The sequence below is a fragment of the Mustelus asterias genome, chromosome 4 (genome assembly GCF_964213995.1).
Source record: "Mustelus asterias chromosome 4, sMusAst1.hap1.1, whole genome shotgun sequence".
Taxonomy (NCBI): Eukaryota; Metazoa; Chordata; class Chondrichthyes; order Carcharhiniformes; family Triakidae; genus Mustelus; species Mustelus asterias.
Window position 1 is genome coordinate 14,512,492 of NC_135804.1, and position 288,358 is coordinate 14,800,849.

The 288,358-nt window shown below is 45.6% G+C and overlaps 2 protein-coding genes across 4 annotated transcripts; both read left to right on the forward strand.

Annotated features, from left to right (window-relative positions):
- Positions 1-1,020: 1,020 nt before the first annotated feature.
- dusp22a (dual specificity phosphatase 22a) lies at positions 1,021-135,133 on the forward strand. Of its 2 annotated transcripts, none has more exons than XM_078210593.1 (8): positions 1,021-1,141; positions 19,633-19,687; positions 38,348-38,381; positions 42,770-42,852; positions 55,538-55,587; positions 93,995-94,069; positions 94,212-94,383; positions 134,407-135,133. In XM_078210593.1, exons 2-8 carry the CDS (start codon positions 19,667-19,669, stop codon positions 134,611-134,613), a joined length of 642 nt encoding a protein of 213 aa, XP_078066719.1. In that variant the 5' UTR covers positions 1,021-1,141; positions 19,633-19,666; the 3' UTR covers positions 134,614-135,133. The 2 variants fall into 2 exon arrangements, with proteins under 2 accessions (XP_078066719.1, XP_078066718.1); XM_078210592.1 differs by lacking the exon at positions 1,021-1,141 and adding an exon at positions 19,420-19,532.
- Positions 135,134-199,109: 63,976 nt separating this feature from the next.
- Positions 199,110-220,206, forward strand: irf8 (interferon regulatory factor 8). Of its 2 annotated transcripts, none has more exons than XM_078210590.1 (9): positions 199,110-199,631; positions 199,780-199,966; positions 201,940-202,123; positions 204,256-204,341; positions 211,950-212,055; positions 214,918-214,971; positions 215,093-215,479; positions 219,306-219,424; positions 219,600-220,206. In XM_078210590.1, exons 1-9 carry the CDS (start codon positions 199,621-199,623, stop codon positions 219,786-219,788), a joined length of 1,323 nt encoding a protein of 440 aa, XP_078066716.1. In that variant the 5' UTR covers positions 199,110-199,620; the 3' UTR covers positions 219,789-220,206. The 2 variants fall into 2 exon arrangements, with proteins under 2 accessions (XP_078066716.1, XP_078066717.1); XM_078210591.1 differs by having other exon boundaries at positions 199,503-199,631; positions 212,001-212,055.
- The last annotated feature ends 68,152 nt before the right edge of the window (positions 220,207-288,358 follow it).

Genomic DNA, 288,358 nt, shown 5'->3' on the forward strand with positions numbered 1-288,358 from the left:
TGTCATTAGTTTAGTTTGTTCTTCTTTAGGATATGGGTGTCCCTGGCTGGGCAGTTAAGAATCAACCACATTGCTATGGGTCTGTAGTCATATGTAGGCCAGACTGGGTAAGGACGGCAGATTTCCTTCCCTAAAGGACATTAGTGAAGCAGATGGGTTTTTATGACAATCAACAATGGTTTCATGGTCATCATTAGACTTCTAATTCCAGATTTTTAAAAATTGAATTCAAATTCCACGACCTGCAGTGGCGGAACTCAAATCCAGAGTGGTTAGCACTGCTGCCTCACAGCGCCAGGGAGCCGGGTTCAATTCCCGGCTTTGGCCACTGTCTGTGCAGAGTCTGCAAGCTCTCCCCATGTCTGCGTGGGTTTACTCTGGGTGCTCCAGTTTCCTCCCACAGTCTGAAAGACGGGCTGGTTATATGCATTGGCCATGCTAAATTCTCCCTCAGTGTACCCGGACAGGTGCCGGAGTGTGGAGTAATTTCATTGCAGTGTTAATGTAAGCCTACTTGTGGCACTAATAAATAAACTAAAAAAGAACAGTACCCCAGAGCATTACCCTGGGTCTCTGGATTACTAGTCCAGTGACAATACCACGACACCATTGCCTGCCCCTTTATTGTTGTGTATCCATTCATGGCCTTACGTCTATCATCATTGTCTTTATTATTTGTGTCTGTAGAATACTTTATTATTTATTTTCATATTCCTTAATAATTTTATGTTACAGTTTCTTTGCCTTCCTAATTTTTTTTGTCTTCATTCCTCGCCTTTTTGTGTTCGCTTCTGCTGTTCCCCCTTTGTTGTTTGTGTGCTTAATGTATACATTTTCCTGTAATTATAGTTTTGTGCTCTCTGAATCCAGGCAAATCCTGTAGTTGATAGTTACAGGCAGACAGCTTTCAGCCCTCTCAGGAAATAATGCACAATGTATGGAGAAACAAAATGAATAAAATATTACACCAAAGTATTCTCATATGCCTAAAAAGGACCCTTTCTCAGCTGTGGTTCCTTCACACAGAATGGGGAATGGTAAATGTACTGTGACTGGTATGATAGGCTCCTCTTCCAGTAACTCGTTTCCTGCGGGCATGTCGAAAGCAGACTCTTAACTCCGAGATGTTAGCTGGAGAATGGTAAGTACAGCCGGCGAGGTGCCAATTTTAATGCCTGACGATGAATTGCACTCAACAATTCAGGAACGGGAGATTTGCCAATGTATTTTTAATGCATTCTCAAATCACGGAAAATGGATCGCGTTAACTTCTAAAGGCCCAATGGATCCCCGAAGATTTTCTAAACTGAATTTGATACCAGGTTAGAGTTATGCTTTCTCTCCAGATCTATATATATATATCATACACAGACAGTATGAAACATCCTTGCCAAGGGATCTCCAGAGAAACATTTGGGACTGATTCTAGGGTCATGCCATTCCTTTCATTTGGGGTGGCACAGTGGCATAGTGGTTCGCACAGCTACCTCACAGAGCCAGGGACCCGGGTTCAATTCCTGGTTTGTCTGTGTGGAGTTTGCACGTTCTCCCTGTGTCTGTGTGGGTTTTGTGGTGACCCACTGTAACTACGTATTATATGTCTGGACACACCCCTGCTGCGCCTGACCCGAGACTCCTCCCTTTCCACCCGATCGAGGTATAAAGGCAACGGTTCCTCCCCTCTGCCTCAGCCTGGACCAGGCTCGCTACAAGGGTGTGTTCCAGTTCTTTGTGATTAAAAGCCTGTTTTATTTCACACTCGCTATAGACCTCGTGAATTGATGGTGCATCAATTTTAATCACAAAGAAAACAAAAATCATCGGATGGAACAAATTTTGAAGCCCGACAAATTAGACCTGGACCCTCAAGCTGTGGGAGTTTCCAACAGCTTCGACCTCTGGCTGAGGTGCTTTGAAGCCTTCCTTGAAGCCTCCGCTGTCGTCCAGTCCGAAACAGACAAGCTGCACGTGCTCCATGCCCGGGTAAGCGATGTGGTATATTCCACCATCCGCGACGCTGAGATGGACAGGGACGCGCGAGAGCTCCTAAAGAGCCAGTATAGTAAACAGACAAACAAAGTCTACGCCAGACACCTTCTGGCTACTCGAAGACAACGGCCGGGCGAACCGAATGCCCAATTTCTTCGTGAGCTACGGGTACTCGGCAGGGCCTGTAATTGCAAGGCTGTATCCGCCGCGCAGTATATGGAGGATTTAATCCGCAATGCCTATGTTACAGGCATCGCGTCCAATTACATTCGGCAGCGACTGCTAGAGCAGGGTGGGCTGGACCTACCGAAAACAGTGGCACTCGCAGAATCTTTAGAGGTGGCCTCCCGTAACCTCGTGGCTGACTCACCGGACCACGCGGTCGCATCGTGGGCACCACGGCCGCTGCCACCCCAGTATCTAGGAGGGCCGCAGACTTACTCCACACCACGCCTCACCAACGACTCGACTGCTGCGGCTGTTGCAGGTCCGAAATGTTATTTTTGCGGCCTGGGGAAGCACCCCCGACAACGCTGCCCAGCAAGGGAGGTGTTCTGCCCTGGGTGCGGGAAGAAGGGCCACTATGCTAAAGTTTGCAGGGCAAAGTCGTCCTCAAAACCCAACAGTGCCGCGTGCGACCCGAGTGAGCCGCCATTTTGGACGCCATCGGCCGCGTGTGAGTCAAGTGAGCCGCCATTTTGGACGCCATCGGCCGCGTGTGAGTCAAGGGAGCCGCCATTTTGGACGCCATCGGCCGCGTGTGAGATGAGGGGGCTGCCATTTTGGATGCCATCGGCCGCGTGTGAAACGAGGGGGCCGCCATTTTGGATGCTGGCAACTGCGGTTGACCACCCTCCAGGATCAACGGTGGCAGCTGTCCAGCTGGATCAATCCAGTCCGCATCAACTCACCAGGTCCATGATGGACATCAAGGTGAACGACCACGTGGGGAAATTGTTTGTTCGACTGCGGGAGTACGGAGAGTTTTATCCACCCCGATACGGTGAGCCGCTATGCCCTTTCCGTGCGGCCAGTTAAACAAACAATTTCCTTGGCCTCAAAGTCCCGCTCGATGGATGTCCTCGGGTACTGTGTGGTGACCCTGATGGTTCGGGGCACTGAGTACGAAAATTTCAAGCTCCTGGTGCTGCCACACCTCTGCGCTCCTGTACTCCTGGGACTCGATTTCCTGACCCATCGCAGGAGTGTCACGTTGCAGCACAACGGGCCTCTTCCCCCGCTCTCCGTCTGCAACCCACAGTTTCTAGACTGCCCACCGCGCACCACATGCAGCCTCTCGACCCTTCAAGTCACCCCTCCCTCACTATTCGAACACCTCACTCCTGAGTGTAAGCCTATTGCCACCAAGAGCACACGGTACAGTGCGGGGGACAGGACCTTCATCAGGTCCGAGGTCCAGCGGCTCATGAAGGAGGGGATCATTGAGGCGAGTACTAGCCCCTGGAGAGCACAAGTGGTGGTGGTCAAAACTGGGGAGAAACACCGTATGGTCATCAATTACAGTCAGACCATTAATCGCTACACACAGCTGGACGCATATCTCCTTCCGCGCATATCTGACATGGTCAATCAGATTGCGCAATACCGGGTGTTCTCCACTATTGACCTTAAGTCGGCTTACCACCAGCTCCCCATCCGCCCGGAGGACCGCCAATATACTGCTTTCGAGGCGGATGGCCGCCTCTATCACTTCCTTAGGGTCCCCTTCGGCATCACCAACGGGGTCTCGGTTTTCCAGCGTGACTTGGACCGAATGGTGGACCAGAACGAGCTGCGGGCCACCTTCCCGTACCTGGATAACGTCACCATCTGCGGCCATGATCAGCAGGACCACGACGCAAATCTCAATAAATTCCTCCACACAGCTGCTCTCCTTAATCTTGATGTGGAGATGCCGGCGTTGGACTGGGGTAAACACAGTAAGAAGTTTAACAACACCAGGTTAAAGTCCAACAGGTTTATTTGGTAGCAAAAGCCACACAAGCTTTCGAAGCTCTAAGCCCCTTCTTCAGGTGAGTGGGAATTCTGTTCACAAACAGAGTTTATAAAGACACAGACTCAATTTACATGAATAATGGTTGGAATGCGAATACTTACAACTAATCCAGTCTTTAAGAAACAAAACAATGGGAGTGGAGAGAGCATCAAGACAGGCTAAAAAGATGTGTATTGTCTCCAGACAAGACAGCCAGTGAAACTCTGCAGGTCCACGCAACTGTGGGCGTTACAAATAGTGTGACATGAACCCAATATCCCGGTTGAGGCCGTCCTTGTGTGTGCGGAACTTGGCTATCAGTTTCTGCTCAGCGACTCTGCGCTGTCGTGTGTCGCGAAGGCCGCCTTGGAGAACGCTTACCCGAATATCAGAGGCCGAATGCCCGTGACCGCTGAAGTGCTCCCCAACAGGAAGAGAACAGTCTTGCCTGGTGATTGTCGAGCGGTGTTCATTCATCCGTTGTCGCAGCGTCTGCATAGTTTCCCCAATGTACCATGCCTCGGGACATCCTTTCTTGCAGCGTATCAGGTAGACAACGTTGGCCGAGTTGCAAGAGTATGTACCGTGTACCAGCGCAGAGTCGCTGAGCAGAAACTGATAGCCAAGTTCCGCACACATGCGGACGGCCTCAACCGGGATATTGGGTTCATGTCACACTATTTGTAACGCCCACAGTTGCGTGGACCTGCAGAGTTTCACTGGCTGTCTTGTCTGGAGACAATACACATCTTTTTAGCCTGTCTTGATGCTCTCTCCACTCCCATTGTTTTGTTTCTTAAAGACTTGATTAGTTGTAAGTATTCGCATTCCAACCATTATTCATGTAAATTGAGTCTGTGTCTTTATAAACTCTGTTTGTGAACAGAATTCCCACTCACCTGAAGAAGGGGCTTAGAGCTTCGAAAGCTTGTGTGGCTTTTGCTACCAAATAAACCTGTTGGACTTTAACCTGGTGTTGTTAAACTTCTTACTCTCCTTAATCTGACCTACAATAAGGAGAAGTGTGTCTTCCGCACTCACCACCTCACCATCCTGGGGAATGTAGTGGAAAACGGGGTCATCGGCCCCGATCCTGACCGCATGCGTCCCCTCCTGGAACTTCCCCTTCCCACCAGCCTCAAAGCACTGAGGAGATGCCTGGGCTTCTTCTCGTACTACGCCCAGTGGGTCCCTAATTATGCGGATAAGGCCCGTCCGCTCATTAAATCCACCTCTTTTCCCCTGTCGGGAGAGGCCCGCTTGGCCTTCGACCGCATCAAAGCGGACATCGCAAAGGCCACGATGCACGTTGTGGATGAGTCAATCCCCTTCCAGGTGGAGAGCGATGCGTCTGACTTCGCCCTGGCCGCCACCCTTAACCAGGCGGGCAGACCCGTGGCCTTCTTTTCACGAACCCTCCAAGGCTCGGAAATTCGACACTCCTCTGTCGAGACGGAGGCTCAGGCCATCGTCGAAGCGGTGCGACGCTGGCGCCACTACTTAGCTGGCAAACAGTTCACTTTGCTCACTGACCAACGTTCTGTGGCTTTTATGTTCAACAACGCACAGAGGGGCAAGATTAAGAACGATAAGATACTGAGGTGGAGGATTGAGCTCTCCACCTACAATTATGATATCTTATACCGGCCCGGGAAGCTCAATGAGCCTCCAGACGCTCTGTCTTGCGGAACATGTGCCAGCGCACAAGTGAACCAGCTACAGACTCTCCATGATGACCTCTGTCACCCGGGAGTCACCAGGTCTACCATTTTATTAAGGCCCGTAACCTGCCCTATTCTGTTGAGGACGTCCGGTCTATAACCAGACACTGCCAGGTCTGCGCTGAGTGAAGCCGCACTTCTATCGGCCGGACAGGGCAACCTCATCAAAACCACCCGCCCCTTTGAACACCTCAGTATTGATTTCAAAGGGCCCCTCCCCTCTTCTGACCGCAACATCTATTTCCTCAACGTTATAGATGAGTACTCCCGATTCCCTTTCACCTTTCCCTGCCCGGATATGACTTCAGCCACGGTTGTCAGGGCCCTGCACAGCCTCTTCACCCTGTTCGGTTTCCCTAGCTACATCCATAGCGACTGGGGATCCTCCTTCATGAGTGATGAGCTGCGTCAGTACCTGCTCTCTAAAGGCATAGCCTCGAGTTGGACCACCAGCTACAATCCCAGGGGAAACGGACAGGTAGAGAGGGAGAATGCGACAGTCTGGAAGGCCGTTTTACTAGCGCTACGGTCTAAAGGTCTTCCAGTCACCCGCTGGCAAGAGGTCCTCCCTGATGCACTGCACTCAATTAGGTCACTCCTGTGTACGGCTACCAATGCCACCCCTTATGAGCGAATGTTTGCTTTCCCTAGGAAGTCCTCCTCGGGGATCTTACTACCGTCGTGGCTGACGTACCCAGGCCCGGTTCTGCTCCGGAGGCATGTGCGGCCCCAAAAGTCGGACCCCCTGGTCGGAAAGGTCCAGCTCCTCCAAGCCAACCTCCAATATGCCTATGTGGCGTACCCCGATGGGCGGGAGGACACGGTCTCTATCCGGGACCTGGCGCCTGCAGGGGCCCCGGAGCCCACTATGACCCTCCACCCCACATCCCTGGACCCCTCTGTTGTTCAGCTAGCACCAGGTCCGCTTACTTCTCTGTCCCCCGTGTGCAGCTCGCCTGACCCCTCAGAGTCACCACGCAGTACCCAATCGGAAGGGACGACGGCGGACTCGAGCCGATTCACCCTGCCACCTGAAACAACACCACAACCGGTACTACGGTGGTCGCAGCGGCGGATCAAGCCGCCCGACAGGCTGAACCTGTGAGGTGTCGACGTCTTGCTTCAGCCGTGACTTTTGTATATATTCCGTGACTTTGTATATATTGTTCCACCCATCTCACCCCAGCCGGACTCTTTTTTTTAAACAGCGGGTGAATGTGGTGACCCACTGTAACTGCGTGTTGTACACCTGGACACACCCCTGCTGCGCCTGACCCGAGACTCCTCCCTTTCCACCCGATCGAAGTATAAAGGTAACGGTTCCTCCCCTCTGCCTCAGTCTGGACCAGGCTAGCTACAAGGGTGTGTTCCAGTTCTTTGTGATTAAAAGCCTGTTTTATTTCACACTCGCTATAGTCCTCGTGAATTGATGGTGCATCAGGTTTCCTCCGGGTGCTCTGGTTTCCTGCCACAGTCTGAAAGACGTGCTGGTTAGATGCATTGGCCATGCTAAATTCTCCCTCAGTGTACCCGAACAGGCGTCGGAGTGTGGCGACTCGGGGATTTTCACAGTCACTTCATTGCAGTGTTAATGCAAGCCCACTTGGGACTAATAAATAAACTTTACTTTTTAATTTTAATGTGGAGCTGAATCTCTTCTATATTGATGCAAGAGAGGCAGTTTAACTGGACTGTTACATTGTATATTAATTTCAAATCAAAGGAAAGTTTCAAAAATTCTGACATAATCTTTTACACCCACTTTATACGCCTGCATGTGATGGTGCAGGAATAAAGGCTTGGATATTCCTGACTATTTTACTGATGGAAATGGCTGAAGTAATGCTCCAAGTATCTGTTTGAATACATATTCACTACACATGACTTAAGGGAGTGTCTTGCAGTGGTAGATCATGGACAGAATAAAACTTAAGTTGCCTGTTCCTACTTGTGACTTGTGGATAAATTTAACTTCATAATTATAACATCCTGTATGTTGAATGAGTCATGTGATGAGTTCATACGCCATTCTCAAGATCTGTAATGTGATTTGAACCCATGTGGTATCAAAAAACTGAACGTAACCCTGGGGTTTAAATTGCTTTCTACAATGTTCTTTCCTCTGGTTAATACATTCAGAAAATGATCCAACAGTGTTGCGGACATATTCTTCAAGTGCAGTTAGAATTGGAGAACGGCCAACAGTCACATAATTTTGAAAGATATTTAAATAACAATTACACAGGCCTCACTTAATTTAATTCATTTTGCATTTTTTATGTTGTACTTTAGTTTTCACAGAATCCCTACAGTACAGAAGACATTCAGCCCATCTGCACCCAGTCTTACCCATAACCCCATTATTTACCCCACAAATCCCCCTAACCTATATATCTTGGGATACCAAGGGACAATTTCCATGGCTAGCCTAACCTGTACATCTTTGGACTGTGGGTGGAAACCGGAGCACCCGGAGGAAACCCATGCGGATATGGGGGGAGAATGTCCACACAGTCACCCAAGGCCTGAATTGAACCTGGGTCCCTGGCGTTGTGAGGCAGCAGTGCTAACCATGGTGCCACCCCTAAAAGAAACTCCATCAGGCCATCTTTTAACCTTCTCTTTTTCAAGGAAAACATTCTTAGCATTTCCAATCTCCCTCGTAACTGACAGAGCTCATTCAGGAGTGGTTCATGATTAGGAAATGCAGGACGAAAGAAAGACTGAGGAACGATACAGATGATCATTTAGGGTCAATGAAGTAAATTAGCTAAAATTTAACATGATAGTACTGTTACAAGACAATCTGGTCCCTGGTGCTCTGAGGTAGCTGTGCAACCACAGTGTTATAATGTTAACTAGTTGAATTCTTGTGACATTGCACATTGGAATGATGGAGAAGTGTAGTCTTCAGGTAAAATGTGATTGGAGGATTTGTGATAGTCGGAATAATAGGGATTACAGATGTGTCAGGACCACGTGAAAGGCATTTCCTCAAAGAGATCCAGAAGCTAAGAGTTTGTGTATGTACCCACCTTTTTGTGATGTGAGTGATTCAAAAAAATAACCAAGCAGTAAAGCTTTATTCTTAAAAAAGATAAAGGTTACTTTATTATAAAACTATTGTTGGAAGTTACTTCGACCATGAGACCAGAAGACCATAAGATATAGGAGCAGAATTAGGCCACTCGGCCCATCGAGTCTGCTCCGCCATTCAATCATGGCTGATATTTTTCTCATCCTCATTCTCCTGTCTTTTCCCCATAACCCCTGATCTCCTTATTAATCAAGGACCTATCTATCTTTGTCTTAAAGACACTCAATGACCTGGCCTCCACAGCTTTCTGTGGCAAAGAGTTCCACAGATTCACCACTCTCTGGCTGAAAAAATTCCTCCTCATCTCTGTTTTAAAAGATTGTCCCTTTAGCCTGAGGTTGTGCCCTCTGGTTCTAGTTTATCCTACTTGTGGAAACATTCTCTCCACGTCCACTCTGTACAGGCCTCACAGTATCCTGTAAGGTTCAATAAGATCCCCCCCTCCTCCTTCTAAACTCCAACAGACCCAGAGTCCTCAACCGTTCCTCATACGACAAGCTCTTCATTCCAGGGATCATTCTTGTGAACCTCCTCTGGACCCTTTCCAAGGCCAGCACATCCTTCCTTAGATACAGGGCCCAAAATTGCTCACAATACTCCAAATGGGATCTGACCAGAGCCTTATACAGCCTCAGAGGTACATCCCTGCCCTCTCGACATGAATGCTAACATTGCATTTGCCTTCCTAACTGCTGACTGAATCTGCACGTTATCCTTAAGAGAATCTTGAACAAGGACTCCCAAGCCCTTTCGCGTTTCTGATTTCCTAAGCATTTCCCCATTTAGAAAATAGTCTATGCCTCTATCCATCTGCCACTTCTTTGCCCACTCTCCTAACCTGTCCAAGTCCTTCTGCAGCCCTCCTGTTTTCTCAATACTACCTGTCCCTCGACATATCTTTGTATCATCTGCAAACTTAGCAACAGTGCCTTCAGTTCCTTCTTTCAAATTGTTAATGTATATTGTGAAAAGTTGTGGTCCCAGCACCGACCCCTGAGGCACACCACTAATCACCACCTTCCATCCTGAAAAAGATGCCTTTATCCCCGTTCTCTGCCTTCTGCTAGTCAGCCAATCCTCTATCCATGCCAGGATCTTACCCTTAACACCATGGGCTCTTAACTTATTTAACAGTCTCCTATGCGGCACCTTGTCAAAGGCCTTCTGGAAATCTAAATAAATCACGTCCATTGATTCTCCTTTATCTAACTTCCTTGTTACCTCCTCAAAGAACTCTAACAGATTTGACAGACATGACCTCCCCTTGACGAAGCCGTGCTGACTCAGTCCTATTTTATCATGTACTTCCAAGTACTCTGCGATCTCATCTTTAATAATGGACTCTAAAATCTTGCCAATGACTGAAGTCAGGCTAACCGGCCCATAATTTCCCATCTGCTGCCTCCCTCCCTTCTTAAACAGTGGTGTTACATTAGCTACTTTCCAGTCCTCTGCGATGCTCCCTGCCTCCAGTGATTCCTGAGAGATCACCACCAATGCCTCTACAATTTCCTTAGCTTTCTCTTTTAGAATGCTGGAGTGTAGTCCATCCGGTCCAGGTGATTTATCCACCTTCAGACCTTTCAGTTTCCCTAGAACCTTTCCCTTAGTAATGGCCACTACACTCACCTGTGCTCCCTGATTCTCCTGGAGCTCTGGCATCCCACTGGTGTCTTCCATCATGAAGATTGATGCAAAGTAACTATTCAGTTTCTCTGCCATTGCTTTGTTTCCTATTATTACTTCTCCAGCCTCATTTTCCAGTGGTCCAATGTCTATTTTCGCCTCTCTCTTACCTTTTATATATTGAAAAAATCTCTTCCTATCATCTTTTATATTACTAGCTAGCTTACACTCATATTTCATCTTTCCCCCCCTTATTGCTTTTTTAGTTGTCTGCTTGCTTTTAAAGGCTTCCCAATCCTCTGGTTTTCCACGAATCCTCGTCACTTTGTAAGCTTTTTCTTTTGTTTTTATGCTTAAAAGTGATAACGTTATTAACAAAAATACAGGTACAAAGATTGAAATAACTTGATAAAGATAAAATACTACTTATAAGGATTAAATATAGTTCAGTCCTTCAAGATATTGCAGCAGACCCATAGCATAGGAACAAAGGAACAGAAGCAGACTATTCAGCCCCTCAAGCGTACTCTGCCATTTAACTAGGTCATGGCTGATCTTCTATCTCAATGCCATCTTCATGTACTATCCCCGTATCCCTTGATGTCACTGATATCTAGAAAACTATGGGGCGACACGGTGGCACGATGGTTAGCACTGCTGCCTCACAGCACCAGGGGCTCGGGTTCAATTCCGGCCTTGGGTCACTATCTGTGTGGAGTTTGCATGTTCTCCCCGTGTCTGCATGGGTTCCCTCCGGTTTATTCTCACAGTCCAAAGATGTGGGGGTTAGGTTGATTAGCCATGCTAAATTGCCCCTAGTGTCAGGGGGACTAGCAGGGTAAATGCTTTGGGTTACGGGAATAGGGCCTGGGTGAGATTGTTGTCGGTGCAGGCTTGATGGGCCAAATGGCCTCCTTCTGCACCATAGGGATTCTATGATATTGACCTCAGCGTGGAACATACTCAATGACTGACCTTCCACAACCCTCCAGGGTAGAGAAAACTGCACATAATACTCCAGGTGTGATCTCTCCAGGGCTCCATGCAACTGCAGCAAGACTTCCCTTACTCCTGTTTTCAAATCCCCTTGCAATAAAAGCCAACATACCATTTGTCTTTCTAATTGCTTGTTGCATTTCATGTTAGCTTTGAGTGATTTACGAACAAAAGCACCCAGATCCTTTTAGACACCAAACATTTACCAATCTCTCCCTATTTAAGAAATACTCTGCTTTTCTGTTTTTCCTACCAAAGTGGATAACTTCACATTTTTTCACATTTTATCTGCCATGTTCTTGCCCACTCACATAACCAGTCTCAATTAATCTCCTTGAAGCCTCTTTGCACCCTTGCGGAATTAATCTGCATCTGGAGAGGCAGGGATTAATCGAGAACAGTCAGCATAGTTTTGTTAATGGAGGTCATGTCTGAACAACTTGATTGAATTTTTCAAAAATAGGTAGGGTGCTAAATAATGAGGAGGATAGCCTTAGGTTGCAGGAGGGTAAAGATGGGTTGGTTAGATGGATTGATCAGTGGCAAATGGAATTCAATCCGGATAAGTGTGAGGTGGTGCACTTGGGCAGGACAAATAAAACAAGGGAACACATGATGAACAGCATGATCCTGGGAAACACCGAAGATCAGAGGGACCTTGGTGTGCATGTACATTGGTCCCTGAAGGTAGCAGGGCTGGTGGATAAAGTGGTTAAGAGGGCATATGGTATACTTTTATTCTTTTATTATGCATTTATCAGCTGAGGCATAGAGTTTAAGAGCAGGGAGGTTATGCTTTAACTATATAAAATGTTGGTTAGGCCACAGCTAGAATATTGTGTGCAGTTTTGAAGTCCACATTATAGGAGGGACATGATAGCATTGGAAAGGGTGCAGAGGTGATTTACCAGGATGTTGCCTGGGCTGGAGAGTTTTAGTTATAAAGAGAGATTAGACAGACTGGGGTTGTTTTCCTTGGAGCAGAGGAGACTGAGGGGGGACATGATTGAGATGTATAGAATTATGAGGTGCATAGATAAAGTCAGCAGGAAGAAACTTTTCCCCTTGATGGAGGGATCAATGACCGAGGGGGCATAGATTTAAGGTAAACTCTCGTTAATCATGTTTAGATCACTTTTCCTGTGGCTTTGCCTTCTTAAAGGAACATAATTTTTTGCAAGCCTTGTATTAATTCTTTAAATGCTACTAATTGGCTGCCTACGTTTTAGCTGGGGGAAGGGTAATTATGAGGCTATTAGGAGAGAATTAGGAAACATAGGTTGGACTAGGAGATTACAGGGACTGGGAACGTCCGACATGTGGAGTTTTTTCAAGGAGCAGCTACTGCGAGTCTGTGATAGGTATGTCCCTGTCAGGCAAGGAGGAATTGGTAGGGCTAGGGAACCGTGGTGCACCAAAAAAGTTTCTTTGTTGGTTAAAAAGAAAAAGGAGGCTTATGTTCGGATGAGACGTGAGCACTCGGGTAGTGCACTAGAAAGCTTTAGATTGGCTAAGAGGGAGTTGAAGAGCGAGCTTAGAAGGGCTAAAAGGGGACATGAGAAGACTTTGGCGGATAGGGTTAAAGAGAATCCTAAGGCGTTCTATAGGTATGTCAAGAACAGAAGGTTGGTTAGGGCAAGTTTAGGGCCAGTTATAGATGGCAGAGGGAAGTTATGTGTGGAACCGGAGGAGATTGGTGAAGCATTGAACCAATATTTCTCTTCGGTGTTCACGCAAGGGGACATGAATATAGCTGAGGAGGACACTGGGTTGCAGGGGAGTAGAATAGACAGTATTACAGTTGATAAGGAGGATGTGCAGGATATTCTGGAGGGTCTGAAAATAGATAAATCCCCTGGTCCGGATGGGATTTATCCAAGGATTCTCTGGGAGGCAAGAGAAGTGATTGCAGAGCCTCTGGCTCTGATCTTCAGGTCGTCGTTGGCCTCTGGTATAGTACCAGAAGATTGGAGGTTAGCGAATGTTGTCCCATTGTTTAAGAAGGGGAACAGAGACTTCCCCGGGAATTATAGACCGGTGAGTCTCACTTCTGTTGTCGGCAAGATGTTGGAAAAAATTATAAGGGATAGGATTTATAGTTATTTGGAGAGTAATGAATTGATAGGTGATAGTCAGCATGGTTTTGTGGCAGGTAGGTCGTGCCTTACTAACCTTATTGAGTTTTTTGAGAAAGTGACCAAGGAGGTGGATGGGGGCAAGGCAGTGGACGTGGTATATATGGATTTTAGTAAGGCGTTTGATAAGGTTCACCATGGTAGGCTTCTGCAGAAAATGCAGATGTATGGGATTGGGGGTGATCTAGGAAATTGGATCAGGAATTGGCTAGCGGATAGGAAACAGAGGGTGGTGGTTGATAGTAAATATTCATCATGGAGTGCGGTTACAAGTGGTGTACCTCAGGGATCTGTTTTGGGGCCACTGCTGTTTGTAATATTTATTAATGATCTGGATGAGGGTATAGTTGGGTGGATTAGCAAATTTGCTGATGACACCAAAGTCGGTGGTGTGGTAGACAGTGAGGAAGGGTGTCGTAGTTTGCAGGAAGACTTAGACAGGTTGCAAAGTTGGGCCGAGAGGTGGCGGATGGAGTTTAATGCGGAGAAGTGTGAGGTAATTCACTTTGGTAGGAATAACAGATGTGTTGAGTATAGGGCTAACGGGAGGACTTTGAATAGTGTGGAGGAGCAGAGGGATCTAGGTGTATGTGTGCATAGATCCCTGAAAGTTGGGAATCAAGTAGATAAGGTTGTTAAGAAGGCATATGGTGTCTTGGCGTTTATTGGTAGGGGGATTGAATTTAGGAGTCGTAGCGTTATGTTGCAACTGTACACAACTCTGGTGCGGCCGCACTTGGAGTACTGTGTGCAGTTCTGGTCCCCACATTACAGGAAGGATGTGGAGGCTTTGGAGAGGGTGCAGAGGAGGTTTACCAGGATGTTGCCTGGTATGGAGGGGAGATCCTATGAGGAGAGGCTGAGGGATTTGGGATTGTTTTCGCTGGAAAGGCGGCGGCTAAGAGGGGATCTTATTGAAACATATAAGATGATTAGAGGTTTAGATAGGGTGGATAGTGATAGCCTTTTTCCTCTGATGGAGAAATCCAGCACGAGGGGGCATGGCGTTAAATTGAGGGGGGGTAGTTATAGAACCGATGTCAGGGGTAGGTTCTTTACCCAGAGGGTGGTGAGGGATTGGAATGCCCTGCCAGCATCAGTAGTAAATGCGCCTAGTTTGGGGGCGTTTAAGAGATCCGTAGATAGGTTCATGGACGAAAAGAAATTGGTTTAGGTTGGAGGGTCACAGTTTTTTTTTAACTGGTCGGTGCAACATCGTGGGCCGAAGGGCCTGTTCTGCGCTGTAATGTTCTATGTTCTATGTTCTATGTTACTTCATACCTTTTCATGGAGCTCTCCAGTCTATCTCAGCCAACTTTCCCCTCACAATTTTGTAATTTCCTTTGTTTAGATTAAAGACCCTAGTTTCGGATTGAACTATACCACTTTCAAACTACAGATCAAATTCCACCATATTATGGTCACTCTTTCCTAAAGCCTCCTTTACAACGTGATCATTAATGAGTCTTTTCTCATTGCACAATACTGGATCTAAAATAATCCATTCTCTAGTTGATTCCTCAACATACTGATAAATTCCAGGAATATATCCTCCTCAGCAATAATGCTGATTAGATTCACAAATCTATATTTAGATTGAATTCCCCCATGATTGCTGTATTACCCTTGTTATATGCACCTCCAATTTCATGATTTATACCATGCCCTACATTACCCCAACTACTTGTTGGCCTATTAACAACTCCTATAAAAAAAAGTAAGAAGTCTCACAACACCAAGTTAAAGTCCAACAGGTTTATTTGGAACCACGAGCTTTCAGAGCATGCTCCTTCCTCAGGTGAGTCATTCACCTGATGAAGGAGCAGTGAATCATAGAATCATAGAATCCCTACAGTACAGAAGGAGGCCATTCAGCCCATCGAGTCTGCACCAGCCACAATACCACCCAGACCCCACTCCCGCAACCCCAAGCATTTACCCTGCTAATCCCCCTGACACTCGGGTCAATTTATCATGGCCAATCAACCTATCCTGCACATCTTTGGTCCTCCAAAAGCTTGTGATTCCAAGTAAACCTGTTGGATTTTAACCCAGTGTTGTGAGACTTCTCACTGTGCCCACCCCAGTCCAACGCCAGCATCTCCACATTATAAGAAAAAAGCAAATAAAAGTGAAATATTGCAGATGCTGGAGATCCGAAATAAAAACAGAAAATGCTGGATTAACTCAGCAGGTCTGGCAGCATCTGTGGAGAGAGAAAGAGAGTTAACATTTTGAATAAAAATTTGCCATCCCTTGCTGTTTCTTAGCTAGATTGAAACTGATTCAAGATCATGATCTTCTGATCAAAGATCCTCCCTCACTAATGTACTGGTCCCACCCTTCATTAACAGCATTACCCCACCTCCTCTTCCTTTTTGCCGATCTTTCCTAAATGCCGAATACCCTTGAATTTTCCAACTACAGTCTCGCTACAGCATCGCCTCTGTAATGCCAGTCAGGTTATAATTTGTTTACTCCTATTTGTGCTGTCATTGTTGCAAGTTCTGCATGCATTCAGATAGGCTGCCTTTACTTCTGTCTTAGTAGTTTCATAATCTCTGGCGTTTGCTGCTGCCGTGCTCTTATGTTTGTAGGCTTTGTCCCGTCCTGCCACACTTTGGCAACCATTTCCCTCATTGATACCCTGCTCTATTACCTTCTCTTCCCTCTTTGGTTTACCACACCGCCCATCACCTCCACTAGTTACATGAAAGCCCTCTCCACCGCCCTTGTCATATGGTTCAGCAGGACACATGGTTCAGGTGGAGACCATCCCCACGGTACAGCTCCCACTTTCCCCAGTACTGATACCAGTACCTCTGGGATTGAAACCTGTTTCTCCCATTCCAATCTTTGAGGCTGGTGTTTAACTCTCTAATCTTATTTACCCAATTTTCTTGTGGTTTGGTTAATAATCCAACCATTATTCCCTTTGAGGAACCGCTTCTTCATTTTTCATTTCACCTCTAGTTGTTCATATCATAGAGTCATAGGGCGGACTTTTCCTGTCCCACCCACCACGGGAATTCTAACGGGTGAGGGGTGGACCATGCAAAGGTCCGTTGACCTTGGCCGGGATTTAGGGGGTTGAGCGTGGCTGGAAAATCCCGCCGATAGCATTTTACAGCACAAAAAGAGACCCTTCGGCCCATCATGCCTGCGCCGGCCATCAAGTATGTATCTATTCTAGCCCCATTTCCCAGCACTTGGTCCATAGCCTTGTATGCTGCGCCCCTACCCTTCCCACCCCCACCTCACCCCCATCCCCACCCCCCATCTTTACAGATTCTCACCTGGGTGATTTCCAGATTCTGGATGACAAAGTTTTTCCTCAAATCCCCTCTAAATCATCTGCCCCTTACCTTAAACCAATTCATAAGTCAGAGCCACTTAGGGCAGATGGCCACAGGCTGCCCCTTCCAGGAAGAAAGAGGGATAAGAGAACCAATAATGTTTAGGGAATGGATTCCAAAACGTTGCAGCCCAGTGAGTTAGTATACAGTTGCAGCAAGGGATTAGGAAGGGAAATGGAATGTTGTTGTTTATTGCAAGGGGAATGGCATATAAATGTCTGGATGTTTTACTGCAGCTGTACAGGGCCTTGGTGAGGCCACATCTGGAGGACTGTGTATAGTTTTGTCCCCTTCTTTCCAGCAATATATATATATTTGCGTTAGAAGCAGTTCAGGCAAGGTTCACTCGACTCTTTCCTGTGATGAGAGGTTTATTTTATGAAGAAAGGTTGACCAGGTTGGGTCTATACCCATTGGAGCTTCGAAGAATGAGAGGTAGTCTTATTGAGATAAACAAGATCCGGAGGGGATTTGGTAGGATGGGTATGAGGAGGATGTTTTTACTTGTGGGAGAGATGAGAAATGAGGGAATTAGTTTCAGAATACGGAGTCTATCGTTTAAGGCATAATGACGGAAAATTATTTTCTTTCAGAGGGTTATTGGTCTGTGCCGTTCTTTTCCCCAGAAAGCAATGGAGCCAAAAGAGAAAATGCTGGAAAATCTCAGCAGGTCTGGCAACATCTGCAAGGAGAGAAAAAAGCTGATGTTTCGAGTCCAGATGATCCTTTGTCAAAGCTTTGAGCTTGAAAATAGGAATCTCTTCAAGCAATAGCCTTCCTCAATCAGGTTAACTGGCCATTCATCACAGGAACACAAGAAATAGAAGCAGGGGTAGACCACCTGGCCCATTGAGCCTGCTCTGTCACCCAGTACAATCGTGGCTAATCTTGAGCTTCAACTCTATTTTCCTGCCCCCTCCCTGAGGGACCAAAATTCTGCCTATCCCAACATTAAATATATTCACTGATGGGATAGGGAATTCTAAAGATTCACAACCCTTTGAATGAAGTAATTCCTTCTCATCTCAATCAGAAACTGAACTGGTCTAGCTGTATAAACGCTGTGGCTCCAAGGGTGGTCAGAGGCTAGGAATCCTATCGTAGGGAAGTCATCTCTTGACTCATAGGATCATAGAATAGAATCACAACTATGCAGGAGGAGGCCATTTGGCCCACTGTGCCACCCTTAAAAACCTGTGCCTCCCCAAAACCTGCGCACCATCTACAAGGTGTAAGTCAGGAGTATGACTGAATACTCTCCACATGCCTCAATGAAAAGTTAAAGTTTATTTATTAATCACAAGTAGGCTTACATTAACACTACAATGAAGTTATTGTGAAAATCCCCTAGTCGCCACACTCTAGCGCCTGTTCGGTACACTGAGGGAGAATTTAGTATGGCCAATCCACCTAACCAGCGCGTCTTTTGGGCTGTGGGAGTAAACCAGAGCACCTGGAGGAAACTCATGCAGACATGGGGAGAACATGCAGACTCCGCACAGACAGTGACCCAAGCTGGGAATCAAACCGGGTCCCTGGTGCTGTGAGGCAGCAGTGCTAACCACTGTGCCACCATGCACCCCAACAACTCCAACTGGAGTCAGTATAACTGCAAAACACTCAAGAAGCTTGACACCATCCAGGACAAAGCAGACCAATGTTTGGCATCCCTTCCACAAACATTCACTCCCACCACCACCGATGCACAGTGGCAGATACAGGATGCCGGCGTTGCTGGCTAGGCTGGCACTTATTGCCCATTCCTAATTGCCCTTGAGAAGATGTAACAAGAATGGGGAATTGGCTTCATCGCAAGGACACGACCATCAAGTCGCACCATCAAGTGTTTACAGACCACTGGGGCACAGTTTGCTATACACATATCCCACCGGCAAAAGCAAAATGCTGCAGATACGGGAAATCGGAAATAAAAATGAAGAAATTCTCAAAATACTCAGCAAGTCAGGCAGCATCATTGGAGAGAGAGAGAGAGAAAGCTTAAAACTTTAAGGTAACGACCTTTCGCCAGAACTGTTAAAAGTTGGAGGAATAACAGATGTTAAGCACTGCTGTCTCATAGCACCAGGAACATGGGTTCGACTCCCGGCTTGGGTCACTGTCTGTGTGGAGTCTGCACGTTCTCCCCATGTCTGCATGGGTTTCCTTCGGGTCCTCTGGTTTCCTCCCACAGTCCGAAAGGCGTGCTGGGTAGGTGCATTGGCCATGCTAAATTCTCCCTCAGTGTCCCCGAACAGGCACCGGAGTGTAAGGACGAGGGGATTTTCACAGAAACTTCATTACTTGTAACTAATAAATAAGCTTTAACTTAAGAATGTCAGAAGACAGGGAACAGGGTTGGGGGGTTGGGAGAAAGGGAGGAAGAATTAAAAAGAGTAGGGTGATAGCATGAAAGGGATGAGTGACTGAATGTTATGAGGGATGGTGAAGACCAGGCATGCCCCTTTAATTCAAGTCGGAGACACCTAGTGGCGATGTCAGAGGGGTTTGGATGTGTTTTCCAGTGGGGAGTGCGGAAGCGAAGCAAAGGTTCACATCAGTGCAGCAGGAGTGGGTGACAGTGCGGCGTTCCCTGGCTCCTGGTTGCAAAGTCCTCCAGTAAGGGAATTGACTCGTTTAGATTCCGGGCTCCGGGATTCCCCCTATCTCTGCATCTAAATCGGCGTCAAGTCTGCTGTTTTTTTGTGTGTGGTTACAGATCCTGCACTCTGCCTCTGGTCCTGACAGCAGCCATGGGTACTGGAATGAGCAAGGTATGTGAGGGGGAGATCTTTGCAAGCTCGCTGCGGGGACTTGGGGATCGGGTGGTAGTGGGGGAAGGGGAGGGGAGTGAGTTTTAATGGATTGGTGAATTCCTTGCTGGAAATTGCAGAGGGTCCGCGCGGGGTGTAATGACAGCGATGTTGACATTCTGAAATTAACAGGACATCTGGTGGGGAAATGAACCGGGGGTCTCTCCCTCTGGCCCGCTGGCTGTTTGTTATTACACCCCCGACAGCAAGAACAGTAAGCTCAGGGGAAAAGTCCAACAAAACGTCTTGGACCAAACAGTTCTCGATCACCACCAGCCTCTCGGTTAGATTGATGTTAAGGGGATTTTAAAAAAAAACAGGGTGCAGAAAACTACCTCCCTTTTAAACTTAAGAATGTGTTTCTGTTTACGCAGAGCTCATCTTAAATGTCCCAAAAGTTGACCGGCAGGGTAAATTGTTGTTAGTCGAGATTTTGACCCAGCTGTGTGTGCTGCAACCACACGCAAAATAAAAGCCAAGGATCCAAGAAAACATTGTTTGAAATCATTGGTGTCTTTAAGAGATTACCCTTAAGGTCCATCCAGTGCTTGTCCAACTGACTTTGTGCCTGAACTCTTTATCCATTTTGTCCAGGGGACCCCGGTCAGCACCAAGCAAGGCCATGACTTAATCATATCCTTTTCCACAGCAAGGACTCTCAGATAGCTGTCAGTCAGCTCACAGCCTTGTCTGGTTCCACAGCATCGGGGTTTAAACCCCTCAAAACTCCTGTATTTACTGCTTACAGATTTCTGCTCCACTTAAAAGTGATCGTACAAAATATGCAAGGCGAGGGGGGGAGGGGGGGGGGGGGCGACCCTAACTTAAAGGGGCAGCCCTTGATCAGATTTGTGCTGAGCTGCCTGTAACTGTTTTGGAGCTTGATGCTCAGAGCCCCTCAGGCAAAGAATGATCACAGTGTGGAATGGGAGGGTCATTTAGATTAGATTCATCTGACAAAGATGAACTGGAGTGATTTGGGGCCAAGACTTTGCTTCTGAGTGGAATGCCCTCCCTAATCCAAGGGTTCTTATCTTTGGAAGAGGAGAGATTTGATTGATACAAACTAAATTGTGAGGAAAACAGAAAGATGCTGGAAAATCTCAGCAGGTCTGACAGCATCTGTGGGGAATGAATAGAGCCAACATTTCGAGATGACCCTTGGACGAAGGAGAGGCTCTATTCTCTCCCCACAGATGCTGTCAGACCTGCTGAGATTTTCCAGCATCTTTCTGTTTTTGTTTCAGATTCCAGCATCCAAAGTATTCTGCTTTTATATTAAAATTGTGAGGGGCCTGGATAGGATGGATGGGAACGGCCCATTTACTTTGGCAGAGAAATCAGTGATGAGGGGGCATGGATTTAAAGAAGGGATGGAGGGAAGATGGGGAAAAAAATGTTTTCACCCAGAGAGTTTGTGGGGGAGTCTGGAACTCGCTGCCTGAAAGGGTAACAGAGGCAGAAACCCTCAACTCATGTAAAAGGTGTCTGGGTGTGTACCTCAAGTGCAGTGACCTGCTGGGCTATGGACCAAATGCTGGAAAGTGGGATTAGGCTGGGTGGCACGTTTCTCAGCCAGTACAGACATGACGGGCAGAGTGGCCTCTGTCTGTGCCCTGAAATTTCAATGCTTCTGTGGTTTTAATCTGTGTTTCTTTCATGTACAAATAATGTGAGCACTAATGCAGTTATTATTGTTAATGTCGTGTTTTGGAAATATATTTGGAAGTTATTGCACCTACACTGCAATGTCGTGCTAGACAGGCACCATGGCCGTTGTTCAGTAGTGTTTGGGACAGGCTATTCTGGGTGCTTGGTCTGTTTAAAGATGTTTCCATGCACTCAGGTAAGAGGATACTTTAAGTGAGTGCAATAATAATGCACTTTGCTTTTGAAAGGCTTCAACAGGCTAATGTTACATCAGTCCAACGTAACACCTTGATAGGCTTATATTACTGCATGGAGATTAATAGAGAATGAACATTCATTTTGATGTTTAAATTAATGTTATGCCACTCTTTAGAATAAAACATGGTGATGATTATATAGTTGCTTATATTGAATATAGAGTCGTAGAGTCATAGAGGTTTACAGCATGCAAACAGGCCCTTTGGCCCAACTTGTCCATGCCGCCCAGTTTTTACCATTGAGCTAGTCTCAATTGCCCGTGTTTGGCCCATATCCCTCTATACCAATCTTATCCATATAACTGTCTAAGTGCTTTATAAAAGACAAAATTGTACCCACCTCTTCTACTACCTCTGGCTGCTTGTTCCAGACACTCACCACCCTCTGTGTGAAAAAAATTGCCCCTCTGGACCCTTTTGTATCTCTCCCTCTCACCTTAAACCCTATGCCCTCTAGTTTAGACTCCTCTACCTTTGGGAAAAGTTGTTAACTATCTCGCTGATCTATGCCCCTCATTATTTTATAGACCTCTATAAAGTAAAGTAAAAGATAAAGTTTATTTATTAGTCACAAGTAAGTCTTACATTAATACTGCAATGAAGTTACTGTGAAAATCCACTAGTCGCCATACTCTGGCGCCTGATCAGGTCAATGCACCTAACCAGCACACCTTTCAAACTGTGGGAGGAAACCGGAACATCCGGAGGAAACCCACGCAGACATGGGGAGAACGTGCAGACTCTACACAGAGAGTGAACCAAGCCAGGAATCGAATCCAAGTCTCTGGCACTGTTAGGCAGCGCTGCTAACCACTGTGCCACCGTGCTGCCCTCTACAAGGTCACCCCTAAGCCTCCTACACTGCAAGGAAAGAAGTCCGAGTCTATCCAGCCTCTTCTTATAACTCAAACCATCAAGTCCTGGCAGCATCCTAGTAAATCTTTTCTGCACTCTTTCTGATTTAATAATATCCTTTCTATAATAAGGTGACCAGAGCTGTACAGTATTCCAAGTGTGGCCTTACCAATGTCTTGTACAACTTCAACAAGATGTCCCAACTCCTGTATTCAATGTTCTGACCAATGAAACCAAGCATGCTGAATGCCTTCTTCACCTGTCCACCTATGACTCCACTTTCAAGGAGCTATGAATATGTACCCCTAGTTCTCTTTGTTCTATAACTCTCCCCAACGCCCTACCATTAACTGAGTAAGTCCTGCCCTAGTTCAATCTATCAAAATGCATCACCTCACATTTATCTAAATTAAACTCCACCTGCCATTCATCAGCCCACTGGCCCAACTGATCAAGATCCCGTTGCAATCCTAGATAACTTTCTTCACTATCCACTATGCCACCAATCTTGGTGTCATCTGCAAACTTACTAACCATGCCTCCTAAATTCTCATCCAAATCATTAATATGAATGACAAATAACAGTGGACCCAGCACCATCCCTGAGGCACACCGCTGGTCACAGGCCTCCGGTTTGAAAAACAACCCTCTACAACCACCCTCTGTCTTCTGTCATCAAGCCAACTTTGTATCCAATTGGCTACCTCACCCTGGACCCCGTGGGATTTAACCTTATGCAACAACCTACCATGTGGTACCTTGTCAAAGGCCTTGCTAAAGTCCATGTAGACAACGTTGACTGCACTGCCCTCATCTACCTTCTTGGTTACCCCTTCAAAAAACTCAATCAAATTCGTGAGACATGATTTTTCACTCACAAAGTAATGCTGACTGTCTCTAATTGGTCCTTGCCTCTCTAAATGTCTGTAGATTCTGTCTTTCAAAATACCTTCTAACAACTTACCCATTACAGACGTTAGGCTCACTGGCCTATAGTTCCCAGGCTTTTCCCTGCAGCCCTTCTTAAACAAAGGCATCACATTTGCAACCCTTCAAATATCTCTGCCCGGGGACCAGAAATTTAACTGGACGAGTCCCATACATACTGCAAGAGTAGGTGAAGTGGAGGAATTCTGCCATGAGTGGCTCAACACCTGTCACACATTGAGTGTTTTTGGGACTGTTTCTTAGAGCAACATATTCTAGCACCAACCAGAGAGCAGGCTGTACTAAATCCGGTAATGTACAATGAGGCAGGATTAACTAATGACCTCATAGTGAAGACTCCCTCTGATCGCACTGGTCATAATATGACTGAATTTCACATTTATTGAGGGACAGAGGCGTGGGTCTAAGACCAGTGTTTTAAACTTAAATAAAGGCAATTATGAGGGCATGAAGACAGAGCTGGGGAAAATGAATTGGGAAATTAGGCTCAGGGACAGGTCAGTAGAGAAGCAATGGCAGACATTTGTGGAGATACTTCAGAATATTCTGAAAAAATACATTCCAGTGAAAAAGACTCAAGAGGAGTTGCTAACTAAGGATGTTAAAGACAGTATCAAATTGAAAGAAAAAATGTATTATTCCATAAAGATGAGTGGCAGGTCAGAAGATTGGATAGGATATAAAGAAAAGCAAAGAACAACTAAAAGATTAATAAGGAGGGATAAGTTAGAGTATGAGAGAAAGTTAGTTAGAAATATAAGAAACAGATGGTAAGAGTTCTACAGAAGGACAGGAGTTGGTAAAGTGAGTGTTGGTCCTCTAGAAAGTGAGCCTGGGGAGTTAATAATGGGAAATAAGGAAATGGTGGCTGAATTGAACAGGTATTTTGCATCTGTCTTCACTGTAGAGGATACAAACAACATCCTAGAAATAATTGTGAATCAGGAGGTGAAAGGGAGGGAGGAACTTACAACAATTAAATTACCAGGAGACGGGTTCTGAGAAAATTATTAGAACCAAAAGATAACAAGTCCCCAGGTCCTAATGGACTTCACCCTAGAGTCTTAAAAGAAGAGGTCACTGAGATATTAGCTGCACTGTTTTTTTAAATTCCCTTGATGCTGGAAAGGTCCCGTCAGATTGGAAAATAATGAATGTAACTTCTCTATTCAAGAAAGGAGGGAGACAGAAAGCAGCAAACTACAGGCCAGTTACCGTAACATCTCTCGAAAGGAAAATGCTCGAATCTGTTATTAAGGAGGGTATAGTAGGACACTTAGAAAATTCCAATGCAATCAGGCAGAGTCAACATGGTTTTGTGAAAGGGAATTCATGTTTGATGAATTTATTGGAGCTCTTTGAAGAAGTAACAAGGTAACTGGAGAAAGGGGATGTACTGCACTTCGATTTCCAGAATGCATTTGATAAGGTACTACATCAAGGTACACAAAATAAGAACTTATGGTGTAGGGTGTAACATTAGCATAAAAAAAGAATTGGTTGGCTAACAGAAAATGGAGAGTAGACATCAGTGGGTCATCATTGGGTTGGCAAGAGGTGACAAATGGAATGCCATAGGGACCAATGCTGTGGCCCCAAGTGTCTACAATTTATATAAATGACTTTAATGAAGGGACCAAATGTATGGTTTGGTGAAAGGAGATGGTGGAGTAGTGGTAACGTCACTGGGCTAGTAATCCAGAGGCCCAAGCTAACGATCTGGGGACTTAGGTTCAGATCCCACCACTGCAGATAGTGGAATTTAAATTCAATTAATGAAATGTGGACTTGAAAGCTAGTCTCAGTAATGGTGATTATGAAACCATCAATGATTGTCATAAAAGCGCTAATGTCTTTTAAGGAAGGAAATCTATCATCCTTACCCAGTCTGGCCTATGTGTGACTCCAAGGTCACAGTAATGTGGTTGATTCTTAACTGCCCTCTGAAATGGCCTAGTAAACACTTTAGTTCAAGGGCAATTGGGGATGGGCAATGAACGCTGTTCCTGCCAGTGACATCCATATCCCAAGAAAAGAAAATGCTGATGACACAGGTCGGAGAGTAAGTTGTAAAGAGGGCAAAGGAGTTTGCAAAGGGATAGGGATAGGTTAAGTGAGTGGGAAAACATTTCTCAGATGAAGTACAATGAGGGAAAATGTAAACTTGTCCACTTTGGCAGGAAGAATATAAAAGCAACATAATATTAAAACGGGGAGAGATTGCAGAACTCTGAGGTACAGAGGGATCTGGTCGTCCTGGTGCAGGAATCATACAAAGTTACTATGTGGGTACAGCAAGTGATTAGGAAGGCAACTGGAATGTTGTCATTTATTGCAAGGTGAATGGAATGTAAATATAGGGAAGTTTTGCTTCAGTTGTACGCATAGTGGGTGAGACCACATCTAGAGAAGTGTGTACAGTTTTGGTCTCCTTATTTAAGAAAGGATATAAATGTGCAGAAACAATTAAGAGAAGGTTCACTCAACTGATTCTTGGGATGGGAAGAGGAGTGGCTGTCTTCTGAGTGAAGGTTGGGCAATCTGGGCCTGTAACCATTGGAGTTTAGAAGAATGAGAGGTGACCTTATTGAAATGTATAAGATTCTGACGGGACTTGACAGCGTGGATACTGAAGGACTATTTCACCTTTTACGAGAGATCAGAACAAAGGGACATGGTTTAAAACTAAGGGGTCTCCCGTTTAAGACAGAGATGAAGAGGATGTTTTTTTCTCAGAGGGTTGTGAGTCTGTGGAACACTCTTTCCCAGAGAACTATAGATGTAGGGCCATTGAATATTGGTGAGGCAGAGATAGGTTGATTGTTGACCAACAAGGGAGTCAAAGGATATCGGGGGTAGGCGTGAATGTGGATTGAAGACCACAATCAGATGAGCCATGATCCTATGGAATGGTGGAGCAGGCTTGAGAGGCCGAACTACCACTCCTGCTCCTCATTCCTCTGTTCATATATTTGTATGTTCTTCCAAAACCCTATCCACCATCTACAAGGCACAAATCAGGAGTGTGATGAAATACTCCCCACTTGTCTGGATGAGTGCAGCTCCAACAACACTCAATATGTTTGACACCATCAAAGCCCACTTGAATGACATTTCATCCACCACATTAAACATTTGTTCCCTCCAGCACTAGCACACTGTGGCAGCAGAATATACCATCTACAAAATACACTGAGTCAAGGCTTCTTTGACAGCATCTCCAGGATTGTTAACCTCTAATATCTAGATGGACAATAGCAGCAGGAATATATGAATACTATGGCTTGCAGGTTTCCTTCTAAGTCACACACCATTCTGATTTGGAAATATATAATGATTTCTTCACTGTTATTGTTCAAAATCTAAGGAATCGCTACTTAATAGCACCCTTCGAGGACCTTCACCACACTTACTACAGCCATTCCAGAAGGTAGCACACTATCACCTTTGTAAGGAAGTTAGGGCTGGACAATCAGTGCTGGCATCGCCAGCTTTGCCCACATCCCATGAATGAATAAAAAAAATCTCTAACTTTTTACTATTTCAGAGCAAAGAATGAAGAAGTAATTTTTTTGTCAGAAGGAGTTCTCATCTGTCAGCAGTCCAAATTAGGAAAAAGGGCTCAAGGTTTCCTGACCATTTGGGGATATGATGGGTGGATGTCCAAGCTTTTGTGATGCCAACCTATAAGACCACCTGGGTCATGAATGTGGCAAAAGCTATCCTTGCTGTTCAGTCAGAGCGGCACAGTAATATTTTCACATCAAAAGGATAGTGGATGCAACACCTGATTCCAGAAGCAACTATATAACCTCCCCTCTCAATAATGAGAATGTGTCAAACGAATTCTGATTGCCTGAGAACATCATGAGATTATGAAATGCCGCAAGACCACATAGATAGACTAGTGTTGGTTAGGTGCATTGGCCGTGCTAAATTCTCCCTCAGTATAGCTGAACAGGCGCTGAAGTATGGCGTTTAGGGATTTTCACAGTAACTTCATTGCAGTGTTAATGTCTATTATTATTATTATTATTTATTTGTCACAAGTAGGCTTACATTAACACTACAATGAAGTTACTGTGAAAATCCCCTAGTTGTCACACTCCAGTGCCTGTTCGGATACACTGAGGGAGAATTTAGCATGGCCAGTTCACCAAACCTGCACATCTTTGGACTGTGGGAGGAAACCGGAGCACCTGGAGGAAACCCACGCAGACACGGGGAGAACATGCAAACTCCACACAGACAGTGACGCGAGCCGGGAATTGAACCCAGGTCCCTGGAGCTGTGAGGCAGCAGTGCTAACCAGTGTGCCACCGTGCCACCCCCACGATTAATGTAAGCCTACTTGTGACACTAATAAATAAACTTAAACTTAAAAACTTAAACTTAGCATGATGGGCAGAAAGGTGACAGATCCAGTTCATTACAGAAAATGTGCAGTAACATATTTTGGAAGTAAAAATAAGGGAAAGAAATGCACCTTCAATAGTAAAAATTTAAGTGGATTAGAGGAGCATAATGCCTGGATAAGATGCTCTTTCAGAGAGTCGGTGCAGGCTTGATGGGCCAAATGGCCTCCTTCTGCACTGTAGGGATTCGATGGTTCAACGACACACCTCCGATAAGTTCAAGACTTAATTCTTCAGACTGAACATACCATCGTAATTTTGAAATTTCAGCTCCTACATAGTTAACTCACCCTTCCTTCCATGGATCCCATTCCAGAAGACATCAATAAATTCAGCCAGTGACTGAACACTATCAGTGTTAAATATTTAGTCATACAGTAATCCTGGCTTTATTCCAGCCCTTACAAATCACCTTCTCTATAGAATTCTCTGTGGAGATCTGCATTCAATTAACTAGCCCATTCTAAATTCAGTCACCAACCCTACTGTTTTCACATTGAAAACTGGAGTTGTTGATGCTTATGGCCTATTCCTAGACTGACCCTGGGGCTTCTTGTCAATCCCCATGGACCATTAGCTCTGAGGGGTAGCACTGTAAACAAAGAGAGGCCATGAAATCAGAAAAGAATGTTCTTTTGGTCTCGGCAAGACAATGGATGAGGGTGTGACTGAATCTGCCTGTCAAATCAATCAGGAAATGCTGTTCTAAGGTGAAAGAGTAAGTAAGGATTCATGTGTATGAATGCGTGCATAACAGTGAGTAGGCAACTGAGTGTGTCAAAGAGTGAGTAGTGAGTATGCATGTGTGTTAAAAAAGTGGACAAGCATTTCTAGATGAAAGATTGTGAGGACTGGTAGCTCACTATATGAGTGCATCGGTGATAAATCAGTCACTGTAACAGAAAAGGACATTTTCAGCCAGTTTCATTAAGGACATATGCCAATTCATGTCAATTCTAAATGTGAAGTAAATAGTTTCTTACTCAATGATCATTTTCCTGCTTTATTTCCACATTGACGTTACATTGCTACTGCATATAATGTTAACCATCTTCACTTGCATCCATTCCCTTTTCCTTATAACTCCTTGCAAGGCCAGCATGCAGTAAATGAGTCGAAGACTTTCCCTTTATGCTATAATCACTCACGCTTATAATGTGTTCCCTCCCTCTTATGCCAACTTTCTCTTTAAAATTCCCATGTCCACATTTATAACGGGAACCGGTGCGGTTATTGCTGTAATTTCAATGCTTTACAAGTGGCAGCACTGAAGCCCCTCTTTGTGTATCCACCAACCTGAATGCCCCGAATACCTCCTGTCTGCATCCCATCCTGTCACAAGTTTCCCTACTTAACCATAAATGAGAACATAAAACCAAAATATTGCTTCAAAATAAGGACTTTAAATAGGGACTAAATTCCATCTGCACAACCTAGTCCAATTAGCCTCTGGCCCTCTAAAGCTGCTTCATCTGAAGTCTATACTTGGTAGTGCACTGTGTGCTTTTATAAGGTGCGACTACAGTGCAGTGGCACAGAAGGTAGAAGTCTTGTGTTCAGCACTGAAAAACACATTCTCACAGCCCATGGATTTCTGGACTCAAGGCGTTCACTTAAATCCACAGCTATACATGGGATAAAGTTGTAAACTTCAGCGACGGGCCCCTGATTCAATGAACGGAACTGCATGATAAAAGGAATTTAAAAGAGGGATAACCACAGGATGAAATTGGGGGAGGGGTTGGTCTAAATGTCCACACCGACCTTCCACTCTCCATCGAGTTGAGTTCATCCAAATCTCTACTGCCCCAGCATTTGGTCATCTGTCCTAATATCTCCTCAGTGTCCAATGTTCTTTAATAACACTTAGAGGCATCTTGGAATATTTAACTTTGTTAAAGATGCTATATAAATGCATGTTGTTGTTGTACTGTATAACGCCTGTGGCCCCTTTCTGGGGGGGTTTCAGTGCACATGTTTAACGTCACAGTCCCATGCCAGTAACCTAGCAGATGTCAAGCAATCTCTTCTCAGGAAAGCAGCAGTCTGAGCTGAATTTAGACCATGTATTTACTCCAACAGCAGGCTATATTCGGCAGCAACTCACATTACGTCATTAGCTCCCAGCGTGATATCTTAAGCACAGACTGGGGGAGGTTTATAATGATGTTGAATATGATCCATATTTTCCAACGCTGCACAAGAATATCATATGTCAGTCTATACCAATATCCTCCTGGCCTTCCTCCCACTTGCCACCCTCTGTAAGCTGGAGCTGATCCAAATCCTTGTTGCCTGGCTTCCTAATTCACACTAAGTCCCGTTCGCACATCATCCTTGTCATAGAATCATAGAATCCATGCAGTGCAGGAGGAGACCATTTGGCCCATCGAGTCTGCACCGACCCCACAATTCCACTCAGCCCCTATCCCTGTAACCCCATGTATTCACCCTGCTAATCCCCCTGACATGAAGAGGCAATTTAACACAGCCCATCAATCTAATCTGTGCATCTTTGGACTGTGGGGGGAAACCGGAGCACCCGGAGGAAACCCACACTGACACGGGGAGAATGTGCAAACTCCACACAGACAGTCACCCGAGGCTGGAATTGAACCCAGGTCCCTGGCGCTGTGAGGCAGCAGTGTTTGTGTTCACTCATCCACAGTAACTCCTGATCCAGCAATGCCTTGATTTTAAAATTCTCATCCCTGTTTTCAATTCCCTCCATGCCCTCACCAACACTACCCTCCCACCATCTTTTTAATCTACGCCAACTGTACGACATTCTCAGACCTCTGCACTCCACCAATTCTGGCCTCTTGAGCATTCCCAATTTTAATTGCACTGATGGCCTTGCCCTCAGTCACCTGGGCCCTGGACTCTGAAATTCCCACCACAAACCTCTGCGTTCTTCTCACCCTCTCTCTCCTGTATTAAGTCACACTTATGGGCGGCACGGTGGCACAGTGGTTAGCACTGCTGCCTCACAGTGTCAGGGACCCGGGTTCAATTCCGTCCTTGGGTCACTGGCTGAGTGGAGTTTGCACATTCTCCCTGTGTCTGCATGGGTTTCCTCCGGGTGCCCTGGTTTCTTCCCACACTCCAAAGGTGTGCGAGTTAGGTGGATTGGCCATACTAAATTAACCCTAAGTGTCAGGGAGATGAGGAAGGTAAATCCGTGGGGTTACGGGGATGGGGCCTGGGTGAGATTTTGGTTGGTGCAGACTTGATGGGCTGAGTGGCCTCCTTCTGCACTGTATGGATTCTATATTCTAAGAACTGACCTAGGGTGAAAATGAAATACTATAGATGCTGGAATCTGAAACAAAAGCAGAAAATGTTGGAAAAGCTCAGCAGGTCTAACAGCATCTGTGGAAAGAGAACAGAGCCAACGTTTCGAGTCTGGATGACCCTTCGTCAGAACTCATTCGAAAAGTTGGCTCTATTCTCTCCCCACAGGTGCTGTCAGACCTGCTGAGATTTTCCAGCATTTTCTATTTTTGCTTAAAGTTGACCTGTTTGGCCACCTATCATAACGTGTTTTTACGTGGCTTGGTGTCATATTCTGTCCAATTGCGTTCCTGCGAAGTGCTTTGCGAAAATTTCACTATGTTGAGGACGCTACATAAATGCAAGTTGTTGCTGGTATTGGGACCCATTTGCTGGGTTTGCTGATTTCAGTTGGAGCAGTGACTACACAATTAGTCTCTGCTCTCCTGGTCTGGGGCATGAGCTGTAGGATTGCCAATCCTGGTTGCTATACAGCATCCATGTTGTTAAGTGCCTCTGTGGTGCCAAATGGCGATAGAATTGCACCCCCACCACAGTCTAAACGTACCCATGGTTTGGGTTAAATGCCTGATGAACCGTCATGTCTGCAAGTACCACAGAGCTGCTCTCCACACTCCAGTGATGCACTCCAGTGAACAGTGCACCTTTGAGGCAGTGAGAAGAAAAGGATCAATTTGTTCTGTAGGAGCCAGATGTGTCCTTGGTGATGGATAGAATTATAGAATCCTACAGTGCAGAAGCAGGCCATTCGGCCCATTGAATCTGCACCAACCACAATCCCACCCAGTCCCTATCCCCATAACCCCATGCATTTACCATAGCTAGTCCCCCTGTCACTAAGGACAATTTAGCATGGCCAATCCATCTAACCCGCACATCTTTGGACTGTGGGAGGAATTTAAACACCAGGTTAAAGTCCAACAGGTTTATTTGGTAGCAAAAGCCACACAAGCTTTCGGAGCTCTTAGCCCCTTCTTCAGGTGAGTGGGAATTCAGAATTCCCACTCACCTGAAGAAGGGGCTAAGAGCTCCGAAAGCTTGTGTGGCTTTTGCTACCAAATAAACCTGTTGGACTTTAACCTGGTGTTGTTAAACTTCTTACTGTGGGAGGAAACCAGAGCACCCGGAGGAAACCCATGCAGACACGGGGAGAACGTGCAAACTTCACACAGACAGTGACCCAAGCTGGGAATTGAATCGGGGTCCTGGCATTGTAAGGCAGCAGTGCTAACCACTGTGCCACCATGCAGCCATAGATCACCATAGACCTGCTAGAAGCATGGGCAGAAGGATTAGTCCAAAAATACATCACTATTCCTTCACTTGTTGCTGGGTCAAAATCTAAGGAATCTCTACCTAACAGCACCTTCCCCACACTAACTACAGTGGCAAGGTGGCACAGCGGTTAGCACTGCTGCCTCATAGCGCCACGGACCTGGGTTCAATTCTGGCCTCGGGTGACTGTGTTGTGTTTACACATTCTCCCCATGTTTGCGTGGGTTTCCCCCCACAGTCCAAAGATATGCGGGTTAGGTTGATTGGCCATTCTTAATTGCCACTTAGTGTCATGGGGATTAGCAGGGTAAATACAAGGGGTTATGGGGATAGGGCCTGGGTGGGATTGTTGTCGGTGCAGGCTCGATGGGCCGAATGGCCTCCATCTGCACTGTAGGGATTCTATGATTCTGCAGCAGTTCCAGAAGATAGTTCACCATCATCTTCTGAAGGAAATTTGGAATGGGCAATGAACACTGGCACTACCAACATTGCCCACATCCCATAAATGAATAAAAATAAATTTTAAAACTTATTATTGCAGAGCAAAGAACAGGGATGATTTTGCAAACCCATGCTGTCAGAAAGGTTAATAATCCAAACTGGAACATTCTAGAACGTGCATGGTAGTCTGACCACAAGCTGACCTTTACAAAGAAATGCAGTAAACTTGCCAGACTTATCTCAGACATACACTTGCCAAGAAACAGAATCTGTTTGCAATCAGCTTTTATTCATAGCAACATTATTAAAGAAAAAACCTCCTGATGGATTTTGATGCTTATAAAGTCTCTGGGTTTAATTCCTTTGCAACTAACCACACGCTGAGAGCAAGTAGCACCAGTTAGTTTCGGGTGAAATCTACAGGGTTTAAATTAGGATCCCAGGCCTCTGCTTGAGTGGAACTGATGTGAAAAGTGAGCTGCCGGCCAGTTTACAAATTAGCAGAAGTTTCTTACATGTTGTGTGTTAGTTTGGCCTTCTAAACAAGGATCGTCTGGTCCCTACTGCAGGATGTGCATCAATCTTTGTAAAGCAAGAAGGGGAGAAGTTGCATTAATGTAGCACCTTTCACAACCTCAGACTGTTCCAAAGTACTTTACAGCCAATTAGGTACTTTTGAAGTGTAGTTCCTGTTGTAATGTGGCGCTCTTGTCTCTGAGTTAGATATTGTGGTCGGAGTTTTTCTGACCCACCCACCATGGGAATCGCAGCTGGCGGAACAGCGCTATGCTAAGATCCGTTGACCTCGGGCGGGATTTTCCGGGTCGAGCCCAGATGGAAAATCCTGCCCTAGAGAGGAAAGTTCCACTCTGGAGTTTGAGAGGCATAATCTTGCCCTTTAAAAACAGTGGCCCAATCTCTGTCAAGTCAGGCTTGCCGGTGTGTTTAGGCCCCGCCCCCCTCCCAAAGAAACATGGGGAAAATTGTGATCCTGATCACGCTGGATCTGCCGGCTTTCTCACCCAAAATGACACAGCAGTTTTTTTGGGAAATTCTGGAGGCAAGGCGGAGTGGAGTCGGGCATTATTACAGAGCTGGGAATAGGCAGTCTTAGTCATGTCATCTGTCGCTCAAAAGAGGGTCAAATATGACACCAAGGTCATGAATAGTCTGGTTCAGATTCAGACATTCGCTCATGAGACAAATGGAATCAGTCGCTAGGAAACAGACTTGTATCGAAACAGTGCAACAAAAATCTATAAGATCTAACAGCAATGTGGGAGTACAATGAGATGTTTTGTTTTGGGTTTTGCAAGTGTGGGCTGGTTGAGTACAGTCTGTACTCTGCCTATTACGAACAACCGAATGAACAGGCTGTTTGATTCAATCAACCAATTTCTGGGATCTATAACCTATCATCGCATCAGCATTGAAATTCATACATCTACTGTTTGATGTAGTTCTGAGATTGGGCTGCACTTGCTGACCAATCCTGTGTGTGCCAATAGCTATACTAACAAACAATTCAAGATAATTAGGTGCGCTCATTTATATTTGTTAGAAGCGACCTACTCAGGAACCCATTCTCTACAAATGGAAGAAATCTGTTCAGTTCTTGTACCCTTTTTGCATTACCTAGGAGTTTGCTAAGCCTATAGTTCTCACACCTCAGCCAACCAGAGTCAACTTCCCAACCAGTCAGCACCCTTTTTTCCCGTGGTATAAATTGTTGGGATCATTTAAAATTTGACATTCTTGCATTTGTCCTGATGAGTGCAAGATGAAAAATTTCAGCACCACAAACAGAAAATGCTGGAGAAACTCAGCAGGTCTGACAGCATCTGTGGAGAGAGAATAGAGCCAACGTTTCGAGTCAGGATTGAAGGGTCATGCTGACTCAAAACTTTGGCTCTATTCTCTCCCCACAGATGCTGTCAGACCTCCTGAGTGTCTCCAGCATTTTCTGTTTCGGATTCCAGCGTCCACAGTATTTTGCCTTTAACTTCAGCAACATTATGGGCGGCACGGTAGCACAGTGGTTAGCACTGCTGCTTCACAGCTCCAGGGACCTGGGTTCGATTCCTGGCTTGGGTCACTGTCTGTGTGGAGTTTGCACATTCTCCTCGTGTCTGAGTGGGTTTTCTCCGGGTGCTCCGGTTTCCTCCCACAGTCCAAAGATGTGCGGGTTAGGTTGATTGGCCATGCTAAAATTGCCTTTAGTTTCCTGAGATGCGTAGGTTAGAGGGATTAGTGGATAAATATGTAGGGATATGGGGGTAGGGCCTGGGTGGGATTGTGGTCGGTGCAGACTCGATGGGCCGAATGGCCTCTTTCTGTACTGTAGGATTTCTATGATTCTATGACTCTCTTTTCAAGTGGAGTGATAGTTGATCCATTTTAAAACAGCATCAAGTTTCCCACAACTTATTTTGATCTTTTATTCATTCATTCTTATTCATTCGTGGGACATGGGCATCGCTGGCTGGCCAGCATTTATTGCCCATCCCTCGTTGCCCTTGTCTGAGGGCAGTTGAGAGTCAACCACATTGCTGTGGCTCTGGAGTCACATGTCGGCCAGACTGGGTAAGGACGGCAGATTTCCTTCCCTAAAGGAGCTTAGTGAACCAGATGGGTTTTTCCGACAGTCGACAATGGTTTCATGGTCATCAGTAGATTCTTAATTCCAGATATTTTTTATTATTGAATTCAAGTTCCACCATCTGCCGTGGCAGGATTTGAACCCGGGGTCCCCAGAATATTAGCTGAGCTTCTGGATTAATAGTCTAGCAATAATACCACTGGACCATTGCCTTCCCTCTTTTGATCAATGTTAGTGTAATGCAAATATCAAATTTTAATAATTTTATTCAGATATAAGACCATAAGACATAGGAGCAGAATTAGACCACTCGGCCCATCGAGTCTGCTCCGCCATTCAATCCTGGCTGATATTTTTCTCATCGTCATTCTCCTGCCTTTTCCCCATTACCCTTCATCCCCTTATTAATCAAGAACCTAACTATCTCTGTGTTAAAGACACTCAATGACCTATGATATAGTTTAAGGATTAATTTATTGCACCATAAATTTTACAATTTAATTTGTGATTGTAAATTGTGAAAAGGTTCTTACATAAAGCCTTTACTCCTTCCTGCACTTATCCTGAAATACTGGAGTTCTTCGGAAGGGGATATTCTGAAGCGTGCTTTCGTATGGCACATACAGAATTAAGTACTTTACACGTAAGCACTAATGCTGAGATTAATCCCCCTTTCCTTCCTCCATAAGCTTTAGCAGTGTGCACTGACCTTTATACATGCTTTATGAGAGATCAGGAGATTCTGTCGTAAAAGGTGTGAAAGGAATTGAAAACGCAGCACTTCTGTGGAATTTTACACAAGACGCAGGTGTGAGCAACTGTTGGGCTGTGTGTGAAAAATCATAAAATCCAGATGTAGGGTCAGTGCTGGGAGTTCCTGTGGCTGCAAACTGTCAGCTACAGGCAGCCATTGGTTGGACAGGCGCAGGATAAGGTTTTGTGCAAATCGACTGGGAGTCAAGACTTTAAAAGTTTGTTTCTCAGGGTTATTTCCTTCGAAGTTGCAAGTGTTCCATTTTACCTGCTCCGCCTCCTCCCAAATATCTCACACTTCTCAGAGTCACAGAATACTACAGTGTGGAAGAGGCCCTTCGGCCCATTGAGTCAGCACCGACACATGAAAGGCCCTAACCTGCCCACCTAATCCCACTTGCCAGCACTTGGCCCATAGCCTTGAATGTTATGGCATGCCAAGTACCCATCCAGGTATTTTATAAAGGATGTAAGGCATCCTGCCTCCACCCCCCTCCCAGGCAGTGCATCTCACACTGCCACCACCCTCTGGGTAAAAAGGGTTCCCTCAGATCCCCTCTAAACCTCCTACCCCTCACTTTTAACTTGTGTCTCCTCATAACTGACCCTTCAACTAAGGGGAACAACTGCTCCCTATCCACTCTGTCCATGCTCCTCATAATCTTGAACACCTCAATCAGGTCACCCCTCAGTCTTCTCTGCTCTTTTGACATCAAGACTTATGTGATCACCTGTGTGAAACACCTTAGCGCCTTCTTTTAAGTTAAAGCAAAATACTGAAGATGCTGGAAATCTGAAATAAAAACAGAAACTGCTAGATAAACTCAGCATCTATGGAGAGAGAAACAGAGTTAACATTTTGAGTCTGTATGACTCTTTTTCAGAGTTAAGGAGAGGGAGAAAAGTGTTGGATTTTATACTGTGCAAGAGGAGGTGGAGCAACTGGAGCAGAATAATAGGTGGGAGCTTGGAGAGGTTGCAACAAAGATGTGTAGGGCACAAGACAGAGGAAGTGTTAATGGCAGAGTGAAGGACTATGGCAGGTGCTGACAGTGGCATAAAGGTAAGAGATCAGAATGTGTTAAAAGGAGAACAAAGGTCAGTGCTCAGTGAAAGGAAATCTAAAGAACAAGTGACAGATGGCCCAGTGGGGGAGGGGATTTGCATTGAGCCAGAACATTTTTTGGATTAAAAAAAAGGTCACGATGGAGGAGAAAGGTCACAGTCTAAAGTTGTTAAACACAATCTTGAGTTCCGAGGGCTGTAACATGCTTAATCGGAAGATGGGATTCTGCTCCTCCAAATTGTATTGGGCTTCACTGGAAGACTGCAGCAAGCCAAGAACTTGTGGGCATGAGAGCAGGATGGTGAGTTGAAATGGTAAGCAACAGGAAGGTTGGGGTCATGCTTGTGGACTGAGTGAAAGTGTTCCGCAAAGCGGTCACCCAGTCTGCGTTTAGTCTCCCCAGTGTAGAGGAGACCATACTGGCAATAGTGAATATAGTAGACCAAACTGAAGGAGGTGCAAGTGAAATGTTGCTTCACCTGAAAAGAATGTTTGGGGCCTTGGATGGTGAGGAGGTAAAGGGACAGGTGTTGCACCTTCTGAGATTGCAAGGGGTGGTGCTGTGGGAAGGGGATGAGGAGTTGGGGCTGATGGAAGAGTGGACCAGAGTGGGGTCCCTGTAGAATTCTGACAGGGGAGTGGGGTGAAGGGAAGATGTTTTATGGTGGCGTCATGCTGGAGTTGACAGAAATGGCAAAGGATGATCCTTTGATTTTTTCATTAGTCCCTTCTGTGTTGTGGTACATCTTTCAGAGCTGTGTTATGTTTCTAATTTACAGCAGGGTAAGGGAGATAGATGGGTGCAGTATCATCTCATCTGGGATTCATTAACAAAGTGCAAACTGGGTATCAAAGCTAGTGGCACAGTCTGAGCAGTATGGCTGAGCACCACATCATGTAGTACATCAAACCCATTCTTCATGGAGTCACACTTGCCATTCAGTGCAGAAGTTGAACTCACTGATCAATTAATTTACTGGTGTCATTGAACTCACTGTTAGTTGTGGAGCTAGGGTGAAGAGAATGTATCCTTGATTTAATAAAGCAATCTTATTCTCTTTCCAGGTTTTAGATGGCCTCTACCTTGGAAATATTAGAGGTAAGTGTGGTCATCATTTCTTAAATAGATAGGCCTGTTATCAAGATCGCGATGGATTGAAACTGTATTAATGTCTCATGAAATTCTTCAGCCCAGCATTTGAAGAAAGCCATTACCTGCTCTAAAATGCAATGGCCAGTGTCGAGAGCAGACAATAGAACTTCCTGTCGTAGGAATGTAGAAACTTACAGCACAGACTGAGGCCATTCAGCCCATCATGCCTGAGCCTGCTAAAAACCAATCCAAAACTAATATTACTGCCCAGCTGTCTTCCAAAAGCTTTGTATCTTTCTCTGCTTCGAGTAGTTGCACAGTCTGACCCGAAATGAAGGCACGGTGGCACAGAGTGTTTCCTCCCACAGTCCGAAAGACTTGCTGGTTAGGTGCATTGGCCATGCTAAATTCTCCCTCAGTGTACCCAAACAGGCGCTGGAGTGTGGCGACTAGTGTAACTTCATTGAAGTGTTAATGTAAGCCTACTTCTGACTAATAAATAAACTTTAAAGCTTTTAGTCTTTGTGGCAGAGCATCTCATTTTGCAACAACCTGCTGTGTAAAAAACTTTTCTTTTAACCTCTTCCCTTACTCTCAGTGACAGTTCTAACCTGGGGGATCAGGAATGGGGGGGGGGGGGGCGGGGGGGGGGGGGGGGGGTGATTGTGGTATTGGTGGGGGTGTGGGGAGAGGGGTAGGCCGGGGGGCAGGGGGTGATGGGCAGGAGTTCCAAGGACCCGGAGGAGGGGGTGCCCCAAATCTGAAGGAACCCTGCCCCCATCCCGCCCGGGATGGAGAAGAGAAAAGCTTCTTTCCCTGTCTCCCATCCTGCTCACACTTACTCCCACCAGCCCTGATATTGAGACTGGGTGGAAAAAGGCCTTCAAATGTCCACGTAAGGACCTTAATAGGCAGAAGGGTGGGATTGTCACCGGAGGCGCTACCTACCCAACTGTGACATTGCATCTGGACCGGGGCGGGCAGGATCCTGAGAGGAATGTTATGCACCCCCTCCTCTCTCATCTTGCCACCTTGGAACCCACCTTGGGGGAGTGTGGGGTGGGGGGGGGGGGGGGGTGGGGGGGGGGGGGGAGGGGGGTAGCGGGGGAGGATAAAATTCCACCCCTTATCATTTGTCCAGGAACATTATCACCATGCTACTGTATCCCGAACTAATCTGACACCAGGCTCACAGTGAACAGTTTTTAATTGGTTGCAGCATCCAGTTTGGAATCAGTCCTTGTCACCTCCCACATGTGATTGATAAATAATGGCTACTGGATTTATTTCCTCTCATGGGTGATCTCAGAAAGAAATCCAGGTCCAAACAGTAATTGTGTTGAGAAGAAAACTCGATGTAAGCAAATGGCAGAGGCTCCATCCTTAGCTATATTTCACTTTGAAAGTTTACTATTTACTCTGTGAAATTTTCAGCACTTCCTGTGTGTATATTTAGGGTTATTTTGCAACTGACAGCATTAAACAACAGGATGTTATTCAGACCTCAACCCTTTTTCACCTTGCCTTACTTTTCTTTGCTTCTATTCTGTTTGCTATCCCTCCATTAAAGCATCCACCACAACAGGAGTAGGCCATTCAGCCCCTCAAAACCATTCCTTTGTTCAGTCAGAAGTCTCACAACACCAGGTTAAATTCCAACAGGTTTATTTGGAATTACAAGCTTTTGGAGCACTGCTCCTTCCTCAGGAGACACATTGGGTGTGGGTCCACTCACCTGATGCAGCGCTCCGAAAGCTCCTGATTCCAAATAAACCCCCGTTGGACTTTAACCTGGTTTAAACTTTTTTTTAAAGGTTATTTGTTCGTCACAAGTAAGGCTTACATTAACACCGCAATGAAGTTACTGTGAAATTCCCCTCGTCACCGCACCCTGACACCCAGTGCCGGATTTAGGCATAAGCTAAACAAGCTACAGCTTAGGGCCTCACAATCCGCAGGGGCCTCACAAAATTTCAGAAGGTTTACAATGAAGAGAACATTTAAGAGCGGATACCAGAAAAGAAAAAGAAAGCATCAGCTTGAAGAGCAACTCAAAAAATTACCAAAATTACCAAAATCTATGAGAGAGATCAAGCCAACCAAATGATAAATATATAATCAATAAATGCATTCATTTGAAAATAATTTGTATTTTTCACTTTAAATACCTTGCTATTAAATAATTAAAAGGCATAATTATGTTTTCAATTTTTTTGTGGGGACCCAAGGTCCTGTTTTGGTACGCACCTTTGTGAGACCTTTTGGTGTAACTTTTTAACAAGGGGCCTCCAAGCTTTATATAGCTTAGGGCCTCACCAAGTCTAAATCCGGCACTGCCGGCACCTGTTCTGGACAACACACCTAACCAGCATGTCTTTCAGACTGTGGGAGGAAACCGGAGCACCTGGAGGAAACCCACGCAGACACGGGGAGAATGTACAAACTCCACACAGACAGTGACCCAAGCCGAGAATCGAACTTGGGTCCCTGGCGCTGTGAGGCAGCAGTGCTAACCACTGTGCCACCGTGCCGCCGATGTTGTGAGACTTCTTACTGTGCCCACCCCAGTCTAATGCCGGCATCTCCACATCATGGCTACCTTCGTTCAGTTAGATCGTGGCTATTTTTTAAAACTCAATTCCATTTACCCGCTTTGGTTCCGTATCCCATGAGCCTCTGACCTAACGAAAATCTGTGAAGCTCAGTTTTGAAATTTTGAATTTGACCCACAGTTTTTGGAGGAGAAAGTTCCAGATTTCCAATTACCCTCGATGTGAAAATGTTTCCTTAATGGACAAGATTGAATTTTAACATTGCACACGATTGTTCTGAACTCCCCCACCGTAGGAACTAGTTTCTCTCTTTCTCTCTCTATCCTTTTAAACCCTTTAATAATTTTTACTATTTCAGTTAGATCATCTATTAATACAAAGCTATATTTAAGTGCATCCATTATTTTTGTTTTCAATGTTCAATGAAGGAAAATTTATCAAAATTGTTTGAGTTTTGCCTCAGGCCTTAGAACCTGCACATCTTGGGACACTAAGGAGCAATTTAGCATGGCCAATGCACCTAATCTGCACATCTTTGGACTGTGGGAGGAAACCGGAGCACCCAGAGGAAACCAATGCAGACACGGGGAGAACATGCAAACCTCACACAGTCACCCATGGCCGGAATTGAACCCGGGTCCCTTGCACTGTGAGGTAGCAGTGCTAACCACTGTGTCACCGTCCCGCCCCCCTGATTCTTGGTCCTGACATTGATCTGATGGCTGTTGAAGAGCTCATACACCCAGGGGTGGGCAGGTGAGGAAAGAGTGGGCTCTGCTGTGATGGCTCCCATGGTTCAATTGGTCCATTGGTGAATATTGAGCACCTGGGAGAGGCACTTCAGAGGGTGGTTGATGCCCGTAGGGCTGAACCCTAGCAAGAGTCAGTAGCTTCAGGAGAGGAGTGGCAACTGTGTGGCGTTTGCATGTTCCCCCCTGTGCCTGCGTGGGTTTCCTCCCATAGTCCAAAGATGTGCTGGTTAGGTGCATTGGCCATGCTAAATTGACCCTCAGTGTACCCGAACAGGTGCCGGAATGTGGCGACTAAGGGATTTTCACAGTAACTTCATTTCAGTGTCAATGTCAGCCTACTTGTGACTAATAAATAAACTTTAAATTTTAAGAAAGGAAGGGAAGGGAAGTTATTCCTGCTGTGTCTGCCTGAAAAAGGCAGAGAGTTGAAGATGCAGTGTGCAGAGGTTGATGCTCAGGGTCACTGTGTGGATAAACGCCAGCACTCTGAGGATGTCTTGCTGTTCTCATTCTGTAAATGAAGATTGAAATGGAGCTCTGCAATCAGTCAGCTCAAGGCTCAGCCTGGAACAAGCAGTGCTTTTGCCTTCTGCATAAACGCTCAAGGGAATGGGAATCCCTGCTTGCTGCGATTTAATTTTGGAACACTTTGCACAAAGAGGAACAGGAAGGCTTGTCTACAACTCCATTGTCCTCTGACACCGATTAGGTGGGACAGTTCATTAGAATCAATCCGACAAAAGGGCCCACCCAGAACTGATATCTTTGTTCCAAAGGTCACCAATCTGCTGTGTATTTCCAGCATTTTCTGTTCTATTTTTGTGATTTGCAAAGTCTATGTTTTTGTTTTGTTATCGGAGGTGATCTTGCCTCGTTACCTACACTGTGAAATGAGCCAACATTTCAGTAAAATTTCCACAAATTGTTAGAACCATGTGTGCTATTGTGAAATAACCCAGGGTGAGGCTTACATTAATTGCTGGCCACATCCCACAGTTACATAGAAATAGCTTTGCCAGGTTGTAATTCACCCTTATTCTTTGCGTTAAGTAACTGTGACTATGGTTTTTGCATTTACTCTCCTCCACAGACTCCCAGGACAAAGACAACCTGGTAAAGAATGGGATCTCCCATGTCTTGTCTATTTGCCACAATGCCAAGCCTGTGCTTGAGGTAAGTGTCGCAACTGAGCAAGAATTGCAACAGTAATGTTTGTCCGATTGTGTTTATCTGCCATCCATGGGAAGGTGGTACCATAAGTACGCATTAGAAAAATGTAATCTTTGGAAGTAAGCGGGTGCAGCCCATAATAGACAAAGTTTTACCTTGATACTTTGAAGTGAATTATGAAATGATAGTGTTTTTCTCTTACTCTCTTTCCCTCTCTCCTCATCCTCTGCTTCTCTCCCCAGTCTCTTATGAGCTTTTGTTCTTATTCCCCTGTCACCCTCTATCTTTCACCTCTCTCCCGCTCTTTTGTCTGTTTGCTCCCCCGCCTCTTTCCCCTACCTCTCTTTATAGCACTCTCTTTCTCTCTTGATCCCCTACTTCTTTCCCCATCTCTCTCTCTCCTGTGTTCTCTCTCTTGCTTTTGTTCCTCGGCCTCTCACTCTCGCCTCTCCCTCCCACTCTTTCTCTCACATCCCCGCCTCTTTCTCCTGCCTCTCTCCCTCCCGTTCTCCCTCTCTTTCTCACTTGCTCCCCTGACTCTTTCCCCCACCTCTCTCTCTCTCCAACTCTCTCCTGCTCTGTCTCTCACTCTCCCTACCCTTTCTCTTCTTAGCCTTTTATCTTTGCGCCCTTCTTAATTTCAGACCCAGATTTTCAGGCAATGGTATGGTATTGTGATTTGATTTAATTTGATTTGATTTATTATTGTCACATAAATTAGTACACAGTGAAAAGTATTGTTTCTTGCGTGCTATACATACAAAACATACCGTTCACCAAGAAGGAAACGAGAGAGTGTAGGATGTAGCGCTACAGTCATAGCTGGGGTGTAGAGAAAGATCAACTTCATTAAGCATTGTTAGAGAGTTTAAAAGAGTTAGAATAAAGTTTTAGAAGCATAGAACGAGAGTAAAAGATAGAATTAGAAGGTGTGCTGGGCACAACTTGCAAGAAGTCACCTCGCTTTGGCGCCATCTTGAGATCTTGTACATAGAGAAGGGAAATCATTATTGATACCACTTTTGAAAAAAAGAGTAAATGTGTGTTTTACATCTGTCACATGTTCAGTTTAAAAATAGACAAGCAGATATTTGAATTGGGGATGAAAATTTGTAAGCTCCTGGTCTTGAGAGTTTATCGAGCTCAACAACTCTCTCAAAAGCAGTTTCCACAATGGCATGCAAGACTAGCGGTTAAATCTGACAGCACAAAACACCCGGGTTAATGAGTAATGACGGTCGTTAGACTTGGGCTTGTGCCATTCCAAATGTACAAATTAAAACCCTTACATTCAATAACTTCTCAAAGAAGTTATTAAAAAAAAAACAAAGCAGATAAATTTCTTGCCTCGGTTAATTTAAAAAAAAACTGCGCATGTTGGCAAATCTCACTTTTTATAGTTGGAACGGATCCTTTAAAGTAATCGCTTATAAATGGAAAGCAGGTTGGATTCTTTTTTCAATAAGCAATGGAACATTCGAGATACCACAAGAAGATGAAATAAAGACACATGTGTGGGTACAAAAGAAAAACAGATTGATTCGAAGTATGCTGTTTATCAGGTCATTTATGCTTTAGAGCCAGGGTCAGTAATGGTGAGGGGCTAGTGGAGTATGTGGGCCTGTTCATAAAAGTAATTGGATTTCAGTTGCCATGTAGATGTTCTTAAAAAGGGTTAGATAGGCATTGAGTTTTAGATTCAGGCTTTGTGTAGTCTGTTCTAGGCTATCGGCCGAAACCTTCCAGATGTACATTCCGGCAGGATCTTCCTGTCCAGCCGACAGCGCACACCCTGCCACAGTAGGGTTTCCCAGTGGTGAGGGGTGCATACTTTGGAAAACCCCATTGAAAACTGGCTGGCATTCAATGCCATGGGTGTTTCCAAACACACTGTGCCGTGCTGAATCTGAACACACTGTGCCGTGCTGGTATCTGAACACACTGTGCCGTGCTGGTATCGGAACACACTGTGCCGCGCCGGAATCAGAACACACTGTGCCGTGCTGGTATCAGAACACACTGTGCTGCGTCGGAATCGGAACGCACTGTGCGGTGCTGGATTCGGAACACACTGTGCCGTGCTGGTATCTGAACACACTGTGCTGCGTCGGAATCGGAACGCACTGTGCGGTGCTGGTATCGGAACACACTGTGCCGTGCTGAATCTGAACACACTGTGCCGCGCCGGAATCGGAACACACTGGGCCGTGCTGGTATCTGAACACACTGTGCTGTGCTGGTATCGGAACACACTGTGCTGTGTCGGTATCTGAACACACTGTGCCATGTTGGTATCGGAACACACTGTGCTGTGCCGGTTTCTGAACACACTGTGCCGTGCTGGTATCTGAACACACTATGCTGTGCCGGTATCGGAACACACTGTGCCGTGCTGGTATCTGAACACACTGTGCCATGTTGGTATCTGAATACACTGTGCCGCGCTGGTATCTGAACACACTGTGCCGCGCTGGTATCTGAACACACTGTGCCGTGCTGGTATCTGAACACACTGTGCCATGCTGGTATCTGAACACACTGTGCCGTGCTGGTATCTGAACACACTGTGCCGTGTTGGTATCTGAACACACTGTGCCGTGCCGGTATCTGAACACACTGTGCCATGCAGGTATCTGAACACACTGTACCATGCAGGTATCTGAACACACTGTATCTGAACACACTGTGCCGTGCAGGTTTCGGAACACACTGTACCATGCAGGTATCTGAATACACTGTGCCATGCAGGTATCTGAACACACTTGCCGTGCCGGTATCTGAACACACTGTGCCATGCAGGTATCTGAACACACTGTGCCGTGCAGGTTTTGGAACACACTGTGCCGTGCTGAATCTGAACACACTGTGCCATGCTGGTTTCGGAACACACTGTACCATGCCAGTATGTGAACACACTGTGGTGCTGGTATCTGAACACACTGTGCCGTGCTGGTATCTGAACACACTGTGCCGTGCTGGTATCTGAACACACTGTGCCGTGCTGGTATCTGAACACACTGTGCCGTGCTGCTATCTGAACACATTGTGCCGTGCTGAATCTGAATACACTGTGCCCTGCCGGTATCTGAACACACTGTGCCGTGCAGGTATCTGAACACACTGTGCCGTGCCGGTATTGGAACACACTGTGCCGTGCTGGTATCTGAACACACTGTGCCGTGCTGGTATCTGAATACATTGTGCCGTGCTGGTATTGGTACACACTGTGCCGTGCTGCTATCTGAACACATTGTGCCGTGCCGGTATCTGAACACACTGTGCCGTGCCGGTATCTGAATACACTGTGCCGTGCTGGTATCTGAACACACTGTGCAGTGCTGGTATCTGAATACATTGTGCCGTGCTGAATCTGAACACACTGTGCCGTGCCGGTATCTGAACACACTGTGCCGTGCAGGTATCTGAACACACTGTGCCATGCCGGTATTGGAACACACTGTGCCGTGCAGGTATCTGAATACACTGCGGTGCTGGTATCTGAACACACTATGCCGTGCTGGTATCGGAACACACTGTGCCGTGCTGGTATCGGAACAGATTATGCCATGCTTGTATCTGAACACACTGTGCCATGCTGTTCACATTACATGTTAATGATTTGGAAGAGGGAACTAAATGTATTATATCCAAATTTGGAGATGGTATAAAGTTGGATGGGAGGGTGAGCTGTGAGGGGGATGCCGAGATGCTTCAGTGTGATTTGGACAGGCTGAGTGTGTGGGCATCTGCATGACAGATGTAGAATAGTCTGGATAAATGTGTGGTTATCCACTTTCGTAGCAATAATAGGAAGGCAGATTATTACTTGAATGGGTGTAAATTGCGAGAGGTGGATACTCAGTGAGACCTCAGTGTCCTCGCACTTTAGCAAGGCCTTTGACAAGGTACCGCATGGCAGGTTGTTGCATCAGGTTAAATCTCACGGGATCCAGGGTGAGGTATCTAAATGGATACAAAATTGGCTTCTTGACAGAAGCCAGAGGGTGGTTGTAGAGGGTTGTTTTTCAAACTGGAGGCCTGTGACCAGCGGTGTGCCTCAGGGGTCAGTGCTGGGTCCACTGGTATTTGTCATTTATATTAATGATTTGGATGAGAATATAGGAAGCATGGTTAGTAAGTTTGCAGATGACACCAAGATTGGTGGCGTGGTGGGTAGTGAAGAAAGTTATCTCCGATTGCAACGGGATCTTGATCAATTGGGCCAGTGGGCTGATGAAAGTGGAGTCACAGGTGGACAGAGTGGTGAAGAAGGCATTCAGCATGCTTGGTTTCATTGGTCAGAACATTGAACACAGGAGTTGGGACATCTTGTTGAAGTTGTACAAGACATTGGTAAGGCCACATTTGGAATACTGTGTACAGTTCTGGTCACCCTATTATAGAAAGGATATTATTAAACTAGAAAGAGTGCAGAAAAGATTTACTAGGATGCTACCGGGTCTTGATGGTTTGAGTTATAAGGAGATGCTGGGTGGACTGGGACTTTTTTCTCTGGAGCATAGAAGGCTGAGGGGTGATCTTATAGAGCTCTATAAAATAATGAGGGGCATAGATAAGGTAGATAGTCAATATTTTTTCCCACAGATAGGGGAGTCTAAAACTAGAGGGCATAGGTTTAAGGTGAGAGGGGAGAGATACAAAAGTGTCCAGAGGGGCAATTTTTTCACACAGAGGGTGGTGAGTGTCTGGAACAAGCTGCCAGAGGTAGTAGTAGAGGCGGGTACAATTTTGTCTTTTAAAAAGCATTTAGACAGTTCATGGGTAAGAAGGGTATAGAGGGATATGGGCCAAATGCGAGCAGTTGGGATTAGTTTAGGAGTTTAAAAAGGCGGCATAGACAAATTGGGTCAAAGGGCCTGTTTCCATATTGTAATCCTCTATGACATCAGCCACTGAAAGTAAGTGGGCAGGTACAGCAGGCAGTATAAAAGGCAAATGGTATGTTGGCCTTCATAGCGAGAGGATTTGAGCTTAGGGATAGGGATGATTTGCTGCAACTGTATAGGGTGCTGGTGAGGCCACACCTGGAGTTTGGGTGCAGTTTTGGTGTCCTTATCTGAGGAAAGATGTCCTTGCTACAGAGGGAGTGCAGCAAAAGTTTACGAGGCTGATTCCTGGGATGGCAGGTCTGTCATATGAGGAGAGACTAAATCAGTTAGGATTATATTCACTGGAGTTTAGAAGAGTGAGAGGGGATCTCATAGAAACTTATAAATTCTAATAAGTTTAGACAGGGTAGATTCAGAAAGAATGGGGATGATTCTCCCATCTCACCGGGAGAATCGCGTGTCGGCCGATTCGCAGGATTCGCGCATGCGTTCCCACTGTGGGCACATCCCTGAGCACCGCATATCCGGCGCTGTCGGGACCACACTGGAAACCAGCGGGAACAGGAGGTCAGTGAGGCCTGTGGGCATGGGCACTCTGGCAGTGCCAGCCTGTGCCCACTGGCACTGACTAAGGGGGCAAAGTGCCCATGCCCAGGGAGCACCTTGGCACTATCTACCTAGGGGTGGGGCCTAGGGGTGTGGCCAAGGGGGTCAGGCCTAGGGGTGGGGCCCAGGGGCAATCGATGGAGGTGGGGTGTCCTGCTGCCTCTCTGCATGGGGATCGGTCGGGACTGGAGGGAGGCCAGCGATCGGGGTGGCCCGGGCGAGGGATGCTGGTTAACTGGGGGAGGGGGTCTGCCTGGTGGGGAAAGGGTGGGGGAATCGACACTGCTGGGGAGGGGGGAAGTGGGGGCTGGAGATTGGGTGCTCTGGGATGGGAAGGAGGTGTCAGGGCTGGCCCTGGAATGGTCATAGTGGCTGCAATCGGGCCGTGGTGGGTTTGGGGGGGGCAGCACTGTGGGGGTTCCCAGGCCACGGGGGTCCCAGGCGATTGAGCTGGTCAGCAAACTGCAGGCTGACAGTTCGGGCCCACTGCGCATGCGCAGAAGCCTGGAACTGTCAGGCTCCAGCGTGAATAGGCCTCACCCTCCCCCGACCCCCGAGCTCTTAATGATATTCACGATTGTGACCTCTGCATTGCACTGAGTGTGGGAGATTCGAGTGTGAACTCCCACTGGAAAAACAATCCTGATTTGCACCAACTTTCTCGCGAATCCGCATTTAGAACTTTTTTGGGAGAATTGCCCTCAATGTTCCCAGTGGTGGGGGAGGTCCAGAACTAGGGGTCATAGTTTGAGCGTAAGAGGCAAACCTTTTAGAACTGAGGTGAGGAGAAATTTCTTCATCCAGAGGTTGGTGAATGTGTGGAATTCACTGCCACAGAAAGTAGTTGAGGCCAAAACATTGTATGATTTTCAAGAAGAAATTAGATATCGCTCTTGGGGCTAAAGAGATCATGGGATATGGGGGAAGGGGGATCAGGATATTGAATTCGATGATCAGCCATGATCAAAAGGAATGGCGGAGCAGGATCGAAGGGCCGAATGGCCTACTCCTGTTTCTAGTTTCTATGTTTCTCTGCTGGTATCGTGTCTTGTTGGTATCCAAACACACTGTGCTAAGGTGGTCTGTGAATACACTGTGTCGTGGTGGTACATGTGCATGCTTTTCCTTGGTGATATATGATCTCAATATTCCATTGACACCAGTGGATTCCATAGTATCTTTTCCAAATTTTCCCCATAATGATTTACATAAAGGGTAAAGAGGTCAACACCTTTTAGCTTTTCACTTCCTGAATCCTGTGGTACAGGGATATAATCATCTGCCTATGAATGAAATTATCTCTTACATTTGATCAAGCATTATTTTCAATGAAGCAGTCTCATGTGGATTCAGTCAAACAAGAAGTTGTTTTATATAACCACAGCCTGTATATTGTAGCAGGAACACACCAGAGGGCAGTAGTACAAAGCGTTTGAGCAGAGTTTCGAGTCAGTCAACAAATCCACGTTTGTGACTTACGCTGCACCCAGCACATTGACAGCCCCTTCCCCGAGCGTGTGCCCTCTCTCACCCGATTAAAGCCTCATGTGATTCAGAGATGTTTCCTCAGCGAAACTGCAAATATTCACTGAATATTATTATTATTTTAAAGTTTATTTATTAGTCACAAGTAGGCCGACATTAACAGTGCAATGAATTTACTGTGAAAATCCTCTAGTCGCCACACTCTGGCGCCTGTTTGGGTACACTGAGGGAGAATTTAGCATGGCCAATGCACCTAACCAGCACGTCTTTTGGACTGTGGGAGGAAATTGGAGCACCCGGAGGAAACCCATGCAGACACGGGGAGAACGCGCAGACTCCGCATAGACAGTGACCCAAGCCGGGATTCGAACCCGCGTCCCTGGCTCTGTGAGGCAGCAGCGCTAACCACTGTGCCGCCCATGGTGTTGGCGTTGCTTTGCACCACAAGCCAATTGTCCAGCCAACTGAGCTGACATTATAATCTCTTTGTCACAGTGATCACTGTGGCATCATGTTACACATGTTAAGTTATCTTTACTTTGCAGCCGCTTTTAATCAGGTTCTGCAGAGGAGCTATAAACCTCTGAAAGTTCAAACTGTAATTTATTTTGTTACATTCTCTGATATCAAGGTTAATATGAGCTTAAGGTAGTTCAGAGTGCACGGAGCAACAGCTTATCGTAAAGCCTTTCGGCTATTGTTCTGAACAGGCTCAGTAAAGGTTAATTACAGGGAGGGAAAATTGAACGGGAATTTACAGCTGTGGTCTCTCCCTCCCATCCAGTGCCCACTTCCCTGGTGATCAACCAAACAGAAAGAGTTGTATGGTCGGATTGTCTGAGCTGCTACAGAATCAGGGTGGGTAGAATAAGCAGGGTGCCTACCTCTGGTTACTAGTCAGTGCCCTGCAGCTGGAAGTTGGCAGGTTTGGAAGCTGGGGAGGCTGCTGGCCTTCCTTGTCCATTCTGGCACGTAAATATTTGGCATTATTAGCCAACAACAACAACATGCCTAGAAGGGGAATAATCTAGAAGGGGAACAATATGGCTTACATTTATATAGCACCTTTAACACAGTAACTCGTACTGAGGTACTTCCCAGCATCATTCTCAGACTAAATTTAGCACCGATAAAAAAATATCTGGAATTAAGCATCTACTGATGACCATGAAACCCCCATTGTCAATGGTTGGAAAAACCCATCTGGTTCACTGATGTCCTCATCTGGAGTGGCCTACCTGTGACTCCAGAGCCACAGCAATGTGGTTGACTTGTAAATGCCCTCTGAAATGGCCCAGCAAGCCACTCAGTTCAAGAGCAACTAGGGATAGGCAATAAATGCTGGCCAGCCAGTGATGCCCATGTCCCATGAATGAATAAAGAAAAACATACTTGATCTTCAGTCTGAAAGTAATTGACTTTAAGTGTGTACTGGCTTATAACAGAGCACTAACTCTTCACTGACTTGTAAGTAACAGCCCGCCATTGCATGAATGATATTTATATCCAGGAAATATTGTCATTATCTCATGTCAGGATTTCATATTTTTATTAGATTTCTAATAGATTTTCTAATAGTCTTTGCTATCCATTTATATTATTGCTATAGTTACATAATTGCTTGGAGTTCATGGAACAATGGACCTCAGTCACCCAGGAGGCACGTTGGAGGTCATTTCTGGTGACAAAGCCCCACACAACATCAAGAACAGGATGTTCATCTAAATGACTAGTTGCTACGGCAACATCCCACACAGGCATACTACTCAGCAGCTTAGTCTGTCACAGGAAGAAGGCCATCCTGTCATTGCAACTCACACAGTTCCGTAGATGAACTGGGAAAGAGTCGTGAGAAGTGAGATAATCACATCACATTGACAATATCAGCACCAAATGCACTTAAATAACTCGAGAGCTGATCTCTCACCTTGTTGCATTGAATTGGAAGATACAAAGAGAGGAATTACATAGTACCTTACAGTGCAGAAACACATCATTCACACAAATGGGTCCGTTCGATGCTTTTGTTCCACACAAGGCTCCTCCTATCTTTCTTTTTATCCATTCATGGGACATGGGTGTCGCTGGCTGGCCAGCATTTATTGCCCATTCCTAGTTGCCCTTGAACTGAGTGTCTTGCTGGGCTATTTCAGAGGGCAGTTGAGAGTCACCCACATTGCTGTGGCTCTGGAGTCACATGTAAGCCAGACCAAGTAAGGATGGCAGATTTCCTTCCCTTAAGGACATTAATGAACCAGATGGGTTTTTCCGACAATCGACAATGGTTTCGTGGTCATCGGTAGATTCTTAATTCCAGATATTTTTTATTGAATTCAAATTCCACCATCTGTCATGGTGGGATTTGAACACTGGGCCTCCAGAACATTAGCTGAGTTTCATTATTTCAAAATGGGAAGTGTCTCTGCCTTGCCCAGTCCAGTAATATACAATGTACTGATTGCCTAATGCAGGATATTCACTGTGATGGCTGGAATATTGTGGGAATGGGCCATCTTGAGGTATACGCCATTGGTTAGACATTTCCTCTCAACCTTTGACTGGGAGATCACTTGCCTGTAATTTGCTCAAAAGGTGAGCTGATAAAATGTGAGCATGGTGAGGGCAACGAGGCATCTGTGTGACCTGAGCAGACATCAGGACTGGCAGTCTAACTCCTCCAAAAAGGATAATGGACTGAGAACGAAGCAAATACGTTCCCGGGAGTGGAAACAGTCGGCCTGCGAGGGACACACTTTATAGAGAGGATAAAGAGAGAGCCAGGCTTGGGGCCTTCACTTACCTTCTTGAGAACGGAGACAGCTGGAAATATGAGGGACGCACTGTACAGAGGAGAAGATAAGGAGAGAATCAGGCTTGGGGCCTTCACTTACCCTATCGGGAGCGGAAACAGCCGGACCTGTGAGGGACGCATTGTACAGAGGAGAGGATAAAGAGAGTCAGGCTTTGGGCCTTTATTTACCTTCTCGGGAGCGGAGACGGCCGGGCTTGTGAGGGACACAATATATAGAGGAGCTAGCTGGATCTGTGAGAGACGCACTGTACTGAGGCAGCGAGCTGAGTTTGAGAAACAAAGTAAGTGTTGGTTGCTTGAGGAACTCTGCCTCAAATTTGATGAGTTGGAGTCTGAGCTTCAAACACTGTGACACATCAGGGAGGGGGAGAGGTACCTGGGCACTGTGTTTCAGGAGGCAGTCACACCCCTTAGATTAACTACCTTTAATTCGGCATGTGGTCAGGGACAGGAGGGTGTGACTGTGAGTGAGGCAGGTAGATGGATCCACGAGGTAGGGTTGCAGGAGCTCTTATCCTTCCAACAGGTTTGAGATTCTTGCTCCCTGTGTGGATGAGAGCGGGGTTGTAGGGAGGATGAGCTAACTGTGGTACAGGGAGCCATTCAAGTGGGGGGAGAGAAGGGAAATGTAGTCGTAATCAGGGATATTATAGCCAGAGGCATAGACACTGTTCTCTGTGACCAGGATTGAGAGTCCTGTAAATTGTGTTGCCTTCCTTGTGCCAGAGTTCAGGCTATCTCATCTGGGCCGCAGAGGAACTTGGAAAGGGAGAGTAAAGATCCAACAATTTAGATAAAATGAGGATACAGGTTCTGCTGAGGGAATATGAGCACAGTAACAGTTTTAACAACACCAGGTTAAAGTCCAACAGGTTTACTTGGTAGCAAATACCATTAGCTTTCGGAGCGCTGCTCCTTCGTCAGATGGAGTGGAAGTTTGCTCTCAAACAGGGCACAGAGACACAAAATCAAGTTACAGAATACTGATTAGAATGCAAATCTCTACAGCCAACCAGTTCTTAAAGATACAGACAATGTGAGTGGAGGGAGCATTAAGCACAGGTTAAAGAGATGTGTATTGTCTCCAGACAGGACAGCCAGCAAGTCCAGGGGGCAAGCTGTGGGGGTTACTGACATAAAGCCAACATCTCGGTTTAGGCCGTCATCATGTGTGCGGAACTTGGCTATCAGTTTCTGCTCAGCGACTTTGCGCTGTTGTGTGTCGTGAAGGCCGCCTTGGAGAATGCTTACCCGAAGATCAGAAGCCGAAGAACTTTAAGAACTGGTTGGCTGTAGAGATTTGCATTCTAATCAGTATTCTGTAACTTGATTTTGTGTCTCTGTGCCCTGTTTGAGAGCAGATTTCCACTCCATCTGACGAAGGAGCAGCGCTCCGAAAGCTAATGGTACTTGCTACCAAATAAACCTGTTGGACTTTAACCTGGTGTTGGTAAAACTGTCACTGTGTTTACCCCAGTCCAACGCCGGCATCTCCACATCAGGAATATGAGCAGCCAGGGGATAAAAAAAAAAGAACCTAAAAGGTAATAAACTCTGGATTACGACCTGAGCCACAAGCTGATTGGCACAGAGGCAACAAGATTAGAGAGGCAAATGCGTGGATAAAAGGTTGGTGTGGGAGAAATGGGTTTGAATTTGAGGGACAATGGCACTGGGGAAGGAGGGAGCTGTACGATGGGAAGGTCTTCACCTGACTCATGCTGGGACCAGAGTCCTGGTGAATTGTATAACTAGGGCTGTAGATAGAGCCTTAAACTAAGTATGGGGGGGGGGGGCAGGGAGCTGTGGTGAGGGTGGTTCAGTTGCATGGAAAATTAGAAAATCTAAATTAAAGGAGAAATGCAACAAGATCTGGACAATATCCAAGCTTGGGCTGACAAATGGCAAGTACCATTCACGCCACACAAATGCCAGGCAATGACCATCACCAATAAGAAACACTCTAACCACCACCCTTTGACATTCAGTGATGTCACTGAATTCCCCCCTCATCCTTGAGGTTACCGTTGACCAGAAATTCAACTGGACTCGCCACATAAACACAGTGACTACAAGAGCAAATCAGAGGCTAGCAATACTGTGGCAAGTAACTCACCTCCCCAAAGCCTGTCCACCATCTACAAGGCACAAGTTAGGAGTGTGATAGAATATTCCCCACTTGCCTGGATGGGTGCAGCTCCAACAACACTCAAGAAGCTTGACACCATCCAGGACAAAGTTTACTGTGCATAAGCTGGTCAATGCACTCTTTACCTGACTGCATTTCAAAAGTTTAACCTAACCTGCCCATCGGGAAAGCTGATTTTTCAGGGGAGGCGATGGCCTAGTGGTATGAACGTTAGACTATTAATCCAGAAACTCAGCTAATGCCCTGGGGACCCGGGTTTGAATCCTGCCATGGTAGATGGTGGAATTTGAATTCAATAAAATAGATCTGGAATTAAGAATCTACTGATGACTATGAAACCATTGTCGATTGTCGGAAAAATCCATCTGGTTCACTAATGTCCCTTAGGGAAGGAAATCTGCCGTCCTTACCCGGTCTGGCCTACATATGACTCCAGAGCCACAGCAACGTGGTTGACTCTTAACTGCCCTCTGAAATGGCCTAGCAAGCCACTCAGTTCAAGGGCAACTAGGGATGGGCAATAAATGCTGGCCAGCCACGAACGGATAAAAAAAACCCCATCTGTCCTTACTATTGAAATCAATGGAGAGTAACACAAGTAATATAGAGAGTAAATACACCACCATTCAACATAGTCTAAGTATCCCCCTACCCCCACACCCCAGTGGGTTAAAATAAAATTACATCACTGCCACCCCCCCCAATCCATGTATGAAAAGGATAGAAGGCAGAGAAGTTACACTTTTGTTTAGTCTCATTGACATTGTGCTTCTTTCTCTTTGGCAGGACATGACATATCTTTGTATCGCTGCAGCTGATTCTTCTAGTCAGAATCTGTAAGTATTGACTTAAAGCTGGAATGAATTAGAGAATCATAGAATCATAGAATCCCCAAATGCAGAAGGAGGCCATTTGGCCCATCGAATCTGCACCAACCACAGTACCACCCAGACCCTACCCCTTGATCCCATGTATTTACCCTGCTAGTCACACTGACACTAGGGTCAATTTAGCATGGCCAATCAACCTAACCCGCACATCTTTGGACTGTGGGAGGAAACCCAGAGGGAATCCACGCAGACACGGGGAGAACGTGCAAACTCCACACAGACAGTGATCCGAGGCCAGAATTGAACCCAGGTCCATGGTGCTGTGAGATAGCAGTGCTTACCACTGTGCCACCGTGCCGCCCGGTGCAAACCTCCAAGCGGGCTTTACTGAGGAGCCCATTTCATTCTTTTATCTGCACGAACATTGGCACAACCCTATCTCTTGCTGTCCTTTTGAAAGTGTATTCCTCTCCTGGAGTATTTTTAGTTGCTGGTTTTGGTAATTGTGGCATTAAGTTCTGCGAGGATAAATTGAGACTTTCTGTTGTAGTGCATGGCCGCACCAAGAGTTTGTGCAATTTAGAAACCTACATGGGCCGGAATTCTCCAGCCTTGCACGGCCCCACCACCCACTGCCAGCAAGAACGGAGAATTTGGCGCTCAGCCCAATCTCCATTCACTGCAGCGGGACCGGAAAATCCTAGCCGCGGGCGTGGTTGGAGAATTCCAGCCATGGTGTTCAGCAACTTTGGAATGTTTTTTTCAATTATTGGGTAAAGAGTTATTAAGACAAGGCCTGAATTGCAGGCCGTAGCCAAGTTTTCAAAGGGTAGTGGAGAAGATGAGGTTAATCAAGAGATAATGATGAAGAGAAGGCAGAAATCTGTTTCCAAACCCGGAGATGGTGGGAAGAAGAGGAAACTAATGGTATGAGGAGTTCTACATTTTGAGCTGATAGCTCAGAATGGTTTGAATAGGATGCAGTGCACTGAGTCTTTTGATTTGATTTGATTTATTATTGTCACATGTATTGGGCTACGGTGAAAAATATTGTCTTTTGTGAACTATACAGACAAAGCACACCGTTCATAGAGTATTTGACTTGATTTGATTTGATTTATTATTGTCACATGTATTAACAGTGAAAAGTATTGTCTCTTGTGCGCTATACAGACAAGACATACCATTCATAGAGAAGGAAACCAGAGAGTGCAGAATGTAGTGTTACAGTCATAGCTAGGGTGTAGAGAAAGATCAACTTAGTGCGAAGTAGGTCCATTCAAAAGTCTGACAGCAGCAGGGAAGAAGCTGTTCTTGAGTTGGTTGGTGCGTGAACTCAGACTTTTATATCTTTTTCCCGAAGGAAGAAGGTGGAAGAGAGAATGTCCGGGGTGAGTGGGGTCCTCAATTATGCCGGCTGCTTTGCCGAGGCAGCGGGAAGTGTAGACAGAGTCACTGGATGGGAGGCTGGTTTGCGTGATGGGACATAGTACATAGTGGGAGAAGGAAAGGAAAGGGTGCAGAATGTAGTGTTAAAGTGAATATAGTCTTGATTTTAACATTGATGATACAGGAAGAAGGAAGAGTTTGTAGGATGCTGTGTTTGGAACTTATGAGCAGCAAGAGAAGAAAATGACAATAGGTACTGTAACAACGAAGCAATAAGAGAAAGAAAAAGATCAGACAGAGTGAGGTGGACAGACACCAGGACTGGAATTTTACCGCTTCGCCCGCCGTGGAATTGGGATGGGCGAGGCTCGCAGGACAGAATTCTCTGTTGGCCTCGGGTGGGATTTTATGACCCTCGCCTGGGCAAGGTCGTGAAATAGCGGTACAGATGTGATCAGGCGATAACTCTTTATGAGCACCAGCCTGTCCAAGACTGGAAAATTTGAGTAGGATGGCTTCGAACATCTTCCCCCTTTCTGGGAAGATGCTCCTCTTGATCAATGGTCAAGAAAATGGGGGTATGTGAAATGCAACGGAAAATAAGTGGAACTCATGTGTAGCCAGGCTGCTGCTAAGTGGCAGAACTGAGCTGAGTTTTTCGATTTGATTTATTATTGTCACATGTGTTGGGATGCAGTGAAAAATATTGTTTCTTGCGCGCTATACAGATAAAGCATACCATTCGTAGAGTACAAAGGGGAGAAGGAAAGGAGAACAAGAGTAAAAGATAGAATTAGTGGGTATGCTGGGGACAGCTTGCAAGGAGTCGCCACGCTCCTGCATGGTGGCTGCATTCTCACTCTGATCGATCTGATTTTTCTTCCTTTCGCCCCATGGAAACTATGGGGCAATCATAACATCCTACAAACCCTTCCTTCTTCCTGTATCCTCAATGTTGAAATCAAGACTCATCTGTGTCCTATTTAAATCATTCTGGGCCATTACCTCCAATTGTAGAGCTCCTGACTCCTACTTGCCATTCACTATGTCGAGCGGGTCTTCAGGTTTTCTCTGGCGCTCAAGCGCTGGCGCTCCATCACAACACCCTCGCTTCCTTTAATGAAGAAGGGTTGTTCGTTCAAATTGAAAATACTTTCCCTTCATCACATCTCCAACATTGAGAGTGTTTCCATGCTGTTAAAAAATGCATGATGATGTCCTGTTTATTGGTCATGTGTGCTTTGATGTTCATTGTAGTAAGATGGTTGAGAAATAACTGTTTAATATATCTTCCCAATGCCCATTTCACTGTAGTGCAATTTAAAGGTGGAAAACTGATTCTGGCTGTTAGTGAATGCTTGGCTACACTGCTATGAATTGAGGCTGGTTAAAATCCAATTGTCCTCATTTTGCTTGTACCAGCATTTCCTTGGTCTATTCTTACTGTCGAAGTGCTCAACTGAGGCCCAATTAAAGATTGCATGGTGCTGTTTAAATGAGGTTGGGAGTTCTCCCCAGTGTCTAACCAATGTTAATCCCTCAATCAACAGCTGTTTATCTGGTCATTGCGACATCGCCGTTTGTAACACCTTATTGTGCATTGGCTGCCCCATTTCTTACGAGGACTACGCTTCAAATGTATTTCATGTGAAGTGCCTTGGGACATCCTCTGGTTGCTAAAGGCTATATAAATGCAAGATCTTTCTTAATTCAGTCACATTTTCTGCTCCTTTGGGCTTTTACCTTTTTTTCTGATCCTTTGATGCCTTTTAAGCAATGCTTTGTCTCAGATACATGGGTTTAGTTGTGGGCATTGCATTTTCTAGAGTTGGGGTGGGTGGCCGAAGCGTTGTCCATTATTTATGCTCAATTTTAGTTAAGTTTATTTATTTGTGTCACAAGTAAGGCTTGCATTAACACTGCAATTAAGCGACTGTGAAAATCCCCGAGTCGCCACACTCCAGCGCCTGTTTGGGTACACTGAGGGAAAATTTAGCATGGCCAATGCACCCAACCAGCATGTCTTTCGGACTGTGGGAGGAAACCGGAGCACCTGGAGGAAACCCACGCAGACACGGGTTGGGGGGGGGAGAACGGGCATAGACAGTGACCCAAGCTGGGAATCGAACCTGGGTCCGTGGCGCTGTGAGGCAGCACTGTGCCACCGTGCCGCTCAATTTTAACTGTAATGGAGTTGCCAGTTTCTGAAACAATGGCGCTAGTAATGAATGCTTTTGATTTTGTTTTAATTGTATTAATAACAATTGCTGACTCAGGGAGACCGGTCTACTAATGGGAGTGATTGAGTGACACCTTGTTGCGTGGAAGGAGATCTTCTCCAGGGATGTTACTCTGAGTCTGATTTGGCTCCTAGCTAGCAGGCTTTACTGTAAACCTACCAGCCAAGCCACTAGCAGACCGCATTTTCAAACATCCTGGCTGAATATCAGACATAAAGAAACAAACTTGCCCCCCTGGAATCAGATTATGGAGAACTAATGTCTCTGTTTACAAGAAATGCTTTTCTGCGCAATGCATAACTTTATTCCTTTTTGTAATCAGAACGTGCCCAGGACAAAGACCACAGGAAGGAAGATGCAAGGTCTTTTTTTTACAGAAGTGATTCTTTTCTGCAGTCGTGTGCATTATTTTAACATTTTGATTTCACAATTGTCGCAAGTGTGAAAACCCACCTCGGATCACGCATAACAGAAGATTTCAGACATAGAGTGACTGGTGGTGTGTGACCCTGTCTCCAAAGCACAGCAGTAAAACCAGATCATTGCAAGTTAAAAGCTGTGCATGTGCTTCTTTTTGCACAGATAGACATCGGCTGGCAGGGACAAGGGGCTTGGCTTGGCCAAAGGGCACATTGCAAAATGGTGTGCCGCTAATAGATCACTTTCTTCACTGGTACGGGTGTCTCAGTGCATGTTTCAGGCCATCTCTTTGCTCAAGCACCTATGAAATGCTTGCAAGAACAATGAGCAAGGAGCTGTGCTGACTAAGACCATAGGACCATAGAAAGATTACAGCACAGAAGGAGGCCGTTTGGCCCATCTTGTTCATGCCAGCCCGAGCACACCCAGGTGTCCTTTCTAACCCCACCTTCCTGCACCCAGCCCATAGCCCCATAGTTTATAGCACTTAAGTTTAAGTTCATTTATTAGTGTCGCAAGTAGGCTTACATTAACAATACAATGAAGTTACTGTGAAAATCCCCTAGTCGCCAGTCTTTGGTGCCTGTTTGGCGTTCCTTAAAAGGCATCAAAGGATCAGAAAAAAAGGTAAAAGCCCAAAGGATCAGTCAAACAGTCTCCGGCCCCTGTTTGGGTACACTGAGGGAGAATTTAGCATGGCCAATGCACCTAACCAGCACGTCTTTCGGACTGTGGGAGGAAACCGGAGCACCCAGAGAAAACCCACGCAGGGGAGAACGTGCAGATTCCACACAGACAGTGACCCAAGCTGAGAATTGAACCCAGGTCCCTGGCGCTGTGAGGTAGCAGTGCTAACCACTGTGCCATCGTGCCGCCCACATACAGGTGCAGATCCAAGTACTTTTTAAAGGAGTTTAGGGTCTCTGCCTCCACTATCAATTTGGGCAGTGAATTCCAGACATCCACCACCCTCTGTGTAAAACATTTCTTCCTTATAAACTCCTCCACACCTACTGCCACTTATCTTGAATCTATGTCCCTTTTTTTCTAGAACTCTCCACCAAATGAAACTATTTCAACTTGTCCACTCTAACTTTTCCCCTCATAATTCAGTACACCTCTCTCAAGTCACCCCTCAACCTTCTTTGTTCCAAAGAAAATAACCCAACCTATCCACTCTCTCCTCATAGCTACACTTTTCCAGCCCTGGTAACATTCTTTTAAACCTCCTCTGCACTCTCTCTGGAGCAATTATATCCTTCCTGTATCATGGTGACCAGAACTGCACACAATGCTCCAGTGTTTCATACGGTGGTGGATTTCATGCTAAAATGATGGGGATCTGTTCATGTTGCACTTGTTTTTTAAATTTGATTTGATTTATTATTGTCACATGCATTAGTACACAGTGAAAAGTATTGTTTCTTGCACGCTATACAGACAAAGCAAAATGTACATAGAGAAGGAAAAGAGAAAGTACAGAATGTAGTGTTATGGTCATAGCTAGGGTGTAGAGAAAGATCAACTTAATGCAAGGTAGGTCCATTCAAAAGTCTGACGGCCGCCAGGAAGAAGCTGCTCTTGAGTTAGTTGGTTCGTGTCATCAGACTTTTGTATCTTTCTTCACACGGAAGGAGGTGGAAGAGAATATGCCCAGGATGAGTGGGGGTCCTTAATTATGCTGGCTGCTTTTCTGAGACAGCGGGAAGTGTAGACAGAGTCAATGGACGGGAGATTTGAGTGATGGAATGGGCTTCATTGTGGAGATGTTCGGGATCAAAGAATCATGCAGCATAGAAGAATTGTAAGAATAAAGATCTGTTGGTTTCTATATGACAGCAGCAACATATACTATATCGTGCCTTCAACATAGTGAAATGAGCTGAGACAGGGGTGGGAGTAGGTGAATTTTGCAGAAGTCTGTGATGTTAGAAGGGGTATTCCAAGGTTATTACACTTTTATGGGTAAAATGTTCACAGCCATCCAGTGAATGCCACTAGTGTGCAAAGACACAGCACAGAACATGACAAAACTTACCACAAAGGACAAACAGTTTCTTGGTAGTACAGAACGTGAATAGTACTGAAAAGAGAGACATGTTGTTGAAGCTTTTCATCTTGTACTCATCAGGACAAACAAGAATGCCAAATTTCAAACGATCATCACAGTTTATACTGCAGGAGAAAAGGGTCCTGATTGGTTGACAGTGTGACTCCTTATGGCTGAGGCAATGCCATGGAGAATGCAACAGGGAACAGTCGGCTCCGCAGATGCCTGGGTAGTTCAAAAGCAGTGCAAGTCTTGAACATGTTCCTTTTGTTTCCAGAAAATGGGTTACATTGGTCAAACTTCTAAATGCACTACACGTGTAATACATTAATTGTAACCTCCAGTGCAACTAGTATGTCTGGTGAGCTGCAGACACTAATTGCTACATGGGATTATGACATGGGAGATCTATTGCAAAAAAAGCCAGGATTCTTATTTTTTTCATTCATGAGGCATGCGTCCAGCTGGTTAGGCTAGTATTTATTACCCATCCCTTATTGCCCTTGAGAAGGGTTACCTTCCTGGTTATTATTGTAGGGTGTTGGAGGCTGGTAAGTTTTAATGAAGTCTTTCTAGGCTAAAGTAGGTTAACTGTGTATTTATTAACTACAACAATGTACATATATACAGTAAAGGGTTCAAGCTAAGAGTTGCCTCCATGTTTGTTGTGCTCTGTCCTAGATTAGGCAAGGCCTCTAGGTGTGGATGATGTGTTCTCTTACAATACTGCTCACACAGTGATGTACACATCCCACATTAACCCTATATGTGCTGGATCATTATACTGCACCTCCCCCACGTCGTTAGCCAATGTATTTCAAGTTAGTTTACCCCTTGTATTTACGTTGTTAACTACTGCCCCATCTCTCCCCCTCTTCAAGTCTCTGAGTTCATAGGTTCAGGCAGTATGGAGCCTTATACTCCTTCCACATGTTGTTTGCACTACATTCAGAGTTGGAGGTTGGCCTGACATCTAAGTTTGTTCTTATCCTCTTTTTCCATTCATTAGTATTGAACCCTCTTTGCTGATTTGAATATTGTGGCGACAGGTAGTTGTTGATTTGCCCTGTTTTTCCCGGGGCGGACGAACGCTGTGCTCATTCCCATTGCGCCTTTCTTCTTCTTTCATCACTGTGACGTATATGGAAGTTCATGTTTCAACAATGGGGACCCTCATTCCCATGTGTTTCACAATTCTAACCAAATTATTTGATTTGATTTGATTTATTATTGTCACATATTGTTAACATACAGTGAAAAGTATTGTTTCTTGCATGCTATTCAGACAAAGCATACTGTTCATAGAGGAGGGAAGGAGAGAATGCATATTGTAAGCATAGGACGAGAGTGAAAGATAGAATTAGAAGGTATGCTGAGCACAGCTTGCAAGAAGTTGCCACGCTCCAGCGCCATCTTGTTTTGAAGGCTTAAGAATCTTTTCATTCAACTCGGTAATTAAAGTTAAAGTTTATTTCATATTCTCAAGTAAGGCTTACATTAACACTGCAATGAAGTTACTGTGAAATTCCACTAGTCGCCCCAGTCCGGCACCTGTTCGGGTCAATGCACCTAACCAGCACATCTTTCAGAATGTGGGAGGAAACCGGAGCACCCGGAGGAAACCCACGCAGACACGGGGAGAATGTGCAAACTCCACACAGATAGTGACCCAAGCCAGGAATTGAACTCAGGTCCCTGGCTCTGTGAAGCAGTAGTGCTAACCACTGTGCTACCAGGCTGCCGCCTCTGGTAAGTTGAGTAGTTTTTGTTTCAGAGTTATCTTTATTTTTATTCATTTGTGGGATATGGGCTTTGCTGGCTGGCCAGCATTTATTGCCCATCCCCAGTTGCCTTTGTTCAGATGGTAGTTGAGAGTCAATCACATTGCTGTGGCTCTGGAGTCACATGTAGATTTCCATCCCTAAAGGACATTAGTGAACCAGATGGGTATTTTTGGTCATAAGTAGATTCTTAATTCCAGATTTTTTTTATTGAATTCAAATTCCACCCTGTGATGGGATTCGAAGTAAGAAGTTTAACAACACCAGGTTAAAGTCCAACAGGTTTATTTGGTAGCAAAAGCCACACAAGCTTTCGGAGCTCCGAAAGCTTGTGTGGCTTTTGCTACCAAATAAACCTGTTGGACTTTAACCTGGTGTTGTTAAACTTCTTACTGTGTTTACCCCAGTCCAACGCCGGCATCTCCACATCATGGGATTCGAACCCAGGTCCCCAGGACATTAGCTGAGTTTCTGGATTAGTAGTCTAGCAATAATACCACTAGGCCATCGCCTCCCCAGCGATGAAATGACAGTGTGACTGCGGCACACTTAAAAACATTGGTTGAGTATTCAGTTTGATTCGGAATCCATGGTGACTGACCGTTTCTCAGACTCTTTAAATTCATTTGTTCCATCAAATTCCCTGTTGCTGCTTTTAAAGCCTGGATTTGCTCTTCCATACTGCGCAGCTCATTCTTCATGTTGTTCAGGTTGGACCGAAGTTCAAGAATTTCACCAGTTTTGGTTGTTAATTCTGCCTCCAAGCAGCTAGTCTGAATCGTCAGCAGTTCCTTCTCCTGTTCCAGGCATTTTGCAGGATGCCTACTAGAGACTTCTGATGCTTGAAGTTCATCAAGGATAGGTCAGCTGACTACTCCGCACTCTGGGAATTGAAGCTGGACTTCCGTGAGATCCCGTGGAGTCTTCTGCTGCAGTGAGGAATTTTAAATTTCACCCTTCAGTTTCCGAGACTTCCTTCGCAGCTTTTAAGAAGGAATCATAGAATTTGGGCAGTGTAGAAGGAGACCATTCGGCCCATCAAGTCTGCACCAACCACAATCCCACCCAGGCCCTATCTGCATAGTCCCATGCATTTACCCTAGCTAATCCCCCTGATACTAAGGGGCAATTTAGCATGGCCAATCCACCTAACCAGCACATCTTTGGAGTGTGGGAGGAAACCGGAGCACTTGGAGGAAACTCATGCAGACACGGAGAGAACGTGTAAATTCCACACAGACAGTGACTCAAGCCGGGAATCGAACCCGGGTCCCTGGCGCTCTGAGGCAGCAGTGCTAACCATTGTGCCACCATGTCACCCAAATCTAGTGATAGGCTGTGCATCTGCTTCTTCAGCTTCTCTTCAGGCAGAATTCTTCTTTGAATTTTTCATCAGTCTTCCAGGATTTTAGTTTTTCTCTACATTTTTTGTGAGGCTTTGGGTTTTGTCATTCACTGCCACCATGTTCAGGGTGTTGGATACTGTTTGGTAGATCTTAATGGAGTCCTCAAAGTCTGAAGTAGGTTAACTGCGCGTGTTTATTAAACACAAGGGGTGGAATTTTCCTGTCCCGCCTGCCACGGGAATCGTAGCTGGTGGGCGGGGAGGCGGACAATGCAAAAGTCCATTGACCTCGGGTGGGATTTTCTGGTTTTGGGACGAGCGCGGCCGGAAAATCCTGCCCAAAAATCTCAGTGTATAAATATTATATCAGCCACGGGGAGAACGTGCAAGCTCCACACAGACAGTCACCTAAAGCTGGAATCGAACCCAGGTCCCTGGCGCTGTGTGGCAGCAGTGCTAACCACTGTGCCACTGTGCTGCCCAGTATTTACTATTACAGGGTAATAGTAGTCCAACCAAAGTTTGGGATGATGGAAAGATTTTATGGGGGGGGGGGGTTTTGTTGATGGCAAGCTGTCACTTGATCACTGCAGTTGACCGCAATTTCAGGATTTATCATATGGACAGACTAACAGTATCCTGAAGCTGCGGCTAGTTCCTCATTACTCTGCTTCCAATTCCATGCCCCCATCCTCCACCACCACCCCCCAGCAGCCATGGCCGAAGGCAGCAATCATTAAAATCAGTTGAGGTGGTGAGAACTTCCCCATTTCCACTCTCACATCACTGGTATGAAAGCCTCCCAAAGTTATGCCTTATTTAATTTGGTGTAACTGGGTTTTCAACGGTGATATGTGCAATAACTATGTTCGGTGTTTCAGCTTGATTTTAGTGTTCTTTATTTTCTGGTTGGCTGTCTATGAGAATTCATTAAGATGATTGACTGTAGCTGCACATTGGGAATCTCCATTAAACGATGGCACAACCAATCGTACATTGATTTGGAGTTGCTGGTGTTGGACTGGGGTAGGCACAGTAAGAAGTCTCACGACACCAGGTTAAAGTGCAACAGATTTATTTGGTAGCACGAGCTTTCGGAACGCTGCCCCTTCATCATGTGAGTGGAGAATTGGGTTCACAAATAGGGCATATATAGACACAGACTCAATTACAAGATAATGGTTGGAATGTGAGTCTTAACAGGTAATCAAGTCTTTACAGGTACAGACAGTGTGAGTGGAGAGAGGGTTAAGCACAAGTTAAATAGGTAAATGCTTAACCTCTCTCCACTTGCATTGTCTGCACCTGTAAAGACTTGATTACCTGTTAAGACTCGCATTCTAACCATTACCTTGTAATTGAGTCTATGTCTACATATGCCCTGTTTGTGAACCCAACTCTTCTTGAGTCATTGTCTGTGTGGAGTCTGCACGTTCTCCCCTGTTTGCGTGGTTTCTTCCCACAGTCCGAAAGACGTGCTGGTTAGGTGCATTGGTCATGCTAAATTCTCCTTCCGTGTACCCAAACAGGGGCCAGAGTGTGGCGACTTCATTGCAGTGTGAATGTAAGCCTACTTGTGACACTAAAAAATAAACTAAAACTTTAAGCTTTAATGGAAATCTGGCGCCTATTCAAATGTATGGAACATAAATTTCCTATACTTTTGTCATGCCAAGTCCCAGTTGTTGCCAAACAACCTCTCTGGCACAATAAGTCAACAAATACTTGATACTGATATTGAATTCGATGATCAGCCATGATCAAAATGGATGGCAGAGCAGGCTCACAGGGCCAAATGGCCTTCTCCTGCTTCTAGTTTCAATGTTTCTATGTTAATACGGGCGAGATATTCTGGTTGCGCCCACGTTGGGAATTGTAACAGGTGGGACAGAATATTTGGCGGACCATTTCAAGTTCCATTGACCTAGGGTGGGAATTTCCCGTATTCGGGCATGTGTGGCCGGAGATTCCCACCCTACAAGTGTAGAGTATCTTTCCTTCAGCTTTTATTTGTTGTTGGAGGTATTTTCTTTAAACGGTCAATTTAGTTTTTTATTTCTGCCAATTTGTTTTCTCTTCCTGTCATAGAATCATAGAATCCCTACAATGCAGAAGGAGGCCATTTGGCCCATCAAGTCTGCACCAACCACAGTCCCACCCAGCCCCTATCCCCGTAGCCCCACATATTTACCCTGTTAGTCCCCCTGACACTCAGTGGCAATTTAGCACGTCCAATCCACCTGACCCACACATCTTTGGACTGTGGGAGGAAACCGGAGCACCCGGAGGAAACCCACGCAGACACAGGGAGAATGTGCGAGCTCCACACAGAACATAGAACATTACAGTGCAGTACAGGCCCTTCGGCCCTCGATGTTGCGCCGACCTGTGAAACGAATCTAAAGCCCATCTAACCTACACTATTCCAATATCATCCATATGTTTATCCAATGACCCTTTAAATGCCCTTAATGTTGACGAGTCCTGTTGCAGGCCGGGCATTCCACGCCCTTACTACTCTCTGAGTAAGACAGTGACCCAAGCCGAGAATTGAACCTGGATCCCTGGCGCTGTGAGGCAGCAGTGCTAACCACTCTGCCACCGTGCCGCATTGTCGCTTAATTCTTTCCCTCACTTAATTTAGCTCCCTTTTGACACTGAATTCACTATTCTTACTGGCACCTCCTGGTTCCTTCTCTAACATCTTCCAGTCTGATGAAGGGTCATTGATCTGAGACATTGAAGTCTTTCCCTCTCTCGACAGATGATACCTGATATGTTGAGTACAATAAGAAGTCTCACAACACCAGGTTAAAGTCCAACAGGTTTATTTGGTACTCCCAAGGTTTCCCACTGTTCACCTCACTACCCTTCTATTTGATTGGTTAAGGAGATACTCAGTTGCTTGCCCTGTGTCCACAGCTCTTAGCTTTCTTGTTTTCATTTCCTATTTACAACAACCTTTCCAGCACAAAGACTGAAGTAATTGAAAAGTCAAGGAGAATGCTAATGGACACTGGGTGCTGTTGGTTCTCTAGATACATTCTGTTCCACTCTGTTTTATTTCTGAAAGATTTTGGTGAACCTTTGAATTTTACAGCACAGAAAGAGGCCTTTCAACCCATCATAGCCACGCCAGCCATCAAACACCTACCTATTCTAATCGAAACATAGGAACATAGGAATTAGGAGCAGAAGTTGGCAAATTTAGCCCTTCGAGCCTGCTCCGCCATTCAATCAGTTCATGGCTGATCTCTCTTGGTCTCAAATCCACCTCCCCACCTGTTCCCCATATCCCCTCATCCCTTTTTTATTAGAAATATATCTATCTCCTTCCTCAAACCATTCAACGATTCAGACTCCACTGCGCTATGGGGCAGCAAGTTCCACAAATTCACCGCCCTCTGCGAGTAGCTCCTCCTCATCTCAGTTTTAAATCTATCGCCTCTCAACCTATACCTGTGACCTCTTGTTTGAGATTGCTCCACAAGGGGAAACATTTGGTCTACATTTACTTTATCAATCCCTATTAAAATTTTATTTACCTCGATCAGATCCTCTCTCCTCCTTCTAAACTCAAATGAGTATAAGCCCAAACTGTTTAATCTCTCCTCATAGGTCAACTCTTTCATCCCCGGAATCAATCTGGTGAACCTCCTCTGAACTGCCTCCAATGCCACCACATCCTTCCTCAAATAAGGAGCCCAAAACTGGGCACAATACTCCAGATGTGGTCTCACCAACACTCTTTACAATCGCAACAACACTTCTCTACTTTTATACTCCAGTCCCTTTGCAATAAATGCCAACATCCCTTTTGCCTTTCTGATTACATGCTGTATCTGCATACCGACTTTCTGTGATTCATGAACACAGACACCCAGATCCCTCTGCCCGGATGCATTTTGAATCTAATGTATGCTTTGGCATTTCATGTGCTCACCTAAATGTTTCTTAAATGTTGTGAGGGTTCCCACCTTTACCACTCTTTACAGGCAGTGAGTTCCAGATTCCCACCACCCTCTGGGTGAAAAACCTTTTCCTCAAATCCCCTCTAAATTTCCTGCTCCTAAATCTATGCCCTCTGGTTATTGACCCCTCTACTAAGGGGAAAAGTTTCTTACTACCTACCCTATCTATATACCCCATCATTTTGTACACCTCAATCATAAGACTATAATTTATAGGAGCAGAATTAGACCATTTGGCCCATCAAATCTGCTCCACCATTCAATCATGGCTGATATGATTCTCATCCCCATTCTCCTGCCTTGATTCACTTATTGATCAAGAACCTATCTATCTCTGTCTTAAAGACACTCAATGACCTGGCCTCCACAGCCCTTTGTGGCAATGAGTTCCAGATTCACCACCCTCCGGCTGAAGAAATTCCTCCTCATCTCTGTTTCAAAGGAGCATCCCTTCACTCTGAGGTTGTGCCCTTGAGTTCTAGTCTCTCCCACCAGTGGAAACATCCTCTCCACATCCACTTCATCTAGGTCTCTCAGTATTCTGTAAGTTTCAATTAGATCTCCCCTCATCCTTCTAAATTCCTTTGAGTATAGACCCAAACTCCTCAACCGCTCCTCATATCAGGTCCACCTCTCAGCCTTGTCTGCTTTAAAGGAGAACAACCCCAGCCTATTGCAGCCTCTCTTCATAGCTAACTTATTGAGTTTATTGAGGAAATTTAATCTATTTTGGGATTGGAATTTCCAATTTGACAAACAAATTATTCCAAGGTCTATTATGGATGGAGGCAGAGTACAGATCCTTCCACTGTAAAAACAAATGCCCACTCTCACCCCACTACCCCCCCGCACCCCCGGTATAAGCTTATAACATCACTGATAAAAAAAAGACTCAAGCCAGGAATTGAACCCCGATCCCTGGGGCTGTGAGGCAGCAGCACTAACCACTGTGCTGTAACAGTGGAGTGCTGCATCTTTGAGAGCAACTACTGGATTTTTGCATCTAACTGCACATCTGTTCTTGCCTGAAGTTGCCTTGTGACTTGCGCCTAAGTAACAGAGAGCACCGTTAGCCCCAAGTGTTATTTTGACAGGAAGTTCTGGCCCATCAATTTCATAACTTTCCTGGGGTAAATATATTTGCTGAGGCTCAGATCAGCCATGACCTAATTAACTGGCAAAGCAGGACCAAGGGGCCGAATGGCCTACTCCTGCTCCTAGAATGCTAAGCTCCTGTTTCAGTTTTGTCCAGTCATTCAAAAGCCTTGAATCTTAATTCCTTCATACATTTAATTTGCCCAGTAAGTAATCTCACAACACCAGGTTAAAGTCCAACAGGTTTATTTGGTAAGCACGAGCTTTCGGAGCGTTGCCCCTTCATCGGGTGAGTCGCTCCGAAAGCTCGTGCTGCCAAATAAACCTGTTGGGCTTTAACCTGGTGTTGTGAGACTTCTTACTGTGCTCACCCCAGTCCAACACCAGCATCTCCACATCATGACATTTAATTTGAATTCTGAAATGTAAAATTTTTAAACCTTATTCCACAATATAGTTAATTTTACTTATGTATCTGGTTTGGGTGAAAGAAAATTAAAGATAACTAAAAAGTGAAAAAGGTAAATCACTCCTTTTCGATGGCAATAATTATCTGAAAAAGGTGTTGCATGTTCTTAGCTTCTGAAACAGAATAGTTTCCTATTCATTCACAAGGGGCTGAAATTTCTGCTCCCCTCCTCCCCCCCACCTCCACCATTCCCCACAACGTGTTTTCCGGTGTTGGAGGTGGCCTGCTGTTGGCCGGCAGTGGGATCTTCTGCTCCCATCACCGTTGTCAGCAGGTTTTCCCATTGTTCGCACTGGGGCTCGCCAGTGGCGGGACAGGACGATCCCACCAGCAGGAACGACCGGAAAATTTCGGCCGGAGTGTTGAAGTCGTTTTTGAGGGAGGAGGGTATGAGGGAGAGGGGAGATACTGGTTGCTGGTTTGAACCTGGAAAGGGGGTGATGGGGTTTTACTGACTTAAATAACACATATGATTAGGCTGCACCTGCACAGGAAATGCTTCATAACAACTGCCAGGACATATTGTACAACAGATTTTTGACATACAAGGGAGTCAAGGGTTATTGAAGTGTAGGCAGGAGAGTAGAAATAAGGCCATGATCTAATTGAATGAGCTAGCAGGCTCAATGGGCTGAATATGCTGTTCCTAATTCTTTTGAGCTTATTAAGTCTAAAGTAACCTTGCTTATTGACTGAGGGATAAATGAGGAAAAAACCGCACCGACCTCCTCAGAAGACAAACACGGGACACAGTGGACAGCGTACCCTTCGTCGTCCAGTACTTCCCCGGAGCGGAGAAGCTACGGCATCTCCTCCGGAGCCTTCAACATGTCATTGATGAAGACGAACATCTCGCCAAGGCCATCCCCACACCCCCACTTCTTGCCTTCAAACAACCGCACAATCTCAAACAGACCATTATCCGCAGCAAACTACCCAGTCTTCAGGAGAACAGTGACCACAACACCACACGGGTTGCCACAGCAACCTCTGCAAGACGTGCCGGATCATCGACACAGATGCCACCATCTCACGTGAGAACACCATCCACCAGGTACACGGTACATACTCTTGCAACTCGGCCAACGTTGTCTACCTGATACGCTGCAGGAAAGGATGTCCCGAGGCATGGTACATTGGGGAAACCATGCAGAGGCTGCGACAACGGATGAATGAACACCGCTCGACAATCAGCAGGCAAGACTGTTCTCTTCCTGTGGGGGAGCACTTCAGTGGTCACGGGCATTCGGCCTCTGATATTCGGGTAAGCGTTCTCCAAGGCGGCCTTCACGACACACGACGGCGCAGAGTCGCTGAGCAGAAACTGATAGCCAAGTTCCGCACACACGAGGACGGCCTCAACCGGGATATTGAGTTCATGTCACACTATTTGTAACCCCCACAGCTTGCCTGGACCTGCAGAGTTTCACTGGCTGTCTTGTCTGGAGACAATACACATCTTTTTAGCCTGTCTTGATGCTCTCTCCACTCACGTTGTTTGTATCTTAAAGACTTGATTAGCTGTAAGTATTCGCATTCCAACCATTATTCATGTAAATTGAGTCCGTGTCTTTATATGCCCTGTTTGTGAACAGAATTCCCACTCACCTGAAGAAGGGGCTTGGAGCTCCGAAAGCTTGTGTGGCTTTTGCTACCAAATAAACCTATTGGACTTTAACCTGGTGTTGTTTAACTTCTTATAGAGAATGTATGCAGAGAGGTTGAGTGTATCCATGCAGGAGAGTGTTCCAGGAGCAGCACCAGGCATACCTGAGAATGAGGTATCAACCTGGCGAAGCTTCAACAAGGACTACCTGTGTGCCAAACAATGAATGCAGCACACAGTAGACAGAGGAGACCAGCAGATCAGATCAAATCTCCGCAGTCCTCCTACATCCAGTCATGAATGGTGGTGGACAATTAAACAACTCACTGGAGGTGGAGATTCCACAAATATCCCCTTCCTCAGTGATGCAAAAGATAAGGCTGAAGCATTTGTGTTCATCGTCAGCTGGAAGTGCTGAGTGGATGATACAATTTGGGCCTCCTCCTGAGGTCTCCAGCTTTACAGCCAATATGACTTTTGGGTGGCACAATGGTTAGCACTGCTGCCTCACAGTGCCAGGGACCCAGGTTCAATTCCCAGGTTGGGTCACTGTCTGTGTGGAGTTTGCACCTTCTCCCCGTGTCTGTGTGGATTTCCTCCAGGTGCTCCGGTTTCCTCCCACAGTCCAAAGATGTGTGGGTTAGGTTGATTGGCCATGCTAAATTGACCCTAGTTTTAGGGGGATTAGCAGAGTAAATATGTGGGTTTATGGGGATAGAGTGGGATTGTTGTCGGTACAGGCTCAATGGGCTGAATGGCCTCCTTCTATACTGTAGGGAATCTATGATTCTATGATTTACTCTATGTGATATCAACAAACGATTCAAAGCTCTAGTTACAGAAAAGAATATCATCTCTGACAATATTCTGGCAATAGTACTGTCGAACTGTTCTCCAAAACTAGCCGTGTCCTTCACCAAGCTGTTCCAGTACAGCTACAACACTGACATCTATCTGGCAATGTGGAAAAGTAGAACAGATTCAACCCAGCCAATTACCACCCTGTCAGTCTACTCTTGATCATCAGCAAGCTAATGGAAGGTGTTGTCGACAGTTCTATCAAGCGGCACTTACTCAGAATTAACCTGCTCACCAACACTCAGTTTGGGTTCTGCCAGGGCTCCTGACCTCATTCCAGCCCTGGTCCAAACATGGGACAAAAAAAGCTGAACTCCTGAGGTGAGGTGAGAGTAACTGCCCTTGACAGCAAGGCAGTGGCACAGTAGCACAGTGGTTAGCATTGCTGCTTCACAGCGCCAGGGACCCGGGTTCGATTCCTGGCTCGGGTCACTGTCTGTGTGGAGTTTGCACGTTCTTCCTGTGTCTGCGTGGGTTTCCTCCGGGTGCTCCGGTTCCCTCCACATTCTGAAAGACGTGCTGGTTAGTTGCATTGACTCGGACTATGGCGACTAGGGGAATTTCACAGTAACTTCATTGCAGTGTTAATGTAAGCCTTACTTGTGACTAATAAATATACTTTACTTTACTTTATTTGACTGAGTGTGGCATCAAGGAGCCCTGGCAAAACTGAAGTCAATGGGAATCAAGGGAAGACTCTCCACTGGTTGGAGACATACCTGGCACAAAGGAAGATGGTTGTGGTCATTGGAGGTCAATTATCTCAGTTACAGGACATCACTGCAGAAGTTCCTCAGGGTCGTGTCCTAGGCCCAGCCATCATTATCTGTTTCATCAATGACCTTCCTTCCATCATAAGATCAGAAGTTGGGATGTTCATTGATCATTGCACAATGTTCAGTACCATTTGTAACTCCTCAGATACTGAAGCATTCTGTGTCCATATGCCGCAAGACCTGGACAACATTCAGCACAAGGGTGCTTCGTTTCCAGTCTTTTAGCACCTCTGGACAGATACAGAAAGACACCTGCCTTCTGACTCTCATATAGCAACTTCCAGAGAAAGATTCAGCCCCCACAAAGCAAAATCTCACCTCACCTCAGGAGTTCAGCTTATTTTCCACAAAACCCAATCTTCAAATACAGAGGGAAAAAGAAACACAGAGAAAGTAATCGCTCTCTAAAGATCCCAAAGCAGCAAAACTGAGCTTGATTTCTCTGTGCAAGCCTAGTTCCACCCAGTCACCTGATTTTTCTGTGAACCAACCTCATCAAGCCCGACTCTGCAAAACCCCAGGGGATATCACTAAAATAACGGAACACCATTAGTCTAGATTAAAACAAACATTCTAGCAACTAGGATGAATTATGTTGCTGCAGTAACAATAGAGGCTGTCAGTTACAGACCAAGCGGTGCTGGTGTTAGAACAGACTGTTAAAAAAAATCCTGCACAGAAACATGACCCTAATGCATTTCTTAAAGGCACAGTATCATCACACTAACTGGAAGTAACACTTGTAAAAGGGACACCAACTGCAGATGGTATAGAATATGTTGCTGATCTAAGATGGCTTCACATTTAAATTTCTTGCATGCTTGTCTTCATTGGTTGGGGCATTGAGTATAAAAATTGGCAAGTCATGCTGCAGCTGTACAGAACCTTAGGCCTCATTTGAAATATTGTGTACAATTCTGGTCCCCACACTACCAAAAGGATGTGGATGCTTTGGAGAGAGTACAGAAGAGGTTTACTAGGATGTTGCCTGGTAATGAGGAGAGGTTGGATAAACTCGGTTTGTTCTCACTGGAACTGGAGGTTGAGGGGTGACCTGATAGAGGTTTGCAAGATTATGAGTGGCATGGACAGGGTGGATAGTCAGACGCTCTTTCCTAGGGTAGAAAAGTCAAGTACTAGGGATCATTGGTTTCAGGTGCGTCGGGAAAAGTTTAGAGGAGATGAACGAGGCAAGTTTTTTACACAGAGGGTGGTGAATGTTTGGAACGTGCTGCCTGGGGCAGTGATGGAGCAGGTACGATAGTGGCATTTAAGGGGCATCTAGACAAATACATGAATAGGATGGGAATATAAGGATATCGGCTCCGTAAGTGCATACGTTTTTAGTTTAGGCAGGCATCATGATTGGCATAGGCTTGGAGGGTTGAAGGGCCCGTTCCTGTGCTGCACTGTTCTTTGTTCTGCAAAGTGTTATATGGCCCACTAGTAATAATGTAGTGAAAGTAGGTTGCACCCATTTTTCTTATTTACTCGTAGGTTGTGGGTGTCACTGAAGTGGGGGGTAGTCATTGCTTATCCTGATTACCCTTGTGAAGGTGGTGGTGATGGCCTTGATGATTGAATATTTTGTTCAACCATTTCACAGGGTTAAGAATCAACCAACCTGTAGGTCTGGAGTCACCAATTGGCCAGACTTTGTAAGGACAGATTTCCTTTCCTAAAGGGAATTCGTGAAGCTGACAATCTGACAGATTTATGGCCACCATTAATTTCTCCCGAATTAGTTTAATTAATTGCAGTTAAATTTTCCAACCATAATGTACTCCAGCTGAGGTGTGAGCAGTGTTTTATAAAGATTTAGCAGTATTTCTTTGCTTTTGTACTCCTGCCTCTATTTGTAAAGCCATGAATCCCAAGTGCTATTTTTTTTAACAGCCTTCTTAAATTGTGTGGCATGGTGGCACAGTGGTTAGCACTGCTGCTTTACAACGCCAGGAACCCAGGTTCAATTCCCGGCTTGGGTGACTGTCTGTGCGGAGTTTGCACATTCTCCCTGTGTCTGCGTGGGTTTCCTCTGGGTGCTCCGGTTTCCTCCCACAGTCCAAAGATGTGTGGATTAGGTTAATTGGCCATGGTAAATTGCCCCTTCGTGTCCTGGGATGCGTAGGTTAGAGGGATTAGTGGGGTAAATGTGTGGGGTTGTGGAGATAGGGCCTGGGTGGGATGGTTGTTGGTGTAGACTCGATGGGCTGACTTCCTTCTGCACTGTAAGATTCTATGATTGTTTTCTCACCACCTTCATAAACTTGTGCACATACATCCCCAGGTTGTTAATTCATTTATGGGATGTGGACATCTCTGGGCATTTATTGCCCATCCATAATTGCCCTTGAGAAGGTGATGGTAAGCTGCCTTGTTGAACCGCTGCAGTCCACGTGGTGTTAAGTACACACTCAATGCTGTTAGCGAGGGAGTTGCCAAGATTTTCCCCCAGCGACAGTGAAGGAATGGTGATATATTTCCAAATCAGGATGGTGTGTGGCCTGGAGGGGAACTTGCAGGTAGTGGTGTTCCCATGTATCTGTTGCCCTTGTCCTTCTAGATGGTGGCGGTTTTGGGTTTGAAAGTTGCTGTTTAAGGAGCTTTGCTGAGTTATTGCAGTGCGTCGGATAGATGGTACACACTGTTGCTACTGTGCATCAGTGGTGCAGGGAGTGAATATTTGCGGAAGGGGTGCCAATCAAACGGGCTGCTTTGTTCTGTCTGGTGTCGAGCTCTTGAGTATTGATGGAGTTTTTTTTCCTTTTTTTATTCACTCGTGGGACATGGGCGTCGCTGGCTGGTCAGCCTTTATTGCCCATCCCTAGTTGCCCTTGAGAATGTGGTGGTGAGCTGCCTTCTTGGAACACAACTGAATGGCTTTGTTGGCCATTTCAGAGGGCAGTTGAGAGTCAACCACATTGCTGTTGCTCTGGAGTCACGTGTAGGCCAGACCAGGTAAGGACGGAAGATTTCCTTCCCTAAAGGACATTAGTGAACTAGATGGGGTTTTTTGACAATCGACAATGGTTTCGTGGTCATCATAGAATCCCTACAGTGCAGCAGGACTCCATTCGGCCCATCGAGCCTGCACCGACAATAACCCCATCCAGGCCCTTTCCCCATAACCCCACATATTTACGCTGATAATCCCCCTGGCACTAAGGGGCAATTTGGCATGGCCAATCAACCTCACCCGCATTTCTTTGGACTGTGGGAGGAAACCCGAGCACCCGGAGGAAATCCACATAGACACGGGGAGGACGTGCAAACTCCACACAGACAGTCACCCAGGCTGGAATTGAATCCGGGTCCTTGGCGCTGTGTGGCAGCAGTGCTAACCACTGTGCTGCCCCAAGGTTCTTATTTCCAGATATTGTTGTTTGAATTCAATTTCCACCATGTGTCGTGGTGGGATTTGAACCTGGGTCCCCAGAACATTAGTTGAGTTTTTGGATTAATATAATATCGATAATCCCACTAGGCCATTGCCTCCCTGCACAAATTCAGGCAAGTGGAGAATATTCCATCACATACCTGACTTATGCCTCGTAGATTGTGGACAGGCTTTGGGGAATCAGGAGGTGAGTTACTCAGCGTAGGAGTCCCATCACCTGACCTGCTTTGGTAGCTGCAGCATTTATGTGGTTGGTCCAGTTCAGTTTCTGGTCAATGGTGACCCCCAGGATGTTGATAGTCGTGCATTCAAGTGATGGTACTGCCATTGAGTGTACCTTGAGAGCAGTGCACTATTATTTAGACTGAAAAAGTCTGCAGTAGTACCTGTCAGCAGCTGTCAGTAATATTTTCTGAAAGTTATAGGAAACCATGCAAGATCCGCCAACATGAACTCTGGCCATTGTTCCCTTACTGAACGGGCGTCAGGAACAGCATCACATCTTTAAGGTCAATAATGCAAAATGCTGGAGTTAATCCAAGTGAAAGTGTTGGAACTTGTTCTTTCCATGCCCAGTATTTTCTCCTTCAAATATTTATCAAATACACTGGCGTCCCTTTCAGATCTTCTTGCCTTCTGGCTTGCGTTTGTCTCTCGATCACCTTTGGTTCACCTCCTAGTTGAAAAACTCTGAATGAAAGTTACATCTTTGTTGGAGGGTAGCCTGTCTGCCCAGTGATAGTAAATCTAGATAGCAACCATAGCAACCATTTGAAGCTTGCCACATTGCTTGATGTGCTAAGAAGTTAATTGCGGAGTGTTGATGCCCTCATTGAATAGTAGATGAGTGCTCGTGTTGTATCACCCATCAATTGGTAGCTGTGAGACTTTAGCTTCACCCTTCATTGGATGGTTGGGTAGATCCATTAGCTTCCAACAAGATGTCAATGAGACATGTAAACTGAAACCAACAACATGCCTTTACTTCATTGGCTGGTGACATTGAAGAGATTAGCCGTAATTTTATCGCCTCGCCTGCCCCAGAATCGGGGCGGGCGAGGCTCGCGGAACGGCATTCTCTGTTGCCCTTGGGCGGGATCTTATGAGTCTTGGGCGGACAAGGCGGTAAAATTCCGGCAATTGTCTCTATTTCCAGATCCACTTAGTTTTGAACACCATGATTGAATCTCCTGTCAAGCCATCCTCGAAGGAGAACAACCCCAGTTTCTCCATGTAACTGAGATCCCTAATCTCTGGATATCTCACCGTGAGGGAACGGCAATATATTTCCAAGTCAGGATGGTGAGTGTCTTGGAAGGTCAAAAATCCTGGAATTCCTTCTCTATCAGCACTGTAGTTGTACCTACACTTCAGGGACTGCAGCGGATCAAGAAGGCAGCTCACCACCACACTCTGAAGGGATGGGCAAAAAAAGCTGGCCTAGCCAGCGATGCCCACATCCTGTAAAATGAATTTTAAAAAACTTCTCCACTTTTTAATTCTATCTATCATTAATTAAATCTTGATTTGCTTTTTTAATTGCTCCCCCCCTTTTAGAAATCATAGAAATCCTACAGCACAGAAAGAGGCCATTCGGCCCATCGAGTCTGCACCAACCACAATCCCACCCAGGCCCTACCCCCATATTTACCCACTAATCCCTCTAACCTGCGCATCTCAGGACACTAAGGGCAATTTTTTAGCATGGTCAATCAACCTAACCTGCACATCTTTGGACTGTGGGAGGAAACCGGAGCACCCGGAGGAAACCCATGCAGACATGGGGAGAACGTGCAAACTCCACACAGACAGTGACCCAAGCCGGGAATCGAACCCAGGTCCCTGGAGCTGTGAAGCAGCAGCGCTAACCACTGTGCTACCGTGATGGCCCTTTTGCTAACATTTAGCGTAACTTTTAATGTTTGATGTGTTTGTACTCTGGGATATCCCTTTGTTCCTCTACCGTACTTGGACCCGCACATTCCAAGTATTAAGTGGCTTCCCTATTCTTCCCATCAAAGCATTATTGGTGGGAGCTTTGCAAAGGTTTTGGATTTTTGAGGGAATGAGCTGGATCTTGTTAAGGAGGTGCGAAGAATTGGAAAGTCTATTAGGAGAAAGCCTGCTTCGGTAACGGAGACGATAGTTTCAGTTCCTTAAGGACTGCAGTGTGACTTGGAAATGGAGCATGAGCAACAGAGAGGGGGATCCGTGCGCTGAGAGAAGATTGGGAGGAAGAGGAAGAGGAGGATTTCCGAGGAGACTGAGGAGGAGGCATCGAGCACCACTTCACCGACACAGTTTTATCTCAGTGACTGAGGCGTGGATGGTGGAAGGTTGCTGACATCCATTAGGGGAGACAGCAGATGGCCCTTCAGACTGACCTCATGCAGTTCTGGACCTAGAGGGCCTGGCTTTAGACTGCAGCACCTCAGCACGAGCAGTCTGGGCTGGAAATGGCAAGGGCATAGACGGAGTGGCATTGATGAGAGTGCAAATGCTGTCAACTTTAGAAATAGAAGTCTCACAACATCAGGTTAAAGTCCAACAGGTTTATTTGGAATCAAGAGCTTTCGGAGCGGTGCTCCTTCCTCAAGTGAGCATCACTCCAAAAACTCATGATTCCAAATAAACCTGTTGGACTTTAACCTGGTGTTGTGAGACTTCTTACTGTGCCCACCCCAGTCCAACACCGACATCTCCACATCATGACCTTCAGAGATGACTGCAGGTTTGGGCTCCACGGAGCCACTGCCACTCTGCTGGGGGTGGGGTGGTGCCTCAGTGATCCTAGTGATCTGCTGGAGCAGAGACAACTGGACTGCCAACAGGGCCTGCAAGGCCCTTTAAGCACTGAAAGCCACAGCCCTAGTTGCAGCAATTAGAGCCTGCAGGGAAAGCAGGTTGATCATGACAACAGGCAGGGACCTCATGACCCCAGTCTGAACTTTTTCATAGAATCCTACAGTGCAGAAGGAGGCCATTCGGCCTGTAGAGTCTGCACTGACCACAATCCCACCCAGGCCCTCTCCCCATAACCCCATGTATTTGCCCTGCTAGTCCTCCTGACACCAAGGGACAATTTAGCATGGCCAATCAACCTAACCCGCACATCTTTGGATTGTGGGAGGAAACCGGAGCACCCGGAGGAAATCCACACAGACACAGGGAGAATGTGCAAACTCCACACAGACAGTGACCTAAGCCGGGAATCGAACCCGTGTCCCTGGCGCTGTGAGGCAGCAGTGCTAACCACTGTGCTACAGTGCTGCCCACTGCGGTACTGAGATGTGGCTTCTGCCTGTGCTGCAATGGAAGCTGAGACATCAGCCACCGGAAACTACGTCGTGGCTGGGTCTGCAAGTGCTGTCATGGTGTTGGCCGTCGTTTCCACCCTGGAATGAATGAGCTTCACGGTCATCCATGTTTTCTGGCAATGACCCCTGGCTTTTTGGGGTGTGCACAGTAAGAAGTCTCACAACACCAGGTTAAAGTCCAACAGGTTTATTTGGTAGCAAATACCATAAGCTTTCGGAGCAATGCTCCTTTGTCAGATGGAGTGGTCTCTGTGTGTCTTTTGGGGTGTGCCAATGCCCTTCTCCTTCAGTGTTCTCCAGCGTGTCGCACCATCAGAGTTCTCAATGAGCACTACTCAAGGGATTGTCGGATCAAGTGATGGTGTTTCTTCACCAGAACTCTGGTGTTTCTCTCACCCTTCTCAGTGAGGCTGCAGACATCGGTGTCCTTGGGTATCTGGATTCAGAAAGACAGAAGGGGAGGGTTAGATTCTGTGGTGGGGGGGGTGGGGGGGGAGGGGGGCTGCTGGTGTGTGGGGCTGTGGGGTGAAGAGCTGGAGGCCTATAGTCACACCCTCTGTAGACTGCATTTCCTGCCAGAACAGAGGATGAGGGTGAGGTGGAATTTGAGAAGGGACATAAGATCAAGAGATGCTGTCATCCTGAATGTTCTCAGTAACACTGGATGCACAGTGGGTTAGCACTGCTGCCTCACAGCGCCAGGGACCCGGGTTCGATTCCCGGCTTGGGTCACCGTCTGTGTGGAGTCTGCACGTTCTCCCCGTGTCTGCGTGGGTTTCCTCCGGGTGATCCGGTTTTCTCCCACAGTCCAAAGATTAGGTGGATTGGCCAGGCTAACTTGACCCTTAGTGTCAGGGAGATTAGCAGGGTAAATACATGGGGTCACAGAGAAATGGCCTGGGTGGAATTGTTGTCAGTGCAGGTTCGATGGGCCGAATGGCCGCCTTCTGCACTTGTAGGGATTCTGTACAATGGTCTCAGTCAAAGTTGGGCCCAAGATGCAGAGTACCATCTCCTCCGCAGAGCTCAGTTGACACAAGCTTGCCAGTATCATCTAGGCTCTTTGCTGCTCCCTGCAGGTTTGTGTCATCTGCCCCTGCAAGAAAGTGGGAAAACTGTGAGTATGTTCCAGTGTATTTGAGTGATGTACCTGCCATGGTTGATTAGCTGGAGGTATGTCAATGCTGTGAGAGGTGGGTGTGTGGTTGGTAGCATTGGTAGGAATCAGAAGGTGAACTGGAGTATCTGAGTGTTAGGGATGGATCCTGATTGCTGGGTGAGTGGTGGGGGTTTAGCACACTGAGCAGTGTGAGTGGTTGGTGGAGCAGTCGGCAGGAGATGTAAAGGGAAGAAGCACTTACTGACCTTAACCAGCCGTGTAAGGTCATTGAACTTTTCCCAGCACTGCAGTTAGGTCCTGGAGGCTGGACTCCAGGAATTGATCGCCCTGGTCAACTGCTTGCATTCCTTTCTGAGGGTGTGCAGTGATGTTGCATGAGTGCAGTTCAGTTTAAGGCCTAGTCTCGCTGTGTGTTGCTCTTGCCTGGGAGGCTGTGGGGTCCCTTGTGGAGTGTGCAGCCAGTCCACAGCACATCATGAAATGGCTGAGGTGAGATCAATGGGATCGGACTCAAAAATAGGCCGTATTCAGTCTTCCCCCCGCTTTGTGTTAAACTACTTGCAGCCTATTGTCTTCCATTTAGAATCATAGAATCCTACAGTGCAGAAGGAGGCCATTCAGCCCATCGAATCTGCACCGACCACAATTCCCCCCTAGGCCCTATCCCCGTAACCCCATGCATTTACCTTAGCTAGTTCCCTTGACACTAAGGGGGTGATTTAGCATGGCCAATCCACCGAACCCGCACATCTTTGGAGCAGACATTTAGTCAGCTTTACTCCTTTTCTCCTGCTTCACTTTAACAATTCCCCTCATTTGATTTTCTTCCCTTCGGCTTTGCAAGACCTTGGCTCACAAGCTGGGCAGCTACCCCTGGTCGCAATGCTACCACCCTCCGCCCCCCCTCCCCTCCCCCTCCCCCCGACCCCCGCAAGTCTTGAGACTGCTAAGAAGCGATTTCATAAGAACCGCCCAGGCTTGAGATGCTCCTTGAACTGTTGCTCATAGCCTGTCAGGAAGCACCTGGTATCTGAGCCACACCTCTCTTTGAGAGTACAGCCCAGATCAACAACTGCTGAACTGTTGACAACCATCTGCTGTCCTACCATGCGGCACTATTAACATATCAGCGAACCAGTGCCTGACAAACACTTTTACTTTTCCCTTACATATTTTTTTTCATTTGCAGTTGGACTGAGAACAGCCCACTGAATGTTTATTAATTCCCATTTTCTTGGGTAAAGTTAAATAACAACTCGATTCCTCTTTTCTGTGGGAGTGGGCAGTTAGTGTTTAAACCATGTGTTGTGTAATAGAATATAAATAGCCAGTGCTGAATTAAATGCATATGGGTGAGCCATTGCTCCTTACAGTACAAGGCAAAGGAGCATAAGCTATAGAGGCATAAAACTTTCCAGTTACAATTCCAAAAACACACAAGTCTGATCGAAGACTGGGTCACTTACCTTGTACTTAAAGAATGGGTGGAGGAACATTCTACGGTGAAGTGATACAGAGGTGATGAAAGCCGTAAGAACAAAGAACAAAGAAAAGTACAGCATAGGAACAGGCCCTTCGGCCCTCCAAGCCTGCACCGATCATAATGCCCTATTAAACTAAAAAAAAATCTTCTGCCCTTTCCTGGATCATATCCCTCTATTCCCTCCCTATTCATGCACCCATCCAGATGTCTCTTAAATGTTGCTAATGTGCCTGCTTCCACCACCTCCTCTGGCAGGGCGTTCCAGGCACCCATCACTCTGCGTGAAAAACTTCCCCAGCACATCTCCCTTAAACTTTCCCTCTCTCATCTAACCCTAACCCTGTGCCCCCTTGACACTTCCAGCCTGGGAAAAAGCCTCTAATTATCCACTCTGTCTATGGTTCTGATAGTTTTGTAGACCTCTATCTCCCCTCAGCTTTTGTCTTTCACTTTTGCATTTATATAGACCCTTTTACGACCTCAGGACGTCCACCAATGAAATATTTTTGAAGCACAGTCACTGTTACAGTGCAGGAAACATGGCAGCCAATTTGCACACAGCAAGGCCCAGCGAGGAAAAGTCTGAGGACAAAATCATCTGTTTTATTATGGTGGATGATTGATAAATATTGACCAGGACACGGGGAATAATTTTCAAATTAGTGCTAGGATCTTTAGTTTTCACTCAAGAGATAGTGAGAAGGGAACTCATAGAAACCTAAATCAGGATTAGACAGGGTAGATTCAGAAAGAGTGTTCCCAATGGTGGGGGAGTCCAGAACTATGGAGTCATAAAAAGTAAACCTTTTAGGACTGAGATGAAGAGAAATGTCTTCACCCAGATGGTGGTGAATGTGTGGAATTCACTACCACAGAATGTAGTTGAGGCCAAAATGTTGTGTGATTTCAAGAAAGAATTAGATATAGCTCTTGGGACTAAAGGGATCAAGGGATATGGGGGAAGGGGGGGATCAGGATATTGAATTTGCTGCTCAGCTATTATCAAAATGAATGGTGGAGCAGGCTCGGAGGGCTGAATGGCCTTCTCCTGCTTCTATTTTCTGTTTTATTTCCTATGTTCTATGTTAGCACGGCTGCCTCCCAGCGCCAGGGACCCAGGTTTGATTCCTGGCTTGGGTCACTGTCTGTGTGGAGTTTGCACATTCCCCTCGTGTCTGCGTGGGTTTCCTCCGGGTGCTCCGGTTTCCTCCCACAGTCCAAAGATGTGCGGGTTAGGTTGATTGGCCATGCTAAAATTGCCCCTTTGTGTCCTGGGATGCGTAGATCAGAGGGATTAGCGGGTAAAATATGTGGGGGTAGGGCCTGGGTGGGATTGTGGTTGGTGCAGACTCGATGGGCCGAATGGCCTCTTACTGTACTGTAGGGTTTCTATGATTCTATGATTGGCCATGCTAAATTCTCCCTCAATGTACCCGAACAGGTGCCAGAATGTGACGACCAGGGGATTTTCACAGTAACTTCATTGCAGTGTTAATGTAAGCCTACTTGCAACACTAATAAATAAACTTAAAAAAAATACAGTGGAGTCAGCCAGTGCTGTGAAGTTGAAAAGGAAGGAGTCTAAGCTCTGTGCCAAGCATTTTGTGTGAATGTCCATCAGGTTTTACCTGTACCTCACTCCGTCATGGGCCTCATCTGTGTCGTATGCTGCAGGATTCATGTATGACCTTCTGCGTATGATGAGCTGGCATGCATGTTATTGCTGCAGCCTGGGCTTGCTGCAGCCCCCCATGTGTACATCCTTCCTCCATACCACGCTCTAGACATGTACAATGCCAGTATCTGAACCAGTGGGAGATTATGTGATCGTGCCTCTTCCTCTAAGCACTGCTCTTCCTCACGCCCTTCATCATCAGGGATAAGTCTCACAACACCAGGTTAAAGTCCAACAGGTTTATTTGATAGCACGAGCTTTCAGAGCGCTGCCCCTTCATCAGGTGAGCGGAGTCTCCACAGTCGCCATTGTCCCAGGTGGCCATGTGACTGGTGGTGATTTCTTAGAATCTTAGAAACCCTACAGCACAGAAAGAGGCCATTCGGCCCATCGAGTCTGCACCGACCACAATCCCACCCAGGCCCTACCCCCATATCCCTACATATTTTATCCACTAATCCCTCTAACCTATGCATCCCAGAACACTAAGGGGCAATTTTTAACATGGCCAATCATCCTAACCCGCACATCTTTGGACTGTGGGAGGAAACCGGGGCACCCGGAGGAAACCCACGCAGACACGGGGAGAATGTGCAAATTCCACACAGACAGTGACCCAAGCCGGGAATCGAACCCGGGTCCCTGGAGCTGTGAAGCAGCAGTGCTAACCACTGTGCTACCGTGCCGCCCCCTGATTTAACCTGAGGATCACCACACCCAGGTGAGGGGTAAGGTCGAGAAGGCCTTCATGAACAATGTGCAAAGCAAACGGTGCATGATTACACTATCTGTAGCTTGTGTTTGATACCAGTTCGCAAAATGAGGTTGAAATTGGATTTCAGGTGGTGCATAAGGCAGAAATATACCATCACCTTTCACGGTGCTGGATGTTACTGCTTCATTGAAGATCAAGCCAATGATGAGGAATGCCGTTTACTACAAGGGGTGAGGAATTGGAGATATACCTGTCCCCTGCAGTTCTTTGCTGCTCTCTACTGTTACCGACCACTTTGTCTCACAGAGGAAAGGCTATGAGTGAATGTGTTGCAGTCTGGTTAAAAGATGTGCCTGTGATCGCTGAATGGCTGGAAGTATGTGGATGCTGCGAGGTATGGTGAGGTTTACAGCAATGGTAAGTCAGTGAGGAAGAAGTGGAACAATGACTGTTAGACATGAGCTCTGATTGTGATTTGGATCAGTGGTGTGGGTGTGCAGCATTGGGCAATGTGTGAGATTGATGGTGTAGTAATAGACAACTTTTGACCATTGACCTTGATTATTCATACAAAGTCATTGAACTTTTTCCCACACTGATCTTAGGGGCCAGAGTCCTGGCATTGACCTTGTTGGCTATCTGCTTCTATTCTCTTCTAAGAGCTTGTCTTGTGAGCCTCACGGCCCCTTTGCAGAAGGATGACACTCTCTCCTCCTTTCTATCTCCTGCACTAAACCATCCTATGCTGAACCTGGGAGCACCCCCCCCCCCCCCCCCCCCCACACACACACACACCCACCGCCCTCTCTCCGGCTTGTTGCTCCTGTGCTCTGGTCGTTTCCTGCTAAGAAAATCTTTTCCATCCAGCTATGCCACCTGCCACAACAAGAGTGAACCTTCTGCTTTAAGGAGGGCAGACTGGCTTTTCAAAGTGCAGACTTTAATTTGTGCTGGCCTCACACAAGCCAATCTCTGCGTTCTACCATTCAGCAGCATGACTGGTACTGGGCTGCACGCCACAATCATGGAGGTGAACAGGAAGCAGAAAGCTTGCTTGCTGCCTGCATCTCTTCCATTGAGCACACGCCCCATTGTGATCTCTGCATTGGCCCATAGGCCTTTTCCAGTGTTTTAGCCCACGATCTCGCCCCAGACAAAAGCCACATTTCAGCCGTGACTGAGCCTGAATTGTACTCGTTCTTCATTCTCCCTGCCGGCAAAAGCCGTCCATTACCACATCTTTCAGTTTTGAAATTTGCTTTTTGCAAATCTGTTTCAAACGAAAATGGAAAGGAACTTGACAATGTCAGGGTGGAGAATCTGCACTTTAATTGGTGAGGAGGATGGAGAGTGGGTTTGAGCCTGACAGCTTTGACTCGAGTCTTTGAAGTGAATGTATATAGACAAGTAGGGAGATCAATACTGACATAACTTCATGTTGAATGTCTCTATCAGTGAAAATAGCCGACTTCAATGCTACTTATTTCTACATTTGATGTCATATAGAATTAAATACATCAAAAAGGCTTGGTTGTCGTACAACTGTTTAAAAAGATTTAATGCTTCCAATTAACAGTCAGACATCGCAACTCAGCTTAAATACCAGCCTTGTAAGAGCCACAAATAGGTTGTTATTTGAATTATGAGGCATTTTAGGGAACCCAATTACCATAAAGCTGTTGTATAAATCGTGGTTTTGCTTCCCGATGTTGTAAGTAGGAGGAGGGTGTTTGGAGCTACTGGTGACAACTGGTTCCAACTGGAGGCGTGGACAAATGGTGACATCTGGCGTCAACTGGAACCAATGGGAAGCAGCGCCAATTGGCGACAAGTTGGCCCAATCCCTAAATGACAATTAGTTTAAGATGAGCTGCTTTTTCAGCACTGGTTTGACTTATGCTCATTACTGTCTCAGCCATACACTAGATCCTCTTCATTCATCAGTACACCGGCAATCCCTTGGTGCCTCCTCACTGCCACACCCCCCCACCCTGGCCCTACCGGCCCCATGGAAAGGCAGCATTTATTTTCCAAGTTTGAGTACTTCCCACCGGAGCTTCTTTGTATCTGTCCGTTTCTTTAGCAGTGTAACAAGGGGTGAAAGGTTATCGGGGTGAAAGATTATTGGGGGTTGGGCAGGAATGTGGGGTTGAGTTGACAATCAGATCAGCCATGATCTTATTGAATGGCAGAACAGGGCTCCTATGTACATATGTGAACCCGTTACATAGAAACATAGAAGCTAGAAGCAGGAGTAGGCCATTAAGCCATTCGAACCTACTCCACCATTCACTTCGATCATGGCTGATCATTGAATTCAATATCCTGGTCCCCCCCTTCCCATATCCATTGATCCCTTTAGCTCCTAGAGCTATATGTAATTTATTCTTGAAATCAGACAATATTTTGGCCTCAACTACATTCTGTGGTAGTGAATTACTTCTCAATTTTGTGGTCCCTGTGTCTATTGAGACTGCAGGTGCATTGCAGCTAATGGGCATCGAGCTGGAGTTGGTATCTAAAGGAGAAACCCTTGGGAAGGCTTCAAGAGAAAAAGAAACACAGGCCTCTGAATGAAAAAGAGACTGTAAATTCTTAAAGCCAAAAATAGAGGAGCTTGTCACATCTTTTAATAATGCATCAGGAAATGGTGAAGCAATCTCCTTAGCTACAGAATAAAAGAGTTCTTAGTTCAAATCGGAGAGTGATTTATACCCAAAAACAAATTATTATTTTTAGGTTTTTATGATGAATGATAAACGATTTACAAGAGCAACACGGTTAAAAGAGCAAGTGAGTTGGCGTTCTATTTAGCTCTTAGCAATAGAAATGGCAGTCCCCAAGACATCTTCTGTATGAATCTCACACAACTTCAACACAAGTGAGCTAATTGGCAGAGGAGCCAGAAGTGAGATGAGGAGAATTTTTTATCTGGAATGCACTGCCTGAAAGCAGTGGAAGCAAGTTCAGTAGCAACTTCCAGGAGAAGCTAGATAGAGACTCAAAGGGGCGGCAGGGTGGCACAGTGTTTAGCACTGCTGCCTCACACGCCAGGGACTTGGGTTCGATTCTAGCTTTGGGTGACTGCCTGTGCGGAGTTTGCATGTTGTCCCCGTGTCTGCATGGGTTACCTCCGGTTTCCTCCTGCACTCCCAAAGATGTGGAGGTTAGATGTATTGGCCATGATCAATGCCAGTTACAGGGATAGGACAGTTGGATAGGTAGAGTACTCTTTCGAAGGATCAGTGCAGATTCGGATGGGCTGAATGGCCTCCTTCTGCACTGTAGGAATTCTATGGATTCTAAAACTGGAGGGCCTTGAGGGGGATGCAGGGGGATGGTGAGTGTGGTTGCTAGCTGCCTTGTGTTGTGGGCCCGCTGACTGGGCCTCCCACCTTGAGAAATTGCCTGCTATCCTTAATAGAATGGAAATGTGGAGATGGATAATGAATGATAGTGGATGTAGATCAGTGCCAGTGGAATTGTACCCCAGCAAGGGATTAACACCCTCTGGTGATCAGGAAGGAGGACATCTCTCCTTGATGGATTTGGGGGAGTTACTGTGTTGTGGTGTGACCCTTTTCAGAGGACGGTCATGCGATCACTCCATGACGTCTTTGAGGTCTCCACAGGCTGCCTGCAGTTGGGATTTGAACATTGGACTATGAACATCCATTAAATAAACCTGTCTGCTGTTGCTACCTAAAATCCCCATAGCAACAGTCAGTGCACCCCCAGCCTCAGACAATGGAACAACATCAGTGCCTGGTACCATTTAAAACACAAGGAGGGAGGCAGTAGAATAGTGGTATTGTCATTGGACTAGTAATCCAGAGAACCAAGGTAATACTCTGGGGACCTGGGTTCAAATCCCACCACGGCAGATGGTACAATTTGAATTCAACAAAAAATATCTGGAATTGAGAATCTACTGGTGACCAAAAACCCATCTGGTTCTCTAATGTCCCTTTAGGGAAGAAAGTCTGCCGTCCTTACCTGGTCTGGCCTACATGTGACTCCAGAGCCACAGCAATGTGGTTGACTCCTCAACTGCCCTTTGAAATGGTCTAGCAAGCCACTCAGTTCAAGGGCAAGTTAGGGCAATAAATGCTGGCCTTACCAATGAACACCCACATCTCCTGAATGAATAAAAGAAAACATAAACCCAACATGGGATCAATTGTTTGAAGAGAGGGGGGCAGTGAACAGGAGGCAGGGTGGATTGAGCAGAGAACAAAATGGGGAAGAAAATAAATTTCATCACTCATCTTTTAATGCTTTAGTTCTCTGTATCGGATACGTTCTATTTGTAGACTGGGAGGATTTGCATTAAGTTGAAATTCATGAGCAAAGGTCAAACTGTTCAATAGTTCCTGTTAAGTTGGTAAATTAGCATAATTTTACTTAAGTGACCATTGGATGTCGTTATTTTATTTTTATCTTTATTTTACTATTCTTCTCAAAATCTCCGCTAATCTTTTGTATGAAGAGACTCTTTATGACAATCAACCCATGAAGCTGCTTTAGCTGAAAACATGTTGTATTGTTGAGAATCAGTTAAAATCACCTATACCTGAAAACAGTCATTGTTTGATCATGTGTGCGAGAGAGTTGATTGTTAGTATTCTAATCCAGTTGGATATTCAACTTCAGGTTCAATTTTCAGTTTGCAAATTCATATAATCAATTACACAAAATAAATCATCTTGCGGAGCACAAACTTGAAAGAGTAGCCTAAAAGGAGAAGGAAGTTAAATGCATTCATCTGATATTACACTGATATTTTAACAATGTTTTCTAAGAGCAAAGGAAAGTTACAGGAATGTGCAAAGTTTGATTTGATTTATTATTGTCACATGTTTTGTGTTGCGAAGTTGAGTGGAGTAATTGTAGACTGAGAGGTAGGAAGTTAGAATTTGGTGTTTGTAAGAATGGTAAAATTGTAAAATGCAAGGGGGGGGGAAAAGCATTGCTTGGTCCCTTTCAAAGGAGGTGCTTTTTCTGTGCTTAGAGAGTTAATAAAAAATGCAAGCACATAGGGAGCCAAACTGAAACCATTTGTATTGAAAGGCCAACCAGCAGTTTTTGCCAGGACAACAGGCTTTTGAATTTAACCAATCAATTTGAATCTGACACTTTAGATACCAAGAATCTATTAAATTTAAATCTGCTGGTTTTGACAACCCCTAGGACCAATCCTGTTGTGGAAAATATTGATATGTCATCACGGGTATAAAAGAAGGGAGCAGTGGGACAAAAAAGAGAGAGCACCTGCCAGAGATAACAGGTCTCAGCTCTCAATTCTAGAGAGAGAGAGAATTGCTGGCTCTCATAGCTTCATCTATGTCTTAGAGAAAGCACTATCTAGATAGCAAAGGTACCAAAGAAGAAAGAAGTTCCAGACAGAAGAATCAGGCCCAGAATATTCAGAAGACACAAAATCTGGTTGTAATTGAGAGAGTGACTAAATTCTACTTTTGTTAATGAGTGGGAATTGTATTTATTGGAACCGCATACCACTAGAATCTTGTTTTATTCATGATGTGGAGTTGCCGGCGTTGGACTGGGGTAGGCGCAATGAGTAGTCTCACAACATCAGGTTAAAGTTCAACAGGTTTATTTGGCAGCACGAGCTTTTGGAGGACCGCCCCTTCCTGATGAAGGAGCAGTGCTCCGAAAGCTCGTGCTACCAAATAAACCTGTTGGACATTAACCTGGTGTTGTGAGACTATTTACTTGTTTTATTCAGGAATGGTGAATAGTTAGAAGGGGTTTATTCGGTTTGTTAATAGTTTAGTTAATTTGTTCGCTGTTAGTTAGATAAATAAATTGTTACGTGTTGATTTTAGAGAGAGTGTCAGGGATTTGTTTTGTATTTAACCACGAGAAGTTGCTGAAGAGCAGGTTACACTACCTCACACACACTGTTTACAGATTATAAGATGAGGTACTCCTCTTTTGATGTTTTGGTGCTAATTCTCAGAGGGGGAATCAATCTCTGCTTTATATCAATTAGGATACAGTGAAAAGTATTGTTTCTTGTGCTACACAGACAAAACATACCATTTATAGAGCACATAGGGGAGTAGGAAAGGAGCGGGTGCAGAATGCAGTGTTACAGTCATAGCTAGGGTGTAGAGAAAGATCAGCTTAATATAAGGTACGTACATTCAAAAGTCTGATGGCAGCAGGGAAGAAGCTGTGTGACCTCAGAACTTTGTATCTTTGTCCTGATGGGAGAAGGTGAGAGTATGGGATGCTTGAGTATGCTGGCTGCTTTTCCGAGGTAGGGGGAAGTCAAGACGGAGTCAAGAGATGGGAGGCTGGTTTGCATGATGGATTGGGCTACGTTCATGACTCTTTGTAGTTTCTTGTGGTCTTGGACATAGCAGGAGCCATAGAAAGTATCTTGTTTCCATATATAATATCTGGACTTGCATCTCTTCAGAGCTCTTTTCAGTGGATTACAGAAATTATTTGATTCATGGTTATTAGTGAATATTTTTGAGTAGAGTCATTATTACCTCTTCAGAACAATATTAAATCCTTAACATTATGTCTGCTTATTTCAGCGCCTGATTTATCACAGATTGGTGACAGCACAGAAGGAGGCCATTTATCCCCTTGTGTCAATGCTTGCCCTCTGCAGGAACAACTCAGCGAATCTCACTCACCCACTCTGTCCCCGTCACCCGAAATTTTCTTCCTCTTCAGGCACTTATCCAATTCCTTTTTGAAAGCCATGATTGAATCTGCCTCCACCACACTCTCAGACAGTGCATTCCAGATCCTAACCACTCGCTGTGTGAATCTGTCCCCACCACACTCTCAGACAGTGCATTCCAGATCCTAACCACGCGCTGTGTGAATCTGTCTCCACCACACTCTCAGACAGTGCATTCCAGATCCTAACCACTCACTGTGTGAATCTGTCTCCATCACACTCTCAGACAGTGCATTCCAGATCCTAACCACTCGCTGTGTGAATCTGTCTCCACTACACTGTCAGACAGTGCATTCCAGATCCTAACCACTCGCTGTGTGAATCTGTCTCCACTACACTGTCAGACAGTGCATTCCAGATCCTAACCACTCGCTGTGTGAATCTGTCTCCACCACACTCTCAGACAGTGCATTCCAGATCCAACCACTCGGTGTGTGAATCTGTCTCCACCACACTCTCAGACAGTGCATTCCAGATCCTAACCACTCGCTGTGTGAATCTGCCTCCACCACACTCTCAGACAGTGCATTCCAGACCCTACCCATTTGTTCCCTCTCCCCTGAAATCGAATTTGGCACAACATTTACACATGAATTTTAAGAAGTTATGGTATGAAGAAAACAGAGTAATTAATAAAAAATAGCATTTAAAAGGACGAAACAGCAGAGGTAACTAATAAAACCTTGTTTGCCTCTTTGCTTAAGAAACAGTGTGAGGGACAGACTAGGCCCCAAGCCCTGATCACCAGGGAAAGGTGGTGGTGGCAGGAATTAGAACCAAGATAAGGAGTTGGTTTTAACCATCACTGACCTGGTATTTGTCACTGGTAGCGCTCGTTCATTATGCTGCCAATCATGTTAAACCTGCGCTCTCTGGTTCTCAACTCTTCCGCCAACAGGAACAGTCGCTCCTTATCTACTCTGACTAGACCCTTCATGATTTTGCACGTCTCCATCAAATGTCCGATCATCAAATCTCTACCTCTCTTCAGCTCCGAGGAAGAATCATACGGGACTCGAAATGTTAACTCTGTAACTCCCTCCACAGATGCTGCCAGAGCTGCTGAACTTTTCTGGCACTTTCTGCTTTTAATCCTTTCAACCTTCTCTTTTCCGAGGATAGTAACCCCAGATTCTCCAATCTATCCGTGTAACTGGGGTTCCCCATTCCTGGAACCATTCTTGTGGACTTTTTCTGGGCCCTCTCTTGAGCTTTCACATCTTTCCTGCAGTGTGTAGAATTGGACTGGAGTTTTTTTGACAGAGACATTATTGAGGGAACAACTGCTGAGCCCCATGGTGAGGGGGAGCAGAATTGATAATCACTAAATGAATAAACTGGCCAGTTACAGACACATCCATGGCAAAATGGCTTCCTCACACCCTCAGGCTCATGTAACTGCTCATAATCAATGGAAAAGATAATACACTGTTGCTATCCCTTGCTTATCAGTGCATTTGGCTCCACTGGTAAGGGCCCCAATTTGACTGCCAAAGAATTGTCACATTAAGATCCCTCATAATCATAATTATAGAATCCCTGCAATGCAGTAGGAGGCCATTCGACCCATAGAGCCTGCACCAATAACAATCCCACCCAGGCCCTATCCCAGTAACCCCACGTATTTACCCTGCTACTCCCCCTGACTCTAAGGGGCAATTTAGCATGGCCAATCCACCCAACCCGCACATCTTTGGACTGTGGGAGGAAGCCGGAGCACCCGGAGGAAACACACGCAGACATGGGGAGAATGTGCAAACTCCACACAGTCATCTGAGGCTGGAATCAGACCCGGGTCCCTGGTGTTGTAAGGCAGCAGGGCTAAGCATTGTGCCACCGTGCCACTCAGTAATCTGATGAAGGAGACAGCTCTCGGACAACATATTTTCACACGACAATCTATCTTCCGTTGTTGTATCTGAACTTGTTGAAAAATAATGAAAATGGACTTCTCACGTAAATCATTGATTTATGTCTCCTAGGATGCAGCACTTTAAGGAGTGTATCAAGTTTATCCATGAATGTCGAATGCAAGGAGGAGGTTGCATTGTTCACTGGTAGGTGCAGTGGCAGCTTCTCAGTGGCGTAAAATTTGGATGTCAATCCATGTCTGCTTTCTGCTTCCTTTGTAGAATCATGCGGAATGATGCATTCTTAAACGTCTTCTCCTTTGTCATCCCTCTGCCTCTCGTGGCACAGTTTAGCTGGAGTTTCACGCAGCACGACGGTGGTGGTGGCCTACCTCATGACGGTAACCGACTATGGCTGGGAAGAGTGCTTGTCTGCGGTGAAGGCTGCCCGGTCGTTCGTCAGCCCTAATTTTGGCTTCCAGCAACAGCTCCAAGAGTTTGAGGCAACTCTTGTAAAAGAGGTAAATACAGCTCAGGGGCAATGCCCTGGCGATGCTGAGTTTTAGCCCTAAATGATCAATGTCAAAGAAGCCAAATGAAATGTATCGATCGATGAATTTATCCACCGTGAAGTATGCACTGCCATTGACTGTTAGTGATATTTAATGTGTGCTGCTGTGATTGTTGTTGAGAATGGTCAGTAAGAAATGCTAAATAAAATACACGAGTAGCTTGACAAGAAATGCAAGAATATCCCTAGCTCCTGTCGGAAATTGCATGGTCGAACAATACTGGAGTTTCTGACTCAGCATAGCATTCAGTTTCTGTGGGGTTAGTCTCTATTAGATCCAGACATAATGCAAGGTACGACACGGTGGCACCGTGGTTAGCACTGCTGCCTCTCAGCGCCAGGGATTCGGGTTCGATTCCAGCCTTGGGTGACTGCGTGGAGTTTGCACGTTCTCCCCGTGTCTGCATGGGTTTCCTCTGGGGTGCTCTAGTTTCCTCCCACAGTCCAAAGATGTGCGGGTTAGACAGTAAATGTGTGGGGTTATGAGGATGGGATGGGGAGAGGGTCTCGTAAGATACTCTGTCAGATAGTTGGTGCAGACTCATTGGGCCGAAGGGCCTCATTCTGCACTGTAGCGACTCTTGATTCAATGAACCCCATTGGAGGAATGCCTTCACTGGATATTAAGTATACTTTTTGGAAATTCTCTTCGAGGAAATCAATAGAACAGTTGCACTGCTCGTTTTATTGGAACGTTAAGAAATATGACAGACTTCACTGTTCTCACTGAAAAATAGTTAGAGGCAGAACGCTGTTTGTGTACAAATATAAATAAATGGATCAAGGGGGAGACATTTTGCAGAGCTATGCAGACTTGTGTTGATTGCCTAGGGGCAGGCAGCACATGGCTCATTTTCTTTGCAGCACTGCTCCTTGCTACCAATGCTGTCTACCCTGGGGAATTGATGTAAATCTGCATAGCACCTCTAGAAGTAGCGCTACATGAACAAATTTCTCCCCATTTTGTCCTGGATAAATGTAAAGGCTGCAGAACAGAAGAAATAGAACCAGGAGTAGACCAGAGGCCTGTCGAGCCTGTTCTGCCATGTGATTTAATTATGGCTAACCTTGGGCTTTCGCCCCACTCTCCTGATTGTTCCTCATATCCTTTGATTCCCAGTGAGACCAAAAATCTGTCTTTTCCAGCCTTCAATGTTTTCAACGATGGAGCCTCCACAACCCTCTGAGATAGACAATTCCAAAAATTCACTACCCTTTGAGTGAAATAGTGCCCCTGACCAGCGGAGATAATCTCTCAGTGTCCATCTATCAAGCTCTTTCAGAATTTCGTACTTTTCAATGAGATCGCCTTTCATTCTTCTTAAACTCCAGAGAAAATGAACCTAATTTGCTCAGCCTCACGCCATAGGACATCCCCCTCATCCCAGGATGGCTGTCTGGATTTACAAAGCTCGGTATCCCGGAGATGGCTTTTGTGTTCAAGTTCCACTGAGCATTAATGTGCTAATTAAGCCCAGAAGCCGAGGTTTGGATTTTGTAAACAACAGCTTCCTGTGGATCATTCAACCTGGGGAAAAGATTGCCAGAGGAAGTGTTAGCATTTGTGCGCATTCCTCTCATGTGAGCGTGGGCTTCATCCTGCACACCAGGCCATTGAAAGGTCACTGGAGCATTTGAGCTTCGAGCTGAAACACAACATAGAACATGGATTCAACGTAGAATCCCTACAGTGCAGAAGGAGGCCATTCGGCCCATCAAGTCTCACCGACCACAATCCTACCCAGGCCCTATTCCCGTAAACCCACACATTTACCCTGCTAATCCCCTAACACTAGGGGCAATTTAACATGGCCATTCAACCTAACCCGCATATCTTTGGACTGTGGGAGGAAACCGGAGCACCCCCGGAGAAAACCCACGCAGACACGGGGAGAATGTGCAAACCCCACACAGACAGTGACCCGAGGCCAGGATTTGAACCCAGGTCTCTGGCACTGTGAGGCAGCAGTGCTAACCACTGTGCCACCGTGTGGCCCCTGCAAGAGAGGGAGAGAAACACGGAAGCTGGAAAGTACAAAGAAATTTATTGAGAGGATTGAAAATAAAATTGGACACAGGGCATGTTTCAATGTCGATAAAAGGACTCAAATTATGTTAAATACCATCAGGAATAGAATGGAGTTTTCAAAAGTCATAGTCAGTTGCCACTGTAGTTGCATCTAACCTTGCCTTGTTCTGTAACCATCATTTTGAATTTCCGTAGCTACATTTAAATGTAGCAGCTAGAAAAGGTGGTGAAGAAAGCATATAGCATGCTTGCCTTCATCGGAAGGGGCATCAAGTATAAAAGTTGGCAAATTATGTTACAGTCATCAAGTATTAAAGTTGGCAAATTATGTTACAGTTGTATAAAACGTTGGTTAGACCACATTTGGAATACTGTGTCCAATTCTGGTCACCGCACTACCAGAAGGATGTGGAGGCTTTGGAGAGAGTGCAGAAAAGGTTTACCAGGATGTTGCCTGGTATGATATTAGCTATGAGGACGGATTGAATAAACTGGGATTGTTCTCCCTGGAAAGACGGAGGCGACCTAATAGAAGTTTATAAAATTATGAGAAGTATAGATAGGGTGAATAGTTGGAAGCTTTTCCCCAGGGCAGAAATGACAATTACAAGGGAGCACAAGTTCAGTGGAGATGTGCAGGGGAAGTTTTTTAGTAAGAAGTCTCACAACACCAGGCTAAAGTCCAACAGGTTTATTTGGTAGCAACAGGTTTATTTGGTACCAAATAAACCTGTTGGACTTTAACCTGGTGTTGTGAGACTTCTTACTGTGTTTACCCCAGTCCAACGCTGGCATCTCCACATCATGAAGTTTTTTACACAGAGGGTAGTGGGCGCCTGGAATGCACTGCCAAGTGAAGTGGTTGAGGCAGTTGCGTTAGCGACATTTAAGACTTATCTTGATAGACACATGAACAAACGGGGAATAGAGAGATATAAGCGGTTGGTCTAGATAGGACAACGTGATCGGCGCAGGCTTGGAGGGCTGAAGGGCCTGTTCCTGTGCTGTACTGTTCTCTGTTCTTTGTTTTCAATATAAACCATTCATAATCTGAGACCCATCTTCTCTAAGATTAATAAAGTGTAGCAAGCATTAGTGATCCAGCACTGTGTGAATTCCAAAGGTTCAGAAGGCTTGATAAGGGTAGAAGAGTGCAGTGACCTGGGATCTGAAAAGGGAATGAGTCCAAGCGTTACAAACATTGCAAAATGAAACACTTATTCAACTATTCGATGCATTACACACTCTGATAGCGTGTGTGCCAAATACAGTCCCATCTTTAGCATCCAGCATGCGTGGGGAATGGGTAGTGCCAGTTAATCAGAAATGCTTGCTAACGGAGAGTTCCATTTATCGATGGAATACAGTGCAACACTTGTAGCATGAACTAACATGCATGTACTCAGGAAGTAAAGAACAGTAAGATAAAAGTATAATACTGCAGATGCTGGAATCTGAAACAAAAACAGAAAATGCTGGAAAATCTCAGCAGGTCTCACAGTGTCTGTGGAGAGAGAATAGAGCCAATGTTTCAAGACAGGATGACCCTGCGTCAGATGACGAAGGATCATCCTGACTCGAAATGTTGGTTCTATTCTCTCGCCACAGATGCTGCCAGACCTGCTGAGATTTTCCAGCGTTTTCTATTTCTGTCGTTGAAGTAAAGAACAGTATTTGTTTTTAATCATCAACAGTGCATTAAAACATCAATTAACGGGATGGTTTGTATTCGGGAAACTTCGGAAATTCCAGTCTGCGGGGAATTCTGGGTGGTAGAGGTTTGGATAAGGCAAAGTTTACTGGCATTGTTTTATCAGACTAGAGATACAGCCCAAAGATGTGCAGGTTAGGTTTATTGGCTATGCTAAATTAACCCGAGTGTCAGGGAGATTAGCAGGGTAAATATGAGGGGTTACGGGAATAGGGCCTGGGTGGGATTGTGGTCAGCACAGACTCGATGGACCGAATGGCCTCCTTCTGCACTGTAGGGATGCTATGATTCTATGAAGATGCTCAGTTTCAATTATGAAGACGGTCTGGAGAAATTAAGTCTTCCTTTTAAAAATTAGAGCTGAAAAAGTTACAAGGTGGGGATGTCTTCAAGTTCATGAAAGGTGCAAGAGTGTGGTTGGAGTCTGGAATTCTGTGCTTCAAGCTGTTGAAAAAAAGCCCCCTTTAAAGGGAAATCTTTGTAAAGGGACTTAGAGGGTTGCTTGTAAAAGGGAAATGTTAAAGGGTACAAGGAGAGAGTTGGATTCGTGTTGATGATTCTTGGAGCCTGTGAACTGACAAAGTCTCATTGGACCAAATAACCTTTCTCTGTGTTGGAATATTCTGTGATTTTGGGATGGTTGTGGGGGAGACGGAATACTGGGAACACATGTTAAATGTCCAGATTCGAACAAAGGTCATGTGGGATGCACCGGTACTTTTGACTTGATTACCATTGGAAATCAGGGAGCATTTATTGAGCACTGTCCTATAGATGATTTGATTTTGATTTGACTTGATTTATTATTGTCACATGTATTAACATACAGTGAAAAGTATTGTTTCTTGCATGCTATACAGACAAAGCATACTGTTCATAGGGAAGGAAACAAGAGAGTGCAGAATGTAGTGTTACAGTCATAGCTAGGGTATAAAGAAAGATCAACTTAATGCAAGGTAAGTCCATTCAAAAGTCTGACAGCAGCAGGGAAGAAGCTATTCTTGAGTCGGCTGATGCATGATCTCAGACTTTTGTATCTTTTTCCCGAAGGAAGAAGGTGGAAGAGAGAATGTCTGGGTTGCATGGGGTCCTTAATTATGCTGGCTGCTTTGCCGAGGCAGCGGGAAGTGTGGACAGAGTCAATGGATGGGAGGCTGGTTTGCATGATGGATTGGGCTACATTAACAACCTTTTGTAGTTCCTTGTGGTCTTGGGCAGAGCAGGAGCCATACCAAGCTGTGATACAACCAGAAAGAATGCTTTCTACAGTGCATCTGTAAAGGTTGATGATTCATGAACTTGTGTGTGATTGGTAGAAGGGGCTGGCAGGATGACTTCGCTGGCTGAGTGATCTTTCTTTTTCTTAATTCTTTGGATATGGGCATCGCTGGTTGGGCCAGCATTTATTGCTCATCCCTAATTGCCCTTGAACTGAGTGGAGTTCATTTCAGAGTCTGGAGTCACATGGAGACCAGACCAAATTAGGATGGCAGATTTCCTTCCCTAAAGGGATATTAATGAACCATAGATTTTTACGAAAATGGTCTTAATTCCAGATTTTTGTGGAATTCAAATTTCACCTGTCGTGGTGAGATTTGAACTCGGGTCCTCAGAGTATCACCATAGGTCTCTGGAGTACTAGCCCAGTGACAATATCCTCCACTTAATGTGACTGAACATAGTTTCTCAATGTGATTTCTCTCTAAGTGAAATCAATGGATCAATACCTTGCTTGATCTGTGCTGTTAATCCTAACCCAACTCCAAAAGCATCCCCCCCACCACCAACCCACTTCCCTGAATGTGAAAATGGTAAAGCTGTGTTTTTTGTTGGGGGAATGGGAATTCAGATCCTTTACACACAGCAAGTTATTAATGCCAAAATAAGCAGCAGCAGAATTGAAACTGAAGCAAGGGTTAGCAGGTGTTCCCAACTGACGATAATAGCAAACATTTCAGGCTGAAGTTGTGAGCACACAGTTAGATTGCAACACTGTGAAGAATGATAGAGAAATAAGGGAAAGCTTTTGAAGAAAGATAAGACAGCAATGTATAGAGTTACGTTAGACAGAGCATGTGTGAATTGAATTGAAGTGGAAAATGTGTTCTTAAGCAGAGAATGCCTTTAGTGTCTCTAAATGGAGCAATAAGATGTTTAATACTTTGCATCGATATTCACAAAGGAGAAGAACATGATGGATGGGGAGTCTAGAGAGGGATACATTGATATTCTAGGGCATGTTGATATTAAAAAGGAGGTTTTGGGTGTTTTGAAAAGCATTAAGGTAGACAAGTCCTCAGGACCTGATGGGATCTATCCCAGAATACTGAGGAAGGCGGAGGAGGAATTCGCTGGGGCCTTGTACAAAATCTTTGCATCCTCTTTTGTCACAGGGAGAGGTCCCAGAGGACGAAAGAATATCCAATGTTGTTCCCTTGCTTAAAAAGGGCAACAAGGATAATCTGGGAAATTGCAGGCCAGCGAGCCCTATGTCATTATTGGAGAAGATTCTTAGGGACAGGATTTACTCACATTTGGAAAAATATGGACTTATTAGTGATGGGCAGCATGGCTTTGTGTGGGGAGGTCATGTCTCACAAACTTGATTGAGTTTTTTGAGATAGTGATAAAGATGATTGATGAGGGAAAGGCGATGGATGTGGTCTACATGGAATTTAGCAAGGCCTTTGACAAGGTCCCTCATGGCAGGCTGATGCAGAATGTGAAGTTCCATGAGAACCATGATGAGCTGGTAAGATGGATACCCAACTGGCTTCATTAGAGAAGACAGGGAATAGTGATAGAAGGGTGTTTTTCTGACTGGAGATCTGTGACAAGTGGTGTTCCGCAGTGCTAGGACCCCTGTTGTTTGTAATATATATAAATTATTTGGAGGAGAATGTAAGTGGTCTGATTAGTAAGTTTATGGACAACACAAAGATTGAGGAAGCTGCGGATAGTCAGGAGGATTGCCAGAGGATACAGCAGGATCTAGATAGGCTGGAGACTTGGGCGGAGAAATGGCAGATGGAATTTAATCCAGACAAATACGAGGTGATGCATTTTGGAAGTTCTAATGCAGGAAGGAAGTGTATAGTAAATGGCAGAACTCTTAGAAGCATTAAGATCTTGAGGGATTGAGGCGTCCAGGTCCACAGTTCCCTGAAAGTGACAACACAGGTGGATAAGATGGTCAAGAATGCACATAGCATGGTTGCCTTCATCGGCTGGGGCATAGAGTATAAAAATTGGCAAGTCATGTTGCAGCTATATAGAACTTTAGTTCGGCCACATTTGAGATATTGCGTACAGTTCTGATCACCACACTACCAGAAGAATGTGGAGTCTTTGGAGAGGGTACAGAAAAGATTTACCAGGATGTTGCCTGGTTTGGAGGGTATTAGCTTTGAGGACAGGTTGGACAAACTTGGTTTGTTTTCACTTGAACGTTGGAGGCTGAGGGGCGACCTGATAGAAGTTTATAAAATTATGAAAGGCATGGATAGAATGGATAGTTGGAGTCTTTTTCCCAGGGTAGAAATGTCAATTACTAGAGGACATAAGTTTAAAATAAAAAGGGGAAAGTTTAAAGGAGATGTGCGAGGCAAGCTTTTTACACAGGGGATGGTAGGTGCCTGGAATGCACTGCCAGAAGAGGTGGTAGAAGTAGATACAATAGCAATGTTTAGGAAGCATCTTGACAGATACATGAATAGGCAGAGAATAGAAGGATACTGACTGCGGAGAGACAAAAGGTCTTTAGTTTAGAAAGGCGTCATGTGTTGGTGCATGCATGGTGGGCCAAAGGGCCTGTTCTTATGCTGCACTGTTCTTTGATACCACAGGTGATGCAATCTAGAACTTCATCCATATGCTTCCTTTCTCAAATTACTGATAATCGCCACATGAGTTAGTTTCAGTCTGGGAGAGGCAAAATACATTTAAGGTCTGGGGAACTCCTTGGTAATGACTTTCTGGAGTATTTGAAGGTATGATGAGTATGAAGGGGGATTAGAATGAAGATGGTGGCTTGCGAGAAAGTCTTTAGACGCAGATGGATGGATGCACCTACAAAGTGTGAGGAGCGATGTGATGGAATCTTCGATCATTATTGGCACTGAATCCAGGGGTGTGGCTTCATGCCCCTGCTGCTGGCCCCCTCCCCAAACTCTAGCCCTGTTTTCGATACAAATTTCTTGGTGGGAAAAGACTCCTCACAGCCCCCAGCAGCACATCCAGGGAGTTCTCACTGAACTGAGATACAGCCTGCAATGCACAGAAGCCATTTTAACCACTTGCATTTCTTATTCCCCCACAACGCCAAACACCTTCAAGTTGCATGTTTGAAATGTCTCTTTAAACACAGGAGTTTGTGTCATGGGGTCAACATCACAACCACCACTGCCTTCCGAGAGCGTGCCATCATCAGAACATGCTCATGGAAATCTGGAAGTCAAATTGTTTTATTGCAGTTAGAAAGGTCACTGATGGAATTGCTACACTTTCCCACGTGGTAATGGATTCCCCACCCCCATCCCTCACGCACAACTACTAGTGTGTAGTGAAATTAGGGCAGCACAGTAGTTAGTGCTACTGCCTCACAGCGCCAGGGACCCAGGTTCAATTCCAGACTTGGGTGGCTATTCTCCCGTGTCTGCGTGGGTTTCCCCCGAGTGCTCTGGTTTCCTCCCACAGTCCAAAGATGGATTGGCCATGCTAAATTGCCCCTTAGCATCCCAAGGTGTGGAGGTTAGGGAGATTAATGGGGAAAATATGTGGGGTTATGAAGATAGTGCCTGGGTCGGATGCTCTGTTGGAGAGTCAGTGCAGACTCGATGGGCCTGTTGGCCTTCTTCTGCACCTTTGGGATTCTATGATTCTCAGATGAAGATATTGATTAGGAGAGCTTGACTAAGGGATCTATGTAATATTGGCTGGATTGCTAAATAAAGGCAGCAATCAAACCATAGATATCAGGAGCTCTTACCCTGAGAAGTAAGTCAATATTAACAATGTATCTTACCTGAAATAACAGTTAGATCTTTTTCCTGTCTGTGTTATGGTTGGCAAAAAAGCATCTAGTAAATAATAAAACATAGACAGAAATGCTGTAACTTCGTCACATTGACATCAGACGCGGCAATTTCGCTCTCCAAATTTGCATCGTCAGCTAAAATAAAAGTCCCCTTTCCCTTGAGAATCATTGATTGAAATCCATTGAAAAAAAATTCCAGGGTGCTTTCCTATCTTGAATTTAATTAAAGCATATAATTTTGATACTTGTGATCTGAATCAGGGTGAATCCTTTGGGTCAACCGCAGACAAGTTCTCAATCTGTGATTTTCCACCACATTGAGCTCTTGATATGAACCGTGTAACGGGGCAATTAACAGTTAAGCACATTCGTCAGGATCCTGCAGAATCAATAGTACTATTAAGTTAACGGAGCAAGGTTACTTGATGACTAGAAGTTGGGAAAACTGGGCAGCACGATGGCACAGTGGTTAGCACTGCTGCCTCACAGCACCAGGGACCCGGGTTCAATTCCGTCCTTGGGTCACTGTCTGTATGGAGTTTTCTTCTCATGTCTGCGTGGATTTCCTCCGGATGCTCCGGTTTCCTCCCACAGTCCAAAGGTTTGCGTGTTAGGTGGATTGGCCATGCTAAAATTGCCCCTTAGTGTCAGGGGGATTAGCAGGGTAAATATGTGAGGTTACAGGGATAGGGGCTGGGTGGGATTGTTGTCGGTGCAGGCTCAATGGGCCAAATGGCCTCCTTCTGCACTGTAGATTCTATGATCTTTCCTTCTAATAGCATTCCCATGACTTCTTACAGAATCCGAGAGTGATACAGCACAGAAGAGAGCCATTCAGCCCATCATTACCTGTACTGGCCCTCGTTCCACTCCCCAGCCCTTTCTCCACAGCCCTGTATACTTCTTTCCTTTCACATATTTATCCAATTCGAATTTGAAACTTTGAAATTGTATCTGCTTCCACCGCCCTTTCAGACAGAACATTCCAGATCACAACAACCTGCTGTGTCATTTTTTCTTTTCGATGCCCTCTGTCAATCAATAAGTGCAGAGAGAAGATCACTGAATCCCAGGAGAATTTGAAAAAAATCACACAGAAAATACAGCAAAGATTGAGCTGGCCAGTGAGCATCTGCGGAGAAAAATAAATCTATAATTTCGGCTTTGAAGTTGGGAAATGAAAGAGGAATTAGTTCCTTTTTCAAAAGGAATCAGTGAACAAAGGTGAAAAGGGGCAGGTGTGGGCAGCACGGTGGTGCAGTGATTAGCCTCACAGCACCAGGGACCCAGGTTCAATTCCGGCCTTGGGTCGCTGTCTGTGTGGAGGTTGCACATTAGAAACATAGAAAAGCTACAGCACAAACAGGCCCTTCGGCCCACAAGTTGCGCCGAACATGTCCTACCTACTAGGCTTACCTATAACCCTCTATCTTACTAACTTCCATGAACTTATCCAAAAGTCTCTTAAAAGACCCTATCGAATCCGCCTCCACCACCACTACCGGCAGCCGATTCCACGCACCCACCACCCTCTGAGTGAAAAACTTACCCCTAACATCTCCTCTGTACCTACTCCCCAGCACCCTAAACCTGTGACCTCTTGTGGCAACCATTTCAGCCCTGGGTAAAAACCTCTGAGAATCCACTCTAACAATACCTCTCAACATCTTATACACCTCTAGAAGGTCACCTCTCATCCTTCGCCTCTCCAAGGAGAAAAGACCTAGCTCTCTCAACCTATCCTTGTAAGGCATGCCACCTAATCCAGGCAACATCCTTGTAAATCTCCTCTGCACCCTTTCTATGGCTTCCACATCCTTTCTGTAATGAGGCGACCAGAACTGGGCACAGTACTCCAGGTGGGTTCTGACCAGGGTCCTATACAGCTGCAGCATTATCTCCCGATTTCGAAACTCAATTCCTCTATTGATGAAGGCCAGCATTCCATATGCCTTCTTAACCACAGTCTCTACCTGCGACGCTGCTTTGAGCGTCCTATGAACCCGGACTCCAAGATCCTTCTGATCTTCCACACTGCCAAGCGTCTTACCCTTAATATTATAGTCTTTCATCCTATTCGACCTGCCAAAATGAACCACCACACACTTATCTGGGTTGAAGTCCATCTGCCACTTCTCCGCCCAGTCTTGCATCTTATCTATGTCTCGTTGCAATTGCTGACATCCCTGTACACTATCCACAACACCACCAACCTTTGTGTCATCAGCAAATTTGCCAACCCACCCTTCCACTTCCTCATCCAGGTCATTTATAAAAATCACAAAGAGCAAGGGTCCCAGAACAGATCCTTGGGGCACTTCACTGGTGACCGACCGCCATGCTGAAAAAGACCCATCTACAACCACTCTTTGCCTTCTCTGGGCAAGCCAGTTCTGAATCCACAAAGCAATGTCCCCTTGTATCCCATGCCCCTTCACTTTCTCAATAAGCCTTGCATGGGGCACCTTATCAAATGCCTTGCTGAAATCCATATAAACTACAACTACCGCTCTTCCCTCGTCTATGTGTCTAGTTACATCTTCAAAAAATTCAATTAGGCTCGTAAGGCATGATCTGCCTTGGACAAAGCCGTGCTGGCTATTTCTGATCATACTATTCCTCTCCAGATGTTCATAAATCCTGCCTCTCAGGATCTTCTCCATCAACTTACCAACCACTGAGGTTAGACTCACTGGTCTATAATTTCCCGGGCTATCTCTTCTCCCTTTCTTGAATAACGGAACCACATCCGCAATCCTCCAATCCTCCGGAACCTCTCCCATCTCCATTGATGACGCAAAGATCATTGCCAGAGGCTCAGCAATCTCTTCCCTCGCCTCCCACAGTAACCTGGGGTACATCTGGTCCCGGCGATTTATCTAACTTGATGCTTTTCAAAAGCTCCAACACATCCTCTTTCCTAATGTCCACATGCTCAATCTTCTCAGTCCACTGCAAGTCTGCACTGCAACTACCAAGATCCCTTTCCACTGTGAATACTGAAGTATTCATTGAGTACCTCTGCTATTTCTACCGGTTCTATACAGACTTTCCCACCGTCACATTTGATAAGTCCTACTCCTTCACATCTTATCTTCTTGCTCTTAAGATACTTGTAAAATGCCTTGGGGTTTTCCTTTATCCTGTCTGCCAAGGCCTTCTCATGACCCCTTCTTGCTCTTCTTACGTTCCTTCCTACTAGTCGTATACTCTTCTAAATTTCTAACATTACCTAGCTCCCTGTAAGCTTTTGTAAGCTTTTCTTTTCTTCTTGACGAAGTTCATTACAGCTTTCGTGCACCATGGTTCCTGTAACCTACCATAACTCCCCTGTCTCATTGGAACGTTGCTGTGCAGAGCTCCAGACAAATTTTCCTTGAAAATTTGCCACATTTCTTCTGTACATTTCCCTGAGAAAACCTCCTTCCACTTTATGCCTCTAATTTCCTGCCTAATAGCCTCATAATTGCCCTTACTCCAAATAAACACTTTCCTAGCTTCACTGATCCTATCTCTCTCCAATGCTAATGTAAAGGAGATAGAGTTATGATCACTATCCCCAAAATGTTCTCCCACTGAGAGATCTGACACCTGCCCAGGTTCATTCCCTAATACCAAATCAAGTACAGCCTCTCCTCTTGTAGGCTTATCCACATACTCTGTCAGGAAGCCCTCTTGAACACACCTAACAAACTCCTCCCCATCTAAACCCCTTACCCTAGGGATATTCTAATCGATATTTGGGAAATTAAAATCTCCCATCACGACCACTCTGTTATTATCACATCTCTCCAGGAACTGCTTCCCAATCTGCTCCTCCACATCCCTGCTACTATTGGGCGGCCTATAGAAAACACCCAGTAAAGTTATTGACCCCTTCCTGTTGCGAACCTCCACCCACAGAGATTCCGTAGACAATCCCTCTGTGGCATCCATCTTTTCTACAGCCATGACACTATACCTGATCAACAGTGCCACTCCCCCACCTCTTTTGCCTCCTTCCCTGTCCCTCCTGAAACATCTGAAACCCGGCACTTGAAGTATCCAGTCCTGTCCCTGAGATAACCAAGTCTCTGTAATGGCCACCACATCACACTTCCAAGTAGTGATCCATGCTCTAAGCTCATCCATTTTGTTCACTACACTCCTTGCGTTAAAATACACACATCTCAACCCTTCGGTCTGAGTGCTCCCCTTCTCCGTCACCTGCCTATCCTCCCTCTGACACAGTCTACAAGCCCCTTTTATTTTTAAACTAACCTCCTCTCTCCCAGTCACCTCATTTTGATTCCCACCCCCCAACCATTCTAGTTTAAACACTCCCCAGTAGCCTTAGCAAACCTTCCCGCCAGGATATTGGTCCCCCTGGGATTTAAGTGAAACCCGTCCTTTTTGTACAGGTCGCACCTGCCCCTAAAGAGGTCCCAATGATCCAGGAACCTGAATCCCTGCCCCCTGCTCCAATCCCTCAGCCACCCATTTATCCTCCACCTTATTCCGTTCCTTCCCTCACTGTCTCGTGGCACAGGCAGCAATCCCGAGATTACTACCTTTGCGTTCCTTCTTCTTAACTCCCTACCTAACTCCCTATATTCTCTTTTCATAACCCCTTCCCCTTTCCTGCCTATGTCAGTGGTACCAGTATGCACCACGACCTCTGGCTCCTCTCCCTCCCACTTCAGGATTTCTTGGATACGGTCAGAAACATCCCTGATCCCGGCACCAGGGAGGCAAACCACCATCCGCGTTTCTCGACTTCCTCCACAGAAACGCCTGTCTGACCCCCTCACTGTAGAGTCCCCAATCACCACTGCCTTCCTCCTCCTTTCCTTACCCTTCTGCGCTGGAGACACGACCTCTGCTGTTTCCACCAGGTGGGCTGTCCACCCCAACAGTACTCAAACAAGAGTACTTATTTTTAAGGGGCACAACCACTGGGGTACTCCCTCCCACCTGACTCTTCCCTTTCCTGACTGTGACCCACTTGCCTGATCCTTGTGGCCCCGGTGTGACCACCTGCCTATAACTCCTATCCATCACCTCCTCGCTTTCCCTGACCAGACGAATGTCCTCGAGCTGCAGCTCCAGTTCCCTAACTCGGTCCCTTAGGAGCCGCAGCTCGACGCACCCAGCGCAGATATGCACTTCTGGGAGGCTAGGAGACTCCACGACCTCCCACATCCGGCACTGAGTACAGCAAACTGGCTTCACATTCATAATGCCCCTTTTCCTCAGATTCCACAGGGAAGAATCTTCACAGGGAAGAAGATTCAAAAGTTGAAAAAAAAAATTTTTTTTTCCTTTAAACCTACCCTGCCTCGCCCGTTTCTGCCTAAGCCCGCTGAGCCAAAGCCCTTCAGCTCTCACTCTGCTACCTGCTCATTCCGCTGCCCGCTAACGACGCTGCCCGCTGGATAGTGCCTTTTAAACCTCCCGCAAGCTTAAAAAAAATAAACAATCCCTTCCCAGGTCACCCCGCGCCCGGCCTACTTCCGCTTTTCCCTTAAACTAGGAAAAAAGAAACCCCGCGAAAAAGTAAGTCAACCCCTTACCCTTTTTACTCGAAACACAAATCACTCCTCACTCCCTTGCTCCGGTCGAACAATGACAACTCTCCCCCCAGGTAAGTAGCTTCTATTTTAAAAAAAATAAACAATCCCTTCCCAGGTCACATTCTCTCCATGTCTGGGTGGATTTCTTCCGAGTGCTTCCGTTTCCCCCCACAGTCCAAAGATGTGCAGGTTTGGTGATTGGCCATGATAAATTGACCCTTAATGTCCCAAGATGTGTAGGTTAGGAAGATTAGCCATGAGAAATGTGTGGGGTTACTGGGATGGGGCGGGGGAGAGGACCTGGGTAAGATATTCTGTCAGAGAGTTGTTGCAGACGCAATGGGCTGACTGTAGCTTCTGCACTGTAGCGATTCTATGATTCTTATGAAAATGAGGCACTGTCAGTGGAATGATTGTTGGATGATGTAACAGGTCATTTGTGGATTTTGACTAAAATGCATCTCAACTTGGACAACCTCCTGCACTGGATGTGGAAAGGAGCCTGAGTGATATATACAGCATCTGCTCTGGGCTACAAGTAAAAAGGGGAGTGGACTGCAAGTGGACCCCAGACTGCGTTATTAGCCTGTATTACAGCTGTAGCAAGTTACAGAACTGTCAAAGAGAAAAACTGTGAGAAAGGGTTCAGTCAATGGTGTCTGTAATGCTTGGATTGTTCTGTGATAATGCCAATCAGCGGGTTGCTGATGCAGGCTCCAGCTGTGATTATTAAGTGATAGCCTTAAGAAAGAATAATAATGTGAAATTTGGGTTGTAGCAGTTTTTGGGATGGCATTATGGAAGCTGAGCCTCCTCTTGGTAATACAGGTGGCACAGCGCGTCAAGAAGGGTGCATGTGTGGGCATCTGCTGGGTGCGCCTGAAACAACCAAACCAGTCTTATCACTATGACACCAAGACCTACCAGGCGATATGATCTCCACATTTGGAACACAGGTCATGGGCGAATTCACCCAGCACTCAACAAAGATCAAGTGGTCAGCTGCAGTAGGGGCTCAGCGCTAATATTATTTAAAGGGGAGGCAATGGCCTAGTGGTATTATCGCTAGACTATTAATCCAGAAACTCAGCTAATGTCCTGGCGACACGGGTTCGAATCCTGCCACGGCAGATGGTGGAATTTGAGTCCAATAAAAAATATCTGGAATTAAGAATCTACTGATGACCATGAAACCATTGTCGATTGTCAGAAAAACCCATCTGGTTCACTAATGTCCTTGAGAGAAGGAAATCTGCCATCCTTACCTGGTCTGGTCTACATGTAATTCCAGAGCCACAGCAATGTGGTTGTCTCTCAACTGCCCTCGGACAACTAAGGATGAGCAATAAATGCTGGCCAGCCAGTGATGCCCATGTCCCATGAATTAATAAAGCACCAGGCACCCAATTTACAGGTAAGGTAATTATGAGTAGCTTCCACTATTGCAAAGTCACTGGAAGTACTCTGCTGTTTATTTGGAAGAGTTGTGGTGAATCCCTGGATTTAACTACACCCCGACAAGGAGAACAGAGGACTTGGTGAGCTGTCCCTGCAAAGGACGAAACGGCTCTTGTAGCTGCAATTTAAATGCCTCTGGGTTTGCAGCATAACAGAGAGATGGAGCAGAGACTACAGAGGACAGCTCCTATCAATGCCCCCTCTCAATGCACATCTGGGCACCTCCAGACTCCATGACAATGACAGGAGGCAGGCCAAGCCCACCAGCATTATCCTGCATGCTGTCTCAATGTCCTCATCTGAGTCCATAATAGCAGAATTTACCATGTCATCCTGGTGCACAAGCTATCCTTTACCCCAGTGATGCCCACTCATGCCCGATAACTCATCATGTGCTGATCTCAACTTGATATTATCTTCCAAGCGTCAGTACTTGAGCTGGTGGCTGTGAGTGTCGTCTGATCATAAAAACCATCATTTCTGCAGACAGTAATCCCAAACAGGCCCTATCCCTATAACCCCACATATTTACCCTGCCACTCCCTCTAACCTAAGCATCCGAGGATACTAAGGGGCAATTTAGCATGGCCAATCAACCTAACCCGCACTGTGGGACTGTGGGAGGAAACCGGAGCACCTGGAGGAAACCCACGCAGACACGGAGAGAACATGCAAACTCCACACAGACATTGAACCGAGTGGGGAATCGAACCCAGGTCCTTGGACCTGTGAGGCAGCAGTGCTAACCACTGTGCCACCTCATCATGTGATGGATCTCTTCGTTTGTGCTGTTGTTGCTGTCTCTACTCCTCTCTACATTCTCAGGAGGCTAAGGAAATTTGGCATGTCCGCTCCGACTCTCACCAACTTTTACAGATGCACCATAGAAAGCATTCTTTCTGCTTGTATCACAGCTTGGTATGGCTCCTGCTCTGCCCAAGACCGCAAGAAACTACAAAGAGTCGTGAATGAAGCCCAGTCCATCGCACAATCCAGCCTCCCACCCATTATCACTGTCGACACTTCCCGCTGCCTCGGCAAAGCAGCCAACATAATTAAGGACCCCACGCACCCTGGACATTTTTTCTTCCACCTTCTTCCACCTGGAAAAAGATACAAAGGTTTGAGGACGCGTACCAACCAACTCAAGAACAGCTTCTTCCCTGCTGACTTTTAAATGGACCTACCTCGCATTAAGTTGATCTTTCTCTACACCCTAGCTATGACTGTAACACTACATTCTGCACTCTCTCCTTTCCTTCTCTATGAATGGTATGCTTTGTCTGTATAGCGCACAAGAAACAATACTTTTCACTGTATACTAATACATGTGACATTAATAAATCAAATCAAATCGTACCAGATGTGCTGTGATTGGGCAGGTGGTCATTCTTGGCTGCCTGAAATCAGAAGGGCTAGTTTGGGGTGAGGGGAGGAGTATATGGTGGAAAGTCGGAAGTCCATGGTCACGTCGTGTACAGCCTACTCATTGTGACGACCAGCGGTGTGAGAGGGAGCTTGGAGTTGAGAAGGGGCGTAAGGCAGGAACGTATTGTCATCCTCAATATTATCAGCATCGCTGGGTAACATGGTTGAGAGCCATCACCTCTGTAAGCCTCAGGAGAGGAATGCATCCTTTTCCTCACCAGCTCTGCTCCGGGCCCGCATGAGATCATTAGACTTCTTGGGGCACTGTGGCCAGGTCCTCAGTCTCACATGCCAGGGATTGACCTCCCCAGCTACCTGTTCCCAATGTCTTCTAAGGATAGTCTTCAAGGACGACCTGTCTCATTACCCTGCATTCCCCCTCCCCCCAAAGAACTATGGGTATTCTCTTCTTCTCTACTTCCATCACTAAGGACTTGCACCTCCCCCACAATAGCCATGACCCTGGCCCCAGTGTTCCATTTTCCTTTGCTGCAGTAGCATTCAGCTGAAACCCCCTTTCATTCAGTGCAGGAGGGATAGACCATCTTGAAGAACATAAGGTTGGCTATAACATGTGCCATTGGCACCCTGTGCTCGGCTTGGTGCTGAGATAGATGCCGCAAGAACAAAGGCAAAGAAAAGTACAGCACCGGAACAGGCCATTCGGCCCTCCAAGCCTGCGCTGATCATGATGCCGTAACTAAACTAAAAAAAACCTTCTGCCCTTACTCGGTCCGTATCCCTCTGTTCCCTCCCTATTCATGCACCCATCCAGATGCCTCTTAAATGTTGCTAATGTGCCTGCTTCCACCACCTCCTCTGGCAGTGCGTTCCAGGCACCCACATCTCTCTGCGTGAAAAACTTCCTCCACACATCTCCCTTAAACTTTCCCCCTTTCACCTTGAACCTGTGCCCCCCTTGTAATTGACACTTCCACCCTTGGAAAAAGCCTCTGACTATCCACCCTGTTTATGCCCCTCATAATTTTGTAGCCCTCTATCAGGTCTCCCCTCAGCCTCCGTATTTCCATTGAAAGCAATCCCAGTTTATTCAACCTCTCAAAGCCAACACCCTCGAGACCAGGCAACATCCTGGTGTTAAAAGCAAAACACTGCGGTTGCTGGAATCTGAAACAAAAAGCAGAAAATGCTGGAAAATCTCAGCAGGTCTGACAGCATCTGTGGGGAGAGAATAGAGTAAGAAGTCTCACAACACCAGGTTAAAGTCCAACAGGTTTATTTGGTAGCAAATACCATAAGCTTTCGGAGCGCTGCTCCTTCGTCAGATGGAGTGGATCCACTCCATCTGACGAAGGAGCAGTGCTCCGAAAGCTTATGGTATTTGCCACCAAATAAACCTGTTGGACTTTAACCTGGTGTTGTGAGACTTCTTACTGTGTTCACCCCAGTCCAACGCCGGCATCTCCACATCGGGAGAGAATAGAGCATCCTAGTGAACCTTCTTTGCACTCTCTCCAAAGCTCCCACGTCCTTCTGGTCGTGTGGTGACCAGTTCCACGTCCCTCTGGTCGTGTGGTGACCAGAAGCATGGCGGATGCTCAGTCCTGCCCTATAATCAGATAAAGGAGGTGACAGCACAATAGTAGCGTGCTGCTTACCTCCACCTCAAGCAGCGGGGGCAGGTTGAGAATCGAGACTCCTGCGCCCAATAAAAATGGTGTGGATGAATTTTTAGCCTTTGAACTTCCATGTCTTGACTGAAACTGAGATTATGGATAGCTACAAGGAAGTATTGTGGGAACCACAGCCCCTAAAAAGAGGAAGCACATACATTGCTCCCAAGGGGATCTCAAGTGTAACACCAGAGTGCTTTGTGAATGTTTGGTTGAAAAATAGCAAAAACTTTGAGAAATCCATTTACAAAAATACAAAATAGGAGCAGAAATAGGCCATTTAACCCCTCATCCCTGCTCCACCATTTCGAGTTCAACATTCCCCATTTATCCCCCATAACCTTTAATTCCCTTGCCTCACAATAATCTATCTACCTCCGCCTTAAAAATATTCAGCGACCACCTTCTGAGGCAGAGAGTTCCAAAGTTGCATAATCCTCTGGTAGTAAAAAAACTTCTCATCTCATTCCTATAAGGGCAACTCTTAATTTTAAAACAGTTTTCCCCTTGTTTTGGACTCACCCACAAGAGGAAATATCCTTTCACTTGTCAATACCATTCAGGATCTTATATACTTCAATCCAGTCACCCCTCACTCTTCTAAACTCTAGTGGAAACAGCCCAGCCTTTTCAACCTATTCCCATAAGTTGTTCCCAGTGGTTGGCAACGTGATCTCACAGCACCAGGGGTCAGGGTTCAATTCCAGCCTCAGGTCACTGTCTGTGTGGAGTCTGCACATTCTCTCCGTGTCTGCATGAGTTTCCTCTCGGTGCTCCGGTTTCCTCCCACAGTCCAAAGATGTGCAGGTTAGGTGGGTTGGCCATGCTAAATTGCCCTTTGGTGTCCCAAACTTTCTATGTTAGATGGATTCGCCATGGTAAAATGTGTGGGATTACGGGGATAGGGCAAGGGAGAGGGCTTGGGGAAGACATTCTGTCGGAGAGTCAGTGCAGACTCGATGAGTGAAGTTTTCTTGCCCTGCCCGCCACGGGAATCGTAGCGGGCGGGGACAGACTATTCAAAAGTGTGTTGGCTTCGGCCGGGGATTTCCAGCCTTGGGGTGAGCATGGCTGGAAAATCCTGCCCAGTGGGCCGAATGCCCTCCTTCGGCACTGGAGGGATTCGATGATTCTATAATAAGACAACCTGCTCATTCCAGGCACTTGAAGGAAGTGAACTAAAATACGGAAGACAATATGACAAATTTTATTATTGAGTACACAGCGCAGAGACATATTAATTACTTCTTTATGTGTATTACAGAGTCATTTGTACAACAAACAATCTCATTTCCTATGCTTAGTAATGTTTCCATAGAAACACAGGAATTGTGACCAAAGTCAACTTTATTCATCTTTTCCCATCCTGATGGTTGCATGGCACGATGATAATTGACCTGTTGACTAATCAACAATGCACCTCTATCAATTGGTTTATTATGCACGGGAAATCTCAGTAGTCAGAGAAGCTTGGGGAACCATATGTCGAAAAAATTATCTATTCCCTGGCAAGCACGGCACAATGTCTCAAATTATTCATATACAGTGTCCCAAAGTGTTTCTGCCTCAATGTTATTGGCTTGGAAAGGGTCCAGAGGAGGTTCACAAGAATGATCCCTGGAATGAAGAGCTTGTCATATGAGGAACGGTTGAGGACTCTGGGTCTGTACTCGTTGGAGTTTAGAAGGATGAGGGGGGATCTTATTGAAACTTACAGATACTGCGAGGCCTGGATAGAGTGGACGTGGAGAGGATGTTTCCACTAGTAGGAAAAACTAGAACCAGAGGGCACAACCTCAGGCAAAAGGGACGATCCTTTAAAACGGAGATGAGAAGGAATTTCTTCAGCCAGAGAGTGGTGAATCTGTGGAACTCTTTGCCGCAGAAGGCTGTGGAGGCCAGGTCATTGAGTGTCTTTAAGACAGAGATAGATAGGTTCTTGATTAATAAGGAGATCAGGGAAAATGCAGGAGAATGGGGATGAGAATAATATCAGCCATGATTGAATGGCGGAGCGGACTTGATGGGACGAGTGGCCTAATTCTGCTCCTATGTCTTATGGTCTTATGGCTTCCACTGTCTCCAGAGAGAATCTGACAACTCATTCATTGAGAAATCGGCATCAATATTAACTCTCACATTGTGAGCTTAAGAAGGGTGTTAAAGGGTAAAAATTGCTGAACTCGCCTCCAACAAATTCGAAAGCATGGCAGATATTGGGGCAGTCGGGTGTCACACGGTGGAGAGATGGGCTGCCTATGGACATGTTTAAATTGGGCTCCAGTAGGGCAACAAAATGTCAAGTTTGAAATCAACTCAATGCTCTACTGGTTGCCAGGAAGTCGGGAATTTCAGCAGTGAAGTGGAGGAAAGAAACCGCTGGATCCGGAAAGTCAGCAGCTCTCTCCACACTCCCTGTTGGACAAGAGGCGCAGGAATGCTGCCCTCACACTCCTTTAGGAAACCTTTGTGTTCCACCAGCCCTGATCTCCACCTCCCCCTCCCCCTTCCTGCTGGCTGCCCTGACTCTACCCCAGCCACTCCCAGGCTCCTAGTCACTGACTGGAGTTTCCTCTCCTGACTCCCGATTGCTGGCCTCCCCCCATTTACTGATTGCCTCCCTGGGGGTGAGGATCCACAGCTCCTGCCACCTCAGTTTTCTTCTGCCAGTCAGCCAGACAGTCCATTTAGCCAGCTGCTGAGCAACTTGTGGGGCTACAGGATGTAATCAGGCCAAAGCGGTTAAGAGCCCCTGTATTAAAAGCAAAATACTCTGGATGCCGGAATCTGAAAATGCTGGAAAACCTCAGCATCTGTGGGGAGACAATAGAGCCAACGTTTCAAGTCGGGATGACCCTTCTGATGCACCATCAATCGAGCAAAGACTAGTTTGTATGCAAGAACAAATAGGCTTTTATTAGCAAAAGACTTGGAGCACACCCATGCCGATGAACTGGTCCAGACTGAGGCAGGGGGGTAGGGAGCAGTCGCCTTTATACCTGGACCGGGGTGTGGGGGGGGGGGGGGGGGGGGAGGAGTCTCGGGTAGGGCCGGCAAGGATGTGTCCAGACATGTCGCATATACGGGTAATAAGCTAACAGTGGTTTACCACACCTTCGTCAGAACCTCTGTGTCCCTAGCCATGCCCAAGGTTCTTTGACCAACAGCCACTCTGCCTTCCTTTGTATATATGTCCTGGGTCTCCTGCAGATCAGGTTTGAATTTACCCTCCCATCAAACACAGGCTCTGCTCTCCGTTTCTACTGTTCTAAACAAGATGAATCAGATGTCGTGGCCCACGTTATCCAGTCCCTTTACAATCCTAAAAATGGCAACCATGCCATCTCTCAATCTTCCTTTCCCAATGTGTACAGGACCAATTTGTATAATGGCTCTTCTTGGTTCAATTTCTGAAACCCCCTCAATCATTCTAGTCGCTCTCTTCTGTATACTTTCAGTAACTGCAATATATATTTTTGTAAAGTTTTATTTGTTAGTGTCACAAGTAGGCTTACATTAATGAAGTTACTGTGAAAATCCCTAAGTCGCCACACTCTGGCGCCTGTTCGGGTACACTGAGGGAGAATTCGGCATGGCCAATGCACCTAACCAACATGTCTTTCGGATTGCGGGAGGAAACCGGAGCACTTGGAGGAAACCCACACAGACGCAGGGTGAATGTGCAGACTCCACACAGACAGTGACCCAAGCCGGGAATCGAAACCGGGTCCCTGATGCTGTGAGGCAGCAGTGCTAACCACTGTGCCACCGTGCCGCCCCTGTATTTCAGTTTGACAACAAGCCAATCAGTTTTTAAGTTGCCTTCAGTTCTCTTTGACTTGACTCCAGTGAATCATCAGATGGCTGGACTGGGAAAATGTTAGGCCATTCATTGAATTTAAATACATGATACTAACGGGTTTAACTAATTCAGAGCTTGAAACATCAGTCAGTGTATGCTGAGATCCTTACTTATTTCACATGGACTAGTAGTACTGGTGTATGTAGCTTTTTCCATGCTGCTCCTACAGAACAGAGAGACCTGGCTGTAACATGGAATGAGATGCTTGCTGCTATTACTTTATAGGGAAATGAATTTGGAACAGTTTTGCAGCGTGTTGGTGGATTCATTCCTGCAAGGCTGTCTGTACTGGCAGTAAGTGCTTGAATTTGCATCTCTCAGAACTGAACTCTCAAAGTACTTTTTTAAAAATCAATCCTTGTAACAGGATTAAATTATTTGAATTTAGCTTTGATTTGGTAGCTATTCTCTTTAAGTCAAGTCACAGAACATACTCAGCTTTTTAAACCGCAGTTCACACTCTCTAATCAGGTTAATTTTGATACAATCTGAACATTCCATTGGCTACAGATCAGAGAAAAATAATTTAAATTTTAGTAATGCTGTATTATTATCACCAAAGCTCCTTAGACAGCAACTTCCAAACCTATGACCACTCTGGTAAGGCGGCCTGGTAGCACAGTGGTTGGCACTGCTGCCTCACCGCACCAGGGACCCGGGTTCAATTCCCAGCTTGGGTCACTGTCTGCACTTTCTCCCCGTGTCTGCGTGGGTTTCCTCCGGCTGCTCCGCTTTCCTCCCACAATCCAAAGATGTGTGGGTTAGGTGGATTGGCCATGCTAAATTGCCCCTCAGCGCCAGGGAAATTAGTGGGGTATATACATGGGGTGACACTGATAGGGCCTGGGTGGGATTGTTGTTGGTGCAGGCTTAATGGGCTGAATGGCTTCCTTCTTCACTGTAGGGATTCTATGATTTTACGTGATGGAAGGACGAGGGGAACAGCACCACCTGGAAGTACACCTCCCATTCTGCCTTGGAAATATATCGTTGTTCCTTCACCGTCCTTGGGTCAAACTCCTGGAATTCGCTCCTTCACAGCACTGTGGGTGTACCTGTACCACAGGGACTGCAGTGGTTCAAGAAGGCAGCTCAACACCAGATACTGATGGGCAATAAATGCTGGCCTCGCCAGTGACATCCACATCCGTGAATTATTTTAAGAAACATAACTGACAAGCTCTTTCCTTAATCTTAGCGGTGGATCTGTCAGAGGATCAGGAATTCCTTTATCTGGAGCTGTTCTCTTTTCAAATCAAAGTCCTCACTTGATGTTCTTGAAAGAGAGATCACTAAATTTCTAAGAAATCCAAGGCAAAGAACCACTGCCACTTAAAAGAGTTAGCTTAGCATTAGAATTGCATAATTTGATGCTTCTGGAGGTGTGGGCTGCTCAACCTCACCATAAAAGTGATTTGAGAGCTGAAATAATCTGAAGTGAGAAAGTTGGAAAAGACCCAAGGCCATAAAAACCCCTGCCTGGTATCTCCTACCTAATGATGGAAACTTTATCATAAAAATATGCTACAAATCCGAGTCCTGGTGGGCCATAGAATCCCTACAGTACAGGAGGAGGCCATTCAGCCCATCGATCCTGCACCGACAACAGTCCCACCCAGGCCCTATCCCCGTCACCCCAAGTATTTTACCCTGACAATCCCCCTGACACTAAGGGGCAATTTAACATGGCCAATCCACCTAACCTGCACATCTTTAGAGTGTGGGTGAAAACTGGAGCACCCGGAGGAAACCCACGCAGACACGGGGAGAACGTGCAAACTCGGTATGGACAGTCACCCGAGGCCAAAATTGAACCCGGGTTTCTGGCGCTGTGAGGCAGCAGTGCTGACCACTGTGCCACCGTGCCATCCCTTATTCATGCAGACTTTTTTTTACACTGAGAAGCTCCTGTTATATTTAGTGGGGCTGGTTTGTCAACTTACTGCCATGGTATAGAACTGGCCAAAGGAAATGAAAACCATGTGGTCTCTATAATCGGAGGGCCAGCCATAAGGCCAGCTTTATACATGTGTGGCTTATTGAAAACGTACCCTGCAACATGGCAGATCCTGTCATGTGTGAAGGGTTGAGACTGTAATGAGATATTATTTATTATTTCCTTAATTTAACATTCAGGCATGTGAACTCAGAGCTCAGTCCATTTTTATGGCACTTTAATTAAAAAGGCATGATTAATTTATTTTCTGGTATGGTGGGTTGTGGCCATCTGGCCGCTTTTTGTTCTGCAAAGCTGCGATTATAATTATTGATATTTTATGGCCTCTCGTTTGGGGGCAGGAAGAGCATTTTTTTAGTCGGGACGGGGTCAGGAGTGGGGTGGCAAGCCTGCCCATCCGCTGCCTCCCCGCCTCCACCGGAATGAAGTCAGAGGTGGGAAGACCCGTGGCTGGACTTCCTGCCCCGGTATCAATTGCGGCCCTCGAGTGGCCAATTAATAATGACTTAATGGCCTCATCCTGTTCTCGCTGATGTTAACCCTGTTGCCATGTGGCGTGTATAACAGGGGGAAGGTTGGTGGGGAGGGGGTGTGTGGATGGGGGTGTGTGTGGGGAGGAGGGTGGGAGGTGGGAATGGTGTGGGGGTGTCCCTTGATCACAGGCATTGAGTGCCTGATTAAGGGACATGACATCAGGAACGGGGTGTGGGTGGCACTGTGAGTCATCCCCTTGCCAATGTGCCAATCCCCCCTTACCCACTGCCCACGACCCCCATCCTGTGAAACCCCTCCCACCATTGCCCGTCTGTGGCTTGGGTCGCTCTTTGACCCCTGAGCCTCTGGTGGGTGTTTTTCCAGCAGCAGCCACAATCTTGCCAGTGACACTATTGTTCAAAAGAGCTGCTTGTATCTGGTCGACCCGCAGCTCTTATAGATAGGGTCCCAGGGTCCTTAAATCTCACGAAAGGCTAGCTAATTAAGTGCCTGAGTGGCACTTAATACCAGCGGGCATTCCCAGAGGAGGTAATCTGGTTCACTCACTAGCTCTCCAGCCAGCAGGTACGACCCCAATGTCGCCTAAAAATTCAACTTATGGTCTCTTTTTTTGATTGCGTTCCAGGCTTACTTATATTGTGACATCTGCTTCGATCAAAAGTTTGAAATATGCCTACGACACCACAGGTTTCAGGCTTTGTCAGACAAATTCTGTCTCATTTTTAAGAATATGTACAAAAAAAAGAGAAAATTATTTGTAAATGACATAGTGGCACAGCGGTTAGCACTGCTGCCTCACAGCGCCAGGGATCCGGGTTCGATTCCCAGCTTGGGTCACTGTCTGTGTGGAGTTTGCACGTTCTCCACCTGTCTGCGTGGGTTTCCTCCAGGTGCTCTGGTTTCCTTCCACAATCCAAAAGATGTGCTGATTAGGTGGGTTGCCCATGTTAAATTGCCCCTTAGCGTCCAAAAATGTATAGCAGTAAGAAGTCTCACAACACCAGGTTAAAGTCCAACAGGTTTATTTGGTATCACGAGCTTTGGAAGCGCTGCACACTCACCTGATGAAGGAGCAGCGCACCGGAAGCTCGTGATACCAAATAAACCTGTTGGACTTTAACCTGGTGTTGTGAGATTTCTTACTGTGCCTACCCCAGTCCAACGCCGGCATCTCCACATCAAAAATGTATATGTTAGGGGGATTAGCCATGGTGAATACGTGGGGTTATGGGATCGGGCCTGGGTAAAATGCTCTGTCTGAGAGTCAGTGTAGGCTCGATGGCCTACTTCTGCATTGTAGGGATTCTATGAGTTCCAGTCTTTTAGATGCTCTTTCTAAATTCCTTCTCCTGAAAGATTGTTGTCCTCACTGTTGCTGTTCAAACATTAACCCAAGAGCCAGCTTGCTATTTGAGATGATTTACACCTTCCGCAATTTTACATTCCATTGACTTCCGTGGAGCCAAAAATCAAACAAGCTGAAAATGTGTGGCTGGATTAAACAGGGCTGGAGTCCCAAGGCATTTTATGCTAGGAGGGGTGTTAATTGTCTTGAGGTGAGTCTTCAGCCCCGAAATGGGCAGGAGGTCAGGGGACCGATGGCCATTGCTGGGACTGTATATAGTCTCCAGTGCTGAGGAACCAGGCCTGGATTCAGAGCTGGAATGAGAGATATGTGACAGTGGGGGAGAGGGATGTGGTCAATTGGAGGTGGGATCTTGTCGGGGCCAGGTTGGCAGATATTTCTGAGGGGTGTTGCAAAGTTGGTGTTTGTAAAATTATCTGTTAAAAAGATAGTTTTTTTTCTGGAGAGTTAAAAAAAGTTTAAAGAAACCAGATGCAGGTGCATATGCAGTACACAGAGTGAAACATTGTATTGAGAGGCCAGGCAGTAGTGTTGTCAAGACAACAGGCTGTTTTTGAATTTTAACCAATCGATTTAAACTAGGTATTTGAATAACAGCAGCCTATCAGATTTGAATTTGATGTTTTAGTAACCTGAGAACCAATCCTTTTGTGGGGATGTTGGTATGTCATCAGGGGTACAAGAGACAGTTCTCAGCTCGAGAGAGGCAGCCAGCAACTACTCTTTGACACAACAACTGTGTCTGCCACAGCTCATTTATGTCTTAAAAGAAAGCCTCATCTCAATAGTGAAGATAGCAAAGAAGAAAAAAGATGGAAGATTCCGGAAGATAAAACCTGGTTGTATTCTGAGAGTGATTAAAAACAATTCTTTTTTTTGTTAATAAGTGGGAATTGTATTTATCTAAACAGCATTCCATCAGAATAGTGTTTTATTTGGTTCATTAACAGTTAACCTGTTCACTGTTAGTTAGATAAATAAGTTGTTACTTATTGATTTTACAGAGACTGTCTCAGGTAGTTATTTTGATTTAACCACTAAAAGTTGCTGAAGAGCAGATCGTACTCTTTCTCACACACCTTTAACAGATTATAAAGTGAGGTACTCCTCTTTGAGTGGTTAGGTGTTAGCTCTCAGAGAGAGGATCAACCTCCCCTTTATAATATGGGTGACCGGGATAGACAGGCTGGGGTGGAGGGGAACTGTGCCAGGAGCCCTCCCATGGATCCGTTCAGGAGGCATCCCCACTCTTTATCCTCCACCAGCCTTTGGAGGGAAGCTGTCCAGCTCAAGGCTTGAATTGGGCCTCTCCCACTGTTGGTTAAGTCCCAGTGGTGATGGGATGGGCATTAGTTGGCTTCTTAAGGGTCTTAATTGGCCTATGGGTAAATGGGCTGCCAGATGCCCCCCACCACTGGGAAAATTGGGCAGCTGCAGGGGTAGGTGGGTAGGTGGTGGGCGCATGCCCATGGTATTTTAAGCACCGCCTTCCCTGACCACTAGGAAGAGGGATGTTCCAATCCTGGGTATCTGACCTTAATGTGCCCCCTGCTGGACTTCTTAGGTTAAAATTGGGGCTAACTGATTCAATAAACTGACGTGCTGGTATTCAGTGACAGAGCGATGCAGTTTATAAGAAAGGCCAGACCAATCTATCACCTATTCTTACAGTTCCTAGTATGCCAGAGGTGATATCACCCTCTGAGACAGTTGAAGCTGAACTAATACATTCACTTGCCAATTCGCAATGCTCACCTGCCTGTCTTGGTTCAAGATTCTGAAGATGCTTCAGTTAGTTCAGCTTCCCTTCATCTACGGATGGATTGTTTGCTTCCATTATTGTAGGCACTGCCCCCACGCTCCTGTGTGGGGACACACATTTAAAGTTTCATTTAAGGAATGCTTAGCGTGGATTGCAGGGTATAGCCGATGCTAAGAGAGTTCCGCTTTCTCAGTTGAACCTGAACTCAGTTAAATCTGGGCCCATGGTGACAGATAATCTGTCTCTTGATGCAAACGTTTTTCAGAGTCATTTTTATTCGGTCATGGGATGTGGGCGTCACTGTCTGGGGCCAGCACTTATTACCCTAAGAGTCGACCACATTGCTATGGGTCTGGAGTTACATGTAGAAAAACAGATTTCCTTCCCTAAGGAACATTCGTGAACCAGATGGGTTTTTACAACAATTGGGGGGGTTGGGGATGGGGCAGGGGGGAGATGGGGGGTGGTAGCATGGTGGCACAGTGGTTAGCACTGCTGCCTCACAGTGCTAGGGATCCGGATTTGATTCCAGTCTTGGGTGACTGTCTGTGTGTAGTCTGCACGTTCTGCCCTGCATGGGTTTCCTCCGGGTGCTCCCGCTTTCTCCCACAGTCCAAAGATGTGCAGGTTAGGTGCATTGGCCATACTGAATGCCCCTTAGTGTCCAAAGATGTGTAGGTTAGGGGGATTAATGGGGTAAATATGTGGGGTTATGGGGATAGGGCCTGGGTTGGAGAGTCGGTGCAGACGCGATGAGCCAAATGTTCTCCTTCTGCATTGTGGGGATTCTATGATAATGGTTTCATGGTCATCATTTGACTTTTAATTCCAGATTTTTATTGAATTTCAATTTCACCATCTGCCGTGTTGGGATTTGAACCCTGGTCTCCAGGGCATTACCCTGCGTCTCTGGATTATTAATCCAACGACAATATCTCTACACCACTGCCTCCCCTAAGAACATAGGAAATAGGAGCAGAAGTAGACCACATGGTCCATTGAGCTTTAACTATATTCAATGATGGAACATTCACAGCCTCTGGGGTGGAGAATTCCAAAGATTCATAACTTGACATCAGAATTGGGAAAGCAGTTACCACTTTTGGCTGACTCATGAAATGCAAATGGAATAACATCAAACTGACCCTTAAGGCCAAGCTGATACGGTATAAGGTGTTCGGGACCAGGTCAGAAACTCCAAGGTACATCATGAAGTTAGCCTAGACCCCAGCTTTATTTAATTTTGGCATTAGTGCGAGCATAAGGTGTTTCGCTCCAGGTATTATTTTATTGACCCACTAGGTAGCTTTTACGAAAACAAACTTTATGTAAGAACACAGTTAGAATATAACAAAAAGAATCAGCATAACTTCAACCAATTAAAATACTTAAACATGACAGTAATTCTGAAGAGCTATCTCTATAGTTCCAATTTAAGCAGTAGCTCCATAGACATACATCCTTCTTCAGAACCAGTTAGTACCAAAAACAGATAATCTCATTTGGATTCTAGATTTCTATTCTATTAACCCTTCTGGACAGATACAGAAGGACATCTGCCTTCTGACTCCCATACGGCAGTTTCCAGAGTAAGATCTATCTTCAAGCAGCAGAACTTCAGAGAAAGAGACTTATTTTCTGGCAGATCCTAATCTCCAAAGAGCGAGCGAGAGAGAGAGAGACATTTAGAGAGCTATCCCTTCTCTCTACAGACCCCAAACAGTAACTGAACTGAATTTCTCTCTGTGAGCCTAGCCATGCCCAGTCATGTGACTTGTCCTGTCAAAACAAGGATCAAGCCCCACTCTGAAAAACTCCTGGGGAAAACACTAAAATAACCACCCTGCATTAGTCCAGATTAAAACAAACATTTTAGCAATTAAGATCAATTATGCTGCTGCAGCAACAACAAGGGCTGCCAGGCACAGACAAAGCGGCACCAATGCATAAAACTGCCTGTTAAAAAAATCCTCAACAAGGTACAAGATTCTTAAAGGCACAGTATTGTCATAAAGGTCTGTGTTCTCAGCATCCTGTGAATGTGAAATGTGGACCACTTACAGCTATCAAGAAAAGGATGTCAATAATTTCCATCTTTGCTATCTGTGATGAATTATGGGGATATCCTAAGAGGACAAATTCACAAATGCAGCAGCCCTCAAAGGGTCAGAGCTGCCAAGCTTGTGATCACACTCAGAGGTGGCCTCATTGGTTTGGGTGCACCTGCAGGATGTCCTCCATGGTTATCTGCTCCCACTTTTGAATATGTACATGGAGAGGCTCCAGGCCTCCTGCAGGTACAGGACACCTCTGCTCCTTTCCACCTCCTCCTCCAACACCAGCAGCACTGCCAGTAGCCTCCCACGTTGCATCATTGGTCAGTGTTTGACAAGCCAGGTTCACCTCCTATGTGACTGCTCCAGCCACAAATGCCCTCGTTAAGAGGTGTAGGCTAGCTTTAAGCAGTGCAGGCTGCGATATTGGCCTCCTGCTGATCTGACCAATCGACAGTGTGGTTAGTGCACGATGTTTTCCTGAAATGAACAGGCAATATGAAGCAGGAAAGCTGAGTATGTTCCAAAAATGAGTGCAAGATAATTGTGCGTCACGATCGCCGTGCCTATTTTAATTGGCTCTCGAATTTAGCCCCCATGAATTTGCATTGTATAGTTTTGGAAAGGAATGCCGTATTTCTGCTTCATTTGGGCTCAGTTCCGATTCCCGGATTGGGTGACTGTCTGTGCGGAGACTGCACGTCTCCCCATGTGTCTGCCTGGGCTTCCTCCAGGTGCTCCTGTTTCCTCCCACAGTCCGAAAGATGTGCTGGTTAGGTGCATCGGCCATGCTAAATTCTCCCTCAGTGTACCCGAACAGGCACCGGAGTGTGGCAACTGGGGGATTTTCACAGTAACTTCATTGCAGTGTTAATGTAAGGCTACTTGTGACACTGGTAAATAAACTATAAACGATTGATGTTTTCAAAAGTTTCTAGAAATATACATTGCACATTCTCCTGTTCAATCCTCCCGACAGGTAAGCCATCTAACTCCATGCTTATTTTAGCTTGGCACTGATTCTAAACTTGTGGGACTCATTAATCAGATGTCAACCCGAAACTCATTCTACAGCAAAGAGGAGTGAGACATCCTTCTTCATGGCTGTTGGTCCATTTCCACTCCACTATCAGGCTGTGCTCTGACTCTGTAATTCCAGTACTTTTACATAAATATGACTGCTCCTAACTGTTACGTGCTCATAATTACAACATTGGGAGGCCTAGATAAAGGATCATGGTCCAACATAGGGTTTCTACCAAGAAGAGACCAGGAACAAAAGTGCGATAAGTCAGGAAGTAGTTGATTTGAAACTAATTTAACCACTAAAATCACGTAGATTGTAAGTGGAAGGGAAATCTGAGAGGAATAAGGAGTCCCCTGGGACAGAGTTGAGTTAGAATCATGAATAGTGTGATGGGCCTTAGTTCCATGCAATGGAAATGTAATCATTTATCGAGAAGGCAAGCAAGAGTGAAGAAATATGTCGCAAAATATTTTCATGTTGGTAGAGCAACTTCTTAATTGCCAAAAGTAATAAATAAAGCTTCCGTGTCCTTGGCTAAGGTTTGTGTACTTGGAAAGCACTTTTCTTCTGATAGAGACTTGGTTGGAACTCTTAGTGTAGTTTCAAGAATGTTGTTATCATGACTCCTCCAGATGCTGCTGCTGCCATAGCTTTCCCAATGCAAGGATGCCACCCACATTTCATTGTCTCTGCATATCTCATGCCCTTCTTCCAGGGCACATCACCCAGACACAACACAATCTTAAACACAGGCAATGTGCATCTTTGGTTATACTCCTGAATGTGAGGTGTGTCTTGTGCTTTGTCTGACAAATGTTGTTTTGGTTTGAGGAGAAGATCTGTTGGCCTGGATTATTCTCCCTCTGACCACGGTCAACAGACAAGAAATCTAGTGCCATTTTCAAAGCAAACCATCTTAAGGTTGGATGATACCATCAGCCCATCCAGTTCATCTCTCTTCTGTCTTATTAGTTCCATCTGAAATGAAGTTCTCTTTAAGATATCTGTCCAATGTTATTTTGAAAAGATGGAAGGCACTTTGTCCTGCAGTAGTTCTGGCTGAGCTGTTCCAAACCCAAAATCCCCGTCAGTGATAATTCTCGATATTGATGGTTTAATTCCCAAGTGACACAATGATACCTTCCAAAGGGATTTAGATTATTCTTGTGAGTAATTTAAAAGAAGAGAATAAAAGTTTTGCCAGGTTTTTCTTTTCACGGGAGACAATGCACCTTTAATACCTAAATCCCTTGACGATCTGCTGTTCGAACGATTTATCAGCTCAAACGGTAAAAGATGCAGATGTGTTTGTCTGGGAGGGCAAAGTCTCCTCACAATGTGTTAAACTAGTCACAAACTGCTTTTGAGCCAAACTTCGGCAGGAGGGAAATTCCATTGGAAATACCCGAGTACAGTTTGGGAAGTAAACATCACTGAAGTCATTTTGTGCCATTGACTTTCTTATGTGCTCCAACATGAATGCAGCCTTGCTAAACCAAGACTCATTCAGAACGGCAGAACATTTCTTTAAAAGCACATTGATCCTTCTTTGAATATAATTCCTGCAAAAACTAAACAGAAACTATTTAGTTAAAAGTTAATTTACAGGATGTGGGCGTCGCTAGCTAGGCAAGCATTTACTGCTCATCCCTAATTACCCTTTAGGAGGTTGTGGTGGACAGCCTTCTTGAACTGTTGCGTTCCCCAGGGTGTAGATATAGTGCTGTTATGGAGGCAGTTCCAGGATTTTGACCCGGCGACAGTGAAGGAACGGCGATGTATTTCCAAGTCAGGATGGTGAGTGGCTCAGAGGGGAACTTGCAGGATGGTAGTGTTCCCATGGGCGGGATTTTACAGCCTCACTCATCCCAAAACTGTAAAATCCCATAAAATTCTCGATAGATGATTACATTTCCGTCTCGTGGAATTAAGACCCATCACACTATTTTCGATTCTAACTCAACTCTGCCCCGGGGGACTCCTTCTTCTTCTCAGCTTTCCCTTCCACTTACAATCCACGTGATTTTAATGGCTAAATTGGTTTCAAACCAACTACCTCCTGACTTTTCTCACTTTTGTTCCTGATCTGTTCTTGGTAGCAACCCTACGTTGGGCCATGATCCTTTACCTAGGCCTCCCAATGTTGAAAAAAATCCTGAGGCCTACGGACCTTCCCATTGTCCGCCCCTCGCCCACTCCGATTCCTGTGGCGGGCGGGGTGGTAAAATTCCTCTTCATGTGTCTGCTGCCCTTGTCCTTCTAGACAGTAGCATTTGTGCGTTTGGAAGGTGCTTTCATGCTGCATACGTGACTGGGTTGACATTGAGTCGTTGGTTATGAAACCAATATGCCTGAGTCAACTTTTTAATTTAATTTTATAGCCTTAAGAATTTCAGTTAGGTCAACAGATGCTCTACTTTTCAAAGAAAGAAATACTAATTCCCTTAAACTAGTAAGTGAAAATCCCTGATACCCGGAACTATATTCATAGCTTGCTTTTATACTCAGTGGAGTACAATAATAACTCGAGGGTTGGTGTGGTCAGTAGTGATTTGTGCAGTCACAAATATAATCTCTTTTGCTGTGTACTTGGCTCCTTGACAAATTTAACTCATTGCATTCTTCTTAACCATATCATCTGATGGTCCCAAGTGACAATCCAACTAGATACAGCATAAACCTGATAGAAATGAAATCTTCCCTTTTGCTGAACCATGGGGTAAAGTGGACAACAGGCAGGGAATATGCAAGAAATATGGAGGAGGGGGACAGTGAAAGATATGCTTGGACTACTCCTGAAAGCATGGTTACATACACACAAATATACGAGTTAGGAACAGGAATAGACCACTTGGCCCTTCAAGCCTGCTCCCCCATTCAATAAGATAATCCCTCAAACCTACATTCCTGTCTGTCCCCAATAACCTTTCACCCCTGTGTTAGCCAAGAATCTATCTGACTCTGTCTGTAAGAAGTCTCACAACACCAGGTTAAAGTCCAACAGGTTCATTTGGTAGCACGAGCTTTTGAAGCGCTGCTCCTTCATCAGGTGAGGAAATAATTAGGAAAGCTAATAGAATGCTGGTTGGCAGGATGTACTGCCCCTTCATCACTCACCTGATGAAGGAGCAGCACTCCGAAAGCTCATGCTATCAAATAAACCTGTTGGACTTTAACCTGGTGTTGTGAGACTTCTTACTGTGCCAATCCCAGTCCAACACCGGCATCTTCACATCATGACTCTGCCTGAGAAATGTTTAAGGACTCTGCTTCCACTGCCTCATTGGGAAGAGAATTCCAACGATTCACAACCCTCAGAGAAAATAATTCTCCTCATTTCTCTCTTAAATGAATGACCCCTTATTTTTGAACAGTGACCCCTTAGTTCTAAATTCTCCCACAAGAGGAAACATCTTCTCCACCATCCAGTCCAGACCCTTCAGCAACTTAAAGGTTTCAATCAATTCACCTCTTACTCTTCTCTTTGGGGAGTTGATTAACCCAGTTGGCTGGACAGCTGGTTAGTGATGCAGAGTGGCACCCTCAAAGGGAAGGGCAGCCTACGGTTATCTGGGACTATAGTGACTTTACCTTTATTTTTCTAAACACCACTGAATGCCAGCTTAACCTGCCCAATCTTTCCCCATAAGACAACCCACCCATTCCAGGTATTAGCCCAGTAAACCTTCTCTGAACTTGATCTAACACATAGACATTTTTCCTTAAATAAGGAGACCAATATTGTTACACAGTACTCCAGATGTGGTTTCACCAGTGCTTTGTATAATTGAAGCCGAACCTCCCTACTTTTGTATTCAATTCCTCTGACAATAGATGATAACATTCTATTAGCTTTCCGAATTATTTGCTGTACCTTTGTACGAGCCTTTTACGATTCATGCACTAGGACACCCCTTTCCCCCTGTATTTCAGAGCTCTGCAATCTCTCACCATTTGGATAATGTGCTTTTCTTTTATTCTTCCTGCCAAAATGGACAATTTCACATATCCCTGCATTATACTCTTTTTGCCAGATCTTTGCCCAGTCACTTAACCTATCTCTATCTCTTTATAACCTCCTCATGTCCACTTCACAATTTACTTTCCTATCCCTCTTTGTGTCATCAGCAAATTTAGCAACCATACCTTCCATCCCTTCATCTAAGTCATAATTTATGCAAATTAAGAAAAGCTAAGACCCCAGCACTGATGCCTGTAGCACACCACTCATCACATACTGCCAACCAAAATAAGACCCATTATTGTCAATTATCTATTTCCACTTAGTCAAATCTTTAACCCATGCTGATACCTTACCCCCCCCGAACACTCAGCTTTTTTTCTGCAATAATCTTTGATGTGGCACCTTGTCAAACGCATTCTGGAAATCTACTTTTTCAGAAGACTAAGGAAATTTGGTATGTCCACTACGACTCTCACCAACTTTTCAGATGCACCATAGAAAGCATTCTTTCTGGTTGTACCACAGCTTGGTATGGCTCCTGCTCTATCCAAGACCGCAAGAAACTACAAAGGGTTATGAATGAAGCCTAGTCCATCACTCAAATCAGTCTCCCATCCATTGACTCTGTGTATGCCTCCCACTGCCTTGGAAAAACAGCCAGCATAATTAAGGACCCCACGCACCCCGGGCATACCTCTCTTCCACCTTCTTCCGTCGGGAAAATGATACAAAAGTCTGAGGGCACGTACCAACTGATTCAAGAACAGCTTCTTCCCTGCTGTCATCAGACATTTGAATGGACCTACCTCGCATTAAGTTGCATTCTGCACCCTCTCCTTTCCTTCTCTATGTATGGTATGCTTTGTTTGTATAGTGTACAAGAAACAATATTTTTCACTGCATACCAATACATGTGAGAATAATAAATCAAATCAAGTCAAAATCTAACTACAGTACATCCACCAGTTCCCCTTTATCCACTGCAAATATAACTCCTTCAAAGAACTCCAATAATTTGCTTAATCAAAACCAAATTTCCTTAGTCTTCTGAACTTTGGAACTTTTTGCTATGTTAAAAGCACTACATAAATGCAAGTTTGTATTAGTCATAATTATAAAAATACAGCTATGATAGGAACATAAATTTGGAGTAAGAAAGGGACATTTACCTGGTTAAGCCTATCCTTCTACAGAGGATACATTAACACTCTTAACTATTCAACAAGCCACATTGTTTAGGTCTGTACACAGAACCTCTCCAGATAACTTTATTTCTGTCTTGTCTTGACCTACCTCGCATTAAATTGATCTTTCTCTACACCCTGGCTATGACTGTAACATTATATGCTGCACTTTCTCCTTTCCTTCTCTATGAACGGTATGCTTTATTTGTACAGTGCGCAAAGAAACAATACTTTTCACTTTATACTAATACATGTGACAATAATAAATCAAATCAAAAATCAAATCAAACCAACTAGCTCTGCACAACTATAATGAAAGTGGCCTTGTCTCTAGTCTTATGTTAATATTTATCTACGCTGGTCTATTTATGAGACTTGATCTGTGTCTGACAAGCTAAAAGTTTTGAGAAATATGTTTTCATTTTGATCACCACCTTTTGGATCAATTTAAAACAAAAGGCAGCTCCTTTTCTCTAAAACCTTTGACTCTGGTGCATAATTAGGAAGGGAGTTCCAGGATTTTGACCTAGCGATAGTGAAGGAACAGTGATATAGTTCCAAGTCAGGATGGTGAGTGGCTCGGAATGGCGTGTGAATGAAAAAAAAAATTCATTTGTGGGACGTGGACGTCGCTGGCTGGTTAACATTTATTGCCCATCCCTTGTTACCCTTGGAGGGAAGGTGAGAGTCAACCACATTGCTGTGGCTCTGGAGTCACATGTAGGTCAGAACTGACAACAATAGCAGATTTCCCTCCCTACAGGACATTAGTGAACCAGAAGGGTTTTTCCAACAATCGACAACAGTTTCATGGTCATCAGTAAATTCTTAATTCCAGATTTTTTATTTATTGAAATCAAATTCCACCATCTGCCGTGGCGGGATTCGAACCCAGGACCTCAGAACATTAGCTGAGTTTCTGGATTAATAGTCTAGCGATAATACCACGAGGCTATCCTGTCCCCAATGTACAAGTAGTGGTGTTCCCATGTGGGTTTGGAAGGAGGCTTATGGAATGTAACACATTATAATCCTCAGTTTTACTTCTTTGACATCAAACTTCGCTTGTGCAAGCATCACAAACCACTAATCATGAAAAGACAATTTCAAAATGTGATCCTGAACCTCACTGGCCAATATTTGCTGAATATACACATGAACGTTCTTTTGTTATAAAATAAACCAGCCTCTCACAATGGCTGCATTAGCCAACATTGCCCAGTGTGCCATGCAGGTCAGGAAGGCCGATAGATTAATTCCAAGTCTATGCTAATGGTTAATCTCAGCCAAGATGGCAATGTTGGTACCAACCCTGTCTTTAAGTTTATTTATTAGTCATAAATAAGGCTTACATTAACACTGCAATGAAGTTAGTGTGAAATTCCCCTAGTCGCCACAGTCCAGCGCCTGTTCGGGTCAATGCACCTAACCAGCACATCTTTCAGACTGTGGGAGGAAACCGGAGCATCCGGAGGAAACCCATGCAGACACGGGGAGAATGTGCAAACTCCACACAGACAATGACCCAAACCGGGAATCGAACCCGGGTCCCTGGCACTGTGAGGCAGCAGTGCTAACCACTGTGCCACCCAAATTGGTGCCTTGGGAAAGGGAGAGGAAATATCCCTGCCAAAAGTGTATAGATATGGAACGAAGACAGGATTGTGCTTGGCTGCTGGTTAAATAGCCACTTGGCAATAAATGACCAGCCTGATATGTTTGGATGAGATGCAGGTGGCAAAGCATTTGGAACAATACCCCAGCAAGAATCACTAAAGTATCAATGAAGCAGATTTTCCTGACTCTTGGCTCAGGGGTGGCGACTGTTTTTGCCTTGCCCTGGGAATTCCAGGATTTTCTGTATGGAGGGATGAGACCTGGGCTCATGCCTGTGGTGAATGCAGGTTCATAGAAACAGCATGCATGATGCAGGATATTCTTGTGTGACCAGTGAAATGGAGTTCTATCATTCTGAAGGGTGGTCCCATCTATAGTTATAGACTTGGGGTGGGAAATCATAGGACTACCTGGGCTGACATGAAGGAGACTGTGTAGGTCCCGAGGCAGATGACAGACAATTTTTAATTTAAACCTCCATCTACCCTTGTTTCAGTGTCTCTAGATATTCACAGGCAATGGGGACTGGCTGGCTTCTGATGATCAAAATGAAGGGCGGAGCAGGCTCAAAGAGCCGAATAGCCCATTCCCACCCTTATTTTCTATGTTTCTATGACCTCCATCAGTAATCAAGAACTTCCGATCTCTGCGATCTGACGTGTTGCTCTGCTTCAATGTACTGGGAGGGATTTTCCGGCCGTGTTTGCCCTGAAACCGGAAAATCCCGCCCGAGGTCAACGGACCTTTCCATGGTCCGCCCCTTGCCCGCTCTGATTCCCATGGCAGGCGGAACGGGAAAATTCGCTCCACTGAATCTTAGGAGGGTAATGTGTTCTGACAAAAAAGATTTGCATTTATATAGACCGGAACTCTACCACTCATCCGCCACGGAATCGGAGCGGGTGAGGGTCCGACAACGGAAACCTCTGTTGACCTCAGGCAGGAATTTCCAGTCTCGTCCGCAGAGGCTGTAAAATCCCACCCATAGTGTTTTTCATAATCTCCAAACATCCACATGCACAACCAAATAATTTTTCAAATATTGCCACTGTTGTAATGTAGGAAATGCAGTAGCCAACTTGCACAAAGCAAGTTCACTCTCTCAGCAATGTGATGATAATAACGATCAAATCTTACAATTTTACTGATGTTGATTGAAACGTCCATGTTAACCAGTGTCGGTTGTGGCTCTGTTGCCAGGACAATTGTCTTGGAGTCGCAAGGTTTTGGGTTCAAGTCTCACTCTAGAGGTAGGGTGCTACAATCAAGGCTGGCTCTTCAGTGCAGTGAGGAGGCCTTGTGCCGCACTTGTGGCACCCCTACCACTGGACCAGAAGCTCCGGGTTTGAGTCCAACGCCAGGACTCGTTGGCCACGGAAGTAGCATTCAACACAATTCAACAGGCTGCTAATCAGCACGGAAGTCCTGCCCCCACTTCCCCCAAAGGATAAAAAACAGAATAGGTGTGAAGAAACGCTAAACAGCCACAACTTTGGTACAGTACTGAGGGAATGCTGCGCTGTTAGAGGTGCTACCTCTTCATAGATACATTAAACCAAAGTCCCCTGTGTAGGCGGCTAGAAAAGGTCCCATGGCATCATCTCAAAGAGAAAGATGGGAGTTCTACACCAAATCCTGACCAACATTTGCCCAATCAACATCACTAAAACAGTTGGTTATTATCACATTGCTGTGTGTGGGAGACTATAGTCATTGGCTCGGGATGGGAAATCCTGGAACTCCTGCGCTTTGGAGAACATTGGCGACTTCTCGGAAACCTGCTGTAGCGCCGTCAGGGGAGAGAAGCAGAATTTTTACATGTCCCTGTTTCGTTCCAGTACCGTCGATGGCTCCGGGCAGAATATGGCGAGAATCGTTTCAATGACAAGCAGGAGATTGAGAAGCTGCTGTCTCAGTACGATGAACAACAAAAGCAACAGCAGCTGAGGTATGGAGAACGTCACTGGACAAACCACACTGCAACGGTCTACCCCCTTCCTTACAATGCCTATGGCAGCACCAGCCGCAGCTGGGTGAACAGATAAGAGGCCTGACAGGGCCCAACTGCTGGATGTTTCAACATCATTTTATTCATTGTAAATCAGCAAGAATATATATAGCCATATGTACCGACAGTGCAATACGAAGCAGGAGAAAGGCATATAATTTGTATACCATTGTTTCTCCTTTTTCTATTTATCACTTTCAATAATGTTCCCATTAGCTACAGTGTGCAAGTTGTGCCTTTCCTTAAACTAAGTGCCTAACTAAGACTGCAGGTATGAAATCGTGCTGCGGTGGATTGGTTGGCTCCTGACCTTTATTCAGAACAGATATTTGCTGCAGTAACTATGGGCACTGCCATTTAGGGCTATAAATTATTCAACGATTAACAATGTTGCTACTTTTACCTACAGGCATGGACAGTGTTGTCAAATGGATATGAAACCATATAAATTGTTTTCAGTGTAGCATGTGCCAATAATTGTTTATTGTGTTTACTTTTACTCTTTAAGCTAATTGAATTTTAAAATGAGTGAAATAAAATCGCAAATTGGACCTTCAGCGTTGTACTTCATTTCAAATAAGTTGTGGTCTTTTCACTCTGACCTTGTGTCCATCCAGCACTTCCTTTGCCCCATCATTGGCAGTCTTGTTTCAGCTGCCCAGGTCCCCTAACTCTGTAATTCCCTCCTAAACTCTGGAATTCCCTTCATCTCTTCCCCGTTAAGGCCCTCCTTAAAACCTACTTCTTTGACTCAGCTTCTGATGATAGGAACTAGGAGCAGGAGCAGGCCATTCAGCCCTTCAAGCCTGCTCTGCCATTCAATATGATCATGGCTGATCCTCTATCTCAATGCCATGTTCCCGCATTCTCCCATACCCCTTGATGCCATTAAAATCTAAAATAAATCTATCACTTTCGTGAATATGTTCAGTGGCTTAACCTCCACATCTTTCTGTGGTAGAGAATTTCACTGGTTCACTACCCTTTGAGTGAAGAACTTTTTCCTTATCTCAGTCCTAAATGGTCTACCCCATATTCTGAGACTGTGCCTCCTGGTTCTAGATTCCCCAACCAGAGAAAACATTCTCCCTGCATCTAGTCTATCCAGCCATGTTAGAATTTTGTATATTTCAATCAGATCTCCTCTGATCCTTGTAAACTCCTGTGAATTCAAGCCCAGTTGAACCAATTTCTCCTCATAGGACAGACCTGCCAAACATGGTACCTGCCTAGTGAACCTCTGATGCACTTCCTCGATGGCAAGTATATCCTTTCTTAGGTAGGGAGACCAAAACTGCACACAATGCTCCAGGTATGATCTCACCAAGGCTCTGTATAACTGCAGTAAGATATCCCTACTTCTGAACTCAAATCCTCTTGCAATGTCGGCCAATATTCCATTTGCCGCACTAATGACTTATAGAGTCATAGAGGTTTACAGCATGGAAACAGGCCCTTCAGCCCAACTTGTCCATGCCGCCCTTTTTTAAAAAAAACCCCCTAAGCTAATTCCAATTGCCCGCATTTGGCCCGTATCCCTCTATACCCATCGTACCCATGTAGCTAAATGCTTTTTAAAAGATAAAATTGTACCCGCCTCTACTACTACCTCTGGCAGCTTGTTCCAGACACTCACCACCCTCTATGTGAAAAAATTGCCCCTCTGGGCACTTTTGTATCTCTCCCTTCTCACCCTAAGCCTATGCCCTCTAGTTTTAGACTCCCCTACCTTTGGGAAAAGATATTGACCACCCAGCTGATCTGTGCCCCTCATTATTTTATAGACCTCTATAAGATCACCCCTCAGCCTCCTACGCTACAGACAAAAAAGTCCCAGTCTATCCAGCCTCTCCTTATAACTCAATCCATCAAGTCCCGGTAGCATCCTAGTAAATCTTTTCTGCACCCTTTCTAGTTTAATAATATAGAAACATAGAAAACTACAGCACAAAACAGGCCCTTCGGCCCCACAAGTTGTGCTGAACATATCCCTACCTTTTAGGCCTATCTATAACCCTCCATCCTATTAAGTCCCATGCACTCATCCAGGAGTTTCTTAAAAGACCCTATTGAGTTTGCCTCCACCACCACTGACGGCAGCCGATTCCACTCGCTCACCACCCTCTGTGTGAAAAACTTCCCCCTAACATTTCCCCTGTACCTACCCCCCCCCCCAGCACCTTAAACCTGTGTCCTCTCGTAGCAGCCATTTCCACCCTGGGAAAAAGCCTCTGAGAGTCCACCCAATCTATGCCTCTCAACATCTTATATACCTCTATTAGGTCTCCTCTCATCCTACGTCTCTCCAAGGAGAAAAGACCGAGCTCCCTCAGCCTATCCTCATAAGGCATGCCACTCAATCCAGGCAACATCCTTGTAAATCGCCTCTGCACCCTTTCAATCTTTTCCACATCCTTCCTGTAATGAGGCGACCAGAATTGAGCACAGTACTCCAAGTGGGGTCTGATGAGAGTCTTATATAGCTGCATCATTATCCCCGGACTCCTAAACTCAATCCCTCGATTGATAAAGGCCAGCACACCATACGCCTTCTTAACCACCTCCTCCACCTGCAGGGCCGATTTTAGAGTCCTATGGACCCGAACCCCAAGGTCCTTCTGATCCTCCACAGTACTAAGAGTCTTTCCCTTAATATTGTACACCTTCATCCCATTTGACCTGCCAAAATGGACCACTATGCATTTATCTGGGTTGAAGTCCATCTGCCACTTCTCTGCCCAGTCTTGCATCCTATCTATGTCCCTCTGTAACGTCTGACATCCCTCCAGACTATCCACAACCCCACCAACCTTCGTGTCGTCGGCAAACTTACCAACCCATCCCTCTACTTCCTCATCCAGGTCATTTATGAAAATGACAAACAGCAAGGGTCCCAGAACAGATCCCTGGGGCACACCACTGGTGACCGACCTCCATTTAGAAAAAGACCCATCTATACCCACTCTCTGCCTCCTTTGGGCAAGCCAGTTCTGGATCCACAGGGCAGCAGCCCCTTGGATCCCATGCCCTCTCACTTTTTCGAGAAGCGTTGCATGGGGGACCTTATTGAACGCCTTGCTAAAATCCATATAAACCACATCTACCGCTTTCTATATCCTTTCTATAATAGGGTGACCAGAATTGCACACAGTATTCCAAGTGTGGCCTTACCAATGTCTTGTACAACTTCAACAAGACGTTCCGACTCCTGTATTCAACGTTCTGACCGATGAAACCAAGCATGCCGAATGCCTTCTTCACCACTCTGTCCACCTGTGACTCCACTTTCAAGGAGCTATGAACGTGCACCCTTAGATCTCTTTGTTCTGTAACTCTCCCCAACGCCCTGCCACTAACTGAGTAAGTCCTGCCTTGGTTCAATCTACCAAAATGCATCACCTCGCATTTGTCTAAATTAAACTCCATCTGCCATTCGTCAGCCCACTGGCCCAATTGATCAAGATCCCGTTGCAATTGGAGATAACTTTCTTCACTGTCCACCATGCCACCAATCTTAGTGTCATCTGCAAACTTACTAACCATGCCTCCTATATTCTCATCCAAATCATTAATATAAATGACAAATAACAGTGGACCCAGCACTGATCCCTGAGGCACACCGCTGGTCACAGACCTCTACAACCACAGAAGCCAATTTTGTATCAGTTTAGATACCTCACCCTGGATCCCGTGAGATTTAACCTCGCTGACTTGCTGTACTTGCATCCCTGCTTTCATTGACTGGTGTACAAGGACACCCAGATCCCTTTGTACATCCACAATCCCGGTATATCATCCTTTAAATAATACTCTTCCTTTCTGTTTTTCACACCGAACTTCACATTTAGCCATGATCTGTCTGAATGTTCCCTTCTTCGATGGCTTGCATGCTGCATGTGAAATGCCTTGAGATGTTTCACTATATTAATGGTGCTATATAAATGCAATTTGCTGTCATTGATCTGGTGCTCCCAGTGGGGAGTGGCTCTCACCAGGAGCGCTTTTCTGGAAATCGTAGCGGTGCAGCCCGTAATTTTCTGAAACACTCACTTAGAAGAATTAAATTGCACCATCGGTCCTTATTCATTAATTGTTCACAGTCACAGTATCCTGGATTGTGGGAAGAATTGCAATGCATGAAGACACCAAATGTATTCAAAAAGATGTTTACACGGTCATGTAACAACCATGGGTAATTGCTCCTTCATTGACAAGAAAATGTTACCACAGGGTGATGGCTGTATAGTGGTAATGTCACTAGGCTAATAATTTAGATGTCCAGGCTAATGCTCTGGCAATAAAAGGGGTGTCATGGTGACACAGTGGTTAGCACTGCTGCCTCACAGTGCCAGGGGCTCGTGTTCGATTCCGGCCCTGGGTCACTATCTGTGTGGAGTTTGCAAGTCCTCCCCTGCGTGAGTTTCCTCCGGGTGCTCCGGTTTCCTCCCACAGACCAAAGATGTGTGGGTTAGGTTGATTGGTACACGGTACCAAGGTACACGGTACCTACTCTTGCAACTCGGCCAACATTGTCTACCTGATACGCTGCAGGAAAGGATGTCCCGAGGCATGGTACATTGGGGAAACCATGCAGACGCTACGACAACGGATGAATGAACACCGCTCGACAATCACCAGGCAAGACTGTTCTCTTCCTGTGGGGGAGCACTTCAGCAGTCACGGGCATTCAGCCTTGGATCTTCAGGTAAGCGTTCTCGAAGGCGGCCTTCACAACACACGACAGCGCAGAGTCGCTGAGCAGAAACTGATAGCCAAGTTCCGCACACATGAGGACGGCCTAAACCGGGATGTTGGATTTATGTCACATTATCAGTAACCCCCACAGCTTGCCTCCTGGACTTGCAGAATTTCACTAACTGTTCTGTCTGGAGACAATACACATCTCTTTAACCTGTGTTTACTGTTCCCTCCACCCATATTGTCTGTACATTTAAGACCTGGCTGGCTGTAGGATTCGCATTCTAATCAGTATTCTGCAACTTGATTCTGTCTGTTTGCACTGTTTGAGAGCAGATTTCCACTCCATCTGACGAAGGAGCAGTGCTCCGAAAGCTTATGGTATTTGCTACCAAATAAACCTATTGGACTTTAACCTGGTGTTGTGAGACTTCTTGTTAGGTTGATTGGCCATGCTAAATTGCCTTTAGTGTCAGGGGACTAACAGGGTAAATATGTGGGGTTACAGGGATTGGGCATGGGTGGGATTGTAGTTGGTGCAGGCTCGATGGGCTGAATAGCCTCCTTCTGTACTGTAGGGATTCAAAGAAAAACAGAAAATTCTGGATCAAGTCTGGCTGTATATATGGAGAGAGATATGTTTTGTGTCAGTATGACTTCTTCAGAATGATGTGGAGATGCCGGCATTGGACTGGGGTAAACACAATAAGGAGTCTAACAACACCAGGTTAAAGTCCAACAGGTTAAAGTCCTACTTCAGAATGCCCAGGCTAATGCTTTGGGGACATGGGTTCAAACCCACTACGGCGGAGGGTGAAACTTACATTCAGTTAACTAATAAAATCTATAATTGTAAACTAGTCTTAGTAATGGTGGCCAGGAAACTATAATTGATTGTTGTTATAAAACCCATTTGGGTCACTCATGCCCTTCAGGGAAGGATGTCTACACGTGACTCCAGACTCACAGCAATGTGGTTGACTCTTATCTGCCCTCAGAAATGACCTAGCAAGCCACTTAGTTCAAGGACAATTAGGGGTGGCTAACAAATGCGGGCCTTGACAGTGACAACCACATCCCGTGAAATCTTTTAAAAATCAGACTGAATTGGACAGGATCAAATTCTGTCAGTCTGGGAGATTGTGGCTGTGATTCTTGGTTTATCAAGCTATAATTCTTTGCAAGATGATTGCTCCATTGCTCTCCTGGCGTCTTTCTCCAACCTGGATATGCATCAAATATATTGATGTGATTATGCGCACAAGGATTAATGACACAAAAGTTAAAGGGAGTGCTAAAACTACTGAGATTCAGTTCTTCCAAGTCACAAGTTTTTCGAATTGTTTTGGAAGATATGAAGGAAAACAGCCTCGAAGCAATATAATGACTGAACCTTTTAAAAACAAGATCTGTTTTAAAAACTCGATCTGTTTCTCCTGTTGAGCTTCCTTTGCTAGTTTTGTTGGTCATGCTGGGTCAATAGAAGAAATGCCTTCCTTTTAAAGCGGGTCAGTTGACTTTCCAGTGGCGGCCACTTAGGACTGTGACTACATTCCCTCAAACATTGCTGGATTAATCTTCCACCGGCTGAGCTCAAATTCTCAGATTGTGCTGATTGTTTTGGGGATATTGTGGTCAGCATTTATGAAAGTTCGGTGTAGATTGTACGTATGATACTGCTGGAGAAGTGGTTTCATGTGCATTGGAAAGTAAAAGTATCTAGTCTGATCTTCCTCCTCCCTGTATTCAGTACACTGCCTCCCAGCACCATTCACAAGATCATAAGAACATAGAGCAGGAGTAGGCCATCTGGCCCCTCGAGCCTGCTCCGCCACTCAGTAAGATCATGGCTGATCTTTTTGTGGACTCAGCTCCACTTACCTGCCCGCTCACCATAACCCTTAATTCCTTCACTGACTGTGAAATGTTCCTCTCCTTTGTGCCTACCATCTAGATATTAAAAGCTCAGTGTTGCATTCATTCAGAACTGCGATGGGGCAGCACGGTAGCACAGCGGTTAGCACTGCTGCCTCATAGTGCCAGGGACCTGGGTTCGATTCCCAGCTTGGGTCACTGTCTGTATGGAGTTTGCACGTTCTCCCCGTGCTTGCGTGGGTTTCCTCTGGTTTCCTCCCACATTCTGAAAGATGTGCTGGTTAGGTGCATTGACCCGAATAGGTACTGGAGCCTGGCGACTCAGGGAATTTCACAGTAACTTCATTGTAGTGTTAATGTAAGCCTGACTTGTAACACTAATAAATAAACTTTTTAACTTTCACTTTGGTGACTTACCTGTGGTGTCTTAGTCCCTTATCTAAAGTGCACATTAAAATGGGAAGAGTAAGATGCTACCAGTGTGTCTGTTGGTGTCTCTGGCAGATGTAGAGGAGCTTTTGCCCAAAGATACAATTAGAATTTTAAATAAAATGTTTCCAAGTTAAAAATAAATCATGAAGAGTGTGGAGATGCTTCTTAATTTCACCCCTGAAAGGTCTCGCTCTAACCTTTGCATCATGGCCGCCTAATCTTACTCTCCTTAATTAACAGAAATAGTTTATCTCTATCCATCCTATCACTTCCCCTTAATTTATTGAAACTTTGACTGAATCAGTCCATGGCTTTCTCACTTCCAGAGAATACACCTCCAGTTTGTACAACCTCTCCTTGTAATTTAATCTTTGGAGTCCGGGTTTCATAAAATCATAGAATCACTATCGGGCAGAAGGAGGCCTTTTGGCCCATCGAGTCTGCACCAACCACAATCCCACCCAGGCTCTACTGACATAACCCCACGTATTTATTCTCCTAATCCCCCCAACACTAAGGTCAATTTAGCATGGCCAATCCACCCAACCTGCACATCTTTGGAGTGCGGGAGAAAACCAGAGCACCTGGAGGAAACCCACACAGACACAGGGAGAATGTGCAAACTCCACACAGACAATGACCTGAGGCTGGAATTAAACCTGGGTCCCTGGTGCGGTGAGATGGCAGTGCTGACCACTGTGCCACTGTGCCGTCCATGAAACCAGGTTTCATTCTGGTAAATCTATGCTGCACACCCACTAATGTTAGGATATCCTTCCTCAGGTGTGTTGCCCAGAACACCTTCAGCTATGGTCTAATCAGGACTTTATGTATCTGTGGAATAACCTCGGCCCTTTATATTCTAGATCTTTAGATAGCAAGGCCAGCATTCCATTGATCTTCTTAATTGTTCTCTGAACCTGCCCGTGACATTTTGATTGTAGCATAAGGCAGTGGTGGTGTGCCATGAAGACCCCCAAGTGTGCCATGAAAAAGATTCAAAATGATTCAAAACTCATGTAATTGAACTAAAACTAACCTTTGTCTTCAGCTCTGTGGTCAGCCAGGGAAAGCAATGCCCGAACTGGCCAATGGAGTAACCATGTCTCCCTGGGTCTTGGAGACTGATTTTACCGTCAAGTTGCGCCCGTTTTCAGGCATGAAAACTTGGTAAAGTCAGGGGTGAGGCGGGTAGCACCATCCGCGCCCGCCTCCACGCCCATTCCCCGTTTACCAAGGGCCGAAAATGACCGCCGTTATGACCGCGCCAAAAACGGGCGTTACGTCAATTTAAATGCATTTGCATACATTTAAATTGACTTAATGGGCTACATGCCCAAACTTACCGGCACTTCCCCCTTTACCACCGTGTTCGCCCGTCCAGATTTGGCACGAAACAGATATAGTCCGCAAAGGTCCAATTCGGGCGCTCCAGCTTCTGAGGAGGAAAGTTCCAAGCTTCCGTGGCTCTCTGACTCAGATCAGTGGTGGGGGGTGGGAGGGTGGTGGGTCAGACGGCTGTATGGTGGGGAGGGGTGGGAGCGGGTCACATTGCTCTTGTGTGGGGGGAGAGGAGCCGGGTCAGATGGCTCTCTGGGGGGGGCGGGGGGGGGGGGGGGGGTGGGGTGGGGGGGATGGGAGGCGGGTCAAATCGCTCTCGAGTGGGGTGGGGGGGAGGGAGGAGGTCAGATGGCTCTCTGGTGGCGGGGGAGGGAGGAGGTCAGATGGCTCTCTGGTGGCGGGGGGAGGGAGGCAGGTCAGATGGCTCTCTGGTGGGGGGGAGGGAGGCAGGTCAGATGGCTCTCTGGTGGGGGGGAGGGAGGCGGGTCAGATGGCTCTCTGGTGGCGGGGGGAGGGAGGAGGTCAGATAGCTCTCTGGTGGCGGGGGGAGGGAGGCAGGTCAGATGGCTCTCTGGTGGGGGGGAGGGAGGCGGGTCAGATGTCTCTCTGGTAGGGGAGAGGGGGGCGGGTCAGATGGCTCTCTGGTGGGGAGAGAGCTGGGAAGGCAAGGGCGGAGAGAGTCCACTGCCACTCTGTGTGCAATCAGTGGGGGGGAAGGGGGTTCCGTCACCACTCTGAGTGTGATTGGCGGGGGGGGGGGGGGGGGTGGGAAAGGGGGGGGCAATTGCCACTTTGCGTGCGATCGGAGGGGGGGAAGGTGGGTTCGCTGCCACTCTGCGTGCAATCAGTGGGGGGGAAGGGGGGCAGGGGGCCGCAATCGGTCTGGATAGCGGGGGGTGGGGGAATAAGGGGGTCAGTAATGTTGTGGGGATGAGCAATGTCTGTGGGGGCCAGGGGGAGGCATCATCTGGCCCGGGAGTGATGTGGCAGGGGAATGTTTTTCTATTTTTTTATTAATGCGCACGCGCAGTTGGAGGCGCTGATCGGAGCTGCAGGATTTTGGGTGCGCTAGGCCCTGCCCACAAGCTTGAGCAGCGCAATTCAGAATCGCTGCTATTTTTTCAGGCAGAGTGCGTATGGGGATGCCTGATAACGGGTCTAAAAGTCGGATCTGAAACACTCCCAGATTCAAGTCCGCCCAGCACTTAGAATCAAAATGGTAAAATTGGGCCGTAACAGACTAACCACCGTCAGCCCAGCAGCTCTGGTCATTGATTTCCTACTTCCCAGTTCACCCTTTAAACTTTAACATCTAAGTCACCCAGTCTTGTTATCAGCAGAATTTGGAGCATGGGGAAGTGATGGCCGAGTGGTATTATCGCTAGACTATTAATCTAGAAACTCAGCTAATGTTCTGGGGGACCTGGGTTCGAATCCCGCCACAACAGATGGTGGAACTTGAATTCAATAAAAAAATACCTGGAATTAAGAATCTACTGATGAACCATTGTCGGAAAAACCCATCTGGTTCACTAATGTCCTTTAGGGAAGGAAATCAGCCGTCCTTACCTGGTCTGACCTACATGTGACTCCAGAGCCACAGCAATGTGGTTGACTCTCAACTGCCCTCTGAACATAAATGCTGGCCAGCCTGCGACATCCCTGTCCCATGAACGAATTTAAAAATAGGTCACATGACCTCCATTTGCCCCCAAGTTAAAGAAATCGTCCCAAAACATAATCTTTGTATTTTGAAGTGAAAGCTGGCAAGTTGAACCATTTTCTGTCAAAGTTGGAAAAGAAGTTCTGGTTCAGAGTTGGAATGGTGAGAAGGAAACTCAATTCAGCATGTACTCATACAGCTGAATCTAAACCAAATCTTTCTTTCGAGAAGTTGCAGCCACAGCAATGTGGTTGACTCTCAACTGTCCTCGGGCAACAAGGGATGGGCAATAAATGTTGTCAAAATAATCAGGTTTCTATCCACGAAAACCCCAAATGTTGGAAAACTCTTGGCAGGATTACTGATCCCCTGGACTCTCTGTAACTGTGGCATGACCACTTCTCGGACTGTTTGCTCCAGGAAATTCTCAGGCTCCCTGCAGTGACTCCAGCTGCACCTTAAACTCACAAACCCTGAGCTCAAGTTCGAGTAACTGGAGCCACTTCCTGCAGACATGTTTATCCAGGATGCATGAAGTGTTTCCAGTATCACCTGTATCCCTGGATTCATTGTAGAGTGTTGTTTTCACAGGAAATGAGATAAGTTAAAGGAGGAATTATTTGGTGACAGAATATGTTTAGCTCGGTGGTGGAGAGTGGTGCTTGACAGGGATTGTTTGGGCCCCTGCTTGAAGAAGAAGCGGAGAGCCCTTAGACCCTTCGGCGACCCCACCAGCGAATATCAAACCATTTGTTTCCAGCGCCGTCACTGACCTCAGTGCCTCTGAGGACCTTCCCTTCGCAGCTTCCAACCTCATAGACCCCCAACCCCACACAGTCCATTTCTATCTCTTTCACAAAATTCACAAACAGGACTGCCGTAGCGGACCCATCATGTCAGCCTGTTCCTGCCCCACTGAACACATCTCTTCCTATCCTGGCTCTATTCTCACTCCGCTTGTCCAGTCTCTTCCCACATCCGTGATTCCACCGATGCCCTATGTCATATCAACAATTTCCAGTTTCCCAATCCAACTGCCTCCCCTACACTCTGCACTCCATCCCCCACCATGACTCCTTCCCATTCTCCCAGTTTCTGTGCCTCCACTGCATCTGTTCTGATGATGCCATCTTGGAAAATGTTGCTTCTGACATGTCTGCCTTTTTCCTCACCAAAGATTTCCTCCAATGTAGTTGACAAGGGCCTCAACAGGGTCCAACCCATCTCCCGCACCTCTACCCTCATCCCTTCCCCTCCCTCCCAAAACCCTCTTGTCCTCACTTTTCGCCCCAACAGTCTCCACATTCAAAGGATCATCCACCACCATTTCCGCCAACTCCAGCTCGATACCACCATGAAACACATCTTCTCCACACCCCCCGTCAGCATTCCACAGAGACCACTCCCTGCGTGACACCCGTCCACTCCACCATCGCTTAGAAACCTTTATCTCTTTCCCTCGGCATCTTCCCATACAATCACAGAAGGTGCAACACTTTTACCTCCTCCCTCCACGCTGCCCAAGGATCTTCTTGTCCTCACTTTTTACCTCACCAGCCTCTGCATGCAAACAATGCTTGCTGGATGCTGGTCAATGATGTGTGATCAAAGGTTATGGTTAACCTGCTTACAGATGACCTCTGTTCTACCTCACACTTTGCAAATAACCTAAATATAGCCGGGGTGAATGCAAAGCAATTAGAGGTCAATGTCATCAAGGGAAGGAAATCTGCCATCCTTACCTGGTCTGGCCTACACGTGACTCCAGAGCCACAGCAATGTGGTTGACTCTCAACTGTCCTCGGGCAACAAGGGATGGGCAATAAATGCTGGCCAGCCAGCGACACCCATGTTCCACCAATAAATGCAAAGAATGACTGTGTTGGTTCTCTGTGGAGCAATCGAATTAATCCCATCCCCCCATTTAATGTTATAGTCATACCAAACCTCATAATCAAATTTCAAATGGTAAGTTTCTCACCAATAATAACCATGTAATCCAATAAACAAAAAAAAAACTTGCATTTAAATAACATCTTTCATAATTTAGGATATTCTAAAGTGTAATTATACACGTTTACAGTGTAATCACTGTTGTAATATAGAATCTAATGGCCATTGGCTCTATCGCTGTCATATCTCAATCTTGATATGCCTCTGCATTGCTTCCTGTGCAGTTTATCACTCTGACACAACAGATTTACTGGAATGAACTCGATATTAAGTCAACATGGAACCTTTTGCAATGCAGTCACCTCTGCCAAACACAGTTCAGAGTCCAAAATGCTACTGTTTGGGTACAAGCCCTTCTAAATATTATATTAGAAGTAATTCAGAATGTCAAGCGTTGCAAGCAACTCAAAGGAATTGTGGAGGAATATTTAATGAAACATTCCTGATACTAGAGTATGGTATTTGGCTAAACCTATCACACGAATACGTACCATTTTTGAGCTACAGAGTTCATTTTTTATTCTGCTGGGATTGGAACATTAAAGCATATATAACCACCATAAATATAGTTCCTCTCGGATGCGAAAGCACCTTTGTGTAATCCACTGAGGTTCCTGTTAAAGAACTTTGCTTGCTTTGGACTTTTGATGTGCTGTTAGGAATAGCTTCATTGCTTAATATTCTGTCTCAGGAATGCCAATTGGCAGCTCTCCACTTTACCGCAATCAGAATCCAGGGCCAAATAGCCGCTCTCTGCAATTGCAATGTTGAAGACTGAAAGGACTTAGGGTGGGGCTGTGGTTCGTGACCAAATATCGACTGAGATACCATGCACTGTCAAAAGTAAGATATAATCCTGAGACATGGCAAATATACAGCATAACTCGAATGCACACCATATCCATCACCATGAACAATACTCTCACTGGTGGAATTATTTTCCTGATGGCTTGTCTGGATATAGCATGAATTTTTTTTTAACCCTGTATTTTAATTCCAGAATGTCCTCACTCCATATAGTTAATATCTCTTTCACAAGATTAAGTAGTTATTTTCTTTTTAACCCGATAATACAACTTCCCACTTACAAATGCATTAGGTATGTAAGTGAGACCAAGACATTTTTAAATTTAACTTAAGAATTTAACTTGATGGTGCCAATAAGAGGCAGAGAAATGGTGATAGGAAAAATGTATACTGCATCCAACAGTGCACACAATTTAGAACTTCTGTGGAAAATTGCAGATCCCCTCGACTGCAGACGGAGAGGGTTAATGAATATGTGGTTTGAACCTGTCATTCAGAAACTTCAAAAAAGGATGCTAAGAGGTGATGGATCCATGATCAAACTGCTGGCTGGTCAGAGTTTAAGGATCTGAACAGTAATTGTGGTTAGTTTTCATTTGTTACTTTAATAGTTTTAAATAAATAATAGGAAATGGGAGCAGTCTCATTATGAACCTTTTGTTACAGTATATGATTTTGGTGGATGTTTTTATTGACATTTTTCAAATACACGATGAAATCTCATCAAGCTTGGCAAATTCTTAATGATTACCATGAGCGGCATGGTGGCTCTGTAGTTAGCACTGCTGCCTCGCAGCGCCGGAGACCCGAGTTCAATTCTGGCCTTGGGTGACTGTGTGTGTGGAGTTTGCACGTTCTCCCCAGGTCCGTGTGGGTTTCCTCCGGGTGCTCGGGTTTCCTCCAGCAGTCCAAATTGCAGGTTAGGTGGATTGGCCATGCTAAATTGCCCCTTAGTGTCAGGGGATTAGCGAGGGTAAATATGTGGGGTTACTGGATGGGATTGTTGTCGGTGCAGGCTTGAAGGGCCGAATAGCCTCCATCTGCACTGTAGGGATTCTATGATTCTAAAGCTACTTAAATGACAGGCACTCATTAATACGAATAAGCCTTAGCTTTTACATTTGCCTGCATCATCTAGAAAGCGAGCTAGCTAGTCCATCCATATATTTTCAGCCGAATGATGGACAGGTAATTCAGTATTTCAGATATGCAACCAGGAGTTGCTGACCCATTTCAATCACTTTAACTGAGCATCATGTTAGACTTATGAGAGGAGAAGCCACGACTGGTAAAGTTTATGTGCGAGTGCTTAATGCAGTCATATTGCATTTCAGTCTGTGCTTTGATATGCAAACATTAAGCAATATAAAATAAGCAGGTTAATGCTTGCCTAATAACTGGAATGCCATCTGAGTGTAGCACAAACATTCTGAGGTGAATTCTGCCAATTTGGATTTCTACCTTCTGAATATATTCACCTTGTCAATTGCTTTTGAACATCAAGCAGCCTGTGGCACTTGTTGCCTTCAAATGAACAGTTAATGGCTTGGGTTCTATTCTTTTGAGGGCTTTCAGATACTGAAGTGACTTGTTGAGTCATAGGCCATATGTGCGGCAGAGTAAGGTCTCAGCAATGCATTTCATATTTCAATGTTTCAATGGTGCTTTAAGGTAGTAAATGACACTGATTTCAGTATTGGGCATACATCCTGTAAATCAACCAACCTGCATTGATTATCATCTTCATTTTTTCTCACATGCTAGCCATTCAAATTCTTATCTGGGTGTTTGGAAGATGCCTAAGATAGCTGTGGCTTTTTAGGCAAGCGTCTGGCTCCTGGCATCCCCTAGCAACAGAGCTAAGTTTCCTCCCTTTGGTAGTCAATGACCAGTGAAAATTAAGTAGTGCGTATCCATCCTGCTTAGTAACTAACAATGCAAAATAAAAGCGATAACAACAAGGGAAGAGGGAACTCAGATGAGCGCAGATCTCCGTTACGCTAAATTAACTCAATGTTATTACAATTGTGCAACTCTTCTTTGAGACTTTTCCCTGCCTGTTTGATGTGCTGTAACTACAAAGCCGAAAAAAAATCTTTTCATTAGGAGCATCCAACTCGCCAAGGAGGCTACAGGCCAATCCACCCAACAACCTGCTCTGAAAACTCTGCTCACATTTTGACAGCTGTGACAAGTTGCCCCACTTGCAATCAAGACTCTTTCCTTTTAACACCATTTGACTTCAAATGATGTCCTGACCGTCTGGGATTCTAAAATTTCAAAAATTCAAAAAATTCTAAAAGAACGATCAATTCGCCCCGTCTCCCAATTTTAATGGATTCTTTTAAAACGCCAAGCAACAAATTCAGATCCTCATCTTCACCAAAAACTAATCCATTCTTGGACCAGACCTAAATGTTTCATTAAAATTCATTCGCTCGTTTTTGAGACATTGCGGCCGAGATTTTCTGGTCTTGCCCATGTGGGACCTGTTGGGAGCGAGAATGGAAACTTTGACGTTCCAGCCAAAATTCCATTTACTCTCAATGGACTGGAATACCCCAGCCGCAAGCAAGGACTGAAGATTTTGGCCACTGTTTATAGATTAGCAGACAAACCGAGGTGAAAACATTATCCCGATGGCACAGTGGTGCCTCACAGCACCAGGGACCTGGGTTCGATTCCTGGCTTGGGTCACTGTCTGCTTGGAGTCTGCACATTCTCCCTGTGTCTGCATGGGTTTCCTCTGGGTGCTCTGGTTTCCTCCCACAGTCCAAAAGATGTGGATTGGCCATGCTAAATTCTCCTTCAGTGTATCTGAACAGGCACGAGAATGTGGTGACTAGGGGATTTTCACAGTAACTTCATTGCAGTGTTAATGTAAGCCTACTTGTGACTAATAAATAAACTACTTTTTTATCTCTTCAGTGGCAGAACTAATAATAACTGTGCTCCCCTCCCTCTGAAGCAGGTATCCATGTTATGATGAACACTGGGAACGTTTAAGACTTATCTAGATAGCCATATGAACGGAGTGGGAATGGAGGGATACAAAAGAATGGTCTAGTTTGGACCAGGGAGCGGCACGGGCTTGGAGGGCCGAAGGGCCTGTTCCTGTGCTGTATTGTTCTTTGTTCTTATATGAATGAGGATAAGAAGTAGTCCATTCAGCCCCTTGAGCATGCTCTGCCACTTAATAAGATCATGACTGCTCTGTTTGTGTTTCAAATTCCACGTTGCCATTTACCCCTGATGACTTCTGATTCCCTTGCCCAACGAGAATCCATCTCGCTCCTCCTTAAAAATATTCTGAAAGAAAAATTTTTTTCCTCCTCTGTTCTAAAATGGCAACTTTTAATTTTAAACCAATGCCCCCTGGTTCTGGATTCACCCACAAGAAGAAACAACAGGTGGAATTCTGAGCCTGGCAACATCCAGCAAGAATCGGGAAATGTGATTCTCGCCGGTGAGATCGCATTTCCCAATTTTCCACAGCCCTTGCCAATGATGTAATGAGGTTCCTGCCAAGGAAGTTCGGGAACCTCACATAAATACATCAACATATAATTAGTGAGCCCTTGCATTGGGACGTGCCAACTCTCTGAATATTCAGTGTACGCCAATGTGATGTCACTTTACAGCATAGAATCATAGAATCCCTACAGTGCAGAAGGAGGCCATTCAGCCCATCAGGTATGCATCGCCCACAATCCCATACAGGCCCTATCCCCTTAACCCCACGCATTTCCTCTGCTATTCCCCCGAACACTATGGGGCAATCTATCATGGTCAATCCACCTAATTTGCGCATCTTTGGACTGTGGGGGGAAACCGGAGCACCCGGAGGAAGCCCACGCAAACAGGAGGAGAACGTGCAAACTGCACACAGTCACCCGAGGCCGGAATTGAACCCAGGTCCCTGGCGCTGTGAGGCAGCAGTGCTAACCACTGTGCCACCGTGCACGCCTTAGCTGTATAAAAAACAGGAAATTGACAACCTCACCCTCCAAAGGGGACATTGGAGGTGAGTGCTCACATTGCCATCGCCCTCCAGGGTTTCCAATGGAGAGGGGGCACTGGAGGCAATGCAGGGGAGCCAGGTAAGTGAAACCCGGGGCTGGGGGAGGGGATTCAGTCTCGGTATTTCGCTTGGGGGTGGGGGTCACGGGGGGGGGGGGGGGGGGGGGGGGGGTGGGGGGGGGGGTAGGTTGATTTGCATGCCTTAGCTGCCATTCATTACCGTGAGTCTCCACGTCTCAAAGGGTCTGGCGGCTGGTGTGCAGGTAGTGCTTTTCTGGTCCCCTTGCTGGGCTTCTGGCTATATGTCCGCTGAGGGGTTGCCCTTCTGGAGTGGCAGCTGGAAGCGGGTGGGCGTGGAATGTAAACACAGGGTCAGTGCAGGGGGCAACTGTGAAGTCCTTGGGTGGGGTGCCCTGAAATGCTAGGCTGCATGGGCAGACTGGGGGCTCTGACAAGGGGTGGTTACTATCTACATTAGGACAGAAGACTCTCATACAGCGGGTGAGGATGAGTGCAGTCAGAATGAGCCCCCACCCTCAGGCTGCATAGTGCACCCCGGAGGCCAGGTTATCGGGGATGAATTGGCTTGCTGGCTGTTCAGGTTGGGAGGACAGGACCTTGAGGATCTGGGCCTACCTTTTGGGCAGCGGGAAGTGTAGACAGAGTCAATGGATGGGAGACTGGTTTGCGTGATGGATTGGGCTACATTCATGACCTTTTGTTGTGGTCTTGGGCGGCAATGGATGTTGCAGTTCTGCCCTCCTCAATGTGCAGGGCTGGAGGTGTGTTGTTCACAGGGAGGGAGGTTTCAGGTGGACTAGACACCCAACAGGGTCTCCTGGTTGGAAGACCCAGGGCTGTGATCCAGACCATTCTCATCTCTTCAGGTGCCTGGTGGACCTCGGGCTCCTTCATGGGAATGAGGGGCAGCTGGAGTGAGATCCAGAATCCCCACCGTCCTCTGGCGCTGACACTTGTGGATTCCCACCCACGCCTGCGCCAGTCGAAACCTTGCACCATGGAGCTCTCAGCCATGGAGTTCATGAGCTGAACCATGCAGTAGACATCACCGGCCATGGAGTGCATGTCCTTCACTAAGGCCTCCACAGTGGATGCCACCCTCGCAGTTTCGGCCTCATTGCGTTGTAGTGATGGCACTCCTTGGACAATGGAACTCCTCCAGTCAGCCTTGGAGTCTGAGGAGGAATGCTAACATTCCTTCCTGATGCTCGTGACTCTGCCCTTGTAGCTCCAGAAGCTCTGGGATGACTGGATGCAGGGGTATGTATGACCAGGACTTAGCAGAATCCCTGGGACATCCCTACCTCCACCTGCTGTGGATCATCAGCTGTGGGGTGCTCACCAGTGAGTGACCCAGTAGCTTGCCTGCTCAGTATTCCCACTGAGATATGAGCATCTTCTGATTTTGATTTGATTTGATTTATTATTGTCACATGTATTAATATTGTTTCTTGCATGCAATACAGACAAAACGTACCATACGTAGAGAAGGAAAGGAGAGGGTGCAGAATGTAATGTTACAGTCATAGCCAGGGTGTAGAGAAAGAGGTAGGTCCATTCAAAAGTCTGATGGCAGCAGGGAAGAAGCTGTTCTTGAGCCGGTTGGTACGTGACCTCAGACTTTTGTATCTTTTTCCCGATGGAAGAAGGTGGAAGAGAATATGTCCGGGGTGAGTGGGGTCCTTAATTATGCTGACTTCTTTGCCGAGGCAGTGGGAAGTGTAGACGGAGTCAATGGATGGGAGACTGGTTTGCGTGATGGATTGGGCTCCATTCATGACCCTTTGTTGTAGTTTCTTGTGGTTTTGGGCAGAGCAGAAGCCGTACCAAGCTGTGATAAAACCAGAAAGAATGCTTTCTATGGTGCATCTGTAAACGTTGGTGAGAGTCGTAGCTGACATGCCAAATTTCCTTAGTCTTCTGAGAAAGTAGAGGCATTGGAGAATCTGCGATAGTGTTGAGCTCGTTGGTGAAGCTGCAATGATCCAGGCTTGTGGAGAGGAGGCCATCACACAAACTCCTCGTGCTTTGTTGATGGTGAAAAGGTACTGACATCAGGAGGTGAATTACCTTCTGCAGGAATCCCAGCCTCTAAACTGCTTCTGTAGCCACAATATTTATGTGCCTGGTGCGGGTCAGTTTCTGGTCAATGATGGCAGTGGCATTGAATGTCAAAGGAAGATGGTTCGATTTTCCTCTTTGGGATGGTCATTGCCAGGCACTTTCATGGCACAAATGTTCCTTGTCACTCATTATCTCAAGCCTGAATTTTGTCCAGGCTTGGCTGAAAGACACCTTCCGATGTCTTTAGGCTGTGAAAGGTGCTATATAAATGCAAATATTTCTTTCCTTTTCCTTTTCAACCTTTTCTGCTTCAGTGAAAAAAACACCAAGCATTTCAAATTTCTGTTTCTGACTCTAATTTCCCTTATCTAACATCACATTGTTGTATTGAAATAATTGAAATAAATACTAGACAGAATGGATGGAGAGAAATTGTTCCCAGTTTTGTATGGATCTAGAACGAGAGGGCGCAGATTTAAAATAAGTGGCAAAGGAAGCAAAGGGGAAATGAGGAAAAACTTTTTCACGCAGTGAGTGATTAGGGTTTGGAATGCACTGTCACCACCGACTGTGGGGGAGGCAGGTTCAATCGAGGCATTGGAAAGAAAATTGGACTGCTATCTGACAAGGAAAAATATGCAGGTTTTACAGGCAGAAGGAGGGGGAATGGAACAAGGAGGAGGGCTCACTTGGGGAGCAGGTGTGGACATGTTGAGGCACCTTCTGTGCCTGAGCAATTCTGCGACTCTGTACTATTTCTCAGCAGTTCCAATAGGTGGCAGTGAACCTGAAACGTAAGATAATTCAGTATTAAAGTTAAACTCATTTCCTATGGTGGTAATGCAATTGAAATTGCTAGTAATGATTTAGTGAAGTGTGCCAGTATTGTAACAATGCACTTCAGAGCAGAGTTCTGGCCAATTCCCAGCAGAATTCTATTTCCACCACTGGAATGATGCAAGGTATGTTAAAATATGACACTGCATATATCTCCACGTGCGTTGTGCAATCAGTTCCACATCTCATTGCGAGTTTAACACATCATCTGGCATGCAAAAGAAACCACAAAAAACTCAGAAAGGAATATTGTAATTGTCAGAAAGCTGGCGATTGCTTCATGAAGATCTTCGAAAGACTTGGAGATTTTTCAAGAAGATAGCTTGCACAATAACCGTGTCTGCGTGTGTTTCCTTCGGGTACTCTGGTTTCCTCCCACACTTCATAGATGTGCAGGTTAGGTGGATTAGTCATGGTACATTGACCTTTAGTGTCCAAAGATGTGTCGGTTAGGTGGATTCATAGAATCATAGAAACCCTACAGTGCAGAAAGAGGCCATCTGGCCCATCGAGTCTGCACTGACCACAATGCCACCCAGGCCCTACCCCATATCCCTACACATTTACCCGCTAATCCCTCTAACCTACGCATCTCAGGACACTAAGGGGCAATTTTATCATGGCCAATCAACCTAACCCGCACATCTTTGGACTGTGGGAGGAAACCGGAGCACCCGGAGGAAACCCACGCAGACATGAGGAGAATGTGCAAACTCCACACAGACAGTGACCCAAGCCGGGAATCGAACCCAGGTCCCTGGAGCTGTGAAGCAGCAGTGCTAACCACTGTGCTACCGTGCCGCCCACGGTAGCACATGTCAGTTAGCCATGATAAATGCACGGGGATAGGGGGGTAGAGTAGAAGGGAGAGCTTGGGTGGGATGTTCTTTCAGAGAGTTGGCGCAGCCTCTATGGGCCGGATGGCCTGTTTCTGCACTGTAGGAATTCTATTCTATGGTAATGAAAGAACCAATTACTCCCAATTAGCTACCGCATTCCTTTCCATGATCTCCAGTGTAGGTGGCACACTGCTCTTCTCTTTTCAGGCAGAATAGGATACAATATTATCAGTCACGATAATACAACATGGAGCAGTGCCAGTGAGAGTGCTGCACAGGAATTCCACTCTGTGGAAATGGATCGCCCAGCAGTAACTGGGCATGTGCAGGTACCAGAAATTCAAAGACTCTTCAACTTGCTGACTCATAGAATCATAGAGTCCTACAGCGCAGAAGGAGGCCTTTCGGCCCATCGAGCCTGCACCGAAACAATTCCACCCAAGCCCTATCCCCATAACCCCATGCATTCACCCTTCCTAGTCCCCCTGACAGTAAGGGGCAATTTAGCATGGCCAATGCACCTAACCAGCACATCTTTGGACTGTGGGAGGAAACCAGAGCACTTGGAGCAAACCCACGCAGACACGGGGAGAATGTGCAAACTTCACACAGACAGTGACCCAAGCCGGGAATCGAACTTGGGTCCCTGGCGCTGTGAGGCAGCAGTGCTAACCACTGTGCCACCGTGCCGCTCCAATGTGAAACTGCACCTCCTGATTTATACATTTACTGGGACCTCTTCATCCTTCCTTGTTTCCATGGTTTGTGCTCTAAGTTGCTGCTTAGATCACATTGTGGGAGTGGACAATCATCTATAATCTCCAAATCAGTGGTTTCATGAATGAAGTGAGAGAGCTGTGATTACAATCTCAATTTTGTTACTGTAGGTGGTTTCACCGCAGAAGCCCTGATGTGTGGGGTCCACAGGTAGACGGTGAACTACCTGACCCCATCTGCATATGACCCCATTAGTCTTGTGTCTGAACCTGTCAGGATGACCAATGATCCTGAGTAGGCTTTGTGGAGGGAGGGGGGCAGGCAGCAGGGGGGTGGGGGCACATTCACAGCCAACTAGGGTTGTAGGATAGTCAGAAGCTTTTTTCCAGGGTGGAAGAGTTAATTACTAGAGGGCATAGGTTTAAGGTGCAAGGGGCAATGTTTGAAGGGGATGTATGAAACAAGTTTCTTACACAGAAGGTGGTGGATACCTGAAACGCACTCCTGGGGGAGGTAGTGGAAGCAGATACGATAGTGACCTTTAAGGGGCGTCTTGATAAATACATGAATAGGATGGGAATAGAGGGATACGGTGCCCGGAAGGATAAGGGGTTTTAGTTCAGACGGGCAGCATTGTCGGTGCAGGCTTGGAGGGCCGAAAGGCCTGTGCCTGTGCTGTTATTTTCTTTGTTCTACCTCTGGCTTGACCTTTTCCTGGAGGTTTTGACTGTTGACCTTTCACTCTGAGATGCCTTGGACACCTTTTCTGCCAATAAAACAGTCGTAGAAAATGAAAAACAATTAAAAACATCTGGCTGGAATTTTCCAACCATTCACACCAGCAGGATTTTCCCATCCTGCTGCAGGGAATGGGGATTTGGCTTTTTGCCAAATTCTCCATCATCGTTGCAGCGGGAGCATGGCGTGTAGGATCACACCCTCTGAATATTCCTCAGGATTCCTTACAGCAGTGCCAAGGGGATTAATTATTTAAGATGATTTATGTTGAAGGGATGGTTTGGGAAGCCGGGGGTACAGAAGGTCCAATTGCTTCCCTGTGGAGTCCAAATAAACACTCCCAATGCCCCTGGACCAGAAATAAACAAAATAGAAATAAAAGATTGCCAACTCATCTACACCTCTTCCGGCACCAGCTCCTTTGGTCATTAAGTTGGAGTGGAGGCAACATCACCTCAGGTTCCCCAGCCAGGCCTCAAGTTAAAATTGCAGGCAGCCTCCAAAAGACATCATTAGAGCCTGATCTACATACCTAAAGAAGGACCCCACCACCATGCAGCGGGTGCTCTCTTTTCTGTGCAGCGGGGTGGGTTAAAATTGCAACTCCATGGAGAGGACAATCGGATCCCATGGGGTAACTTGCTCTCCGCTTTTTAACTGGCTGCCCCAAATTTCCACCAGGCAGGCAGGGTTAATCACCCTAAAATATCTGTGCTGAGACTCTTTTCTGACCAGCAGCTTTAGAACATTAAGCACAGGAGTCAGGAATCCAGCTGTTATTATACTCAGGTCATCAGCGTTAGTTGGGTATTATTTAAAGTCACAAATCTACGCTTCCACCTTCTCCAGTCAGGAAAAAGATAGAAAAGTCTGAGGTCATGTACCAATCAACTCAAGAACAGCTCCTTCCCTGCTGCCATCAGACTTTGAATGGACCTACTTTACATTAAGCTGATCTTTCTCTACACCCTAGCTATGACTGTAACACTATATCCTGCACCCTCTCCTTTAGTTCTCTCCTATGTACTCTGTGAATGGTATGCTTTGTATAGCGTGCAAGAAACAGTAATTTTCACTGTATCCCATTATGAGTGACAATAATAAATCAAATCAAATCAAATCAAACCAAATCAAATCAAACAGGAAAAAAAAGTTCAGATCAGTATTCTTAGTTCCCAGTTTTTACTGGTGTTCCATTTTAAGGTATACAAGACCAGTCCAGAAAAGCATTCTTACTTCCCCATTTATGTTGTTTTTTTCCCTTTTTAAGAGAGTTTTATTAGCATGTAGGTGCAGCATTCTGAAAGGCAGAACCCGGATTGCATCTGTGCAGAACGTAAAAATGAGTGTACATGCCTACACATGTCCATTGGAACACCCAATGCATCTAGCTAGCTTTACTAGGACGCAGACACTTGAATCCAGGTTAAGGTGTGTCAGACTTACGCGAGAAACTGGAGACAAATAGCAATAAATTGCCAATGAGGTTGGAGGACATGACAGGAAGATCTCCAGAAGAGACAAGATTGGTGAGAGGCCAGGAAGCAATGGTTTGGTGTTCTTGGGGATATGAAAGATCATGGAAGGAAAATAATGAAAAGGCATAAGAAGCAGGTGAAAGTAGCTCGGATGGTGAGCAGCACAGCAAAAGACTCAAGTCCAAAATTTAAACCGTAAAGGGAGGCTGGCAGCCAGGAGCAACTTGCCAGGGTTCTGACAAAACATCCACACCGCCTCATCCCCTGCCCAAATGCCAACAAACTGACTCCACAAGTCCAACAGTCCCCACGGAAAAGAAAATGATTGGATGCAGCTGCAGTCTGAAGTTACTAAAGTCAATGTTCAGACCACAGGTTTGATGAGTGCTTGGCGAAAAAGATCTGATTCTGTTCCTGGAGCTTGGGTAACAGCTAGGAATGGTGTGTGTGTGTGGTCAAAGCTCAGAGTGCGATGGGGTGAGGAGGGCTGGTTAGTGTGGGCCCGGGGAGGCCACAGGATGGTCAATGTTGCATTCACAGACAGAGTGGTGGTGTTTGACAAAGTGATCACTGTTTCCTTTCTCCAGCGGAGAAGTGGTCACACTGTGAGAGATCTACTGGATTGGAGGAACTGCTCATAAATACCGCTTCAAGTGTAAAGGAGTGTTGTGATCCTACTGAGGACCATGCACTGGACTTCTACCACCTCGCCCGCACGGAATCGGCGTTGGAGAGGGTCCAACAACGGAAATCTCCATTGACCTTGGGTGGAAATTTCTGGTCTCGCCCGAGCGAGGCCATTAAATCCCACCCATATTATTTTTCAGTTTCTTTAATCACTAATAACATTACCAAATAATACCATTTGTAATAGATCGAGGGCGACTCAATGTGGCTTGAATCAAAAAAGGCTTTGTTGTCAAATAAAGAACCATATATATACAAGTTCAGACTAAATTACAATGTGACTGCTCTACTCGACTCTCTGGCTCCGCCCCATCCTGCCGATTGGCTCAGTTTCCCGTCGGGACTGTCCATAAAGTCCTGGCCTATCACATGGTCCCCGGGAATCGCCCTCTCTTAAAGTGCCACGCGATGACTTTAATAAACTATTATTGCAGTGATCAAGGTGAAAGTTGCCAGTATTAAGATATAGGAGGCATTTTTCTACTCCTGGCACTCTGTTGGCACTAGATATTAACAGAACAGATTTTGCATGGGTTAGGTGGGCTTCCCCATATACTACCTCAATACAATGCCTGAACACCAACCTCACCCCTACCGCACCAATATGAATTTTTCCAATCACCATTGCCTCTCCCACTTTGGCCCCCACTAGCCAACCTTGTGACATCTTTGAATCCAAATGGCAATTAGTGCCAAGTTATTATAGCAGACTGATTACTGATAGGACTGTCCAAAAACATTGAACTTTGAACCCTTTTGGCAGGTGGCTTATATCTCAACAGCTTGGACTGGATTCAAATCCCATCCTCAGAAGTGAAAGTGTGTCTGTGCGCTGCCCACACAGTCCACATCAATCTAAAATTACACCTTTTATCGTTCCTACTACTGTTGACCTACAGCACGTTATCTGGAGTGACTTACAACTAACCTGAAGATATGTGGGTGGGCCTGTAATATCAAGGCCTATGCAATACTTACTGGAAATCTGGGCATGATCAGCATTACTGGCACATATTCTTTATTATTATTGACACGGTAATCTAGCTGCTATAAAAGGTAGTGGGTAATTAGTTACAGGATTGTAAAGCATCAATCTTGGTGTATCCGTGAGACTTGTATAAACACAATTGTTAATTAATATTAACATTCACAGGACTTGGGAAATGCTTATCAAAGCTAATTCAATGATTCCAAATCTTCATTTTTACATATATGATTCACAGCTGAAATATGACACCTTTCTGGCACAGATTGTGTTAATTTTAGGAAATAAATACGCTCATTCGTTTTCTTTACCAGATTAAAAAAATATATTGTTGGAGTCTTCCCGGTCCTACGGAGGCAGACTTGAAGATGGGACCAGGTAGATTTTCTGAAAGTAGGGTGTCTGATAGTAGCCCACCATGTTCCCACCTCTGGGTGATCTTGCTATCTTACTTACCCCCTACTCTCCACCTGAGCAGCAGGCCGCAACTGTGGCCACAGACCATCCTGTGTAGGGGTTTCCACAAGGCTAGCCTCGTACCTGTGGACACAGAGGAGATTTGGTAGAGATGGGCGGCATGGTGGCACAGTTGTTAGCACTGCTGCCTCACAGCGCCAGGGACCGAGGTTCGATTCCGGCCTTCGTCATTGTCTTTGCGGAGTTTGCACATTCTCCCCGTTTCTGCGTGGGTTTCCTCCAGGTGCTCCGGTTTCCTCCCACAGTCCAAAGTTGTGTGAGTTAGGTTGACTGGCCATGATAATTGCCCTTTAGTGTCAGGGGGACTAGCTAGGATGGGGCCATGGGGATAGGTCTGGATGGGATTGTGGTTGGTGCAGACTCGATGGGCCAAATGGCCTCCTGCTGCACAGTAGGGTCCTATGGTCCAAAATCATCAGGGGGCTGGACAGAGCAGATAGGGAGAAACTGTCCCTGGTCATAAAATGATCGAGAACGAGAGGGCACAGATTGAAGGTGATTTGCAAAAGAAGCAAGTGCATTGTGAGGAAAACGTCTTCACACAGCGAGTGGCTGGGGTCTGGATTGCTCTGCCTGGAATTATGGCAGAGGCAGGTACAACTGAGGCATTCAAGAGGACATTAAATGATTATTTGAATAGAATAATCAAAGCAAGGGCCCGGGGTAGAGGCAGGGCAATGACACTAAGTCATAATGCTGATTTTGAGAGCCTGTGCAGACATGATGGGCCGAATGTCCTTCTTCGGTACCTTAACAGACTCTGTGAGTCTGTTTACTTTTTAAAGAATTGAGGCCTCTTCGGAGGGTGACATGGTGGCACAATGGTTAGCATTGCTGCCTCACAGCGCCAGGGACTGAGATTCGAATCCGGCCTTGCTCACTGTCTGTGTGGGGTTTGCATGTTCACCCCATGCCTGCGTGGGTTTCCTCCGGGTGCTCCGGTTTCCTCCCTCAGTCCAAAGTTGCGTGAGTTAGGTTGACTGGCCATGCTAAATTGCCCCTTAGTGTCAGGGGGACTAGCTGGATGGGGTTATGGGTTAGGGTCTGGATGGGATTGTGGTCGATGCAGACTCGATAGCAACCTTGCAGTCCTCTGCTGAAGTGGCTGCTGTCCTTCCAAGGCTGCAGGCTCTCTGATTGATCCTGCAGCCATAGGAAGCCGCCCACCATACTGAATTGGATGCTCTCCTAATTGGCTGCCTCTGGGAAGATCTCAGAAGTGGCAGTTTCTCCATCAAGCACTGGGTGTCAACTGGGAAATGGTCCAGGCCCTGCATTTATTCTTAAAAGGGACAAGATTCCACACATTGACCGAAATTCTCCCATCTCGCCCACCACGGGAATCGTAGCGGTCGAGACAGAAAATTTGGCGGGCCATTCAGAGGTCAGTTGAGCTCATGTGGGAATTTCTCTTGGAGTACGCGCGGCTGGAGAATCCCACCCTTTGTGTTTCTGTCTTCCCATAATTTTAGCACACACACATCTCTGTTTTAACAAACATGGCTCTGTTGGTACAAATCTGGAAGTCCCTCCCCTGCACTAAACTCTCACCATTTTATTGGGGAAGGGGTGAGGGAAGCATGTAATGGGAGGCAAATCTCTATTGGACATCCGTGGATCATGGAGGTAACTGCACATGTTAAAACGTAGCGGTCTCAGTCAGGTCTGACTTTTGTTGGTGGGATATCCAAAATGTGACTTATGCAATTTAAACCAGGTAGGAGAACGTATAGGCTTACCAGAATTCTTTGCAGATGTAGAGTATCCTGTTGGAGAGATAAGATACACTTTTGGATATGATCCCAGGACACTTTTGGGAGAAGTTGTGTGTACTTGGGAGAGGTAAGGTGCCCTTTTGGACTGTTTAAAGTAGACATGAATGTGTGTAAGAAGTGCATAAACCGATTGGAACCTTCAAGCTCATTGGAACAGTCAAGAGAACTGTCAAGAGAACTGTCAAAAGAACTGTTGACAACTGTCAAAGGTAGTTGTCAAAGGGAGCCGTCAACTGTCAAGGCATATGTCCACATTATTAAAAAATTAGCACTTCCTATTTCACTCTGTCCTTTGACATAATCCTGAGGGTTACCATTTTAGGACTAGTGCCGCAGGAATGATTTTACAACCTATCTTATCACTGTGCAGTGATAAAGATGACAATTATTTATTAGTGTCACAAGTAGGCTTACATTAACACTGCAATGAAGTTACTGTGAAAATCCCCTAGTTGCCACACTCCTGTGTCTGTTCGAGTACACTGAGGGAGAACTTAGCATGGCCAATGCACCAAACCTTGTCTTTCAGACTGTGGGAGGAAACCGGAGCACCCGGAGGAAACCAACGCTGACACGGGGAGAATGTGCAGACTCCCCACAGACAGTGATCCAAGCCAGGAATCGAACCCGGTCCCTGGTGCTGTGAGGCAGCAGTGCCAGTGCCTGTCAGTTTATAGGTTGATTGAATGCTCCAAGTGCTTATAAAGTCTTTGAAGTGGGATTATGATCACAAATGCTTGTTTTTATAAAGGATTATGAAAGTTTAATTTTAATTTTTTAAACAATGAGAGTGACTGTTTTGAAATAGTGAATTAATTAATAGATACTTAAGGACTTTATTTAAACTCAGCATGGGTCCTGAGGTCTGTCCAAGGTGGATTCTTGGTGAGTTGGCATGAAGGGTAGTGTATCAGGCGCATGGGTTGACATGAGTTGGCACCAAGTTGGCATAGAGGCTATAAAGGGCTAGGAGATGAGTAGAAGCAGAGGTTGACATGAAGGGTATGAGATGATCATGGGGAGGGTGGGGGTCATGGACTGCGAGCTGGTACAGGCTGGAGGGTCATTCTTTAGTTTTATTCTTTTTTGTCATAGTTTTGACATGGTGGCACAGTGGCACAGTGGTTAGCACTGCTGCCTCACAGCGCCAGGGACCCGGGTTCAATTCCGGCCTCGGGTCACTGTCTGTGTGGAGTTTGCACATTCTCTGCGTGTCTGTGTGGGTTTCCTCCGGGTGCTCCGGTTTCTTCCCACAGTCCAAAGATCTGTGGGTTAGGTTGATTGGCCATGCTAAATTGACCCTCGTGTCAGGGGAGTTAGCATACTAAATATGTGGGGTTACGGGGATAGGGCCTGGGTGGGATTGTGGTCGGTGCAGACTCGATGGGCCGAATGGCCGGCTTCTGCACTGTCTGGATTCTATGGATTCTATTCCAAGTGTTGGAACAGCAAGACCAGCCTTTTGCCCAGCCCGTCTCCACATCTGGCAGCCTCCTAACTCTCTCAGGGGGTAACGACTATGACTCCCATTTTCCCCATACCCATGGAACAAAGATCTTAACTTCCCTGGTTGGGTTTGCAGAACTGGGATTTGTCCCAATTCTGGGAGTGAAAATTCATGTCCTTGTCTCTGCTTACATCCCACTTAAATTCTCAATTTTGCATCCTCTCTTTGTCTTTCTATTTGACTTGCTACATCTTTCTCTCTCCTTTTATTCCTCTTTTTTGTTCATCATTTTTTTCATTCTGCCCATCTAGGACTCTTGCCCTTCCCTCTTTGCCATACCTTCTGATATCGATGTATCTGTGACTTTCACATATGCTCCTTCCATTCGATTAAGGCATCGTGCACATCATGATTACTGGAAATGGGTGCGCTGCTGTGTAAACAAAGGCAGAACTGTAAGCAAGTGGGCATTGTGCCCAGAGGCACTCGGGTAGACTGCATTCCTGAGTATTTGTGGAAGATCATACCAGGAGCGATCATACAAGCGATCCAAGGAGGGGCCTATTGTAGATACATCAGAAGGAACTCTCATAAGGAACTCTTTTGCTGTAGGGAACAAATCAAAACAAGACTTACTCCAACTTATAAATCAAAGTAAAAGGTTTAATAAAGAATCTTCATTACTCCAACACTGAGGCCTCAGCCTGGGCCATTCCAAGCTCCCACAAACCCCAGCAGCTTCTTATTTATACTGAGTCAGCTGATCACCACATCATTTTGTCATTGGTTGCATCGTTTACCGGGGTCAGCTGACCCTTACAGCTTGTTACCATTGGTCACACTACAACAGATCCTATGTTGTCATTGGTTCCATTCTAACACCTATGAGGGCTCATTAATGTCCTTCAGGGAAGGAAATCTGCTGTCCTTACCTGGTCTGGCCTACTTGTGACTCCAGAGCCACAGCAATGTGGTTGACTCTCAACTGCCCTCTGGAATGGCCTGGGAAGCCACTCAGTTCAAGGGCAATTAGGGATGGGTAATAAATGCTGGCCAGCCAGCGATGCTCATTTCCCATGAATGAATTAAAAAAATGGCGTGAGAAATGTTATGGCTTGGGTTGATTGACAAGGGGTTAGGCCTGGGTGTTGCCAGCGGCGATGGTCGGGGTACATTTCAGGGGAGGCATTGGGGGACATTCAAGAGGAATGACTATGGCTGAGGTTCTAACTGAGTGGGTCGTGAGGCCTGGGAGCATGGAACTATTACATGGGAACATGTGAGTTCGAGGGATAAGAGTGATGGCCTAGGTAGTCAATTAGGAGAGTGGAGGTCAGAATGACCTGGTAAGTGGCACTGGTGTTTAGAAGCACTCCATGTAGCCTGGGGAGGAAGGGCAAGAATAGGGGCTGTAGAGTTTGAGGGTGTCATCTGCTCATAGAGCTGGGCATTTTTACTCAGAAAAGTTAAATGTCTGGGTCATGCGATTGACTCATTAAATGGATGAAAGGACTGAGCTGTGAACATGGGTAAACATTACTTAAATTTGATAAATTGATGACAATGAAGGAGCATTCATATAAATAACCTTGGCGTAAGATTAGATGATGTGTTAGGCTCTTCTTTGTTATTACCAGGGATTATAGACCTTTGGAAAAGCTGTTTGCTTGTGTAGTGGATGTGAATGTTTCGCAAAGGTTGGAAAGGGATCTGGACTTTTCCTGGAAGAGACTGATGCTGTTGTGTGCACCAGATAACGTTATTGGGTGTCTGTTACCCCCTGGAAAATATTCTGAATCTCTTTTGATAGTCAGAGAGGAATCTCCCAGAATTTGGCAAGTCTACAAAAATAAAACATTTTATCAGGGCCGCCTCACAGATTGAGAGCATGGGAACCACCTTAGTGGCTTGCATTGACATCACAGCCATTGACAATCCAATATCTCTACATGTATTTATTTAACCCCAGCAGCAGTTCACAGATATCAGATATCAGTCCACAGAGGGCGGCACGGTGGCACAGTGATTACCACTGCCTCATAGCGCCAAGGACCCGGGTTCGATTCCCGGCTTGGATCACTGTCTGTGTGGAGTCTGCACATTCTCCCCGTGTCTGCGTGGGTTTCCTTTTGGTGCTCCAGTTTCCTCCCACAGTCCGAAAGGCCATGCTAAATTCTCCCTCAGTGTACCCGAACAGGCACCAGAGTGTGGTGACTAGGGAATTTTCGAGTAACTTCATTGCAGTGTTGATGTAAGCCTACTTGTGACTAATAAATAAACTTTAGCTTTAAAACTTTAAGATAACCATTTCCTCCTCCCAGTTAAGCTTCAGAGTTTCTGCAGAGTCTTTGATTGTCCATATCGGCAGAGATAAGTAGAACGTTCCTAGAATGTGAGAAAGTCCCTACAGTGCAGAAGAGGCCATTCAGCCCATCAAGTCTGCACCGACTCGCCAACAGAGCATTTTACCCAGGCCCTAACCCCCACCTTATTGGCATAACCCCACATATTTCCCATGGCTAATCCATGGCAGCACGGTGGCACAGTGGTTAACACTGCTGCCTCACAGTGCCAGGGACCCGGGTTCGGTTTCTGGCTCGGGTCATTATCTGTGAGGAGTCTGCATGTTCTCCCCGTGTCTACGTGGGTTTCCTCCGGGTGCTCCAGTTTCCTCTCACAGTCCGAAAGGTTAGGTGCATTGGCCATGCTAAATTCTCCCTCAGTGTACCCGAACAGGCGCTGGAGTGTGGCGACGAGGGAATTTTCACAGTAACCTCATTACACTGTTAATGTAAGCCTACTTGTGACACTAATAAATAGACTTTCAACTTTAATCCATCTAACCTCCACACCAATGGGTAATTTACCAAACCTGCACGTCCTTGGACTGTGGAAGGAAACCAGAGCACCCGGAGGAAACCCACGCAATCATGAGGAGAATGTGCAAACTCCACGCCGAACGTCACCCAAGGCCGGAATCAAACCTGGGTCCCTGGCACTGTGAGGCAGCAGCGCTAACCACTGTGCCACCGTGCCACCCCATGGAAGTGTGGACTGCTTGGAAGACAGAGGATGGGATTGGATGTGGCTGCGACATTCTGCCACGGTGGAACAGCTTGCTGATACTTGCTGCCCATGTTCACAAGTAAATACCTCCTTGGATGAGGTGTCTGAAGGCTGCTGGTGCCTTTGAAAATGTGCTCCCACCAAGAGTCCCTCCATTCAGAGGAGGGGTGGCAATGAACACCAAAGTAGAACAGCTTATTATCTCAAATTCTGAGAGATTCTGCTCTCACTACCAAAGCAGATCAAGACCAGGTTTCATGAGATGAACAGCCACTTATGAAATGTGTCACCTCCTACTTCAGTGCGCACTCATTCTCAGTTCGCTAAAGTACCTCCAATTACCTTTTTGATTGCTTTGGTTGAGTCGCTGCACATGTTCTCAGGTTACAGTGTGGGATCAAAGGCATTCTTCCGCCAGGCTTGACTGGAAATAGTGGCAATGGAACTGTCAATCTCGGAGAAAAGTAATCCCCTTAAAAAACAACGCAGAGAATTTAAATTCTGCTCCTCAAGCCACGTTGTTACCTGTAACTAACAAGCAGCATTTTATAACTTTTCTTCTTCCTCTGTTATCTAATCAGTCATCAAATATTTCTTACATGGCTCAGAGTGAATGGACAAGTTAATACCTGTTGATTTCATGATGTCATGTTGTTGGAAACCATTGAAATAAATCTATATTTCAGATCAAAGCTACTATTTAATTAACCCCAGAACTATGTCGGATTTGCACTAGATTTCCGTTACAGGGTAATTGGACATCGATGGTGGTGAGTTCCTTGTCTCAGCCCAGCTACCAGATTGTCACATAGAACCATAGAAAAGTTACCACACAGAAGGAGGCCATTCGTCCCATCTTGTCCATGCCAGCCCAAGTACATCCAGGTGCCCTGTGTAATCCAACATTCCTGCACCCGGCCCATAGCCCTGTAGCTTACAGCACTTAAGGTGCAGATCCAGGCATTTTTAAAAAGCATTTAGGGTCTCTGTCTCCACCAATTCAGGCAGTGAATTCCAGACACCCACCACTCTTTGCGTTAAAAAAAGTTCTTCCTCATACCCTCTCTACACCTTCTACCACTTATCTTGAATCTAAGTTCCCTGGTTGTAGAATTCTCCACCAAGGGGAACAATTTTATCCTGTCCACTCTATTGCTTCTCTTCATAGTTTTGGACCCCCTCAGCCTTTTTTGTTCCAAGGAAAATAACCCCACCCTATCCAACGTCTTCTCATAGCTACACTTTTCCAGCCCAAACAACATTCTTGTAAGTGAGAAACTTGAAAAGAACGATCTTCCACTGGAAGGAGGGAAATCAGAATCAGAATCTTAGTTGGAAATTGTATGATATCTAACTGAGGCAAAAAAAGGAAAAAAATAAATATGACTTATAAAAGCTTGTACTCTATGAATATGAGAGGCAATTTTTTGAATACATTGAATGAATACACATTGAACAAAATCTATGATTCCTTAGGCTATTTCTATTTTTGCCTGTTTGTCTCTATTATCTCTTTATTATTGAGGTAACTCTGACTTTCAGAAACATGCTCATAAAATGGAAAGCAAAATACTTCAGGGAGAACAGAAAGATAGGAGCAAATAGAAATGATAATATAGAGCAGCATTTCAATGATTACAGAAAAATGAATAATCCAGGAAGTAGACTTTCTCAAACAAAATCTATATCTAAGTGAAGAGGGCAGTTACTAGAGTAACAAAACTTATTAGCTCAAATATTACTCCAGTGTCCACGGGCACCATTGAGGCCTTCCATGCCAGTTGGGCACCACAGGAATTGAAGAGCATTATTGACCCTTTTAATCACCTTTTGATTTGATGTTTTAAGTTTGACTTCTGCTTTGGTTTTTTTCGGGCGCTGCCCCCTTAAGGGGCTGCCCTTTTCACTTTGTCCCTCAGTTTGTCCAATTCGGTTTTATTTGATTTACCAAAATGAATGACATGATGGACAAGAAGGGCCCCCCGCTTTGCTACATCATTCTGTGCTCCTTGGTTTGCATCCCTTGCGCACGTTAGATGTATTACGTTGCCACCAGGATGATGGCGTAAGGGCAGGCAACTTGTTCTGAGGGCACCACTGGCAATGGCCTTAACTAGCAATTGTCAGATCCCTAGGAGCAATCCAGGGTGACTCAGCCACAAGTCTCACTTCCTCACTGAGGTTCACCCTGCTTACATCCCACCACGACAGATCAGAAACTCATCACGTGACGAAATTCAGCCGCAAGTCTCCTTCTTAGTAAACCTTAGCACGGCAGAGATCTGTTTGTGCCAGAATTATGAAATTTCCTATGGATTCAAAGCTTTCTGTCGATGCTTTTTCCAAAAATGCATTAACGCGTTTCGATGGAGCAACAGGCTTTTCTGTCCCGGCATCCCCACAGACATTTATGTTGCATTTGGTTTATTGGAAATAAATCAGGTGGGTGAAGTAAATGCCCAGACAGTGAGGATTGTGCTAGAGGCAGATAAAATTCCATAGTCGCCTTAAAGGATTTGGATCAGACCGACAAAATTCTTATTTTACCAAGCTTACAGGATCAAACAAAATTCTCCACAAGAAGTCAAAGACAGGAATACAAAACTAGAATGTATGACAGTGTAATAGCTTTTCCATTCAAAAGCACCTGTGGGACATCAAAATAATAACCCACCAGTTAATTCAGCTGCATGTTCCCGGTGTATATTTCAAAAGGCCACAGGATTTAAAATTTATTGATTAGTGTCGCAAGTAGGCTTACGTTAACACTGCAATGAAGCTACTGTGAAAATCCCCTAGTCGCCACACTCCGGCACCTGTTCAGGTACACTGAGGGAGAATTTAGCATGGCCAATGCACCTAGCCTGCACATCTTTCAGACTGTGGGAGGAAACTGGAGCACCGGGAGGAAACCCACGCAGACATGAGGAGAACGTGCAGACTCCCCACAGGCAATGGCCCAAGCCGGGAATCGAACCCGGGTCTCTGGCACTGTGAGGCAGCAGTGCTAACCACTGTGCCACCCAGAGAGGATTATGGGCCTGGGTGAGTTTGCACACTCAGCAGTAATCATCAGACAAAGCAGTAGCGAATTGTGTTTCACTGGCAGTTTCTGCATGCTCAGAAGGATTCCAATGAATTCCCATCCTAAGCTACCAGCAGGTATTTTATACTCTGAAAAGTATTGGATGACTTACTAAATGTAGCTCCTGCATCTCATCATTGTTGAAGCTACCTCCAGGAAGGTCAGTTTTGGGTTTCATGCCAAATCCAGACACAACCCATGTCAATTCCAGACTTGCGTGCAGCACTCATAGCTAGCGAGACTCTTCCAGCCTCTCTCTCACATTCTTTGACATGGCACAAGTTAAACTTAGCATTGGACACTCATTCTCTTACTTCCAGGCTCTAACCTTGCCTGTGTCGCAATCTAGCTTGTCTTTCTCTACTTTAGCCACAATAAAATGGTCTTTTAAGCTCCCCAGTTCTACCAGAGCTCGAAATATACTGCTAGTATGTTCTTCCTCTTTCTCACATCTTCACTGTGTTGAAATAAAGTCTCATCACACTGGCTAACTCTTTCTAACTCATTCCTTCCCAAAACCCTGAACGTTTCCTTCTCTCTCAATCTTTCCTCATCTCACAACCATTGTCGTATAAAATCCAACATTGATGTCATCTAACCATGACTGCTCGTTTGCATGGAATCATAGAAATTACTAGGAGGCCATTCAACCCATCACCCCTGCTCCAATGCTAGCACTGCCCATTCTGATTCCAATCTCCAGTACTTAGCTCATCTTCGAGTCTTTCCAATGATTCATGGCCCTGCAACTGATTTTCAATAGGAATGTTTCAATGACAATGTAGTAATCTATTACTGTACTATATAGAGCCATGGTGCTTCCCAAACACTGTGGGCGGAATTCTCCCAAAAAAATTCAAAGTGTTGAATTCGTGTGAAAGCTGGAGTAATTCACACTTTTTTTTTCAGTGGGAGTTCAAACAAGAATCTCCCACACTCTGTGCGATGCAGAGGCCACCAGTGCGAATATCATTATAAATCAGTGGGTGGGGCCTATTCCCGCCCGGGAGGCTGAAACCAGCGGGCCTCTATGGATGTGCAGTGGACTCGCACTGTCAGCCTCCTGATTGCTGGCCAGCCCGGGGCCTCCGCAGTGCTGCACCCCCAACCCCCTCACGGTCTGATCGCGGGCCCCTTGACCATTCCCGGGCGAGCCCTGACCTACCCCTCCCTGTTCCGGACCGCCCCGATCTCCAACCACCCCCCCAGCAGTGCAAATCCACGTCCCCATCAGACAGACCCCTCTCCCCCCACCGGCTGACCACCCTCCCCGATCGCTGGCCTCCCTCCTCCCCCACTGACCCAATGGCAGAGTGGCAGCGGGCCACCCCCATCCCCACTGATTGTCCTAGGCCCTGCCCCATCAGGCCCCATCCCTAGCCCTCACCCTGTTTCAGCCCACGCCACTTTGGCACTGCCCCATACCCAATGGGCAGTGCCAAGGTGTCTCCTAGGCAGTGGCATTTTGCCCATTGGGCTGTGATGGAGGCACAGGCTGGCACTGCCAGGGTGCCCATGCCCTAGGGGCACCCCCCGCCACCTGACCTCCTGGGGGGCTGCGATTGCCTCCCCTTCACTCCAGCGGGGTCAGACCACTAGCTCCCCCAAAGTGGGGAGCTACTCTAAACCGCGCTGGAGTGAAACACTCCGGAGGGGTAGGAGAGGTTAGCGGGCCTGGAGACTTTAATCCCTGATCCACTAATAGCATTTAAATGATATTTAAAATATCATTAGATATTTAATCTCGTAAGAACAGGATATGGCGCTCAACTCATCGATCAACAGTTCCAACATGCCACAGTGATAAACCGCACGGACATCCTCAGAAGACAAACACGGGACATGGCAGACTTCGTCCGGTATTTCCCCGGAGCGGAGAAACTACAACATCTTCTCCGGAGCCTTCAACATATCATCGATGAAGACGAACATCTCGCCAAGGCCATCCCCTTACCTTCAAACAACCGCGCTACCTCAAACAGACCATTGTACGCACAAACGATCCAGCCTTCAGGAGAACAGTGAACACGAGAAAGTGAGAGGGCATGGGATCCAAGGGGCTGTTGCCTTGTGGATCCAGAACTGGCTTGCCTGCAGAAGGCAGAGAGTGGCTGTGGAGGGGTCTTTCTCTGCATGGAGGTCAGTGACCAGTGGAGTGCCCCAGGGATCTGTTCTGGGACCCTTGCTGTTTGTCATTTTCATAAATGACCTGGATGAGGAAGTGGAGGGATGGGTTGGTAAGTTTGCTGACGACACCAAGGTAGGTGGTGTTGTGGATAGTTTGGAGGGATGTCAGAAGTTGCAGCGAGACATAGATAGAATGCAAGACTGGGCGGAGAAGTGGCAGATGGACTTCAACCCGGATAAGTGTGTAGTGATCCATTTTGGCAGATCCAATGGGATGGAGCAGCAGTATAAAATGAAGGGTACCATTCTTAGCAGTGTAGAGGATCAGAAGGACCTTGGGGTCCGGGTCCATAGGACTCTTAAATCGGCCTCGCAGGTGGAGGATGCGGTCAAGAAGGCGTATGGCGTACTGGCCTTCATTAATCGAGGGATTGAGTTTAGGAGTCGGGAGATAATGCTGCAGCTTTATAGGACCCTGGTTAGACCCCACTTGGAGTACTGCGCGCAGTTCTGGTCACCTCATTACAGGAAAGATGTTGAAGCCATTGAAAGGGTGCAGAGGAGATTTACAAGGATGTTGCCTGGATTGGGGGGCATGCCTTATGAGGATAGGTTGAGGGAGCTTGGTCTCTTCTCCCTGGAGAGACGAAGGATGAGAGGTGACCTGATAGAGGTTTACAAGATGTTGAGGGGTCTGGATAGGGTGGACTCTCAGAGGCTATTTCCAAGGGCTGAAATGGTTGCTACGAGAGGACACAGGTTTAAGGTGCTGGGGGGTAGGTACAGGGGGGATGTCAGGGGTAAGTTTTTCACTCAGAGGGTGGTGGGTGAGTGGAATCGGCTGACGTCGGTGGTGGTGGAGGCAAACTCGTTGGGGTCTTTTAAGAGACTTCTGGATGAGTACATGGGATTTAATGGGATTGAGGGCTATAGATAGGCCTAGAGGTGGGGATGTGATCGGCGCAACTTGTGGGCCGAAGGGCCTGTTTGTGCTGTGACTTTCTATGTTCTATGTTCTATGACACCACATAACCCTGCCTCAGCAACCTCTGCAAGACATGCTGGATCATCGACACGGATGCCATCATCTCATGTGAGAACACCATCCACCAGGTACATGGTACGTACTCTTGTGACTCGGCCAATACTGTCTACCTGATACGCTGCAGGAAAGGATGTCCCGAGACATGGTACATTGGAGAGACCATGCGGATGCTACGACAACGGATGAGTGGACACTGCTCGACAATCACCAGACAGGAGTGTTCCCTTCCTGTCGGGGAACACTTCAGCAGTCACGGGCATTCAGCCTCTGATCTTCGGGTAAGCGTTCTCCAAGGCGGCCTTCACGACACACGACAACACAGAATCGCTGAGCAGAAACTGATAGCCAAGTTCCGCACACATGAGGACGGCCTCAACCGGGATCTAGGGTTCATGTCACACTATCATTAACCCCCACGACCTGCCTGGGCTTGCAAAATCTCACTAACTGACGTGGCTGGAGACAATACACATCTCTTTAACCTGTGCTTAACCTTCTCTCCACTCACATTATCTGCATCTGTAAAGACTTGATTACCTGTTTAGACTCGCATTCCAACCATTATCTTGTAATTGAATTTGTGTCTATATATGCCCTGTTTGTGAACCAAATCCTGATGAAGAAGCAGCGCTCTGAAAGCTCATGCCGCCAAATAAACCTGTTGGACTTTAACCTGGTGTTGTGAGACTACTTACTGTGCCCACCCCAGTCCAACGCCGGCAACTCCACATCATTTCAAGATGCAAGTTGATTTTGAAAAAAAAACCTCTCAAACAAAAGCTTTGTGGATAACTGCTCCCCATTGCATCCTCCATGTCAATGCCTCTACCAATCAGAGTCCAGTTATCAACCCATCATCTCATGCAGTATAAATTGTTCTCCTTGAAATTTGGCATTCTTGCATTTCTACCCTGATGAGTGCAAGACAAAAAACTTCAACAACATCTCTTTTTTCAGCAGTTCTCTAATTCTGTACAACCAATCATCAATTCCTTGACTTCTGATGTCCTAAATCATATTAAAGCCAATGAAAAGCTATGGTTTGTTATGAAAGCTTTTACATAAACATAATGGCTTTCTTTCTTTTCAACAAAACTGACATAGAATCATCAGTTTATACCAAAAGTAACTAATATTTTTTGATATGCGCACACGAATGTAACAATAAAAATATGGAGCCAAAGGTGAACAACTCTTCCCTGTGGTGAAGTTCTCTAAAATGGGTCAGGAACTAAGTCAAGACTCCTGTGTGCCAGCCCTATGCCCTAATATCTGGAACATCCTTTTACTGAACAAAGTCCCATATGTTCCAGCATTGCCATTAGTTTAAGGGGGAGCTTGTGGGTGCGTTATGTTGAGGGTTCTTGCATCCCAAACCCTCAATGGGACCCTGACCTTTACTGGATGACCAGAGATGGATGTGGATTTTCTTTTTTTTATTCATTTATGGGCATCGCTGGCTGGCCAGCATTTATTGCCCGTCCCTAGTTGCCCTTGAACTGAATGGCTTGCTAGGCCATTTCAGAGGGTAGTTGAGAGTCAACCACGTTGCTGTGGTTCTGGAGTCGCATGTAGGCCAGACCAGGCAAGGACGGCAGATTTCCTTCCCTAAAGGGACATCAGTGAACCAGATGGGTTTTTCCGACAATTGACAATGGTTCCATGGTCATCAGTAGATTCTTAATTCTAGATATATTTCATTGAATTCAAATTCCACCAGCTACCATGAAGGGATTCAAACCCGGGACCCCACAACATTAGCTGACTTTCTGGATTAATAGTCTAGTAATAATACCACCAGGGCATCAACTCCTAGTGGTTCCGAGCTTTGATCCCTTCCCTGAGAGAGATTATTTTAAAAATGTGCTCCCTTTGCAAGTGTGGTTGTTTTAATTCCCTCCCACCAGCTGTTTACATAATTTTTTTTGTATTTTTGCCAAACCACTGCTGAAGTTAAATATGGATTCCAGAAAAAGCCTGTGGAATTTCAAGGCCAGAATTTCTCAGTAAAAACCAATCGAGGAATTGTTTGACTGAGATTTTTTCTAATGCCCATTTGTCTAATGACATTTTATTTTGCAAATTTTGAAATCTGTTGAATATTATCAATAATTTTAAGTAGGTGAAAGGGAGCCAAGTTAGAAAATAATATTGTGTTTTATGATTGGTGGCACCTCCAGCTTGCAGACTCCCTATTCATCACAATACCCTTAAGTTGTCTCTATTCTCAACGAATGACAGTGACCAGTGATCATCTGAAGCTCCTTCTCAAGGGTGAGCACTCTTCCCGACACGTACTGCGCCTCCCTTTATTCTAATTGTGTTGAAACATCCATTGCACTGTCTCCAACCAAATCTATTCTTTCCACAAAGCTCAATAAACTGGAACATAGAACATTACAGCATGGCAAGGTAGCACAGAGCGGCACGGTGGCACAGTGGTTAGCACTGCTGCCTCACAGCACCAGGAACCTGGGTTTGGTTCCTGGCTTGGGTCACTGTCTGTGTGAAGTCTGCACGTTCTCCTCGTGTCTGCATGTGTTTGCTCCGGGTGCTCCGGTTTCCTCCCACAGTTCGAAAGATGTGCTGGTAAGGTGCATTGGCCATGCTAAATTCTCCCTCAATATATCCGAACAGGTGACGGAGTGTGGCGACCGGGGGATTTTCACAGTAACTTCATTGCAGTATTAATGTAAGCCTACTTGTGACACTAATCAATAAACTTAAAAATGCAGGAACAGGCCCTTCAGCCCACGATGTTGTGCTGAACATGACACCAAATTAAACTGTTCCCTTCTGCCTGCCCTTGGTCCATATCCCTCTATTCCTTGCATATTCATGTGTTATCTAAAAGCCCTTAAATGCCCCAATCATATCTGCCTCCATCATCACCCCTGGCAGCGTATTCCAGACACCTACCACTCTCCGTGTAAAAAAACTTGCCCCTCACACCTTCTTTGCACGTTCCCCCTCTCACATTAAGTGCTTGCCCCCGAGTATTAGACCTTTTAACTTTGGGAAAAAGATTTTGACTGTCAACCCTATCTATGAGAGACTTCTAACATCTCTCAGGAATCCCCTTGAGTTGCTATCTTCAAACCATGGCTTCATGACTAATCTAATCTTCTCCTATCACCTTAGACCCCAGTGCCATAGACCTTAGTTGCTCACTTAAGTTTCTCACAGAGAAAACTCATAACGCACGGCACGGTCCCAGTATGGTAATAACACAACCAGGAGAATCCTACAATACAGTGCCAAAAATTAAAGAGGTTTATGTAAAAACCATGAACAGGAAGGAAAACTCCTAAGCATCACTTGCAGGAAGTAATTACTTCATGCGATGGCAGGAGATTACTTTTATTATATAGTGTCACAGTATTTCTCAGATAAGAAAGCAGTCATGTAAACCACTAACCCAAGTTGACTAGAAGTAGTTTCATTTGCATGTCAAAGGATGGATCTGAGCCAGAGATGCTGTAACAGATGAACCGCTGAATATATGCACTCCTAATTTATCTGTTATATTCTGCAATAAATTGTAGATTATGAATATTTTTTTCTTGGCATAATTATTTTTTTTGCCATGGGAACGTTCTGCACCCAACTGAGGAATCGAAAATTCTCTGGGTCTGAAATTTAGGAATCCTGACCAGAGTTCTGGTGGTCACTGGAGTGGACACCATTCCATTATTGAGAAGAAGGTTATTTAACTGGTTGAGGTGGGTAGAAGCACAACACAGGCACAAGACTGCCCTAACCATTTGTCTGAATGTTGCAGCAGCAGTCCAAAAGGGGAGTCCATGATTTTTATTGGCGGCATGATGGCACAGTAGTTAGCGCTGCTGCCTCAAAGTGCCAGCGACCTGGGTTCAATTCCGGCCTCAGGTCTGTGTGGAGTTTGTATGTTCTCCCCATGTCTGCATGGGTTTACTCTGGGTGCTCCGGTTTCTTCCCACATTCCAAAGATGTGCGGGTTAGGTTGATTGGCCATAATAAATTGGCTCTTAATATCAGGGAGATTAATAGGGTAAATACATGGGGTTCCAGGGATAGGGCCTGGGTGGGATGGTTGTCGGTGCAGGCTCGATGGGCTGAATGGCCTCCTTCTGCACTGTAGGGATTCTATGATTTCTATAAAATGAACAGTGAGATGTTCTAAACTCATGATCTTTACCATCCAGAAGGCCAATGGCAGCGGATTCATGGGAACACCACCTCCTCCAAATTCCCCTCCAAGCCACACACCATCTTGACTTGCAAATATATCACTCTTCCTTCACTGTCGCTGGGTCAAAATCCAGGAAGTCCCTTCCTAACAGCATATGGAACTGTTGAAATAGACACCACCACTTTCTCAAGGGCATTTAAGGAGGTGTGATAAATACTAGTCCAGCCAGTGATGTCCGCATCCCATGATTGAATTTAAAAAAGAAGCTCCTTGCCCAAATAGGGGAAAAAGGGCCTGTCAGCAAATGCAAACCAATTCTCAGAATTGTACCCATTCTGCCTTCTTAGGCTTGAGGAAGCCACACCAACTGAGACCTGAAATCAATGCATTTTTGTTATTTTGGGGATTTTTGGATGGCTCAAAATTGAACCCTGACAGCTTATTGCTGCCTTACACTGTGCCCAAGAAGGAACGTGTGGAATATCTTCGATGGCCTGGAAACACGGTTCACTGACTGACCACAGTGAGGTCTGTACCTTTCCGTTGAGGGGTGAAAGGGCAAACATAGAACATAGAACAGTACAGCACAGAACAGGCCCTTCGGCCCACGATGTTGTGCCGAGCTTTATCTGAAACCAAGATCAAGCTATCCCACTCCCTATCATCCTGGTGTGCTCCATGTGCCTATCCAATAACCGCTTAAATGTTCCTAAAATGTCTGACTCCACTATCACTGCAGGCAGTCCATTCCACACCCCAACCACTCTCTGCGTAAAGAACCTACCTCTGATATCCTTCCTATATCTCCCACCACGAACCCTATAGTTATGCCCCCTTGTAATAGCTCCATCCACCCGAGGAAATAGTCTTTGAACGTTCACTCTATCTATCCCCTTCATCATTTTATAAACCTCTACTAAGTCTCCCCTCAGCCTCCTCCGCTCCAGAGAGAACAGCCCCAGCTCCCTCAACCTTTCCTCATAAGACCTACCCTCCAAACCAGGCAGCATCCTGGTAAATCTCCTCTGCACTCTTTCCAGCGCTTCCACATCCTTCTTATAGTGAGGTGACCAGAACTGCACACAATATTCCAAATGTGGTCTCACCAAGGTCCTGTTGCAGCATAACCCCACGGCTCTTAAACTCCAACCCCCTGTTAATAAAAGCTAACACACTATAGGCCTTCTCGGCCTTTTGGCTAAGATCAAGTATAGTATGGAGAGGATGCTGCACTTGGTTGAGGTCATTAGGTTACATTGAAGCTTCAAATGTTTCATATGAAGCAAATTTTAAAAGCGGCATCTCGGCCTTTTGGCTAAGATGCAAATGAGCCCAAGTCTTGGAGGAGGAACCTCCCCCTTCTCCAATCAGCTTGGCTCATGTAGATCGGGCCCAGGACAGGGTGGTTTGGTCGCTTGCCCTGTCTTGTCAGCCTGGATCGGAAATGTCTCAATTTGTTGAGACTCTGAATTGGATTTGATTTGATTGAATTGAATTGGAAAAGTATAAAAAAAAAACTATAGGCCTTCTTCACAGCTCTATCCACTTGAGTGGCAACCTTTAGAGATCTGTGGATATGGACCCCAAGATCTCTCTGTTCCTCCACAGTCTTCAGAACCCTACCTTTGACCCTGTAATCCACATTTAAATTGGTCCTACCAAAATAAATCACCTCACATTTCTCAGGTTTAAACTCCATTTGCCATTTTTCAGCCCAGCTTTGCATCCTATCTATGTCTCTTTGCAGCCTACAACAGCCCTCCACCTCATCCACTACTCCACCAATCTTGGTGTCATCAGCAAATTTACTGATCCACCCTTCAGCCCCCTCCTCTAAGTCATTAATAAAAATCACAAAGAGCAGAGGACCAAGCACTGATCCCTGTGGCACTCCGCTAGCAACCTGCCTCCAATCTGAAAATTTTCCATCCACCACCACCCTCTGTCTTCGATCAGACAGCCAGTTACCTATCCAATCGGCCAACTTTCCCTCTATCCCACACCTCCTCACTTTCATCATAAGCCCACCATGGGGGACCTCATCAAACGCCTTACTAAAATCCATGTATATGACATCAACTGCCCTACCTTCATCAACACACTTAGTTACCTCCTCAAAAAATTCAATCAAATTTGTGAGGCACGACTTGCCCTTCACGAATCCGTGCTGACTATCCCGGATTAATCCGCATCTTTCTAAATGGTCGTAAATCCCAGCTCTAAGGACCTTTTCTATCAATTTACCAACCACCAAAGTAAGACTAACCGGTCTATAATTACCAGGGTCATTTCTATTCCCTTTCTTAAACAGAGGAACAACATTCACCATTCTCCAGTCCTCTGGCACCATCCCCGTGGACAGCGAGGACCCAAAGATCAAAGCCAAAGGCTCTACAATCTCATCTCTTGCCTCCCAAAGAATCCTAGGATACATTTCATCAGGCCCAGGGGACTTATCGACCTTTAGTTTATTCAAAACTGCCAAGACATCCTCCCTCCGAACATCTATTTCCTCCAGCCTATTAGCCTGTAACACCTTCTCTTCCTCAAAAACATGGCCCCTCTCCTTGGTGAACACTGAAGAAAAGTATTCATTCATCACCTCACCTATCTCTACTGACTCCATACACAAGTTCCCACTACTGTCCTTGACCGGCCCTAACCTCACCCTGGTCATTCTTTTATTCCTCACATAAGAGTAAAAAGCCTTGGGGTTTTCCTTGATCCGACCCGCCAAGGACTTCTCGTGTCCCCTCCTAGCTCTCCTAAGCCCCTTTTTCAGCTCATTCCTTGCTAACTTGTAACCCTCAATCGAGCCATCTGAACCTTGTTTCCTCATCCCTACATAAGCTTCCCTCTTCCTTTTCACAAGACATTCCACCTCTTTCATGAACCATGGTTCCCTCACTCGGCCATTTCCTCCCTGCCTGACAGGGACATACCTATCAAGGACACCCAGTATTTGTTCCTTGAAAAAGTTCCACTTTTCATTAGTGCCTTTCTCTGACAGTTTCTGTTCCCAACTTATGCCCCCTAATTCTTGCCTAATCGCATCATAATTACCTCTCCCCCAATTGTAAACCTTGCCCTGCCGTATGGCCCTATCCCTCTCCATTGCAATAACAAAAGACATCGAATTGTGGTCACTATCTCCAAAGTGCTCTCCCACAACCAAATCTAACACTTGGCCCGGTTCATTTCCCAGTACCAAATCCAATGTGGCCTCACCTCTTGTCGGCCTATCCACATATTGTGTCAGGAAACCCTCCTGCACACAGCTCCCTGTGACTCCCAAATGGAATTTGGGATACAACTTCCATGGGACAGAAAACCTCAACCAGTTAAATTGCATCCTAATTTCCTGGTACCCCCAAAACAAACTTTCTGAGTTGTGCTTTCACCACTCCAGGAGTCTAACCGTCAGGATTTTACATCCGCTGTCAGCTTCGAGTGCTCCCAAGTCAGATGGGAATACCTCTGTAGTGTACAAGAGAGAGGAACTGTAAACCTAGCAGGTTGACCCGACAAGGTCAAAAGACATTAGGTTAATTCTTACAGAATCCACTTATTGGATATAGTGGCGTGCAAATCAAAGGGCACAATTCATTTTCTCCATTATCAGATGAACATATTAAGAGCATTTCACTTTATCTGTAAAATGTTCTTCTCCAATAATTTAGGAAGTTTTTATTTATCAAAAACAAGAATGGAGGAAGTTCCTTCAAGTTTAGTACATGAAACTGGATCAGTACTGTCAGACAGAAACCTTTGCCATATCACTTTCGTGGGTCTATCTATTGCCTCCATTATACAGCACACTCACAACGCATGTTTGGAACCTTTCTGGGAGTGGGATATGTTGACAGGTGCTGAAGGGGCTGAATTCTGCAGGACAGGTCACAGAAGTTTTCTGTGTATTCATTTCACTTTAGACAGTTGCAGTAAGATCTTTAAAATGGCTCAGTAGGGTAGATAGAGAGAAACTATTTTCTCTAGTGGGGGAAATCCAGAACAAAAGGGCTTAATCTTAAAATTTGGGAGTGAAATCAGGAAGCATTTTTTACACAAAGGGTAGTAGAAATGTGGAACTCTCTCCCTTAAAACGCTGAGATAATTGAAATCTTCAATGGTAGACCTTTGTTTAGTAAGAGTATCAAGACATATGGAGCAAACGTGAGCAAATCGAGTTGAGACACAGATAATCTATGATCTAATTGAATGGTGTTCGTGCCTGGGGAGGTTGATGGCTCCTCTGTTCCGCAGTTCTTGTGGCAGCTATTATGTCAGCAATGGTCAAACCATGAAACTGCACACGCTGTTTGGCAATATTTGTTGACAAATTTTTCTAGTGTTCAGATGCTACTTCTTTTAAAGCATTTTCCCTCTGCTATCTAGAAGGACAAGGGCAGCAAATGCATGGGAACACCACCACGTGCAAGCTCCTCTTCAAACTATTCATCATCCTGACTTGGAAATAAATTGTCGTTCTTTCATTGTGCTGAAAATCCTGGAACTCTCTCCCTGACAGCAGTTCGAGAAGGCAAAGATGTGCGGGTTAGGTTAATTGGCCATGCTGAAATTGCCCCTTAGTGTCCTGGGATGTGTAGATTAGAGGGTAAAATATGTAGGGATATAGGGGTAGGGCCTGGGTGGGATTGTGGTCGGTGCAGACTCGATGGGCCGAATGGCCTCTTTCTGTACTGTAGGGTTTCTATGATTTCTATGATTTCTAAGGCAGCGCAACACCACCTTCTCACCTTAGGGATGGGCAATAAATGCTGATCTAGCCACGAACAAGTTTTAAAAAAATTAGTTGTTAAAATTAACAGTAACAATTTTTATTCTATGTGAACCTAAGGGCTGTAAATAAAGTTATTCAGTCCTCTCTGACTGGGTTACACTTGACTGGGTTCTTGGATGTTTTAAGGGCCCCAGTTGGCGAGTGTTCTATAACCTTCTAAGGGATGAACTGGGTGGAATTCCTGCTGTAGTTTAGGAACCCCTGGACATGCCACCTTTATTTGGGTGGAGTGCAACTACTTCATCCCAGCCAAAATCTGTAACATCCTTTGGTATGAGGTGAAATCCTGGAAGAATTATCTTCTTCCCCAAATTCTGGGCTCTGCCAGGTGATCTGCCCAGTCTTGCCCCCCGATTAGAATTTCTGAGCTTTCATCTCTCTGACCAAGTTCCGGTTTCTTTTCCTAATTACTGGCTACAGTTTCCTTCAGGTAATGATCACAATCACTCGCCTCGAATTTTCTTGAAATGAGGGGCCGTTTGCCCCTTTGTTTTAGATAAACAGTTGCACCTACCTGTGGTTTTCAGAATGAATTACATGTGGGTTTCACTCTGCACGTCTCTCTCTAGCACCAGCTTGGACTTCCACCTATTGGGAATTAGATGTGAAGATGTGGTATCAGATAATTCACAGATCATTGAGGGAATGAGATGGCATTGACACGTGGGTAACCTTTCTTTGTCATTTTTTGTCCTTATGCTCTTTAACCACTTGCACTGATTAATTCCTCTGAGATTCTCTACCCGAGAACAGACTGAAAAGTAAAGTTTATTTATTAGTCACAAGTAGGCTTACATTGACACTGCAATGAAGTTACTGTGAAACTCCCCTGCTCGCCACACTCCGGTGCCTGTTCGGGTCAATGCACCTAACCAGCACGTCTTTCAGACAGTGGGAGGAAACCGGAGCATCAAGAGAAAATCCACACCGATACGGGGAGGATGTGCAGACTCCACACAGACAATGACCCAAGACCGGAATTGAACCTGGGTCTCTGGCGCTGTGAGGCAGCAGTGCCATCGTGCCACCGTGCCACCCTATCTTCAGTAACACGAGATTCCTGTAGCCTATCTTGCCTTTCTCAATCCCATTTACATAAAAAATTTAAAAACTGGCAAACGTAAATTTTTACTTCAGTGGAAAAAAGGACCTATGAAGTTCTGCCATTGTCTATTGAAAAGCAACATTTTGTTTAAAAGTGTACCTTGAGGTTATTCCACCTATGTTTTTCTTTGTGCGTACTTTCCTGCAATGGGGCCGCTCTGAACTGGCAGTCAAAGGTTGCATTTCCATTAAAAATAGCAGAATTGTTCAGGAGTAAGGTTGGATCCTGCTTCATTCGTGGTGACCTGGCTTTGCAGACGAGTAGACAATAGTGCGATGGCAAAAAATGTATTTCCCGAATTCTCCATTCCATTTAAGCCTTTTGGCCCACTAGTTACATCAGTGACAAACAATCATGAGGTTAACGTAAGTCTATGATGCAGGAACATGTTGGATGCACTCCAACTTATTTTCCATTGTGGGTTTCAATGCTCCTTCATTTCTATATCATTGTTTTTTTAATCACTTTTTTGGCATTATGTTGTTGCTGTATCTCCATATGCTTAGGGGTCTCCCATTTAACACTGAGATGAGGAGGCATTTCTTCTCTCAGCAGGACATAAAGAGCTGAACTCCAGTGATGAGGTAAGAGTGACTGCTCTTGACATCGAGGCATCAGTTGATCGAGTGTGGAGTTAAGGAGCCCGAGTAAAACTGGCGTCGATAGGAATCGGGGGAGAACTCCCCACATACCCGAGGAAGATTGGAGATCAATCATCTCAGCTCCAGGACATCACTGCAGAAGTTCTTCAGGGTAGTGTCTGAGGCCCGGCCATCTTCAGCTGCTTCATCAATTACCTTCCTTCCATCATGAGGTCCAAACTGGGGATGTTCTCTGATGGTTGAACAATGTTCAGCACCATTCACGATCCCTCAGATACCGAAGCAGTCCATGGGCAGCAAGGCGGCACAGTGGTTAGCACTGCTGCCTCACAGCTCCAGGGACCCGGGTTCGATTCCTGGCTTGGGTCACTGTCTGTGTGGAGTTTGCACGTTCTCCCCGTGCCTGCGCGTTCCGGGTGCTCCGGTTCCCTCCCACAGACCAAAGATGTGCGGGTTAGGTTGATTGGCCATGCTAAGTAGACCCTCGTGTCAGGGGGTTTAGCAGGGTAAATATGTGTGGTTACGGGAATAGGGCCTGGGTGGGATTGTGGTCAGTGCAGACTTGATGGGCCGAATGGCCTCCTTCTGCACTGTAGGGATTCAATTCTATGACCTATGTCCAAATCCAACAAGACCTGGACATTAGACTGGGGGGGGGGGGGGGGGGGGGACAGCACGCAGACCGGAATGCAAGTTCAAATAAAGAATCAGGATGGGATATCAGGAGGTTTCCATTTGGAGCAGCTTGAAGAGAGGAACATAACTATGCCCCAAGATTTGGGGTGATCATTGAATCCCTACAGTGCAGAAAGAGGCCATTGGGCCCATCGAGAACGCACCGACTACAATCGCACCCAGGCCCTATCCCCGTAACCCCACATATTTACCCGACTAAACCCCCGACACTAAGGGGCAATTTACAGAATCAGAATCATAAAATACTACAGTGCAGAAGAGGCCCTTCGGTCCATCGAGTCTGCACCGATGCATGAAAGGCCCTGACCCGCCCACCTAATCCCACTTGTCAGCACTACAGAATCACAGAATACTATAGTACAGAAGAAAGTTTAGCATGTTCCGTCAACCTAACCTAAATATCTCTGGACTGTGGTAGGAAACCAGAGCACCCGGAGGAAACCCATGCAGACACGGGGAGAATGTGCAGCCACTGCATAGACAGTGACCTGAGGCCGGATTTGAACCCAAATCCATGGTGCTGTGAAGCAGCAGTGTGCCACCATGCCGCCTGTTCAGTATTTGTACCCATGTACAATTGTTTGTGAGGAATGAAACATCAATCCTAAGAATTTTACTGCACCGTCCTCGGTAGAATTTTGCATGCGTTTTAAGGGTGTAAGATGTCATAAAGCAGAATGCACTTCCATCAGAATGGTTCACCTTCACATGGGAGCAGCAATGATGGGTGTGAGGAAGGAGGCATTGAATCTTAACTATATTCTTTACTGCCTAACTTTGTTGCGCAAATTAGGTCAGGCAGCACAGGGAGAAGCCTGGGAGGGGTTCATCAAGGCGTCCATTGTAATGATGAATGGTTAGCATTGTTTGCCCAATGTCGGTAGTTGTCTGGGATAAGTGCAGATGGTGCAAGTGGTGGGGATGGTGATACTTTTATTGCTGCTTCCTGATTTACCGCATGTTGTCTTTTTAATCTTGGCACAAAAAATCTTGATCTTTCTGAGATAATAAAACAAAAACAATTTTGTACTGATCGTGAGAGATAGCTGCATGAGTGTCAGGGGACTAGCTAGGGTAAATGCATGGAGTTACGGGGATGGGGCCTGGATAGGATTGTGGTTGGTGCAGACTCGATGGGCTGAATGGCCTCCTCCTGCACTGTAGGATTCGATGATTCAATGAACAACAGTTAGTATTGCTGTGGGATCGCTGGACAGGTATGGTCAGGTGCTGTATGAATGCAAGTCCTTGCTCTCTTACTTTCAGATGATGCACAATGTGACATTTGACTTGATGTATCCTTCCTGCAAGTTACAATCCCCTTCCCCCATTTGGTTTTATTTGCATGACATAGAGACTTATGTGACGACTGAACCAGAACAATACCCTAACTGATACCAATGGCAGAAACTGAATAACCACACGTTTCAAAGTGATGCATAATGAGGATGCTTTGACTTCAGTTCTTATTCTTTTAACATTTCAGGGAGTTTTCCCAGATTTCATTCAAAAAATTTAACTGCAGGTGAAAACCACTTTTAAAAAAGAATCAGAATTTTAGATCAAAATAGGAAGTTCAATACTTTCACGGCATGTTTCACTCCATGTATTAATTAGTGTAAAGCTGTAGATGTCAGCAATAAACATTTGTTTCCCAATAGCTATTCATGACTGTTTTAAAATGTAGTAAGAAGTTTAACAACACCAGGTTAAAGTCCAACAGGTTTATTTGGTAGCAAAAGCCACACAAGCTTTCGGAGCTCTAAGCCCCTTCTTCAGGTGAGTGGGAATTCTGTTCACAAACAGAGCTTATAAAGACACAGACTCAATTTACATGAATAATGGTTGGAATGCGAATACTTACAACTAATCAAGTCTTTAAGAAACAAAACAATGTGAGTGGAGAGAGCATCAAGACAGGCTAAAAAGATGTGTATTGTCTCCAGACAAGACAGCCAGTGAAACTCTGCAGGTCCACGCAACTGTGGGAGTTACAAATAGTGTGACATGAACCCAATATCCCGGTTGGGGCTGTCCTCGTGTGTGCGGAACTTGGCTATCAGTTTCTGCTCAGCGACTCTGCGCTGTCGTGTGTCGCGAAGACCGCCTTGGAGAACGCTTACCCAAATATCAGAGGCCGAATGCCCGTGACCGCTGAAGTGCTCCCCAACAGGAAGAGAACAGTCTTGCCTGGTGATTGTCGAGCGGTGTTCATTCATCCGTTGTCGCAGCGTCTGCATAGTTTCCCCAATGTACCATGCCTCGGGACATCCTTTTTTGCAGCGTATCAGGTAGCCAACGTTGGCCGAATTGTAAGAGTATGTACCGTGTACCTGGTGGATGGTGTTCTCACGTGAGATGATGGCATCTGTGTCGATGATCCGGCACGTCTTGCAGAGGTTGCTGTGGCAGGGTTGTGTGGTGTCATGGTGACCATGACACCACACAACCCTGCCACAGCAACCTCTGCAAGAACAGTGACCATGACACCACACAACCCTGCCACAGCAACCTCTGCAAGACATGCCGGATCATCGACACAGATGCCATCATCTCACGTGAGAACACCATCCACCAGGTACACGGTACATACTCTTGCAATTCGGCCAACGTTGTCTACCTGATACGCTGCATGAAAGGATGTCCCGAGGCATGGTACATTGGGGAAACTATGCAGACGCTGCGACAACGGATGAATGAACACCGCTCGACAATCACCAGGCAAGACTGTTCTCTTCCTGTTGGGGAGCACTTCAGCGGTCACGGGCATTCGGCCTCTGATATTCGGGTAAGCGTTCTCCAAGGTGGCCTTCGCGACACACGACAGCGCAGAGTCGCTGAGCAGAAACTGATAGCCAAGTTCCGCACACACGGGGACGGCCTCAACCGGGATATTGGGTTCATGTCACACTATTTGTAACTCCCACAGTTGCGTGGACCTGCAGAGTTTCACTGGCTGTCTTGTCTGGAGACAATACACATCTTTTTAGCCTGTCTTGATGCTCTCTCCACTCACATTGTTTTGTTTCTTAAAGACTTGATTAGTTGTAGGTATTCGCATTCCAACCATTATTCATGTAAATTGAGTCTGTGTCTTTATAAGCTCTGTGTGTGAACAGAATTCCCACTCACCTGAAGAAGGGGCTTAGAGCTCCGAAAGCTTGTGTGGCTTTTGCTACCAAATAAACCTGTTGGACTTTAACCTGGTGTTGTTAAACTTCTTACTGTGTTTACCCCAGTCCAACGCCGGCATCTCCACATTAAAATGTAGTCCATACATTCTTTTTCAGCTCATGTATCTGTGTCAGTGATGTTACATGCAAACATATAAAGGACATTAGCAAAGACAATCAGCTCATCCGTGCTTACGTTATCCTTTAGAATGTGCAACACAAGTCATCAATTACAATCACTAATAGTGTTGACAGTTAAAATACAGAGAGTAAATCCTGATTGCAATTTGGGGAATAAGGAAATTCCTCACCAGCTCCCTAAGGTAAACTGCGGGAGGCATGCAGGAATTATCAATAATTCATTATTAGACAGATTTAATTGACGCTTACCCTCCAAAGCCCTAAAATGGTACAATCTCCTTGGGAACGTATGCCAATACTTTTTTTAAGGGTCTCTCAATTGACTTTTGTGGAAGATTAGAAAAAATACCAGACAGATGTATACAGGAACTTCCACCAATCTTCTTCCAATGTTACATAACATCAAAGGACCACTAAGGGCAATTTTCATCATAGAATCCCTACAATACAGAAGGAGGCCATTCAGCCCATTGAGTCTGCACCAGCAATGATCCCACCCTATCGCCGTAGCCCCACATATTTACTCTACTAATCCTCCCGAAACTAGAGTCAATTTAACATGGACAATCAACTCAACCTGCACATGTTTGGACTTTGGGAGGAAACAGGAGCACCCGGAGGAAACCCATGCAGACACAGGGAGAATGTCCAAACTCCACACAGACAATGACCCAAGCCGGGAATCGACCGGGTTCCTGGTGCTGTGAGACAGCAGTGCTAACCACTGTGCCACCGTGCCGCCCACATCGTCCATTGGACCCTAACTGATCTCTGCAGCGCTGGCTTTGGATTAAACTGAACTGGTGCATGAATAATTTTGGACACAACAACTATTGAATGCATAGAGTCATAGAGTTTACAGCATGGAAACAGGTCCTTCGGCCCAACTTGTCCATGCCGCCTTTTTTTTTTAAAACCCCTAAGCTAATCCCAATTGCCCGCATTTGGCCCATATCCCTCTATACCCATCGTACCCATGTAACTATCTAAATGCTTTTTAAAAGATAAAATTGCACCCGCCTCTACCACTACCTCTGGCAGCTTGTTCCAGACACTCACCACCCTCTGTGTGAAAAAATTGCCCCTCTGGACACTTTTGTATCTCTCCCCTCTCACCTTAAACCTATGCCCTCTAGTTTTAGACTCCCCTACCTTTGGGAAAAGATATTGACTATCTACCTTGTCTATGCTCCTCATTATTTTATAGACCTCTATAAGGTCACCCCTCAGCCTCCTACGCTCCAGAGAAAAAAGTTCTACTCTATTCAGCTTCTCCTTATAACTCAATCCATCAAGTCCTGGTAGCATCCTAGTAAATCTTTTCTGCATTCTTTCTAGTTTAATAATATCCTTTCTATAATAGGGTGACCAGAACTGCACACAGTATTCCAAGTGTGGTCTTATCAATGTCTTGTACAACTTTAACAAGACGTCCCAACTCCTGTATTCAATGTTCTGACCAATAAAACCAAGCATGCCGAATGCCTTCTTCACCACTCTGTCCACCTGTGACTCCACTTTCAAGGAGCTATGAACATGTGCCCCTCGATCTCTTTGTTCTGTAACTCTCCCCAATGCCCTACCATTAACTGAATAAGTCCTGCCCTGGTTCAATCTACTAAAATGCATCACCTCACATTTGTCTAAATTAAACTCCATCTGCCATTCGTCAGCCCACTGGCCCAATTGATCAAGATCCCGTTGCAATTGGAGATAACTTTCTTCACTGCAGCTGAGACACAAAGAAACTGAAGGAGTTACGATGATATAAATCAGAGACCAGGACACATGGAGTGAAATTGGGGAAAAGAGGGATGGGAATACTGAGACTGGAATTCTAAAATTGACAATGGTCCATCACACAGAAGACAGGTACATTGTAATGACAACTACAATTATTTACAATTACTACAAGTATAGCCTACCAGGTAATATGCTATGAGGGAGAAGACAAAGTGGGAAAATCCAGAAGCTGTCTGGCTATGCAGCCCATGTGTAAGACAAATTGCAAAATAATGCAGTAGATGTCTGGATGAAAGAAAAGGAAATGGATATAAGTTATTCAAAGTTATAGGGCTTTTATAACAATGTGCCCTGGGCAGCTTCTTCCATGAATATTCTCTTGTTTGATAGACTCTATCAAAACATAATTGCTTATATCATCATATAACTCCCCTCTACAATGCTTACGTGTCAGCCACACAAGAAGTATTTCTTTTGGTGAGGAGTACACAGCAGAGAGGGTTAGTGGAGAGAATTCCACATTTTAAAATGTTTTTTATGTTAATGTAAAATGAGGTCTGCAACCTGCCTTAAAAATTGAAACATTTTGGGTGATAATTCCGGTTTAGTTTAGTGACCACCTTTATTTTGACCATCTGCATTAATAACCTACTGTCTTCTCCAACATCCCAAAATCTTCTGCTATTGTGATCTATCTATATATCTGTCTATTTATCTTTTTCCACCTCTATAATGTGTGGAGTGTTCTAAATGTTTGTGGGATATGGCTGTTCAGTCTCTTCACTATCCATGTAGGGAATTAGATGGCATAATGGGTTGGCACGATGCTCTTTAATTCTGTGAAGGTATTTCTAAACCAATGCAAACCAATGAGAAGAAAACACCCCCTGTGAGTGTCCACTGTCAGAGTCAGTGCTAAACCTATCTTCTGAATTGTTTGGGCGCCCAGTCCAGAACTATCTCAAACATGACATCGATTAACTCGAAATCAAAGTTTACATTTGCACTAAATTGACAATAGTTTGGGTAGGATTCTGAATATTACGCATTGTAGATGTTGGAAGAATGTAGAATAGAATCCCTACAGTACAGAATGAGGCTATGAGGCCTAGCGAGTCTATACCAACTACAATCCCATTCAGACCCTATTCCCGTAACCCTACACATTTACCCTGCTAATTCCCCTGACATTAGGGTCAATTTAGCATGGCCAATCGACCTAACCCGCACATCTTTGGACTGTGGGAGGAAACCGGAGCACCCGGAGGAAACCCATGCAGACAGGGGGAGAAAGTGTAACCTCCACACTGACAGTGACCCAAGCCTGGAATTGAACCTGGCGCTGTGAGGCAGCAGTGCTAACCATTGTGCCACCGTGCCGCCCTTTGATCTTGAACACCTCAATCAAATGTCTCTTAACCTTCTCTACTCCAGCGAAAGCAGTCCCATTTTCTTCAATCTATCCACAGAACTGAAGTCTTTCATCCCTGCAACCTTTCTTGTAAATCTTTTCTACACCGGCTCTAAGTCTTCACACCTTCCTAAAGTGTGATTCCCAGAACTGGGCACAATACTCCAGTTGAGGCAGAACCAACATTTTATAAAGGTTCACCATAACTTCCTTACTTTTGTACTCTGTGCCTCTATTTATAAAACCTATGATTCTGAATCCTTTATTAACTACTTTTGCAGTCTGCCTTGCCACCTGCAATGATTTGTGCACACATAGCACCAGGCCCCGCTGTTCTTGCACCCTCTTTAGAATTGTATCATTTAATTCATATTGTCCTTCCCCAGTCTTCCCACCAAAGTGAATCATTTCACATTTCTCTCCACCCAATTCCATCTGCCACCTGTCTACCCATTCCACCGGCCTGTCTATGCCCTGTTGAAATCTATCACTCTCCTCCTCACATTTCACATTACTTCCCAAGTTTTGTGTCACCTGGAAGTTTTGAAATTGTGCACTGTACACCCAATCCTGGGTCATTAATATCGATCAAGAGAAACATTGGTCCTGGTTCTGATGTCTGTGGAACCTTCTTCCAAACTTATAAATGACCATTCAGGCCATAATTTCAAAGTTTTCAGATAACACAAAATGCCAGAATATAGTAAGCAGTGAGGAGGATAGTATTAGACTTCACATAGACAGAGTGATTAAATAGAGTCACTGTACTACACAAAAAGAGGCCCTTCAGCCCATCATGTCTGTGCCCGCAATAAAATACCTATCTATTCTAAGACAGACACATGCAGATAAAATTTAAAGCAGGGTAATGTGAAGCAATACATTTTTTAAAAGTTTCTTTGTTCATGGAATGGGAGCATCACTGGTTAGGCCAGCATTTGTTGCCCATTTCTAATTGCCCCTGAGAAGGTGGCAGCCTGGAACTGCCGAAGTCCCTGTGGTGTAGGTACACTCGCAATGCTGTTAGGAAGCAAGCAGGAAGAATGAAGAGAGAGAATGTCAACTAACTGATGATTATAAAAGGGTTTCAGGAACAGAAATAACTGGGAGTGTAGGTATATAAATCTTTGACGAGGCAGGATATCACTTCAGATAAACAGTACCAAAGCAGGCCATTTGGCCCAGTCACTCCATGCTGACATTTATACTCTACTTGATCCTCTTCCCATCTTTCCTCATCTAGCGGCATAATCATCACTCCCCTTATTCCTCATTTGCTAATCTGGCCTCCTCTTAAATCCTTCGATACTGTTCACCTCAACCACTCCCAATGGTCATGAGTCCCACATTCTCACCACGCTCTGAGTGAAAGAGGCTTCTTCTGAATTTGCTATTGGATTTTTTTGCGCCTATCTTTTATTGGCTGCCTCTAGTTTTGCCTCTCACAACAAATGGCAGACTCCATATGTAAATTAGCAAAGAAAACTTCGAACAGATATCAAAAAGAAAACTTCCGTGGAATGATCTATCTAACAAGGCAGCAGATACAAAAAGCAATGGGAGTACTTAAAGTACAAAATATAAACAGAAAATGCTGGAAATACTCAACAGGTCAGACAGCATCTGTGGAGGGAAAAACATAGTTAATGCTTCAGCTCTTTCATCAGAAATGTAATCGGCTTTGAGTAGGTGAAGGAGGGTGTGGTAGGGTGGGGTGAAGAAGAGCAAAAGCGAAGGTCTGTGATGGATAGGAGCATGGGGCATTGCAGGAGTGATTAAAAACCAAAGAGAATGGTAAACGGATAAAAAAGGAACCAAAGTGTGTTTATAGCTAAGCTGTGAAAGGTTGAATAGCAGCAATCTGAATGCAAAGTAAAGGAATAAAGAAATAAGAGAAGAAATGAATTAACAAAAGAAAAATATGCACAAAAAATGGAGGCAGAGGTTATGAGGGAAAATTGTTGAACTGGCTGTAGAATGCCATTCGGAAGATGAGAAGTTGTTCTTTGAGTCAGCATTGAGCTTCAGTGGAAGTGGAACACTGCAGAGGTCAAGCACAGAAAGGTCAAGAGTGCGAGAAAGGTGAAGGATTCAAATGACAAACAACAGGAAGCTCGCGTTCAGGTTTGTGGAATGAATAGAGGCGTCCCGGAGAGTGGTCACCCAGTCTGTATTTGGGCTCCCCAGTGTAGAGGGCACATCATGAGCAATAAACACAGTGTGCTACGTTGAAAGGAGTACAAGTAGAAATGGGAGGGGATGTTAGAGGTGACCAAGTTGTTCTGGAGGGAACAGTCCCATTGGAATCCTGAAAGTGGGTGAGCAGCGTAAGGTGTGCTTGGTGGTGGCATCATACTGGAGGAAATGACAGAGGAGAACCTGCTGAATACAGAGGCTGTTAGATGGAAGGTGAAGACAAGGGAAACCTTGCCATTGTTCCGGGAGGAAGCGAAGTAGTGAGAGAAGGAGTGCTAAGGAGAAAAGGGACATGGTGGAGGTGGAGGGTAATTCTTGGCTGAGGGCTAAGGAAGACAACTGGGAAACACTAGTCATAGAGGTCTACAGCACAGACCAACAAGTCTGCAATGGTCAAAAACAAACCACCCAACTATTCTAATCCCATTTGTCAGCTCTATGCCTACAGCTTTGTATGCCTTGGCATTGCAAGTGCACCTCTAAATACATCTTAAATGTCATGTAGGTCTCTGCATCCACCACCCTTTCAGGCAGTGAGTTCCAGATTCCCACCACCCTCTGGGTGAAAATGTTCTTCCTCATATCCCCCCTCAACCTCCTGCTCTAACCTTAAATCTATGTCCCCTGGTCATTGATCCCTCCATCAACAAGAAAGATTTAAAAAAAAAATCAGGGGTATATGAGGAAGCGGTGGTACAGGATATTGAGTGAGCACTTGGCTGCCATAGTGTGACAGGCCAGGCAGGGCACATAAACAAAAAGATGCAACACAGAGCAAATGCAGAGTTGCAAATAATTGTAAAAAATCAAATCTAAATGTTCTTTATCTGAATGCACAAAGAGATCATTTAGAACAAGATAGATGAATTAATTGATAGCACAGATTGCAATATATGAGTCTGATGTATTAGCTATTACAGGAACATGGTTGCAGGGTGACCAGAACTGGGCGCTTAACATTCCAAGATATACATAGAACATAGAACATAGAAAGCCACAGCACAAACAGGCCCTTCGGCCCACAAGTTGCGCCGATCATATCCCTACCTCTAGGCCTATCTATAGCCCTCAATCCCATTAAATCCCATGTACTCATCCAGAAGTCTCTTAAAAGACCCCAACGAGTTTGCCTCCACCACCACCGACGTCAGCCGATTCCACTCACCCACCACCCTCTGAGTGAAAAACTTACCCCTGACATCTCCTCTGTATCTACCCCCCAGCACCTTAAACCTGTGTCCTCTCGTAGCAACCATTTCAGCCCTTGGAAATAGCCTCTGAGAGTCTACCCTATCCAGACCTCTCAACATCTTGTAAACCTCTATCAGGTCACCTCTCATCCTTCGTCTCTCCAGGGAGAAGAGACCAAGCTCCCTCAACCTATCCTCATAAGGCATGCCCCCCAATCCAGGCAACATCCTTGTAAATCTCCTCTGCACCCTTTCAATGGCTTCAACATCTTTCCTGTAATGAGGTGACCAGAACTGCGCGCAGTACTCCAAGTGGGGTCTAACCAGGGTCCTATAAAGCTGCAGCATTATCTCCCGACTCCTAAACTCAATCCCTCGATTAATGAAGGCCAGTACGCCGTACGCCTTCTTGACCGCATCCTCCACCTGCGAGGCCGATTTAAGAGTCCTATGGACCCGGACCCCAAGGTCCTTCTGATCCTCTACACTGCTAAGAATGGTACCCTTCATATTATACTGCTGCTTCATCCCATTGGATCTGCCAAAATGGATCACTACACACTTATCCGGGTTGAAGTCCATCTGCCACTTCTCCGCCCAGTCTTGCATTCTATCTATGTCTCGCTGCAACTTCTGACATCCCTCCAAACTATCCACAACACCACCTACCTTGGTGTCGTCAGCAAACTTACCAACCCATCCCTCCACTTCCTCATCCAGGTCATTTATGAAAATGACAAACAGCAAGGGTCCCAGAACAGATCCCTGGGGCACTCCACTGGTCACTGACCTCCATGCAGAGAAAGACCCCTCCACAGCCACTCTCTGCCTTCTGCAGGCAAGCCAGTTCTGGATCCACAAGGCAACAGCCCCTTGGATCCCATGCCCTCTCACTTTCTCAAGAAGTCTTGCATGGGGGACCTTATCGAACGCCTTGCTGAAGTCCATATAGACCACATCCACCACTCTTCCTTCGTCAATGTGTTTGGTCACATTTTCAAAGAACTCAACCAGGCTCGTAAGGCACGACCTGCCCTTGACAAAGCCATGCTGACTACTTTTGATCATACTAAACTTCTCTAGATGATCATAAATCCTGTCTCTCAGGATCCTCTCCATCAACTTACCAACCACTGAGGTTAGACTCACCGGTCGGTAATTTCCCGGGCTGTCCCTGTTCCCTTTCTTGAATATAGGGACCACATCTGCAATCCTCCAATCCTCCGGAACCTCTCCCGTCTCCATCGACGATGCAAAGATCATCGCCAAAGGCTCCGCAATCTCCTCCCTCGCCTCCCACAGTAACCTGGGGTACATCCCATCCGGTCCCGGCGACTTACCAACCTTGATGCCATTCAATAGTTCCAACACATCCTCTTTCTTTATGTCCACATGCTCGATCCTTTCTGTCCACCGCAAACCAGCAGTACAACCACCCAGATCCCTTTCCACCGTGAATACCGAGGTAAAGTATTCATTAAGCACCTCCGCCATTTCTAACGGTTCCGCACAAACTTTTCCCCCTTCACCTTTTAAGGGTCCTATGCCTTCACATCTCATCCTTTTACTCTTGACATATTTGTAGAAAGCCTTGGGATTCTCCTTAATCTTACCCGCCAAGGTCTTCTCATGACCCCTTCTCGCTCTCCTAATTTCCTTCTTAAGCTCCTTCCTACATCCCGTATACTCCTCTAAATCCTTAACACCTCCTAGCTCTCTGAACCTTCTGTACGCCTCTCTTTTCTTATTCACCAGGTTCATCACAACCTTCGTGCACCACGGTTCCCGTACCCTACCAACACCCCCCTGTCTCATCGGAACGTTGTCATGCAGAGCTCCAGACAAACATTCCTTGAAAATCCTCCACTTTCCTTTGGTACTTTTCCCCAAGAATGCCTCCTTCCAATTTACCCGTCTAATTTCCTCCCTGATGACACTGTATTTCCCTTTACTCCAGAGAAACACTTTCCTAGCCTGCCTGATCCTATCTCTTTCCAATGCTATCGTGAAGGAGATAGAATTATGATCGCTATCCCCAATGTTTCAAAAGAACAGGCCAAAGGGGAAAAGAAGTGGGGTAGCATTGTTAATCAAGGAAAGTTTCAGAGCAGGTTTGAGTCGTGATATAAAGGCAGTGGATAGTGATGTAGAATTGGTTTGGTTTGAAATCATGAATAGCAGGATAAGGAAGACAAGGGTGGGAGTAGTCTATAGATCCCCAAAAGTAACCTCTCAAGAAATCGGGGGATAATGCTGCAGCTGTACAGGACCCTGGTCAGAACCCACCTGGAGTACTGTGCCCAGTTCTGGTCGCCTCATTACAGAAAGGGTGTGGAAGCCATAGTAAGGGTGCAGAGGAGATTTACAAGGATGTTGCCTGGATTAGGTGGCATGCCTTATGAGGGTAGGTTGAGAGAGCTAGGTCTTTTCTCCTTGGAGAGGCAAAGGATGAGAGGTGACCTGATAGAGGTGTATAAGATGTTGAGGGGTATTGATAGAGTGGATTCTCAGAGGCTTTTACCCAGGGCTGAAATGGTTGCCACAAGAGGTCACAGGTTTAGGGTGCAGGGGAGTAGGTGCAGAGGAGATGTTAGGAGTAAGTTTTTCACTCAGAGGGTGGTGGGTGTGTGGAATCGGCTGCTGGTGGTGGTGGTGGAGGCGGATTCGATAGGGTCTTTTAAGAGACTTTTAGATAAGTTCATGGAAGTTAGTAAGATAGAGGGTTATAGGTAAGCCTAGTAGGTAGGGACATGTTCGGCGCAACTTGTGGGCTGAAGGGCCTGTTTGTACTGTAGCTTTTCTATGTTCTATGTTCTATGTTCCAGTGGAGTAGGGCAGGGATCAGTTCTTGGCCCACAATTGTTCACTATTTACATTAATGACCTGGAGGAAGGAACAGAATGTAAGGTTTTCAAATTTGCCGATGATATGAAGATAGGTGGAAGAACATGATGTGATGAGGATATTGTGATTCTTCAATGTATATAGATAGATTGGGTGACTGGGCGAAGACCAGACAAATGGTGTTTAATGTGGGGAATGTGAGGGCATGCATTTCAGTAGGAGGAATCAAAAGGTAGATTATTATCTAAATGGGGAGAGACTGCAGGTGAGTGAAGTACAGAGGGATCTCGGTGTTCTAGTGCATGAATCAGAAAATGCTTGCAGGCTGGTCCAACAAGTAGTTAAGGCAAACGACATTTTGTCCTTTATTACAAACATTCACCAGAGATTCACCAGGCTAATTCCTGAGATGAGAGGGTTGTCCTTTCAAGAGAGACTGAATAGTCTGGGTCTGTATTCCTTGGAGTTTAGTTCAAGCAAATAAGGTCTTGAAGGGGCTTGACAGGGTAGATGGAAAGGTGTTTTCACTAGTGGGTGAGTCTCGAACAAGGGGATATAGCTACAAGATAAAGGGCTGGCCATTTAAAATTGAAGTGCGCAGAAATTTCTTCTCGCAGAGGGTGGTGAATCTCTGGAATTCTCTGCCCTAAAGGGTGGTGGAGGCTAGAGCATTGGAATTATTCAGAGTGGAGGTGGATAAGTATTTGATAGATTGAGGAATAGAGGGCTATGGGGAAATGGTACAGAAAAGGAGTTGAGGCTGGCATAGAGCAGCCATGATCATATTGAATGGTGGGACAGGCTTGAAGGGCCTGGTGGCTGACTTCTGCTTTTCTCTCTTATGTCCTTGTGTGTTCCTGTCTACTCTCATAATTTTAGACATCTCAATCATGTCCCCCCCTCAGTCTCTTCTGCTCCAAGGAAAACAACCCCAGTCTATCCAATCTCTCTTCATAACTAAAACTCTCCAGCCCTTGGTAAATCTCCTCTGCATCCTTTCCAGTGTTATCAGTACTAATATGGAAGGTTGCAACATCTGAACAGTTGTGAAAGAGATGGAGAGACTGGGCGAATAAGCAGGGTGTACGGAGGTGTAGTGGTAACTGTGGGAGTCAGTGAGTTTGCAAGAACTATTTATTAGTTGATAGCCTTTTCCCAGAAGTTAAGGAAGAGTCACAGATGAAACTGAGAGAAGGTGGAAATTAGAAATAATTAAAAGTCAATGAGGTTTTTACAGTTCAGGGCAAGATCAGAAAGTAGCACCATTGACCATGAGTGAAACAGTAAGAGCAGAGGAAGGCAGGCAGAATAAAGATCTCAAACAAAATACAATGGGATAGAATCCTTACAGCACAGAAGAAGCCATTCAGCCCATTGAGTCTGCACTGACTTTTCTCTCCCCCGCTCTATCCCTGTAACTCCACACATTTAGAAGTCTCACAACACCAGGTTAAAGTCCAACAGGTTTATTTGGTAGTAAATACCATAAGCTTTCGGAGCACTGCTCCTTCGTCAGATGGAGTGGAAATTTCCATCTGGCGAAGGAGCAGTGCTCCGAAAGCTTATGGTATTTGCTACCAAATAAACCTGTTGGACTTTAACCTGGTGTTGTGAGACTTCTTACTGTGTTCACCCCAGTCCAACGCCGGCATCTCCACATCATGACTCCACACATTTACCATGGCCAATTCATCCAACCTACACATCTTTGGACACCAAGGGGACTTTAGCATGGCCGATCCACCTAACCTGCACATCTTTAGAGTGTGAGGGGGAGGGGGGGGGGGGAACCAGAGGAAACCCACACAGACATGGGACGAACGTGCAAACTCCAGTCACCCAAGGCTGGCATTGAACCTAGGTCCTTGGTGCTGTGAGACAGCACTGCTAACCGCTGTGCCACCGTGCTGCCCCATAGTATGATATGGGGAAATGGCTCTTTCCCATCAGGATAGGATGAACCTTATTGTCCTGTGTGGTACATGAACCACTGTTGAACTCGTCAGAGAAAAGAAATTCCCATACCAGTGGCCGGGAACTAGGCAATGCTTTCGATGAAAATAAATGTTGCACAATCAGGGGAACATTTTATTTGGGATTTCATACTAAAAAAAACATGTTGCCATGTGTCTGAAGGAATGAGAAAAAAAAGAAAACCTCCAGTCTCCGATACTATTACCACCATGGGACAGGAGGAGGCGTTAGGGTCCCGGGAAATTCCCCAATTAAACAGCGTGACATCTCAGTAAATTCCCCCTTTCACCTTCACGCGCTCTGACCATTCCCATTTTAAAAAAAGAAACAAAATTACAATGGGGTCGAGTGAGACGGGCGTGAGTTTCACCAAATTCTGATGGTCGCAAAAGTTTAAGCCATGTTCCTGACACCTCACACCAGTTAAGGGATCCCGATTGACTGAGTGAGAGAGCAAGGGCTCTGGGAGATTAGCAGGGAACCATCTGATTTCTTGTAAAAGGATCGCACTGGGGAGGAAATCCCTCCCGCCCTCTCGTCTCATTGGCCGCGCCGCCTGGAGTTGCCGCAGGCGTTTGGTCAGTTTCAGTGTCGGTCAGGGTGAAACAGACACACCTTCCCGCCAGTAAATAAACGCAGCAAAATCCGGGGCGGACGAGCCCCGGGGGTTCAAAACGTTGCTGGGTTTGGCCAAGCGTTTCTGAAGTTGACGGACAATCAATAGAACAAGTGAACAGGGGAAGCAGAAGAGCAAAGGAATATTGCAAGTCAGACAATTTGTCCTCAATTGTTATTTAACCTGACATAGAGTTGCTGTGGAATGATGCAGGGGTGAGCAACTTTGGCATAAGTTACATTGTTTTGAACTCTTGTTTCTAAATAACTTTCCCTGCTGTCTAGGACTAATTCCGTAAGTGTGCCCCCTGTTGCTGTGTGTATGTGTGTGATTTACTGATGGGTTAAAATGTTGCCATTGCAGGATCGGGGTGGTCGATAAAAACAACACCGGCATGCGGCGCCTGAAGCAGTGGCTGATCGACCAGATTGACAGCGATCAGTATCCGGGCTTGGTGTGGGACGATGAGCATAAGATCACCTTTCGGATTCCCTGGAAACATGCCGGGAAACAGGACTACAACCAGGAGGTGGACGCGTCGATTTTCAAAGTATGAGGATTTTTTTGGGGGGGGGGGGGGGATGGATGGTCGGTGATGGTGCAAGGACAGAACCTGTCCCCCCCGCCCCCTCACCTCCCCTAAGCACCACCAACACCACCTCTCTCTGAAATGTAGCAGTGTACATTTACACAGTCTATAAGTCGCAGTACTTGGCTACAATGTGACCAAGGATAACGCATAGCGATTAGGTTCAGATACACTTTTTTTATTTAGCGGTGATTCCTCGCTGCTGTTGGTCGCAATCTCCCCAAAAAACAGATTTGACACTTGCCTCTCGCTGCAAGCCGTCTTGCTTCATTAATTTTGTGCGGTGGGTCGGTTTGCATCGAGTTCACAGTCTAGCCGCATTCAAATGTTTTTCGATGAACGAAAGATGAACTTGAGCTACAGAATCAAAGGGAAATAATGAACTTTAAAAAATGTAAATGACGATAGAAGAAAGCTGGGAACGATAACCATTTCATTAACGAGGGAGAATCTCATTATTTTAGTTTGATTTATTACTGTCACACGTATTGGGATATAGTGAAAAGTATTGTTTGATTTGATTTATTATTATACGTATTGGGATACAGTGAAAAGTATTGTTTGATTTGATTTATCATTGTCACATGTATTGGGATACAGTGAAAAGTATTGTTTCTTGCGCACTGTACAGACAAAGCATACCGTTCATAGAGTACATAGGGGAGAAGGAAATGAGAGAGTGCAGAATATAGTGTTACAGTCATAGCTAGGGTGTTGAGAAATATCAACTTAATATAAGGTAGGTCTGTTCAAAAGTCCAATGGCAGCAGGGAAGGAACTGTTCTTGAGTTGGTTGTTAATTATTAATTTAAATTAACTTCAAAGTCGTATAGGAAATAATTTTTGCTCCATCAATGCACCAATACACCCTGATTTAAGGTGTACTATCATTTAAATGGAATGCTGGTTACATTGTTTAAATATATAGGGGATTTTACAGTTGCAGCAACTCTAAATATTTAGCTGTTGCAGTGAGATACAGTGCATTAAAGATATGTTCAATAGGAGGCTGTGTATAATATATATTTATTACTGAAGATCTATAATGAGCCTGCGATGGAAGCATTTCAGAAAATGTGTATTTGATTGGTGGGAAGGAATTATTTGTACAGGTGCAGCATGTTCCTCATGACAGTATCATCATGATAGAGCCGGCTTAACCTATCTGTTCCTTGGGATTCCGAAACAGAACTGAGAGAGCGTTGAGAGGTTTTTCCCGGTGACTAGAGCAGACAGACACCTGACACACTTCCAGTACAATGCTGAACATTGTAAGCGGTGTTCAGGGCAAAGTATCCACAGCTGAACAAAGGTTTCAGACTAAAGTTCAGATGTAAATCAAGCTCATTGTGGCAGCATCTCTGGATTCAGGGCACTGTAACCCTTTAAACACTGAATTTCTCTATGACAAAACATATATTTTTTGCTCCTGTTTAGAAATATTTAAAGTTGTACAATATACATATTTAAAAAGTGCATACAGTATGTTGAGAATATATCTCGCTGGCATTGAAAGATTCAAATTGAAATGCTTATACAACAAAGCACAATGTTCCCTCTACCTTTATCTCCCACTTGGACTGTTGTGAAACTAAAGAATGCTTGGACAGAATGGTTGATTGCTATTCGACCTTAATAACAAAAATGGCAATACATTAAGATGATTGTGGTTGTGTGTCCTCCAAATGCAGGGTGTAGGTGGGAAGGCATCTTAGCATTTTGCCCCCTGGTGTTTAACAGATTAAAACAGTGTAAACCATGCTTGTATCTTCAGCTGTGAACTGGAAAGAAGATCACACTTGTATCAAGTAGAGGTTAACTGTTAGCAAAGGCATAGATAGATGTCACCACTTTAAGAAACAATCATACTGTACCAATTGGTCAATTGAGTACTTCAACTAACTCATGGTTTATGTGCTGCATGGCACTTGCAGGCTTGGGCTGTCTTCAAAGGGAAATATAAAGAAGGTGAGAAGGCAGAGCCTGCCACATGGAAGACGAGACTTCGCTGCGCCCTCAACAAAAGTCCGGATTTTGAAGAAGTGACTGATCGTTCTCAGCTTGATATCTCTGAACCATACAAGGTTTATCGGATTGTTCCTGAAGGACAGCAAAAATGTAAGCTTATGTTATACAGCAGCTTGGGCACATTATATAGGATGCACCCTAAAATCATAGAATCCTACAGTGCAGAAGGAGGCAATTCAGCCCATCAAGTCTGCACCGACCACAATCCCATCCAGTCCTTTTCCCCATAACCCCATGCATTTACCCTAGTTAATACCCCTGACACTAAAGGAGAAATTTAGCATGGCCAGTTCACCTAACCAGCACGTCTTTCGGACTGGGAGGAAACCGGAGCACCCAGAGGAAACCCATGCAGACACAGGGAGAATGTGCAAACTCCGCACAGACGGTGACCCAAGCCGGGAATTGAACTTGGGTCCCTGGCGTTGGGAGGCAGCAGTGCTAACCACTGTGCCACCATGCCACCTATTGCTGTGTTCCAAAGTCTGATTCTTTAAAATTTAAATCAGCAGAAAGAGCATGATTGAAACCAAACCACATCTGAAAGAGAAAGAGAAATTCTGATGAAGTGTTACAACCCTGAGTTTTCCTCTTTCAGATATCAATTGACCTCCTAACCTGCTGAGAAATCCTTACATCATCTGCTTTAATCTATACTTGTGTTTTAAGACTTGACTAATAGAACATTGGGGAGTGGATACGGGATGCTTAGAAGTCATTCTGTCCAATATTGAATAAGATCTATGAAACAGATAAATTTATAAATTTCATCACCTTTAATAAACTTGATGCTTTTTTCTTGATTAAAAGAGGATTAACTTCAATCAATCCACTTGGAATAAAGCTGTGTATAAATGTTTTTGCTCGATGTAGCAGTTTGGTTATGGTGTGAAAATAATTTGCTGTTGGTTTCACTTAGGTTTATTTTATTTTTCGTTTGTTCATTGCATGACTATTTGCCACAAATACAAAATTTATCTTTATTGGAAACATTTTTAGCAGAGAGAGGATTTTGATATGAGTGCATTATGCAAATATATGATAGCACCATATAGCCAAGATATTGCCTGTGGAAATTGAGCAGCTTTTTAGGAAATTATGTGAAAAACTTCAAGCAAGAGAATAGTATTGGTCCACTCAGCCTTTATATTCAACTTTACGCAATGTTAAACTGATAAAATAAAGCAGTACACAGCACAGCTGTTTTGATTTTCATGGAATTTATAGAATCCCTACAGTGCAGAAGGAGGCCATTTGGCCCATTGAGTCTGCACTGACTTTCTGACGGAGTATTTTACCCAGGTCCCCTCCCTCACCTTATCCCCGTAACCCCAGTATGTACCACGCTAATCCACTAAGACACGAAGGGGCAATTTATCATGGCCAGTCCACCTAACTTGCACATCTTTGGACTGTGGGAGGAAACTGGAGTACCCAGAGGAAACCCACGCAGACACGGGGGAGAACACGCAAACTCTACACAGACAGTGACCCGAGGCCAGAATTGAACCCGGATCCTCGGCGCTGTGAGGCAGCAGTGCTAATCACTCTGCCACCGAGCCGAATTGAAGGAAACATTTAGCTTTTGGTTCATGAAATTCTGATCTTCTGAATAATGTAAAAAAAAAATGTTGGATTAACCACCCTTGCGTAAAGGAATATGCAATCAAAAATATATTCATAAGACAGAAGCAAGTTGAGATGTGTTCACAAGTTTGATGTAATATTTGGTTGTCCCCTTATACCATGTTTGTTTTGTTACTAGGGGATGAATGGGGATAATTGGGTCCTCATTGGCTCCAAGGTGATAGCTGATTGGATTTGCTGAAGCAGATTGTGTGATGTAATGCCTGAACCAAGAGGATCTGCAGTGATCCAGGGAACTGTGATGATTGAGCAGCCAGACAATGATGAAATATGAGAGTTACCAGTGTTACCGGTGGCTGGGATTCATTCCAGGCAGCTTTGCAAGCCAAAAGTTTGCAGCTGTAAAAGGCCTGGCCAGATATGCAGGAAGGAGATGATTCTTATTAAACTTGTCCTGTAAGTCCCAGGATAGGAAAGATGAAAACATTCCCTTAAACCAAGTCTTTTTGCTATTATTACTGATGCTGTCACTTTCACTACATATTGCAATTGATTGACATATTTTTACTGCAGCGACTGACACCTGTGTCCTGTTCATTCTGCCTACTTAATGGATTTTAAACATTCTCAAACAGGTAAATTTGGCAGTCACTCCAATGACCAAGGCGATGTCACTGATATGGATTGCAGCCCACCTGGCTCAAATGAGCATATGAAAGAGGTACGTGACTGCTTTCCTTTTACCCCTTTCACTTAACGCCTCAGTCAGACTGAAAGACACTTGATGAACTGGATAAAGTTACTTGGTTCCTTAGCGATGGGTCTGATTAAATTGCAATGCAAATACATGCAGTAAGCTGAACAGTTTATCTTTCATTAGATCATGCTGTGCGCTAAGAGAGAATTTAAACTCGTGTAGTAGGGCCTTATCGTGCCTCTCTGGATGTCCCGAGTCACTTTGCTCTCCAGCGGATAACTTTTCAAACTGCAGTCACGATTGCCATGTTGGTAAATTTAACAATCCGTTTGCAAGTGATGAATCCACATATGCAGCAGATGAGATGAATGATCAGTTAGTCTGTTCTTGCTGGTGTTGACTGAGGAAGAATGTTAGCCAACATACCGGGAGACCTTGCTGTTCTTGAAATGTGCTGATGATATAGCGTTATGTCTGAGGAAGGATAGGTTCTCCATTCATACACAAGTATTGAAAGTACCTTCTGGCACGAGATCAATGTCGAATTGTGGACAACACAGTAGCTTCTTTCATATAAAAAAATGTATCAAAGGTCTTTTATTCCCCAGTCCAGTTTTCTCTTGTCATCCCTTGGAGGTACTAACTCACACTAGCATATGATTGCCACAAACCATGGCCAATCTGTGGTCTTTTGCCCGTGTAGCCATTCTTCACATGTGAACCTATATAATGATTGTGGGAAAGCACCACATTCCGATCTTGTCCTGATCCTGATGACGTTCCAACAAGAATCGCAAGACCAGGAAATCCGGCTTGAATGTTCTTTTCCACTTAGAAACCAGGAACAGTTATGGCATCCTGACTGAAATCCCAGTCTTGGACAGCTAACACAGCATGGATATTGGCTGGAATTCTCTGCCCCCCTCCCTGTGGTGTTTTTCCCAGTGGCGGGAGGTGGCGAGCTATTGGCCAGCGGTGGGATCTGCAGGTCTTGCCACTGTCAATGGGGTTTCCCATTGAATCAGCCCCACATGGCCAGGAAACACAGTGCATCGGCAGGACCAGAAGATCCAGTTGGTGTGAAGAACTGGAAGATTATGTCCCTAGAATCCAGCCTGGGCTCTGTGCATTTTCCTGGCTTGGTTCTAGACTAAACAATTGGCAATAAGCCACTGGGGCAACCCCTGGTACGACTTGTATGTAAATGATTGAACCAATTAAAACTGAATTTATGCATGTACTGTGGAGTAATGCATGTTTGCGTTAGGAGTATCAGCATTTGAAACACTGAAACTCAGTGAGTATAGACCATTCAGAAATACCTACTGATAGTCCTTCCTGTTGAACTGTGGAGGGGTTCCCACCAATATTGACTGCAACTGAAAATCTTAAGGGCATTACTTCTGTGAGAAAGCACTTGGAAAGGAGAACAATAGCCTGTCAGTATGAGGGAATGACATGACCATGAATTTTAACACCGAGAGAAAGATTTGCCTGGATATTCTGCATAAAAATGGAAGTGGCTTTTGCAACCCCTCCCACATCCTGCTTCACTCCCTCGCTAGCCAGTTTTAATTAATATTTCTTTCCTAGTCACCATTTATGGTTTGTTTCAAATAGGGAAACAGAGAACGAAATTATGTGTCAGCATGAAACTTGTGTATTTCTGGGTTTTTTTTGTTTTATTGTTCATTTGTTATGTACCGGGGATGCAAAAGTGTAGCTGCCATTGAAACCAGTTGAAAGCAGATAGAACAGAAGTGAATGGGTAGGGATCTGACCGCCATACCAGCAGGGACTACTATTTTGATAAAGCTAGGATGTGCTTCCTGTCTCTCCTGTTGTTTAATTGGGCTGGAATTTTCCGACCGTTTGTGTCAGTGGGATTTTCCCATCCCGCTGCAGTGAATGGAGCTTTGGCTTACCGCCAAATTCCCCGTCTTCGCTGCAGCGGGAGCGTGGCGTGAATGGGCAGAAAGATTGCACCCATGGCCTTTAAAGGTAAAGGAGAGAAACTCCAAAAGTCTTTTTCCCCTGTTACTCTGCACTATGAATAGGGAAGAAGGCATTAGCCTGAAAATTGCAAGGTCAATAGCCTTGAGTCATGGTTCACCTTGTTCGGGTACCAGAGCAGAAACCCCAAAGTATATTAAGAAACCCAACTAGACCCCAACAGTTTTTTCTACTTTGGCATCAGTGTGAGGATAAGGTGGTTCACTCCATGTGCGATTCTGTTGACACACGAGGAAGTTTTTGTCAAAACAAACTTTATTTAACAATACAGTTTAACTATAACAAATGAATTAGCTTAGCTTTTACCATTGGAATACTTAAACATGACAAGATACAATTTTTAACTGCTAAGCTATCTCTATTAGTTCCAATTTAAGCAATATTCCTCTTATAGACTTAAACACCTCTTCAAAACCAGTTAGCAAACAACACAGGCTTACGTGTTTTTACTTGTTAACAGTCCTAGAGCCTTTGACCACCTCTAGAGATAGAGTGACAGAGAGACACCTGTCTCTGACAGCCCAAAGAGCATACTCCAGAGAGAGAGAGACAGTAGAAACTGACTGTTTAAGAGTCAAAGAGTATGTTTTCCCTTCAACCTTAGCTCCACCCTTTTACATAACTCTGCCTCTGTCAATCAACCTAATCAAAACCCCACTCTGAAACCCCAAGGGTAAAACCAAAATAAACAAAAATGCATTAACTTAGATTGAAACAAACACCCCATTATCTAAAATCAATTATTCTCTTGCATTCTCAGCATGGAGCTGCCTGGTTTGCAGACAAATTGGCACCGTGTAAATCAGAGCTGAATTTTAAATATACCCCTCAAGAAATTTGATATAAATACGTTTCTTAAAGGGGCAGCATCATCACAACCTGATTTTTCTGGTTGTTTACTTGCACTCCAATTCTCTGATCGTCGTGTTCATTCGAGCAGGACTGTGCTATCAAGAGTTGAGTCCCAATTTTGGACCTTGAGTCTAAACAAGTATTTTAATAATTATTGTTTGCTGCATTATATTCTAGGTGGCCGTGGTATCAGACTCATTATTTATGTGCAGTGCAAGATTAATGTTTTAAAATCAGATTTGCTAATTTTAAATTTTACTCTTGAGGTTTAAAGTTTTAGCATTTAAAGGGGCGGCAAGGTGGCACAGTGGTTAGCACTGCTGCTTCAGAGTGCCAGGAAACCGGGTTCGATTCCCAGCTTGGGCCACTGTGTGGAGTTTCCACGTTCTCCCCGTGTCAGCATGGGTTTCCTCCGGGTGCTCCGGTTTCCCCCCACAGTCGGAAAGACGTTCTGGTTAAATGCGTTGGCTGTGCTAAATTCTCCCTCAGTGTACCTGAACAGGCGCCGCAGTGTGGCGACTAGGGGATTTTCACAGTGACTTCATTGTAGTGTTAATGTAAGCCTACTTGTGACACTAATAAACTTTTAAGAAAAATCTTTAATTTTAATCTTGAGGTTTTCTGGTTAAACAATATAAAAATGCATGATGTTAAATTAGGTATTATGGGAGCACATTTACAGAGAGTGTTGGATTGGGATTCCAGATAGGTATCAGTTTGACTCAGGCTGCTTTACTCTCATTTTGAGGATTCAAGGCCTGTTTTAAGGATTTGAGTTAGAATTGTTGTCCTTTGGATGTGATGATGAACTGAGGTGCTGCCTCCCTGTTGAGGGGGGCAGTAAAGACTGTGATAATAATTGAAGACGAGGCAGTAGTTTTTCGATGTCATTGTCCAACATCATTCCCTCAATCAACGCCATCAGAAAAGTGGATTACCATTAGAAAATGGATGTTTTATTCATTATTTCATAGGATCTCGGCATCACTGGTAACTCCAGCATTTGTTTCCCATCCTTAATTTCTCTTGAGAAGGTTGTGGTGAGCTACTTTCTTCTATATTGTGTCGAGATATGGCGGGCTGTGAGGAAGGATTTTGATCCAGTGATAATGAAAGAATAGTGATATAGGTCAGAACTCTACCACCTCGCCCACCCAGAATTGGAGCGGGCGAGGGTCCAACAATGGAAATCTTCATTGACCTCGGGCAGGAATTTCCGGTCTTGCCCGAGCGAGGGTGTAAAATCCTGCCCATAGTCAGGATGGTGTGTGGTTTGGAGGGAAACCTGCAGGTGGTGGTGTTTGCATGCATCTGCTGCCCTTCTACTAGATATTGTGGGATTGGAAGGTGCTGTGGAAGGAGTCTTGGTAAATTGCTGAAGTGCATAAGGACATAAGAACGTAAGAACTAGGAGCAGGAGTAGGCCATCTGGCCCCTCCAGCCTGCTCCACCATTCAATAAGATCATGGCTGATCTTTTTGTGGACTCAGCTCCACTTACCCGCCCGCTCACCATAACCCTTAATTCCTTTACTGTTCAAAAACTTATCTATCCTTACTTTAAAAACATTCAATGAGGTAGCCTCAACTGCCTCATTGGGCAGGGAATTCCACAGATTCACAACCCTTTGTGTGAAGAAGTTCCTCCTCAACTCAGTCCTAAATCTGCTTCCCCTTATTTTGAAGCCATGCCCCCTAGTTCTAGTTTCACCCGCCAGTGGAAACAACTTCCCTGCTTCTATCTTGTCTATTCCCTTCATAATCTTATATGTTTCTATAAGATCTCCCCTCATTCTTCTGAGTTCCAATGAGCATCTTGTATACAGTACTCATTACTGCCATTGTGCACTGGTGATGATGGGAATGAATGTTGAAGGTGAGGGTTGGGGTGCTGAAGAAGCAGACTGCTTTGTCCTGGATGGTGTAAATCATAGAATCATAGAAACCCTACAGTACAGAAAGAGGCCATTCGGCCCACCGAGTCTGCACCGACCACAATCCCATCCAGGCCCTACCCCCATATCCCTACATATTTTACCTGCTAATCCCTCTAATCTACACATCCCAGGACACTAAGGGGCAATTTTAGCATGGCTAATCAACCTTACCTACACATCTTTGGACTGTGGGAGGAAACCGGAGCACCCGGAGGAAACCCACGCAGACACGAGGAGAATGTGCAAACTCCACACAGACAGCGACCCAAGCTGGGAATCCAACCCAGGTCCCTGGAGCTATGACGCAGCAGTGCTAACCACTGTGCTACCGTGCCGCCCCCAAAGCTTCTTGAGTACAGTTGGTGCTGCACTCATCCAGGCAGGGGGAGAGTATTCCATCAAACTCCTGACTTGTGCCTTGTGAATGGTGGACAGTCTTTGGGGAGTCAGGTGATGAGTTCCTCACAGAATCATAGAATCATACAGTGCAGAAGAAGCCCTTCGGCTCATTGGGTCTGCACCGACACATTAGAAACACCTGAACTCCCATCTAATCCCATCTGCCAGCACTTGGCCCATATCCTTGAATGTTATGATGTGCCAAGATACTTTTTAAAGGATGTGAGGCAACTCTACCACTCTCCCAGGCAGCACATTCCAGACCAACTCCACCCTCTGGGTAAAGAAGTTTTTCCTCACATCCCCCCTAAATCTCTTGCCCCTCACCTTGAATGTATGGTCCCTCGTGACTGACCCTTCAACTAAGGGGAATAGCTGCTCCTTATTAACTGTTGTATATTCTTGAACACCTCAATCAGGTCGCTCCTCAGTTTTCTCTGCTCCAATGAAAACAACACAAGCCTACACAACCTCTCTTCATAACTTAAATGTTCCATCCCAGGCAGCATCCTGGTGAATCTCCTCTGCACCCCCTCCAATACATTCACATCCTTCTTATAATATGGCGACCCAGGGCTACCCAGTCTCTGACTTGCTCTTCTTGTAGCCACTGTATTTATATGCCCCGTCCAGTTCACTTTCAGTTTCTAGTCAATGAAAATATTCAATATGCTTGCATCAATGATATTAAAGCCACTGAATGTGGGTAGATGATTAGATTCTTTCTTGTTGGAGATGGTCATTGCCAGGCATTTGTGTGGTGCGAATATTACTTGCCACATATCAGCGTAAGTCTGAATGTTGTCCAGGTCTTTACTGCATATTGACATGGCCTGCTTTAGTATCTGAGGAGTTGCGAATGGTGCTGACTATTGTGCAATTATCAGCAAAAATCCCCACTTCTGATCTTATGATGGAGAGAAGCTCATTGACGAAGCAGCTGAAGATGATTGGGCCTCGGACACTCCTCTGAGGAACACTTGGAGTGATGTTGTGGGAGTGAGACGATTGGCTTCCAACCTTTTTATTAGATGTGACTCTTAACCAGTCGAGTTTTTTCCCCCGATTACCATTCTTTGATTTTGCTAGGGCTCCTAATGCCACTCTCAGTCAAATGCAGCCTCGATACCAAGGCCAGTCATTGCATGTCTGGAATTTGGCTCTTTTGTCCATGTGTAACCGAGACTGTGATGAGGTCAGGAGCTGAGTGGCCCTGGCAAAATCCAAACTGTGCATAAGTGAGCAGATTGTGTAAGGCCAAAACATTACGTATGTTTCCAAGAAGGAGTTTTATATAGCTCTAGGGATGAAGCACTGATTTAAAAAAATCCATCTTTTTTTAAAATTTAAAGCACAGCAGAGTTAAATTCCTTTGGTTCCAATGAGTTCTTACAATTTTGACAGCTTACACAGTTCCGATGAGTTTATGCTCTTTTTATGCACAATCATTTCTTCTTTTAACAATCCCAGGGTAACCAAGGATGTCTTTCCTACCCCAAAGGTACTCTCCCAAGTACCTCTTACCTCTCCCAATGGTGTTCTGGGACCATATCCAAAGGCGTAGCTTACCTTTCCAAAGTGGTACACCGGCTATCCAAATGAGTCCACGAAGCTCAGACCAGTTCTTAGTGGGTCTAATCTGTACCCTCCGGGTTTCACACTTCTGGCTTACCAAAATCCCTCTCCATTGGAGGTAGCTGATGGTTTAGAATCATCATAGAATCCAACAGTGCAGAAGCAGGCCATTCGGCCCATTGGGTCTGCACTGACCAGCTGACAAAGTATCTTACCCAGGCTTTATCCCATGTATTTACCCCACTAATCCCCCTAATCTACACATTTGGGTCACAAGGGGCAATTTAGCATGGCCAACCAACCTAGCCTGCACATCTTTGCATTGTGGGAGGAAACCGGAGCACCCGGAGGAAACCCATGCAGACACAGGGAGAATATGCAGACTCCACACAGTCACCCAGGTCACTGGCACTGTAGCAGCAATGCTAATCACTGGGCCACCGTGCCGCCCTTTAAGTGGCTAGTTGTCTCTATAAACTACACATGTGCAAATCCCAGTCTGAGTCATTGGAGGCTAGTTGAGATTTTCATCCATTTCCACTATTTTCACTGACAGAGAGCCTCTTGTATCCTGGCAAAAATCTGTGCCTAAGTGTAGCATTCAGAAAAAGCAGTGTTAGAGGGAAGGGGACAAATAGACCACAGTGCGTGAGTTCCCATTTCAAACTCGTACATTTTGTCCTTACATAATGTTTTGCCTTTGTCTCATTTATTGTTAAGTAACAAAACTTGATGAGAATTTGAGAATTGGAGCAGAGTTGGAGCACAGTACAGGCTATTGTCTGTGCAGACTGCTCAGCTGGTAACCCAGGAAGAAGTGTGGTATGATAAGTATGTTTTTTTAATACATTTTACAGGTTATTGTGGATTATAATGCCATAATAAAGAGAAGTCATTCTCCACCACAGGAGGACTGTACGAGTCAACCACAACAGGATTGGTGGGGACGGCAAACCATTGAGGGTAAAACAAGTCTCTTTTTTCCATTCACAGCCAGTGTAATTAGATTTATTTTTTGCTCTGTTTGCTTTGATCTCTGAAAAGGAATATCACAGGATTAGTGGGATTCTGATAGACTGGCTAGAGGATTAGAATCTGCATCCTGGGGAATAATCATAGAATAGAATCATAGAATCCCTACCGTACACCAGGAGGCCATTTGGCCCATCGAGTCTGTACAGATCACAATCCCACCCAGGCCCTATTCCTGTAACCCCACACATTTACCCCGCTGACCCCCTGACACTAGGGTCAATTTAGGATGGTCAATCAAAATAACCCGCATATCTTTGGGGTGTGGGAGAAAACCGGAGCACCCGGAGGAAACCCACGCAGACATGGGGAGAAGGTGCAAACTCCACACAGACAATGACCCGAGGCTGGAATTGAACCTGGGTCTCTGGCGCTGTGAGGCAGCAGCGCTAAGCACTGTGCCACCATGCTGCCCGTATAACAATCTTGGCTGGGAAAAAAAAATCATAAACTATGAGCAATTGTTAAAGAAGAGCAGGAAAATAACAAGTTCTCCTCCAAGAAAAGTGAAGTAAAAATCATGGGGATTCTCATCTCTTTCTCTTGCCTGCGCCATTTTAAGTGAGTGATGGAAAATGCTCAAAAATAGTTTGCGCTGAACCTTCCACTCAATGCTGCAATAAACATTCCAGAAGATTCTAAACAAACATAAGAGACCCAGAGCTGACAACCCCATATGGAGGAGTTGAGATTGAATTAGGAGAAGGGAAAAATCAACTTTATTTATTCGTGTCACAAGTAGGCTTACAATAACACTGCAATGAAGTTACTGTGAAAATCTCCTAGTTGCCACACTCCAGCGCCTGTTCGGGTACACTGAGGGAGAATTTAGCATGTCCAATGCACCCTAACCGGCACGTCTTTCGGACTATGAGAGGAAACTGGAGCACCTGGAGGGAACCCATGCAGATACGGGGAGAAAGTGCAGGCTCCGCACAGACAGTGACCCAAACCGGGAATTGAACCCGGGTCCCTGGCGCTGTGAGGCAGTAGTGCAAGAAGCAATGGGTAGAAGTTGGAAGGAGTTGCACTCCACGGCCCATGAATGCTTCATGTATTTGTCTAAAATTCCTTTGCTGTTTAAGAGGAGAGTTTCTAAACAAGTTGATAACTGCATCAAAATAATGCAAAGAAATTTCCCATTCACCACCAGGCTCGCCACCACTTTCTCGAGGGCAGTTAGGCTTGGGAAACAAATGCTAAGCTTGCCAGTCGTGCCTACATTCCATGAATAAATTAATAAAGAAAAATAGATGCATGTGTCAATGCTGCACACTCAAATCACACCGTGGGACTTTGGGGCATGCAGATTGTACATAGAAAAGCTACAGCACAAACAGGCCCTTCGGCCCACAAGTTGCGTCGAACATGTCCCTACCTAATAGGCTTACCTATAACTTCCATTAACTTATCCAAAAGTCTCTTAAAAGACCCTATCGAATCCGCCTCCACCACCACTACCGGCAGCCGATTCCACGCACCCACCACCCTCTGAGTGAAAAATTTACCCCTAACATCTCCTCTGTACCTACTCCCCAGCACCCTAAACCTGTGACCTCTTGTGGCAACCATTTCGGCCCTGGGAAAAAGCCTCTGAGAATCCACTCTATCAATACCTCTCAACATCTTATACACCCCTATCAGGTCACCTCTCATCCTTCGCCTCTCCAAGGAGAAAAGACCTAGCTCTCTCAACCTATCCTCATAAGGCATGCCACCTAATCCAGGCAACATCCTTGTAAATCTCCTCTGCACCCTTTCTATGGCTTCCACATCCTTTCTGTAATGAGGCGACCAGAACTGGGCACAGTACTCCAGGTGGGGTCTGACCAGGGTCCTATACAGCTGCAGCATTATCTCCCGATTTCTAAACTCAATTCCTCTATTGATGAAGGCCAGTATTCCATACGCCTTCTTAACCACAGCCTCCACCTGCGACGCTGCTTTGAGCGTCCTATGAACCCGGACCCCAAGATCCTTCTGATCTTCCACACTGCCAAGCGTCTTAACCATAATATTATATTCTTTCATCCTATTCGACCTGCCGAAATGAACCACCACACACTTATCTGGGTTGAAGTCCATCTGCCACTTCTCCGCCCAGTCTTGCATCTTAGTACGAAATAGAGAGGAATAGAATGAAGTTCTAGCTTGCCTCATTGCATGATACTTATGGATCAGGAATGCCATTCAGCCCAACTTAGTTAATTCATCCAGAATGACTCCCCATCATGGCAGCCAAACATTCCTTAACATTCCAGGCTTCTAGCCTCTGATACCTCATCCAGCATTAATTGCATGCTCCATAATATACAAGCCACTAAATTCTAGTGATTACATAGGGCATTTAACTCTCTAAGGGATAGATCTTGACCTTGTGAATCAGGCAAAATAAGCAACAGTGAGTCAGCAGCGTGTTTTATATCTCTCCAGATTTTATTCCCAGTGGAGTTGAGAGGAAGTCAAAAATATACCTAAGTCTGTTTCATTCACTTTCATTGTGTTGCCTTTCTCCTTGTCAAAGCTTCTGGATTGCTGCCTTAAATGAGAATGCCCAGCATGATCGCAGCAGATTAACTGAGCATTTATCTTATCGACGCTTATGGGACCAAGGTTACATGTAAATTTTCCCCTGCAAGTGCTGAACAGAAATTGTGCCTATACTTCCATATTTATTCCAAATAGTCTTCGAAGCATTTGGGACATTCAAGAGATGAGAAAGTTGCTATGGAAATGCATTGTTCTTTCTGTGTTGTAAGAGTGCCAATAATCTTTTCCTTTCCTCACTTGCAGATTCTTCAATGCTGTATTATGCCAATAACTTTGGACCCATGCAACCCAATTCAGGTACAGAATTCAAGTTCTGTTGCAGATGCGGGTTATAGTCTTGCTCCAGATTTACACGACAGGGCACTCAGGGTATCTTGAATCTGGAATCCATCTTTCTGAAAATGTTGTCTTTTCCCAGGGTTTTGCCAAATGATTGTCACCTTTTACTATGGAGGAGTCGTAATGTCCCGGATTCCCATACGGCGGACTGATGGCTGTCGAATCACCGTACGCCATGCTCCCATCACCAGCGAGGCCATCTTTGGGCCAGAAAGCATGGAGCAGGTTCTGTTCCCACCCACAAAGCACATCGTGAACCCGCGGCAGCAGCAAGTTACGAATAAACTCTTGACTCACCTTGAGCGTGGCGTGCTTCTACTCAGCAACAATGAGGGCATCTATATCAAAAGGCTCTGCCAAGGCAGGGTTTTCTGGAGTGGCCCCTGCGCGTCTTTTGCTGACAGGCCGAACAAGCTGGAGAGAGACGCGATCGTGAAGCTTTTCGACACAAAGCAATTTTTGCAAGGTTTGTACTCCCTACCCATTAATGTGGCAACAGCCGGTTGCATTTATTGAGCGCCTTCTCATGACGTAGAACATCCTGCAGCGACTGTTACAAAACACAGTGTGACACTGAAGCACGTAAGGGGTGGGATTTTCCAGCTGCGCCCGCCCCAAGACCAGAAAATCCCGCCCGAGGACCTTTCCATGGTCCTCCACCCCACCTCCACGATTCCCGTGGCGGGCAGGACGGGAAAGTTCCGCTCAAGGTATTAGGACAGGTGACCAAATTCTCCTCAAAGAGGTAGGTTTCAAGCAGTGCCTTAGAGGAGGTGAGGGCAGTAGCAGATTCAAGGAGGCAATTCCAGAATTTCAGCAGCTGAATACACAGCCACCAGTGAAGGAGCGGTGAAAATCAGAAGTGTGCAAGAGCGCAGGATTGCAAAAGTGCAGAGATCTCGGAGAGTAATGGAGGAGCGGGGGGAGGATGGAGATGAGAGTGGGAGAGGTCAGAATATTGAAGGGATTTGAAAACAAGAATGAGAATTACAAACTTGACACACTGCTGGACTTAGGGCTTCCGTAGAATCAGGGAGCACAGGCGTGATGAATGAATGGGTGTTGCTGGCATGGCCAACAATTGTTGTCCATCGCTAATTGCCCTTGAGTGCCTTACCAGGCCATTTCAGAGGGCAGTTAAGAGTAAACCACATTGCTGTGGGTCTGAAATTACATAGAGACCAAATTAGGTAAGGACTGCCGATTTCCTTCCCTAAAGGACCAGATGGTTTCTATGACAATCAATGATCATAGAATTATAGAATCCCTACAGTACAGAAGGAGGTCATTCAGCCTATCGAGCCTGCACAGACAACAATCCCACTCTATCCCTGGAACCCCACATATTTACCCTGCTAATCCCCCTGAAACAAAGGTCAATTTAGCGTGGCCAATCCACTTAACCCGCACATCTTTGGACTGTGGGAGGAAACCGGAGCACCCGGAGGAAACCCACGCAGACACTGGGAGAACATGCAGACTCCACACAGACAGTGACCCAAGCCGGGATTCATACCCAGGTTCCTGGAGCTGTGAGATTTGGTCATCATTAGTTATTATATTTGATCTATACTGTTACATATATATAGTATATAAATCAATTATCTAATAATTTGAGATTACTTAAATAAAGAGCCTCGATTTTCCATTTGCTTGTTACATGAAGCTGGGAATTTTGGCACCATGGGGACATGGGGATACACCATTGACTTGATGGGATTTCTGGGATCAGAATAACTTGGATTATTTTGGAAGACTGTCTGCCTACCTGCCAGCCTGCTTGGCGGTGATAAGGAATGGTCACGCCTGCAATTGGGTACAAAGACAAAATTCTATGTCACTTTTGGTTTGAAAAAGTACCTCGGCCCTCAGTCGATATATCCTGCGATAAATCCTGTTCACGTAGATGTTTTGTACGTTCAAACTTTTAAATGAAACTCCTCCACCAGTCATGGAAGTGCCAGATGCCGGGGGAACACAGGCAACTCTTTATACTGAGTGTTGCTAAGATCCACATGTTGGGGAAGTATATTCCATGGTACCCTTCCAGTTTCTGTACGGAATTATAATATGCTGCTTCCGGCATGAAAACAGATGGGGGTCATGTACGTTGCTGCTTCATTTGGAAAATACTGGAAGTGGAAGGAAGAAGTGTGCTTTTTAATTAGTGTCACAAGTAGGCTTACACTGCAATGACGTTACTGTGAAAATCTCCTCATCACCATACTCCAGTGCCTGTTCGGGTACACTGAGGGAGAACTTAGCATAGCCAATTCACCTAACTAGCACTGTGGCAGGAAACCGGAGCACCCGGAGGAAACACTTGCAGACATTGGGAGAATGTGCAGGCTCTGCACAGACAGTGACCCAAGCTGGGAATCGAACCTGGATCCCTGACGCTATGAGGCAGCAGTGCGAACCACTGTGCCACCGTGCCACTTAACACCAGAACTATCAACGGTTTTTGTCTAATTCTGTTACAGAAACTCCAATCTAGGCCCATACTCATTTTTAAAAAACTGTAACCTAAAGGTCCATGTCCAACAATAACTTATATTTTTCTATTCTCCATGTCAGAAACTGATTGTTTTGCGTTCTGTGAACAGGCAGCTCGCTTGACTCATACTGTTATTTTGTCTGCCATTTTAAAGAAAGGGAAATTAGACAGCTGTCATCTTCAAATTGTACAGATTTGGAGTTGGGGATCAGTACTGGGGCCTCAACTATTTAAGATCTATATTAATGACTTGGATAAAAGGACCGACTGTATTGTAGCCACGTTTGCTGATGATAAGATAGGTTTGAAAGCAAGGTGTGAGGAAGATTCGAATTGGAGTTAGATTGACTAAGAAAACAGGTCAGTCGCAAATCCAAAGAATTGGGGTCTTTTTCAGTGGAGCTCAGAAGGTTGAATGGTTAACTTGCAGAGATCTTCAGGATTACAAAGAAGGCACTAGCCGTATGGAGATAAAAACACTGGGTGGGATCTTCTGGTCCCACTGAAGATGTCCCCTCCACGGCAGATTCCCTGGCGGCAGAGAGGGCAAACCACACAAAATACCATAAACCTTGGCGGGGCTGGATGATCCCGTTAGCAGCCAGTGGCAAGCTGCTGCTGGAGAACACGCTGTGGGGGTTGGGGGGTGGGGGAGGGCGTCAAAATCCCGGCCTCTGACAATGTCTTAATGGATGGCGTGTGCTGGGATATTCTATGTGTTTTCAGGAAGAATTTCATTACTAGTTATTCCCTTGTGCATTGTTTTCTAGCACCATATGTACTTCTGAACAGTGTCTCATCAGTTAATATTGATGCACATTTCACCATTTGTGTTTAGATTTTAATTCTCTCCCCTTTATCTTGGCATCTCCGGTCAATGTACCTGGGCTCAGGGGGTGAACAGTTATTCTCTGGTGTTGATCTTGAATCTGCCATGAGAATTGGTGAACATGCTGTCTGATTTGCCTCCCAGTTGTCTAGAAGTGCCCGACCATACTTTGCATTTCCCTTGGCCAAGATTGGGGAATTTCCATGAGGGGAATGGGATGTGAGGAGATAAAGCTTGTCCCAGCATTCCATGGTGCTGTCCAACTGGATCAGAAGGAACTAGATGAAATCGTGGGATGGGATTTTCTGGGATCCGTCGTGGGAAGGACGGAAAATCTGCCAGGGCAGCCAAATGTTCCATTGACTCTTGGTGGGAAGTCCAGTCTCGCTCCCGACTGGAAAATCCCAGCCATGCATTTCAGACCCAGCTGGCCCAGCGGAAGGGTATTGGATTGCTAAGGATTGGCATGACTACGATTCAAGTTGGAATTCAATTCCCCCTCACTTACCAAATTAATTTCAGGAGCCAAATTCAATGCTTCACAATCCAGAACGACTTCATCAGTGGCCGCCTGGTGAAGTCCATAGCTGGGATGAGCCAAATGATTCGTATCAAATAAACTGATTAGGGAAACAATCAGTACAAAAGCCTGTAGAAGGCAAAACAAGCAACTAGCACGAGAAATGCTTGACATGCTGTTCTGTAGAGCCTGGAAATACAATTGGATTGAAGTCAACCACCTTGGTTTTGGCCAGTTAGACAATGCTAAATATTTGCCACCAAAGGACTATCTTCTTGTTGTGTAATCTTCAGTGCACACTTGAACTTTGCATTTAAAAACGATAAAAAATGCCTTTTGGTTGTAAGTGGATTTAAGTCCAACACAATTGAGTCAAAAAAAAAAGGCAATTAACTTTAAGCTTGCAGTATGGTATACAGTCTTAAAATATTCTTCCTCTCTTACAGCTTTGCAGCTTTACACAGAGAATCCCCAGTGTGTCCTCCCGAATAACAAAGTGATTATATGCTTTGGAGAGGAGTTTCCTGACATGAAACCCATCAACAAAAAATTAATTATCGTGGAGGTAAAGAAGCTCGTAACATTGGCGGAGTAATGGGGGGGTTGGGAGGGAGGGGAGATGAGATTCTTGAACTATGCGTTGCAAAGCTCATCTTAAAACCCGTTTAACGACGCGCGATTATTTAGACGGTCTTATGTAAAATAAAAACGGATTTTTTTTTCCCCCGCTTATTCCGCAGATTGAACAGGTGAAAACGAAGCAGATTTTGCAAGCCGTGCTACAGTCCAGGAACTACGACAACAGTATCCATCTTCAAATTTCCAATGAAACAGCCGAGGACAAATTGTCTGGGATTCTTCACGAACTTTGCATGAATAGCTATGGTTACCCGAGACCTGCCTTCAGTGAAAACCAGCAAATAAGCTGAAAGTAATAAAATCAAATCTCCGTTTCCGTGACCAATGGACATTTGTGTAAGTTTGTGGCATTAAATGAAAATGCTCTTTTGCTGGTTGTCAGTAGTGTTGCTAAGGGACTCTGAATCTCTTAATCATTCCTGTTGGCTGAATGCCGCTTTGCACTGCAATTAATATTTTTTGTAACAATATTCCATTTTGTAAAATAATCATATTTTGTACAAGTTTATTTTTCACTGTAAAAACCAGTTTAATATCCATAGGAGTTTATAACAAAAGGGACTGAACAGGCATCTACCTGCAATACTGTTCATTACTGTCATAACACTTACTATGTAAGAAATATTTATTATCTACGGAATAATGGATATCTAAGAGGGAGTTGCATGGTTGAAAGAAAAATCACCATAAATCTAGCTTATAAATTCTACCTGTGTGTTCATTGCCCCACAATTTTTTTTATCGTGTTAGCTTTTAAAGAAAACAGGATGTATATTTGTGCAGGCTGCAAATTTATATTTTAAGTTGTGCAGTTTTTCGTAATATTGAACAGTTGTGATGGCAATAATGTAGCTTAAGTTGAGCACAGAAAGGGCTGTTTCCGTAATTTGACTTAAAAATAGAGGCTCGCATTTATTCAATGACCTTCGTGACCTCAGGGCATTCCAAAATACGTCCAATTAAGTACTTTTGTTTCCCTTGGAGTGTAGTCACTCTTGGGAGTGTAGTCGCTGTTGTAATGTAATCATAGCAGTGAATGTCTGCACAGCAAGCACCTGGAAGCAGCAATATGATAATGACCAGATAATATTTTCGTGATTGAGATTAAAAAATATCAGGAAGCTCAGCACCAGTGAGACCTCCCCTTCCGTTCTTTGGCGTAGTGCCACTGGATCCTTTACGCGCACCCAAGGCCTCAGTTTAATCCTGATATCACAGGACTTAGTGCTGCACTGAAGTACCAGCCTAAATATTTTTGCCCATGTCTCTAGATTGTGTCTTGAACTTGTAACCTTCTTCAGAGGAGAGAGTGCTACTAACTGAGCCACAACTGAGTTAGGGGACCAGTTACTACAGGTATCATAAATGGTAATTCCTCAGTATTGGACTGGGTTCTCCAATTACCCACTCAGTGGGCGGGATTTTCCAGTCATGCCCACCCCAAAACAGGCACAGTGGTTAGCACTGCTGCCTCAGTGCCGGGGACCTGGGTTCGATTCTGGCCTTGGGTGACTGACCGTGTGGAGTTTGCACGTTCTCCCTGTGTCTGTGTGGGTTTCCTCCGGGTGTTCCTACAGTGCAAAGATATGTAGGTTAGGTGAATTAACCATGATAAATGCACAGGGTTAGTTACGGGGATAAAGTGTGGGGGAGGAGGGGGCCTGGGTAAGATGCTCTTTTGGAGAGTCGTGCAAACTCAATGGGCCAAATGACCTCCTACACTGTAGGGATTCTATGATAGGATTTGCAGCACACAGTATGGCCATCCGCATCTATATTGGTGTTTATATTCCACATAAACCTCTTCCCACCTTACTTCAGTTCACTGTAACAGCATACCTTTCTGTTTATTGCTCCCTAGTGTATCTATCTAGCTACCCCTTAAATGTGTCGAATGCTATTTGCCTCAACTACTTCATATGGTACGAAGTTCCTCATTCTCACCACCCTCTGAGTAAAGAAGTTTCTCCCGAGTTCCTTCTTGGATTTATTAATGACTATCTTATATTTATAGTCCCCGAAACTCTACAGCAACATTGCCAGTCAGAAAGTATACCTTATAAACTTTAAACCATCAGATAAAAGCACCAAATAACCAGATCCATGACTGAATTAATTTAATTGCCAAAGTAAAGACCTTATTAAATCTGGTGCAAAAGAATCAAAGGAAAGATAGAGTTACCATTCTGTGAGCAATCTAACTTGGCAAACCTGTGTAAGTATTGCTACAGGCTCACATTAATACTGGTACCAGTACAAAGTTTCTGGGTGGAATTTTCCCATCCAGCCCGCCACAGGAATCGTAGCGGGCTGGACACGGACCATGCAAAGATCCGTTGACCTTAGGCGGGATTTTCCGGCATTGAGGTGAGCGCGGCTGGAAAATCCCACAGCTCGATAGTTGGATCAGTAATGCTGATGTATCAGTCATGTTTTGGAATCATTGCTTAGAATGTTGGTTGTAATTAAAGATTCCAATATACAGCTCCAAAGAGATTAGAATTATTGTGCATGTAAGTGGGAGAGAGAAAAGTTTTTCCTGTGTTGCCCCTGTGTTCCAGCTCTGAATGGATAGTCCTTGAAGAAATAATGTTAAATGGCCCAATTCTTGGAGAAGTAGCCTGGAAGACCCTTTGTTTCAGATCACCCAAATGCCAATATACATTCTACTCTGATGGAAACAGTACACATGATTCTGTTGTCACAACATGAAGCACAGTATACTGGTTGAACTGTAATAGTACTGGGTAGTGAGACTTACAGTACAAAAAGTTTGCAGGAAGGATGATTGTGCTGCCAATACATCAAGTTTGAACAACTCCATTTAAATTATTCTCCTGAAACAAATGCTGCAATATTAAAGCAACTATTACATGATTAGACCACCCAGTGTGTTCTCAGTTACATCATGAGCACAAATTGTTTTAAAACTACCTGTACTAACCTGTAGCTTTTGCTGTTGTTTATGTTGAAATGTGGCTTTGGTCCAGCATTGATCGTAAGATTCAATGTCTTTATTGTACTGATATAGTAAGGGCAAAACCTTCTCAGAAAGTAGCTAAACTTCAACAATACTTACTCAGTAATGGCTACTTCATACTGACACTATGCAAGTATTCTTTATTTGTCTTTCACTCATTAAATGTACCTCGACTTTATCACCATTAATGATCAGGAATGACTCGTATTCAGAGAAGATAATATTGTTCTCCCTTATTTTATTCAAATTTAGCTAAGATCTTTCAGCACTCATCCCCCAAATGACTTTGCATTTTACACTCACTTCTTTTAACAGTTCCTCTTTCTCTCTCGACCTGAATCTCGAAGGAATGAAAAGTAATCTCTTAATTGAAAAGGTGACCAAAGCATGTAACACGAACCTCTCGCCTTAAGAAGCGAATGATAAACCGTACAGAAAGGCTGAATTTAGATCCACAGTCTGTGCTGTGCTAATTAAAGTTTATTTATTAGTGTCACCAATAGGTTTACATTAACACTGCGATGAAATTACTGTGAAAATCCCCCAGTTATCACACTCATGCATCTGTTCAGATTCATTGAGGGAGGGTTTAGCATGGCCAATGCACCTAACCAGCATGTCTTTCAGACTGCGAGAGGAAACCCACGCAGACATGGGGAGGGTGTGCAAACTGCACAGACAGTGACCCAATCGGGAATCGAACCCGGGTCCCTGGCACTGTGAGACAGCAATGCTAAGCACTGTGGCGCCGTGCCAATAACCGCACTGAACTTGGACTTCGCACCCTTAATCTTAGGGGAATTTGGCCAGAGTCCATGTTCTTGATCATAATTCAGTGACTCCACCCCCGCCGCTGGAATTGTGTGTGTGCGCACTAGGTGAGGGAGCGATCCAGCTTGGATCTGATGCACTCCCAGGTCAAATAGTCTGCTGACACTTTTTGCCATCAAGATTCAGACTTGATTATCAAACACTTATGCAAGGCACAACGTGTCTGTGGCACCAGAGCTTTATCTGGAGCAAACTGTGAGAATGCAGTAACAAAAAAAGTAGCAAAATAAGCTACTTTTTACAAAGCAATTAGCATTCAGTTTTAGAGGCAAACATTTAAATGATAATTATGTGACCATTAATTCCCTCCTAGCTATTGATTATGCACAAATGTTTTGTTTGTAAAACACTTTTTTCAGAAATAACACATCTTTCAGAAATAATAAAATGATCCTTTTTTTTGCAACGTGCAAGTTATTATGTGTGATTTACGTGCCGATTGCGATCTGTTTGCCTCCAACAAGAACATGTGTAAAATTTTATTCCAGTGGAGGGAACATCATCTAGCATGGCATCCGTTTCCCAGCTGTAAATTTCCCCTGAAAATTGCTTCTCCCATTGACTCTTACTCTTCCGGGATAGAATTTGGTTCCTAAATGCGCCTTAAAATAAATTTTGTGCAGATGGACTTTTTCTTTGGTGTCAGGGATTTTAAGCTATTTTGTATTTGTAACAGTCTGTTCAGCAGGAATTGGTTCCAATTTCCTTGTGTCTGCCCCGTTCTCTTATTGCAGTGATATTTAATTGTTTAACCAGTGGTTGAGCAATTTTTACATGCAGGATTTGTAGGGACAGATCTCCTATTCACTGCAACATCATGGCCAGAGGTTGCTTTCAACAAGCAACAAAAATAGGCTGGTGTCGGTGTAGGGTGGGGCTGGGAGGAGTAGAATCCGGCCCTGGCAACTTCCTGACTTCAGTGAGGCTGTATTTCGTTAACAGCAGCAGATGCTTATTTTAAACGTTAGTGAGTCAAATGCATCGTCACCCACCATCTTACTGATACTGTGATATTCTAAGTGTCTCCCCCACTGTGTTATACTAGATAAGGAAATAGTTACTATTTTGAATATTAGAACTTTTTCTAATATGCATAACAAAGATATTTTTTATTTTTTCTGTAAATGAAATGCTATAAATAAAGGGTATCATTTTCAAACTGAATCTTCATTCGTCGAGTTCTTTATTTGTGAATTTAAAAATTCACACTCATAATTCACTGGCTTAAAATGAAAGGTGAAAAAGGTGAAACTATATTTCTATTAACAAATCATTATCATTTGATAGTTGCATCCTTTAAGTAGGAGTCATAGTTCGAGGATAAGGAGTAAACCTTTTAGAACTGGGGTGAGGAGAAATTTCTTCACCCAGAGGGTGGTGAATGTGTGGAATTCACTACCACAGAAAGTAGTTGAGGCCAAAATATCGTCTGGAAATTAGATATAGCGATTGGGGCTAAAGGGATGTGGGGAGGAAGGGGGATCAGGTTTGGATCAGAATTCCAAGGTTTGTCGAGGAAACTTCTAAATTAGTAGCCAAGAGAGCAGGTACTCATTTTAGACATGGAGGACAGAATTCTCCGGCCTTGCTGGTCGAAAAGCCAGAAACTCCCACCCAGTGGGATGGGAGAATTCCGGCTGGAGTGTTTGTTTGAGCAGACCTAATGCATTTTTGTTTACTTGTGTTCCCCCTGGGGGTTTCAGAGTAGAGTTTTAATTAGGTTGATTGACAGGGACAGAATCATGTGCTTAATGGGAGGAGCTAAACTTGCAGGAAGGAAAGAGTTTCAGTTTCATTTTAAAATACAAGCAGTTGCTGCTTGGGCGGCAAAAAAAGCAGTGTCTCTCTCCAGAGGTGTTCTGAAAGCTCCAGAATTGTTAACCTAAATTGCAAGCAAGTATACTTGTGCTTTGCTAACTAATTATAAAGAGAGGTTGAAGTCTCTCAGGGATATCTTTTCTTGTTTAAGACTCCATAGAGATAGGTTAGCAGTTAAGAATTGTTAGCAGTTAAGAATTGTGCCTTGTCATGTTTAAGTATTGTTCAGTTGTTAAAGATTAAGCTAATTAATTTACTTTAGTTAAACGGTGTTGTTAAATAAAGTTTGTTTTGATAAAAGCTCCTTAGTTTGTAGAATTATGTCTGGAGTGAAACATGTTACCCTCACACTAATGTCAAAATAGGAAATTGTTGGTGTCTAGTCTGGTTTCATTATATAAACTGGGATTTCTGATCTGGTACCCTAACACTGAGAACATAAATGGCTCATTTATGGACAAAATAATAAAGTCTGGAAACATATTGATCTGATTTAGATTTTCCTAAACACAATTTTTCTAAATGTTCAAAGCCTTTTCATATCTTACTCCTCTCCTCCTGAGTCCAAGTAAAGGAGGAGCAAATTCCTCTGCCCACTCTGCATGAAGCCTGTATGAACATTGCGAACTGGCCTTTAAAAATGGGCCTTTCTTTTGTTCTGCCTGAATTTCTTTCTGCCCTCCACCTGACTCTTCTCTTGGGTGCTAACTGGATCAGGAGGGAAAGATTGTCAAGAAGGTCATGCCACCCACCTGCATCTGTATTTGACCCTGTCGTCCGAACTTGCACCCATTTGTCAAAATCCTCCCCGGGTGACTCTGTTTCTCTCTCCCCGGTTGGTGCCAGACCTGCTGAGTTTTGTCAGTAGGCTCTGTCTTTTAAATTTCAGTTTATGTTACTGCTTGACATGTCTTTAAGTGTGACAACAGGAGAATGCTGCAGATGGACAAATGTACGTCATTGCAAACACGTATAGATTGGGAGATGGAGAGAATTTGAGAGAGCAAGAAAATGAAAGGGAGTATCTGAGTAAGAAAGTGTGAGGGAATAAGAGAGGAGCACATGTGACTGAGTAAACTTGTCGATAGTTTAATAAGTGTTAAGTACTTTGATATGGGAGGATGTAGGGGAGCACAGGAATGCGCAAACAGATCTTGCTCGTTTGAACATGTTACACACCAAATAAGGCGTCATTCGGTGAAACTATAACCAATCAGTCCCATGTGTCCCTCAGAGCTGGCTGCTGAAGAATTTGTGGCCATTGCTATAAACTATGAGTTAAGTATGTACAGAGCTATCAGACAAGAACAATAAAGATTAAAGAAAATTACAGCAGAGGAACAGGCCCTTCGGCCCTCCAAGCCTGCACCGACCATGCTGCCCATCTGAACTAAAACCTCCTCCCCTTCCGGGGACCATATCCCTCTATTCCCATCCTGTTGTGCAATGGATTACTCTTGCCTCCTTGGGGAAATGCCCGAGATCTGCTTGGTGAACACCTGGCACTCCCAAAAGTGTGATCACCGCCCCCCCCCACCCCCCCCCAGCCCCCAGCTCCCAGTGACTGGGGGGAGGGGGTGCGGGAGGCATGTGGTGGTTATGGATTTGTGCCCGAATCCCATACATATGCTGTTCCTCGTGCCATCTCTCCCTAAAAGGTATGCAACATAAAAAAGGTCCTTGATGTTGCACTAATAAAACATGTTTTTCTATTCATTCAAGGGATGTGGGTTTGGCTGGCTAGGCCAGCAATTATTATCCATTGTAATTGTCCTTTAGAATGTAGGTGGTGAATTTCCAATGAGCTACTCCCACTCCAATGTCATTCCAATGGGAACTCCCTTTACCAGTCTATACGGAGTTTCTGCTGAATGTCAGCCAAAGTTACCCTCGTGAAGTGGGGGGAGCTCTGAAGAAATTCAATAGACCTAGATTTTTTTTTTGATAATCTCTTTTCTATTATCCCAACCAGATGCAGAGCTCTTTCATTTTTGATATTATTTGTTTGGAAGGCTTTGTTTAACAAGTTAGACTGGTACTTCAGGAAGTTTAAATGCCATGCTGCTGAATAAGCAGATACATCAAAGGGTTAGGAAAACAAATCAGGCACATCAAAACTTACTCTTTTAGACTTCTATGATGTTGGCATGAAATGTTGCCATGACTGACCCTGTAAATTTCATTTAAATTTGCAGGAGAAAAGTCAAATTGGAAATTGAAAAAAAACCACAAAATGTAAGAAATGGACCACTAGCATCAGGAAACAAAAAGGTATTTACTTAAAATTTACATAGGTGTGCTGCTGTAACCTTGCTGGATGATAGATACATTGGTGTACCTGGTTAGGTACATTGATCCAAACAGACGCCGGAGTGTGGCGACTAGGAATTTCACAGTAACTTCATTGCAGTGTTAATGTCAGCCTTACTTGTGACACTAATAAATAAACTTTAAAGATGTAAACATTGAAGAAATGGCGTCTACAGTCATTTCCATGGGCTTTACCTTCTGCCATAGGTAAATTTTGCAGCGCCACATGGAATGAATAAGTAAAGTGAATCTAATTGGACAGCTCATTCAAAGAGTTGGCACAGGCACAATGGGCCAAATGGCCTCCTTCTGTGCCTGTGCCTGATTCTAAGTTGCAGCAGGGAATTGGGAGAACTCTGTGGAAGTTCACACCGTGGTTATTGTTTCACGTGAGGCTCTTCATCAGGCGACTGCCATAGTCAGGAGAGGAGAACCTCTTTAGAGAATGGAGCAAAGAGTGCGGGACAGGGAGCAATGGGTTAATGCTGAGGACACAGAAATGCTAACTATTATTAAAGGGTGGCAGTCAAAAGTAAAAAAATAAAGTTTATTTATTAGCCACAAGGCTTACACTAACACTTCAATGAAGTTACTGTGAAATTCCCCTAGTTGCCATACTCCAGCGCCTGTTGGGGTACACTGAGGGAAAATTTAGCATGGCCAATGCACCTAACCAGCACGTCTTTCAGACTGTGGGAGGAAACTGGAGCACCCGGAGGAAACCCACGCAGACACGGGGAAAATGTGCAAACTCCACACAGACAGTGACCCGAGCCAGGAATTGAACCCGGGTCCCTGGAGCTGTGAGGCAGCAGTGCTAACCACTGTGCTACCGTGCTGTCAGGCTGTGATAGATCCGCAAACTCATTTTAAAATTCAGCAAAGAGGTGACATAAGAACATAAGAACATAAGAAATAGGAGCAGGAGTAGGCCATCTAGCCCCTCGAGCCTGCCCCGCCATTCAATAAGATCATGGCTGATCTGAAGTGGATCAGTTCCACTTACCCGCCTGATCCCTATAACCCCTAATTCCCTTACCGATCAGGAATCCATCTATCTGTGATTTAAACATATTTAACGAGGTAGCCTCCACCACTTCAGTGGGCAGAGAATTCCAGAGATTCACCACCCTCTGAGAGAAGAAGTTCCTCCTCAACTCTGTCCTAAACTGACCCCCCTTTATTTTGAGGCTGTGCCCTCTCGTTCTAGCTTCCTTTCTAAGTGGAAAGAATCTCTCCATCTCTACCCTATCCAGCCCCTTCATTATCTTATAGGTCTCTATAAGATCCCCCCTCAGCCTTCTAAATTCCAACGAATACAAACCCAATCTGCTCAGTCTCTCCTCATAATCAACACCCCTCATCTCTGGTATCAACCTGGTGAACCTTCTCTGCACTCCCTCCAAGGCCAATATATCCTTCCGCAAATAAGGGGACCAATACTGCACACAGTATTCCAGCTGCGGCCTCACCAATGCCCTGTACAGATGCAGCAAGAGATCTCTGCTTTTATATTCTATCCCCCTTGTGACGTTTTTATTTGGCTGGCTATTCCTCTCATTGATAAATGTCGGTAGTTTTTGGAACAGCATTTCATGCAAACAGGGATGGGTGGCCAAGCAAAACAGAGTTAACAAATATTAGATGTGATCACAAGCAGCATGAGCAACCTGATGTTGTCTGGAGTTGCACCAAACTGGTTGTTCAGGTCCTGTGACCTGCAGCTGTGATCTGATCACTCTCGCTGCACATTCTCCTTCCTGTACTGCTCAACAAAACTCAAAGGTGAACTTGATCATGGATGTCGGTGCTTGATGCTGTTTTAAATCTGAACTTATGCAGAGAGCCTTGTGGTCTGACAGTGACGAAGTGGGTGAGTGAGCTGCCTAATGTGGCCCTAAAACAGGGGAGGCGATGGCCCAGTGGTATTATCGCTCTTAACCCAGAAACTCAGCTAATGTTCTGGGGACCCGAATTCGAATCCCACCATGGCAGATGGTGGAATTTGAATTCAATAAATCATAAATATCTGGAATTAAGAATCTACTTATGACCATGCAACCATTGTCAATTGTTGGAAAAACCGATCTGGTTCACTAATACCCTTTCGGGAAGAAAATCTGCCATCCTTACTTGGTCTGGCCTACATGTGACTCCAGAGCCACAGCAGCGTGGTTGACTCTCAACTGCCCTCTGAAATAGCTTAGCAAGCCACTCAGTTCAAGCGCAACTAGGGATGGCCAATAAATGCCCATGTCCCACGAATGAATAAAAGAAAATCCTATGAATCTTGGCCTGTGCTGAATCTCAATTAAGGTAACATTGGGAATTGCTGTCCAGACGCACCCATCCCCAAACAGGGGGAATGTTAACCAAGGGTCCGCACTTGAGCTCAAGATCCAATGATTCCTATTGGAATGTGTTGCCTGTCCAAATGATGGATCCATCTTGCTGTGAGGCCCATCAGTCTTACTTTGTAAATCAATGAATAACTTTGAATGGCAGTAAAGATCTGTCCGCCAACAGGTCAGCCATTTTTAAACAGGTCTAAAAAACAGCAATGAGAGTTAACCAGGGAGACTAAATGTGGACTGGGTGACTGTTTTGTGGACCATCTTCGCTCAGTCCGCCAACATGATCCCAATCTTCCTGTTGCTTGCCATTTCAACTCAACACCTTGCTCTCATGCCCACATTGTCCATCCTTGGCCTGTTGCAATGTTCGAGTGAAGCCCAACACAAACTGGAGGAGTAGCATCTCATCCTCTGATTAGACACGTCACAGCCCTCAGGACTTAACATTGAGTTCAGCAACTTTAAACTGTGACCTTTCTCCTCCATCTTGACTCCTTTCATTTTATCCAATATTTGCCTTGTTCCAATGCAAATCCCCACTACCACCCCATCCCCCAGTGCGCCATCTGTCACTTGTTCTTGCATTTTTCTTTCACTGATCAGTATTCTTCTGTTAAAACATTTTGCTATCTTACCTTTATACCACCATAAGAAGTCTCACAACACTAGGTTGAAGTCCAACAGGTTTAAATGGAATCGTGAGCTTTCGGAGCGCTGCTCCTTTATCAGATCATCACTCACCTGATGAAGGAGCAGCGCTCCAAAAGCTTGTAATTCCAAATAAACCTGTTGGGACTTTAACCTGGTGTTGTGAGACTTCTTACTGTGCGCACCCCAGTTCAATGCCGGGATCTCCACATTATGCCACTATCAGCGCCTTCCATAGTCCTCTGTCTTGTGCCCTACACATCTTTGCTGCAATTTCTCTGATCTCCCACCTATCATTGACCTTTTATTCTGCTCCATTGGCTCTGCCTTCGGTCCTACAATATAAAATTCAACACCTTTCTTCCTCTCTTTTACTCTGAAGGGGAGTCATGCATATAGACTGAAACATTAGGCCCGATTCTCCCATCACGACCCGTAACTTTTCTGGTCGGGAGAATTGCGTGTTGGCCTTTTTCCGGGATTTGTGCATGCGTCGGGAAGGCATGCGCGTCTCCCAGAGCCGGAGAACAGTCACAGTCGAGACCGCGCTGGAAACCGGCAGGAAGAGAGGTAAGTAATTTGAATTTTAAAAAATGTTTTAAAAATATATTTTGCATGTCATTATCGGGCCCAGCACGGAACTTGTCGGACCCGATAGCATCTCCCACCCCATCAGGAGTACTTCACTCCGGCGGGGTTTCGAGTAGCTTCCCACATTCGTGGAACTAGCGGGAGACCTGCCGAAATGAAAGGGGGCAATCGGGACTCCCCAGGGGCTCGGGTGGTGGGGGGTGGGTGGTGCCCCCTGGGCATGGGCACCCTGCCAGTGTCAGCCTGTGCCCCCTGGCACTGCTCAAGGGGCAAAGTGCCCACGCCCACCACGCATCGGGCAGTTCCAAGAGATGGGGCCTTTTGTGGATGGGGCCAAGGGGCGATTGGTGGGGGTGGGGGTCCCGCTGCCACTCTGCACGGGGATTGGTCTGGGCTGGAGGGAGGGCAGGGATTCGGGCGAGCGGGGGTGGGAGTGGTCTGCCGGGGGGTGGGGGGGGGGGGGGGGGGGGCCAGCCCCCTGGGGGGGGGGTGTGTGGTCTGACCCCAGGGGGTGCTCCTCCGGGTGCTCTGTTTTCCCCCCACACAGGGTTAGGTGGATTGGCCATGCCCAATTGCCCCTTGATGTCAGGGGGAGTGGCAGGGTTACGGGGATAGGGCCTGGGTGAGATTGTGGTTGGTGCAGGCTCGATGGGCTGAACGGCCTCCTCCTGCAGGGATTCAATGATTCTATGAACATGGGAAGGTAAAATGGGATGAGGCAACACATTTTTCTTCTGGCAAAAGCAAAATACTGAAAACCTGAAATAAAAGCAAAAATAAAGAACTCATTGGGAATACTCAGCAGACCTGTGGAGGGAGAACCAAAATTAGCAGGCCAGGTCATTAACCTTTCATCATAATCATTCCCATTGGAATTATACCAGTGCTTATCCTGATGAAATATATGCTTGTGGATTAGGCTGCAATTATCATTTTCAATATTTTAATTTGCCCATTTGATAGTGGGTTCACGAACATGTCACCTGCCTCTCCATTTTCACTCTAATTCTTTTGCATTTAGTTCATGATTATTTTCTTATCCGCTTCTTACTGTCAGCTAAGTTCCTCCTTCACAAAGTTGCAACCTCCTCAGCTGGTATACAGGAATCTGCCAAACCTCATTTCTTGGAGACGCGCCAGCTATTTCCACATAAACCCAATGGTCCATGCCACAATCACAGCTGTGATTTTTCCTCAACCTCTGTGAAGCAAAAATTTCTCACCGAGGGGGTGAAAATTGTTTTAAAGTCTATTTATAAGTGTCACAAGTAGGCTTACATTGACACTGCAATGAAGTTACTGTGAAAATCCCCTAGTCACCACACTCAGGCGCCAGCGTTCGGATACACTGAGGGAGAATTTAGCACGGCCGATACACCTAACCAGCACGCCTTTCGGACTGTGGCAGGAAACTGGAGCACGCGGAAGAAACCCACGCAGACACGGGGAGAACGTGCAGACTCTGCACAGACAGTGACACAAGCCAGGAATTGAACCTGCATCCCAAATTGGAGATCAAAACTAGCAACCTATAGTCAAAGGGGGGCTGGGGGGTGGTGTGTGGGCGGTGGGGGGGGGGGGGGGGGGGGGGCGTGTGGGGAGAGGGGAGGCGGGATGGAGGGGGAAGAGGGGGGGGGAGAGGGAGGGAGGGGGGGCGGGGGGGAGGGCGGGGTGGGGGGGGGAGAGAAAGAGAGTATTAAAGAAAGTATGAAAAAAGGTGAGGAAACCAAATAAAAATAATTTTAAAATGAGAAAACGTTTTTTTTCTGCCATTTTATTTCTTTTTTTTCCCATTCTCTGAAGGCACTGACTTTTTGGGGACAGAGTTTCATGGATTTTATTTGTTCGTTCACCATTTGTCCAGGAGTCTGTTCTTCATTGGTCGGCCTGGACACTGGGTGTCAGCAGACTGTTGCATTATGGGGTGTCGAGTAGCTCAACTTGATTCTGTACTGACTGTTTCTGTTGCTTCATGGGATGTGGGTGCCACTGGCAAGGCCAGCATTTATTCCCTATCCCAAATTTCCCTTGAGACGGTGGCAGTGAGCCTCCTTCTTGAATACCTACTTGCAACCTACTGGAGGTTTTTCCGCAATGCTGCTGGGCAGGCACTGCTATGATTGTGACCCAGTGATGGTGTCTGGGTTGAGTTGATGCCCCGACACCTGAGGGCCTCCCTGGCCAGCGAGTCATCAAGAGCAGGAAACCTGGCCCATTTACTTCTCCCAAGCTCAAGGAAGTGGGGACTAATCGTGACTCTCCAACAGATGCCCGAGCTAAGAGCCGCCCACATGGTCAAAATTGTATCTTGTGCGGGAGAGTAGCAAATGGCTCCCTTGACAGCTTAAAACAAACAGGGATACAGATATTGGAAATACATCTGGAAATAAAATAAAACCTGAACTTTGTTATTGTCTGTCATACACCAGGGGCTAAACATTTATGGCATTGCTTCAAAGTGGTGCCACGTAAGCCCATGCCACGGGGGCAAACATGCTGCAAGCCGTTACCCACAACACATCCATTTCTCCATTTATAATCCTGCAAGAATTTTCCCATTTTCTTCTGCAAGTTGTGATCAGTAACCAAATGCCGGACGAAGGGGATAACCAGCTGTAACTCAGCCCTCCCTATCCTCTGACTTTCCCCCTTTTACCCTGACTTGCCTATGATCAGCTAGATTGCGTGGTTGGGTAAGGAATTCATGCATGAAGAAATCTTCACTCCATCATTCTTTGCCACCTTCATGTAACATATGGGCATGCAGATATTAACATAGAACCATAGAATCCCTACATTTCAGAAGAAGGTCATTTGACCCATTGAGTCTCTACCGACCCCACAACCCCATCCAGGCTCCATTCCCGTAACCCTCATTTACCCTGCTAATCCCACTGATATTAGGGGCAATTCAGCATGGCCAATCATCCTAACCCGCACAGCTTTGGACTGTGGACTGTGGGAGGAAACCGGAGCACCCAGGCGAAACCCACACAAACACGGGGAGAACATGCAGGCTCTACACAGACAGTGACCCAAGCAGGGAATCGAACCTGGCTCCCTGGCGCTGTGAGGCAGCAGTGCTAACCACTGTGCCAGTGTGCCGCCCTCCATATTTTCTTGATGTGAGTGCTGCAGATTCAAAACACAATGTTGGAGTTTTTTTTCAGGTTTTGAGTAATCTTGTCTTTCGTACTCCTATATTAAAAAAACACACATCAAGTTACTAATAACTCCATCACTGTCCTTCCTCTAAAAGGGAAGAGGTTTCTAAGGTTCACAAACAAATATTACTGGCCCAAGAATACACACTAGCTAAACACTCACTGATTGCCACAATACCAAAGCAAAACACTGCGGATGCCGGGTGTTTTAAATCAAATGCTTGTAATACTCAGCATCTCTGGCAATCTGCTGCCCCATAGCGCCAGGGAGCTGGGCTCAATTCCAGCCTTAGGTCACTGTCTATGTGGAGTCTGCACGTTCTCCCCGTGTCTGCATGGGTTTCCTCCCGGGTGCTCTGGTTTCCTCCAACAGTCCAAAGATGTGCAGGTTAGGTGGATTGGCCAGGCTAAATTGCCCCTTAGGGCCCAATTTTACCATCGCGTTGCACCTGTTTGCGAAAGCTTGGTAAAGTCGGGCTTGAGGCAAGTAGCGCGATCCGTGCCCGCCTCCACGCCAGTTCCCCCTTTACCAAGGCCCGAAAATGGCTGCGATCGGGACCTTGCCTAATATGAGCCATTTGAATGCATTTAAATTGACTTAATGGGCTGCATGTAAACTTTACTGTCACTTGCCACTTTACCACCGCATTCGCCCATCCAGAATCGGCGCGAAACAGACATCCTACACAAAGGTCCGATTTGGATGTTCCAGTTAGTGAAGAGGTAGGTGCCTAACTTCCAATGACTCTCTGCTTTAAATCGCTGGAGTGGGGGAAAGGGGGCGTCCGCTGCCACTCTGCCTGAGATCAGTTGGTGTGAAAGGGGGTCTACGGCCACTCTGCCTGAGATCAGTGGAGGGGAAGGGGGGGGTCCGCTGCCACTCTGCCTGAGATCAGTCGGGGGGAAGGGGAGTCCGCTGCCACTCTGCCTGAGATCAGTGGGGAGGAAGGGGGAGTCCGCTGCCACTCTGCCTGAGATCAGTGGGAGGGAAGGGGGGAGGGGCCCACGATCAGTCTGGGTGGCGGAGCGTGGGGGGATAAGGGGGTCAGTAATGTTGTGGGGGTGGGGCAATGTCTGTGGGGACCAGGGGGAGGCATTATCTGGCCCGGGAGGGATGAGGCAGGGGAGCGGCATTCTATCATTTTTTTTCTGCCCAGTCGGAGGCGCCAATCGGAGCTGCAGGATTTCGGGCGCATTAAGCCCCGCCCACAGGCTTCTGCAGCACGATTCGGAATCGCTGATATTTTTTCAGGCAGAGTGCGTATGGGGGCGCCGGAGAACGGGTCTAAAAGTCAGATCTGAAACACTCCCAGTTTTAAGTCTGCCCAGCACTTAGAATTAAAATGGTAAAATAGGGCCCCTAGTGTCAGGAGGACTCGCTAGGGTAAGTGCATGGGGATAGGGCATCGGTAGGATTGTGGTTGGTGCAGACCCGATGGGCCGAACAGCCACCTTCTGCATTGTAGGGATGTGGTGAACCATCGTTGGTTCACCACTGGGGTTGTTATTGTGTTACTGTTGGGCTAGGGTGTTGTTGTTATGGGGGTTGTACTATGTTGTTGGGTTAGGGTGTTTACCTGTCCTAAGTGTTATCATGGCACACTCCAGTGGGGTCCCGCCTCCGGTGGCAGGGTATAAGACCCCCTGCTCCGGCAGGACCCCTTCAGTCTGAACGGGTGAATTTGTGTTAGTAGTTTCATTGTTAATGTATTAAAGCCTTCAGTTCTAAAGCCTTGTTTCCGGGTGCTCATTGAGGTGCATCAATTTAATACATTAACTGAGAATATGGAACAGATCCTAAAACCGGATCGTCTGACACTGGACCCACGTGCGGTCGGTGCAGCTAACACGTTCGAACATTGGTGGAAGTGCTTCGAGGACTACCTGGCAGCCTCGGTAGCTATCACTACAGACAGTGATAGACTCCAGGTCCTCCACGCAAGGGTAAGCGACACGATTTACCTAGCCATTCGTGCAGCTTCCACTTACCAGGGTGCCGTCGAGCTCCTAAAGAATAGGTACATTACGCCACCCAACGAGATTCACGCTCGTTACCTCCTCGCTACACGACGTCGGCAGTCGGGCGAGACCATAGAAGACTACGCCAATGAACTCCTGCAGCTTGCCAGGGGTTGTGACTGTAAGGATGTCTCCGCCGAGCAGTACATGCAAGACCTCGCCCGAGACGCGTTCGTAGCAGGGGTAGGGTCCTCGTACATCAGACTTAAATTATTAGAAAAGGGTAAACTCAACTTGACCCAGGCAATGGGGATGGCCGTGAGGTTGGAGGCGGCGTCGAAGAGCTTGGCGCTGTACCCCGAGGACCACGTGCAGTCAACGTGGTTGGAGCAAGCTCTGCTCCCTCCTCGCCCCGCGAACCCGCGCTCCCAGATCGATTCGACGACGGCGGCAGCTCCAGGTGGCCAGCGATGCTATTTTTGCGGTGGGGCCAAGCATCCACGGCAACAGTGTCCGGCAAGAACGGCAATCTGCAGCCAGTGCGGTAAAAAAGGCCACTACGGCAAAGTCTGCAGGTCCAAACCTAAAAACGGCAGTGCAGCTTGTAACCCTCCAGAACGGAGACCATCTCTTTCGGCGCTGCAGTACCCACGAGGTCCGACCACGTGCGATCTCAGGACGGCGCCATCGTGGCAGACAGAGGAGGAGGAAGACCACCAGGAGTCGCTACGCTTGGAGCCCTCGGCCACATGCGATTCATGGGGGCGGCCATCATGGTCCACGACGACTAGGAGCGACCAGCAGGGGTCCTCAGCATCCACATCGGCAGCATGCAGCAGCGACCAGCAGGGGTCCTCAGCATCCACATCGGCAGCATGCAGTGACGCCCAGGGGCCAACGGTGGCGTCGATCTCTCTGGATCAGACCAGGCATTACAGACTGGAACATTCCATGATGGAGGTAAAGGTTAGTGGCAGAACTGTGAATTGTCTGTTTGACAGTGGGAGCACCGAAAGTTTCATACACCCTGAAACTGCTAAAAGGTGTGGACTCCGGGTTCTCCCTGCCAAACAGACAATTTCCATGGCATCACAGTCCCGGTCTGTACCGATCCAAGGACGATGTATGGTAACTCTTGAGGTACAGGGCACAGTTTACGAGCAATACAGGCTCCTTGTGCTACCTCACCTTTGCGCGCCAATTCTCCTCGGACTAAACTTTATGGCCCACATGAGGAGTGTGATCCTACAGTACGGTGGGCCACTCCCTTCACTGGCAGTAGGGAACCAGCCGCAGCCTCCAAATTGCCCAAAGCGCCCCGCATGCAATCTATCCACCCTGAAGATCACGACACCATCCCTTTTTAAAAATCTGGTACCTGGCTGCAAGCCCATCGCTACTAAAAGTAGGCGTTACAGCGCTGAGGACCGGATCTTTATTAGATCTGAGGTTCAGCGGCTCCTCAAGGAAAGGATCATACAGGCCAGTGCTAGTCCGTGGAGAGCGCAGGTCGTGGTAGTCAAAAGCGGGAACAAACCTCGGATGGTCATCGACTATAGTCAGACCATTAATAGATACACGCAGCTGGATGCGTATCCTCTCCCGCGCATTTCTGATATGGTCAATCAGATTGCGCAGTACCGAGTGTTTTCTACCATAGACCTTAAGTCCGCCTACCATCAACTCCCCATCCGCCCAGAGGACCGACAATATACGGCTTTTGAGGCGGATGGTCGTCTATACCAATTCCTCAGGGTTCCATTTGGTGTCACCAATGGGGTCTCGGTCTTCCAGCGTGCTATGGACCGAATGGTGGACCAGAACGGGTTGCGGGCTACCTTCCCGTACCTGGATAACGTCACCATCTGCGGCCATGACCAGCAGGACCACGACACGAATCTCCAACACTTTCTACGCACTGCATCTCGCCTGAATCTGACCTATAACAGGGAGAAGTGCGTATTCCGTACGCATAGGTTAGCCATCCTCGGATACGTGGTGGAAAACGGGGTCATTGGCCCTGATCCAGACCGTATGCGCCCACTCACTGAACTTCCCTTGCCCGCTAGCACGAAAGCACTGAGGAGATGCCTCGGGTTCTTTTCGTATTATGCACAGTGGGTCCCCAACTACGCGGACAAAGCTCGTCCGCTCATTAAGTCCACGACCTTCCCACTTACGCCGGAGGCCCAATTGGCCTTCAAGGTTTTGAAAAGCGACATCTCGAAAGCCACGATGCACGCGGTGGATGAATCCATCCCTTTCCAGGTGGAGAGTGATGCATCGGACTTCGCCCTAGCCGCCACACTAAACCAGGCAGGCAGGCCCGTCGCGTTTTTTTCCCGCACCCTTCAAGGCCCAGAGATTCGGCACTCAGCGGTGGAAAAGGAGGCTCAGGCCATTGTGGAGGCAGTCAGACACTGGCGCCATTACCTGGCAGGTAAGCGGTTCACCCTGATCACGGATCAACGATCCGTGGCGTTTATGTTCAGTAACACGCAGAGGGGCAAGATCAAGAACGATAAGATCTTGCGGTGGAGAATTGAGCTCTCCACCTATAATTACGATATTATGTATCGTCCAGGGAAGCTCAATGAGCCCTCGGATGCCCTCTCGCGCGGAACATGCGCCATCATGCAGGAGGACCGCTTGAAGGCTCTCCACAATGATCTGTGTCATCCTGGAGTCACCAGACTCTACCACTTCATAAAAGCCCGCAACCTACCCTACTCGGTGGAGGAGGTCAGGTCAGTTACTAGAAGTTGTCGGATTTGCGCAGAATGCAAACCACACTTTTATCGACCAGACCGGGCACATTTGGTCAAGGCCACTCGCCCTTTTGAGAGGCTGAGTGTAGATTTTAAGGGCCCCCTTCCCTCAACGGATCGGAATGTCTATTTTCTTAACATAATAGACGAATTTTCCCGGTTTCCGTTTGTTTTCCCCTGTGCGGACACGTCGACTGCCACCGTCATCAAGGCATTCAGTGAGCTTTTTACCCTGTTCGGGTACCCCTGCTATATTCATAGCGACAGGGGCTCGTCGTTCATGAGCAACGACTTGAGGCAATTCCTGCTCTCATTCGGGATTGCCTCTAGTAGAACCACGAGCTACAACCCTAGGGGTAACGGACAGGTGGAAAGGGAGAATGCTACAGTCTGGAAGGCTGTCCTACTGGCACTGAAATCCAAGGGCCTTCCAGTCTCCCGGTGGCAGGAGGTCCTTCCAACTGCGCTCCATTCTATCCGCTCCCTCCTGTGTACGGCAACCAATGCTACTCCCCACGAGAGGATGTTCTCATTCCCTCGGAAGTCGTCCTCGGGGACCTCATTGCCAGCCTGGTTGACGTACCCAGGACCCGTCCTTCTGCGGCGCCATGTGAGGGCTCGCAAGTCCGACCCCTTGGTCGAACCGGTCCAACTCCTCCACGCCAACCCTCAGTATGCCTATGTGGCATATCCTGACGGGCGAGAGGACACTGTCTCCATTAGAGACCTGGCGCCCGCAGGGGACGTAGCAACTCCTGTCGCTCCTATTCCCCCAGTCACAGATCCACTACTCCTCATTACTTCCCCAGACGTGGCGCGGTCAGCACCGGGACCAGTGCATAACACTTTTACTCCCATGTACAGCTTGCCTGAGACTCGGAGATCGGCGCCACCATCATCACCACCACCACCACCACCAAACGTTCCAGGATCCCCTACACCATCGCCTCATCAGGGCCGGCCGGCCCGGGAGTCTTTGAGGGGACAGCCAGATGTTGTTTTGAGAGAGCCACCGCAAGCACCTGCTCCGGTTTCGCAACCGGTGTTGAGAAGATCGCAGCGTCGGTGTGGTCCTCCAGACCGTCTGGACTTGTGAATCCTGTTATTTTTTTTGTCATTGTCTGTTTTCATCCACCCCGCCACCTTTGGTTCCTAAAGGAGGGGTGAATGTGGTGAACCATCGTTGGTTCACCACTGGGGTTGTTATTGTGTTACTGTTGGGCTAGGGTGTTGTTGTTATGGGGGTTGTACTATGTTGTTGGGTTAGGGTGTTTACCTGTCCTAAGTGTTATCATGGCACACTCCAGTGGGGTCCCGCCTCCGGTGGCAGGGTATAAGACCCCCTGCTCCGGCAGGACCCCTTCAGTCTGAACGGGTGAATTTGTGTTAGTAGTTTCATTGTTAATGTATTAAAGCCTTCAGTTCTAAAGCCTTGTTTCCGGGTGCTCATTGAGGTGCATCAAGGGATTCTATGAGATTCGCTGATTCCTTGCGGAAGGATATTTAATGACTAGGAAAGTGCAAAATGGCCAGCCATTCACCTCCCCCTCCTCCAGTAGAATCTTTCGATGTACTTGGGCAGGCTGCATAATGGGCAGTTATACCACCTGTTTGTGCCAACGCACTGGAGTTGAATTATCCCCATTGAAACAGAAAGAAAAATAAACTGGAAGCGTGTTTTGTTAAAGTGAGAGAATCAGGAAACAACAAAAACCAACAATTAGAGAATGTTCCCTCCATTACAGTGGCAGGAAAACACAAAGGGAATAAAATAATGGAATGAGAGAAAACTAAAAATGAACATTAAAAAGGCAAGTAAGTTACAAATATTATTTTTGCAATTTATTTTCAATGTGTACTGTATATTTCCTTGTGGTTGCCAAATTAGTCGCGCCAGTTTAACTTAGCTGGAAGCAGTCTGCTTTTCCAAGTTAGAAGAAATGCTAGCTGGGCATACCATGAGGTGTCATTCTGAAAATCTGTTTGACTATTTAATCACTAAATAGTAAATTGGTGCCAACTACACATACGTGTAGGACGCTTGGTGCCAAGTACATGTACTGGGGCATGCTGACCTGTTTATTCTTGCCTCATGTGGTCATACACGGTACTGCAGTGAGAATTTAGCCAGAAAGAAAATGGAGAGGAGGTCAGGCGATCTTTGAGGGTAATTTCTGGCCACCCATTTTTCAACATCCTGCGACACACCCTGTCGCTTTGGTGGACATTGAGAATCCCACAGCATACACCTGGTGCTCTGACTAATATTCCTTCCTGAGCCAACAAGCTCACCAAAAAAATACAGCAGGTGGGATTTTCCAGCCGCCCTCGCCCCAAGGTCGGAAAATCCTGCCCGAGGTCAATGGACTTTTGCATGGTCCATGTTCCACCCACTACAATTCCCATGGTGGGCGGTTTGTGGTGTCCCGCTATGGACTAATGACTGAAGTTACTAGGAGAGAAATTCCCTGGTTGAGATGCACTTTCAGTTGCCCAGATGTGACAAGGGACCAAATATAGTCTCCTTACAAGAAGAAAGAACTTGCACTCATTTACAACGTCAGGATATCAGGGAGTGCTTCACACCCAGTGTGAAGGCAAGATTTTTTACACATAGAGTGGTGGGTGCCTGGAACTTGCTGCCGGGGGAGGTAGTGGAAGCGGATACAGTAGTGACTTTTTAAGGGGCGTCTTGACAAATACTTGAATAGGATGGGAATAGAGGGATATGGTCCCTGGAAGGGTAGGGGGGGTTTTAGTTCAGTCGGGCAGCATGGTCGGTGCAGACCCGGAGGGCCAAAGGGCCTGTTCCTCTGCTGTAATTTTCTTTGTTCTTGGTTCAGTGAACAACTTGTAAAGTGCAGATATTTTTCATTGTGTAGGTAAATGCTGCAGACAATTGGTGCATTCAACGTGGTGCAAATTCATCGAATCATAAAGCCTTACGGCACAGAAGGATTAGTTTGCATAGTGTTTAGCACCGTCGTACTCTTTGATTAATCTGAATTATCTCTCTGCCTTAAATTATCAGCTGCTAGGTTATCCCTTCACTTGTTATATTGCCTGGCGACACTTTACGCAGACTGATTATACTTATCTGCTTGTTATTAGCACTCATGATTACCTGTAAAGACTTGGGGTGAGATTCTCCCAGAAAAATTCTAAGTGTCAAATTTGCATAAAAACCAGAGTAAATCCTGCTGTTTTTTCAGCGGGAGTTTCAAAATGGATCTCCCACACTCTGTGCACTGCAGAGTGTACTGGGGTGAATCTCATTAAAGACCAGTGGGTGGGGCCAATTCCCGAAAGAGAAACTGGCAGCATAGCGCTGAACGGGTCACTGCGCATGCGCCGATTTGTCAAAGCGGAGATTGGCGCATGAGCTGTGGCCCCGCACTGTTAGCCTCCTGATCGCTGGCCAATTTGATCGCTGGCCCTGACCTCTCCCCGCGCCCCCCACCCCCCCTCCCCCCAGCCTGCCTCAAACTCCTCCCACTGTGCAGTCTAGACCACAGCCGCCCCCGCAGCCCTGATCCCCCCAGCAGGCCGATCCTCTCCCCCCACCCCGATGGCCAGCCCCGATCGTTGGTCTCCCTACCTCTGTCACTGACAATGGCAGAGTGGCAGTGAGACCCCCCTCCACCCCCACCGATCTTCCTCCACAGAGGCCCTGCCCTATAGGCCCCACCCCCTTGGCACTGCCCAATGGGCAATGCCAATGTGCCTCTTGGGCAGTGCCACTTTTCCCCTTGGGCAGTGCCAGGAGGCCAGGCTGGCACTGCCAAGTTGACAATGCCCAGGAGTAGTCCCCCAATAGTTCCCCACCGGGGAGCTGGTGGCCTGACCCCGCTGGAGTGGAACACTCCTGGCAGGTCGGGGAGAGGCAAGTGGTCCCGGAGACTGCAGTCACAGGATCGCTAATGATATTTAAATTGCAATTTGAACAATTTATACAGTTCCACGCCGATTTCTGGCACAGAGCTGACGGCGCTCGAAATCTGGCGGCTGGAGACTCGCAGAGGCTGTGGCGCCCAGCAGGAAGCCCACTGCATGGTCTCCACTTGAGTCTCCCACTGGGGCTGCTTTAGCAGGGAGAATTGCCCCTTGTTATTCAGCCAGCCTACACTGCACCACTGTCTGTACTTATCCACTGATACTCTTGATTACCTGTGAGTGTCGGGCTATCATCACTCTACCGATACATTCTGTGCCTGCCTGCCTCTCTCCACCTGATGAAGGAGCAGCGCTCCGAAAGCTTGTGATTTCAAATAAACTGTTGGACTATAACCTGGTGTCTTATGACCTCTCATCCAGCAGAGAAGACGGCCTTGCAGCTCAGTTTTGTCTATAAGTTATGTCCTTGTCTCTGTCAATTCACATGCGGTGTCCTCACGATGTGTTCTCATGACATACTCTCACCTGGCTGTACAGGCAACTCAGGAATAAATATTGGTGAAGGGTTTGTTCTGATGTCCTGAAAGGTGAGCTGCGTGATTTAACCTTGAATGCAGATACACCTGTTATTCATTGCCAACGATCTTCTGTTTTGATTTTAAATAGGGAACTTCGCGAAGCCAATTGTACTTAACCGCAGTTAACACAATATGTGTGATGCAAACCAGTCAGATTAGTAAGCGTCAAGTACAAGTAAGCTCCATTGTAATATTTCATGCTGTAATCTCCAATTTGTGCTTTGGAAGTCTAGACTGTGTGCAGATCAAGGGAGAGGCCCCACCAGAATGGCATGATCTTTCAAATTCCACATAAGGAATGCATTTCTATTCCTTTGTAATTAAAATTAGAATCTGAAAATAAACACCCTTTAGAAAGTACCTGGATGAACACTTGGCACGTCATAACATTCAAGGCCAAGTGCTGGTGAATGAGATGAGGTGGAAGGTCAAGTATTTCTCGCATGTCGGTGACTCAATGGGCCGAAGGGCCTCTTCCTCACTGTGTGATTCTATGATTCTATGAATGATGTGGAGATGCGGCGTTGGACTGAGGTGGGCACGGTAAGAAGTCTCAACACCAGGTTAAAGTCCAACAGGTTTATTTGGTATCATGAGCTTTTGGAGCACTGCTCCTTCACCAGGTGAGTCACTCACCTGGTGAAGGAGCACTGCTCCGAAAGCTCGTGACGCCAAATAAACCTGTCGGACTTTAACCTGGTGTTGAGACTTCTTACCATGATTCTATGAAGAGGTAGACCTGCAGAAGAATTGGTAACGTGAGGACATACTTTGGTTTCATAGGAATGCTTCCACATTCCACGTGCCTTGTTGAGAAATATTTACCAACCGAAGCTGACATCTGCAGTACAGAAATAACACGCAGTAATAGTTTTTTTGTTGCTCTGAGCCACAGACTATTTTGAAACACTTTTTTGGAAAACTCGGTTCTGTTAAAAAAAATGCACACCATGAGAAAATATAAAGATTCTTTGAAATGGAATTCAGATAAATTTGGGCAACACAGTGGGACAGTGGTTAGCGCTGTTGCCTCACAGCCCCGGGTTCGATTCCCGGTTTGGGTGACTGTCTGGGTGGAGTCTGCACGTTCTCGTTGTGTCTGCGTGGGTTTCCTTCGGGTGCTCCAGTTTCCTCCCATAGTCTAACTATGTGTGGGTTAGGTGCATTGGCCATGCTAAATTGTCCCTTAGTGTCCTGGGATGTGTAGTTTGAGGGATTAGCAGGGTAAATATGTGGGGTTATGGGGATAGGGCCTGGGTGGGATTGTTGCAGATGGAATTTAATCCAGATAAATGCGAAGTGATGCATTTCGGTAGATCTAATGTAAGGGGGAGCTATACAATAAATGGCAGAACCATCAGGAGTATAGACACACAGAGGGACCTGGGTGTACAAGTCCACAGATCCTTAAAGGTGGCAGCACAGGTGGAGAGGGTGGTGAAGAAGGCATATGGCATGCTTGCCTTTATTGGACGGGGCATAGAATATAAAAGTTGGCATATGATGTTGCGGCTGTATAGAACGTTGGTTAGGCCACATTTGGAATACTGCGTCCAGTTCTGGCCGCCACACTACCAGAAGGACATGGAGGCTTTGGAGAGAGTACAGAAAAGGTTTACCAGGATGTTGCCTGGTATGGAGGGTCTTAGCTATGAGGAGAGATTGGGTAAACTGGGGATGTTCTCCCTGGAAAGACGGAGGATGAGGGGCGACCTAATAGAGGTGCATAAAATTATGAAGGGCATAGATAGGGTGAGCAGTGGGAAGCTTTTTCCCAGGTCAGAGGTGACGAACACAAGGGGTTACAGGTTCAAGGTGAGGGGGGCAAGATTCAACACAGATGTCAGGGGGACGTATTTTACACAGAGGGTGGTGGGGGCCTGGAATGCACTGCCAAGCAAGGTGATTGAGGCGGACACGCTGGGATCGTTTAAGACTTATCTAGATAGCCACATGAACAGACTGGAAATAGAGGGACACAAATTAATGGTCTAGTTGGGCACTTGAGCAGCGCAGGCTTGGAGGGCCGCAGGGCCTGTCCCTGTGCTGTATTGTTCTTTGTTCTTTGTCAGTGCAGACTCGATGGGCCGAATGGCTTCCTTTTGCACTGTAGGGTTTCTCTGAATTCTAAAGCAAATTGGAAGACTACAACTACAAGTAATGTAATATTCAGGAAAATACCAGAATGCATGGTTCAAGCAATGGACACCCTCAACATTGAGAAGAGTAGGATGAAAGGAAATGTGAATCAAGAAAGGAAAATAGAAAGAACTAACTTCCATTTACATAGCACCTTCAATGAGCTCAGTAGGTCTCAAAGAGATTTACAGCCAATGAAATACATTTTTGAGGGGTGTTACTATTATAAATGGAATTAAGGTAGGAGCTGCCGCAACTGCGGCGGCACGGTGGTACATTGGTTAGCACTGCTGCCTCACAGCACCAGGGACCCGGGTTCAATTCCGGCCTCGGGTCACTGTCTGTGTGGAGCTTGCACGTTCTCCCCGTGTCTGTGTGGGTTTCCTCCGGGTGCTCCGGTTTCCTCCCACAGTCCAAAGATGTGCGGGTTAGGTGGATTGGCCATACTAAATTGCCCTTAGTGTCAGGGGGACTAACAGGGTAAATATGTGGTGTTACAGGGATCGGACCTGGGTGGGATTGTGGTCGGTGCAGACTCGATGGGCCAAATGGCCTCCTTCTGCACTGTAGGGATTCTATGATTCTATGAACCAATTAGCATCAAACAAGGTCCCACAAACATCAATGAGGTAAATGACAAGATCAGTTGTTTTAGTGATGTTAGGTTGAGGGATAAATATTGGGCAGGACACCAGATAGAACTCGCCTGCTCTTCTTCAACACAGAGTCATGGGATCGATTACACCCACCTGAGAAGATAGACAATTTAAGAGAGAGTGTGGAAATTGAACCCACAACCTTTGGACACAGAGGGGGAAAGCTGCCAATTGAACGACAGCTGACTGGTCGTTGGCCAGCCCTATGACCCCGCATCGCTGCCACTCTGATCTCCCCACGGCCCGATCACTGGCCTGGCCCAAACCCCCCCACTCCAGCCCGCCCCCCGGCAGCCTCGATCTCCCAATCCCCCCTCCCACTGGCTGCCCCGACACCCCCCCTGCCGTCCCTCCCCACCCCACCCCCCCGCACGGCACTGAACCCCTGGCAAGCCGACACCCCGCCCACCCAGACGGCCAGTTCTAATCACTGGCCTCCCTCCCTCTGTCACTGATCCCAGTGGTGAGTGGCAGGGGGACTTACCACCCCCAACAGTCTCCCCCACAGAGGCCCTGCTCCCCCATTGGACCCTGACACTCCCCCCGCACCCCCGTCTCCCGGCACTGCCCGATACCTGGTGGGCAGTGCCAAGGTGCTCCCTGGGCATTGCCACTTTGCCGCTTGGGCAGTGCCAGAGGGCCAGGCTTGCATTGGCAGGCTGGCAATGCCCAGGGGGCACCCCCCTTACCCCCAGCTCTCTGGGGGGCATCCATTGGCCCCCTTCACTCCAGCGAGGCCGGGCTGCCAGCTAGAGCAGTGCAGCAGACTGGGAGAGTATAACTTGTAAGAGAAAAACAAAACTGGAGGAGGTGAAGCATTCCACAGGTTTAGGAAGGGAAGTTTTGATTTAAGTATCACTCGTGAATTTAGGTGGCCTGTCCTTGCAACTTCTAATCATGGCTGGTGAACAGTGTGCAATACAGGGAAACGAAGATAGGGAGGAGGAGAAAAATGTAAATTAATCTGCCAAAGAAACAACATTGCTGAAAGGAGTGACATGTCGCCAAAACCTTCCATCTTGCACTCATCAGGACAAACACAAGAATGCCAAATTTCAAACAATCACAGCAATTTATATTACAGGAGAAGCAGGGTACCGATTTGGTGGCAAGTTGAGTCTGAATAGCTGAGGCATTGCCATGGATAAAGCAATGGGGAACTACAGGCTCCCCAAACTTCGGAGTACTTCCCAGGCAATTTTCTCCTGTAGTACAAATTGCTGTGATTGCTTGATATTTGGCATTCTTGCAGTTGTCCTGATGAGTGCAGGTCAAGAAGCTTTGGCAACGTGTCTCTCCTTTCAGAAAATAAATAACAACAAAAAGGAGTTCAACTGACTGTCATGTCAAAGCAGAGGCACATCTGTGCACTGCATATAGGTTGAAATAGCTCATTGCATCAAGAGTTCCTGCTCACACAAACAGAGTGTTGATTCTAATTAATTTTGCATGCTTGAACAAATTCACTACCTTGCACATCACAAAAATGACTATCTGGCCTGACCACCAGAACATACCTCGCACATTTTATACAGAAGGCAGGTTCATCTTGCTAAAACATTGTTTAATGAGCTGCAACTTTCTTCAGTCCAACTGTGTGAATTTGATGTTCATGGAAACTGGGTGTGGGAGGAGCCAACGGAGTATGTGTGTGGAGTGCGTAGGCTAAAGAGGAAAGAAATGGTGCAGGGACTATTGAGTAACGCATGGGTAAGGCATGCAGTGTTCTCTTGATAGGAGAGTGGGAATGAAAAACAATAGAAGCACACCAGAGTGCCCAGGGTATGCGATGACAGCAGAGTTGCATCCAGAGACCTATGGACAGGCATAACCTCAAAGGTGAAGCTGCCTCTGATAAAAGCTTAATTTGTTTGAGGAATCTCTGCTTTGTTTGGGAGACTGCCTTTTAAACTTTTTTTTTTGATTTGATTTATTATTGTCACATGCATTAACATACAGTGAAAAGTATTGTTTCTTGTGCGCTATGCAGACAAAGCATACCGTTCATAGAGAAGGAAAGGAGAGGGTGCAGAATGTAGTGTTACAGTCATAGCTAAACTGTAGAGAGAGATCAGCTTAACATGAGGCAGGTCCATTCAAAAGTCTGACAGCAGCAAGGAAGAAGCTGTTCTTTAATCAGTTGGTACATGAACTCAGACTTTTGTATCTTTTTCCCGATGTAAGAAGGTGGAAGAGAGAATGTCCAGGGTGCGTGGGGTCCTTGATTATGCTGGCTGCTTTTCCGAGGTAGCAGGAAGTGTAGATAGTGTCAATGGATGGGAGGCTGGTTTGCATGATGGATTGGGCTACATTCACGACCCTTTGTAGTTTCTTGTGGTCTTGGACAGAGCAGGAGTCTTATATGACCTAACTGGATCAGGACTGGTGATCCAGCTTTCTGTCGGCGCTGTGGTACTGCAGCACTGATACCAGAAACTCATTGCAGGCTCAGTCACTTTGTTGGGTCCTGCTCCATCATAGGATACTCTAAAATCACCAGCATGCAACAGCAGATGATACAGCAGTCACATTAAATTTTGAAACACTGCCGTCCCCAGGATGAGGGGTGCCAGCTCTACCTCACTACCACCTCTCTCAACTCCTCCAACGCCCAGTACTGGATGGGGGGTTTCCTCCAACTGCACCTTGAGAAGACCGAAGCCATTGCTTTCAGTCCCCACTCCATGCCCTGTTCCCCGGCTACTGAATCCTTCCCTTTCCTGGCGACTGCCTGAGACTAAGTCTTTCTCTTTCTGCCCCTCCACGGGAATTGTAGTGGGTGGGAAGGGACCATACAAAGGTCTGTTGACCTCGGGTGGGATCTTCCAGTCTTGGGGCCAGCACGGCCGGAAAATCCCACCCATAGCGTCACATTTAATCCCGAAATGGGTTTGTGGCCAAATATTCACACTATCACTAAGACGGCTTATTTCCATCTCTGCAACATTGTCTGACTTTGCCTCTGATTCAGATCAGATGTTGAAACCAAAAGAGAAAATGCTGGAAAATCTCAGCAGGACTGCCTGCATCTGTAAGGAGAGAAAAGAGCTGACGTTTCGAGTCCAGAACTCGAAATGTCAGCTCTTTTCTCTCCTTACAGATATTGCCAGACCGCTTAGATTTTCCAGCATTTTCTATTTTGGTTTCACGTTCCAGCATCCACAGTAATTTGCTTTTATCTGCTGTTGAATCCAGACTTGGCTATTGTAATGTGGCTAGTCTTCCACTTTTTACTCTTCATAAACTTGAAGTCATCCAGGACTCTGCTGCTTGTGTTTTAGTTTGCACCATGACATGTATCCAGTTTCCGGTCAAGCAACATCTTCATTTCAATTTTCTCATTCTCATTGTCAAATTCCTTCATAGCATCACCCTCTCTGTCTATGTCATTTCTTCCAACCCCATGATCCCCCATGGGGCGGCACGATGGCACAGTGGTTAGCACTACTGCCTCACAGCGCCAGGGACCCGGGTTCGATTCCCGGCTTGGGTCACTGTCGGTGTGGAGTTTGCACTTTCTCCCTGTGTCTGTGTGCCTTTCCTCCGGGTGCTCTGGTTTCCACCCACAGATGCGGAGATGCCGGCGTTGGACTGGGGTAAACACAGTAAGAGTTTTAACGACACCGGGTTAAAGTCCAACAGGTTTATTTGGCAGCAAATGCCATTAGCTTTCGGAGCCCTGCTCCTTCGTCAGATGGGGTGGATGGGAGCAGGGCTCCGAAAGCTAATGGCATTTGCTACCAAATAAACCTGTTGGACTTTAACCTGGTGTTGTTAAAACTCTTTTTGTGTTCCTCCCACAGTCCAAGGATGCGCGGGTTAGGTCATGCGAATTTGCCCCTTACTGTCAAGGGGACTAGCTAGGGTAAATGCATAGGGTTATGAGGATAGTGCCTGGGTGGGATTGTGGTCAGTGCAGACTTGATGGACCGAATGGCCTCCTTCTGCACTGTAGGATTCCATGATTCTATCCTCTAAGATATCTGCATCTCTAATTCTGACCCCTCTTCCATCCCTGATTTTAATCACTCCTCGCTTGGTGGCTGTACCTTCTCTTGCCAAGGCCTTAACTTTAGGAATAACTTTCCTTAACCTTGCTGCCTCTCTACTTCATTTTTCCCCTTCAGAACATTCCTTAAAACTTACCTCATTCATCTGGCCTAATATTTAAGTGGTTCGGTGTCATATTTTGTTCTTGCGCAACAACCTGGGAAGTTTTTTTTTATCCATTCAGGGGACATGTTGTCACTGGCTGGCCAGCATTTGTTGGCCATCCCTAGTTTGCCCGAGGGTAGTTGAGAGTCAACCTCATTGCTGTGGCTCTATAGCCACACATAGGCCAGACCAGATAGGACGACAGATTTCCTTCCCAAAAGGACATTAGTGAACCAGATGGGTTTTTTCCTGACAACCAATAAAATGGTTTCATGGTCATCAGCAGGTTCTTAATTACAACTATTTTTTTATTGAATTCAAATTCCATCATCTGCCATGGCAGGATTTGAACCCGGGTCCCCAGAACATTAGCTGAGTTTCTGGATTAATAGTCTGGCGATAATGCCACTTGGCTATCGCCTCCCCTGGATTGTCTATTGCTCAGTTTCGTCAGAACGATACTGGAGTCAATACGGTTCAATAACTCAGACATATTGCACAAACACGGGCTGTACTCCCATGAGTTTAAAAGGTTGATGGCTGACGTAATTGGGAAGTTTAAAATGACAGACTCTGTCATTTTAAACTCTACAATCATAGAGTAAATGCAGGTAAACTATTTTCAATGGATTTCAGAACAAGGAGACACAAAGGAAATATGGAGAGAGGCTATTTAGGAGAGAAAAGAAAGAGCCATTCAGCCCATTGAGTTTGCACCAACCACAATCCCACCCAGGCCCTATCTCCATAACACCATGCATTTACCATGGCTAGTACCCCTGACACTCAGGGGCAATTTAGCATGGTCAATCCACCTAACCCGTACATCTTTGGACTGTGGGTGGAAACCGGATCACCCGGAGGAAACCCACGCAGACACCGGGAGAATGTGCAGACTCCACACAGACAGTGACCCAAGCCAGGAGTCGAACCCAGGTCCCTGGCACTGTCGGGCAGCAGTGCTAACCACTGTGCCACCGTGCCATCCCAAATCGTAATGCAAATTTTCATCCAAAGAGTCGTGAAAATTTTGTACTCTTTCCCTCAAAGGGATGCGGATTCTAAAGCAATTAAAATTTCCAAGTTAGAATTTGGCAAGGATATCAAAGGATATGAAATAAAAGGCAAGTAAAATAGGCCATAAACAAACTGAGCAGGCTTAATACCCTACAGTATCCCAAATTCCTAATGATTCAGTAAAAATGAAGTCCAAAGCAAATTGCAAATCTATTCAATTTTTAATGTTAATTAAATACAGTGGGAGTGGTGGCAGAAATACACATAATGAAACATTAAATTGGCTGGTAAATGCACTCTTGGTACTCCGAGGAAATCTTGTCAACCGACATGCCCTTTACACACCTTGTGCTATAAAGCAAGTTTCAATTGAATAACCTACTGAACAGCAGCAAGTCTTTTCCTGTGTTGAAAGACATTGCACCTTATGCCCAGCCGTGAAATATGGTGCAGAGCTTCGCTCGCGCTTGTCACGACGGTAGAAGTGCTTTGTTGCAATTTCTCCCCAATCGTGAAAGCAGTGCCTTTTTAAATACCGTTTGTCTAAAAAGACAACATACGGCTGTCAATCATCCTTGCGGGTTATGGAGCTAAACCGGTTGGTGCCAAGGCTATATTTATCTATAATTTGACCATATTCAGTTGATCATATTGGCACATTATGCAACATTTACTCCAACCACGTAACTGCATTTGAGTGATAGGGAGGCACAGGTGTGGTTTGATACCTGTTATATTCCTTTAAACAACGCGCGCTCATTTCCAATATTGGGTAGCTGTCACTGCTCCGGCATGGGGTATGTGTAATTTCTGCCCCCCCGACCTTCATTTTTAAGAACAAATCTGTTCTTGCAGTTCAAGTGTTTGTGTGGACTGCAGGACCTCAAGACCATCTGCTTCCTCTTCTAGTTTCTTCAGGCGAGCTGCCAAACAGTGAACATTGTGGTCTGAAGTTACAGACGGAGCTCACAACTTAACTCACTTTGGTAACATTTGCTGCAAGGCACAGGGCAGCAAGTGTTTTAACCTTTTCGTTACCTCACTGTTTCTCAGCTGCTTGAATTACAATGAGAGCAAAGAGGCCCATTTCACAGAAGTGGAAGGAGAATGCATGGTGGGCAACACAGTGGTTTGCACCGCTGCCTCACCAGGGACCCGGGTTCAATTCCGGCCTTGGGTCACTATCTGTGTGGAGTTTGCATGTTCTTCTCATGTCTGCATGCATTTCCTCCGAGTGCTCTGGTTTCCACCCACAGTCCAAAGATGTACAGGTTAGGCTGATTGGCTGTGCTAAATTGTCCCTTAGTGTCAGGGGTGTTAGCAGGGTAAATACTTGGGGTTATGGGGATAAGGCCTGGGTGGGATTGTTGTCAGTGCAGGCTTGATGGGCTGAATGACCTCCTTCTGCACTGTAGTGATTCTATTCTATCTGTTACACATTCATTTATGTTTACTTCCTGAGAATATTCTTGGTTTCTTCAGCAACAGACAATCATTTTTACATTGTAAGAGATTTGGGGTAGAAACTAAGACGTGTTTTGCATCTTTTTGTTCAAGGGCAAAACAGACACTACGAAGTCAAATTCTGGAGCACAATATTCCATGCAATGTTATCAATGCGACAAGCTTCCTTTGACTGCACTTTCCAAATCTGCAATCTCTTACTACCCTGGTGGGGAAGATACGTGGGAGCATCACTATTTGCAAATTCCCCTCCAAGTCACTCACCATCCTGACCTGGAAATATGCCAGTTTCTCCATCATCACAGAATCACAGAATTGTTACGATGCAGAAGGCCATTCAGCCCATCGTGTCAGCACCAGCTCTCCAAACGAATCTTATGGCTTAGTGCCATTCCCCTGCCTTTTCCCCATTTCCCTGCACATCGTTTCTATTCAAATAATCATCTAATGCCCTCTTGATTGCCCCAACTGAACCTGCCTCCACCACACTTCCAGGCTGTGCATTCCAGACCCAACCACTCGCTGTGTGAAAAAGTTTCTTCTTGCATTACACTTGTTCTTGTGCAAATCACCTTAAATCTGTGCCCTCTTGTTCCTGATCTTTTTATGAAGGGGAACAGCTTCTCCTGATCAAAATAAATAAAAGCAAATTACTGCAGATGCTGGAATCTGAAACCAAAAGAGAAAATGCTGGAAAATCTCAGCAGGTCTGGCAGCATCTGTAAGGAGAGAAAAGAGCTGATGTTTTGAGTCCAGACGACCCTTTGTCAAAGCTAGGACAAGCTTTGCCAATGGGTCATCTGGACTTGAAACGTCAGCTCTTTTCTCTCCTTACAGATACTGCCAGACCTGTTGAGATTTTCTGGCATTTTCTCTTTTAGCTTCTCCTGATCTCTCTTTTCAGCCGCCTCACTGGATCAAAATCCTGGAGCTCCCTCCCTAACAGCACTGTGGGTGTATCTACACTAAATTGACTGCAGCGGTTTAAGAAGGTGGGTGACCATCGCCTTCTCAGGGGCAATTATGGATGGGCAATAAATACCGACCTTGCCATATGTAAAGACAAAGGCTTCTATGTTTTTGGAATAAGATTTTTGCTGTATTTGCAGGTATTTGTGAAGTATTTTTTGCAGGTTGAGTTTGTGGAGGGCAGGAGCTGTTTTATAAGATTTACTTGTTCTCAGTTGCTGTACATGGACATACTGCTGGGCTAACAGAGGCTCCCAAATCGGAACACAAAGCAGCATGAACAAGGGCAGCAACGAGCTGCAGGGAGTGCACGTACACAAGAGTGAAGGAGGCAATGGGGCAGAAGGCATGACTGCATGAGGGTATTCACAACATCATGCCTGAATCTCACAGAGAACCAGTGTGTAAGGTGGCTGTGTTTCTGTTGATAGACGGTTGCTTAGGTAGCATTCCTGTTACCATAAAATCCCCACAATGCAGAAGGAGGCCATTCAGCCCATCAGTTCTGCACTGACATCAATCCCACCCAGGCCCTATCCCCAAAACCCCACATATCTACCCTGCTAATCCCTCTAACATACACCATACATACAACATACATGTGTTGGAGTGAGAATAACAGTCCCATACCGTGGGACACACTGAACTGCCTGTGGCAGTGAATGCCATCATAGCTTCAGACTTCTAGGTGCTTTCAAACTCTTCCTTGTGACATCTGCAATATTAGTCAGTTTCTTTGTGCTGATCAGACAGGTCATTGACAGTTCATTTGCTTCCGTACGGCAGATGACCAACAGGAAGATAGAGGACTGTGATCTCCCCACACTGCTGGACTGCTACAGACATACTACATACATGTAGCCCTGCGTGCTCGCCTGCAAAACCCACACACTTTCTCAACAGAGGAGCCTAAACTCAGCAAGAAGCTTGTTACCGAGCGCTGGCAACAAGTCACATACTGTCCCGTCTCCTGGCAGTAATCATGATGTCTTTGTACTCTGCCGGTCCTCAATTTTTCTTTTATTCATTTAACGGATGTGGGCGTCGCTGGCTGGCCAGCATTTATTGCCAACCCTAGTTGCCCTTCGAGGGCAGCTGAGAGTCAACCGCATTGCTGTGGCTCTGGAGCCACTTGTAAGCCAGGCCAGGTAAGGATGGCAGATTTCCTTCCCTGAAGGACATAAGAGAACCAGATGGGTTTTTCACATATCGATTCATGGTCATCAGTAAATTCTTAATATTCAGATTTTTTTAATTGACATTTTTATTGAATTGGATTCGAACCTGGGTCCCCAGAACATTAGCTGAGTTTCTGGATTAATAGTCCAGCGATAATACCACTGGGCCATTGCCTCCTCAATACTATTTTAATTCCACTATTGGGTGGCAAGCTGGGGTACACAGGCTCACCAACTGGCTCCGAGAAATGTGGACACGGATATGGACCTCGGATATAATGTGGGCCAAGCAACAACAAGGATTCCGATTTCCAGCAATTGTCCTGCAATCAAAACCCATCCAAAAGTACAATTTAAATCACAAACTTAGGATGGTTTCAACTATCTTACAGTTATAATTAACCAGGCTGCTAAAGGAAGCCAGGGAGGAAATAACGGGGGTGCTCTGTGGATCATTTTCTAATCCTCACCAGATACATAGAATCCCTACAGTGCAGAAGAGGCCCATCGAGTCTGCACTGACTCTCTGACAGAGCATCTTACTCACGTCCTCCCCCACCCTATTCCCGTAAACCCCAACATTTACCATGGCTAATCCATCTAACCTACACATCTTATAAGACCATCAGACATAGGAGCAGAATTAGGCCACTCGGCCCATTGAGTCTGCTCCGCCATTCAATCATAGATCATAGAAACCCTACAGTGCAGAAACAGGCCATTCGGCCCTTCAAGTCTGCACCGACCACAATCCCACCCAGGCCCTTCTCCCATATCCCTACCCATTTACCCGCTAATCCCTCTAACCTACGCATCTCAGGACACTAAGGGGCAATTTTAGCATGGCCAAACAACCTAACCCGCACATCTTTGGACTGTGGGAGGAAACCGGAGCACCCGGAGGAAACCCACACAGACATGAGGAGAATGTGCAAACTCCACACAGACAGTGACCCGAGCCGGGAATCGAACCCAGGACCCTGGAGCTGTGAAGCAGCAGTGCTAACCACTGTGCTACCGTGCCGCCCCATGGCTGATATTTTTCTCATACCCATTCTCCTGCCTTTTCACCATAACCCCTGATCCCCTTATTAATCAAGAACCTCTCTATCTCTGCCTTAAAGACACTCAATGACCTGGCCTCCACAGCCTTTTGCGGCAAAGAGTTCCACAGATTCACCACTCTCTGGCTGAAGAAATTCCTCCTCATCTCTGTTTAAAGGATCGTCCCTTTAGCCTGAGGTTGTGCCCCTTGGGACACTCGGGGGCAATTTATCATGGCCAATCCACCTAACCTGCACATCTTTGGACTGTAGGAGGAAACAGGAACACCCGGAGGAAACCCATGCAGACACGGGTAGTAAGTGCAAACTCCACACAGTGACACAAGGCTGCGTGTGACAGTTCTCATCCAGCATCAGTCAAATGATCAGCCAAGAAAGGAGCGCTTAGATCTCCAGGTAAGAAACTAAGAGTGGAGTGGCGATCTGACTCTGATTCCCACTGCACGGATGTTCAGACCCCTCTCAGGGGGAAGTGCCTCTTCAAGGTAGGAAGAGAAGCGCTCGTGAGTTAAACACTGCTGTGAAAAGAGAATACTGTGAATTCTGGAAATCTGAAATAAGAACAAGCAATGTTGGAAAAACACAGCGGGAGGGATTTTCCTTCCGCGCTCGCCCCAAAGCTGGAAAATCCCACCCAAGGTCAACGGATCTTTGCATGGTCCATGTCCCACTCGCTACGATTCCCATGGTGGGCATGATGGGTAACTTCCACCGAGCAGGTCAGGCAACATCTCTGGAGAGGAGCAGAGTTACCTTGTCATCAACAGATTCAAAGATCTAGGAAGATGATGAAGGTGACAAGGAATCAGAGGAAACAGAGGAAAAGGATGAGCTGTGAGCAGCCCCAGTTACAAGGCAGTGAATTATTAAGCAGCAATTTTCCTGAATCATCTCTCCCCACTTCATAGCATTAAAACAACCTTCACTTGTGACCCAAGCAAGCAACAATTCAATGGTCTCAACTTCATTGACCTTCCCCTTACGGCACTATTATGAAAAGCATGAACTACACCAAAACAAAACATTTTTCTCCATTTCTCCAAAAGACACCAGCCATGGTCTGCAAAGTGCCTTTTGCCTATTTATAAATCACCCAATATTACTGTTCTGATCAGCTACCTCCTGTACTGCCCCATGCATGTTGACTCTCCATTACTTTATAGCCTGGGACGTGGATAGGTGTTGAACTTCCACTGAAGACACTTGGCATGGCCGTGAGGAACGGCCTTAAGTAGCTCTGGTTATTGAGGACCCAGCTGCAGAGTGCTGTGACTTGGCCTTGGCTGCAGTAGCCTGGCCATGCTGTATGTTTGATACCAACAGGGGCAGAGGAAAGCAAATGAGCTTCCACCTTGAGAGAGATAACAGATATCTCTCCCACTCTCTTTCTCTCTCTCTGTGACTCTTTCTCTCTCTTTCTCTCTGTGACTCTCTCTCTGGAGTTACCACCCCTCACAGGGGGTGAGCTTCAGCATTCTCACTGTCCTCACTGAGAACGGTCTGCAGGAGCACGGGTAGAAGCACAACACCCATGGCCACGCTCTCCTTTGGGCCTTGTGGCCTTGAATCACAGTTTGAAGTCAGGAGCTTGAAGCTTGGTTAAATTTCAGTATCTCGCCTGCATCACATGTTTCAAATGTTAATACCCTCATTGGGCCTGAGGTGAGTTCAGACCCCAGTTCGTGATGCTGAGCTCTACCAGGAGGTGGGAGATGCCTGTTGGAGCAGGAGTATCAAAGACAGGGAGCAGCCATGATGGGGCCTGCTGCTGCCTTTAACTAGATAGGAGACAGGAATTCAGAGGGCAAGAGGATTGTGCAAGCGGCCAGCCAAATGGGATTGCACCTGACCTCACAGCAATACCCTCCAGCTCAACAACAAATCTTCGCAGCCCACCCACATTGCACCTGACAGCTGTGTAGTAACACGCACCAAACCGTTCTGGTTTACTGATTTCTGATTTGTCAATCACGTCCTAGCTCCCCCCCACCACCTTGATCAGTTAACAAACTCTTCAAGGTGCTAAATGGGCATTCAACTGGAGGTGAGTGGCTTACCCATTTCCACACTCCTACCCTCCCTGTGAAAGGTCCGTCATTTCAGGAGGCATTGGGGTCCAATGGCACCCTCCAGAGTGTAATGTTTACAGTCCCAAACCCTTGCTCTGCACACCCCCCTCCCCCTTCCTCTTGCAATTTAAAATTTAGCTTAGCATCACAGCGCCAGGGACTCAAGTTTGATTCCTGCCTTGGGTCACTGTCTGAACAGAGTTTGCACGTTCTCCCCATGTCTGCGCGGGTTTCCTCTGAGTGCTCCAGTTTCCTCCCACAGTCTGAAAGACGTGCTGCTTAGGTGCATTGGCCATGCTAAATTCTCCCTCAGTGTATCCGAACAGACTTCGGAGTGTGGTGACTAGGGGATTTTCACAGTAACTTCATTGCAGTGTTAAAGTAAGCCTACTTGTGATGAATAAATAAACTTTAAGTCAGAGAAATTGTTGGTCTCCAAGTCTGGGATGGCAGCTATCATCAAATCTGTCAGAGCTGTCACCAGAGGGTCTATTGCTGTAAGGCCCCAATGAAGTGCTCATAAAGCTGACCACTCATTCCAGATTTGACTGTACGGTTTCCATGCTTCATACACCAGTTGGAGGTCTACTTCATTCTCTCTGACACCGTATACAAGCTCACTGCAAGGTAGCCCAATACACTGAGAACATCCACATTGATTGACAACAAACAACAACAACTTACATTTATGCTGAGTCTTGTAGTAAAACATCTTAAGATGCACCGCAAGGGCATCATTAAACTAAGTTTGACACCAAGCCACATAAGGAGATATTAAGAGGTAGATTTTAAGGAGAGTCTTAAAGGAGGAGAGGTGAAGGAAGGAATTTCAGAGCTTTGGGCATCGGCAGCTGAAGGCGTGGTCACTGATGGTGGAGTGTCATACATCAGAGATGTGCAAGAAGCCAGAATTTGAGGACCACTGTTGTCTTGGCAGGTTTAGGGGCAGGAGGAGACTACAATGATTCGGAAGGATGGGGCAATGGGAGATCTGAAAACAAGGATGAGATTGTTAGAATTGACGTGTTGATGGACTGGCAGCCAATGAACATCGATTAGCGCAAGGATGATGGGTGAATGGTACTTGGCATGTACACGTGCTGTCGGTATCAAAAATCGTGGCTTCTTGGAGCTCTTCTTTTCCTTATCATTGTCCACAATCTTCAGCTACAGTTACCTCATCCAAAGCGCATCTCCACTTTAAGAGGGTTTTTTTATTTGATCAGATCATGTTGGTGTCCCTAATTGCCCCTGGCCTGAGTGTATTTCATAGGGCATTTAAGAGTCAACCACATTGTACAGACTGTGCGCTGTTTGTTATCTCAGGCAATTGAAGAAATAAAAATCAAGCAGGCTTCCCTGAACTGATTGTTCCTCAGAAACATCCCCTCCACATTCCTCAAAGAAACCATCATTTATGGGAGTCACATGGACATTACATCAGCCTGGTCGTAATGCATGCAATGTTGAAGCTGAGGTTCCCACAGGTAAGGAGACCACCTGGACAAAGTACCTATGAAAGTCTACCCCAATAAAAGTCAGGACAAGAGAGGGAGGTGGTAGGGGTGGTGTTAGTTGCATGGGCAGATATTTCTGCCCATGCAACTAACTCTGCTAACTTGACGACATGTAGAATCAGAAGGCTAAAGGTTAGCTAAAAATTGACTGCATTCCTGAAGCGTACACACTTCAGGCAAACAACGGCATAACCGCAGCTACAAAGGTTGTTTTTCTAAGTTGGAGACAGCCTGCAGTAAACATTTCCAATAACGAGATAACAGTTGAAATATAGTTTGGATTTTAGTGTGTGTTAGTTCAGTTTGTATTTGAGACCCGTGCGTTTAAGCTCAGTACAGGGGCTGGCAGTAAAAGCCAGTCTCCAAGTTTTTTTTTTCCTTTTCACTTCTGTCATGTTAATATTTTAAGCCCTGTTCAATAAAAGAAAACCATTTTATAACTTGTATTACTGCTGTCTTTCTCTATTAAAATGAATGAATGGACCCAACAGTTTCCATTACTGAGACGAGTTTTACATTCCAGGTTTAGAAATTGAATTGAAATTGCACCAGTTTCTATGGTGGGATTTGAACCCATGCCCTCAGAACTAGATTGCCAGTCCAGTGACATTACCACTATACTCCTGTCTCTCCTAATCCTTAGCCAGGGATCATTCTGGTCTGAATGGCTTAGGATCTCACCAGGCAGTGCATTCACACACAAAGCCCGATATGATGCAATGCATAGATGGGCCGGAACTCTCCGACCTCGCCCGTGGCTGGGATTCTCCAGTCCCGCTGCTGTATAAGGAGATTTGGCTGAGCTTCAAATTGTCCGTTCTCACTAGCAGTGGCAGTACGAGAGCGGAGAATTCCAGCCATAACTTATTTGAATTTGTTAATTTGCAATTTCCTGCACGGTGACAATAAATAACGTTTAATTCCAAATCTAATCATTTGCCTGGTTTGAACTGTTCTGGATTAATCTATCAATCTGTCTGGTTTTCATTTTTTTCCCCCAACAAAATTAAGCTGATGAATCCGTTCGTTTGTTTGCTGTGGTTTCCTGTCTAATGCAGCTTGAGTTTTAGAAAATTGTTTCAACACTTCAGTCTAAAAAAACTGGATTGTGCAATCATGGTCTGCCCTAATGTTAGAGGCTCACTAACTCATACATCGGATTAAAGAAACCAAAGACAATTTCCTCCCAATCATACTACTTTCAGTCACAGTGGGCAATACAGATAAGAATCTACCACATGCATTAATCTACCCTCTCTGCAGTGAAATTTAGGTTTTGGCCAATCCTATTTTAATTCAAGTTCACAACACATCCTACCTCCTGATTTTAGGTTCCTGTTCAAGTCAATGGGTCACTGTTACTTATCAGTCATGAGTCACACTACCCTCTCTGACACATAATCCATCAAAATACCCCATACTTCCTCACAGTGCATTTTAACCTTTCTTTTCTTCTCTGGCATTTCGTATTAATGTTACAAAAGAAACACTTCCAAGAAGTGACTTTGGTTTTTATTACATTCCACATGCAAAGCAAGGTCTAATTCCTAAAATTACTTTTGCAAAAAGTGTTTGCAAAAACCAAGTAGGACGTATTCGAATTTAATTTACTTAAAAGGTTTGACCGTCCCATCATCTCTTTTCAATCCACAGAAACTGTGCTGTATTGGAGGCTAATTAGGTGCCGTCCCACACATGTCTGCACATGGGGACCGACCTTCCTTCCTTCGACATGATTGCATGGTGTAACCAGAACTTTCCGTAGACTAAAGGGTTAACTCTAATGATTGCCACTGAGCCGATGTGTATGTCACAGTGCCGTCACTCACTGAGAGCAGGTGAGTGTGAAGTATCTCAGACAGTAGTTCCAACCATATCTTGGTCTTATTTAACCTTTGTAAATGGTCAAACATTTAAATAAGTGTTTTTGAACAAAAGAATTAAAGACCTTGGCCTCCAACAAGGTCTCTTCCAGAGGAAACCAATGATAATAACAGACTTTCCATTAGCAACATGTTATAAATGCTGTTGATAGAAAATCATAGAATCCTGACAGAGCAAAAGGAGGCTATTGGCCCAACGAGTCTGCACTGACAACAATTCCACCCAGGCTCTATCCCCACAACCCAACACATTAACCCTGCTAATCTCCCTGACACTAAAGGTCCATTTAGCATGCACAATCTTTGGACTGTGGGAGGAAACCGGAGCATCCGGAGGAAACCCATGCAGACATGAGGAGAATGTGCAAACCCCACACAGATGGTTACTCAAAGCGGGAATTGAACCCGGGTCCCTGGCACTGTGAGGCAACAGTGCTAACCATTGTGGCAGTGTGCCACCCTTATATGACAGCATTCAATGCAGTTGAGAGCAGTACAAGGATTAAAAGAAAGCAAAAGCTTTTCTGTTTTTGTCATCACAACCCTCTTGTTCTCCACTTCAGGGCTGAGTGCAACATCTAGGCTGATGTCCAATTGCAGTACTGAAGGAGTACGACATTGTTTGGAGAGCTGTCTTTCAGATGAGATGTTAAACTGAAGCGTTATCTGCTGTTTCAGGTGGATGTAAAAAAATCTCATGGCAACTATTTCAAAGAAATGCAAGAGAGATCTCCCCGATATCTTGGCCAATATTTTCCCTTCAACTTACCCTTACACCTCCGTCCCTCATCAGATTGGTCGGCGAACTCTCTGCTTCTTTCTGAAATGCAGGCCCAACCAATCCCTACACCACCACCTTTCTATGTCTGGCTGTGCTTCTCACTCTGCACAACTTCTCTTTCAACTGCACTCACATCCTCCAGATGAAAGGTGTTGCTCTGGATACTTACATACGTTCTTGCTCTGCCTGCCTTTCTGTAGCGTATATTGAACGTTTCTTGTTCCGGCTGTACTCCGGGCCCTCTCCCTCAACTCTTTCTCCTGTACATTGATGACTCTATCTGTGCCATGTACAGCTCACCCTGCATTGGAAAACTTCATCAATTTTGCTTCCAATTTCCACCATTTTCTCAGTTTCACAATGCCCAACTCTGACTATTCCCTTCCCTTCCTTGACTTCTCTGTCTCCATTTTTGACAATAGGCTATCAACTAATACTATAAACCCGTCGATACCCACAGCTACCTTCGCTACACTTCCTCACATCTTACACCCTTTAAGGGCTCGAGCAATGTGGAAAATTGTCCAGGTATGTCCAGTACACAAAAAACAGGAGAATTCAACCCGGCCAATAATCACCTCATCAGCCTGCTTTCGATTGTCAGTAAAGTGATGGAAAGGGGTTATCAATAGTCCTGTCAAGTGGCACTTACTCAACCAAACCTGCTGACTGCCGCTCAGTTTGTGTTCGACCAGAGTCACTCAGTTCCTGACTTCATTACAGCCTTGGTTCAAACTCCTGAGATGAGTAATATGACATTTTTATATTATTAAATATAATCTGTTTCCTCCAGTAACTGTCACATTAAATCATGAATGATCCAGATCTTGGTGTGCAAGGGACAATTTCAAAGTTTGCAGGTGTCACAACACTTGGAAGCGCTGTAAACTGTGAAGAGGACAGTGTAGAACTTCAAAAGGACATAGGCAAGTTGGTGGAGTGGGCAGAGAGGTGGCAGATGATGTTCAATGTGGAGAAGTGAGGGGTGCTGCATTTTGTTAGGAAGAACATGGAGCGACAAGGGGTAAAATTCTTAAGGGAGCGCATAAGCAGAGGAACCTGCGTATATATGTGCATTGATCATTGAAAGTGGCAGGACAGGTGGAGAGAGCAGTTAATAAAAAACATAGTATTCTGGCCTTTATTAATAGGGGCATAGAATGCAAGAGCAAGGAGATAATGCTGAACTTATACAAGGCACTAGTTCAGTGGTGGGTAACCTGAGGCCCAGGGGCCACACGTGGCCCACCAAAGTTTTGGGCATGGCTCATGAAACATTTTTTTTATTCATTCGTGGGACATGGGCGTCGCTGGCTGGCCAGCATTTGTTGCCCATCCCTAGTTGCCTAAGGGCAGTTGAGAGTCAACCACATTCCTATGGCTCTGGAGTCACATGTCGGCCAGACCGGGTAAGGACAGAAGATTTCCTTTCCTAAAGGACATTAGTGAACCAGACGGGTTTTTCTGACAATCAACAATGGTTTTATGGTCATCAGCAGAACATTAGCTGAGTTTCTGGATTAATGGTCCGGTGATAATACCACTGGGCCTTTGTCTCCCCGAAACATTTTGTTGACCATTGCTCTTGTGCATGGCTGCCACATTCTGCTGATTTCCATTTGTGTAGTTTTTTCCTTACCGGTATGATTGAAGCGATTCGCACGTAAAGCCGGGGCAAGTGAAGTGAGTTGAGTGCTGATTGCTCACAACATTGACTGTGAGAGCCGTTTGCTTCCTCTGTGTCCAAAGTACAAATATTCCTTCTGTTTTTACCATCTGAAGTTGATAACAATTCTTTTGATATATGAATGATGATATATAACCTGTCCAAGGATCATGGTTAGTGAACAAGCCCGGTTTCAACCTTGCGGCCCACTGAGATGAAGGAGGATCACTCATGTAGCCCACTCACTAGCCTCGATTGCCCACCACTGCACTAGTTAGACCTCAGCTGCAGTATTGTGTACAGCGCCGTCTGTCACACTTTAAGGAGGATGTGAATTCTTTGGAGCGAGTGCGGAAGATGTTTACAAGAATGGTTGCAGGGATGAAAAACTTCAGTTATGAGGATAGACTGGAGAGGTTGGGACTGTTCTCGTTGGAGAGGCTGAGAGGAGACTTGATGGAGATGTTCAAAATCATGGGGGGCGGGGGGTGGACGGAGTAGATAGGGAGAAACTGTTCCTGCTCGTAAAAGGATCAAGAATGAGAGGGCACACGTTTAAAGTGATTTGCAAAAAGAAGCAAATGTGATGTGAGAATAAACTTTTTCACACAGCAAGTTGTTCGGGTCTGGAGTGCACTGCGTGGAAATGTGGTGGAGGCAGGTCCAATTGAAGCATTCAAGAGGGTGTTAGATGATTACTTGAACAGAATCAACGTGCAGGGGTATGGGGAAAAGGCAGGGGTATGGCGACAAGACATGATGCTCGTTTGGAGAGCTGATGTAGGCATGATGAGCCAAATGGCCTTCTCCTCCCCCGTAACAATTCTGTGATCTAATTAAGGGTCACTGCGAGCTTTTTCAGTCACTGGACCCACTTTTGTTAAGTGGCATAATGTGATGTAGATTACTAAAATACTTCACCAGAAATATGATCGACAGATTAACCTTTCAACACTTGGAATGCTGACTTCAAATTTGCAACATCAGTAAAACACAATTGAGGTAGATCTTCTTCATCAAACATTTTGTTTTGAGAGACAATATAATAAGACCTGGACACGCAAACATTAAAAATTGAGTAGTGCTCCTCTGAAGCATACAGTGGGCTCAATTTTACCATCAGGTTGCGCCCGTTTTTGGGCGCGAAAACTTGGTAAAGTCGGGTGTGAGGAGAGAGGGCGATCTGGGCCTGTCTCCGCGCCCGTTCCCCCTTTACCAATCTCCGAAAATGGCCACCGTCTGGACCATGCCCGAAACGCATGCATTTAAATTGACTTAATGGGTTGCACGCCCCAACTTATCGGCACTTCCCTCTTTACCACCATGTTCGCCCGTCCAGAATCAGTGCCAAACAGACATGGTCCACAAAGGTCCAATTCGGGCGCTCCAGCTGCTGAGGACGTAAGTTCAGAGCTTCCGGCGCCTCCCTGACTCAGAAGGGTGTGTGGTGGTGGGGGAGGGAGGGAGGTGGGTCAGATGGCTTTCTGGTGGGGGTGGGGAGGGAGGCAGGTCAGATGGTTCGCTGGTGGGGGGTCAGATGCCTCTCTGGTGGGGGGGGGAGGGAGGCGGGTGAGATGGCTCTCTGGTGGGGGCAGGTGGGAGGTGGGTCAGATTGGTCTCTGATGGGGGGAGAGGGGGAAGGGGGTTCCACTGCCACTCTGCGTGCGATTGGTGGGGGGAAGGGGGTTCTGCTGCCACTCTGCGTGTGATCGATGGGGGTAGGGGGGGTTCCACTGCCACTCTGCGTGCGATCGATGGGGGGAAGGGAGTTCCGCTGCCACTCTATGTGCGATCGGGTGGGGGGGGGAAGGGAGGCAGGGGGCCGCAATTGGTCTGGGGTAGCAGGGCGTGGGGGATAAGGGGGACAGTTATGTTGTGGGGGTGGGGCAATGTCTGTGGGGGTCAGGGGTAGGCATTATGCAGCCTGGGAGCGATGTGGCAGGGAAGCGTATTTGTATTTTTTTACTGCGCATGCGCAGTTGAAGACTCCGATCAGGGTTGTAGTTTCGGGCACGTTAAGCCCTGCCCACAGGCTTCTGCAGCGCGATTCAGAATCGCTGCTATTTTTTCAGGCAGAGTGCGTATGGGGGCGCTGAAAATGGGTCTAAAAGTCGGATCTGAAACACTCTCAGTTTCAGCACTTAGAATCAAAATGGTAAAATCGGGCCCCGTGTGTCTGCCACAATTCCACCTGGTTAGTGTCCCAGTAACATGAATGAACCATAAACAATGACAAAGTGGTTTATTTCACTCATGAGGAAGACCTTTCTAAGTCATTGTTGACTTGATTTGATTTATTATTGTCACATACATTAGCATACAGTGAAAAGTATTGTTTCTTGCGCACTACACAGACAAAGCATACCGTTCATAGAGAAGGAAAAGAGAGAGTGCAGAATGTAATGTTACAGACATAGCTAGGGTGTAGAGAAAGATCAACTTAATGCAAGGTAGGTCCATTCAAATGTAGGATGGCAGCAGGGAAGCAACTGTTCTTGAGTTGGTTGGTACGTGACCTCAGACTTTTGTATCTTTGTCCCGAAGGAAGAAAGTGGAAGAGAGAATGTCCGGGGTGCGTGGGGTCCTTAATTATGCTGACTGCTTTGCTGAGGCAGCGGGAAGTGTAGACAGAGTCAATGGCTCGGAGGCTGGTTTGCGTGATGGATTGGGCTACATTCATGACCTTTTGTAGTTTCTTGCATGTCATGCATTTCACGCATGTCATGTGTCAGTTCGCAGGTCTCTCGGACTATTGGGATGAATCTCACAGTGACCTGTTCGCCATGTTTTGCTCTATTTTCACGCATGTCTCAGTGTGAGATTGCTGATAACTCGACTCTGCTTCGCTGGCACGGTGTTCTTTCTTGAAATAGATGAATGACAGATTGAGGGGAACGTTGGCAGGCTTACTGGAATTGCTAAAGGAGAGCAATCAAATCCTGATTAATGAATTACTAATCTGTCCAGGAATAAGCGAACCTGTTTAAGGTTTTACTTAATAACCCGAAACTCATTCTGATGAAAGATCACCGACCTGAAAGGTTAACTCTCTTTCTCCTTCTTCAAATGCTGCCAGTCCTGTCGAGTGTTTCCAGCATTTTCTGATTTCATTGTCAGCCTCTCTTTATTGTTACTTAATGATCTTGTGAAGTTGCATCAAAATAGCATTTCGAGTTTTGGAGTGATTCGTGGAGAATCAACACTTCTGTTTGCCCAGAAAATGGTAATCGAATTGCTATCTTGATGTGTCTTTGATAAATAAATGTTGTTGGCTCCATCCCAAGCGGATTTGTTGTACCTTTCCCTGACCTCATTTCCCGTAAGTTTCTCATAAAATTGCACAGAACTGGTGCCAAATGTAACAGAACTATTTATATCAGGACAGTTATCAAAGCCTTTTATGACTTTCAACTGAACCATTGCGCCCTCTGATTGCTTTCTGGCACATGAAAAATTTGGACTGATAAAGTTCAAATATTTTTAATTTTTCAGCATTTTGCCCCGTTAATACCCCTTTGTTACCTGAGGAAGGTATGGGCAGCATGGTGGCACAGTGGTTAGCGCTGTTGCTTCACTTTTCTAGGGATCAGGGTTCGATTCCCGGCTTGGATGGAGTTTGCACGTTCTCCACTTGTCTGTGTGGATTTCTTCCGGATGCTCTGGTTTCCTCCCACAGTCTAAAAGATGCGCTGGTTTGGTGCATTGACCCGAACAGGCGTATGGCGACTTAGGGAATTTCACAGTAACTTCATTGCAGTGCTAATGTAAGCCTTACTTGTGATTAATAAATAAAGTTTTACTTTAAAAGAGAATAATCATACTTGCTGCTAATTTTTAACAAATGTCTGTCTCTAAAGAGAAAAGCAATCAAGTTAACACTCCCTAGGAACAATAGAACCTGCAGAACATAGTTTTATACAACAGATTTTATGACCTGTTTTAAACACCTGGCAGATTCTCAAGGCTAATCACTATATCTGGTATCACAAAGGTCACCCTTACTTGTACTGGCAGAACTGTAGAGGGCAGAGGTTTAAGGTGAGAGGGGAGAGATATAAAAGTGTCCAGAGGAGCAATTTTTTCACACAGAGGGTGGTGAGTGTCTGGAAAAAACTGCCAGAGGTAGTAGTAGAGGCAGGTACAATTTTGTCTTTTAAAAAGCATTTCGACAGTTACATGGATAAGATGGGTATTGAGGGATATGGGCCAAATGCGGGCAATTGGGATGAGCTTAGGGGTTTAAAAAAAAAGGGCGGCATGGACAAGTTGGGCTGAAGGGCCTGTTTCCATGCTGTAAACCTCGATGACTCTATGACTCTAACTATCACATTGATAAAAGCGTCTATAAGAGAATGAAGTCTTAATTTCTTTAAGAGGTCATTTCTGTCAGAAACTAGATTAGCAGAAAGAAGGTTACATGACAAATATTAACCACAATCCTTTTTTCGTAGAATTGTAGAAGAATCGTAGAATCCCTACAGTGCAGAAGGAGGCCATTTGGCCCATCGAGTCTGCACCGACAACAATCCCACCCAGGCCCTATCCCCATAACCCCAAGTGCTTACCCTGCCAGTCCTCCTGACACTAAGGGGCAATTTAGCATGTCCAACTTTTACAGATGCACCACAGAAAGCATTCTTTCTGGTTTTATCATAGCTTGGTATGGCTCCTGCTCTGCCCAAGATTGCAAGGAACTACAAAAGGTCATGAATGTAGCCCAATCCATCACACAAACCAGCCTCCCATCCATTGACTCTGTCTACACTTCCCGCTGCCTCGGCAAAGCAGCCGGCATAATTAAGGACCCCACGCAACCCGGACGTTCTCTCTTCCACCTTCTTCCGTCGGGAAAAAGATACAGAAGTCTGAGGTCATGTACCAACCGACTCAAGAACGGCTTCTTCCCAGCTGCTGTCAGACTTTTGAATGGACTTACCTTGCATTAGGTTGAGCTTTCTCTGCACCCTAGCTATGACTGTTACACTACATTCTGCACTCTCCCGTTTCCTTCTGTATGAATGGTATGCTTTGTCTGCATAGCGCACAAGAAACAATACTCTCCACTATATGTTAATACATGTGACAATAATAAATCAAATCAATCAATCTAAGCCGTACATGGTCGGACTGTGGGAGGAAACCGGAACACCAGGAGGAAAGCCACGCAAACATGGGGAGAACGTTCAGACTCCACACAGAAAGTGACCCGAGGCTGGAATTGGACCCGGGTCCCTGGCGCTGTGAGGCAGCAGTGCCACCATGCCGCCCTTGAAAGATAAAATGGGGCGTTTGATCTAAAATGGACAAACCCATGTTAAGTGATTAGATAAGAAACAACAGAACTTGATTCAATATTGCATCTTTAAAGATTTGGGATTCCCCAAAGTACAGCCAACTAAGTACAGTGTGTGTGTTGTCACTGTGGTCATGTAGGAAATGTGGTCGCCATATTGCGCACAACAAGGTCTCACAAACAACTATCAGATAATCTCTTCAAGGCGTTGTTGAGTGAGAAATGTTGACCAGTTAACTGGGGAGAATTGCTCGACGCTACTGCGAAATAGAGCAATGACATTTTTAATGTTCACCTGAGAGGGCAGAAGGGCCAATGAATTAATCATCATTTTTCTTTTCACTTAAATCTCATTTTTTTTGTTTGGTCTTGTTAAAGAAGCAGGAAGACTGGTCTTACTTTTTTTAGACAGAAGCATTCTTAATTATACCAAAAGTGTTTTGAACAGGAAAATAATTTACATAATTTTAGCCCTTAGGGGCTGGGTTGGTTGCAACAAAAATGTGTTGGTGGGTAAAGGGAGTTGCTATATTAAGTAACGGGTTATATATATAAAAACAAAAAAAAAGTACAATACCTCGTATACGATCGTTATCTACAGTCCTTATTTGCAAATTATGCTTTACAAAAGGAATTTAATTATCAACTTCCTCTTGTATCAATTTTTATTTTAAATTAATTTTCCTACATTCCAAAAAATATGACACTTCTGTTTACCCAGAGACAGATTTTTGAACATTTAGAATGACCCTGCATCTTTTCCACTGTAAAGAAATCACCAACCACTGCAGTAAAGGAGGTTTAAAATGAAATACAATGTCAGTTTATGTCTGAAATACTGTAAATTTTTGGTCCCCTTATCTAAGGAAAGATATTCTGGCATTGGAGGCAGTCCAGAGAAGGTTCATGAGGTTGATCCCAGGATGGAGGGATTTTCTTATGAGGAGAGGTTGAGTAGGTTGGCCTGTACTCATTGGAGTTCAGAGGAATGAGGGGCGACTTTATCGAGATATGTAGGATTCCCAGGGGGGGCTTGACAGGGTAGATGCTGAGAGGTTGTTTCCCCTTGTGGGAGAGTTCAGGACCAGAGGGCACAATCTCAGACAGAGGGGAGGAGGAATTGAGGGTAATTCTTTACCGCAGAGGGGGCTGTAGAGGCTGGGATGTTAAGTACATTCAAGTCTGAGATGGACAGATTTTTCATCAGTAAGGGAATTAAGGGTTATGGGGATAAGGCAGGAAAGTGGAGCTGAGGATTATCATACCTGATCAGTCATGATCTAATTGAATGATGGAGCAGATGCAATGGGCAGAATGGCCTCTTTCTGTTTCTACTACGTCTTATGGTCTTATGGTCTAAATCAATTTGATGTTAATGATCTTTTCACTGACAGGCTGATGGGGAGTGTATCAGATGCACTGACAGTCCATGTGGTGATAGACAACAGGACCAGAGTCCCAGTATGGTGGTGAATCCCAAAAGATAAGGAAGGAGGTGATCTTGGATGGTGAGCAACTTGCTCTGTCTTTTTCGACTGCACCTTCAAAACCCATGACCTCTGCCACTCGAAAGAATAAGGGGAGCACAACCACCTAGAAGTTTCCCTCCAGATCACTCACCATCTTGACTAGGAATCATATTGTTGTTCCTTCACTGTCGCTGAGTTAAAATCCTGAAACTCCCTTCTAAAACAGCACTGTGGGTGTGCTTACACTAAGGGTGGCATGGCGGCACAGTGGTTAGCACTGCTACCTCAAAGCACCAGGGACCCTGGTTCAATTCTGGTCTTGGGTGACTGTCTGTGTGGAGTTTGTGCGTTCTCCTTGTGTCTGCATGGGTTTCTTCTGGGTGCTCTGGTTTCCTCCCACAGTCCAAAGATGTGCAGGTTTGATTGACTGGCTATGCTAAATTGCCCCTTATTGCCAGGGAGGTTAGCAGGGTAAATACATGAGGTTATGGGGATAGGGCCTGGGTGGGATTGTTGTTGGTGCAGACTCAATGGGCCAAATGGCCTCCTTCTGCAATGTAGGGATTCGATGATTCTTTCTATGTGGATTGCACTGGTTCAAGATGGTGGCTTGCCACTATCTTCTCAAGGGTAGTTAGGAATCATAGAATGGACATTTAAATGCTGAACTTGCCAGTGACATCCACAACACATGAATGAATTTTTAAAAATGAACAAACCAATGTTATCTCTTTCCGAATGGGTTAAGAGTGTGGGAAAGATTTTGAATTTGCAGGTTTGTGCTCACCCCAGTCCAACACCAGCATCTCCACATCATGGCTACCTTCCGATCACTGGCTAACTTGCCGGGAAAGTGAATGATGTAAATGATGAGATTTTGAGAGGGAAGAAATAATGTCAACATTTGAGGAAGAGGGAAGGGAAGAAACAAGGTGAGGCCATTCTATTTTGTGACAGGCCCTCTGGATGTGTGAGTCTGTGAGTGAGATTGTTGAGTTTGACTTGTGAGCCCTTTTCAAGAACTTGTCTCCATGACTTGCAATGGTATTGGGAGTATATATCACTGGAAAACCAGAGGAGAAAATTTATGGAAACATTTGTGCTTTTATTACAGTCCAGTGCATGCTTGTGAGATTTTTTGAAAATATAGCAAGGCCAGCGTAGAATCTAATATAACCTTCTGGCGAGTTGCTCCCTTTGAGGAACTTTTGGACTTTCTTCAGTGAAGCTGAGGTCTTTAGATTTTTAAAAAATGTTGTCTACGCTTTCGTGAATTGATATCAGGAAATGTGTCTTTACACAAATACTGAACAACAGACTTTCAGGTAGATTTGTTGAGGTAAAAATTGTGGACTCTTTTTGTTGAAATTGGCAGGTTGAATTAAGATGGCAAAAATACTTTCTTCAACTGTATAGAGGTAAATCACTGCAGGTGCTGGAATCTGAACCAAAAACAGAAAATGCTGGAAAATCTCAGCAGGTCTGACAGCATCTGTGGAGAGAGAATAGAGCCAACGTTTCGAGTCTGGATCCAGATTAAAAACATTAGGTCTGTTCTCTTTCCACAGTTGCTGCCAGACCTGCTGAGGTTTTCCAACATTTCCTGTTTTTGCTTCCTCAACTGTAACTATTTTATGATCTGGGTCTTAATGCAGTTCTATTTTCCTGATTTTACAAAAAGTTGAAGTGAATTAAAGAACTGGCCACCAGTTTTTTGTACTTAGCCCAAACTGAAGATGCCTCAAAACACAGGGTTGTCTATCCAGACCAATTTAAAGGCATGGTGTTGCATTTGGAAAATGGTATCACTTGATTGAATAACGGGCCACACTGCCAGCCAATTGACCATCTTAAATTGGTTGCCAGAGCCACTTGTAGCACATTGAGGATTATTTAGCAAATGTTGTTCATAGAGTCATAGAGTCATCGAGGTTTACAGCATGAAAGCAGGCCCTTCGGCCCAACTTGTCCATGCCACCCCCTTTTTTAACACCTAAGCCAGTCCCAATTGCCCGCGATTGGCCCATGTCCTTCCATAGCCATCTTACCCATGTAACTGTCTAAATGCTTTTTAAAAGGCAAAATTGTACCCACCTCTTCTACTACCTCTGGCAGCTTGTTCCAGACACTCATCACCCTCTGTGTGAAAAAATTGCCCCTCTGTACCCTTTTGTATCTCTCCCCTCACCTTAAACCTATGCCCTCTAGTTTTAGACTCTCTTACCTTTGGGAAAAGATATTGACTATCTCGGTGATCGATGCCCCTCATTATTTTATAGGCCTCTATAAGGTCACCCCTCAGCCTCCGATGCTCCAGAGAAAAATATCCCAGTCTATCCAGCCTCTCCCTTTAACTCAAACCATCAAGTCCCGGTAGCATCCTAGTAAATCTTCTCTGCACTCTTTCTAGTTTAATAATATCCTTTCTATAATAGGGTGACCCACAGTATTCCAAGTGTGGCCTTACCAATGTCTTGTACAACTGCAATAAGACATCACAACTTCTGTATTCACTGTTCTGGCCAATGAAACCAAGCATGCCGAATGCCTTCTCCACCATTCTGTCCACCTATGTCTCCACTTTCAAAGAGCTATGAGCCTATACCCCTATATCTCTTTGTTCTATAACTCTCCCCAACACCCTACCATTAACTGAGTAAGTCCTGTTTTGGTTTGATCTACCAAAGTGTATCACCTCGTGTCCAATCACAGAATCACACCTGTGTTTAGAGTTTTGCAATCGTGGGCTGGTTACGTACGTTCTCCTTCCTGCCCATTGCGAACTGGGACATGCTATTTGACACAGTCCGCTAGTGTTTGTGATGCACGGCCTACATTCCTATCATCACACTGGCACTGAAATTCAATCAGCGCTCTCTCCCCAAACAGTATAAATTGTTGTTTTCAAGGTGTTCAGTCACCCCATCCCTAATTATAGACTCTAGCAATTTCCCGACAAAAGATGTTGAGAAAACTGGTACAGAATTCCTTGGTTTCCTTCCATTACTTTTCTTTAATAGTTGATTGATATGCACTATCTAAAGCAACAGTTCTCTAATTAAGAGAACTTTGGATAATTATATGGTGGGCATCTGCAATGTTCCCACCTACTTCTTATAAAATCCGGGGATGAAAATCATCTAGTCCTGATGATTTGTTGCTTGTTAGTGCCTTTCAAATTTTTGATTATTGTTAGCTGTTAATATTAATTTTGAGTCCATGTCTTTGATTCAATAATCATTTCCCTGGGATATCTGGCATGCTGACCTTTTCCTCTGGTATAAATATTGAAGCTAAGGAATGATCTTGCATGCCCACCATTTCCTTACTTTCATCAACATTGATGTGAAGATGCCGGCATTGGATTAGTGTAGGCACAGTAAGAAGTCTCACAACACCAGATTAAAGTCCAACAGGTTTATTTGGTAGCAGGAGCTTTCGGAGTGCTGCCCCTTCATTCATCTGATGAAGGAGCAACGATCCGAAAGCTCGTGCTACCAAATAAACCTGTTGGACATTAACCTGGTGTTGTGAGACTTCTTACTGTGCCTTCATCAACATTATCACTGTTTTTCATTCTCAAGGGGTCCACCTTACTTCTGACCACCCTCTTTCTCAATTGGAAAAGATTTTTGTGTTGATTTTGATTTCCCTTTCTGTGCTCCCTTTTTGTCATTCTTACTCTCTGCTTTGAAACACTTCTCTACACCCATTCGCCTGGATCTTTGCAGTCTTCTTTGCACTTTCTACACTTTCTCACCTCGTGTTATGTTGGGCAGGATGTTTTGGCTGTTCCTGCCAACGGGATCATCCAGTCCCGGCAATGGCGACCCAACCTGCTGCGGGTATCCTGGCGGCAGAGTGGGTGAACAATAGGAAACCCCATTTACAGCGGCTGGACCAGAGGATCCCAACGCCAGCCAATGATGGGCCACCTCTGCCCCTGCGAAACATGCCACGCAGGACAGGGGGAGGGATGGAAATACCTGCTAATTGTTTCTTACATCTTTAGTTGTCCACACCTTTCTTTATTTGGCAAATAGAGCTCTTGCCGTTCAGGGATATAAATTGGTTCTGAATCACATATTTTGAATATTGCCAAAAAGAGAGCCATGTCACCAAAGCTTTTCATCTTGCCCTCATCTGGACAAACAGAAGAATACCAAATTTCAAGCGATTACAATAATTTATACTACAGGAGAAAAGGGTGCCGATTGGTTGGCGAGTTGGCCTACTTTAGCTGTTGACATCACTACGTGGCTGATGTTAATATATATCCGATCATGGTGTGGAGATGCCGGCTCTGGACTGGGGTGGGCACAGTAAGAAGTCTCACAACACCAGGTTAAAGTCCAGCAGGTTTATTTGGTATCACGAGCTTTCGGAGCTCCTTCATCAGGTGAATGGAGAGTTGGGTTCACAAACAGAATATATCCGATCACTTAGAAATAGATAGGCTGGAATTCTCCGGCTGTTCCTGCTGGCGAGATTCTCTGGATCTGAAACCCACGGCTTTCCCGCCGGCATGGGGTGATGTCAATGGGAATGCCCATCGACAGCGGCGGGACCAGAGAATCCCGCCACTATCAAACAATGCGCCACCTCCTGCCAGAGGGAAACAAGCGGCTGGGAGGCCGGAGAATCTCGCTCATATTCTTTTCAATTGCTCTGTTGAGAAGTTTCACTCAGAGCATTGTCCTATTTTTCTCTTTCTGATGTTGAGCAACCTGTTGTATATTAACACCATTTTTTAAACTTGCTTTCGATTTCCAGCTTCCACACACATTTACAGGGTATCTTACGACAAAAAAAATCAGCCATGAATGTTTACAGTAGTGCAAGAACCACTCAATATTCAAAATTGCAATCTTGGACAGAGTTACAACACTATCAGATATCACTATTTCAAAGAACAATCTCAGCCTGAAACATCAGGAAGCTCAACACTTCCTCTGTTGTCGATAAAACTGATGAGAGAGATATTTGATAAGTTGGGATTTTAAAAATTTAATGCCAATGAAGTATTGTGCTGTGATAGTGAGGTATTGCATACCTATTGTAGTTCTTTGAGTCTTAAAATAAACTGTAACAATTGCTTTCTCTACTTTTTCTTGCTGGCATGGACAGCTGGCCAATATCCTTTGTAATAGATAACAAATAAACAGGAAACCAAATCTCTTTCTGTCTGGCTGATTACAGAAATAGTATCGTTGCTATAGTCTGCAAAGCATTTTCCAAGAAAATATGAAAAACATTACTGAAATCTTTTTACTTTGAGACAGGATAATTTGCTACATTGATAGCAGTTCAGTCGAGTACGCAGTTGCAAGGCACTGTCTGAATGCCTCGCTGGTTACATTTCAGGACAGGAACAGGAAGACAATTTTCAGCCCACCTATTTCAATAATCATCAGTGTAAATAAAACGCAATATGGCTTCCATGGGCAGCCAAATAGAATAGAATAGGAACGAAAGATGATCTGCTCTAAAGTACCAATTCATTGTCAACCTACGTGCTATTCGGAGAACTAATAAAATATTATCTGATAGTTGGTCATTTTCTCATCTCTGGACTTCATCTTTTTGTCATAGCCTTTTATTATCACCCCCCCTCCCCCAACTCCAGCAAAAAATATCATTATTGTCATAGTTATTGGTCCTTTAAACTTTTTCCTTGTACCTTCTGAACTACAACACAAACTCTTCCTCCTCCCTGCTTCCTCACTGTAATGATATCAAGATGAATTCCTTGCCCAGTGAAGCAATTGAGGCTACCTCATTGAATGTTTTTAAGGCAAGGATAGATAGATTTTTGAACAGTAAAGGAATTAAGTAGTGAGCGGGTGGGTAAGTGGAGCTGAGTCCACAAAGAGATCAGCCATGATCTTATTGAATGGCGGAGCAGGTCCAGGGGGCCAGATGGCCTACTCCTGCTCCTCGTACTTATGTTCTGATGTTAATTGCACTGTTTCCTATCTGAATAACCCAAGGTTCTGAAATTGTGGAATTCCTCAGTCCTACAGTTCACATATGTTCAAGAACCAAGCTTGGCATCACTTGTCAATTACTTCCTCATTTGCCATGTCTGCCCTCCTACTCGTTACAATGTTGGTGGAATTTCTCCTTCACTCTTTACATTTGGTTTCTCTATTTAAAACAAACAGTGAACATAGAACACAGAATCCTACAATGCAGGTGGAGGCCATTTGGCCCATTGAGTCTATACCGACCACCCCAGGCCCTATCCCCATAACCCGATGCATCTACCCTAGTTAGTTACCCTGACACTAACGGGTAACTTAGTGATGCGCGTTATCACACACGAGGCTTGAGATGCTCAAGGAAATAAAGGCTTTTATTTACTATTACAACGAAGCTACCATGTATAGTACACGATCCCAGGCTGAGGGGGTCCCAGACAGAGCAGTGACCTTTATACCTCTCCCAGGAGGCAGAGCCCGACTGGGATGTACCATAATAACTATAATACAGATGTAACAGCCCAACCCTAACCCCAACAGCAACAAGTAGAACAACCCATCCCTAACCCCAACAGCAACATATATACATACTCGTAGTACTGGCCAGACCCTGGCTCAGTACTACCTAGTGGGAACCAACGATGGTTCACCACACTTAGCATGGCCAATCCACCTGACCCGCACATCTTTGGACTGTGGGAGGAAACCGGAGCAACCGGAGGAAACCCACGCAGACACGGGGAGAATGTGCAAACTCCGCACAGACAGTGACCCAAGCTTCGAATCGAACCCAGGTCCATGGTGCTGTGAGGCAGCAGTGCTAACCACTGTGCCACCATGCCATCCAAAAGATAAATATCCAAAGATAAATACGTTTCATCTTTTCCAGTTTAAGTTGAAACTGTCCAGGGCAATGCATCCTCCAGCAATTGCTGCAGGGTGGCATGGTGGCACAGTGGTTTAGCACTGCTGCCTCACAGCGCCAGGGACCCGGGTTCGATTCCCGACTTGCGTCACTGTCTGTGCGGATTCTGAATGTTCTCCCTGTGTCTGCGTGGGTTTCCTCCGGGTGCTCTGGTTTCCTCCCACAGTCTGAAAGACAAACAAAGAACAAAGAACACAGAACAGTACAGCACAGGAACAGGCCCTTCGGCCCACCAAGCCTGCGCCGATCACGTTGTCATACCTAGACCAACCACCTGTATCCCTCTATTCCCCACCTGTTCTTGTGTCTATCCAGATAAGTCTTAAATGTCACTAATGTGTCTGCCTCAACCACTTCACTTGACAATGCATTCCAGGCCCCCATCATCCTCTGTGTAAAAAACGTCCCCCGCACATCTCCACTGACCGTTTCCCTCCTTACCTTGAACTTGTGCCCCCTTATAAATGCACTTTCTGCCCTGGGAAAAAGCTTCCAACTGTTCACTCTACCTATGCCCCTAATAATTTTATAAACTTCTATCAGGTCACCCCTCAGCCTCCGTCTTCCCAGGGAGAACAATCCCACTTTATTCAATCTCTCCTCATAGCTAATACTCTCCATACCAGGCAACATCCTGGTAAACCTTTTCTGCCCTCCCTCCCAACCCTCCACGTCCTTCTGGTGGTGTGGCGACCAGAATTGGACACAGTATTCCAAATGTGGCCTAACCAACATTTTATATAATTGTGACATAATTTGCCAACTTTTAGACTCGATGCCTCGTCCGATGAAGGGAAGCATGCCATATGATTTCCTCACCACCTTTTCCACCTGTGCTGCCACTTTTAAGGATCTGTGGGCCTGTACTCCCAGATCTCTCTATGCTCCTGATCATTCTGCCATTTATTTTTTAGCTACCACCTGAATTGGATGCACCAAAATGCAGCACCTCACATTTGTCCGGATTAAATTCCATCTGCCAGTTCTCTGCCCAATTTTCCAGATTGTCTACATCCTGCTGTAATCTCTGATAATCATCATCCCAACCGCAACTCCAGCAATCTTAGTATCATATCTGCAACTCCAGCAATCTTAGATGTGCTGGTTAGGTGCGTTGGTCATGCTAATTTCTCCTTCCGTGTACCCGAACAGGCGCCGAAGTGTAGCGACTCGGGGATTCTCACAGTAACTTCATTGCAGTGTTAACGTAAGCCTACTTGTGACACTTATACTTAAAACAGTTAAAATGTTTGACTGCACTCCTCTGTGGCGTTGAGGTCCCACCTCTAATGTTGAATCTAAATAAGGGCAGCAATGGGCAGGATGTTACACCTTTTGATTTTCCAGAAATCTTATCATTTCTCATGAAAGGACATGAAGCACCATTTGCATCACCCAGTGAACAAGGTCCTTGGTTTTTCAACAAATCAACCATTGTGTACATCAGGAAGAAACTGATTACTGATCTGATTGTGCAAGAGTTTTAACTGTAAGAGGAAACAGTTTCCATTTTAATATTCACCTGAAGAAATGGTCAGGATAAAGTGATGTGGAGATGCCGGCGTTGGACTGGGGTAAACACAGTAAGAAGTCTCACAACACCAGGTTAAAGTTCAACAGGTTTATTTGGTAGCAAAAGCCACTAGCTTTCGGAGCGCTGCTCCGAAAGCTTGTGTGGCTTTTGCTACCAAATAAACCTGTTGGACTTTAACCTGGTGCTGTGAGACTTCTTATCGGATAAAGTGGGCAGAGAATGTTGGTGAATAATAAGATTCAAAAGATAACCCAGATGGGAAACAGCGATATGTGTCGGCACATTAAAACACTGGTGGTAAATACGTGTTATGTACATGTTTCAACTTGACACTGTGAGAATAATATTTTCCTCAACATTCCATATTAATTACTCACTGACAACCTAAGTTTCAATAGTATCTTGGATGAAGTCACAAAAACAGAAAATGCTGGAAAATCTCATCAGGGTTGAAAGCATCTGTGGAGAGAGGAGAGAGCTAACGTTTGGAGTCTGGATGACCCTTCGTCAAAGCTGAAGACTGTTAATAATAGGTTAAAGTAAAGTTAAAGTTTATTTATTAGTGTCACAAGTAAGGCTTACATTGACACTGCAATGAAGTTACTGTGAAATTCCCCTCATCACCACACTCCGGCATCTATTTGGGTCAATGTACCTAACCTAACGCAGAGCACAGGGCCCCAAACATGTAAGTCTGGCTGGGCTAGGGAATGGGGTTTGGATGCGGGAGACATATCAGCCAGGGTTCCTGATCCTGATGACAATCATAGTGAAAAGAGTGAATACTGCACATGTTTAACATGAATAACCTGCACCAATGCACCTAATAGAATGATATTTATAGTATAAGGGTGTGGGAGGAGGTAATTGACAAAGATGTCATGGATAATTAGACAAAGGGAATGTAAATGATGGTGATCATGGCTAAGAAGGGTGCTGTCAGCGGCCTTTAAGAGATCAGAATGTGCAAATGCAGATGGCCCTCGTGGAATGGGGAGATAGTGGTGGGGGAAAAGGCAGAAAGCTGGACTTTGAAAAGGTGGAAAAATGAAATGATTGAAGAAATGAAAATAAATAAATAAGATAAGATAAAATGAAATAAAATAAATGGAAATGGGGTGAAGGTGGAAGAGAAAGTTCATGCAATGAAGTTGAGCTCAATGTTAAGTCCAGAAGGCTCAGGTTGTCCTTTAACACTCTGCTTACCTTTGTTCTGCTATTTACACATTCTGACCACTGAATGGCCGCTATCAGCACCCTTTTTAGCCATGATCACCACCATATACATTCCCTTTGCCATTTTGTCTATTACATCTTTGTCAATTCAAACCGCAACCCCCCCACCCCCCTCCCCAACCTAACAGTATAAATCTCACCCTATCTGCTATTGTCTTCATCTCCGGCCAACAGTCATCCAGTCTTGAAACGTTGGCTCTATCCTCTCTCCACAGATGATGTCAGATCTGCTGAGATTTTCCAGCATTTTCTGTTTTTGTTTCAGATTCTAGCATCTGCAGTAATTTAGCTTTTCTATTGGATGAAGTCCAAGTTTGATTATTCTATGAATGGCAATTGTTATGTCTTCTTATTCCCAGAAGTTGGAATTAATCTTTCAGAATAAACATTTAGACCAAAATGCTGGAGCTTCGTCCAATATATCTCTTATAGCTCTTGATGTGACTGATACAACTTTTCTCTGCATTGACTGCAGTGCAGCAGTAAGATGTGTTACCCTGGATATACATTTGCATAGCTAATTGTTCCTATTTCTTAATGAATAACATAACAATATCTCATTTCTCTTTCTTTACAAGTAGAATGCCTTTATAACAATATAACTGCTACAATCACTTTTTTATATTTTATCTGAACTAAAGAAGATTAACAGTTGACTTCTAGAATTAAACTGAGCACCTTTAGAAACTGCTATAGTTTGTTTCCTTTTCTCAAAACATTCTTCACAGTAAATGGTAGGATGCTGTGAAAGGATCTTATAGATTTGGCAGTCGTCACTCTCAGTGGTGAGTTGGCTTGCTGCACAGGCATGTGTGTTCTAGAAGTCTTGCTTCATGTTGCTAGTTCTGTGTCACTTTTGTGTCACTAGCTGGTGATATTGCTGATGTTTCATCACTTGTTGGGGTTGTCTTGTTGATCAGTGTTGTTGCTGCTGTTGTTGATGATCTTTCCTGCTTTTTTTTAGCTCAGGTATAAATTGAATATGGACTTTGTTCCTTCTCAATTGCAGCAACTCAGGCTGGGGTTTAGCAGGTTTGTGTAGACCTCCTTCTTCCTGAGCATCAGTGAGATGTTGGACGGGATGTTCTGGCCGCGTTCACCCCAAGACTGGAAAATCCCACCTGAGCTCAATGGACATTTGCATGTTTCTGTCCCACCCGCTACGATTCCTGTAGCGGGCCGGGAAAATTCCACCCATTGTCTTACTTTCTCCTGGTCACTTGGAGGGAGTATTTTGCTTGACAGCATTGTCTTATACTTACTTCCATTCAACAGCGATTTCATGTCAACCTTGAGATGTGTAATTCAAAGTGATAATAAGGTAAGGTTTGGGTTTTTGTTTTGCGATGTTTCGTGAGGTGATTCAGTGAACGGAACTCATACTGCTGAGATGATTGTTGTAGCTCTCAAATCTTTCACCTTTCGGATAAAAGGGAACTTTAAGTAGGAGTCACGATGGCACAGTGGTTAGCACTGATGCCTCAGAGTGCCAGGGACCTGGGTTCGATTCCCAGCTTGGGTCACTGTCTGTGTGGAGTCTGCACGTTTTCCCGGTGTCTGTATGGGTTTCCTCCGGGTGCTCCGGTTTCCTCCCACAGTCCAAAGATGTGCGGGTTAGGTTGATTGGCCGTGCTAAATTGACCCTAGTTTCAGAGGGATTAGCAGAGTAAATATGTGGGGTTATGGGGATAGGGTGGGATTGTTGTCAGCGCAGGCTTGATGGGCTGAATCGCTTCCTTCTATATTGTAGGGATTCTATTGTATGAAGCTACATGTAGGTACCTTTCTGTCAATGTATTTGCCTATGCAGTACACAGCTAATCTGGCTCTGAGTTTACACCATGTGGTCTTCATGTATCTTCTTGAGAAGTTCTTTCTGCATTGTTTTCGATATGATTATTTTGAATCCCCCAACTTCTAATGAGATAAATTAAGGTGTAAAATTCTTGAAGAGGTGCAGGAGCTGAGGGACCTGGGAGTACATATGCATGGATCATTCAAGGTGGCAGGTCAGGTGGAGAGAGCAGTTAGTAAAACATATAGTATTCTGAACTTTATTAATAATAAGGGCATAGAGTACAAGAGCAAGGAGGTTACGCTGAACTTATACAAGACACTAATTAGACCTCGGTTGGAATATTGTGCACAGAGCTGGATGCCACACGATAGGAAGGAAGAGAATGCATTGGGCAGAGTGCAGAAAAGGTTTACAAGAATGATTCCAGGGATGATAAACTTCAGTTATGAGGGTAGATTGGAGAGGTTGGGACTGTCCTCCTTGGCGAGAAGAAGGCTGAGAGGAGATTTGATAGAGATGTTCAAAATCATGAGGGGCTGGACAGAATAGATAGTGAGGAACAGTCCTCCTTTGTAAAGGATGAAGAATGAGAGGACACAGGTTTAAAGCGATTTGTGAAATGCAAGAGTGATCTGAGAAAAATGTTTTCAACACAATAAGTGGTTTGGGTCAGGAGTGCATTGCCTGGAAGTGTAGTGGAGGCAGGTTCAATCGAGGCATTCGACTTTCTCCCTTAGATATGTATGGAATTTCTCACATGGTGGTCATCATGATATTCATCTGCCCTGTAGCTATCAGCTTCTATGCCAACTACTTCTTACCATTCTCTGCATGTCTTCCTTACTTTCTGCTACAACACATCCTGACTCATTTTATGGCCAGAAGATAGATGTAGAAATTTGTACCGATTTGGGTGTGTTGAATGTTATAAACAATGAAGATTCCTCACTGAGCTTCATGCTCCATTGGCCACTTCAAGCTTGCTGCAAATCTTTGCCTCTGTCAGCGCTGGTATGATGTCGTCCGGTATAGGGTAGCAATTTCACTTTGTTGCTTGATTAAGATCTTTGGGATCCAAGCAAATTCTTAGCTGTCCATTTGACTCTACCATGACAGAATTGACTCAATCTGTCGGCTCTGTGACTCGATCTGGCATTTTTTCAAGCTTTCCTTTTACTATTCAGGTAGTAATCTGCCTTCTTGTTTTTGCTTCCAAAGTGAATAACCTCACACTTATCCAAATTATACTGCATCTGCCATTGATTAGCCCACTCAGTAAAGCTGTGGCTACTGTGCTTTAGGGCAGCTACTGCAGCTTATTCTGCCATGTAAAAGAGAAGTGATAATCACAAGAAAAGCCATTGATGTATAAAGTATACTGTACAAAGTATACTGATGTATAAAGTATACTGTGCTAAGTAACCACCTATTTTCCTCTCACGTTCACACACATGTACACAGAACCATTCCTTTTGAAGAAACGTTTCATATACATTTTATTTGAATGACAACATTTTAAATTTGCCATCAGCTAACCTTCAAATAATTTTGGAATAACATTGGTTAAACTGAATAAAATCGATGAGGAATTTCACCAAAATGCAGGCTATCAACTATAAGTGGGCACAGGATTAAGGTGAGACATGGTAAGTTTAGGGGAGACGTGCGGGGAAAGTTTTTTTGCACAGAGGGTGCTGGGTGCCTGGAATGCACTGCCAGTGGAGGTGATGGAAGCAGGCCATTAGCAATGTTCAAGGTATATCCTGATAGACACATGAATGGGAGGTGAACAGAGGGATAGAAACCACATAGACTTGGTGGGCCAAAGGGCCTGTTCCTGTGCTGTGTTGCTCTCCGTTCTTGCCCTAATAAGATTCTGCATGTGTAGAACCCACAGAAGATTCACGGTTAGCAAGAAATTGAAAGAATTTGTGAAATGTATTAGTGCAACACAACACGAGGCACTCGTTATTTAACAACATAAGTCCATAAGGCAGTAACCATTAAGGTTAAGTAGAGTATAGGAAGAGGCAAGAAAGCAGTAATTAGTGCTGTATTTAGGAATGAAACTTGGCTATTAAAAGCCTAATGAATATGAGAAAAGGAAGTGAGAGGGAGGCAAAGAGTTCCTTAGTTCATCGGAAAGAATGAGCTTAAGGAGGAAACTGTGTAGAGGAGGAGGAAGAGATCATTGTTATGTAGAAGGAACAATGTGGGGGAGAAGACAGGGAAACAGGAGTTTACAAGATACACAATATATATTCACAATATATATTAATGACTTGGATGAGGGAACAAAATGTAATATCTCCAAGTTTGCAGATGATACCAAGTTGGGTGGAAGGGTGAACTGTGACGAGGAGTCAGAAATCCTTCAGAATAATCTGGACAGGTTGGGTGAGTGGGCTAATCAATGGCAGATGCAGTATAATTTGGATAAGTGTGAGGTTATTCACTTTGGAAGCAAAAACAAGAAGGCAGATTATGACCTGAATGGCTGTAAGTTGGGAGAGGGGAGTGTGCAGCGGGACCTGGGTGTCCTTGTGCACCAGTCACTGAAGATAAGCATGCAGGTGCAGCAGGCGGTAAAGAAGGCAAATGGCATGTTGGCCTTCATTGCAAGAGATCTCGAGTACAGGAGCAGGGATGTGTTGTTGCAACTATACAGGACCTTGGTGAGGCCACACCTAGAGTATTGTGTGCAGTTTTGGTTTCCTTTTCTGAGGAGTTCTTGCTCTTGAGGGAGTGCAGCGAAGGTTTACCAGGTTGATTCCGGGGATGGCGAGACTGATGTATGAGGAGAGATTGACTAGGTTAGGATTGTTTTCGCTGGAATTCAGATGAACGAGGGGGGATCTCATCGAGACTTATAAAATTCTAACAGGTCTAGGCAGGATAGATGCAGGGAGGATGTTCCCAATGGTGGGGGAGTCCAGAACCAGAGGTCACAGACTGAGGATTCAGGGTGGATGATTTAGGACAGAGGTGAAGAGACATTTCTTCACCCAAAGAGTGGTGAGCCTGTGGAATTCATTACCACAGGAAGTAGTTGATGCCAAAACATTGAATGCATTCAAGAGGCAACTGGATATAGCACTTGGGGCAAATGGGATCAAAGGTTAAGGGGAAAAAGCAGGATTAGGCTATTGAGTTGGATTATCAGCCATGATCGTAATGAATGGCGGAGCAGGCTCGAAGGGCCAAATGGCCTCCTCCTGCTCCTATCTTCTATGTGTCTATGTCTATGTTGTCTATGTTTCAATGTTTCTATGAGTCTTTCACCTATTGGGGAATAGACAGAGAATAGAACATAGAACATAGAAAAGCTACAGCACAAACAGGCCCTTTGGCCCACAAGTTGCGCCGAACATGTCCCTACCTACTAGGCTTACCTATAACCCTCTATCTTACTAACTTCCATGAACTTATCCAAAAGTCTCTTAAAAGACCTTATCGAATCCGCCGCCACCACCACTACCGGCAGCCGATTCCACGCACCCACCATCCTCTGAGTGAAAAACTTACCCCTAACATCTCCTCTGTACCTACTCCCCAGCACCCTAAACCTGTGACCTCTTGTGGCAACCATTTCAGCCCTGGGAAAAAGCCTCTGAGAATCCACTCTATCAATACCTCTCAACATCTTATACATCTCTATCAGGTCACCTCTCATCCTTCGCTTCTCCAAGGAGAAAAGACCTAGCTCTCTCAACCTATCCTCATGCCACCTAATCAAGGCAACATCCTTGTAAATCATCTCGGCACCCTTTCTATGGCTTCCACATCCTTTCTGTAATGAGGCGACCAGAACTGGGCACAGTACTCCAGGTGGGGTCTGACCAGGGTCCTATACATCTGCAGCATTATCTTCTGATTTCTAAACTCAATTCCTCTATTGATGAAGGCCAGTATTCCATACGCCTTCTTAACCACAGCCTCTACCTGCGACGCTGCTTTGAGCGTCCTATGAACCCGGACCCCAAGATCCTTCTGATCTTCCACACTGCCAAGTGTCTTACCCTTAATATTATATTCTTTAGCCTATTCGACCTGCCAAAATGAACCACCACAGACTTATCTGGGTTGAAGTCCATCTGCCACTTCTCCGCCCAGTCTTGCATCTTATCTATGTCTCATTGCAACTGCTGACATCCCTCTACACTATCCAGAACACCACCAACCTTTGTGTCATCAGCAAACTTGCCAACCCATCCTTCCACTTCCTCATCCAGGTCATTTATAAAAATCACAAAGAGCAAGGGTCCCAGAACAGATCCCTGGGGCACTCCACTGGTGACCGACCTCCATGCTGAAGAAGACCCATTTAGAACCACTCTTTGCCTTCTGTGGGCAAGCCAGTTCTGAATCCACAAGGCAATGTCCCCTTGTATCCCATGCCCCTTCACTTTCTCAAGTGAATGAGGCATCAGCCACAAAAAGAATAGTTTGACAGCAAGCTGGATAGACAAGAATATAAGTTTAAATGTAATACATTTAATACATGTATAATGCTCCACCCCTGATGCAGTGAGCACCAGAATGGCTCTGCTGATGGTTTGTGACATGGTTTCAACACCCTGCTGTACTGTCTCAGATTGAACCAGTCTGTTTACAGCCTGGGATTTCAATTGGACCCCAGTTGAGTTTTGAAGCCTGCTATTTCTCAGCTACAAACACTGCTCACTTCCATCCCCATCTCCTGTCTCAAGACCTGCCTAAGGCCATCCGCTAGCAAGATCCTCATTCATAGCTTTGTCATCTCCTGATTGGAACATTTCAGTGCCTTCCTAGCTGACCTCCCCAATCCCCACCCATTTGAGGTCTTCCAAAACAGCCACCTGGATTCCCTTCCACACTTAACCCCACTTAGCAATTGTTTTGCCATTCTGCTTGCCATAGGAATTGGAGCGGGTGAGGGGGCGGACCATGGAAAGGTCCATTGACCTTGGACGTGATTTTCCGGTTTTGGGGCGAGCGTGGCTGGAAAATCCCACCCCATGTCATTCATCAGGTCTTTTCTCTCTCCACAGATGCTGCCTAACCTGCCGAGTATTTCCAGCACTTTCTGTTTTTATAACCCTTTCTTGACTGCTGCCTGCTCGAAAAAATTTCTTAAATGATCTCAAAGTATCTGCTGGGCAATCACTCAGGGACATGGCCTGATTTTTCCACAGGTTAATTCCGATCTACAGCCTATGTCTCAATGCCACTCACACAATGTTGTACTGAGATTCAGTGCATGGAGGGTTAGAAAAAAGAATGGGGTGGCATGGTGGCCCAGTGCCAGGCACCCGGGTTCAATTCTGGCTTTGGGTCACTGTCTGTGTGGAGTTTGCATGTTCTCCCCCTGTCTGTGTGGGTTTCATCCAGGTGCTCCAGTTTCCTCCCACAGTCCAAAGATGTGCGGGTTAGGTTGATTGGCCACGCTAAATTGACAGGGGATTAACACGGGTAAATATGTAGGGTTACGGGAATAGGGCTGAGTGGGATTGTGGTCGGTGCAGACTCGATGGGCCAAATAGAACATAGAACATAGAACATTACAGCGCAGTACAGGCCCTTCGGCCCTCGATGTTGCGCCGACCAGTGGAACCAATCTAAAGCCCCTCTAATCTACACTATTTCAATATCATCCATATGTTTATCCAATAACCATTTGAATGCTCTTAATGTTGACGAGTCCACTACTGCTGCAGGCAGGGCATTCCATGCCCTTACTACTCTCTGAGTAAAGAACCTACCTCTAACATCTGTCCTATATCTCTCACCCCTCAATTTAAAGCTATGTCCCCTCGTGCTAGCCATCACCATCCGAGGAAAAAGGCTCTCACTATCCACCCTATCTAATCCTCTGATCATCTTGTATGCCTCTATTAAGTCACTTCTTAACCTTCTTCTCTCTAACAAAAACAACCTCAAGCCCCTCAGCCTTTCCTCATACGATTTTCCCACCATACCAGGCAACATCCTGGTAAATCTCCTCTGCACCTTTCCAACACTTCCACATCTTTCCTATAATGCGGCGACCAGAACTGTATGCAATACTCCAAATGCGGACGCACCAGAGTTTTGTACAGTTGCAGCATGACCTCCTGCTCCGAAACTCAATCCCTCTACCAATAAAAGCTAACACACCGTACGCCTTCTTAACAACCCTATCAACCTGGGTGC

Bases quoted from the DNA above. Each gene is read 5' to 3' on its own strand.
- dusp22a (XM_078210592.1), top strand. From the start codon at position 19,426: ATGTGTTTTCCAGTGGGGAGTGCGGAAGCGAAGCAAAGGTTCACATCA. The intron at 19,533-19,632 runs GTAAGGGAATTG...GTGTGGTTACAG, and splicing joins CCTGGTTGCAAAGTCCTCCA to ATCCTGCACTCTGCCTCTGG. The intron at 42,853-55,537 runs GTAAGTGTCGCA...TCTCTTTGGCAG, and splicing joins ATGCCAAGCCTGTGCTTGAG to GACATGACATATCTTTGTAT.
- irf8 (XM_078210590.1), top strand. The intron at 212,056-214,917 runs GTAAAACAAGTC...CCTCACTTGCAG, and splicing joins GGGACGGCAAACCATTGAGG to ATTCTTCAATGCTGTATTAT. The intron at 215,480-219,305 runs GTTTGTACTCCC...CCTCTCTTACAG, and splicing joins CACAAAGCAATTTTTGCAAG to CTTTGCAGCTTTACACAGAG.